Source organism: Cuculus canorus, chromosome 11, assembly GCF_017976375.1.
Source record: "Cuculus canorus isolate bCucCan1 chromosome 11, bCucCan1.pri, whole genome shotgun sequence".
Classification (NCBI taxonomy): domain Eukaryota; kingdom Metazoa; phylum Chordata; class Aves; order Cuculiformes; family Cuculidae; genus Cuculus; species Cuculus canorus.
In genome coordinates, this window is record NC_071411.1 from 10,094,092 (window position 1) to 10,380,982 (window position 286,891).

At 44.2% G+C, this 286,891-nt stretch overlaps 6 protein-coding genes across 24 annotated transcripts in view; 4 read left to right on the forward strand and 2 right to left on the reverse strand.

Moving 5' to 3' along the window:
* The window catches only part of SRGAP3 (SLIT-ROBO Rho GTPase activating protein 3), a 123,756-nt gene extending 123,411 nt beyond the window's left edge, over nt 1–345 (forward strand). For both annotated transcript variants that reach the window (XM_054076561.1, XM_054076562.1), the window contains exon 22: nt 1–345. This exon is cut by the window's left edge and continues 3,998 nt beyond it. The gene's annotated coding sequence lies outside the window, so the exon portion shown is untranslated.
* A 36,327-nt stretch (nt 346–36,672) lies between these two features.
* On the forward strand, nt 36,673–89,892 carry RAD18 (RAD18 E3 ubiquitin protein ligase). 11 transcript variants are annotated; one of them, XM_054076767.1, is made up of 16 exons: nt 36,673–36,828; nt 37,083–37,164; nt 38,872–38,933; nt 40,242–40,312; nt 48,662–49,017; nt 49,382–49,477; nt 51,901–52,000; nt 54,368–54,552; nt 58,319–58,395; nt 59,103–59,163; nt 65,266–65,400; nt 68,627–68,756; nt 81,567–81,629; nt 84,899–84,999; nt 85,660–85,739; nt 87,547–89,892. In XM_054076767.1, the coding sequence occupies exons 1-16, from the start codon at nt 36,769–36,771 to the stop codon at nt 87,571–87,573; spliced, it is 1,686 nt and encodes a 561-aa protein (XP_053932742.1). In that variant the 5' UTR covers nt 36,673–36,768; the 3' UTR covers nt 87,574–89,892. The 11 variants fall into 11 exon arrangements, 9 of the variants coding, with proteins under 9 accessions (XP_053932742.1, XP_053932743.1, XP_053932744.1 ...); XM_054076768.1 differs by having other exon boundaries at nt 87,550–89,892; XM_054076769.1 differs by having other exon boundaries at nt 49,385–49,477.
* A 26,963-nt stretch (nt 89,893–116,855) lies between these two features.
* Nucleotides 116,856–126,370, forward strand: OXTR (oxytocin receptor). 3 transcript variants are annotated; one of them, XM_054076743.1, is made up of 3 exons: nt 116,856–117,369; nt 118,107–119,061; nt 124,033–126,370. In XM_054076743.1, exons 2-3 carry the CDS (start codon nt 118,131–118,133, stop codon nt 124,278–124,280), a joined length of 1,179 nt encoding a protein of 392 aa, XP_053932718.1. In that variant the 5' UTR covers nt 116,856–117,369; nt 118,107–118,130; the 3' UTR covers nt 124,281–126,370. The 3 variants fall into 3 exon arrangements, with proteins under 3 accessions (XP_053932718.1, XP_053932719.1, XP_009564159.1); XM_054076744.1 differs by lacking the exon at nt 116,856–117,369 and adding an exon at nt 122,902–123,076 and having other exon boundaries at nt 117,429–119,061; nt 124,033–124,166; XM_009565864.2 differs by lacking the exon at nt 116,856–117,369 and having other exon boundaries at nt 117,439–119,061; nt 124,033–126,369.
* A 137-nt stretch (nt 126,371–126,507) lies between these two features.
* CAV3 (caveolin 3) lies at nt 126,508–131,671 on the reverse strand. Its single transcript, XM_009565816.2, has 2 exons — nt 131,466–131,671; nt 126,508–128,557 (listed from the first exon to the last, which is right to left on the reverse strand). Exons 1-2 carry the CDS (start codon nt 131,577–131,579, stop codon nt 128,216–128,218), a joined length of 456 nt encoding a protein of 151 aa, XP_009564111.2. The 5' UTR covers nt 131,580–131,671; the 3' UTR covers nt 126,508–128,215.
* SSUH2 (ssu-2 homolog) lies at nt 130,199–190,232 on the forward strand. Of its 5 annotated transcripts, none has more exons than XM_054076748.1 (14): nt 130,199–130,266; nt 152,796–152,877; nt 153,981–157,414; nt 160,537–160,632; nt 161,230–161,311; nt 163,552–163,681; nt 164,537–164,597; nt 165,280–165,404; nt 166,028–166,090; nt 166,991–167,076; nt 168,557–168,649; nt 169,754–169,859; nt 170,485–170,592; nt 189,157–190,232. In XM_054076748.1, exons 3-14 carry the CDS (start codon nt 157,390–157,392, stop codon nt 189,190–189,192), a joined length of 1,011 nt encoding a protein of 336 aa, XP_053932723.1. In that variant the 5' UTR covers nt 130,199–130,266; nt 152,796–152,877; nt 153,981–157,389; the 3' UTR covers nt 189,193–190,232. The 5 variants fall into 5 exon arrangements, with proteins under 5 accessions (XP_053932723.1, XP_053932722.1, XP_053932720.1 ...); XM_054076747.1 differs by lacking the exon at nt 189,157–190,232 and adding an exon at nt 172,662–173,875 and having other exon boundaries at nt 130,209–130,266; nt 160,292–160,632; XM_054076745.1 differs by lacking the exon at nt 189,157–190,232 and adding an exon at nt 172,662–173,875 and having other exon boundaries at nt 130,209–130,266.
* Nucleotides 190,233–198,160: 7,928 nt separating this feature from the next.
* Nucleotides 198,161–228,588, reverse strand: LMCD1 (LIM and cysteine rich domains 1). 2 transcript variants are annotated; one of them, XM_054076850.1, is made up of 6 exons: nt 228,519–228,588; nt 211,474–211,559; nt 209,261–209,516; nt 203,520–203,858; nt 199,319–199,534; nt 198,161–198,812 (listed from the first exon to the last, which is right to left on the reverse strand). In XM_054076850.1, the coding sequence occupies exons 1-6, from the start codon at nt 228,543–228,545 to the stop codon at nt 198,654–198,656; spliced, it is 1,083 nt and encodes a 360-aa protein (XP_053932825.1). In that variant the 5' UTR covers nt 228,546–228,588; the 3' UTR covers nt 198,161–198,653. The 2 variants fall into 2 exon arrangements, with proteins under 2 accessions (XP_053932825.1, XP_053932826.1); XM_054076851.1 differs by lacking the exon at nt 228,519–228,588 and adding an exon at nt 221,259–221,281.
* Between the last annotated feature and the right edge of the window lie 58,303 nt (nt 228,589–286,891).

The following is a 286,891-nucleotide window of genomic DNA, read 5'->3' on the forward strand; positions in this document are numbered from 1 at the left end:
CATTTTTGTAACCCCTGGACTATGTTATTTAACTAGCAGTGTTGTGGTTTTCACAGTGCGGCAGTAGGTGTCCCAAGTCTGATCTGCTTCCGAGTGGCTGGACTGCGTAGTCTGGTGGAGATGGGTTTGGTTACGCCGGGAAGCCATAGGAAACCACTGGCTGGCTGCCCTTTGTAATGGTTGTTCTCCTCCTCTGGTGTTGTCTCTGTAACGTATGGTGAGATGCCGTTCAGCTCGAGTGTCTGAGTGGGTCTTCTGTCATGTATGCTGATGATGCCATGTAGGTGAAGCCACTGGTTGGGTGTGGACTCATCCTGTTGAATAAAACTGCTTAACTTTTCTCAAAAATGCCAGCTGTGGTTTCAGAATATTTGGTGCCTCAGGAGCTGTGTGGGCTGGCAGTCCTGCCTGTGCCTGCACCCCCAGGCAGTGGGCAGGCTGCTTCTCCACTGTCCCCGTGCCGGTGGGCACTGGTGGTGCCGTTGGCTGCGTCTCCTGGCTGCTGCTCCCCTGTCACCGCAAGGCAGGCCCGCAGTCGCTCACCGTGGCTGACTTCATGTGTTCTGCTGTGTTTGTTTAGATGAACCACTGAGAGCACAGGTGGGCTTTTTCCTGTCAGCCCTGGGCATATGGTGAAAATACGCAGGGAGAAGAGATGTAGCCCAATTAAAAAAATAAACCAAAGCACCGCCTCCAAGGGGATGTAAATGTGCCCATTTCCTTTGGTGTGCTCATCTACATAAGCTGAGGTGTACCCCAGGTTTCAGAGGTGGTGTTTCTTCCTCTAAAATTTATTTAATATGCATTTAGGTAAAACCAACAGGGACAGTCTTCCATTTTATTTGAAGAAATATTTGCATTGACGCTCACTGCACTGAAACCACAGTAATTAAAGGCTGAGGAAGGGGCTGTGTGGATGTTTTAAGCTCCACCTGGGGTGAAGGCTCGTGGGAAAGGGCAGTTCTGTGCTCCCCCAGCCCCTGCTGCAGGAACCACTTCCAGCCCCGAGTACTGGCTTCAGGCAAATAAATCCCTTTGCAAACCTCCTGCCAAGCAAGAGTGCCTTTGGGTGCTTTATCACTTGCCCGCAGGGGAAGGCTGCCTTGGATGGGGAATCGGAGTAGGTGAGGGTGGCAGCCAAGGACCTGCGCTTCTTTGTCTGCTCTGGAGAAACCTTGCCTTCACCTCTGTCTGCATAAGCTCCCTGGACATCAGTGTGTCTGTGCCTTAGAGGAGCAACATCTGATCATTAAGGCCAGGGTGACGCTGAATGGAGACAGCAGGACTGCACCACTGTGGGGGCACACGCACGCTCCCACCCCATAAGCAGCCTTTGTACAGTGGGTAGGGCTGAATGCCCAAGAGGAGCTGGGCTGAGTGTCCCTGCTGCCTGTCCCTGCTTGATCTTCTATCACTGCTGCCACATTTTTCCCCAACCCTTCGTGCCATGGGCCCCTCTCAGCCGTTCAGCACATCAGTGCTCTCCTGAGCATGACTGTTGGGTTAGTATTGCTCTCGAATGTGGAGGGCAACTATGGCAGTGAAGCGTTGAAAGATGAGATTTGCTTTTCTTTTTGATAGCTGATTACACAGATGTTATCACTGGAGGGGTGGAAAGGAGGACCACAACATACTGCTGTTGCATCCCGCTAGCAGGATACATACAGCAGCGCCAGCCTGTTCATGCCTGTAGGCTCTCCAGGGACAGAGATCTGCAACAGCTCCCTTATGTCAAAGGGTGTTTTTCTTCAGGGATTGTTTCTCCCCTCCATCACCCGTCCCCACAGGCAGCTCTGCACTGGAGTTCTACCTGCCCCCTCCATCCCCATCCTTGCTGTCAATGTGGTGATGTGACTCGCTGGCGCATCCCCACCAGGATGAGGGGTCCCGTGCCTCCATCCTCTGCCCGCTGCTGTTACTGACAGCTGCCCCCTCCCTGCAAATACTCTCTCTCAGCTGCCAAGCAGCCGGAGCTGCTTCATGGGGTCCATGACAGGCCTACTGGAAAACTGAATCCAAGTGTCCCCTATTGCCAGCCCCTAGTCCTGCCATGGAGGACACATCGTATTTGGCTCCAGGAAGGGAATGCGTGCCTGCAATGCACAAGCAATGTCAGAGAAAAGCAGATGTCAAAATAAACATAAAACAAAGATGGTTTCGTGCTCGCTCTGTGGCAAACAGGACAACAGCAATGATCTCCTTCCAAAGGTAAGGAGTGAGGGGGCTTAGGAGGCCATGCAGTCCAAGGAGAAGAGCACAGGTCCTTCCCGCAGTGGTGGCAGATCCCTACCAGGCACCGTGACCTTCGGGACTGGCCTGGCATTTTTTTTCAAATAATTAGCTTGAGCCAAGTAAGTGGATATGAAAAACAAAGTGAGTCCAGAGCATCGTCCATCACAGCCCCTGCTGTGCTTGTCTCGGCCCTGTGCTGCTGTGGTGTAGCTGGCATCCTGCTGTGGAGATGCCCAAACTGCACAGCCCTGCCAGCTCCCAGCATCGGTCACCGCCTCACCAGTGCCCCAATTCTGGCTAAATTTTGAATAGGAAAGGGTATAGATGTGAGGGTGGGAGTGAGAGCCAACACCCCACACTGGCAGCAGCAGGACATCACCTTTCCCGCTTGGGAGAGGTTGCACATCTCACTTTAGTTATCTCTTTGGAAACATAAAGGAGCCAGACTAAATACCTGGAAGAAGGTGACTTTGCAGAGAGCATCTGCTTAACAGTAGAAGTGGCAAGAACACACAAAAGGAAAGAAACCCCACAAGCCGGCAGCTCCAGAGCCTTCTTGTTTGCAATGCTGATGGGGCCAGAGGGGAGGCTGGGTCACACTGTGGCTATGCAGGGTGAGCTGGTAGCTTTGTGAGCTTGTCCCTAGGGAGGGGAGGAGAGAAGGAGACACCCTGTTCTCCCTAGTATCAGGAAATCACATCCTTAAAGCATTGGACATGATGCTTTGAAAGAGGGAAGTGAGGCACTTTCTGAGAAATGTAGGTTATCTCAGAACTGAGGCACTGCCTCGTTGTCGTGTCAGGATGCTCCCCCTGCCACTGCCGTGCACAGTGAACCTGCAACACCTGCCTCTTTGGAGCTATTCCAAATTCTTGCTCATTCACTCCCATTTACCTTGCCTGATGTTTAGTTTGCTCCAGGTTTAAGGTTGGACTTCAGTTCCTGGGCTGAGGATATAGGCAGCTTTATAAACTTACTTCCTTGTAATGCTGGTTTTGAGCCCCACCTGCTGCTGTGGTGGGACTCACCACAGGCTGATCTACCTGCAGCTGCTGGTGCAGTGCTGACAGCTGGGGTTTACTCCCGGGGGCTGTTCTTTTTGTTCTTTCATGGCTGGGTCCAGCTGCAGGTACGGGTCTCCAGCTGCAGCCACTGGTCCTTCAGCCCGGTGCTGTTGCGAGGAGCACCTCGCTGTGATGGCATTACACCATGATCCGGAGAGCTGCGAGTCATTTATTTAGCCAGTGGATTGCCTTGCACGTGTGCCTTGCATGGCCTCACTCAAGCACGCTGCCAAGGAGAGATGAGCTTGAGTGATGAGTGCCTATTAATATTTAATTTCATCCCATCCGTGTACATTCTTAATTCAGTCCTTGTTATAATTCTTCCTGATTGATTACTGCTTTGCTGACCTATGGGCGGCATGGTGCTGTAGTCATTAAGCTACAGCCTTCATTGGCGATCTCTGTGAGGCAGAGAGCACCCCTGCCGCCCAGCCTGGGGAGCAGCAAGGTGGGGAACAGTCACCCCAACGCAGGTGGTGCTGCAGCCTAGGGAGATGGGGGACCCTTGGCCCCTGACTGGTCTCTGCTCTTCTCCACAGCCACGCCTGGGCTCCTGGCACAGACCGTGGAGGCACAAAGTGCTCCTGCACCACCGGAACACCCTTCCCAGCCCTGTGCAACCACAGACATCATCTCCTGCCCCAGAGAAACACTCTGGTAGCGTTTCTAGCTGCTGAGTGGATAAAAAAGCTCCATATCTAAATAAACAGTAAAGTCAGCGGTGACCAGAGGCTGTGGCTGCAAGTTTATTCAGAGGCCGTGTAATATTCCTTTCCATTATTTTTCCTGCTGCTGGTTCATGACTTCACTCTCCTCACAGTCCTGACAGTGCAGAGGAGCAGAGACCTTCCTCATTTCCTCAGTCCACCCCTGACACGTAGCAGCTGCAGCAGCAGAGCAGCAATGGTTCAGCAGTGGTTTGTGAGGGACCTTCCTGGAGGAGAGGGTTGGCTCACACACAGGTGAGACTCAACCTGCATCTCCAGAGGGTACCCACCCACCCGCCCTTCTCTTAGAGTTCATTAGCACGGCTCTGGGCGCAGCCCCACGGCCCAGAGGCCAAGCTTGGCTCCAGGCTACCCGCGTTGCTCGGGTTTGTAGCTGCTCCTCACGCACCAGAGCGCACCCGGATCCAGCGCTGGGGCAGGTGGACTCTCGCCCTCAGCAAAGAGCACTGTGTGCCGAAAAAGAAGCCCCTGGGGTTTTGGTGGAGCCCTGAGCAGTGTGCAGGGGCCTTGTCTGTGGCCGAGCTCTCGGGCAGGGGGTGAGTGTGCAAAGGAGAAAGGTGGGGAAGGAGGGAAAGGGAGGGGAAGGCGGGAGGGGTGTGGGAGAGCCGGGGCTGCTTCCGAGGGCACACACGAGGCACACAGCCCCCGCCGCTGCTCCGCAGCTGCTCTCGGTGAGTGTCTCCCCGCGGCCGCGAGGGAGCATCCCCGTATGCCGGCCTGTCGTCCGCCAGCAGGTGGCAACAGACCCCGCGCATCGGCCGGGTCCCGCCCGGCGGCACGGGAGGGTTCAGGGGGATCGAGGAGCACCCGCGGGGTAACCCAGGCGGTGCTGTAAGAGTCGGGCATCCCGCAGCTCTGCTCTCCCCTCCGCTGGTGCTCCCTGTTTTCCTTCCACTCCGCTTTATGTGCTCGGGACCGGTTGCTTCGGAGGGAGGCGCTGTAAGAGGCGCCCATAGTTACAACAGAATCACAGAATCACTAGGTTGGAAAAGACCTTTGAGATCATCAAGTCCGACTGTCCCTGTCCACTATTAAATCACATCTCTAAGCGCTTCATCTACCTATCTTTTAAATACCCCCAGGGACGGGGACTCAATCCCCTCCCTGGGCAGCTCTTCCAGTGCCCAAGAACCCTTTCGGTGAAGAATATATTCCTAATGTCCGATCTGAACCTCCCCTGGTGCAACTTGAGGCCATCCCCTCTCATCCTAACGCCTGTCACCTGGGAGAAGCTGACAGCTCCAGAGCAGTCTGCTTTCGGGATAAGTCCATAACTCTCTAAATATCTGCATAATTGGTAACTGGATGATGCTCCTGAGTGTGAAGGTTTATGTTCTTTTTTGTGTAATGCATTTGTGGTCATTCTCTTTAATAATACATACTTGATGCTAAGTGCTTCTTAGGTAACATACTGTTCAACTTGACTAATAGACTCATTTCTGGCTGGATAACGAGTGCAGATACCTTGTTTGTAGCTGTGACGTGGGGCTGCAGTTGCTTGTAACCACATAAGGAGTGAGCGGTTTGCAGAAAGAGGGCTGATGCTGAGGCTGTTGGAGGAGACCTGAATGTTCCGCGCCCACAGCTAATCTGTGCTGGCATGGCTGGTGCAGATGTGCTAATGGGGTGCTCGCTTAAGTTAACTGGCTTAAGTGGTAATAATCGCTAACTTTAATATAAACAGTAATTTGAGTTCATTTTGTAATTTCTATGGCCCAAATGCAGCGTTTGCATTTAAACTAACTTTTCACACTACTGCACAGTAACCTATATGTTGATTTCCCTCTGAAGTTAAAAACACACACAAACATGTAGAACTACTTCCCAGTCTGTCCAATATTAGAATGATTATTGGACAGAGCTGCTACACCCTTCACACCGCAGAGGCGTGACGGGTCTGGGGTGGTGAAGCCCTCCAGAACAAGGTGGGGTTTGAGACAAGGAGGAACTTCTGGCTTGAAGGTACCTGTGGTGCTCTGGAAGCAGATTTGAGTTGCTTTGTTCCATTTTGGTGCTTCTCTGCACAATGTGATGTGAAAGGCACTACAGGGAGCCTGGCCACCTCCTCCTGAGCTGGGAAACTTGCATCTCAGAAATTATGGTGGTATCTGAGGCTGCATGGTGGGTCTTGCTAATGCCCCATCCTGGAGGATGTCACGGGGCTTTTGGAGACAAGACACATGATAAAAAAAAATAGAGGTGGAGGTAAAATCAGGTATCTATGCCTTCCTTTCTTGGCATTCAGGTAAAAAAAAGAGGTTTCTGTCAAAGTTGTGCTGTGCTTGGTTTTCTGTGTCATAACTGCCTCTTTGAACACTTCCCTCCTTCTCTCCAGGAGCGTAAACTATAGAGAATCTTGCTGCTTGTCCTCAGTTTGCTCCTTGATGCCTTCTGTGGCTTCCCTCAAGCTGGAGGTGTGGCTGGACTCGCAGGCTTTTGAGGGAGCACAAGAAATTAAAAAATGCACTTTTTCTTCTGGTGTGGAGCAGATCCTGGCCCAGCTGAAAACCTAAGCAGTCTGATGGCAGCAGTCAGGCTTGCGGCTGCTTGCCCTGTCATGTCCTCTCCCCATCATGGGCTGCTCTGGGTACAGGGGAAGCTCAGAAAAGATGTTCGTTTGTGCGTGTGCACAAATAGTCACAAGGCGATGCTTCCTGCCATGAGAGGGGATGGCAGAAAGCCACCTTCGGAGGCTTGGGATGTAGTGATGGCAGACTCTGGCTAGTGGGCTTCCCTGTGCCTGTCCCTGGCAGAGCGCTGAGCCTCCAGAGCAGTTTTGCTGGCTCGGTCGCTGTGACCCGGTGAATGGGCTGTACATCCTCAGCGGTGCCAGAGGTGGGGCCGCAGTGGGAATGGGTGTGCCTGGGCTGCTCCATCCTGGGTATGTGAAAGGAAATCTCCCTGCACACCCCAGAGTTCTAGCTGAAGATTAAATTAGCCCCAGTAAAGATTTATTAAAGCTCAGTGAGTGAGGTCGGAGAAGGGATGTGGATGTGGCTGGTGGCGCGACTCTGTCTCCGTGGGATTTGTGCCTTCCATGAGAGAAGAGCTGAGAGGCATGGCTATGTTGGTAGGCACGCAGCTGCTGCTGTGCCTTCACCTGTGCTGATTTGTGTTGTAGTGTGCGTTTTCCCTGGCACCAACAGGAGCAGCTTTCTGCAGTGCTATAGCATCAAATCTGCCCATGCCAATGTTAGCGTAGCTTATTGCTCCCAGCGGAAATTGGCCCTTAGCAGAGCCATGTCCTCTTGCAGAACTCGCTGCTGCTTTGGTCTTCTGAAACCAATGAAAGCATTTAAGCCTACTTAGGCAGAGACTCATTCCTGTCCCTGATGGGAAAGAAACATAGATTTGAGCTGTTCTGGGCTAAGATCTTTAGGGGAGAGATGGGGGAAAGTGGAAAGGAAGAAGCAAGGTTACTGTGTTAATAACTTAATCTTGTGTAGATGCACGTGAAGCACACTGTCCAGTCTCTATGAGGGGGAGATGAAGCCAGAATAGGGAAGATGAAATAGAACAAAGGACAACCCTACACAGCACCTGGACTGGTGGAAATGTATATGGGTAGCAGGGCACAAATCTAAACCAAAGACCACCTGAAGTGTTTAATCCCTGTCTCCCACTATGTGGCTGAACCTCACCACCTGCTGCCCTGGAGTGATGGTGGCTTCTGCCCTACCTTCCTGAGCAAATGCAGACATGGACATGAGGGAAAACATGATAAAACCATTGTGTGCCCTGACCTCCCTGGACAGAGGGGCTAAGTGCCCTGTGCTGGAGCCATGTGGGCAGCTGGGGAGAAGGGCTGTGCTGTGCTTGGACGTGATGGTGCATGGGGTGTCCCTGCCTCCAGCCCTGGAGTGGTGCTGTCCCATCGGGCTGTGGCACGAGGGCTGCATCATGACCATGACCCGACCTCATCCTGCTCACTTCTGCGGGCTGGACTGATGGTTTGCAATGGATCTGCAAATTTGCTCCTGTTCATAAGCTGTTCCTGTTCTCTTTTTCTTTTTGTCCCCCAACGCTTTCACAAAACAGAAGGGCTCTCTGGCCCCCATGAAGGGCATTTGTACACATGAACGTTTATCTTTTGGAAGCCACTGTGTTATTTTCAGACAGTATTTCCAAAATTGAAGTTGGTTGAATTATCAGGGATCATGAAGGAAGGATTCACTGTGTTTCTGGGAACACATCCTTCAATCTTTCTCTTGACTGAAGCTGGTGATACTTTCATCTGAGAGTGGCAAGGCTTTATTTAGGTAGAGGTTTCAAAGTGCTTTAAAAATGAGCCATAGTAAGGTTTTGCAGACAAAAAGGTCCATATGTCACTATATTGTAGAACCATTCACAGATTCCTAATACTGAAATCTGTACAAAAGTACTATAAGAGTTTTCTCCACCAAGGTATCTGCCAGAATAAGAAAGAGGGAGGGAAACAGGAGGCAAAGTCACCATTTGAGTGTTAAATACCACTAAACTCTTGGTATATAGAGTCCCATTGTGCCTTTAACTTGGTTTGCTACCTCACTAGTTACTGAAAAAGAATGTTAATACATGTATTTATGGCCGATGCATTGCACTGAAATTATCTGCCAGGTCTACTTGAGCACTGACTGCCTTGTGAATCTAACAGCATAATCTAACAGCAATGAATCTAACAGCACAATGTGAACCTAACAGCACAAGTGCAAATCAAAGGAGAGGTGATTTGCATACTGATTTGCATGCAAATTTACACAGTTTGGTTCCTGAATGCAAATTGCTTGACGCAAAGATGAATGAGCTCCATGTAGCCCGAATGGTGCCCTGGCTGCCAGGGGGTAAAGGGCAGACGTGGCTGTTTGCTGTGCAGCCCTGGAGCCCCATGGGCTGGGGCAGAGGTGGAGGCGTCTCAGCTGTGGGGCACACAGGGATGAGTTTCTCCTCAGAGACCACTGTGCATCTCCAGTGCTCGCAGTGTCATGAGCAGCCAGCCACCTTCTGGTCCTGGGTCTGCCTGGGTCAGGGATATGTGCAGGTGCCGTGCTGGGGGCATCCTGTCACCATCACCCCAGAGCAATGCCTTATTGCTGCACTTTCCAGAGGTTTTGCATATGAAATAACCTTGTTTTCAAAAAAATACCTAGTTTGGCCATTGCTGGGTATTTTGCAGTCGGTGTGTTCTCATCTTGATGTCAGGGGCACTCATTGCATTGTACAAGGACTAAACTATCTCCAGAACTTTTTTGTTTTTTAAGGTTTCTCAATACTGAGATTTGGGTATTTTATTAGAACGGAAGATCAGCAAAGAAGATACAAAGAGCATGATAGTGAACAAATGATTTCTAAATTATTTTTTCTCAAGCTTGACTCTAAATCTTATCCAAGACAGTTATTACAGATGAAACTTGCTGTCCCTGTCCCCAAGATTGGAAATTTGATGCATTTTCAGTGGAACTAACTCAAATGATGGCAATGGAGGAACGAAGCAGATCTGTAATCTATGGGGGGAACTTAATATATTTTTTCTTTTTTAAATAGCTTGCTCTAACTGGAGCAGCCTGTCTTTTGTGAAATATGTGCATCATAGCATATCATCTCTGCTGTGATATTTTTTTCATAGAATACTTGATGACAACATTACTCTTCAGCGATAACGTGAGGAGGGGGCAGGGGTTCTTGCTTGGCTGGGCAGGAACAAATGCAGTGTTTCATGGAGCATGTGTGTCAGTGCCTTTGATTTGCAGCAGAACCCATTTGTTTTTTAGACAACTATTGACTAGGAAAGCAGCTCCCATTGATTCCTCCTGGGGGGCTCTTTTGTTTTCTTCTTTTCAATAAATGGTGTTTCCTTGTAAAGCACTGACTTTTCCAGAACTAAAATAGACCTGCCTGAGATAGCAAATGGCAGGATGAATTAAAGTGTTTCTATCTGCAGCTAATGAAGTGGCACACAGATGTAGTGCCTGGTCTGCAGGGGCCAGCAGGTGGTCTGGCGTTGCCACTCCATGTGCTGCCCTTTAGCTACTGGGCGCTGCAGAGCCCCCTGGGCTGTCTTGGGTGCTCTGTACCCTCCCCTAATCCCCCTTTCCCAGAGAACAGCAGCATTTCCTCTTATCATGAGGCATCTTGAGATTGAGAGGTACAAGGTGTTAAAGGTACTGATGACAACATGGCACATCTTTTACCTTTGCAAAGCCAGTGCTGCAGAGCAGCTGCCTGACTGGGGAGATTGGGACAGGGAGTGTCTTCAGACGGAAGCATGCCCGAGGGTGTAGGGAAGCATGGCACATGCCTTCTGTGAGACCAACCCACATACAAACAGCTGTCAGATGTGTGATTAGATGAAGAGCTGATTGAGGACACCAAGAAATTAATTCACTGCTTGGTGGCTGCACTAATCTTAAAGCATCCTGATGCAGGAGGATGGGCGACCCTGAGCCTCCAGAGCCTTTGACCAGTGGGGGCTCCAGCAAAGCACCCAGTGCCTAGCTGGGAGCAGAGCCATGCAAAGCTTTCATGGGAACAAGCATGCACTACATTCACTTTCAGCGTGAGTATCAAGAAATAAGGTCTTATTTACATTTAAATATGATGAATGCATGTGCATCACTACTGGCTTTAAGATGCTGTGTTCTTGCAGGAACACTGGGAAGAACAGGATGGCTCCAAACCCTGCCAAGCAGGGGACAGGCAGAGCAGCTGGGCTATCTTTTGTTCTGCTTTGCTTTTCTGCTATTTTACTTTCTTCTATGTGTGCCCCATTGCTATGTGCTTACCTTTTATGATAGGATAATTTATAGTAAACAAGAAAGTTGTTTATAAGTATGATGAAAGAAGCAGGAGATTTCAATTACACAGTAGAATAAATGCAAGTTTATGCTGTGAATTCGCAGCACCCATACAGTAATAGAGGGAGAGTAATTTGTGAGGGAATGTGGATAATGTCTTGCCTATGAAGCGGTCAGGTCTAGAGCAAGGTGGGGGCTTGCAGCATCCACAGTTCCCTTCTGTGCCCCTCAAATGCTAAAACTCGGATCCTTGTTGCCGTTCTTGCTAAATCTTTGTCTGGAGCGGGCTGAGTGATTTCCCTCTGCCCACTGGGTCTGTGGTAACCCCCTTGAGCAGCTTTTGGCCATTATTTCTGAGCTGATATATACTTCGCGAAAACCAAGATAAAAATTCTCTCTTTCATCTTCTGGAACTGCTCTGGGCTTGAGCCGTTGGTAAGTGTCCAAACCTGCTTCCCATTCCTTCCTGTCCCTGTGCCCCGTCAGCATCTCTTTGTCTTTTCTTGTGCTGGTTCTGGTGTTGTTCTGAACCATCGTGGTCCAGCACTCCTGCCAGCATCCTGGTATAATATACAGTGTTTTGCAGCCAAGCAGGGAGTTGCATCAGCTTAGCAGAGGTGTTGGAGGGCACCTAGGCAAGGCTGGGTGGTGGGGAGAACAGATGCTGGGCTGCTTGGTGTGGTCCAGGGCATGTGTTCCTCATTGGTGGAGAGGAATAGAAACAGGACTTATTTTTAACTTTGCAAGTGCTTCTGGAAAGATTGTGCTGGTGCTGAGCATGTGGCAGTGCCCCATCTTTGCCTCTCAGCCTCACCAAGGACCTGACAGTTCAACATGAAACTGCTCAGAAGTGCTAAATTGAAACCTTGGCCTCCTGCAATCGTCTTTTGGGTGATTAATTGCCAAGAAATGCACAGAGGGTAATTTGCCTTTTATTTAGGTCTATGCAATAATTCAATACTTAGGTGGATCCAACAACCATTTATTGTATGTGCTTTAAAGAGGTACCTAAGGGCAGTCTGTCACTTGTCATGCCCACAACTAATGAATGAAAAAATGACATAGAAATGAAATGTAAAGGAAATGGTGGCAGAATTTAGTGATTAATGCTTTGAACTTGGACTTGAAGTGCAGCAAGTGCTTTCAGTACTGCTGACTGAATTAAATAATCCAAATTAGTAATACATTTTAATTCTTTTCTTTTTTCCTGTGTAAAGACATTAAGGTGCTTTTAGCAAATGAGGTAAAGATTTTCCATCCATGTTTGAAATAAAACTGGAGCACTGTGCTACGGCATGCCTACAGCCTGCAGCCACAGAGGGGCATGGAGGGGCTGTGTGGGGCTGTGTGTGCCATCCCCCCATCCCTCTAGCTTCTCCTGTAGTGCCTGTGAGTCTGACTGCCCTCATCGTGGCTCTGTCGGGGCTGCTGGTGACAGTGATGACCTACATGCAGCCACCGAGTGGTTGTCCATCCCTTGAAGGGGGAAAAAGCACCTTCCAGTGAGAGCCAGGGCCCACTGGAATGACCTAGGGACATCCAGGGTGTGAGGAAGGTGGCTCACCCCAGGCAAATTTGGAGGGATTTTGCAGGCCCTGCTGCTGCCTTTTAGCTCTGGGACATGGCTGCAGGTTCATTTGGGCTCTGACTGGTCTGGCACTGCTTTGCCTCCCTATCAGTTGACAGTTGCTCTATTGCATTGGCTTTGTTGATAAGGGTATGCGTTACTTGCTAAGGGTGTACATTAAATCCACCCTTATCACTTGTGGCTGGACCACATCCACCTTGAGCCATTAAGTGTATTTTTTCTTCCCCAAGGCTCTCTATCCCTGGCACGCTCTGTGTCCAAGGCTGCCCAACAGCGATGGCCTCTGTGGGGCACAGCCCAAGTCACGCAGTGGCAATTTTCCTGAGTGGATGTGCATGTGTTTTAGAGCTATTCCCCGTGAGTATACATTTAATTTCCTGTGGAGAGAGGAAAGGATTTGCCAGATGAGATTGACTCTTGAAAGTGACAAAGCACTTTTTACAAAGTAAATCCTCCTGGCTCTGCTTGGTGATGGCTTGTCAGTGTGAGGGAAACTGGCACCAGTTAGCACCGCTGCGGTACGTGCTGGGTTTCAGTGCATTCTGGTTTGAATTTTAGTATTTTTCTTTGAATGCCTTCTTTCCTGCTCCAGCAGGAAATTATACCCCATCTCCCTGGAGCTACAACCCTTCTCTTGGCTCTTCAACGCTGATGTGTGGTGGCTGCATCTTGGTGGGCACACTGTGGAACAACCAGCTGGGTTCCAGCAGCAATGCAGGGCCAGCTCTGTGGTGCCTCCTTTGGTGAGTTATTTGTCCCTCCTCCTGTCTGGTGGCCGGGAAATTCTCCTCCATAGAGATGCCTGCAATGCAGGAGGGTGTTTTTTTGCAGAGCCAGCTCCCAGCGCAGTGTCCACGTGCCCAAGACGCCTACAGGACAGGTTTCAATGCTGGAGTGCATCTGCTGAACCTCTTGCAGCCAGGTCTGTGCTTGCCTGTTCCAGCAGGGAGGTTGTATTTTGTGATGTGCCTAAGCCGGCCGCTGTGAGCCGGCCGCTGTGACAGAGGGAAAATCTAGAGTATTTTCCCAACTTTCATTTAAAAAAAATACACCTACAAACTCACTCTCTACAAAAACATTGAAACCAGATTTTAGCAGGCCTTAGGGACTGCAGCGTTATCCCTCTTCTCTAAACAGTGCAGAGCTGGGTAGAGTTGGAAACAGTTTTATGATTGCAGCTCAGTTGAAAAACAGCGCTGCATTCCTGGTGAGCTTCAGGATCACTTCACTTGTCAGCTGGGTGGAAGGGAACAGCTGTTGAAGCATTTTGGTTTAAGTGTTTCATGAAAGCAAAGTGCAGGAAATGGAATTTAATTAGTTGTAAATACATCTCACGCATCGACATCAGAGTAAGCGTTGCAAGTAAACCAGTGTTGCTCCGTACCTTAGAGATGCTTACTCTCATCCTAGAAATCTTTCAGAGGATTACACTTAGAGTGCTTCATGCTACAAAATCAGTGGAGGTTGGTGCCTTGGAAATGAAGCTCCAGCACTGGAGCAAGACATATCCCAGCCCTTTAAATCCTGTAATGCCTGTTGTCAGCATCCAGAGGCCAGACACCATCCTTACAGCTCCTAATTCCACCCCAAGTGGCCATCAGTATGGGTAAGAGAGGTCTCTGTGGACATGCAAATGTGTTCAGTTCTATTTAACAAAGATAAATATCTTAATTAAGATAGCCAGCCGCCTAGGGGATTTTGAAAATTAGATGAGCGTGAGCTCCACAGTGAGAGCTTGGCGAGGATGCTTGGCTTCTTTTCCAGAGAACTCATGCAGTGTCTGATGACCGTGACGGGATGTGGCTCTGCAGCTTTTGCAAGGGCTCTGTGCTACCTGAGAGGCTCCCTGTGGTGAAGGGGTGCTGCTGATGCTGGCCATCAGCCCAAGCCTTCGTGCACTGGCTCAAAGCAAATGTGCTCTTTTCCCACCCTGAGCTGTCTCAGCCAGCGAGCAATAAATGTTCTTGACAGAGCAGCTTTAGTCATCCCCTTATGTGCTACCGTTCAAAGCTGACAAAACTCTTGATGAAGTTCTGTCTTCAAACTGTTGTCACGTCTATTTTTTTACCCCTGCATAAAAGCCTTTTTTAAAAAAATTGTATTTTTAATAAGGCGTAGGCAAGTGCTAAAGCCCACTGGAGCCCTGGCATGGAGCTGGGGAAGTGCCAGGCTCACAAGGGGCTGTGGCAACAGCATTGCTGCTGCTGAGTGGCTCAAGTGCATGGACCAAACATGGGAGACCAAGAGCACCTCTGGGCAGGGCCGGTGGCTGAGTTTGCACAAAGCCTGACCCAGGCGAGTGGCACTACTGCAGGGTGGGAGGACACAGTGATGAAACTATACAGCTGCAGAGCCAGTGCTGACAGGATTGTCATATTTTGGGTTATTACTTGGCTTTCAGGCTTGCAAAGAAGAGTGCATTGGGCTCTTGGGACGGCAGCAGCCTGTCCCAGCACAAGACTTCGTATCTTGGTGGTTCTCTGAAATGTTTTTGCACAGGAGATGTGAGCTGGCTCTAGGGTATGAGCTAAGGAGCTGTGCTCAGTGGCAGCACCCAAGCTGCCTACAGGAGCTGCAAGCAAAGCCCTTCAGCCTGTGCTCGTGGGGAGGCGGCAGTGGGTGATGGACATAGGTTTTCTGGATGTTCACTGGCAGTGGTGGAGCTGAAGGAAGGAGAAGGAAAGGGAGTGTGAGCTGTTGGTCAGTGAGTGTTTCCATCCATGCTGCACTGGCACCAAGGAATGTTGGACAGGGTTGGGGTGTATTATTAAAGGCAGGAGACTGCGCTGCAAAAAGGGAAATAGTGATAGTGACATGGAGGCAGCAATGACTGCTTCATACGGGAGCGATAGAATGGAAAAGCATGAGAAGACATGTTCATAGCTTCTTCCAGGCCATGTGGTCCAGGCTGGTCCGATTGAAGAGATGGGTGAGAGAGAGTGATAGTGCAAGAGCAGAGTCCTGACTTAGGAGATCTCGGGTTTGTAGAGAATGCCGCTAACTGCCCCATCACTGAAATGGTGGAGCATGAGGGGGCTCTCAAGCAGCCTCTGGGGTGAGATGCAGCCCTTTTTCAAAAAAAGAAAGAAAGAAAAATCTCTTACGCAAGTCAAAACATTTGCTAGTTCATGAGTAATGCCTTCCCTTCTTCCGTCCCTGGCATGGCAACAGAAGCTCACAAGAATTACACAAATTATTATTTCCTATAAAAAAGTTATACGTTGTTCATAGATCTTTCAGGGACAAACCTCCTGTTCAGCAGTCCATTACCTTGTAGTGTTTACTAATAGCTTTGGATCCAGCTGACAAACACTTTGCTGCCCCACTGCTTTTCTGAAATGAGCCAATAACAACAAAGTCCAAACTTATTGTTCCTGGCCTCGCTGGGCACCACTTTACGATGCTGAGAGAGTGGCTTTATTCCTGCCAAAGCTGACTTAACTGGGACAATTACGTATGTTTTAAAGCAGAAGTTATTGATGTATAGTGTTGATAGCTGAATTAGCTGCCAGTGAGTCGCAGCGCTGGGGTGTGTGCGGTGCAGCACCCATCATCGTGCCTGCTGCTGCAGCCCGGGAGCTCTGCAGAGCGGCAGCCTCGGCCCACGCTGGCTGTGCCCTCCCACACCACATTGCCTGATGGTGGAGGGATCCATGCCTTGCCCAGGGAAATGCTGACTGGCAGTAAATGTGATGACAGAACCAAGGAGTTGCATCTTTTTTGATAAAGGCTGTGTATTGACAAGCCTCTGGGAAATGGTGTTATGGTTGGTCTGTCTTGTGAAAATTGCATGCTTCAAAGAGCTGACTGCTAAACCGGCCTCGAGACATTATTTCATTCAAGCTGTAGTTTCCTATTCTGGCACTGTTTCTTTCTGCAATATCTTTCAATCTTCTCTACTCACTCATTTGCCTCTTGCTGGTTTAAACCTTTGATGGGTCCTGCTGGCCACTGTGGGAGAGCAGAAGCCAGGAGTGTATGAGGAGCTCCCTACCCATGTTTTGGTGCAAGAAGCAGCCCCTACACCTGGCTCTGCAGTGGGAAACGAGCAAAGTGCCATGCGGGCAGGTGCCCTCTGCCCAGCCGTAGGCTGCCAACCTCCCCCTGCCCTACATGGCCCAACAGAAGCATTGCTGCAGCTGCTGTCTGCTCAGTACCACCCAGCAGGGAACTGTGCTCAATCACTTCTGTGCTGAATTTTTCATATGTCTTGCTGGAGTTTTGTTCTTGTTTTCCTGCATGGATCTCTCAGTTCTGGACATTTTGGGTCTGTGTCTCTGTTTAGACTAGTGTGAGTTCATGCGTCTGTGGCGGAACGGCTCCGTGTGCCAGCAGGGATTCCTCAGTCTGAGGTTTTAGGTTCTTTTCTGAGAACAAACTTCTTGGCACAAAAAGCTGAGGGAATAGGACTGTGTACATACTGAGCCCTGAACTTCTTTCAGAAACAGTGACTCCGCAAATCTGTGTTCAGCTGAGTGAGGGATCTCATAGCACCTTCAGGTCAGACCTTTCTCTCAGGCCCCAGCACCAGGCGCACAACACTGCTGCTCCCCATGCTGTTGGCCATGGTGCCACCCAGCAGGAGCAATGCAGAGGTGAATGCTCCTGCAGAAGGAGCTGCTGCCTGAGTACCTGGGGCTCCCCCTGTCTTTGGGGGGCTGGAGAGGAGACCCAACTGTAGCTGGGAGCAGGCAGGGCTCGGCAAACAGGGTTGGTTGGATTCTTGCGGCTAATGCCTTTCCCCTGAGCGCTTGTCTTTCCTTGGCTGTGGCTGAAGCAGCTGAAGCGTCTCTGGTTTCCAAATACTGCATCACCATAGAAAGTGCTCCTGTTTCTGTTTTTCTGTGGTCTGGGAGGTAAGCTTCTGCTAGCGTTACTAATGGACTTCTACTTTTAGCTGAGTGCTGCAGGCTTCTGTACCAAAGCAGAAATCATTAAGTCAATTAAGTAATTACCTGATGTTTCAGTTGTCAACATACAATGCTTTTCATTTTTTCAAGCCAGTATCAAACCCTATATGCATCTTATCCCAGACTCATCAGTGATTATTTGTCCAAACTGTTCTGCCCTGTGGGTTCAGGGTGGATGGGGAAGGTGATGTGAGGGAGCTGGGGCACCCTTCTGCCCTTTGGAGCTTGCCCTCCCCCTGCAGCCGGGCTTGAGAGGTGGCACAGGGCACTGCGCTGGTCATCACTGGGTGACGGCACCCAGCTGGCCCCTGTCCTGGTGCTTTCTGACCAGTGCCTAGTAAGAGCGGCACAGCCAAGGTTGTGCTCGCTGCTAGTGCAGAGTGACAGCAGAGCTGTGTGGTTGTGCTGGCTGGTAGAACTTAATATTTCAGTCAACTTCTGGACTTTTGAGAAGAATGGGCTTTAAATCACAAGTGTGTCATTGCCATAACAGACTGCAGACCACCACGATGTAGCTCTGGTGGAGTTATCCAGCACTGCTCATGCAAACTCAAGGTGTGAGCCTTGAGGCTGCTGATACTTTGGCACATTCTCAACAGGACAAATACATCACTGCGGAGCTGTGCTGTGAGCATCTTCATGTTGAGTTTGTCAGCAGGAGGGAGAAAAACAGAAGATGTCACGGTGGATCCTGGCTGTCCGTTGCTGGGTTTGCTGTCTCTGCCACTCAGAGTAGCACAGGCAGATTCACAGGGCCCCGGCAGTGCTGCATGCGCTGAGCACAACCAGCCCCTGGGAAAGGCAATGCAAGGCACTGCCTGCACAGGGCAGGCATTTGTCAGAAGGCTTCAGAAATCCAGGTGATAGATTGTACTTTGGAAGCATTAATCGCATTTTCTAACAAGCTATAAAATAGTTTGTACTTCTGGCTGAAAGCCCTGCGGTGTTTCACCTTGTGCCTCTGCCACTGGAACATCCACATCCCTGCTGGCGTCACAGAGTCCTAAGCACAAACCCTGCAGGGATCCAGCTCACTCTGCTGCAGCTTTTACTTTCAAAACGCTGTGATGTGTTTAAGGTTCTCCAAAGGGAAACGTTTCCCTGCTATAGGAATAAAAGCGGTTTAATGATTTCGTTTTTAAACCAAATAAAGTAGTCAATCTCCCTAGTCTCCCCAGTGTTGGGAGAAGCTGTCTTCTTGATATCAAGCCAATGTGCTGGCTTGTCTCCGCAATTCCAGCTGAGGATCTGACCTGGTCCTGGGGAGGAGGCTCTGTCCGCCAGCATGCAAGGACCCCCTCACTTTTTCATGTCATGTTTTCTTAGAGCTTTGTATGAATTCCCCTGGTTTCAACCAGGGTTTTTTATTGAAAACTTGTCACACTGGGTTTTTTTTTCTGAGGAATGACACCTGCCTTTTTAATTTTTTGACACTTCCCTCCAAATTTTATTTTCTGTCGTCTGTCTCCAGCTGTCTGATTCGTGTCCTTGAATCTTATTGTTCATTAGCTCATGGCAGTTTTCCTGTGGTTTAATGTAAAACTTTCCTTTTGCAAAGCAGCTTCACAGGAAAAAGTTAGGATTAAAAGTTAGGCCGGAGAACTAATATTACTCTGTTAAATTAAACAGAGAGGACTGATTATAATTTACCTTTGCAGCATCCCTGAGCTGCAATCAAGTGTTGTCATTCTCCTTACAGAGACTTGTGTCACAGCGAGATGACATCCTTCAAAGAGAGTTATAGAAGATCTGGCAGAGCTAGGGACAGAAATTATTATATTGTGAATCCCAGGTGAGTGCCCTAGAAAGCCTTTCTCACTTGGAAGTAGACCCTTAAAACTTACATCCATCCATCAGTTTCTCTTTGTAGTTTATTTCTACTCTACATATTTCTGAAAATATGAGGGGTTTTTTTTTTTTATGTCTCTTTTATATTCTGGGGTTATTTCCAAGTTGCAATCTAATCAGATATTTTAATTGTTTTTATTATATTAGCTGACAAATATAGATAAACTAAAAGGTTTGAGGGTTTTTTGAGTTTTAATTTTTATAATTGTTTAGTGAAAGCTGATCTCCGAATTGTCTGGAGACTGAAGTCAATGTAATTTTATGGGAATAACATTTTAAAAGGGATTAGAAGAGTGAAAATAATAAAGAAAACGTTTTCAAATTACAATCTACAGTCTCTGCACAAAGCACTGTCAAATTCAGAGTTTGGTTCATAAAGCTTTGATTACCTTCAGTAGTGTTTTTCTTCTGAAAAAAGAAAGTGAAGCCTTTGCAGGGGTTGTCAGTAAGTGGTGGCCAGTGGCGGGTGGGGATGGCAGTGGCTGATGGCAGAGGCAGCAGCGCTCAATCCCAGAGCAGCAAGTTCCCATTTGCTGCTGGTGCCTGGTCTCAGACTGGGTGCTTGGACTGGGGGAAACTGGTGACAGCTGCTGAATGTCTCCAGTGAGAATCAGTGCCTGTAGCTTTGCTGGTGCCCACGATGGGGAATCGAAAGTTATTTCAGGGAGGAGAATGGCTTTTATGCTGTGGCTATGGGAAAATCATGCTGTGATTGGTTTGTGAGGGCTGCGAGATGGGACCTTGGAGAAATAATTCCCTTCTGCTTAGTAAGATGTATTGTAAAGGGATAAATGTCATACTGTCCTGTTCCCATTTTCTCTGTTTATCAGAATGGGCTCTTTAGATGCCTAGCCAGCTCATGCTGGATCTTACTGAAATATCTCCTTCTGACCTGCATGTCTATGAAAACTAGAAGACAATTATGTGGTGTGCAGACAGCAGAGCAGAAATGATCCGTCTATGCGCAGGCAATGTAATTCTCAGAGGCTTCCCATGTCAGAAAAGGGGCCATGGGATGTATCCTGCCGTCCAGCAGCATAAAACTGTCTGCATGGAAGGGGGTCTTCCCAAGGTGAACTTCACCCCACCTCCCCAAGGTTAACTTCAGCGAGTCTCTTTCCATTTTCCTTCAGCAGCTGCTGCCTGCCAAGCCTCTGCCTTTGTCCCATCAGACATTTGCCAGAGAGCCACAATTTACTCCAAATTAGATTTTAGTAGTAAGAATAGAGTCACTATAATTATTTCTTTCCTTTGAAAGTGGGACAGTGAGAGCAATATTGTTTCCCAGGCTTCAGTTAATTTGGCTGTCTATTCTGTAGTTATTCACCTGTTTTTCTTGATTAAGTTGTTCAGTGTAGGTATGAACAGTGGAAGAAATCACAAATCTTGTATACCATTGAGCTGAGGAAAACCATGTGAATTGGCAGAATTGGCTGGGACAGTCTGAAGTGTTCCCTGATTTGACATAATCTCCCACACACTGGGTCCCTCACAGCTTTGCTTCTGCAGCCTCTCGGCACATGCTGGTCTTTGCATGACAGCTATTGCTGAGCCAAGTGGCTTAAATCACAGTAGTGAAGTGTGGGCTGAAACCCCTGATATTGGGAGTGGGGATGGGGAAGAGGCTTTCAGCTTTTCCTGGAACAGCTTAAAGAAACGAGTTTTCTACAAAATCAGTCAAATGTGCCATTTCTTCCTTGAAGTTTTATGGAAAAGAAAACATCAGTAAGCATTGCTAAGGAGAAGGAACCTGCATTCACATTTTTTTTGTCTTAGTAGTTCACTTCTCCAGAAAAGCTTTCAGTGCAATCCTACAGAAGAGAAGATTTTCTGATTGCTACCCCTGAGCTGATGTATGAAAAAAGAAACACCAGTAGTGAGGCTGATTAGCTACAATAAATTATGCAATCTAGAGAACATGTCAGCCACTGAGTGTGCAGGATGTCTGATGGGTGGAAAATCTCATTACTGAGACGGGGAGAGTGGCCAGGCACTGTTTTATTCAAAATACAAATCTGCAAATTAGCCACAATGAAAGGCCAAGCTGTCGGAAACGTGAGACGTTTACATCTTGTTGCAAATGTGAAAGTAGAGCCCATTTCATTATAAAAGATGTTGTATGCCAGAGAATTGTACTGGAAGATGGTCTTGCTTTCCCAAAGGGAAATTCAGGCTTGTGTCTGTGACATCTGAGAGTGTGGGGCTTGGATCTGAACCACTCCGAGCGCAGCCAGTCCCCTGCAGAGCTGGGCTGAGTGAAGCCACAGGGGCCAAAGCAACACAATCAGTTTTGCTGCGAAAGATGATGCAGAAATTTTCCATACTGTGATAGTAATTCCTGTCCTCCAAAGCTGGGGCTAATAGACTGATGGAACCCACCTGTTTTGTCCTCATTTCTGTGGACTTTGGCATCTGCAGTGACCCTGGTATATTTAGAACCAGAATTTCAAGAACTTACTGAATCAATGTTAGAAAATAACACACGTGGGTTTTCTGGGCTTGGGTCTTTTTAGCAAATAAGAAGTTCACTCAGAAACAGTTTTTATCAGCCTCAAATTAGTTGTGAATTCATTTCAAATGATCCAGATGGCACTGATGGAAAAAAAGCTTGTGAAATAGTCTGTGGGGGTGATCTCCACTGTTGCAGTGTTTGAGAGGATTCACACAGGTTGCTGGACACCATGCTTGTCTCTCTGCTCTGCTTGGGGGCTACTGGGTCCTCCTGGACCTCCTCTTGCTCCCTGTGCCAGGGGGCACCTGCTGCTCTGCCCATGTCTGTAGGGCCAAGGTGCTCCTTGAGTAGCAGAGCCTTCACCCACCCAGCAGGTGCCCACTTGGTTTCTTCTCTGTGCACAAACATCCATTCCCAAACCTTTTCCTGCTCCTGGTTCAAGACAGCTTTGTGTCTCTTGCTCCTTTTTGGGTGTGGTTGGTTGGCAGTTGACCAGAGAATAATTTAATGAATCCCATTTGTTGCCAATCTTCCCCTTCATGCCAAGCTATTAAATACTCATACACCATTTTTTAAGCATTTACCCCATTTCTCTCTAGAGGCAGCTGAATTTCAGAGTGGGGAGAAGGATGACTCCTAAATAAAGTTCTCATATTCAGTTAAATTCAGCAAGAAAGCGTCTATATAAACGTAAATGATACCCAGCAGTAATGCAGGCATTATGTGCTGTCAGATCTGCTCTACAGGAAGGAATGGAATGGTTTCTTGGAGGCTGGTGCAGTTTTCTGTTGTGGAGCAACCGCAGGAATAGCTTTTCCTTTTAGTGAGAAGCTCTGAGCAATACGGAGAAAACTGATTTAAGTAAAGAACACCAGTTTTCTTATCCTGTATTCATGCAGAGAAGGAAACACAGTTTAGCAGTTACAAATTTATGGTGAAACTATTTAATGAACAAGAAATCTTGGGCATGACCTTTGTGACCATGTGTCAGACTGAACTTCCACTTATTTATGTTTCCAATAGATTTTTAATTAATACCATTATTTTCTTTTTTCTTCAGTCCTTCCAAGCAGAGCATCAGCTGGCAGTGAGTCTCGCAGAGTGCCACGACTGCAGGAGGAGCCACAGTCCAGCAAGTACAGCTCTGGGATGAGGAACAAAAATGCAGTTCAGGGTTTACAGGTGAGAAAGGTAGTAAAAAGTAGTAAAGTTATAATGAGAAAGAAATAATACAAGAGCTAGCTGTGTTTAATGGCTGGCGGCAATGATTATAAGTTCTTTTTGCCTGTTAAATGATTCCTGGGAGTCCCAGACAATAGAAGACCAGAGGAGAAAATAGATGATTCTGGGACTGTATCAGTATTTGTACTGGGAGACTTCATTTAAAAGGATGTGGCTTGACAGGAAAAGTGGTGACAAAGGCTCTCTCTCATCCAGTTGCCCAGAAGATGTACAGCTAACCAGGGAAAGAGGGCCTGGTTATGGTGTCATTAAAAAGTTTGCAATCTCTTTGCCAAAGCCTCTGAAGGGCCATGAAATGTTCTTCACTTGTGCCTCTGACAGAAATGGTGTCAGGCAGAGAAGCTGGGATGGGAATCTGGTCGCGAGAAGTAGCTTTCAAGGAAAAGGAAATTTTGAGCACAGCCGTGTGCAAGCCGGACTCCCGTGGTGAGCTGCACTGGACGGCGCCTGCAGGGAGCACCATGGCTGTCCCTGTCCAAATGGTGTCCCATTTCACCTGTCTTTTTATGTACCAGGAAAGGGCACCAAGGGCCTCGTGTTGGGAATGTGCAGCTGGGGGGTCAGTAGGGGGGAGCTCACAGCTCCTCTGCTCATCCGCACAACAGGATCACGCTTCCTAAATTCCTGCTGTAGCTGCAAATACAGCAGCTGCTTTAAAGACTACTTAAAAATTATTTTTGTTTCTTTCATCTCCTTTTATAACACTTTCCAAGGCTCGGAAATACAAACTTCCAACAATTTCTCTGTTCCTTTTTTTTACACTCCTCTTTCTCCCAGGAAGGCCAGTGGGATCTGGAGATCCCAGCTTGAGGGGTTCCCTGTCAAATGGCTGGCTTGGCATGGGTGCCCTTGCATGAGCATGACAGAAATACTGGGGCCATCCACCACTCATGGTTAATAAGTGTAACAATGTATGGAAGACAATTTTTTTACAATTAGACAGCAGCACATAAAACCCAAGGGACAGCAATGCACTTAACAATTAGGTCATATGTTAGTGTATGAATATATTTCCTGCTTGTTAATTCATAGATAATTAATTAGCAAAATCCTGATTTTTTTAGATAAAGCTTAATGGAAATTTTGGTGGGGAAGCAATTAATAGAGTGTCACTCTAATTGGACACGGAATCAGAAAAAAATTATTTTGAATTTATCAAAATGAAATGTCCTCACTTTTTGTTGGAAGAATCATTACTTGGAAAACTGAATTATAGAAATGGAAAGAGGCAATCCAGAAGCATCAGCAGTAGAAGTGCTTTAAATTGTTCTGGCAATGTCTGGTTACTCTGAAACAACCCTTTTTAAAAATTGTAAATTCCCTGCGCCCCTGCCCCTTCCCGCCCCCACAAGCTGTACATTTCAATCCCATTGAGTTTGGGTCTGGAAACAGTTTTGGAATCTCAGCTTTGACCCTGGGCAGGAAAAGAATTTTCTTTGCAAGCTGTTATTGATACCTATTTCTCATCATCCAGAATGCAGGCTTGCTTCTGCACTGCAAGTACCACAAAGTGACTGGTGCTGGTTTTGCTGCAGGTGCTCTGGCTATAAATTGCTCTTCTTTTCCTGTTTAGTTCCACTGCTAATAAATAAATCCAGGCATAAAGAGGCTAAGTTGACTGGGAGCCAAAATTGCCTGTTCATAGTTCTCTTGTTCTAGCTATTTTACAACCCGTTTATTTGATGAGCAGCAGTTAACCCAGTAAAATGAAGAGACAAATGCACTGTAGATGACGTATACAGCAGTACGAGGAACAGTGAGAGTCTTTGCTGAGGCACAGTGAGTGAAGCCGTGATTCATGGAAATATATCTTCAGTGGCTGCTGGAGACTCATCAGCATCTTGGCGAGACGATGCTGAAAGCGCTGGGGACCCATGGTGTTTGCTAAGAAGAAGACTTGCTGGGACAAACTGCTCCTGGTGGCAGCATAGGTGGGCGGGGCAGGATGGATTCATGACCTCAGGGAGCCCCAGGCAGAAAGTCCATAGTCAGCTGTAGGGCTTGATGGCCAAAATTGTATTCCTAATTAAATCAAAGTTGGAAAGTGCTTGGCAGGAGGGGAGAGAGCAGAAATCAGTGAAAAGATATTCATCCCCTCTTGCACTTCTGAGTAATTTATGGTGGGAAAATAAGCAAATGTGCTATAAAGCAGTGGCACATTTGGGGAACAATGTCTTCTTCAAAGTGCCTTTGCTGTTGGCTCCCTCCTGCCAGAGGTGGTAGGAAAGCAGGGAAGGGCAAAGACGTTTATTAAGAGTCCTGGGTGTGTTTCTGTGCATGGCTGGTGCTGCTTTATTGCTCTTTTAAACTTCACAGTGGTTTTGACTGAATTTCATAAGTCCTGCTACTTCTGTTTCCAGGTGTATGAATCAAATGGAGAAAGTCCTTTGGTACACAGAATCACTACTCAGACACCATTGTTATCCAGTTGCAAAATCCAGGTACAGTTTTGAAGCGTCCAAGAAGTGGGAGATTTCTTTTGTGTGTGAAACAGGCTTAGTTCTGGAAAACCTGCTATTGCACGGCTTCTTCATCCACCAGACTTTGTTCTTGGGACTGCCTTCGGGAAAAGGGAAATGTATTCCAAAGAGCTGGAGTAGCTTGTAAAGGTTTTATGCAGAATAATTTGCAGATCTGGGAGGATCTCCTGGCTTTCAGTCTCTGGTTGTAGTGTCAGGTATGCGGCTTCCATTATTTCATCCATTTGGAGGTTTTTCACCACTCTGATATGTTCACCCTGTACAGTATTTTAGACATTGTCTTATCTTTCTCCAGAGCATCTTCTTTTGGCTACCACAAGACTGAGCCACGTGAAATGCTGGTTTGCTCTGATACAATACGTGCCGTGTTTTTGAAGCAGAAGGGATGTTCTTGTGGTTGCTGTAAGTATTTTAAATGTAGCTGTGTGGTAGAGATTGATTCCCATGAATCTTACTTTAGAGATTTACAGGCTCTTCAGTGAATCTGACTCCCGGACACACTTCTCCCCTCCCAGTCACAGCACAATGCAGCTCTGCATTTGTTGTGAGCCCATGCCCAGTGCTTGTCCTGACATCAGCGGATGGACAGTAGGTCTAGAACAACTCTACATGGGGAAAACTCTAAACCTAACTCTGACAGTAAGCCTACACCCATTTCTAAGCCTAACCGTAACTGTAACGGTTCCCCACAGAGAATTGTCCCCATGGAGAGTTGTCCTTACCCAGGGCCACTTGCCCTTGTCTGGGGAGTGGCTCTCCCAGGCACCGCAGATGGAGCAGTGGGAGCTGTGCCATCCCAGCACTGCAAAGGCTGAGAACTGCTTAATATCTGGAACAGGGGAAGGCATCAATGAAATTATAAATACAGCAGCAGAATAAATGAAACATAATATTTAGCGAAAGGAAAAAAGTCCCATTTGGTGGCAAATCTGCAGACATGTAGCACAAGAGGTTAGGAACAAATTGTATGCAAACCCTGCTCCTGAGTTCTTCAGCTGAAAAAGGCTAAATCTGTGCAGAAGAGTTGAAATGTCAACTGAGAAGCACTTCGATTAATGTATTGACATTTTTACCTTTGTATTTCACCTATTTAAATGTTTTTTTCCTCTTCATGGAAATGCAAAATGTTGTTTCCTATTTGATAGCCCCTGTCTGTAGCCTTAATTGCAGCCTTCGCTGAGGGTGAATACAGAGCTCTCAATGTTGTCCACACCCAGACACGGAATAACTGCATAGAAAACCACAAAAAGAAATTTAGCACTGGAAAATAAAGTAATCTCAAGCTGAGAAACAGAAGGTCTTAGAGCTGCCTTTCCTGGTGCATGGATGTTAATTATGGGCTCTTTTTGTGGCTACTGTTTCTCAAAAGCATGCAGCATTCTTGCTTTTTCTGTAAGTGGCTGAGTTAATCTTCTTCAGCTTTTTATCGGGGGGAAAAAAGGAATTATGCTCAGGCTGAGAACTAAGCAGCAAAACAGAGACTCTAAACTAAAAAACTGGCAAAAGAATAAGCTGTTGGAGATGATCATATAGAATGGAAAATATTACAGACCTACCAATGTGTCTAACTGTGCACAGCTTATCAGTTTGATAGTTTTTATATTGGAATAACACAGAGCTAGTGAGATTGCTCATGATTTTCATAACATTTATTGGATCAGCATCAGTGTCCAAACGGGAGAGGTATCTGCATATGCTAGAACGATGACTCTCTAGTGTCAACAAGCATCTGCTGTGGCAGAAGACCAAAATAAGCAAAGGCTAATTCATCGATGGCTTATTATTTGAATTTGTGTCCCTGTCGTGAGTCAGGGCTGTGACGGGTTCATCTGCTGCCTCCTCTCCCCGAGCTGCCTGTCAAGCAGTCACTGGCATTTCATGCTGCCCTTAGGTCAGGTCCAACTCGATCAGCATCGGTTTATTATGAAATGCCTAGAGTGATTTTACTCATTGTGTCTGTCTCAAAACAGTTCAAGAGAAAGTCTAAACATTATTTTTGGCTCCTTCAGTGGCTAACATTAACAGCTTTTTCATGGAAGTTTCCATACTGTTCTGTAAAACTAAGATTTTTTGCCACTCATTTACATTGGCCTAAAAACATTGAAGTAGAAAAAAAAAAGAAAGAATTTTGTTTGTGCTTTCAAGGCATTTCTGTATGAAACAATGAAATACTTACGGACCTGTGGCACAGATAAATAGCAGCAGCAGGGAACTGACTGTAGTTAGGTGCAGTGCTACCTGCCAGAATAACCTCCACCAGGGTTGATAAATACATTTCAGCACACGGCCTGTGAACATTTTGACTAATAAAAGGTTATTAGCATTTCCTTGTTCACTTTTGTGCCTGCAAGGCAGCAACTGAAGCTCTTGGTATATTACTGGCTGCACTGCTGTGCATGAGGCTGCTGCACTTTGCTGGCCAAGAAAACTGTAGTGGGGTGGTGGGATCATCATTAAACTGGAGGCTTTTAGCCAACAACAAATGACATGAATGAACAAACAGCTCCTCTGTATCAGTCTCTGCTGTCTGTTGTCTTTGAATCTTGCAGTGGTTTACACATGTTCAAAAAGTAATAGACGCTGCAGGGCTGACCCAGTGCTCCTTTAGAGATGCTCTGATACTCCACCCCTGCAAGATCCTCGTCTGGCTGCTTTGATCCTGTATCTGATTTCTCTCTGGCAGAGGAGTGTCAAGAGCAGTCATGAAGAGAGCTCAGGCCTTCAGCTTGTTCACCCTTGCTGCCTCTGCCCAGGGGCATTATTTGCACCCAAGGGGGCTGCTGCAGAGCCTGCAGAGCCTCGCCATCCTCCAGAGCAAGGTGCTGCTCCCGTGTCCTCCACACCCCCTGCTGCTGAGCATCTTCCCTCATGGCACAATTAGTCTAACTGCAGAGATTGATTAAGACATAAAAGACATTGCCCAGCCTTGGAGTGGAAGGTACTCCTTTTGTCTCCTGAAAGCTTATATCATGGCTGCTGAGGTGTCTCTCTGTAATGGCTCTTCAAAGTTCCCGATTTTCCTGTTTCATCAAAGCACAGGTGAGAGTATGCTGCAAACACCAGTGCCTAATTACCAGTGCATTTAAATCCCATTTGGGAATGGGTGCTTGGCTGGATGAAGTTTGGAGGGGTTTGATGCTGTGCTGAGGTGAGTAGGATGTGCTTGCCTAGTTCTAGGAGGAGGACAGTGACCAAGCCCAAGGAAGGGTCCTTGTTCGTGTAGTGGCAGTGTAGGGGGGAGGGATCAAGGACCTGCTGAGATAGAAGAGAAGCGGAAGGAGAGCCAGTGGGACAGCTGAACAGGCAGAGAGGGAAGGCTTGAGGTGGAAACGTGGACTATCAGCAGGCACAGGTGCTGTCAGCTGTGTTGACAGCCATGGCAGAAGGGCTGCGGTGCCTCAGCTGCACCTGCCAGCTTTGCTAAGGGCAGACTGGGGTGGGCAGAGGTGATGGCAGCCCAGGGCGAAGCAACGCCAAGAGAGGCTGATGTCCCCTGGCTGCAGCTTCAGCAAGCTTAGACTGTCAACCACATGGCTTTCATGCCTTCATCGTGCTGCCTCAAATACATCTAAACCACTGCATGCACTTCTCCCATGTATGAAGGATGGTCTCATGAACACGTTTACTCAAGGAAGGATTCTGTTGGTATTTACAGCAGCTGAGCAACCTGCCTGAGTTCTGCTGTGGGCAGATCTATTCCCTACAGCAGCTAAAGGAAAACCTGCTGTGGAAGGAGAAGGGACCCTGGTGAGGCACGTGGATTGCTGTGGCTGCTGACCTTTTCAAAGCCCTGTTGCAGATGGCTGCTCCCCTCCTTGATCTCTCAAGCTAACAGTGTGAGGTCAGTTTGAACACGCTGCCAGGTCCTGCTCAGTGTGGGCTGCAAAAGAGAGAATTTATTATTGTGTTATTATTTAATTTGTTTGTTTGTCCCTCAAAGAAAATGTGAGGTATAATCAAAAAGAACTTTCCTAGGTTTTGGGCCTTTGTGTTCTATGCAGAGAAGGGATTTGGTGTGTGTGGAACATGATATGAGTCGTAATCCAAATATATAACTTGCTCCTTACCTTGACGATCATATTTTTGACCTCTCAAAGAGAGGTTACAGCAGCACAAATTTTATACCTTTTAGAATTGAAAAATATGCATCAGGAGAACTTTTCAGAGAAGGGCAATGTATGAAATGTTGTATAATGCAATGATTTTCTTCTGGTTATATGTTCAGGCATAGCAAAAATACCAATATGCATTGTAAGCACAAAAGCGGACATTCACAGCTGCAGATGTTAAAATCTTTACAGCAGTCATGTGAACCCCTGAGCAGCCTAACAGATAAGGAAAGCAAGGTGCAGATGTGGCCCTTGCCTAAAGTAGAATGAGTGGGTTTTAGAGCTGGGAATAAACCCAAACTCTTCAGAGAGCCAATGCTGAACAGAGCCAGTGCTATTATCTGCCAAGGAACAAGGAGCTGAGGAACAAACAGCAGCAGTGATGCTTCAGTGGCAGCTGATAGGGTTTGTGCTTCTAGTTGGGGGCATTGAAATATCACGGGGAAACAAAAGGTCCTGGTGTTGGCAGACAGAGCTGGGACAGTGTGTGGGCAGGACACCCCGTGCTGCCAGCCGCAGGGGAGAGCCAGGAGATGCTAACGCACAAACAGCAGAGGAGGGTCATTGCTGCCAAGGGCAGTATAGAAAGCTGAGGAAGGGAAAGAGGCTGCGAAGTGTACAAGTGTCCTATAGGGCCCCAGTGTCAGCTGGAAATGCCAATCATTGATTTGTAAACTGCCACTAAAGATGAATTGCAGTTTAAATTGGATTTTATAAAAGCAGCCATAAAACATCTTGCCACACAATGCCATCTCCTTTATAAAGTGCTTTATTGTGCAAAATGCCTCCGCTGCTGTATGCTTCAGACAAAGAGGTATGGCTCGTTGCTATCTGGTGATTCTGTTTGCTTACGCTGCTCTTGTCCAGTTCACAGCTCTCCAAGGAAATTATCGGAACCAGAATAAAATGCCTTTGTGTCAGAAGTGCCCAGCTCCACCTGTGCAGTTCTCTGAGGGTGAAGCACAGAGAACACAGTAGTTTTTTATCAGGTTAGTATACAGAACAAAAGAGCATCAAAAGAAGTAGGACAGAAGTATTTCCTGACAGCCACTGCAAGGAAACAAATATCTAGCATTCACAAAGTTTAACTTTCCATTCTGCCTGTTACTTCAAAGCTTAATTACACCATTTAGAGGATATCAGATCAATAGTAGGAACAGACAGCAGCATTAGCTTACCAAGAAGGACAGCCTCTTCTCTGTCTCTGCCACCCTAAATAGCCTGTTTGGTCAATATTCCCTTTGCCAAGTGGGTGCTATAGGAAGAACTAAACTTTTTAATCATCAGTTAGAGGCTGCAAACATTCAGTGAATAGGCTTGTGATTTTTGGTCTGATATATTACCTTATTACAAGTCTTCTATTACTTTCTGAAAGCATTTCATGCTTATTTAAAAAACATTAGGTCTACATTTGGGAGATGCCTGCAGAGCTGGAGGCCTTTCTGTGTTTTGTGTGTTTCTTTCTCTCACCCTTTGCTGTGCTGCCATAATGGAAAATGTTCCTAGTCCTCTCCTCTTCAGCTCAACTAACTCCTCTGAGATGGACTTCCACCACCACAGGTGTAACTCCTCCATGCTGCTCTATCAGACCTGGATTAGGCTTCTTGTGCCACTGTTGTGCTATAAATTGCCGTTCTTTCCCCAGGGAAAAGCACCACATGAGCTCATTTTCTCTTTGCTAAGGACAAAGCACCTCAAATTCACAGTAATGTACATTGATCTCCAGTTTTGCTACTTATGGGGGTTTTTACTTTTTTTTTTTTTGTTTGCCTTGACTTTCTTTAAAGTAAAAAGATTGAGCAGTGCCATTTATACCAATGTAGACACATTATATTCCATGCTGTTCTTCACTATACATGCTCTTCTCAGCTAAAATACTCAACAATTAAATGACAAATACCAGCCAGTGAGTCCTTTTCTTATGGTGCTGGTGACCCAAGCTCTGCTGTAATGCCCACAGGCCCAGCCTGACCCACTGTAGGAGTTTTATTCATTGATCCTATTTGCTGCTAACGGCCAAGCAGCTTTAGCATCACTGGTTGACTGACAGTGTTTGTTCAAAGTACTAAAGCTGCATCATATCACTGCCATGAAAAATCCTTGAAGCAGAAATGTTTAGTTTCTTCAGTACCTCCTGTCTCTGAAAAGAATATAAGAGAAAACAATTCTGCATAATCTTGTTAGACTAATGCTATTATTTTTAACGAACCATTTCAGATTGTGCCTTGAAGTAAAAAGGGGAAAAAGGATAAAATTTCCTGCTTCTGATAGCTCTTTCTGTCTCAGAAAAGAGAACTCTGGCACAAGCATTAGACATTTGCTAGGAATTAGGTGGTGACAGTGAGCATAGGAATGTCCTAGCTTTCCTGCCTGTGAAAACAGAAAATGCTGTCTCTGTTGCAGGAAGATTCTGAGGATAAATACATTGATAATAGTGCAGTACTTCAAATTTTCATGTCCTGGTCTTGCAAGGTGTTAACATGCTGTGGTCTGTACCACACCTGGGGCAGTAACAGAAAAGTGTTTGCACCCTGTGGGGACACGCAAAGGAAGAACCAAGCATCACCATGCTTCTGGGAGTTTGGTTCTTACCCCATCCCAGGCCAGTCCTAATGCTGAGTACCCTACAGTGGTATGCGAAAGAAGAGAGATTTAGCTTTGCCAAGTAATACCACACTTCCAGAGTGAACTTTTCAGTTAAGTAATTTATATGTCTCCTTTTAACTCTTCTCTTTAGCTTCACGCCAGAGAAGTCTGCCTGCACTTTTTTCCTAACAGTCAAAAGGAATTCTTAAATTACAGTGTAAGTAATAGTGACTATTGTTAGAAGATTAAGGCAGCCAAATTGAGTGCACTCTAGAGAGGCTTTTGATCCCAGCTTTATACACCTCTTTCCATAGAAAACTCTTAACAGCAGAGCTTTTAAGTATCGCTGGTAGTGTACTTTGAAATGGGGTACTGAAATACCACTGCAGCTCTCAGCTATAGTTAGTTATCTCTGCTAACTCCCGATTCTGATGCTGCATCATTCAATATAATCAAAAATTAGAAGATGAGCAGCAGCTCTCTCCTGTGCTTGTTTCACCCTGAGCTTGCTCCTGGGAGCTTTCCTGTGGCTCCTCAGCCTAGCCCTGGTCCAGAGGGAGGAACCCGCCTTCCCACCTGAATCCGGTCTGGACACGCTCTCTTGTCTTCCTGCTTAAAAAGGCTACAAAGCACATTTGATGGGAGGGGGCAAAATAATGTGATTTCTTTTTCTTCTGTTGTCCTGATTTAGAGAGAAACAGACTGCAAGCAGATTGCTGAATTTAAAAAAAGTGTTTAGTTCTACCAGTTACTGACACAATAAATGTCACGGCTAGGTTACATTTTACTTGAAGCATAAAACTAGGGCAGAAATGTTCATTGAAAACACACCCCTCTACCTCCAGCAATTACTATCTAAACCCCCTGTGCCTGAGCCTTCGTGACTTACTAAATGACAAAGGTAGTATGTATGGATTTAAATATATATGCAAATGTTTGCAGCTCGTAATCTTGACTGCATACAAAACTTTGATAGTGGAAACAAGACAAAACATAAATTACTGGTATTTTCAGGAAGTATTGGTTTTTGGCTAAAGCTATTTATTACAAAAAGATGATGACAGTTGATGTGCCAGTTATCACATAAGAAACCTTTGACACTAAATATTAAGCTCAGGGTGCAGTGCTAAGCCTTCTTGCACACCCATGACTTACCCAAAGCTGTCACATGCTATGTTTTTACTGTGTTGCTGCAGGCTTTTGATTGATGATGTGCATCCGGTTCAGTCCAGGAAAAAATGAGTAAAGCTCTTTGGATGAGTGCTGGGTCTTAGCTATATTTCTGGGCCAAATTTTGTCTTGGTTAACTTGCGCTGGTCTGATGGACCGTTCAGGCTATCTGCACTGGCAGATGTTAGGTCTGAGATATTGTTATTTTGGTTGGCATGGTGAATATTTAATTCTGATTGCTAATGAAGGAATTGCTTTGACAGGAACCTTGTATAGTCCCATCTTAAGGGTTAGCACTTCATGATGGGATTTTTTTGTTCTAAAATTCTCATCGTCAGACTAAATTTAGTCATGTAGAAATCAATAAATTGCTGCCAACCTTAACATAAGGGCAGAGTTAGGTCAATGTTAAATGTTTTTAACAATCTTACTCACGGTATTCAGACTCTTCTCCTCTATAGTTGGGAATGAAATGATGAGAAATTTTCCACTGCTTTAAATATTAAGGAGTCTCTGAAAATACTTAGAAGCAATGAATACAAAACATTCTATGGTTTGGATTTTGAATTTTTTTTTTGCTGTAGTACAGTATGTTCTTCTGCAGATTTTCATCCCGTGTACATGCTTGTGTCCCAGAGGCTTGTTTCCATGGTGCATTTGTATTTCTATCATAAAGTATGTCCAGTGACACATACATGTAAGAGGCAGATCTTGGTGGAATATTAGGTTTTAAGAACCTTTTACTAAGGGCAGCTGAAGGTGAGCTGTTTGTCAGAGCATGGAGAAAAACAACAGTTCTGTAAGCAGCTGAAGCTGAAGGCCCATTTGGGAGCAAGCACTATTTACATCACTAAGTTATCTGCAAGCAGCTGGGAGCTACGTGGAACTCCACTTAAATATTTCCTTTGTCTCAACAATACATATGAAAAGAAGCAGCTTTTGGACATTTGCTTCATGTCATGCTATTCTACCTCCTACTAAGCTTGTCCATACATTTCTCTTGGCTAACAAAACAGGGCAATAAGCTTACGGAAATGCAGGTAGGTACCTACTGGTGTTTGAATTTAAATGAGTATTTCAGGAGTAGGGAAGAGGGTATGTGTTCTCTGTTTTAGTGTTCAGTGTATAATAACAAGTTGTAACTTGGTAGTTTGGCAAAGTAAACCAGGTGCAACACCGAAGTTCAATGTGCAAATAAACCAGCAGGAAGCATTCCTATCGTGAAGGATAACTGCCCTCACTCTTCAGGAGTCCCTGGGTTTAAATCTGCTCCCCACGACGTGTCAGCCTCAAGCAGGCTCCAGGCAAGCAGGCAGGAACATTTTACCTGCTTCTAAACAACAACTATCTCTCTGTGTGTTGAGACCCCTGGGTGGGATGGTCCCCAGCTCCATCCTTGCCCACCTGCTCCTGTCTCTCCATTTCCCCTGGTACAGAGCCACTGCAAAAAAGAGGCACTGCAGGACAGCTCTGCATGAGACAGATCGACCCACAGCCCTGAGCTCACCCACTCACTGCAGGCTAAGGCCATTCTGCCTAAGAAGGTATGACTTTAGAGTCATATAAGAGTCAGGTGAACCCACGTATTTTCCAGTTGTTTTGATACAGTGAGTGCATTTACCACAGAAATACTTTAGGTTGCTTTTTATTCAGTAGCAGCATGTGTGGATGGTGCTCATTGCCCTTCACTATTCATCAGTCTACTGAAGTACAGAATAATCACGTTTCTGTAGGAATGAAACAGTTGTGTCTGTTCCTGGGAAGGATGAGTTAATTGTCAACCAAAAAGCTCATATCAGAAAGTGTGTGAACCTGGAATGAGATCTGCAGAGTGCATGGGGGAAGAGAAAAAACAGAAAATTGCAAAAGAACTGTAAGACATTAGTACATCAGTTTTTCACAGCTTGCAGAGAAAGCAGAAGAAACAGATTTCTTAAGGCAAAAAGAACGGGCACTTAAATGACAATGAAATTATTTTGTAAATTCTAGCACTTTTGGCAAGTGTCAGACAGTAGTAGGATCCATTCAAATACATAAATCCAAAGATTCATAATGCCTAAGGCCAGCAGAAACCATTATGATAGTTTCTTCTAACCTTCCCCATCATATGGATCATGCAATACCTTATATACACACACACATATATATATATATGTATATTAGAATTACTGAGTGCCACTTCATGGAGCTTGACTTCAATGTATCTGATTAAAAAATCAGCCTAGCTCAAATCAGGAATAAGACTGTGGAAATTACAGTGCTACAAAACCTTATCCAACAGGAAAAACAGGCATGCGTGTGCATGGTTTTCAGGTAACAGCATATTTCAGTCACCAGTGGCTACAAAAGTGAAGTGTTTAAAATAAACCTGTGAAATAAAGGAAGCAAAGCGAGGCATTATTGTTAAGTAGGCTAATATGTAAAATACTTAAATATGTGTTGTGTGTGTAAAAACCTCTGCTACAAGAAGTTTAAACTGCAGAAAAATTTGTAATGCTGCAGCGCGGGGTGTATTGTACCAGAGTACGGCAGGGAGTATCTGTAAGGGGATGGATGTTGTTCCCTTTCAGTGAGATCAGCAGTGGCACAGCCTTGGTGCAGGCTTGGCAAACAGCTGGCTTCTGAAATTTGAATTGCATCAAGACAGCGCAATTTGTTTTTGCAATTTTATCTTACATGACTTTGGCAGTGTGCTAAGTTCCCCCAAACTCCCAGGCAATCATTAAACCTGAAACCACACCAGCAGTACTCAGCCATGATCACCGCTCCCTGCCATTTTTTTTGTATTTCATCCGTCAGGCCATGTAATTTTTAGCCTGAGTCTTGTAATGTGCCTTCTGTGGAATTCGAAGAGCCAGGTTTGTCCGTGCCCGGGACAGCGGTGATGGAGATGATGCCCATTTCCATGGCAACCCAGCACAGCCCTGTGCACGTCTGTGTACGCAGTTGTTCCCACAGCAAAGGGCTGGCCAACACCTGTCGGGAGGAACACAGACAGAAAAGAGGACTGACTATGGAGTAGGTTAACAGCAGAAGTTTAGTTGGGGACCGTTATTCCAAATCTCATTGACACAGTGTCTTGGGAGATGATGCATTTTGTGTTGAAAAAGTACTTCGGTTAATATTTGTTGAGGGTTTTTTAAAATTTCCCAGGTAGGTAATGTTTAATTAAACATTAGAACATGGGAATGGAATCCTTTCCAGCTGAAATTTGTGGAGTTCCTGGGGCTACGGGCCCGCACGCCTGCCCTGCGGCACTTCCCGAAGGGCTTTCCCGTGGTGAGCGAGGAGGGCGGGCCCGCGGCACCTTTGGCCTCGGAGCCTTCCTTCTCCTTCTTCTTCGAAGGCGAGAAGCCTGGGCCGCCGCCCGAACTACAATTCCTGGCATGCACCGCGCGGCGCAACAGGAAGTACGTCACGTATAGCGCAGCGGGGGAAGAGTTGAGCTCGCTGCCTGCCGAGCCGGGACGGGCTACCCGCACTACAACTCCCAGCATGCATCGCGCCGCGCGGTCGGAAGTGGGCTCCTGTGGCGGCGCACAGGGCGCTGCGCGGGGAATTTGGAGTCGCCGGGACGGGCCTTGGCGCCATGGCTCTGGCGCTACCGGTGCCCGAGCCGCCGTGGCCAGCGAGCCTGTCCCCGCTGAAGGTGTCTGAGACGGGGCCCGGCGGGAGGGAGGGCGGGAGCGGGGAGAGGCGGGAGAGATGGCGGCCGAGGTGTCAGCCGGGGAGCGTCCCGTGGGGTCCCGGCCCTAACGCTGAATCCATCCTCGCCTATTGCGGGCGCTTGGCCTCAGTCTGCACCGCGCGAGAGCGGCTGCGGGGCTGGGAGGGCACACTGGGCAACGCGCCGTTCATGTGCTGCCCCACCAGCTCGTCAGTGACCTGAACTTTCCCTTGTAGGCAGTGGATGACTTGTTGCGGTGTGGGATATGCTTTGATTACTTCAGCATCGCCATGATCATTCCACAGTGCTCGCATAATTGTAAGTATGGCACAAGGAATGTGATTACTTATCGCACTGAAATTGCTGTGGGTAAATTTCTTGCTCTCGCAGGGCTCATCCCATTCTACTGTCCCTTGTACCAACTTTGTACTAAAGTCATAGACGTCAACACAAAACTGTTTCTTCCTTTTCGTTGCGTATGTGTGCTTCCTGTCCTGTGTATTTTATGGAGGGTCAGTTAATACATCACAATTAGCTTGGTGGTTGCAGTTTAAATTTACGTAAGTTTTAATAAAATTCACACAGAAACAGCAGGTTAAATTAAAATTGCTCAAGTAGGAGCCAAGATAAATGGGCCTTTTGTGGCAAGCCAACAAAGGAGTGGTGAGGTTGTTCTTCCCCCTCTCTTGTGACTTTTTGAAATTTGGGATTAACATATTTCATGTGAATGCACCTTGTTGTACATTCCAGGCAGTACAGGGGTGGCTCCAGTGAGAATGTATTTTGGCCCTGTGACTTCATTTAATTGTAATTATTACAATGACTTGTAATTTAGTTGACAGATTTAGGCAGACAGGTAGGGTTGAAGAAGGGGTACTCCAAGAAATTTTAAGCGAATGGTTTGGTCTTCATACATTTTTCCTAGAAAACAAACAAACAAAAAATACTACTGGGAACAGCCTCTGGCCTTAGTGAATCAGCAGTGTGCTGAAGTCAGAGCCTTTATCCCAAGCAGAGCTCAGTGACATTACTAGTGCCAGGCTGGTTTTATTCCTCTTTCTTCTCACAGCCTTGCTACTTCCAGTTTAAACTCAACAGAGATTATTTGCTGGCAGTATACTTTCACTCCATCATTGTATTAAGCATCCAGTGATGTTTGTCAGATCTTATCATGTCTCACTATATAATGTATTTTGTGAGTATTTAGATGCATTTGCAGTTTAAGTGTTGAATTAGTGCATTAATGTTCCTGCTGCTTTTCAGTCTCCTTCACAGAAAGTCTTTGAAATATATCTGCTTAGGTGGCTGTTGCTAAATGGATTAAGTGCTGAGACTAACCAATAATGATCTAGTAAGTGAATGCCTGTTTGCAGCAGTATGATAAAACTTTTTATATATTGAAGTGTTTTTGAAAGCTTATATATAAGTAGAGAGTAGAATAATTTCGTGAATTTACTGCTACAAAATGAAGCTTATGGCATATTTTGCTAGAGTCTATTGAAGCATCCTGTGAGGATGATATGACTCGCTATTCCTGGGAAACGTTTAACCTATCTCTCAGTTAGCATTCCAGTGCTTTTCCCCATCTTTTTTAGCCTTTTCCCTCAACAACAGGGCATGGAGAGTGTCTGGGGCTATGCGGGAAGGTGAACGTGATCCAACATTGTGGTCATGTCAAAAAAAAAAAAAGGGGGGGGTAGGGGGTAGGGTAGTGAGTGGTGAAAAACCACTGCTTTTAACAGTAGTGGCAGGCTGAGATTTTCGTGTCTTTTGTTAAACAAAGGTATACGTCTGCTTTTGACAGAGGGTCTGGGATTAAATGTTGAAAGATCTTTGTGTAAAATGCATTTTTTTTTCCCCCCCTGCAGTGGTAATCTTAATTCTGTGGAAAAATGGTGGATTTCCAATATTGGTGTATTGTAGAATAGTTTGCATATATTGTAGCAGAAGAAAATATACTAGTAAGGCTGTTGAACTGCATGTGGAAGAATGCCTGTTTAAAAATTACACATTTCCTTTTTCCAGATTGTTCACTTTGTATACGCAAGTTTTTGTCCTACAAAACTCAATGTCCAACATGCTGTGTGGTAAGCGTTTTTCTTTTCCTCAGCTCGTTGTTTACTTTTTGGTGAATCTCAGGAGCTTTTCCCTTTAGACTATGTTAAATAATTCTGGTCATTTATTACCAGCTTCTCTTTTGATGGGTCACTCTTTGGGGAAAATGTGGTTCTCTTGCAACTGGAATTGTCCTATTTCAAAGCTACTCTTCTGTCAGCATGGGTTTTGTCTCAGAGCTGTGTATACAAACCATCGCAAAGCATTTAATGTTATTCCCTAATTTGTTAAAATACACTGTCGTTCAAAATGTGACTCCTGAAATTTAGACACCCAATTTTTCTGTGATTGAGTGAGTCTTCAGAAGTGTCCACAAACCACCTAGTCCTAAACCTCACTGATGCTATTGAGTAGCCTTTTTGAGGATGAGAAGACTGTGTTATGCACTAAGGAGAGGAGGTGTTTGCCGTGAGAATTAGGTTAAATGTGAAAAGCAGTAGAGGCAGGTTCAGCCTGCTCTGCAGGGAGGTGATTATTATGATCTGACTTGAAGCCTTTCTTGCCTTCGTAAAGGCAGCGAGTGGCGCTTCAGGAATATTGGCAAAATAGAAGTAATTTTCTTCTGTGTTTCTAAAGCATGAACCAGACTAGACTTTAAGACTGGAAAACAGATCCAGTTGTAGTTTTGCCAGTTTTTACTCATTCAAACAAGTGCAGACTATTTGGTGTATGCTTTTGGAGAGTACACTTTATTACTGCTTTCTTAATCACAGGTATTGATATGAGCAAGATTAATAAAAGCTTTGTTAAAAAAGAACAGAGAAAAAAGAAGGGGCAACTAGAGAGATAAAAATCAGGGATTGTCTAAAAAGAATGAATGGAATACACAAAGTCATCTCATAATTCATATTTTCATTCCATGATCACTCAAAACATTTCCCTTCATCAGTTTTCATGCTTTGTTGCTTAAGGTTCTTATCACATTCATGGGATCCTTGGTTTGTTTATCAAAAATAATTAGAACTGGGCTAGATATAATAGAGCATTGTTGGAGACTGGGTACACTGGATTTTGTTGCTTTAGCTTTATGCTTCGCTTGTGTCTATTACCTATCATTCTCCAGACATTCAGTTCTCAGGCAGTTATTATAGTTTGAGATATTTTTCAGGAAATAAGTGTTTACTCTTCGTGCATCTTCATTCACAGAGCAGTTTAGTGAGGGGTAGTTGAGGCACTAGTCCAGGAAAAAAAATATTGATCACTTGAATGTTTTCTTGGTGCTTGTTTTCTCTGCATTTGATTTTTTTTTTTTTTCCTTTTCTGTCTTTCTTTTTTAATAGGCAGTCTCGGAGTCTGACCTGAAAAACAACCGGACATTAGATGAACTAGTAAAGAGCTTTAATTCTGCAAGGTATACTGTAATTTTATTAATGCAATCTCTGTTTTGGCAGCTGGAAAAACAGATGTGATTCACTTTGCATGAGCAGGCCAGCAGTCTTTGTAGAGGAGCAGAGCGAAGAACAGTGTGAGGACTGAGCAAAAAAATTGCAGTGTCACAGAAATATTGTCAGAGATGAAAGTTTACACTTTTGGAAAAATCGTACAGTTTTCTGGCTGAAGGTTGCTGTCCACTTGGGTGGTGTGTTGGGATTGTGTAAGGTTACTTTAGTTTTGCTTCTGGTTAGGTGCCGTGTAAGTTACAGTCTCTCCAACATGTAGGAAGTTGAGCACTTGTGTCAAGGTTCTAAAGGGAAAATTATGGTAGAAAAGATTTTCTTCTGAGATCCTTCCTATGTGTGCAGGGGAAATTCTGAACAGAAGGATTTTGTCCAGTGGTAATAGTCAATTTGCCAGATAATTCTTTGAGTGAAGTCATTGGGTGGGAAAAATGTAGTATTGAGGGACCACAAATATGAGTCTTTGTGGGCAAGAGAAGTAATGGAGCATTGTGCTTTCACCTGGATTTCTTATCTACTTTTCTGCTAATTTTTTATTTCATTTTTTATGTTTTCCCTTCGAAAGACATGAACAACAGGATAAGCATGACTTGGTAAATGCCTACTACAGTAGGTATTTAAGATTTCTTGTATTATCTCTGTTTTCTTTTGATTAGAAGGAGCTCAGTGATTTGCTAGGTATTTTGTAGGTATTGCTATGTTTATGGGAGACAAATATACCATCATCTTTTTCTCTGAAATGAACTTGGAGTGTGAAGTCAATGATGTTCTTGGCTTCAGGAGTGGTAGGAGTCACAGTTTATGGCTTTGTTTCTTGAGAGAGTTTCTCTGTGATGAAGACCTAATCTTCTATATGACCGTTATTAGATTGAATTGATTTTATTTGAAGAATTGACATTCTGATAGTTCCATTATTTTAGCTTGAACTCTGTCTTTGGTGTTTCCTAGTGATAAATGGATTACTATTAATATTTCTTTTGGTAATGTCTACTTTTGTAGGGAACAAGTAGTGCTGACTTGGATCCATTATGGTATTGAATCTTAAATGTTAATCTTTTGACTGCTTTAATGGATCAGTACAAATCATAGCAATCAGGGTAGTTTAATAATCTTTCCTTTTGTGACTTGGAGTTTAATCAATTTCTCAACATAAAGTTAGATAGATAAGATAAAACCTGTATTGCCCTGTTCTGCACTGGGTGAGGTGGGAGGGAGACAGTGCAGGGTTCTTTCTCTTAAGGCCCACCAACAGAAGGTTTACTAAGATAACTGCTTGAATAAGACAGAGTAATAAGAGGAATATAGACAACGAGTAAATCTTGCATGACTTCAGGTGCTGGGTACCCCATGTTCCTGCCTCCTCAGCCTGGGATTGTGTTGTTTGCTCTGCAGGTCCTGAATTTGAGCACAACACTACTTGCCTGGACAGTCTTATGTGATAAAAGTATCAGTAACTCATAAGAACGTTGTTGGTTTCTGTGCTGGTGATGTTGGTACAGGACAAATCTTCTGTCTCCTCCCATCCTTCCCCAGGTTTCCTTTTGGCCCTCCCCACAACAAATCCAGAAGCCAGGGGTTGGATTTGAAATGTGCTAAGCTCTTCAGGTCCATCTTGCTTTTGACTTTGTGTCTCAGATAGCTTAGTGTTTATGCAAATTAGGCCTTAAATCTTTTCATTAGTTCAAAAAATGAAAATGCATTTCTTAAGTAGGGGTGTAGGGGAAGAAAATGTTAATGTTGGTAGTACTTAGCAAAGTAAAAGCTGTGTTTCAAGGTCAATGTGTGCCTGAAGTGGAAATCATTTTAAATAGACCCAAGTGCTAATTCCATTTAGCCCAACACTTAGTTCATGTGCAAGTGGTGTGCAGAACTGAAGCCTTCATGATTGTTTGTGCTCAGTGAGTGTTGTCTTAGGAGTCCTGTGTCCTTGCAGTAGAAGTGGTGGACTCTGTTTTCCAGTGAAAGCGAAGTTGTGTCATTCATTATGGCCCATTAACTTTGTATTCTCTTTGAGAGAGTAGAGGAGCAGTTCTGAATAATCTTTAATAGGGCTGAATCACATTGCCCTGCCCTGTGTTCAGGTACACACAAATATCCTGAGTAGTGAAGATCAGAGAGTACATTGATCTGATCAGTTATGCCCATTGGCACCTGTCAGGGTGAGAACAACCTTTACTCAGCTTTCTCTGTGCTGCTTGCATTGTGCTTTGAAGGCAGAATTTATTGCTCTGACCAGGTCAGGAGAACAAGAAGTGGAGTGCTGTTTGTGCAATTTGTCTTTTATGAACAACATTTTTATCAGTTGCAGTGAGGCCAATGTCTTCAAAAATAAGAAGGGTAAAGTTTTGGGCTTGTTTTTAAATTAATTTTGTTATTCTCTAATAAAGAGATTATTTTGATGACAGTTGTCAGTTTTTGCATCATCTAGTTAGAAAATTTAGCAATAGAAATTAGAAATATACTTGCATAAGTACAAAACTAGTCCTTGCTGAAAGTGGTCTGTGCTTTTTTTCTTCATGCATAGGGAAGAAAAATATGTTTTTACTTTCAAGTTTATATCTTAGTTTCCTAATCAGGGTTACTTGGCAGCTAGCGAGTCAGGGGAATAAACACATCCACTCCGAGTGCCTGAGAGAGCAGGAACTGTCATTTCTAATGCACCGATTAAACTTCCAGGAGGACTGCAGAAGGAATTTCAAGGAGAGAAATTGTCATTTAGTACAGTTAGGACTGTCCTGCGTGAGCTGTTCCTAGGAAGATTCACAACCCCATGTCAGAATTTATGTGGAGGCACTAAATTCCCACCTACTTCCTCTACTTCATAGCTACTTTGGCAAGGGAGAATAAACAAACCATTAAATGGGAACTAGGATCTCAATGAAGGAGGACACTGAAATCTTTTTTGTGCGTCTTGGAGATATGAAGAAAGCAAGTTGTGCAAGATGTTTTTACTGTTTTTAAAGCATGCCTGGCATGCAGTGTATTGAGGTGACTGTCCATTTATAGTTAAAGAAGCATAACTCCTGTCCTAACCCAAGCCAGTAATTTAACAGGATGTCTTAGAGGAGGACTTGGGTAGTGGTTAGAACAGTGCATGTTGGGACTCGGTATCATCTTGTTGATTCATCTTTCAGCCTTTACAGGGTGCTTGTGTTCTTAAACTGAGGTTTGTAAGCTTTGATGCATTTATTACTTTTGTGCCAGGAAGATGAAATTCTATCAGCTTTCAGAAGTGGTAGTAGTCTGTCTTAAGTTCTTAAGAGCATATAATAGATAATGTTGAAACCGCATGCAAAAAAAACGCAGAGCATTTTGAAAGTTGTGCTGTCCTGAGGTTTACCAGTGCAATCAGTTTCTATGTGAGTTGAACAGTCTGGTCAGGAGGTGAATGTCTGGCTCTGAATGAGGGATGAATCTTCCACTCCAGTCAGGCTTATCTGAATCACTCCAATAACAGCTGTGAATAATGAGAAATTTGAGTAATTCACTCTGGTGCCGAGGAAGGGGAGTGGCAGTTGATAAAGGTACTGTCAGGTAGCCTGGGGCTGTGCAAGGAGTGTCCTTGGTGCTCTTCCATCCCTGAGGTGCTGGGATTTGGGGTGCTGGGTGGTGGGGTGCGGGTCCAGCAGAGCCGCTAGATGTCATCATGCAGCCAGTGAAGCCACTCAGTGGTCCAAAAATCTGTGTTCTGTGGAAAGCCAGTCTGGGACTTTTCTCTCCTTTTGAATTAATACTAGTGCTTTCTGTATTTTTCCCACCTAAAAAAAAAAAGGCATACAGAGATTTCATGTGTGTTTTGGCAAACAAGTTTTCATATTTACGTCCTAGTGTTCTTTCCATTGGTTCTGTGCCAAAATCAAATCCCTTTACAAAGTCTGTTTGTAAGTCTTTATTCTTCAATACAAGGAAAAACCACATAGGATTATTTGTAGACAAATGGTGTAAATAAAACAACCTTTATTATCAACTTACTGTTAGGGTAGGGATTTTTATTGTTTTTTCCAGTTTCTCTCTGTCTTTATTTTATACCAGGCCATATTTTATTAGAGGCAGTTGTTTATTACAGAATCTGAAATTTCACTTCAGAAGATTTCTCCATTCTGGCTGTCTTTTTGCAAATATTATCAAGCAGTATTTGAAGTGAGATCCTCTTTTATTTGGGTAATCTGTCTTGTCAGCTCGGGAGCAACTCTCACGAGTGCAGAAGTCTATTGTTTTGTACAGAACTCCCTACAAAAATGCCAAGCTTTGCACTTTGAGCCTTTTGCTGTGTATCTGCTACCTGCTTCTGCTGGCCTGGGAGCTGCCAGCCTCCCTCCAGCTCTACCTTCAGCCTTTATCAGAGTTGTTCAGCTGCCCCTTGCTTGGGTTTGCGGTCTGCCCAGGCCCACCTTCAAAGATGTGTTTTGGCTTGGTAGCCATCCTGAGGGACAAACTGAGCTACTGACATTTCTGCCTCGGAGAACTTGAGGTGCTATAAGCTCTCCTATTGTGATACTTCCTGAGAAAGAAATGTTGAGAAAATGATACATGGATCAGTCTTAAGTCTAGTGAAAAGTTAAACTGATGTAAAATTTGACTTTTAGGAGTGTTGTCACCTTGTAGGGAAATACATTTTAGCTAGTGAACACCCTTGTGGGAAAAGAAACTGACACAATTGATGGTTACAAATAGTAGAAGGTGTTACTGTACAAGATGAGGAACTCTCAAAAGTTATAGAATATACACTGAAAAGATGAGGGGGACCAGTTGTATTCTTTAGATGAAGACAATGAATATAGGCAACTGGCTAATTGTTCACACAGTTTTGCCTTTTGGGGCTGCATCATTCTTAATTTTATGGGAAAACTAAACTGATAAGATGCATTTAAGGATCTGTTTTATGTTACCTGAGCCACACAGAATTTAGCTTGTGGTAGCATAGGATGCTGGGCTTTTGTGTAAAAATAGTTGCTTACCAGCCAAAAGAATATGATCAAACTGTGTTAACTTTGATTAGCTATTGTACTCTTAATGGTAGGCTGCCTGTATAACAGCCGGGGGAGTCTGAAGAAATAGATGGGTTTTTATACAACCTTGTTCAAAATGGGGAAAAATGTAAAAGAGTAGTACATCTTTGGTACAACACCCAGCTGCTTCCTTTTGAGGATTAAACTTTGTCTAAGTGTATTAGGAGTACAAAGGCAACTAATTTGTTTGCTTTTGAAACTGGTTGTAACCATCTGTGATGTGACAAGTCTTCCGAGGCTATAGTTTGTTACCTTTAAGTTGAAGAATAGATGTATTTTTCTGCAGTAAAATGAGGTATTTTGTGTACCAATTATTGCTGCTAATGGGCATGTTGAGCAGTGATACGCTGTCACAGCTTTCTGCTACTTCTCTGTGAAACGTATGCCTTGTAAATAAATGTGGAGCAGGAGTGGGACTGGGCTGTGTGAAGGCACTCTATTTATGTTCCCATTAATGAACTCCTGAGTTTGCTGTGGAACTGATCCTGTGCCAACAGTAGCTAGACCACTCTGTGTCTGTGTCAGCTGGAGAATTAACCTCCTTAAAAACTTCCAGACCATATCTAGGCATGAGCAGACAGAAAAACATAGTTTTGCTGCCACACTTAATTGCACTTGTTTGCATTGCTGAAAGTCAGAGAGTTTTGGGGCAGAAGTGAATTCCCACTGACAGATGTGGTCATTACATCTAGTAATCCAGGAAACTTAAACTCCAAATGGGGCTTCCGAATCTGGCTTGAATGTAACTACTGCAGGGTGTTCACACTGCTGTGCTCGCTGTTGTAGTTGTTCTCCAGGAATTAGTGTGATTGTGGGGGTTACCTGGTGACTTATGTGAACTTGTTCTTAAAAGATACATGTACAGACAGTTCCTAATTAGTTAAACATAAAAAAATCTTTTTCTTAGAAGACTGAAAAGTTTTCTATGTAGTTACCCAATACTGAAGTATTCAACGGTAAAATCTGAGAGCATTGCTGCATTGCAGACTTTTTATGGGCCTTGAGACTTCATGAAAGTGCTATAAGAAATAATTTTATGGCAGTGCACATTCTGTATGTGTATCACCCACAGTCTCTTTCTTTATATTTTTCTTCCAGAGAAGGAATAGTAATCCAAATTATTTTAACTGTTATTTTTTCTTTCGGAGTTAAAAACTTTGCAAGCTGAGGACCCACAGCTGTTCTGCTTTCACAGGCTTTATCACCTCAGGTAAAGTGAATTGTGTCGCAGTCAATGCCATGGCTTTACAGCTTTTAAATAGCATGCACTTGCAGAGCAGTAAAAGCCCTAGTGCTTGAAAAAGTTAATGTGTTACAGATGGGAAGGAGGAGGACTCTTTGGTGTTACAGACTTGTTTGTGGTCTTTTGAGGGCATATGTTCATGTCTGAAGGATACAAAGCATCTTGTGCAGTTGTAAGCCGTAGTGCACGGGGCTTGGAAGAGGTTAAAGTCATCCTTATGGCCCTGTGCCCTGAATGCAAAGCTCTGGGCCTGCAGCTCCGTGGCTGCCAGAGCAACAGAGAATAGTGATGTGGATCAGACAGATGGAGGTACAGCATGCCTTTCATGTAGGAGGTCTTAGACTCCTCAACATCTTCAAAAGCTATCTCTATTCCTCCTTTTTGTGTTATCCTGCTACAAAGAGAAGTGAAGGTCCTCCCTACCCCACTTAGGAAGTGGCGACAGAGTATGTCTTAGAGGTGATCCCATCTCCTCCATTTGTTGTTAGAAAGATGCTTTTAGAGTTTCCATTTTTTGTAAGCTGTCCCAATGTGTCAGAGCTTGTAGATGGTAGATTGGTAGATTTTTTTTTTTTGCAATTGCTTTTTTTTAATTTTTTTTTTTGTGTAGGACTTCTGACGATGCAGCAGGCTGGCCTGGGCGGGCGGTGGTTATAAGAATGGCATCAAGCTGGGGGGAAGGCTAACAAGCATCTGGGCAGTGGTACAGACTTTGCACTCTGTGTGTTGTGCAGGTTGCCAAGGGATGATGGAGCAGTGAATTGCAGTTGAACAGATTAATGACTGCATGTGTACTTCTGCTGGCTGTTTTTGGCTAGATGATATGAACTTCATTGTGACCCTCCGGATGTGGAGGTCTCAAGTCAGAGGGGTAGTAGTAGTGTGTAAGAGTGGCACATGCAGTTTGTCCGTTGTTGATGTTAGTTGGGAAAGCCTTCCCTCTACCTGTAATGATACAAGAATGAAACTGAACCACGAGGTACACAGGCAAGCTAGACAGCTGTGTTGCTATGCTGTTTCCCTGCCAAGGATGCAGTCTCTGACTTAATTTATATCACATTATGCTGTATAAAGTACATGGTAAAATAAACAGGATTCTGCAAAAAACTCTGGGGCAGGGGTAGGAATAAAACATGTCTTAAAGATCTTGTGCAATTGCCTGAGAAGGAGAACTGTAATTCTTCATATTACCTCAAAGCTAAAAGTCCTAATGAGACAGACAGGAGGATGAGCCTTTTGGTGCTACCATATTTCTACTGATAGAATACAAATTTATTTCTTTGAAAGGAGATTTCTGTTTAACTTGTGTCTTGATGTTTGCTCTCCCTGAGGAGGGCAGGGAGTAGAAGTTGGGGATAAACCATGGGTGGTAAGCATTCTGGTGGAGACTGAGGTGGGCTGTTCTAGAGGATGGTTGTGTTTTCCCCTAATTTTATATGAGAAAAGATTGGAGGGTTTGTGCTTTTTGGTTGGTCATCGATGAAACGTGGCTGAAATACTTCAGGTTATCTGATGCTAAATCTCAAGACCTGACGAACCTGCAGGTATCTTCTGGTGAGGTTCTGCCCAGCTGGATTGTCAGTGAACAGTTGTGCTAAGAAGACCTGAGGTGAGGAGGGGCAGAAGAAATAGTGCATTCTACTAAGCTCTTTGGTTTCAGAAGTCTCTGTTATGGCTATGTGTCACAGTGTTTGGAATACTCTGACGGGAAAAGGGTCACCTACAATCTTCAAATAAGGGGAGAACTATTTGTTCTTTACTGTGTTCCATGTGATGTTTTGAGAGGCATTTTGTTATATTTGCAGAATTAAATTTATTTTGTTTAAAAATCTGGAAGGTAATTCTTATACTCTGTAGAGTGTGGTGAGGCTCAGCTGGCATGCTACTGCCCTGGCTTGTGTGGGCTAGCCAATAGCTGCGTGTGTGCAGGGAGGAGAGGGAGGAAGGAATGGAAGAAAAGCTCCAGCTGTTTTCTTTTTGGTTTCTTCTCAAATAAAAAGCAAATGCTGTCCAGTGTAGCTAACTGCATGTTATTTTCTGGCTATTCCTAGAGAACAACTATTCCAGCTGGTTTTGGATACTCCACTGACTGCGTCTCCGTTGGTCTGTGGTAGGCGTTCAGCTGGCAAAAGCCATGTTAGGAGTCCTGTTTCTCAGCCAGTCTTAAAAGAAGGGGTGCCATTGATTGACAGCTTCTTGAGAAAGGAAAAAGTCTGCATCTCAACAAAAGCAGATGACCTGGCAGGAACAGATCAGAAGATTTTCAAAACTGAGGAAGACCATAACCCTTACAGCAGTTCTGCAGAGGCTGACGGTAAAGACAATGAAGTGGAATCACAAGAGAGTCCTGAGTGCACCAAAATTCATGAAAAGCCTTCTACATCTATGGTGAAAGTAGTCAAGAAAGGTGAGAAGCTAATTTTTGGGTTTTGTCCTGTTCTCTCCCCAAAGTCTGTGGTTGACTATGTGTTAGAGTACCCTCAGTATGTGGCATTCATCTCATTTCTCTGCATTGTTCTGATCTGCATTGGCATGTTCAGATGCTTCCTGTTCAGCTGGACTGTGCTTCATTCAGATTATGGCTTATGTGGGACAGCTTTGCTACAAGCATATTCTTGATGAGGAAGGTTGGGCTGATGCCAAGTAATTAGATGGAGTTCAGCGCTTACAGATTCCTTTGCTTTGAGTAACAACTCTAAAAAACAATAGTTGCACAACAGACAGTAAAAAATGAAGTAATTTTATCTTCTTCCTTCTTTTCCTCCTGGGAGGAGTTGCTGATACACCAGAAGGCTGTGCTGCCATTCAGCAAGACCTGGACAGGCCAGAGAGTTGGGTGGAGAGGAACCTAATGAAGTTCAACAAAGGCAAGTGCAGAGTCCTGCACCTAGGGAGGAATAACCCCTATACCAATACAGGGTAGGGGCTTACCAGCTGGAAAGTAGCTCTGGGGAGAAAGACCTGTGAGCCCCTCTGCTCCATCCTAGTGAGGCCTCATCTGGAGCCAAGTTCATGGCTCTCCAGCTCAAGAAAGACAAGGAATTACTGGAGAGAGTCCAGCAGAGGCCACAAAGATGATCAGGGGACTGGAGCATCTCCTGTGTGAGGAGAGGCTGAGAGACCTGGGTGTTTTTAACCTGGAGAAGAGAAATCTGAGAGGGGATCTCGTCAGTGCTTATAAATATCTAAAGGATGGGTGTCAAGAGGATCGGGCCAGACTCTTTTTAATGGTCCCTAGTGACAAGACAAGGAGGAATGGGCACAAAATGGGGCACAGAAAGTTCCACGAGAACATGAGGAAAAAAGCCTTCTTTACTATGAGGGTGACAAAGCACTGGAACAGGCTATCCAGGGGTTGTCGAGTCTCCTTCTCTGGAGATATTCATTACCAGCCGGCATGTGTTCCTGTGCAACATGTTGTAGGTGACTTTGCATTAGCAGGGTGTTTGGACTGGATGATCTTGTGGTCCCTTCTAACCCTGACTGTTCTCTGATTCTGTGATTCCCCTTGATGAGTAGACAGGCAACATCAATGTTCATTCTTCTCTCACATCCTGAAGTAACCAGAAGCAACGTATTTTAGAATGGGTTTGTTATTGAAGGGTGTACCTATAACCAAAATGATTGTGTCTGCAGTTTTGTTAATATTCCTATTTATACACTCTCCAGAAGAAAGTAATCTGCTTTATTCTTCTCTAATTTTACAGCGTTAAGGTTAATTTATTTTGAAGCATGAAAATGCCCATTAGTCAACTGCAATAAAAGGACAGAATCGTCTTAGTTTTGACATGATGGCAACCATCCTATTGACCCAATTAAAAGCTTAAGTTAAAATAATAGACCATGTTGGAAGACAACACTGATTCTATTTAGCTTACATTTATCTATTATTTTCTTTAACAATTTATTCAGCTGGAACTCTGAAGTTCATATTTATTCATTAGCTGGGTAAATACTGCCTAAAGATGTAATACAGCCAGAAAAGTAGCCGTATGAAAATGGCATCAATTTAGCCGGAAGTTATGTTTTCTAGTTTTATGCATCAGACTTGCTTGCATTAGTAATTTAAAACTCATGAGATTTTACCGCTCACTTATTCCTGAGTAGTTGAAATTTTTACTTGCTTTACCATTTTATGACCATATTAAATCCTTGAGCATACATTACATTGAAATTATTGCCACAAATGCAAAGTACTTGGTCAAACAATACAAAAGAAAGACGTGAAATGAGACAATACTGAAGTGGCTTTAGTAAGTATTATTTGTTCCTGTGTTAAGAAATGAAATGCTAACTTTGAATACAATAACAGACTGTTCAGAAGTATTGTGTTATGTTACTGACCCAACTGTTGGTTTTTTTTTAACCTTTGACTAGAATATGATGTCATGGGAGTCAGGAATTGCAAAGCAGTGTTACCAGAGAACTCTCAATTCCCACAGCGTTTCACAGCATTTTTCATAGGTTGTTTTTTGTTCTGTCCTTTAAATCAAACCCAACTTCCTTCGTAAGAATACAGAGGATGTCAGTTTAAGAATCCCTTTTTCATACTGCTCATCTAAATTTAGCTTTTTTTTTTTTTTTTAAATAATGTGATTTCTAAAGACAAATATTTTAAGTATGTTTTTTGTTTGTCTTTACTGGTAATGTTCATAGGTGCTTATTGAAAATATGATACAAGAAAAATTCTGAGTTGGGGGGAATCATGCTTTGAGGCATTTGTGAATCTCTGAGCCCAAGTCACAAAATCTATTAGTTGTCTCTACTAAGAAATGAGTATGAGGCATGGTTGGTTGATAGGACTCCTGTGAGACCAAGTTAACTCATGTATTGACAGATCTGTTGAGGGCCATAGACTGGAAACGTATGCTAATATGAATAAAGCTCGTGGTATACTGTTTTATCAAAATGAAGCAACTTCCTTTATTTAGGAGTGAAATACTGCAGAAGTGAAAGGCAGTAGCATGGAAATACGCTTATGCTGATATCGGCCCCTAGGTTTCCATGTAGTGTATATGTCATTCTAGATTTTTATTACAGATCATTCCGTCTGAGTGCGAGGAAGATGAGAGCCATTCTGCTTTTACAGTGAGAGGGAAATAAGTGTTCTGGAATGAAAATAAGAGTAAAAAAATAAGATTCTGGATAGCCATGCCAGATCTTTTTTTAAAAAAAAAATCTAGAATTCTGGGTTTTCATTTTCTTCAGTCAACTATTATTTTTTCGGATGAAAACATTTGCTCTTTGTGGTAATACACACACTAGTAAATTCCTTCTCCCTTGCTTTCAGTGGATTGTCCTGTTTGTGAGGTTGCTATTCCAGAGCAATATATAAACAAACATCTGGATAGCTGCCTGACAAGAGACGAGAAGAAAGAAAGCCTCAGAAGGTAAGAAAGGACTTTCAAAACTTTTTATATGAATATAGTCAAAATAAGAAATATTAGTTAATAGGTTATAATACAGTGGATTGTGTTTGGTTCTTTATCTGCTGTATAGATCACTCTAAAAATCACTGTATAAATATAGTGGTGGTGATTTTCCTCTCTCAGGAAAGTATGTGAATAGCAAGCAGAATTTCTTTTTGGCTTTTGACGACAAAACACTGGACAGAGTTTTCAAGAATTCAACACGGAGTAAAACTTAGTCTGTACATTATTCTCATCACGTTTCTGCTCATTGGCATTCAAATTCTATTCAGGTAACACTTATTCCCATTCTTCACTTGGTGAATGAGTTGCTTCCCCTGATCCAGATGGGCCAAAAGACAATTGCTTCCCTAGCTGTCAAGTTAAAAATTACTTTACTCTGATCACCGTGGTTCTTTTTGAATTACCCCAGTCAAGGTTGTTTCTTTAAGATCTCGTTTCCATAAGATTAATGCATGCCTTTGACGTTATGACTCTGCTCTAGGATTTGTCATGGTCCCCACATTCACAAGTGTAGATTTCGGTTTGTTTTACTTACTAGCATAAATTTAGGCCATTATTATTTCTAACTGATCCGGCTTAAGATCTGCAAGGCACTTCTACTGCATGTGGGTTTAGTGTGTGCTTGATTTCAAATTCCCCTGAACCTTGAATTAGAAAATAATTTTATGTTAAAGCTCTTATTTTGCTCAGTCATGCTTAGAATGCAATCTGTAAGCTAAAGGACTCTGAAGATGAATAAATAGTAAATTAATATTGAAACCTGAGGTTACATTTTAATTTTCATCTGGGATGTTTTCAGTGTTTTCTCTGTTCTTACTGAATGAAAATAAAAGCCCATGTCCCTAACAGAATTTATAACTTTGCTTATTTTATGTAGGCTTCTTAGATCTTAAGAAAGTTTCATGCAAGATACTTCTCCTCAGGGACTGGCTATTGCGTGTTAAAATGCTGGCTTTTTGGCAATGTATTTGTTTTCTGGCAGTGTTGTTTGGGTTTCAGCCATGGCGCATCTCTAGTTTTTCTCTGAGAAATTTTAGCTTTCTTTATCCTCAAATTAGGAGCACATGCCATGCTATGTTAACAGTTGAGCAGTATTTGAGTGGAACTGGTAATTTAGTGCCCCAAACCTGCACATGAGTAATTGTAGCAGGTAAGTCCATGTTCACGAAGAATACTCTTTCTCAAGGATGGGGGGGGGGAAAAACCAAAGATTCAAACTGTTGTGAGCTGTTTTCATGTAGCTGTCTGCTCACAAAGCTGTTATCACTTCCAGGTCCTGCTGCTGGTGAATTACAATACATACCAAGCTTTTTCAGGACTTTCAAAAGATTTAATTATTCAGTGAAGTTTTTATATTTCCCCAAAGAGTCTGCAAAATGTGTAAAAGAGATGAGTGAGGCAGTGGATGGATTTCAGTACCTTTGGCTAGTTTCAGCGTATTTCTTTCTAGTTTGGGTGTGTTTCATCAGGAGATGTAGGAAAGGCTGACCTAATTTGTAAGAACTGTTCTGCTAATTTTACATTACACAAGTTGTGGTAGGCTTGAATTTTCTATAGCGTTTTCCTGTAATTAAGATGTTTTCCCTTGCTGTGCCAGGAATGTTGAGTTTTTCTGCCATAAGGCAGTGTGAAGGAGTAAATTTGCGGTTTAGATGTTATTATTCTGAAAGCACTATTCTTTTTAACATCACTTTCTGTATTACCAAGCTACCCTGCTGCTAGAAGGGAACTACAGATTGGCTTTCAGGTACATGACTATCTTTCTCAAAATCTTTTTCCCAGAAGGCTGAAAAATCTCCTAATTCAAGTTTTGGCCTGCAGTTTTAGTGCTTTTAAAACTTCACCAACTGATTCAGTTAAGATATAGCCAGTACTTGGTTGGAAAACCTGTGTTTCAGCAATCTGAATTCAGTACAGTTCCTGTTGGAGTGGATGTAAGGCTTGATCCTAATGAAGATGAGCAACGCTGTGTTTGCTCGTGTGATTCTGAATCCTTTGCTGTAGATATTAAAAACTGAGCTGCGGTACTTGTTACATGAGTAATGTTTGCATCATTTCCTAAAGCAAATCAGACTAGACCTATTGCTTTCTGCATCTTTGAAATTTTCTTTGTGGTACATGGAAAAAGCGATCTGGCTTCCTAGAGCTGTTTCTGTTGCATCTGTAATATACCGTGTAATTGATTGTGTGTATGTCATGGCTGAAATGATTCTTGCAGCTATTTCTTACCCAGAGTGGATGAAATACCCTGTTAAAATGGAAATAAGTATTTTGATTTTCATGGGAGTATTAATTTAAAAAAGTTTGTTTCCTTTTTCTTTGCAGCTCTGCTCACAAAAGGAAGCCTATGTCTAAAGTGGTTTACAACTTGCTGTCTGATCGTGATTTGAAAAAGAAACTAAAGGAACATGGTCTGTCTACCCATGGAACCCGTCATCAGCTCATTAGAAGACACCAAGAATTTGTGCATATGTACAATGCTCAGTGTGATTCTCTAAATCCCAAATCAGGTAAGTTAGAAATTCTAAGAAAGTTGTTACCATCGCAGACTTCTTGTATGCATTTCTCCTTCTCTTAGTTATCGTGGTAGGAATTAAGTTGGTTTGCATATTTGGGAATATTGAAGCTGGAGAGTTTATCTTGTATATATCATGATTAATGCAAAAAAAAAAGTATCCAGCAAGGATGTAAATTTCTGCTGGCATTGCTTGTTTACTAACCCTCTTCTGAAAAATGTTCTGTGTTTTTACTGACTTGGCATTTTAGTGAGAGCCTCCAAATTAGACTCTGAGGCTTTTTGTAACAAGACTTGAAATACCTGAGGTTCTTAGTAAGTAAATGGATTATGAATTTGTCATATGTTTTTAAATTTGTTCTGTTCCTCCTATTCACAGACTTGTATATTTTTATTGGATTTCATTTTAAAAGTAGATTTCTTTTTGGAGATTGTGAGCAAAGGTAGAATGAATTAATAAGAAAATGTTAATGTTTTGCTGGAGTTTATAGCAAATGAGGTGTTTGACAGCAATTTTTTACAATTAGATTATAGCAGTAAACAGCTATATGGGATAAGGAGAATGTGATGTTGTTCCTAATGCAAATGCAATGTAAACTTACTTTAAAGAGCAGTCAGGCTCTGGCTTGGAAAATGCCAGGGCTGGAACAGGGAGAATGAGGTCTGAGTAGGGTATTTTTGCTGCCTGTTTTGTACACGGCATAACCATTTTTAAATTTCTAATAGCATGTATGAGCTGGACAGATAATTGTCCGAGTTCATCTTGTTTATATTCTATTTTACTATATGAAAACATCCATCTTCTTAAAAATGTGTGTCATTTGTCTTCTCAGTTCAGTTCTGCAAATGATACAAGTAACAGCGCAAATATACTGGTGTGGGTGGGTGAGACATAGACATCATATTTACTGTTATATTATTTTCTATTTGATTAGAAAGTTATGGCAAACAGTCCTTTTAAAGGAATTTCTAGCAGGATCGTATTCTGATATTACTCTCTTGGGAGCTGCATAGCCGTTAGTGTCCTGTTCTCATACAGCTGGTATTTCTTGTTCTGTACTGTTTTCAGCTTGCAGTCTGCCAGGTCTGTGGTGCAGATCCTGCTTCTGACAGGAGCTGGTCTCAGGTGTTTCAAAGGTAGAGAGATGAGAAATATTGTTCCGTACCGCCAGGTTGATCTCTTTAGTTTTCACATTTACAGAGAGGCTCAAGTCCTGAAGCACAAGTTCACTATTTCTTCCAGAAGTTGTAAACAATTCTGAATTTTTTTTGTGTGAATTGAAGGGCTCAGAAACTATTTTGACCACATGAATTTTTGCCAGTAAGGCAGTGGAACTGCCGGGAACCGAATGAGCGAACAGGGCAGCGCAGGGCAGTGAGCTGGGAGCTGAGGAGCTGCTCATGCACAGCTGGGTTCAGCATCTCCATGTGTCAGAAAGCATCCCACTGCAAGTGCCCAGCTAAACTTTAGATTTGCTGTTTGTCACTTATCTATACCAGGAATAATTCAGGGTCGGGGATGAGAAATATTCTTTGAGAAGGCTGCCAAATTTAAGCACAGTAAAAAGCATTTAATTTGTCAGTTATTGTTTAACAAATTTGACAGTATAGGGGAGTATTTATTTCAAGTGAATATTAAAAGCTCATATGTTAACTCCATGCATGTGTGGTTTTGTATATGATCAGGTGATTTGAGATGCTGAATATCCACAAATTCCACTGTGGCATTTCAAAAATAAAGTTCTTGGTGTTCAACTCCTTTATTAAACAGGCAGAATCACCAGATATAGTGCTTTTTGAAAAATAAAATCAATCACTGAGGACTATAAATATGAATTTAGTAGCTAAACTTTAGACTTCTTCTTTTTGAAATATTATTTTCTATTGCTAGCTCTTGGCTTGGATTGTGGCAGGAAGTGTATTGGAAAAGTGAGTTTGTAACCAACAGTAATTCATTTTTCATTTTGCTCCTCTGACCGTTTTAAGAACTTGACAAAGAAGGTTAAGTGCCTCAGTGATTTAAGTGCCAAATGTCACTGCTCAGCTTGTGCCTAAGCGCTTCTGAAAATAAACATAAATGCTTTCAAAAATTTTCCAGGACTTCAAAAACTCTCTGGGGTGAGAACCAGCACACAGAGCTAAGGTTGTGTTTGACTTCAGCAATGATAGAAGTTTAGGAATCGGTGCTTATATCAGAATTTCAATCACGTTATGGTTTATGTTAATCTTAGAAATGTAATTAAACACTCTCAAACCCTTCTCTGTGTTCACCCAGCAGCAGAAGTAGACTTAAAACTGCTGCAGGCTGTGGAGGTATGCAGTTGTCTGGCTAAATGGGAGCTTAGCAGTTTTGAAGTGAAGAGAGGTTGTGGCCTCGTCTAGAGTTGTGTTCTCCTATTAAGGAGAAAGGATTGGTTGGGTTGCACTGCTGCTGTTGTGTGGCATGGCAGCAATGTTAGTGTAAGAGGTGGATACTGGTTTGAGTGGAACCTCGCGTCTTCCTAAGCTGTGCTAGAGCTGATGCTCTGCAGAGCAAGCTGTTCTATTAGTCCTTTAATGTGCTGGGAGGCACCTGGCTCTTCGAGCAATTCCCTTGATGTTGGTGTTGAGGTGGCACCGAGTCTGTTTGCGTCGTTCATCCAAGCTAGTTAGCTGAAGATTTTTGCAGTGTGTTAAAGTGTGCTTTAGCTAGTCTGCCCTGAATAATGCAGAACTCTTACTGAGTTCTGGCTCAATACCTGTTTATAAAGAGTGACTTATTAAACTCAGGCTTAAGATGCAGCTATGCATTTTCAGTGGTAGCAGTGAATCCAAGGTCACTATGTACTATGAAAGCTGTGCTTCTGAGGAAGCATAGGTGCCAAATTCCTGGATTTTGCATAAACCAGTTTTGAACAGGTTTTATTCCTTCACAGTTAATAAACGTTTTTTTTCTGGCTACTTTACTGTCTAGTGAAAGCATTTGTTTCAATAAATACCCATAGCTACCTGGCAGCTCTGTGAAAATGAATAAGTGTAGAAACAGATTTGTAAAAGTAAATGTCAAAATAAACCCTGCGGGGTCTTGCAGAGCTATAGTTTTAGTTAAAATGTTACAAACACTTATGTTTCTTTATGTGTTTTTGAGGACTCCAACTTAATCGTTAGAGTAGGTTGCAATTCATTTTTGGACATAAGCCTGCAGCCAGTTTGTGTTGCCTTGGAAGGTAGTCCTTGGAGGTAAGAGTAAGGTAAACGTGCATGTGGTTACTTTATCTTCCACTGAAAGATACATTGTAAAATGGAAATTCTTTTCATTAAAGACATGCCTATGTGTGACAGAAACAGTGTAGTATGCTAGAGAAAGATTCAAATCTGGTTTAAAAGACTACATTTTCCCAGGAATTTAATACAAAGGAAATGAGAGCAAGAACCCGGGAGGTGGCTGAGACCCAGATGCCAACAAGCACTGTGGGCTTGCTGCAAGGTGCCTTGGCCAAAGCCCATGACTCCCAATCCTGCCTTTTGTTCCTGAGTCTCAGGTACGGCCTCTGCTGCAGATGGGAGCAGTTCCTTTGCATGAACAAAGTCCCAGTGAGTGCTGATGTAAAACCATGCCATTCAGATTTGCCTGTGATTTGAGTCTGAGTTTTCCCTGTTGGAGTACTAATGCTGGTTTGTCTCTTTAGGATTTAAATTCATTGTAGTTTCATTCACTGCTGTTAGATCTTTTTGTTTAACAGCTCCTGTTTTAGTGATCCCTTTCTTGTATTTTCAAACAGTTGCAGAAGTTGTTAAAGAGCTGGAAACAAATGAGAAGATTCGAGTTCAGCTTGAATCTAATAAAACTGGTGAAACCGTAAGCTAATTATCTTTGTTCTTAAGAAGGGGGATGACTAGAAGAAATTGCAGAGTGGGCACTGAGCATATCACTTTATTCTGGGAATTCCCAGATTCCCAAGTTGCATGTTGTAATTCACATATGCCATCTTATAACCAACATGATTTTCTCATGGCACTCGTTTGTCATGGGCAGTTCTTCGTGTACTGTTAATCTTTCTATGCCCAAATCATTTATGTAGGAGAACTTTTTTTTGATTGTAATAAAATCTCCCAAGAGAGATTCCCCTTGGTCATACTGGAGGATTTTGACCCTCCATGGCAGTGTGGGGAATATTTTGCTTCCTAGAATTCTCTAGGATTTAGCTAGCAAATTCCTTGCTTCCGTATCAGCAATAGTGTCTGTTCTTTTCCCATGACATATGATACTTCTGTGACTTTTGGAGCACGTTTGTTGCATGGTATTAAGAAATATTTTATGGTCCACACTTGCTGGGTGTTTTTTGGGGTGGCTTGGCTTAGTCCTGTTGTCCTTGTGAAAGCAAGGCAAGACAGCATGTATATATATAATTTATATATAAATGTTACTGTCTAAGGATGAGATAAGAGTTGGTGAGGGAAGAAACGGAAAACTGATCATTTTTCCAGAGCTAAGTCTTTATTTTGAACTATGCAGCTTTAGCATCTTTTTGTTTCGGTAAATAAACATACCTGTGATTTCTTTAGAGCTTGACCTTCACAAAAGACCAGACAGAGGAGGAAATAGATGAGATCCACACTGATTATCGTAAGTAATATGCAACTTTCACTGCATTTTGCTTTTAAATTTACTTTCTTTTCCTTTGTACTAGAACATACAGACAAAAGTGATGCTTTTCATGTATGTCTGTGCCTCTCCTGGCCCCTATTTATTAAATCAAAACTGGAAGTTCTTTGTTTGGGCTGAAACTTCCTTTTGAAACTAAGTCTCTGTTAAGTACTGATGTTTGACAAAACTCACTGCCAGAGCTGGATAAGATTGGAAGACAATTGCCTTCTTAGCACATCTCCATTTGTGCACTTTCTGCTTACCTTCTTAATGGAACTCCTTTGTTTGTTGGACAGCGATGTGTAGTTGTATGGTTTCACTGGGAACCCTCAGGCAGAAATAAGGAGCAGAACTTATATGAAAGAACTTCCTGAGACCCCAGGAGTGCTGGGTGTGCATTCCAGCTGTATCCCGTCAAGCTGCCCAGGCTGCTGGCTGTCATGTGGAAAGGGAGCTCTGTTTCAGTGTCCTGCTCTGTGTAAGACCCTTTGTGCAATTCATATGATACTGGTTTTAAATCCTCTAGAAACAACACTCTGCTCATTTGGTTGAACCTCTTCCTTCCGTTCTGTGCAGGCAGCTGGGATTCAGTGCAAACTGGGTGATTTTTGTTGTTGTTGTTTTTGTCATTGTTTCATTTTCTACACTGAGTCCACTCCTCGTGCAAAAGACCCAGTGCCTGTGTTATTAAATGTGCTTCTATCCTGACTGAATGACAGCATTTGTTTTGGGAAGTGTTAACTGGAATAAATATTTAAGGGAAGGAAGAGAAGAGACCAAAAATAAAAAATATCATAAGGAGAGCTGTAGTTTGATGCAATTTTGTCTGGGGTTTTGTAGGTGTTTTTTTGTTTGATTCTTTTTTTTTTTTTTTTTTTTTTTTTTTTTAAATGGAGAACTGATTCCTGCTTAATTTGACCCTGGAAAAATATGGTATTTCAAGCTGTCTTTCACCTCTGTGCTTAAACCCCAACTATGTTTTCTCTCTCTGTGGAACCATCTAACCATCTTTACGGTTAGCTTAGAAGAAGACATTCTTGTGAGAGATGAAGATTGCAGGATTTGCATCCTACTGTAGTACAGAAATGGCTAATGCAAACTGATTTTTACAGATAATTTCCTGACCTTTCTTTGTGTGTTTGTACACCAAGTTTTAAATAGCATTATTTTGTACTTTGCTCCCTCATGGTGTTTTATTGTTCACAAGCTCTTTCCTGTTGTTTCGCGCTCCTTTCTCTTCACCTACGCTCTGCTTGCACACTAAAACACGGTAGTTAGCCATGTAAAGCTGAAACAATATTCAATGAACATAAAACTTCTCTGCGTTCAGGCACAGAGGAGCACAGCAACGAAGGCACAACTTGCTCTGATTATGCTTAAGGGTGTATTTAAATCTGCAATATGGTCATATTTCCTGTGTTTCATTGCTCTGCTTCAAGCATATAAATTATTCCATAGTGCAGCTAGATTTAGCCTTGTTGATTTTAGTTGGGTTTCTGTGAAGGCTAAATAAGGGCCTAAATCTTTAGCAAATTTTTCCCTTGCTTTTTGTTGCTGTTCCTGAGAATATATATATATATTTTTTTTTAAGTGTGCATGCACTGTTTGTGGTTTTAAGTCTTAGGCATTCTTCTCTAATTCCAAGTAAATGGGTAATTATTACTCTCTTGCCATGCAGAAATCTCTAGCAATACAATGCAGGGAAAACAAAAAGTAAAATAATTTAAAAAGTCTTATTCCAAAAAGGGCACTTTTCCCTACAAGGCTTTAGTACCTCTGTAGAGAACAAATTGAAAGTTTGGTGATTGAAGAAGGGATGGAGCACGTTCCTTGTAACTTGCCTTTAGTGCTTTGCTCGTTAGCATTCTGCTTAACTGTGTTGGTGAGCGTGAGCAAAAGCTGTCTGAGGAAGCTACCCCGATTCACAGTCACCTGTGAGTGTGTTCACCCCGATAGTTCTCCCCACAGACAGGGAACACTTAAGGGTGACAGGACTGATGTAGAGTAACCCAGGAGCCAGCGAGCTGCCGAGGGGATGTGCTGTTCTGGTCCAGTGCCTGCACAGCTCTTTGTAGGTTAATGTTGTCACCAGAGGAATGATCATGAGCAAGAAACCCGCTTAACTCACTTTTTAAAAAATTCTGGATGTGCACAAATTCCTTGTAAAGCTTGATTCCGTGTTAAGTTTGTGTTGCAAACAGTTGTATTGCTTTGGGGTGGAGTGTGGAAACAGAAGCCCGTCAACCAGTTTGGCACCAGGATGCTGTGTGCAGTGGCCACAGGACACTGGTGTGGCTGACCCTTTTTTTATTTTCTTCATCTGTTATACACATTTTAGAACAAGAAGATATCAAATACTTTCTTAGTTTTTCAAAAGCAGGTATTTTATTGAGTTTATGTTGTTAAAAGGATATGATTTCAAAATTATTAAGACCACTAAGTGAAAAAATTAGCTTCAGACAGCTTAATTGAACATATGAAAATCTAAAAAAGAGAGAGAAGGTAAAAAGAGAGATGATAGAAAAATATTTTAACGGGAACATATGGTTTTAAAATGAATAAAAAGTAATGACCATAAAAGGTAAATGTTCACTTATAAAAGCAATAGGGCAGATATCATAAACATGAAAAAAGAATTGCACATTAAAATTATAAGAAAATTAGAGTTGAAAAGAAGTTTTATCAAATGCCTTTTTTCACTGTAGCATAGATGGACTTCAAAAAACTTGCAGCCTAGGTCTCTAATTCACAGCTGAAGTAATGTATGAATTAACTCTAGTGTAAGTTCTGAATAAGAAGACCCAACCACATACTTTTTGTTCTGTATTTCTACATGAAACATGCAGCATAGTGGAGCTATGCAACAGCATTGTTGAAAAGCAAGATAAAAAATCTGTGATAAAACCCTTATAAAACCCTTTATATTTTAATTTCTTGTTATCTTCTTTACTATTTCCCAGGCTCTTGGCAAATGGCTACTTACACTGTTGGTTTGGGGTTTTTTTGTGTGTGAAGTGTTTTTGAAATACTGTAATAGTAATAAATATTTTGGCTCAATGAACCTGAGGATGGTTTGTACGCTAAGCCGGAAGCTTTACTTGAGCAGCCACCAGAGTCTGTGCCTGGAAGGTACAATTGGAGATACTGTCACCTGCAGTAGCTTCCGTCTGCTGCTTGGGAACTCAGTAACACCCTTAAGCTGGTGTCAGCCTTATTCTGCTTTTTTCATGGTCGGGCTTCTATTTAAGGAGTTAAAAAATCTACAGGAAAACAAATTTGTTAAAAAAATGTGTTCTGTTGATTTTCTGCTTATAAATCTTAATTTGCAATGTGATCCAGAGGTTTGCTGGTTTGTTTTGTGTTCTAAATATTTGTAATTTATATCTGCGGTTGTTTTATTCTTGAAATGCCTATAGTTTTACGAAATGCGCGTGGTATGTCGTTTCAGCGCAGTGGTGATTTACAGCGTATCTGAATAGTGCCTGGCTTTGACAGGACGTTTCTTTTTTACTTGTAAAGTTTTTAGTTACACCATAAAACAAAACCCCAAAAAATAGTAATACTGGAAAAACTGAACCACCAAAGGAATTATGTAATGAATGTGCAGTGGCTCAAGCACAAGCATCTGGGACAAGAACTTTCTTTTTATTAAAGGAGTTATTGACCATGTGTGGTGTTTTCTGCTACACAGGGAAAAGGAGTCAAATTTAAATCTGTTTCTTTCTGTGGGGAAGAGCTCTGGTTTTATTTTGGGTTTCCCCCCCCCATGTCACTGCAGCAGGACATAGATCTGGGTTAGATGCAACAATTATTGATATGTGTCTTATCCAGAACAGCACTCCAAGATAAATCTGCTCCTTGAGGTGTTGCTCTGCCCTGTCTCCGCTGCTGCACATGTCCTGGCAGTGCTGGGCGGAATGCTGAGAAGCAGTGCTGTCACAGGACCTGTTGTGGTAGAGGAGGAGGAGGTCAGGGCTGTTTGCAAGGGAAGCCAGGCCCCGTGGCCAGATCAGGGTGAGGAGGAATAGGGGAGTGTGGTGAGCAGGAAGGGAAGGAGATGGAAAACTACTGGTGCACACAGAAGAGTGTGGGGTGAAGATGAGTTGCAGTTTGGAACCTCAGGGAGTGCCCGTGCTGAAGCTTTGGTGAAGGTTGTTCCTGCCTCTCCCTAGGGTAAAGAAGAAAGCAATTCAGAGTCTGATTTTAAAAAAACCCAAAGAAAAGAACAACGAAAAAAGAAAACAGTAAAGTTATGAGTTCTTTGTTTCAGCTGGGGTTGATGTGCCCTGATTCACCAGCATGTTTGCTTTGCTGTCCTCAGTCAGATGCTGCTCTCAGCACTTGTGGGGTGGGTGTGAAGCTTGTGTGTGCACCTGCCATGCAGAGGAGTGGTGGGGTGAGCTGACTGTGTGTGATGGGACAGGCGCAGGGACTCGGTACCAGTGGGCTGGGCAGCAGGTGACCTGGCTTGCCCATTGCTAGCACTTAGCTCTCATTTGTCTTGAGGATTCCTTCACTTTTCTGCCCATTCTTTCTGCTGGAGTTTATCTTGGTCTTTCATGCAAGTGTAACTCAGGCAGTGTGTGTGTGTGCCTTTTACTGAGCAAAGGCTTTAAACAAAGTTCAGTTCTGCATGTGCAAAGAACAAAAAAAAGACTGCATGCAGTGATGTGTTTAAGACAAGGTGTACTCTTCTCAGGACCTGCTTTATTTAGTCCGTGGCTGTGTTGTAGTTGCTGGGAAACTTTCCTTGCAGATGGTGTGCATGTGCTGCCAGACTTCTGCTATCAGCGGAGGAGGGAGTGTGGTGGTCCCCTGCCACTTGCAGAGCTTGCACTCCCTGTGAGAATGGATCAGAAAATACTCCAGCTGGGAGCTAGGATTTTATAGTGTTTAGGACCTCTGAAGTCTCTGTGGGCTCTTTGTCCGAACATGGTTGAGAGAGGCAGTGCAGAGCCCAGAAAGGTTGTGTGCTTCAGGTCATGCTGTTACAGTTACTTTGGTCCAATGACATTTCGGATGTACATCAGACATTTCTCCCTCTTACATGGAAAACAGTTTGAATGCTTTTTCTGTAGGCTAAAAGTTAGGCTGAAGGTTTTAGCTGAAGTACTTTATTTTTCTCGAAAGGACAGTTCTGTTTCTCAAAATGACTTTTTGCTGAAAGTCCTTCCAAATAAAGGAAATTCGTGTTTGCTGCCTTCACTGTAATGTATTGCTGTAAAGCCATGCATATGGACTGAGTCTCTTATGCAGTACTAGCTGTGGGGAGCTACTCTCAAACATGCTGTTTCAGTAGAGGCTGGTGTATTCTGCAGGGAAAACAATGTGTTCCCTTCATGGCCAGCAAGAGTTAGGTAATCCACATTGTCTGTCTGAGGAGACTGGTATTTTTCCAGCCTCTGAGTAAAGAATTTGAGGTATCTAGATTAAAAAACAACATTGCTTTGACTGAATACCAGAGGATTGCTTAAAACATACTAAGTGATTGAAAGCCAAAGAGTACCTCAAGGAGCAATTAACTGTCATCAGAAGATCTGAATCACAATGTAATAAGCGTAACACAAAGGCTTTTGACATTGCTTTACTGCAGAAACAGGGGACAACTAAAAGCTGCGCAGAATAGTCATGAGATTTTACGCTTTCTCTCCAGCAGAGCACTCTTTGCAGGACTGTCTGGAACTAAACCATATGACTAAGCATTGTCCAGATGCTCCTTGAGCTCTGACAGGCCTGGTGCTGTGACCACAATATTAAATGTTATCACAATGATAATTGCAGTACTTAGTAAGTTTAGGGGGGGAAAAAGATAGTAAAAAGAGGAAAGAGGCACAGTTCGTCTGTGTGAAAATTAAGTTTTCATCTGTGCAAGTGTTCTTGACTACTGGGTAACTGTAAAACCATAGTCACAGATTTGGATCATTACTAGAATATAGAACATATTGCAGTGATGTGTTGGTTTTGATTTGCTCTAACAAAACCATTTGAAATTCAGGATATTTCTGTTCACGTCCTGTTCACTTTTATGATGTACCTTTAGAGTCCTGTGGCAGTGATCAGTGATGCACTGTTGTGTTTCAGGAAACAAACACAAAAGTGAATTTCAGTTTTTGATGGATCAAGTAAATAATCGGTGGAAGAAAAGTGGTAAGAGGAAAACTGAAAGTGCTCAAAACAAAGAAGTTGTTGCTGTCCAAGAATTGTCAGTGACCACAGGTTAGTAATGTTTAATTTCATCCCTCTCTTTGATCCACATTAATTAGTGAGGGGTTTCCCAAAGAAATATTCTTTCCTCCCATTGTTCTTCACCCACAGCCCTTAAGGATGGGGAGGTGGGGGGTGGGAGTGAACATAAAAATCAAATGGACCCTAAAAAGATTGACTGCCATTGATTTTTTTTTTTTTTTTTTTAATGTGATACGTAAGCATAACCCGTCATAAATACGTGATTTGTTTGATTTTAATGGAATTGTATATAGAAGTGCTTTATCTAGGTGCATGTTTTCATTAGCTGATTGAAAAAGAATCTTAAGTTCCCATCTGAATCTACTGAAATTGCTGAGACTGGGCCGGTGACAATCTGCATCTTTGAGACTAAGGTGATCATGAGTACAGTTTTTCTGTATCATTACCACCATAGGGAGTTGTTGATTAGGAACTGCAAAGATATATGTATGCATTTAACAGGCATTTATTTGTCCTGAGGTTGAAGCAATAAAATATTTTGGCTTCGTTTAGGCTGTTTATACCACATGTTGCTCTCTTTTTTTTTTTTTTAACTCTTTTCTGTTTACATACTTCAACACAGTGAGAAGCCGGAATGCACAACTGCATTATTCAGTTCTTTATGAGTTTGGATTAGCCTCTAGCATATGTTTGCTATCCACACTACTCACAGCATCAAAGAAATACCCATGTGTGCTTTTGGCTTGTTCAGTCTCATCTGTAATGTGTTAATGGTTGCTGTAGTTGTGTATGTGTATTTTTGAATGTGTGATTTAGAAGAGTATTCCTCAACCTAATGTAACTTGTGGAGTTGCAGTTTATTCAGGATACTGAATTTTGGAGAGAATTCCGTTGACCAGAATTGGATGTGCTGTTGTCTGTATCCTTGAGAAAATATGACAGTTTAGTTTGCATCAGCTCTCACAAATCCCTGTTCTCTTGAGTTGAGCTGCACTAATCTTTGGCTGTCCTGCGTGGTTTCCTCTAGCAGAGCACTCAAGAATAAAAATATATGAAAGTACCAGTATAGCAGTATGAATTTTATCCTTATCATTTCATGCAGACCTTGATGCGATGCATAATCCTTTCCATGTGAAGGGGAAGAATTAAGGAATCTCAAGGATATAGTTTGTCTTGTTTGACATAATTTACAGTGATGTTCCTCTTCTATGGCAGAGACAGAAGCAATGTGTTATTAGATAATGGCATCATGGACTTTGAAATATTAATGTCTAGCTCAGCTCAGTGGAGAGATCAACTACTGTGTATTACCCGGTTTCTGTCTTCTGTGTAAACTTTTTCTTTGTGCACAGAACCAGAGACTTTGAGAAGCTGAAGTGGAGCCATATAATTTTTCCAAAAGAGTGCTTAGGTGGAAAATAACTTGTCAGGTGTATCAACCAGTGTCGTGTTGACTTAAGTGCATGATACCACCTTGTTTTGTTTTCGCAAACCTGCAAAATATTCTTTATGGTTTTTGTGCACTGAGCTTTCAGTAATCTTTGAAATTTCAGTTTCTAGTTTTATGCCAAACATCTGCACTTGGTTCACTGTTTGTAAACCATTTAAAGAAACAAACCAAAAAGAAGATCTATGGCTGAAGGAACAAATGCCTAAAGCCTGTTTCCTCAGTGTTCCTTACTAATAGCAGTTACCTTTTTATTGAACTGGAAATTTATAATATGTGAAAGGAAGAAAACCAGCAGTACCTGTCTTGCGTTTGAAAGGATGGCTGCTGGGAAGAACAAAGGCTTTGTATGCAATCTTTACCCACTTTATTTGGATTCTCATGGAAGCAGTGGAATTGTGCAGAATTAAAACATACTTTTTTATTTTAAAAAGTAACCCTTCATATTTCCCATTGCCTTCTACTGTAGTACTGGTTGATGTACTTTAAATCTCTTTAAAAATCTCGCTTTGGTTTTGGTGATGTTTTAATCATCTGTTCCTGATTTACATGATCTTCTTTTGCATCTTTAAACTTAAAATGTTTGATTTTCAGTCTTAATATTTTATAACTTTTGAACACAGAGTTTTGTTTTCCCTAAGGGGAAACACTGTAAGAGTTTGATAAATATTTGTGATGCACCTCTTCTAGGTTGCATTATTGCACAGGACGTTTGCTATTTTTAACCTGTTAATGTCAAAATTATGCTTCATTAGTTGGACAAATGACTCACTACAGTCTTACGGTTGTTTTTAACAGGCAAAAGTTTGCTCCTGGTATTTAATTACATGTTTTTGTGGAAGGGAAAGGGCAAACTGTAGCCAAATTCAAAGATTGTAAAGCTCTTCCACATTCTAATTACAGTTTTGTTTGTCCGTTTCTGTCAAAATCATTTCTGGAGGGGTAGAAAAGTCAAAGAGGTTTGAGCAGAAATATTTGGTTCATGAGGGTGGACAGAATGCTTCTGTGAATGTCCATGGTAAGGATTATTAATGAGATGAGTCTCAGTATGGTTTTAATGTCCTGTGCAGCTTTCTAGTTAAATAATTAATTTGAAAATATTTGTGGGTATGGCATAAGAGTAGTTTATCTTTACAAACCATATTTTCTAATCTATATTTGTTTTCTCTTTGAAGAGGTAGAAGGCATCTTTTCAGAGAACTGTTCATCTCTTAATCGATATAAACACTTGACGTAAAAATAATGGGGTAGTTTTACAATTTTTATCTGATATGTGTTGTCTAGCAATTATTTTTCCAATTAAAAATGTAAATGTCAATTATCTAGATTGACATTGTTTTAGATGCATAAGGAAGTAAATCGTAATGCCTCTCTTACTGAAAACAAGCCTATTAACTTGATCTGTAAAACTCTAAATATATTAAGCTGTCTCATGCCATAGGTGAAGCTAATTGGCAGCAAAAAGCAGAGAAGAGCACCGTTGCATTGAATGTTTGCTAATTTCTGAAATAAAATTTCATCTTATAAAATGCGACAAATATCCTTACCCTTTATTGCTCCCCTTGTTTGCGTTTGCTACTCATACCAATAAAATGTTTCTGTTTCAGTTTCCGGTTCTTAGAGGGGGGCTGTTTTTTACATTGCAGGGAAATAAATTAAACCTTTAAAACTGTGAGAGTTTCTGGGAGCAAGTAAGTGAGAATGAGGTGTTAGTATTTAAATATTTACTATTTAAATGCTTATTATTTTTTCATTAAAATCTATCTCCAGGCTGCAAAAATTTAAACGGTAGTATTTTGCTTCACACAGCAATCATACCTGGAAAAGCCCAGATAATCAAAAAAGAAATTCCTGATGGTGAAAGTGAATCTTCATCCTTAGAGGAAGACCAGAGATCAGGATCTCCTGAATTTTCACTGTCATCTGAATCAACCAGCAGGTCAGTGAAGAAGAGTCTTTGCTCCCTGGTTTGTACTGGATTAGACTAAACATGGAAAAAGTTTGCCAGTAACCTCAAGCAACGTATGTATCCTACTTCATAGGAGGGATTCCAAAACTGTGCTTGCTGATTAATGTTTTCTTCATGTTTTTGACTATTCATCCCTCAGTTGCTTGAGGGATGGAGGTGAAATACATTCTAGATAGGGGAATGATAGTGTAAATATTCCCTTTGTTACAGAAGTAGCAAGTGAAATGTGTGTGGAACCAGGAGAGTGACCGAGGTTTCTCTTCCACTGCATCATGTTCTCTCCTGTTTGAGCTTTTATTTGTAGAAGTCCAAAAACTGATACAGCCCAAGTCTTTTAATAGTTCTTTAAGCTGAGTATGCTGTAAGAGTTTAAGTGAGCCATTATTTCCAGTCAGTTGTAGAATGTCACTGAACCTTGAACTCCGGACAGCTGTTCACTTTTCTCTCTTCAAGCATTTCATTTTGCTTCCTGAATTTGTGTTATTTGGTTTCAGAGAATGAAGGATCAAGGAAGACTTTACAAATAGAGTGAATTTTTCTGCTTTTGATACTTCAGTGATAATTTCATTGGAGACTCAGCTGTTATGGCTGATAAGATCTATCTAGTTTCTGAAGGTAGTGTTGTAGTGTCGTACTTCTACAGTACAGTACTGTTTGATGTGGCCCCGGTTTGTGGAGGAAAGGGGATAAAGTCATTGAAAACAGATACCCAATACCTGTTTTTTTGATGTGTCTGAAAATCAGAAAGCTAATCTTGATAACAATTTTGCTATCTTGTTGATAACAGAAATGAGAGGAGAAGGCACCATTTGCAGGTCTGCGTTACTAGGAAGAAAAAGGTTTCTTATGCTTAGAAGTGGGAGATAATCAGAGGAAGTAGCAGAAGGTCAACAGCTGAGCTAGCAGTAATGTTTCTTTATTTTCCACCCATTACACCCATAATATGTGCCTCTTCTTCCTTGTTCTGCAGCTATTAAAAATAATATAGAACTTCACTTTGTCACTTGTTGAAAAAACAATTTGGCTCTTGAAAAGTTTAACAAAAACAAAGGTTTATAAATTTGTTTTGATTCACAGAGATTTTAAAAGTGTGCAAGAGGATTAAAGTTGTTGCGTTCCACAGAGGTAAACATTAAACAGTGAGTGAAAGTCTAGGAAGACATAAGAAAGAGGAGATCAGCTTAGGGGATTAGAAAGCACCATATGTTAAATGTCTTTGTTCTTTGTGGTTAGGTTTTGCTGCCTGTTTCCATTTACTTGAATTAAATGGGACAATATAGTAAATATTTGTCTGTAAACAGCAATGTGCTGGCTGTGCAGATCAGTTATATGGAGACAGAAAGGGGTTTTGTTGCTGTTTCAAAATGTCATTACGTTTTTCTTTGGCTTCAGAGTTGCGTTATATACCAATAAAGACGTTCCCCTCCCAGCAGCCTCTCCCCTCTTTAGTGTATGTGTGGTTTTGCCTCTATTGTTACTGTAAAATTGATAAGCATAGCATATCATTGTATTTACTGTTCACTTTGTAACGAACCTATTAAGAGTACTGATGTAGTAGCTTTATCTGAGTTTCTCAGGATGTCATGTGAATGATGATAGTTTTTTCTTCCCTGTGATGCAGGTAACTTATCTTGGTAATTTCTTCACGTTTAAAATAGGGTCCAGTGCCCTGGTCTCGTGAAGAGACTTGCACATTGTAATACCCAGTATTTGAGTATTTTATTTTCTGGTCTGTGGTCTTCAGAGCAGAATCCACAAGATCTCAGAGCAGGACACACTGAATCACAGAGGCTGGGCGACCGTCTGGAGTCTAATCTGACCCATTGTGAAGCAGGGTCAGCTGCTTGGGACCTTGTCCAGTTGGGTTTTAGTGTCTCCAGAGATGGAGGCTCCATACGCTCTCTGGGAAGCCTGCTGCAGTGTTTGACCATGCCCACAGTACAAAGACTTTTTCTTATGTTTTGAGGGAATTTCCTGTCTTTGTCTGTTCTGTCACTGGATACCACTGAGAGTAGACTGTCATTTTTGCTCCCTCTTATCAGGTGTTGCTACACTGATAAGATTCCCTTGAGACTTCTCTTATAGAGGCCAAACAGTCCCAGCTATCTCACCCTCTCCTCTTAATTCTTAGAATGAAGAGTTAAGAAGAATTAAAGGCTTCAGAACTATCTTTGTGTGAAGCAGGATGCTGAGCAGTGAGCTATAAGGAGTTACCAGTGGACACCACAGCTCAGAGCGTCTTTTGCAGCGTGCAGGAGCCTGGCCTAGCAGTGTTCACAGCCAGAGCCCTCCTGATGTTAAGCACTGCAGCCCTTCTAGAAATGGACTGAGAACTGAGCCCTAAATGGGAAGGGGAGATGCATCTCCTAAAAGACTCTTACAGGCTTGCACTGTTCTGGGTTGTGAACTGTTTCTTCGTCAAGTTGCTCTGCTCAGAATCTGTACTGAAAGGTGAAATGGGCCAATGAAAATGACTCTTTGGTGTTCACTTAGAAGGAAAGAAACTGGCTTTTTGGCTTTTTTCCAGAGACTGGTTTTATGTGCCTAAAGCCTCAGCTTTTTCCACTTTGCAGCCTGGGCCATGGCTGCTCTACTGCCAACAGGCAGTTCTGGGGAAGCATGTGGCAGCAGAAACTCAGGCAGAAGCTCTTCCCCAGGGCTAATGCAAGGCCAACTCCTGCAGGTTTGTACACGATGTCACGTTTGACAGGTGCACAGATGATAGATGGAACTACTTTGTCTCCACTGTGCCTGCTGTGGCAGTTGCCCTTAGGCTCTGACTGTTATTTTAGTTCCACAAAATAAATGCCTTCAGCTTGGCTCTTAATCCAGAATTTAAACAAGATGTTCCTCTTCTTCCCTATTTTACTTAATTTATTTTTTAAATTGCAAATTAACCTTTTGGCATTAAGGACCTTGGAAAATCTGGAATTTTAATCTTGCAGAGTGAGTTCTTGGGAGGTAAAAAGGGCTTGTGTTAGCTCATTCAAGGTATCATTAAATCTCTGTTTCACTGCCAATTTGGTGTGTGAATGACATTATGAATGATCCTTCCCATGGCCTTTGATATTAAAGTTAAACTTTTATTCTTTACCTTTTTCTGTCTACAGGCTTATGTATATCAACTCTGTCTGGATGAAAGTGTGTCTGAGACTGTAAGGAAGTTGGTTAAAGGGTATTAGCTTGTGGCAGTTATTAATGGTCTGAATGTGCTTTCACGAACCAAGTTGGCAGATTTTGTTGGAAAGTGTGCATTTGTTTGTGTTATGTCTGGCTCGAGGCAGATTTGTTTATTCCTTCTTTTTATGCATTCACTTTCTCCAAATGAAATGTTTCCATAACTTGAATCAAACACAGAATCTCTCAGTTGCACAGACCAGTGGGTATGCATCACAGGTATTTGGACCTTCTTTTAAAAGAATAAATACTTAATAGCTCCCTGTAGTTTACTTTTAAATACAGCTTCTGTGGAACAGGAACAATTTCTGGAGTCTACACAGTTGTTTTTTTTCAGAATCTTTCTGGAATTTTCTGTTCATGTTCCTGCTTTGTGCATGTCCCTCGGTTTGTATATGCAGTGCTTTTAATTTATTTTTCTTTAAATATAGGGCAGTTTGCTTTACTTTAAAAGCTAGCTCCTGCACTGGTCAAGAAGTTCACCCATGTAGTGAATTTTTTTTGTTTGGTTCCATCCCATCTCTACCCTGTTATGTTGTGTATTAAACTCAGCTGACTGACATTTAGGCTCTGAAGTGTGCTGTAGGGTATCACACACTGTGGATTCTCATCCTTTGCATCCAAAGCTCTGTGTTTATATTCTTCTGAAAAAGAGGTGAAGACAGCAATAATACAGTTGGAGCTTAGCCAAAGTGCGACGCACGGAGGGCTCTTCTGATTTGACCACCATGTGTTCCTCATGCCACGCTGCCCTTTTCTGAAGAACAGTGGTGCGTTTTCCTGTCTTTGCTGGGAAACAAAGGTTACAGGGATCACTGCTTTCCAAATGTTGTTGTGAGGGGAATGCTTAATGAAAACTTATTAAGAGTGCTTTTTGTCTTTATTTTTTCTGGTTTTGATAGCTACTTTGAAAACACACCAGGGCTGTTGTACCAGTGCAATACACAGATCTTTGGCTGTTTGTTGAGCACTACCTCGTTTACAGATTGGCTTTGGACTGCAGAGTTCTGTGTTCTAAACTGTGGCTCAACCTCTGAGCACCCTTCTTACACATTTCTGGTATAATAAGAATGGATGTGAATTGTGGCAAAATTTTCAGAGATTGTAAGAATTAGATGTAGTCGTAAAAGCTGCATAGAAGAAAGATATTTTTGTCATTCTGGTTACTGTGGGGTTAATGTTTTGTTAAGTGTAGTGAAATAAACACCACAAATCAAAAAAGAACAATTTAGATTTTGAGCATTTAAGTAGCATTGTGCTATTGTACCAAGTCACAATTTTGAGGCATGCATTTTATTTCTCATAATAAGAGGATATCCTTTGACAAGGGTAAATGTTTTTCACATTGAAATGTCAAAACTTAAAATATATTTGGAAGTCTACAACTGCATGCTGTATTTTTATGAAAAGAGCATTTCTAAATCGAGGGCTGATGTAATGATGGATTAAAAGAAAATTAGGATTTTGAACAGCGTACAGAACATAAGACAATCTTGAAGTGGGAGAGTTGAAATGTTTCCCCTGTGGAAAAGATGCTGCTAGTAAATTAAGGATTCTTATTTTTTCTCCTTCAGAAGACTTTCTGCCTTTTGTCAGTCTTGTATGAATATTTGCTAAAGAGCAGTTAGTCGATATTAGAAATTCATTCATGTACACTGTACAATATTCACTGATATTATTCAAAAGTTGTTACTTTAATTGAGAAAATGAAAATTTTGCGACTACTGGAAAAAGGATCCAGGCCATGCACAGAGGTTATAGCAGTGACCCAAGCGTGTTTGGGCTTTTCATAAATTGATGATCCCACCAATAGAGCAAAATGTGCATAATGGATAAAACCCCAAATAAAGCCATGACTTTTAGAGGGTAATTTTTCAAAGCTATTAAGTGGTACATAAAGCTTTCATAGAACTTCAGTGCTCCATATAAACAGTCCTATTGCGTTCTTTTGCTTTCTGGGACTGAAGCCAAGTTTTATGCAACTACTTAAACAATGGAAAAATTAGAAAAGAAACCAGGTGGAACAATGATAAGCCAGTTAATGAACTATGTAGAGGAAATATTCTTTTAAAAGTATTTTATATAATGTGGTAATACTCAGTTTTTTAAATAAATTATTTCTCTGTAAAAATTAGTGTTAGAAGAAACTATCAGTTCTTGATGACTAGAGTGAAAGATTTGCCATGGTAGACAATATATATTGTTCGTCTCACGTGAGATACTAGGTGTACACTGAAACACAGTGACTTAATTTTGTAATTCTCGTGCAAAACTGCTATATCCAGAGTTTGTGTAAATCTCTCTGCCAGTGGAATATATGGAGCAACTGCAGCATCTGCCAGGTGAAAATCATTCCCAAGCAAGGGCTTAATTTGCAGTAAGTGGGACTTTTTGGAATTATATTTAAGAGTTTTCGATGAGGATCTAAGATCTGGATTTAGCTGGTCACTTATTCTTGGATTTATGTACTTTGCAGAATTTGGGCTTCAGTTTGTCAGTTGAAGAAGAGGTAGTAAATAGGTGCTGTGCTTCAGTTAGCCTGGAGTTCGCTGCACGGCAGTAATCCTCTGAAAGCCTCTCACTAGACATCAGTTTGTCAGAGAGACCGTTGACAGGATGGAACGGCTGAAAAAGCTATGTAAGCTCTTCCCTGGCAGTTGCTTCGATCTGAGGTTAAAGAAAGCGATGTCCTCATCACTAGGCTGGCCATCACTGTCACATGAGGGAAGTATATGAAAATGTGTTGATTGGGGGAATAACTGCCGTTTTCAGTTCTTTCGTACATTTTTGACTTAATAAATTTTGAACTACTTTGGCTTGAGATGATGTATGTTACAATAGATAGATGCATATTTATCTTTGATTTTTGGCCTCAAATATGGATTCGTTGTGGAAGGATGATGATACTTTTCTGCTATGTTGTTGATTCATAGCTTTCTTCCAATAACTGTGAGCTGTAACAAATGGCCAAGAACTGGGAGGCGTGGGGGACTGAGTCCCGGAGAAGTAATTTCAAACAGTAACAGCTGATAACCTTAGATATGTATGGGGAAAAGCTATTATGTATGGCACGTATCCAGAAGGACATCGGTCCCTAGTCTGCAGCTGTGGGGTCTGGACATCTTTGAGCCCTGAAAACAGAAGTGATAGTGCACCAGTGCCGTCTAGTGCTTTAGCCTGCATGATGTCCCATCTGTTGCTAGACTCCCAAGGAAAGTAGTTAAGATAGATAAAGCAGATCTTTTCCTTTTCTGAAGACTGAACCTCAAACCCATGCTCTTGAGCTGCAGAGGAGGCTATTGAAAGCCAAGAAAGCAAACTGTGAAACAGTCGAACGTATGGAAGGTTTAGTACAGACAAGAGCCTTCCATGGACACTCCTGGGGAAGGTCCAAGGTGGACAAAAAGACAGGAAGAGGAAGATGAAGCTGTGCTCAGTGCTGCCAGGGATGCGTGGTTTGAAAAGAGGGTACTGTGGAGCCAGGGAAGACTTTGTGATAAACAGGACTTGAGGTTTCTCCAGCAGCAAGCTCATAACGTTTGTCACAAGCAGGTCAAAGTAGAAGCAGGATTGCTTGAAAAAACATTTTCCCTTACTCCTTATGACTCGGCACTCACCTTCAAGTGACATTGGTAAAATGAGACAGGCTGTAGCTCATTTCTCATGCCAGCATTGAGGAAAAAAATGCATAGTGCACGTGCCAGAACTAAGAACATAATGCGTAACACAATGGACTGATTAAAGGACACTGTAGACCGTGAAGCCAAGAAGGAACTTCATCTGCCTTAAAATATAGAAATTCAAAGAGACACTTGCTCTTTTAGATTTTAGAACAAGACATGTTATTCACACTTACGTCACCTTTTTTTTCTTGCTATTTTAAGGTGCTCTGTTTACCTAAGGGAAAAAATGGAGTGAGGTAGGGAGCCAAGGCAGAGGGAGCCAAATCCAAATGATAGTCAAGAAAGGAATAGTTTACTCCTGCTTGATTATCTATAAGTGCCCAGAAGAAACTAATCTGGCAGAAAAGTGAGGCAGTCAGGGAATTGCCTGAATCTCTGGAGCTGCACTTTTCTCAACCTGGAGGCCTGAATAAGTCCAGAAAATTAAACCTATCCACACCTTGTCACCCTCTCTGTCGGCCTGTTGCATCTTAATGCACTAAGTTTCAGAACTTTAATAGTTCTGCTCTAAAAGTTTACTCATCTAGATATGTAAAATCTAACGATAATGATCTTTATGAAAGAAAAGGACGGAAAACCTCTTGTGGGAAACTGTCTTGGATTTGGAGTGTGATTAAAGTGTGAAGGTGTGTTTTGCTTGGTCTGGCCCTGGTATAGGTAGCTATCTATGGAGTATGGAAAAGGCAGAAAATACTGTAGAGATGAACAAAACAGTGTTCTAAATTCTGTGATCTGTTTAGGCCCCTAGGCTAAAGTTTACAAATGCAACATGCGTAGTGATGTAGCCATTCCTTTTTTGTTTCATTCATTTCCTTCAGTTTAAGGGCCAATCATTCACTGAGAAGATCTTAAGAATTTCCTCAAAAAAGGAGGAGAAAAAGTTATTTAGAATAAATAAATTTATTTTGCTTAGTTGAAAATATTTTTTTGATAATTGTTTTTCAACTGTATGACATATTTAAGGAGTTTTTAATTTGCAAATATTTTTTCCCCTGCACATGGAGAAAAGGGATATAGTTCCAAGTTCCAACTTGGAATCCAGCAATTGCTTACTCTTTGTAGAAGAAATTGATGTTTTAAAGAGATTACACACAGACCTTATTTCGTTGAGTAACTGGCTTGGAACAATGGATTGGCAGATGAAATTCTGAAAGAAAAGGCTTTTTAGCTACAGCTAGAAAGTTCATAAGATTGGCTTTGTACAGTTACCTACATAAATCCGTGTTCTCTCAGTGCCATTACAGCATAAGAGTTTGTTTGATTCGTTGGGGTGTCTCATCACTCTTCAGTTGATAGCCTATTCACATCTACATGTACAGGCTAAGGTGGTAACTCACTCTGGTACGTTTTCTGCTCTGTTTCAAAATAATTTGGTAGGCACAGACTGTGAATTACACATGCAAATTATGAACTTGCGTTATTGTTCTGAGTGTTAGCCAAATTTTTTCACTTTTGTTGTTTTGCTTGTGACGAACAGTGATAAATGATAGTAACGATACGTTTTTCAGGGCAAGGAAGTACATCATGTTCAGGCATCAAATCTGTTCTTTTTCTATTTTAGGGGACTAAAAGCACACAAATAGCCCCTTGTGCTCTGTCTCCCCCTCCTTTTCTTTAATGTGACTGGAACATCAGGGTGGGATTTAGACCTATGACAATAGCTCATTCCTTGGACGTGCAGTTTGTGTACCAAAAGGAGTTTTTGACGGACTTATAATTATGAGAGTAAAAAAAAACGCTGGACTTCAAAACTTTCCCCATCCACCATTGTTTTTGTGGTGTATTTTACCGTGTCTTTCATTTGAACATTTCATATGAGATTTGATGCCGAAACAAATGTAAACACTTGCCTGAGCCCAGGCTATAGGAAGAGGCAAGCTCAGTAACACAGGAGTTCAATTAATTGTAACGGATCTAGCAGACAATTATATTACACAAGACTTTATCCCTGTTTAGCTCATGCATTAAGGAGCAGCTTGGAAGCTGTAGTGATACTCTTCCTTCCGTTGACTGTGTCCCTTGCCTCCACCCAAACACTCATGCGTGGGGCTGGGGTTTGGGCTGTGCCTGTTCCTCTTCCAGTTATTGTAAGGAGCGGTATTGGTATTTGGTGCAAGGATAAAACATTTTTCCCTGTAAATGTAAGCACAACTTTTAATTTCAGGTGACTTTGTTTCCATATTAAAACTACTCCATATGGTAATGCTTGTAATTCAAAAGATGTACTCAGCAGTTCATGGAAGTTCCTGGGGAACCATTGAATAGTTCCTAAAATTGCATACAAAACTTCTGAAGCCATTTTATTTCAAAATAATTTTCTCCATATGGTACCAATGCTTTCTGTATATTTTTTGTATCTTTTTCCTTTTTACCTTTATGACTAAATATGCATGTGTTTCTCTAATCCAATCTGGTGGTGTTTTTCTCCCTTAAAATCCCGTTGATGGTTCTAAAGTTATCGCCACAGTAATAGCTGATGAATCTTACTTCAGAGAGGAGAACGGGCAACAGGGAGAGACAAAATGGTAATGGATTCAAAAGATCCTTCCACCTTATAAAAGCTTTATGCCATTTATTAATCTATTTAAGAAAAGCTTTAAAAAAATATATATATTTGTAGGTGATTTCCAGTCTTCCAATGTGTCCTAGGAGCAGGTGTTTGCTAACGCATTACACTGAAGGTGTGGAGAGATCAAAGGCTGAATCCTAGCTCTGTTTAGGGCGTGTTCAGGTGGTAGAGGTGATGCTTTGTCTTCCTGCTGTGAGGATGTGCTGGCTTGTGTCTCTGGGAGAGATTTGGGCTGGTGAGAGACTCTGGGGTTAAGCCAGAGACATGGAAAGCCTGCAGTGTGGACTGTGCTGGTGCAGAGGACAGGGGCACCGGGAGCCACCGATAGTGTGTGTGCAGTCAGGAGAGCCCAGAGCGAGAGTAACAAACCGTGTGGCTGGGCAGGAGCAGCCCAGCAGTGCACTCTTCTGCTGACTGCCTGAATAGATGTTGTACCGAGAGGGCACTCTGTGAGTGATCGGGGTGTGCCCAAATCATTCTTAATGTACTCTGAGCCTTGTCAGTCGCCCAATTTATTCGGATAAATTACTTCTTGTGTTTGAATTATTGTCTTCTCGCTAATGATGCACTGTATTATGAATACTAATTATTTTGGTGAACTTCTGACTCCTGTTCTTAAAAATCTGTACCGAGGTAATGAGCTAAGATGTTAGACTTCTGCCCTGCACCTGGGGTATGGAAGTTGTGTACAAAATGGTTCTTGCTTTTTGTTTGTAACTCTGTAACAGAGAAAGTGCAAGGACAGTCATCTGTACTCCTTGGTAAGGAGTGCTGCTTACTGTATATTTGCACAAAGTGGTCTTCATCCATCTAAAAATGGTACTGAAATTGATAAAATGGGCAGCAGATTGTGGTAGCTGCACTGAGCTGTGCTGGAGCATCCTGGGGCTGAAATGAGTAGGGAACAGCTTTTACCTCCCTTCATCCCAGGGACTGCAAATGTGGCTCAACATTTGAAAAGCGTCCAGTAAAATGACTACACGATCTTTTGTACAAAGACAATCTCTCTGGTATGAGACATGTTTGTTAAAACTGGGTTTTTTTGGCAGAAATACAATTGGTAAACTTCAGTAATTGTCTGTATTATCAGGACTTTGCCATGCTGGAATCTGTCCTGTGAGAATGAGTATTTTTTGACTCTCTTCCTTAATATGTGTTTTAACAAACATATACACAGATATCGGTTATAAAGTTATGACTTTGGGGATGTATCGTCACAGATTGTCTGCTGTATCCTAACAAATGGGATTAATTTTCTTGTAAAACCTTTATAGTAGATCCAAGAGAACTGGTATCCAACTGCTCTCCCATGGTTTACACTAAAATCTCCCAACTGTTTGTGTAGCATTGTTGATTATATACTTTCTGCAGTAACTTAGACTGTTTGAGCTGTCAGGCATCTTTTTTGAGAGACAGTCTCCATAAAACAATTTTTTCCAACATGTTAATTGATTCCTGCAACCCTACAATTTGGCATGTACTTGAGAACTTTGCAATAGTTTATATCATGGAGCCTGAACATGCAATAAAAGTTATTTATCAATAACTGACCAGAGTATTGTGTTCACTTAATTCAGATTTTATTGAAATTTGACAACATCTTCAGTTTATTTAAAATACAGCCTGAAAACATCTGTGTAGTTTTTTTAACTTTGAGCATATGAAGAGATCTGACTAATGTCACTAAGCTCTTACTTGTAGTTAATTAAATACATGCGTGTGTGTACAATTGTGTGCAAGTCTACGCACGCATGGATTCTTCTCATGTTGATGCAATAGTGATAGTTGAATTTAATAGTGCCCTGATTTAAGTAGCCTCTATGACTACAGTAAAATACACAGAAATCTAGCAAGTAAATTTCAGCTCTGTTGAGGGCATGGCTGGTAAGCAGTTGTCATGTCAGAACCTAACGATCTCCTCAAGGCTCCTTTAGGATCAATGTGAGCCTCTAATATGTGCAAGGGGAGCAGGAAGAAGGACGGCTGTTCTTCAGCTTTGCAGATGGGTCCTTAGACGCTACTCCAGTGAGCATCATATAACTCCTTATGACTAGAAAAGCTTTAAAAATACATTTAAGTTTTATATAGGCCTAAGTATTTACAAGAAACAAATTAACCATAAAGACTGTGAATTTATGAGCTTGCTCTTACAAAAGCAGTTTGGGATGACATTTTGGGTTCTCATTATTGTGACAGGCTTGCTGAGCGTTGACAAGAAGCACTTGACGTGCTTGTTAGCCAGGTTTGTTGAGTTAAACTTATTGCTGTAAAACTGATGATATAGGAATCCTCTTATTCATTTATTTTGAGTTACCATCTTATGTCATTTACATTGAAGCTTCTTACCTGTCCAGCACTAGTACTGAGTTTGACCTGATGTGTTCTGTATTTTAAGTATATCAATATTGACTTAGAAAAAAGTTTACATTCTAACAGGACAAGGAAAACAAAATTATTTATGGAGATGAAAAACTAAATAATCTTTTCACGCAAAAAGGAAAAATTTGTGATGTGTCTAGCTTGATTCAGCCTTCATTCACTTCAACTGCAGTATTCAAAGCACTTTGCTTAAGGAAAGCATCCATTGAGGTTTAAAACTAATTATTTTAATTAGGAAATAAGTAGCTTTATGAAATGCACCTTTCAATGGTGAGTTCTATTCTTTTCACAGTATATGATCAAAACACAGATTAAAAACATTTTGCTTGAAGAGCAGATTGCAGCTGGGGTTTGTTATGAACCTGTGTAGCATATGCTTTTATCTCTACTCTATATTGTGCCTTTTCCTTGAAAGGTGAATTTGACAAGGAGAACTTGCTTCATGCAGCTCAAAATGAGCCACCTCTGTTTGTGTGATGAGTTACTGTGATGGCTGGCAAAACAGGTTTCACTTGGCATTTATCTGCATGTGCCGGCAACCTTGACAGTTTGGATTTTTGTCACTAAGAAGCTTAAACCCAAGCCTTGAGTTTTGAGGTTGAAAGCACCTTTATGCTTCGAACTGTTGTACTTTACCCACCAAAGTATCTTGCAAATCCTTTCTAGAGAAATTGTCTGGTGTCTGTGTATGTAAAGGTATTGTAGTTGCCAAAAAGTGGACATGAACAGAGTATTGTCTTGTATGTTAAATAATGAAAATGAGACCCTGTAATAACTCTGAAAATTCTGTGATGCAGAGCCACAACTTTCTGGACATTGCTGTTGGCTGAAAGTGTTTCTTGTTGGTTGAAATTACTTCTTGTTGCCACTGGTGCATGGAGGTCTCTGTCTCATCTACGAATTCTACTGTTTTTGCTAAGTAGAGTCCTACTTTGCTAAAATCATGTACATCTTGTTTATTTTTGCCTTCAGCTCTAGTTCAGACATTTTGAGAGATGTGCAAGGACCTGGGACACGTTCACCATCCTCTGACAAGTAAGTGGAATATGTGGGTGGAAAAGTCCTTGCAACTGATTTGAGTCAGCAGCTTCCAGTTTGTGGAATTCTATGTGTTTTCTTCAAGAGAGGTAAATGTCAGGTTCTTGGTGAATCTCCACAGTTGTGGGAAATACAATTGAGTCAGTGGTTTTAGATCCTTTGATTCACGGAGGACTAGTTGAAAATCATTGTTCAAAGGTATATTTGAGTATGAATATATGTACTGGAGAGGGGCAGATTTAGACTAGACATAAGGAAGAATTTTCTCACTGTGAGAGTGGTGAGACACTGGAACAGGCGTGATGGAATGGTCTCAAATGAAATATGTAGTATTGATTCAGAATGAAGCTTTCTCATCTGTTCAGGTGTTAAGCTGAAGTTGATCTGACCGTAACAGCTTCTCTAGCTGCAGTTATGTCTTAGCAGATGGTGAGAGATGAACAGATGAAGTCCTGAACTGGGATATTGTGCCTTTTTCAGTAGGGACAAAGGTGATGTGTTGAGCATTTTAATGTACATGACAGACCTAATAAAGAAGGAATAAACATTCATATTCTGCATTTACAATTAGTTGTCTATCTTTTGAAGCTTTTAATGAAAATGGAGACATTGCATAAGTTCCCTAGAGTCTTCTTTCATTTCTACTAATTGCCTTGTTTTGCTACAAAGAGATTAGAAGTTAGTGCTCAAAAATAAACCCAAGCATTTGCATGTGACATCCTTGCTATTTATTTGTAAAAGTGCACTGCTGGAGCAGCGTAGGGATATGTTCCCTTTTGCCCATGGAAGCTGTGGATGCCCCCTCCTTGGGAGTGTTCAAGGACAGGTTGGATGGGGCCTTGAGCAACCTGAGCCAGTGGCACATATCCCTGCCCATGGCAGCGGTGTTGGAACTATATAATCTTTGAGTTCCCTTCCAACCCAAACCATTCTATGATTTTGTTAGAGGCAGTCTGGAGTGTATTTTTAGCAAGCCTTCATTCCTTTCCTGAAAGTTACTTAAGCACAATTTCAGTGTTCTTTGAGCTTTCAAAAGGAATATATTTCTTGCTTGTCTCATCCTCTGTTAAGCAACAAATCCACTTGCTGTGGATTAATGTTATTGGGATGACATAAGTTCATATTACTCTGTATTTGATGAAATTGAAGCAGCATTTCAGGCTCTTAGTAACCTCTTTGTGAGCACTTGTTGAAAGTCTCATGGTTCTCTGATGCAGGTGTCATAGGTCGTTGATGATGCCAACGTAACTGCAGGTTTGGGTTAGTTCCTTGGCCAGTATCAGATCTGAATGCCTAAAAATTAATGTGGGGTTTGAAAGGCTTTTATAGTGACTTTACCATTTAGTCATAGCTCAGTTATAATACATAGCTCAGTCCTAAATACAGTTGCAACTTTTCTGTAGTGCTTTTAATGAAATTCCAAAAATGATGCCTGGTGGCTATAGTATGTCCTATATGACTTTGTTGTGTGGAGAAAATGATGATAGGAAAAAAGACAAAAAGGACTATTAGTTATTAATTGTGCACTGCTGCAAATCAAGATCCCTGCCTACCTCAAAGTTTACATCGGTGTTGTGAGAAACAAGTTCATTTCATCCCTAACGTCAGCTAGCGTGCTAGAAATGTCATTACAACATGTTTGTATAATACCTGACTTGACCTGGGTGGGGATAAATGACTGTAGTATGTAGTCAGGATGTTCTTGACCCTGGACAAGCAAACCTCATGATTACAAAATGCACCATAAGGTATGTGGAGGAATCAGACTGTTAGTACTTACTAAAATACTAACATTTGCACATCTCTGTGGAAGGTCAAGTGCACTTACTTTGCATTTTTAATATTGGTGGCACTATGCCATGCGACCAGCAGATCATAGTCTAGGAGTTCAAAAATGTTCTTAACCTAATTAAAATGAACATAAACCAAAGTTGAATCTGTTCTAAAACTCCTGAATTAATCACTTATGTCCTTACTGCACAAGGAAGGGCGCTTTGCAGTGTGGCTTTCCAGCTGGTGACTTCCTCTGACACTGGGGTTGGAACTAGATCATCTGGAGTTGGAACCAGATCATCTTTAAGGTCCCTTCCAACCCAAACTAATCTATGATTCTGTGACACAGGAACAGATTTGGGCACCCATTGTGTGGTACCAGACTCTCTGCTGGAGGTGCTGGTTACTACTGAGTAACTTTCTCTGCTTGTAGATGCTCAGGCCTTCTGAAATGCATAACAGTGCCTTACAGAATTTGGAAGACTTCTGAATACTGCCTTGATTCGTAACAAGAAAACTCTTAGATATGAGAGTGTGTCAAAGATCAGAACATATTCATTTTTGTCATAATTCAGTGTGTCTTCAGTTATGCAATGGAGAGACTTCTTCCTATGTGCTTGTAAAATATTCCACTGTTAAGACAGTTTGGAGTTAAGTGCTCCTTTGCTCTTCTTTAGTTAGTTGGTAAATTAGTTGACTTCCTTTTTCTTTGGGTGAAGAACATGCCTAACTCAATCAAAATCACCTTTAACTCTTAATTTTCTGGAGACTATTTAAGCGGCAGCCCCACATTAGCAAGATAATATGTATTAATCAGGTTTGTTTTAGAAAGACACTTGATCTATGGCTGACAGTCGACTCTGCTTTCAGAATAACGCATTTACTTGAGCCCTGCCTGGCTCCACAAACCAAGTCCTTTAGCCATTTCAAGCAAGTCTTTTTTCCTTGTGGAAATGACTTTAAATTTAAGTTCAGAAACAGAGTAAGGTTTTAATCCTTCAGATGTAAATTCAGGGCCTGATTCTGAGCAAGCATCTTTGTGCATCTTTGTGTTAATAAGTTAGGCATAAAAGTTTGAAGCACATGTGACCTGCTTCTGGAAACAGTTATATGTCCAAACAGTTCTGTTGGCTTCAGTCTGTTGCTGGCATATAGGATTATACAAATACCTACAACTTTACACATTCATGCCTTGGTGAGCGTTTAATATTACACTGATACAGATGCTGCCGTTGGAAATTGCCTTATTAAACAAAACCTCCAGGCAGCAATTGCTTGTTAAAGCCATTTCTGTGTCTGCAGATGACAGTATCAGTCTGCTTAGTCATGTTTTGGGGAGAAATGCAAATCTCCATATCGTAGTTTTGAAATCAAGAGATATTTTAGTGAATTTGATTTTTATTTTTCTTGTATGTTTTACGCTTCAGGAGAGTGAGTCAAGTCACAAGGTTGAAAAAATTGCTGGTCCCTAAAAAGGGCCTTCTGCTTCACAGGGAGCAGTGGAGGAGACTGCCTGCCAAAGGGAGCTGTGACAACGAGATGAATATGTGTCTGCAATGTGCAACCATCCTTCTCCACTTCTGGAATGGAGAATGTATAGAGAAAACTAGCTGGAGATTGATTTCAGAAGACAAAAAATTAATTTTCTATGTCATTTGGGGCCTATACTATGTTTTCTAGGGTAGCTGGCATTGGCCATACTACTTGTTTTTTTTTTCCACACTTTCAGAGTATGTGTGTTCTTGTTTGAAGGTGTGGGATGACATCTGGCACGCTTAAGTTCAGGTCAAGAAAAACCCACAGAGGTGTCAGATGAATAAGAAAATATTTTTCCCTTTAAAGTTTTGCAGGTGCAGTCATTTGTATTCCTTGGAACTATAGTAAAAATGATAAGAGGCAGAGCTTGGGAACTCAAATGGCCTGTGCTGATTTACAAGGCTTGCTATCATTTGTCTGGTATCTTCACAAATCTTGTAGACGTGATGGTGGGAAAAGAACTCCAGGATCTTTAATGGATGATGATTGCAGAGTCTCCCGGTGTTAATTTGCTTAACTATTGCCATCATTAAAAATGTGGTTATTTCTTTTCTGAAAAGTGAGTGATACGTACAAGCTTGGTAAGGTGAGAAGTGGAATTTTTATACTTTGGAAGACTTATCATTTCTCCTTGGTCTTCTGTTTTCATGAGGAAACAAACAGAGTTTCTGTAGTGTTCCCTATGCCTCTAATCCCTCTAATTGTTTTTCTTTTCTAGCCTCCTTTGGAGGACAAGAGAATGATCCAACTCAGGATCCTTCATCTGTTAATGGCCAAAGCCATGTGCACTGCAGAAGGGTTAGTGTATCACTTCCATGTCTTATCATGTGCCTAAAGAGCGTGCTTCTCCAGTGTCGTTCACCAGAGGCACATAAGAACCTCACCACCGAGGTTAATTATCCTTTTGCTCTGTCATACAACTGCAGAGTTAGATGCAGACAGGCAAATTCTCCTTGGCCTAGAATGGAAGATAAAGCCCAAGTACAAGAGTTGAGTATGATGAATACAAAGAACAACAACTCCCTTGGTTTGATTGAAGATAGCTACTTTAGGGCTTAATTTAAAGGGAAAAAAAAAGAAGTGCATCATAGCACTCTTCAAACATCTGTGTATCCATTTATGAATACTTTTATTAAATCCTGTGTGTTTTAGGTCAGCATGGGACTGCCTGTGGCAATGCATTACTGTACTGAGAAATTTCATAAAACTCAGCCTTAGCATTTGCGTTGAGGTTAAATAATGCAAAATGATGCAAAATTGTTTTTAAATAATGCAAAATGCAGAGAAAAAGGTGGCATAAGGTCCTGTATAAAGAGGTTTTTTTAGTATCTAATTGTACTAACTTTTAAAATTGTAGCTGCTTCTAGGTTAAAATGAGTGATCCTCTCCACTGAGTGAATGCAAGGGATTGGAGTCAGGGGATGGAGGTTAGAGGGTAGAGCTGGAGTGGAAAGGCCTTTGCCTTTGGTCTTCATGTGTTATAGAAATCATACTTGTAAGATTTGTAGCATTGAGGATTGGGTAAGGATTGGGTAGGGTTATGCATATGCATTATCTTTTCCATCCGTGCTCTGCAAGTATGTGCAGTTAATCATACTGCTGTCTCCAGAGGCAGAGACCGAATCACATTGTGTTGGGATTTGTGCTGACCTTCCTGGACGTGGTTAATGGTCTCATAGATGCAGGAGTTTGGTTTGCGTAGTGGTGCTGCACTGAGCCCTGAAATATGAGTTGTTCTGTTAATCTCTTTTAGTATGTCTTGTGGCAGTCAACAGAGACACAGACTTTAGCATTTGAGAATTTTCTGCTGTTACTTTCAATTGTCAGTTCCCAGTTTAAGCTAAATGAATAGTCCCTGCAGGATGGACTCATCCTAGCAATTAGTGGGAAAAAAAAAGGGCATCTATAAGGAATGTTTAATTAGTAAAAAGCTATTGGTGGATGAGTGATATCTTTCATGTCAACACTACGTGGAATGTTAAGCTCCAAGGACGAATGATAGAAATGAGCTGCTTAATTTAAATGTGGCTAGTTTAACATTTTTTTCCCCCTTAAAATTAACTCTATGACTAAAAAGAAAACACTTCTTTGAGTTTCCAATGGAAAATTCTTTGTCCATAAATGAAGAGAGCCTCTGGCAAAGAGATGTTGTTTAAAGATGGGAGTTCCACATGCTTTCCTTCTTGGGTAACTGTGACCAAAACCACTCGTCCTTTTCCTTGGTGGCCATGCTGCTGAGGAGGACTCTGTTTCAAGTTGACCTTTTCTGATATAATGTAGTCATGACTATGGCAGCACAAGGGGCTCTCCTTATTTATGGACAAGGAATTTGCAAGGTTGCTGCTGCTCCTTCGGGTTCTAAACTGACCCCTGGTGATGGGAGGAGAGGCACTGCGAGTGCCCTGTCTCTGCATGCTCAGGGTGAACGGCGTGGTTCATGGATGCTGTCATCTTCTTCAAACAAGAAGACAAAGCAATATTTCTCCTCACCATCACCACATATGTGTGCCCATATACCTCTTCCAGCACTTTAAAACAACCTCAGTGTTTGCAATGTTTAGAGGACCTTTGAAAACACATTTTACTTTTTCTTTTTTTTTTTCAGCAGGAGTTTTCTGGGTTCAAGAGTTAAGAAAAGAAAGTCACATCGACCCCAAATGCCAGAAAATGATCAACAGCTTCCCATGAGTAAGCGAAAGAAGAGCTAGTGCAGCAGCGACATGAAGCTTTAAAACCATGCAGAAGGCTTAATGCTGAGAAATACTTCTAGTTTGTCTCCAGTTTTCAGTGTAACTGGGCACTTAATAAAATGCTGGACATTTGCTTAACTGTCATTCGAACTGCCTTAAAATAACCAGCTTGGCGTGCTGAGATTTTTTTTTCACAGCACTGTAGGCCATCTTACTCTAAGGTGGGGTATAAACTGCTGGAGAACTGCTAGAGGCTCGAGCTGGCTTTCCTGCCGTGCAGCGCTGTCACTGCTGAAGGACTGTGCATTGCTGCTGTTCCTGCTCGCATCCTGCCGAAGCTTGTTCTGCCCTCTTGGTAGCAATTATGGGACAGTATTTTGATTGGGGTTGAGCAGATGCTGATGCTGCAATTACGTGGCTTAGCTGGTGGGGAGGCATGGTGGGAGCTGAGGGACAGGGTGGACTCTCTACTACAGAAATGCTTTTCTTTTGGAATATGTCTATGTAAACTTACTCATGACTATGTATCATTATTTCAAAGTAATTAAGTTTGGAAGAAATTGTGAGGTTGCTGGACATTACGTATCCAAGCTTTAAAATAAGTATTAGCATTAAAAGGTCTTATCTTCCTAAAAAGATGATAGAGTTCTGTAATGAAATAAAGCAATGCAAGAAAATTAAAGCAAACCTGAGCAACAAGGTAGGATTTTAAAAATATGACTTGTGAGTGAAACGTATACTGTGTGTAATATTCAAATATGTTCTTACTGAGCCCTGAAGCTTTGGTCATAGCCTTTCATTGGGGACTTTGCAAAGAAAGCACAGAATCTGTTGGAGATTGAGGCTTGTGTGTCTTTTGACTTCAGGCTATAGCTGTAAATGGGACAGGACATCTTGCTTTCAAAAATATTCCTCCTCAAACCATGGTAGCAGGCAGTATTTTTGTTTAGAACAGGCCAAATCTGTGCTGACTATAAACTGTAATAACTATTGACGTAAACAAGTGCAGAGAAAAACAGGAAGCTGATTTCGTTTGTTTCTTTTTACTAAAAGCAAACCTTTTGAAAGGTATTAATTGTTGACCTCTGCTTTTAGGTCTGCATTTTAATCATAGCAATTATTACAAGACATTTAATTTTTGTACAGATAGAGAAGAACAAAAATGTTTGTGTGCATAACGATCCATGTGTTTCACATTCATGGCTTTTAGGTTGGTTTACATCAGATGTAGTATATCCTTTAGAGGTTTTGGATGTTACTTTTTAATGACATTTGAGTTAGCAACACTTCAGTTTCCATAATAAGTTGATGATGTCCACTGTCATACGCCAAAAACTCTGTCAATACTACTGGAACATAAAACATGAGGAGGAATTGGACTACACCTCTAATAAATCTTGAGGTAGTGCCCTTTCTGTTTTGCTCAGTTTATTCCAGCTGTGATGCTGTGACTCTGAGCAGGGTTGATGCTCTGGGGCTGGGCTGAGTCACAAAACCTCCTTCTCTGGGCAGCTGTTGGCAGTAACAGGGGGCTGAAATTACAGAATTGCTGTCTCTGGTGTAAAATGTGATTACACATTTAAGCAGAGCACTGTAAGACTGGGAGCTCTTGACATGCTGATTCATTGTGCGATGGCCAGCTCGCTAAAGGTCAGCCTGGAAATTGCAGTCCAGGTGCCGTGTACCATTAGATTCTTAAGTCTGTGGTATTGCAGGGAAAATTAGGATCCTACAATATTTAACTATCTGGGAACTTTCCTTTTTAATAAAGTCAACGGGCTACGAATGTGTTGTATCAATAGCAGATACTTCTTGTGTAGCTTAGGAATTTGGTGCCACTTGCAAAGTTAAATTTGTAGTTAATGACAATAACTAGTGATGTGAGATGAAAATGGATTTCAATACCCAATAAGAAGAAATAGTGTAATTTATATAGTAAGTATGGGCTATAAAGTACTTAGAAAAAATCAATATAGAAGGTGAATAAAAATATGAAATATGAAGTACACGCTCTGTCTGCATTGGCACTGAAAAGGCTGGTGCAAGCCCTTGTGAACATTATTGTTGGTGGCCGGAGACTGGTGAGAGATTTTGTAACTGTCCAGAGCAGAGGAGGGTGAGAAACTGCTGCTGGAGCTGTGGAGGTCCTGGACAGCAGTGCTACTGTCCTTGTTTTTATCAGACTTCAGAATATGTCCCCTGACATTTGAAGAGCACAAGAAGTGTTGCCCTTGAAGCTGCGCTCTCTAAGGTATAAATAAAGTAATAAGCTTTGGAAACGACCGTTTTCCTTCTGTTCATTCAATCAAATTGTTTTTCTCCAAGCAGAAGCCAAAGCTTGATCCGTTTTTGGTGTGGGTTTCGAAGGATTCCCTTCCTCTCAGCCTGGGCAGATGGGAGGAGGCGTCAACCTTCCTAAGAATGTTTTGATATTTTGCAAATGTTTAGAATATAAGCCCTTTTGTTGTCATTTGCAGTGAACCACAGTGTGACCTGCTGTCTTGGACTGTGATGGGCTTTCCCCAAAGAGCTTTTTAAAGTTAAAATGAAAACCAAAAATGTTTATTTCTTCTGCATATCTACTTTGCTGTTTGCAAATGCAGGCCTTGGCTGTTTATTTTTTTAATCCTGATTTAGGCATTTCAGGTGCCCTTGCATTGCCAGCGTGGCCGTGCAGCTGGTGCCTGTGCGGTGCTGTGCGATGCTGGATGCCAGATAGGAAAATCGCCTCTACGGCTGCATACCACGCGCTTGCCCAGCGTGGGGAAACCTGCCCTGATGTCAGTGGATTCTCTGAAACCAGCTGTGAGTACCATTTATCATTTCCAGCCTCTGGCACGGCAGTGATGACACTGAGGTATGTCTCAGCTACACACAGAGATGCTGAATAAGTCTCTTGTTTGGAATGTATTTGATATTCTGTACCTAAAAAATACACAGATATGCTCTGATGGTTTTGGTACATGAGCAATTTCTTAGTGAGCCTGAGAGGGCAAGTGCTGCCTAAATACGATGTTGTGCCACAATTAGCTGCGTCAGCATCAGGTTTTCTACCAACCTTGTATGAGCAATTTCTCGAAGGAAAGTTTGGATTTACGCAGGCATGGGATAGATGAGCTGAAAACTGCCACCTTTTTAGGAAGAAGATTGAAGTGTGAAAGTTGCAATTAATTCATCACAAAAGGAATGTATTTATTTTCCTGTGTTATTTGTTTTCTCTGTTCCTCTACGTATGCATATCTGGGTTAGGATTACCGGTGTTAGCACTGGAAACGGAGCTGCCACTGCTGAAGTGATCCAACTTCTGGGCACTCAGTGAAATCCATTAAATCATTGCAATGATACGTGTAGGTGAATATTTAGATACACTCTTATCTCTGCTGTCAACAGGTTTGAAATATTTTGCTGTTTGTTTCCCTTTATCCCCCTATCAAACTGGCTTCATGTAAAGCACAGTTTTGCCCAATGACGTTGTTTCCATAGCTCAGCCCAATTTTGCGTAGAGCAAAATGCTTTGCTAATGAGCACATCATGTTCTGAATAGGAGCTCCTGGGAACTTCCTACACTGTTGATGGCAAAGGCCTCTGACTCGGAGCGTGTGAGGTCGCCATGCACTGTTCCTTGTTTTCAACATGGGTGTATCTTGTTTACAACTTGTCTGGCCTATTCAGACAGAAAATTTCATCTTTGCAAAGAATAGTGTGCCAGTGGCAATGCTGCTAACAAGAAAAATTCTTTGTGCAATGTTGTACGAAGGCAGATACACTACAAACAAAAGAAAACATCAGGAAGGTTTTAAGTAAAATTAACTATTTGGACTGTAGGAAGAGAGTGAGGGTCAAGATTAGCACTGGGTAATGGCAAAGGTCTCCAGCTACAGCACACTCTGCTTGCTTTACTATAAAAATAAAGAAATAAAGCTGCCATTTCTGTGAGTAATCCTATTTATAGGCAGATATGAGCATGCACACCCAGAAAGGCCCTAAGGAATCTTCTCTATCAAGCTGGAGTGTGAGATTAAATGAGCTTCTAATTGACAATTGCTTTCTTAATTTTACCTTATGATTTCTTCTTGCTGCCAACTGTGTTTGCACGTGCGCTGGCTTCAGATGAACAGCTGTGTAATGCTCTCATTTCCCCCTTAATAATAAGTCACTTGTATGGTTCCGCATTAAGCCAGAGGCAGAATTTCAAGGTTCAGCCCAAGTTATAGGATTGAACCCAAGTTTTGTATTCACACACGTGGAAGAAGGTTGTGGCATGTGGAGCTCAGGATGGGATCTGCTTCCTCAATTCCTGCCAAGCGCAGTTGTAGCTATTGCTTCCTATGGATGAGTGTTAGCATATCCTTCAACGGGCTGCTGAAGGAAAGCCTCTGTCAGTAAATGAGCCATTGGTAAATGTGTTTTAAATCATTATTTTTATGTTCTGTGGAGCCTGTTGGATGTCACTGGTAAGATGCAAATAAACAGGCTGTGCATCTAAAAACAACCCCTTGCATTTTCACCGAGCCTTCCAGGCTTCTCCCCTCCACCTTCCACTCCACCTCGTCATTTGTTTAAAGAGTGGAGTTCAATAGTTGTCTGGAGATGGGTAAGTGCAAGTCAAATTTATTTGATATAAAAGTGCATTTATGTCACTATTCCTTGCAGCTGGAGTGCACCAGAAGCAGGGCATCGCAAAGCCTTTGGGAGTTCTCCTCCCTGGGTAATCTCATGTACGTTTGCAAGGACAGACAGATACCTGGGGCCGTTAACTTGCATGGAATTGCATTGTTGGCAGGGTTTCTAACAGCCTGCTGCTTGGCACTGCTCAGGAGGTATGGAAGCAAGTAATCCTGGGATGGTTCGGCAGGTTGCAGCCCCAGGGGTGTGGGTGCCAGCATCTCCTCCCACCTTGGCTGCAGGGGGTGGCTGTGGGTGGTGGCACCGGCCGTGGCAGTTTGGTCCTTTGCAAATGGCCCCAGGACTACCCAGTTGCCACGCACGAGGGTGAGCGGAGCATCCCCTCTGCTGTCACCCAGCAAAGTAGTCTGCAGCATCTCCACCGTAGTCATAGGTGTTTGGGAAGTTGTTTCAGAGCCTGGGCACTTTAGAGATGAAGGAAAATATTTCACTTTCCTAGGGAGTTTGATTGCTGGCATGGGCTGCGTGGGAAGCTCTTCTTTGTACAGTAATGGAGAGCACTGCAGTCATAAAATAACTTTGTTAAAAATATTATTTGCCCCAAACAGTACAGAACGGCTTGGCCATCCTTCTCCTTGAAGGCTGAAATCACCGATTACGCAGTAAATCTTTACAAAAGCCTTTTAAAATCTGTTTCAAATAATTGCATTACTAAATAGTTAATGCACTTCCTGATTACAGCTGAGCAAATAATTCACCAAGAGTATTTAGAGAGGATCTTTTAAGAGTTTTAACCGTGTTTTTCTCACAGAACTTCTATGTCTACTCCATATGTAATGAAGAGTTATTTATTGTTCATGTTGGTCACTGGGTTAAGTGTTGTATTGGCTTTTGCTGTGGTGATCAGTCCTTCGATAGGTCAATACCAGTTCACTCTGGTGTCGAAATCTGAGCTCTGCTGTAGCGCTTAGAGCGGCAGTTTGCCTGCAAGCACTCTCAACAATTTACAATTTATCTGCCAGATATATTTGACTGTTCTCCATGAATTATGTCTGCTGTTCTCCCTCTTTTGCTCTCCTGAAATAAGAGTGAAAGATTGCAGCTAAAGGGATTTCAGTGAAGCCTGAAATGTGGCAAGGGATACTGAAGGATATTCTGCAGGTTTTCCCTTCTGCTGTGGATAAGCATCCCTGACGAAGCAGCAGGTTCAGTCAGTGGGGCTTCCCTTGTGCAACAGCTTCTGCAGGGAGAAAACTCAGGAGAAAATGTATCCCAGCACTTCTAAGGATCCGCATTTGAGAGGGCCGGCAGGGCTCCTTTGATGAGTGGTGCTTTTACAAGTCAGACACCCTCACAGGCACTGGAACCTCTGCATTGTGTTTTCGCTGTCGCAGGCAATGCAATTTGTAATACGAATTACTGAAAATTACACTAAAAAGGCCAATTTACAGTAGCCAGGCATGGATCAGAGTTGAAACTGCAGGAGGTTGTTTTTATCACAGATAATGTAAACCCTTCAAAGCTGTCAGGGCCTTGGGTGTCGTTCCTATGGGCGCTGCAGTCGGGGCACGTGGGTGTTGCAAAGGGAGACTGTGCAGGAGTGGCTGGTTCCAGCCTCCCTCTTTCTGCATTGTCATAGCAGGAATTTGGAGTGCATTGATCCAGGAATGCCTTCTGCTAGAAGAGATTGTTGTCCACTTCCCTGGGGTCGCACACACACCACTGGGTCCTGCCAAAATCTGATGCTTTGGTACCTGTGAGAAAGCAGGAGGGACGCGGTGGTGCCATGGCAGTAGTGGGCAGTGCTAAGCTGGGGCAAAATGTTCAATTAATTTTTGGGTTTATCGTGTGAATTGCTTCCCTGGCCAATAAAGATGGGATGGAAACTGTGATCTGAAGGGTAACTATGCCTTTGCTTCTGCAGTCAGTGTCATGAATGCATACAGGTTTATTTCCTCATCAATATGGCAAACATCAGTGCTGTGAAGTTGCATAGATTCAATTTACAGCTGTGTGTGATCTGTTTTGCATAGCACAGTCTGGTCCCTGCAAGCGAGTGAATGCACCTAGAAATTCCATCTGGTGTATAATGAAAAATAGCTCTCAGGAGAGGGGCAGGAGCTGCTGGGGGTTTGTGCCCTGAGCTGTGCTGGCCCGGATGTGACTGGGAAAGCTCGCCCAGCTCTGGCAGCCAGCTGGACCCACGCAGGGCACGAAGAGAGGGTTCATAACCACCTTCTTTTGGAAAGCTCCTTTGAACTGTCTGGAAGTTGGTCCAAGAAGTCTGTTTTCTCTTGGACTATGTTAAGCAAATTTTCTAGCAAATCCCCTTTTCACCAGCCTTACCAGAGATAACCCATCCATGCTGAGGAGTCCAGCATGCTGCTGAGAAGGTGACTTTGAAAAATCCCTCCTCTGCTTCCCTCCTCTGTCTCCTCCTCTCCTTTACTATGCTTGTCCTCTCCAGCAAATGTGTGATATATGTTGTCACCTACACAGTCCGCTGTGGTTTGTCTTCTCCTGGCTGCCTTCCATTAAGTGAGAACAGAATAGCTATTCAAAATATAAGCAGGACAGTCAGCACTATGGTGAACCTGAGAATACTACCTTCAGGGTGTGGCTCAAAGTAACGAGGTTGGCTCTCTGTTTTTCCCTGGGTGAAGTGAACTTCCATAGAGGAGCAGGGACCCACTCGTCTCTAATTTTGAGAGCGTAGCTGGGACAATAGGTAAACTCTTCTTGAGCACCTCTGAGGGGAGATCTTTCTCTGTTTCCACAAGGAAAGCAGGAACTTGAGCGAGGAGAGGGACAGGCAGCAGGGGGGCCAGAGCAGAAACCAAACATGAAACCAAGCCACACCCCATAGACACCCCAGGCCACAATGAAGGGATTAAATAAAAACAGCAAGATGCCAAACCCAAGTATGCAAAGTGTTTCCAAGGTGGTGTGCTGCTGAACTGCCAGGCTGATCGCGGAGAGCTGGGTTTCCTATACCTGCTGCTTACAAAAGGCTGTTGTTATCACCAGTATTTCAGCAACTGCATCGCTGTATCCAGCAAGAATTTGGAGGGTTATTTTTTGTTGACTTTTGATTTCTTTAATGCTGCTGGAAAAAATGCTTGACTGCTTTATTTGGTGCCATTTGTAACAGCAGCAGAATGAAGGGTATTTATTTCGGTGAAGCTCTTAATGACTGGAAAGGAAATGACTGGCAAGTAATTATGAATAGCTGTAAAGTAAAAAGCATTGTATAGATTAATTCACTGCTGAAATGTAAGAGTTTTTCTCAGGAAAATGGCATCTTGTTCTTCAGAAATATTCCTTATGTAGCTCCTCGGTCAGAAGACCTGTGGAGTGCTGAAGTACCACCTCAGCTCTCCTTGTGATGGACCCTGGTGAGGCACACGGCGTTAAAGAGGTTTAACGGAATCTGAGGGCTTCACCGCTGCTCTGTGCTCATGGCAGTTCGCTGCCGCCTTGGTCCTGTTTGGACTTTGGTGGGAGCCCAAAGCTAAGCTGTTGCTGGCAGGAGAAGAAACTGGCTTCTGAGTGTCTGTGGAGAATGGCTACCACAGAGGAAATAATTTATTAGTAAATGTGCTCGTAAAGAAACCACATTGACAAACCAGACAAGTCTTATTTTCAGTTGAGGAGCAGCCACATGGCAGTGACTCACTAGTGTTTGGTGGTAGATATGAGCCACCAAGAGCTCATAAAATCATCACTGAGTGCTTTAACAGCATCTAAGTGCTGCCTGCTGCATCTCCACCTCCCACAGCTGCTATCAAGACCATGGCCACGCTGTAGCCGCCTGGAGCTGTCAGCAGAGCCAGGGTGCAGGCCACAGCCTCTCCTGCTCCTCAGGGCCAAGTCCTACACACCAGGGAGGCACTCCTGAAACAATGAGTCTTTTTGCCCCCCCTTCTTGCAGTGCTCACAGTTGTTTTCTGTAGGAAACTGGAGCTTTCGAGGCATAAATCCAGCTTTTCAGATTTGACTGAAATTAAGAGGTCTTTGTTTTGTTTCCTTCACTGTGTTTCCAACAGAGACCTTCAGCAACTGGGTGCCGATGCGGCCAAGGCTCTGCTGGGCCGGGCCCACCCTCACTGCTTTGGTGCTGATGGGTGATAACACCGCGCCAGCACCGCGCTCCAGCCCATCCCGCCCAAGCGACTGTGCCAGCATTGCTGTTCCCGGGGTGAGGGGAGAACAGGAAGCTTGTTTCGGAGTCAAAGTCAAGTAGAGCAACAAGGACTTTATATCCTTTCTCAGAAGTGGTGGTTCCTCTACCAAATCACAGCTCTCAGTGAGTATGACTTGTGTTTTCAAAATAAAAAGTGAAGATGTATTTTTAGGCATTTTACAATGAGCTGAGGGCCGCTGAGTTGAGGTCCTTCTTAGGTGACTTCAGCCCCTTCACATGTTTCTGGAGTTGCAGTGCTTGTCTCTCTGAGGAGCAGGGTGGGCTGAGCCTCTCCAGTTATAATCAAAATCAATTTGATTACCACCTTCTGTTCTCTGGGAAATCTTTCTTTTTAAATCCCTTGCTGGACTAGCCCTGCAGACAACAATTTGTTTGTAATTCATGTTGGGTCTTAGTTCACAAACGTGGATGATTTAGCTAAAGCACGGCATCTGGATGACGCTAGCCTCAATAAACTCAGAAGCCTCACCGCAATGTGTTTGTTCTGAGCACACAACTACAGAAAGTAAACCTGTCTGCATTCTAGAAAAGTCCCCAGAAAAGCAAATAATTTCTCTGTAGTGTAGGTAGGCTGTGTAGATAACTCATAGATATTGAGCCCTATTTTAAACAAAAGTTTGGGTTTCCATCCCAACTTAATAAATTCTGCAGTCTCCAGTCTGGAAGCTGCTGCATCAAAGTACCTGTGTGTGACTATCGCAATGTTTCCACCACCAGGGCGAGTTTTGCAGACTAGGGCAGGAGTAATTTCAAATCTTTCTGTGCAGGTGCAGTGGCTTCTCTGCAGGATTTGCTCTGTACTCTCCAGGTTCCAGGCCAGGCTGAGGTGCCCCTGCAGCACGTGTGTACCGACCCGACCCCTGTGCTTGTGTGGGGGATCGCTGGAGGCTGGGGCTAGCGTGGCTGCAGGGCTGGGCTCCCTCGTTCCAGCTCATGTTGCTTCACCACGTGTTGCTGTTGGGGAAGGTGTGGTGGGTGTTCCAGGAGAAGGTGTGCTGAGTTTCATATGCCATAGCCTGGCTCCTCATCAGTGGCTGCTCCTGGGGTGGTGGGTGGCAGCCTGGGGAGGTGGGAAGCCCCAGTCCTGCCTGCCCCATCTCCGGTGCCGGCCAGCCCTGCAGGGCCTTCCAAAAGGCTGATTCCTTGCCTCTTCTCTTTTTCCCTTAGGTGAGGCATATAGCATGGCAGTTCATTCCTTCTGCAAGCGGAAGGTGTGGTGAGATGTTTGTAGTGGATAGAGCTGTCTTTGATGCACCCAAACTGCTGTCCAAGCAGGATGCATGCAGCGCATCCCATGACCGGAGGATTCAAAAGGTGAGATGGATTCTGTACAAGTGATTAGCTGCTTGCAGCCTCCATTCCCACTCCCTGCAAACACGGGTAGAAAGCTCGGCAGGCCAGATCTGGCCCCTCCAGCCCCTGGAGATGTGTGCCTTGTGCAGGGACTGAGGCAGAGACTGGCGTGGGTCCTCCCATCACCACCTCCCTCTCCCTGGTGCAGCTCCTGCGGGCAGGACTCAGCCTTGATAAGGTTTTGGAGACGCAGGAAGGCACGAAAGAAAGGAATGTTTTGTTGTTGTTGGAAAATGACCATTCCCTCCATGCCACTAAAGCCTATGCACATGTTAGAACTACAGTAATCATCAAAATGTTAAATTGTCCATAAAATGTTGCGTGGCATGTTTAAGAGGCTGTAGAGAGCCCCCTGAAAGCCTGTTTGGTTCTGAAGTCTCAGGTCCCCAGAAGTATCTTGCCCAAGTTTAATTCAAGTTTTCCATACAACTTGGGAATGGATTTTACGAAGGGTGAATTTCAGTTTTCCTGCTGCAAGTCAGAGTCAGGAGCTCAGACCCCATGAGTCAGATTTCCTCTTGAATATCTGCTTTGCTAGAGAGCCCAGTGACGAATGATACCACACGCTGTGGAAACAGCAGCTTTTATGGGCCCATGAGCTATTCAGCAAGAGAAACGATCTCCCTTGCTGTCTCAAAATGTGTTGCTGTTGGTTTATAGCCTTCCCGTAGCAGAGAGTTTAGGCTGGGGCTCCCATTTCCAAATGTCCATTTTGATTTTATATTAGGGTCATCCCAGGTTCGGCCACTGAGCAGAACATATATTTTTAAAGAATTTTTAAGGGGTTTGTAAACTGGTGGCTGGTGAGCAGTTTCCTTGCTTCCTGTAGGTGTTAATGGGGTTTTGTGCCATTTTTCCTCCCATGTCTGGTTCTCCTCTTGCCCAGCTGCCAGGACCAGTGCCGAGCAATGCTCATTGGGAAGAGAGCAGATGGACTGACAGGACTTCCATTGTCAGCGAAGCAGAGAAGTAGGGGACATGCAGTGCACGGAGCTCCAGCACTGGAGGGCTATCGGGGAGGGAGGTGCACCCCTCACCACCCCTGGGCTGCCCAGTGTGGCGTTTGGACACCTCAATGGAAGTCACTCCCCGCTGCTAGCAGTACTGTGTTAAAGGTGAGCGCAAGTGAAACCAGCTCTGTCCGAAGAGTTCACCTGTTCTCTTTTGGAAAACTCTAGCACCCCTTGGACTGGAGATGGGCCCATTCCAGCCAAGCGGTACTCTCACTGCTAGAGTGGGAAATCATTCTTGATCAATCTGATAACCCCCTATGATGGCATAACTCACTGGGGGAGAGCAGTGGATGTTGTCTGCTTCAACTTCAGCAAGGCTTTTGACACTGTCTCCTGTAACATCTTCATAGGTAAGTGAAGTGTGGGTTAGATGAGTGAACAGTGAGACGGATTGAGAACTGGCCAGATGGCACAACTCAGAGGGTTGTGATTGGTGATGTAGAGTCTAGTTGGAAGCCTATAGCTCGCAGTGTTCCCTAGGGGCCAATATTGGGCCCTGTCTTGTTCAACATAGTCATCAACAACCTGGATGAGTGGATAGAGAGTACCCTCAGCAAGTTCGCTGATGACATAAAACTGGGAGGAGTGGCTGATACGCTAGAAAACTGCGCTACCATTCAGGCAGACCCGGACAGAGGAGACCTGGACTGGAGAGAGGCAGTGGAGGCCACAAAGATGATCATGGGACTGGAGCATCTCTTGTGTGAGGAAAGGCTGAGGGACCGGGATCTGTTCAGCCTGGAGATGAGGAGACTGAGAGGGTGTCTTATCAATGCTTATCAATATCTAAAAGGTGGGTGTCAGGATGGGGCCAAACTCTTTCCAATGGTGCCCAGCATCAGGAAAAGGGGTAATGAGCCCAGGAAGTTCCACTTGGACATGAGGAAAAACTTCTTTACGTGACAGTGACAGAGCACTGGAACAGGCTGCCAAGGATGGTTGTGGAATCTCCCTTTCTGGAGATATTCAAAACCAGCCTGCTTGCGGTCCTGTGCAACCTGCTCTAGGTGACCCTGCTTTAGCTCCAGAGGAACCTTCCCACCCTGACCATTCACTGATTCTATAATTCTGTTAGGGCTGCAGTACTTGCAGAAAGTACAAACAGAAGACAAAGAGCAGAGCAATAGCTGAAAGTCTGGAAAGATTTGCAGCACACAGGGATTTAATTGGTATTCTCAGGGTCAAATGTACACATAGCAACATGCCATAAAATCTTGTACTTGCCCTAATTAGTTTCCATCTAAAAAGACTGGCTCTCATAATTTTCCTGATGACAGTGGACACAGCTGGCTACTGCTCCTCTACCTGGACTCACCATGCCCAAGCAACTGCCCTGCCCCTGCGGAGCCCCCTCTGCTTTGGTTGACCGCAGCTCTCAGAGGATGGGGCATCGTGCAGAACCAGCAGAACCACAGCGAGTTGTGAGGGGAGAAGGAGTAAGGAAAAAGAGCATGATTTCAAATAAATGCAGGTAACGCTTTTTCTAGATATGGAAAAAGACAGCAAGGGAAGAGTGAAAGCAGTGAAGGACAGCTGAAGGGAACTCAGAAAATGAGAAATCATTTTTAATTCTTCAAAACCTTCAAATGCTTCTTTACAATGCAAGAGCAAAACACTGTGCTAGCACAGGGCTGCCCAGGGCACAGCCCCTGGTGTGCCCATCAGCTCTGCAGGCCAAGGTGAATCCAGGGTGGGAAAAGGTATACAAATCGTCAAAAAGGGTACAGGTGAGCACACAGAAGCATTGGAGAGCAGGCGGTGATGTATAAAAATGTATATGAAAATATGACTAAAGCATTTTCAAGTTTGGGTGTTTTGTTTTGTTTTTTTTTCAAGTGGAACAAACTCAAATTAATCCCATTAAGGGTGAACTGAGTTACTCTGGCTTTTACCAACCAGGGGTCTGGCTTATTGTGTTCAGTGGTGAAATGAGGGAAACAAAACTAATCTGACCATTAGGAGTAATTACTCAAAAAGAAAAATGAATTGAGTGATAATTGCTGCAAAACAGATGGAGTTTGTGCACATACATCCTGTACCTGCTGAGCTTCCAAGGCACTGTGCTCCTGACCCAGCGATACTGGAGAGTATTTTGAGATGCTAGAATAACATTCAGCCCCTTTTCCCCCCCTTTCTCTTTCAAAAGATCGATGATGTTGGTGAAACAACACAGCACCCTGTGTGCCTGACAAGCAGCAACCCAGAGCGGATGGCAGCTCTGCTCTGCTCCAGGGGAGTTGTGCCTCCCAGCAACCCTCCCCATGCTTGCTCTGTGCAGCCCTCCGATGCCAGCACAGCCAGTGGCTCCGAAACAGGGCTCTGCATAGTTCCATCTGTCCCGTAGCAGCTGCAAATCCTGATAATTATTATTGCCCTATTATGTTAGGCAGCTGTTATACCTAAGTTTAAACTTGCCCTGTTACAATAGAGAGTCTCTGATGTTTAATTTTTATGCCAACGTCCACAACCGTCACTAGTGAGTAATTTGCGCAGAGAAGCCGGTCAACTGGCTTTCTGAGATTTCAGCTCTGACATCCAGGTGATTGAGTACTGTGGGGTTGAGATGCGAGTTAGAAATCAGCCCTAAGATACGCTGTCGTTCTCACATTGCAGCCAACCAACCCGGAACTCATTTGGACTTCAACATAATTCTGTTGAGATTAACATAAATCTTTGTGGTTCTTGATGTAGTCCTGACTCAAAACAGAGAGCTCGGTGAACATGAGTACATCTCATGTGCCTCATTCAATGCTAGCATCAGAGAATTAAGCAAGCCTGCAAACAAAGATGCTAATTGGGTGCATTAGTGAGGCCATGGGCCTTGGTAGTTATCACAGCTCGTTTGAAGTTTGATAGTGTGTTGGTGAGCTTCAGCATTAAGATGACACCGTGCTGGCTGGGACACCCCTGGGACAGACACTCACCCACTGCCAACCACCACTGCTGCTGCCTAATGGTTCACAGCACGCAGAGCTCCGAGCAAGCCTCATGGGGAGCAAACATCTCTGCTTTGCTCTGCCAGTAACTGCTGTCCTGAAAAGACAAGTTTCCTTCCTGGGGAGTTTTTCCACGCTGCAGGACCATCTAGCAAAACCTAGACCTGCAGGTTTCAGTGCTGGCATGATATCGGTGATCATTTCATGCAAATTCAGCTGTTACTCACTCCTTGCCGTCTGTCATTCGGTACAGTGTTAAACCTTTGTGTTAGATGAGCAATGGTGTCGCAAAGAGCTTTCTCCAAGCAATGGCAAACAAACCAGGTTGCTGCTGGGTGGAAACTTGGAAAGATACTTGTATGCAGGGATGAAGCAGGTCATCATTCTGCAACGTCTTTGATCAGTGAATAGGTGTGGCTGAAGATAATTGTGTTTCCGTTGAAAATAAGCTAAAGATCCCTGCTACTAAAATAATCAGAGCATTGAGATAATGAAGCAGTTACTTGGTGTAATAGAAGAGAGACAGGACAGTTATGACAAGTTAAATACAAACATAAATCAAACTGCTTTGCTGACGACCTGTTGAGAGTCATGTTTTATATCACTTCTTGTTGAAGTTGCCATTTAAAGTCTATCATGGTTATCTTTGTATTTGCTTAATGTATCTGTTGTAAGCATCTTCACTGATGTGCTTATCTCTGAGTTTAAGAAACTGCTTTGGGATCTTTCACAGGCAATGGGTGCATCACAGCTGTGTCACCTCCTCCTGTGGCTTTGAAGGGGGTGAGAAGCTTTGTGAGCCCCTGAGGGTCTGGTCTACCCAGAGACGTGGGGCATGTGGGGCAGAGTCAGCCACGATGATACAAAGAGCCGTGATCCCATGTTCCTATGTGACAATGAGCATGACTAGCAGAGATAAGTGGAACATCAGCACAGGGTCTCAAACGGGATGTTTTCTCTCTTGTAACAAGCTGTGAGTCTGCTCTGAAGGTGGGCAGTTTTGTTTGTGCGTATGACAAACCTGAGTGGGGTGTTTGGATATATGGAGTGACTGTGGAGGTGCAGGTGGAGGCTGCAAGGAGCAGAGATCCCTGACTATGGGGAGGCTTAGAAAAAACCTGTTGATTTGGTGGCCTGGTTCCTCTCATTCCTGTCCCAACAGAGCAGGGAGTCCAGACAGGACCCGTGGCCCCTGGCAGGTGCTGCGGCAGCCCTGTCTGCACGCTGCCGGACAAAACACCGGGGCCGGCTCCAGCTACGGATGAGCGCTGCTCCTCTGGGGCTGTTTGCTGCACATCTCTCACCAGCTCTAAATTCACATAAATTGGATAACGTAAGGGAAAAAACAACAATGCCGAAGGAAACACAGCGTCCTTACCACACTGTCCTCACCACGCTGTCCTGTCCCCTCGCTCCCTTGGGCGGCTCCGCTCCTCCGTCACCAAGTCAAGGGGCAACTGGGGAGCAGTTAGGGACTTGTGAACAACTGGGCTGAGGACAAAAGTCATAGCAAAGAGGAGCAAAGGCAGATCTTAAAAGTGGTGATGCTCAGCGAGATGTTGTTATGTTTCCTCCTGCCTGAGTGGCAATTGATTCGCCTTTGCTTCAGCAAAGCTGAGCTTTGCCTCAGCTCCCAGACCAAACAAGGGTCTTAAAGGCAGAAAACCCCACAATTATGTTTTTGAAGTGAAAAAGTGGGTTGCTTCATTCTCTTCTCACGTTTTCACTGGGTTGATTTTTAACAGTATTAATCAACAAATGCCTTGTGCTGGGCTTGTTAGCACCGGGGGCTGCGGGGTCCTGGGAACCCTCCACTCCCTGCCCTGCACCGCTGCAGATCCAGACTTTCTTTAGGCATCCCTGGGCCAGCGGACCCTGCTGCAGCTCGCCGGGGTGATGGGGCAACGAAGCAGGGCAGAAAATCCCAGGGAGCCTGTATTGCTGCTGGCAACTTTAGTCGGGGGCGATGCTGGGCTGTGTGTTGGGCGTCAGGACCAGAAAGCTTTGGGAATGGCTGCTTTAGGCAGAAGATCCATTCAGGAGGAAATTAATTTAGTCACGGAGCGGTCTGTCAGGCCAGGGCAGGAGGGCAAACCTTGAAACAAAATAATCGCAGACACAGTAAAAATCTACCCCTCCCTCCGAACCATCACTGTGAGCCATGTGAAAAGACAGTGACTCCTGGGAATGGTAAAGCAGCAGTAACGGAGGGTCGATGCTGACAGGGCATGGGCTCCCCGCTTGCTCCCACCGCGTGTCCCTCTCCGACATGCAATAACAGTGGGCTTAAACAGCGTTTTGGAGGGTGGAAGTTATCTGGTTTTTCTTTACAGATTACAGGGAGTTTCTATCAAATTGTTTTTCTCAAACAGGAATGTCTTTGAAAACAAAAGGAATTGCCACAGACTATGACATCCCCAGCTGTTATCTAAAGCCGTTTCCATGCCCCTGTGAGCAGCTGGTGGAAAACCAGGGCTGGGGCATGCCAGGAAAGTGGGTTGAACTGCTCCAGCGCAGGCTGGAGGATTCTGAGAAGGGTGATGGGGTTATTCTAATATTGCTCTTGGCCCCCAGGAACATTAGTGTTTTGGAGGAAATAATAAGGAATTCACTTCTGTTTCACCGCAGCTTGTTCTCTTCCAGAGTGGACCATGTGTCTGCAGTTAGGTGGATGGGCTGCAGTTACAATTGTTTTCCTGAAAGGTCTGGCTTTGAAAGAGAACTACACTGATGGTCTAATTGTTCCTTTCTTTGCTTTTTTTGTTCTGTATAAGAAATAATAGAATAGCAGCTGTATTTTGTAGACACTTTCAAGTGTGAACAAGATAAAAATTGGTTTAATTTCTGAAAACTGGTATAGAATCAAGTGATTGGAAGATTTTCAATCCTAACTTTTATCACAGGGGAAAATTCATTTTCCCAGTTAATGAAAGCTTTTAAGAAGTATTTGCTTTCTTTAACTAATGCTGACTCCTATTTTCATTGGCTTTCCAGCTCTAATGTCTTGTTGAATTTTTTATGTTTTGGTCATTCACATTTTTTAAGACAAAAAGGCAATATTTTCTATGGCAAAAGCATATTTACCAGTATCGTAGTGGGACTTTCAGCAAAGGTCTGAAATGCTTTGGTCAAGTATTAAAGCAGTGTATATTTCTCCTGTTTCTTGTGATGGGCTCATGGCAACAGCTCGAGTTAAATGCAGGTTCTTCTTCAACTGAATCATCAGACAGAGGGCTAAAAATGCAAAACATTTGTTTTCTGGGGAAAATCAAACACAGTGCAAATGAAGCAGAAACAGTTTATGTCCAGGGAAGGGGTTCAGGCAGCAGTTATGAAAGAGAAGAAGAACTGCAAAGAGGCAAATGTGTGTTGTTGTGGCTCCTCTCTCCCTTCTCACTCAGCTGCAATAGCTGAAAGCAATAGGCTTATATTAAAATGCTAATGAAGAAATCAGTTGGATAAATTATAACATTAAATACAATGGAGCTTGAGTTAAATCAAAATTCAACAAAAAAAACCAACTCATGAAAAAATACTTTGAATCAATACATGACATTCTGCATTGATGGAAACTGCAGCACAGCTGGTGTGGGAGCAGTGGGAACACGGGGGATGACACAAAGCAAAGGCAGAAAAGAAATCCCCGGTATAATTCCCAAAGCAGCAAGCGTGGAGTATGGGCCCCAGTAATACTGCTTAGGGGGAAGGTGAGGGGACAAAGATGCAATGGGGAAAGCACCAGTTTGGGTGGGGAGGCCAGATGTGGCTGCACGGCTCAGTTGCGTGGCTCTGTTCATTTGCCAGACAGGCAGCACATCAGTCCCGTAGCAGAGGCTTTATGCTTAGAGCAATATTTTGTGCAGGAAGCAGATTAAGCCAATAAGAAAGTTTTTGATTCTGAATACTGGCAGCAGGCAAGGACATTCCTGCAGAGCACTTGGCAATTCAGCATGTTTCTGACAGGCAAAGCTCATCACCACCTTCTCACAGCAGGGCAAAGCTGCCCGCAGCCCGTCCTCCTCCCTCCTGGCGGAGCAGGGCTGACACAGAGCCACCCCGGCACCGCACTTGAGGTCATTTCATGTCTGAGATGTAACATTAATTCTAATTATGTACTCTGCCCTGAAATTCAAAAGGTTTCTAATCACGTTTGGTTTAACCTTTTAAAACTGGTACCTGATTTTTCACTTTGCCTTCACTTGCTTTGGAATATTTAATTCACAGTTAGAAGATGAAGCATAGCAACGGGTGGAGCTGTACACATGAGAGGACTTTTTGACCAACCTATTGTTCCCCCAGCCCTGTAACTAGGGAAAAAGGCAGCAGCAGGGCAGTGTTGAGGATTTGTACTTGAGATTAATCACATGTGGTCTTTTTGTTCCTGGTTCATCTCGTTATTCTGGGTGGCTTCTCTTTGCTTGTATGTGTCAGACTTCTTTGCATATGAAGTGGTGTAATGAAATTTCAGTGAAGCATCTTTCTTAGTTTTAATGTTTCATTAAAATGGTGACAACAAAAGTCTTATTCGCCTCTTCATCAGCTGTGGAACAGGTGGGTTATAGGTAATCTCTCTTGGACAGTGGATGAAGAGGTGTTTCAAGGCAATCGGTGGCAATCGGTACTCTGGACCCAGCACCCCCGAACCTGATTGTGGCCCTAATCAATCCACCCAGACACGGGCAGACATGGGCACACCAGGATCTCCAGGTGCACAGAACCGTGCTGGGTTTTGGCTGCTTATGAGCCAAGGATCTGTTGTCCAGTGGGTCAGGCTCACACGCCAGTCCCCTCTTGTCGCTGGGGAATCTGGAAATACTCTGGCAATGCTATGAGTTCAGTGAATGAGTTGTATCTGACTGTGGTTAGAAAGAACCTTTTTTTTTTTTTTTTTTTTTTTTAGGTTAACATCTGGAATCATGTCCCTTTTTATAGCTAGATGGTTTCATTGCTGTGATTGCAGCTCCCAGCCCAAGCCCAGCGCCTGCTTGGGTTAACGATCATCGTCACGCAGGGCACAGGAGAACATATTTTGCTATTTTCCCAGAAAAGCGAGCCTCTCTCTGGGGATACTGTCTGTGCACTGGCGCTGCTCTCCCAACATGATCCGGTGAGCAGCCCTTGCTGCTGGCTGGACACGGGCTCCTGCTCGCAGGGCTGCACCAGCCAGGGTGGTGGCTCTGCCCAGCACCATGCTGCGCCTGCACCGGGGCTGTAGCTTCACTTGCTGCTGCCCAAGACAAAGCAGCAAGGATGATGTATTGCTCAGTTGCATCTCCTAGGAGGCTACCTCCCCACCAGTTTCAACAGCTTTTGAAGTCCAGGAGAATCAGACTGGGATGGTGATTGGGGCTTGAAGGCCTGCAGCCCCCGTGAGGGAGGGTTTCTGTGGCTCGGGTCTGCATGTGGAATCCACGTGTGCCTCTCCGCAGGGTCTGTTGCTGCCGGTCAACTCCCAGTTTCTGTGTTTCATGGCAGATTGGCCATTCCTTATCCCCCTGTGCTCAGGCAAGCCTTTGGCAGGGGGTGCAACATGCTGGGATTCTGTTTGCATTTAGTGATAATTAATTAATGAGCCGGTGATTTCCCTTTAGCTTGATAATGGATGAGAATCACAGCTTGGGTTTCTGATTTGCTCATTAATTCCTATGTTTGTTCATTTAATTTTCATTCATGTCTATTAAGACATCTTTGGCCACAAGCTTATTTTCCAGTGATGGGCTGGATTCACCTCAGGACAGTGCTGTCACTGACCCTGATGAAAAGGACCTGTCTTAAAAGCCAGCTGAATGTGTCTAGATACATAATGAATAATCCATATAAAAAAAGTTACTTCATTTAGACTTAGTTTGCATAAGTCAAAATTACAGTGTATATAACATTAGGGCTTTTTAGAAAAATTGCTGCTATCTTGTACTTCATTGCACTGACTTTTTAAGCAATGGTCATATCTGAGAGAATTTAATTTGAGATTTTACAAAAACACCCAGCCACATAAAACAGAGGGAGAAAATGATGATTACATAGCTTGATCTGTTGGAAGGACCATCATAACTGGTTCCTTTTATTTGGACAAGCTCTTGTGGCTCCGTGGAAATCCGTATAAGGAGAGTCATGCTTTCCATAGATTTGGGGCACCCTGGTCCAGTGCAAAACTCTTTCTTGGTGTGAACATATGTTTTAAATGGTATTTAAAAGTATTAATTTTTGTATTAGGAATTCTTCCAGTCAATACCTTTCTTCCTAAGGCACCAATTTAACTTCTGATGTTAAAAAAATGTCTGGGTGAAAGTAGTCCGTGATGACAGGCATTTCAGTGTGATCTTTTGATTTTGCAATGCAATTGAACGCAAAGTGCACGCAGGTACTGATATTTTCATAGGAATAATACTGTCCACACAGCCTCACAAAGCAGGGATCAATCCTGACAATGAGGGCAGAGGCTGAGAACTAGCAAGGTAAATGATGTGTGAGATGAGAAAATAGAGTGTAAAACTACATGGACACATGGAGCATGAGGCATGCAATAACCGTGGGGAGAAAATGCACGTCTTTTTGAAAATTTAAAGCGATAGTCCTGAAAAAATGCCTTTAATTTGTCTATTCAGCACATGCTGTGTTTTGGGTGTTTTTTTAGTGGTTTGGCATAAATGGTTCACACATTTATTCATGCAAAGCAGCTGTGAAAAATTTCATAATGAATTATTCTGTCCTCATTACTTTAGACGTAGCAGAAGTCTTGAATGGTACCTGCGTAGACTGAGTAAACTTAGCCCACAATTCTGTGATTATTCCCGACCGGGTGGGGAGTGTTGAGCTGTATCTGTTCAAGTCTTGCAGGCACTGCCGCTGCCTTTGGAGGCTTCCCTGGAGCTGCCAGCTCTGTCCGACAGAGCCAGCACTGGGTGCAGGCATCTGACGCAGCTGCAGAGCTGCTCTCACCAGCCGCCCAAAAAGCATCCTTCATTCAGCATCTGGCATCCTACATCCTGCGGGACCTGGAGCACCTGCCCTGAGCATGACCATGCAGGTGTGCGTTCACGCTTGGGGTTGTGCGTGTGTGCAATGTTGGCACTTAAGTGGTAGCCTTCCATCTCTGCCTGGGCGGTGGTGGCCAGCAGCACACACAACCACTGTGTGTTTTTCTTCGTGGTGGTTTCATAATAGACTGTTGTAAAAAGGAAAGCCAAGAACAAGCAGTCAGGGAGCTTTTCCATCTATATGAAACAGACATTAAGTTATTCCTTAAAAGCTGATAACGGAGTGTACCTGAGCCTTTATGGGACGCTGAATTTTGCATTGACAAGTAGGGCAGTCCGGGATGGATGCAGGCTGTGTTTCAGCCAGGTTCTGCTCTGAATTTGAGACGTCTCTGTTGCAGTCAGGACTGGGCAACCGGAGCCAAGGGTGCGGCTGGTGGGCTGTGTGTCCCTGTCATGGAGCTGCAGAGGCTGGAGGTGGAGGGGGGACAGGCAGCATCCTGGCCTTGAGACTACTTCTCCAAGGTGGCATGTTTGCTGGCAGGGTAATTAATAAATGATACTTCGGTTTAAAGAGAGTTTGTTTTGATAGAAGAACAGGTATTCTGGAAATTGAATGCCTTACCTAGATGCAGGAATTTAAGCTAAGTCATCCCTGTTGCCCGTTGGGCAAGCATAATGCCAGTCATTTTCTGTTTAGAAGAAAGTAAATAATCATGGGTTTTTTTCCCACCCTGATGGTGGAGAAGTCACAGTGAACACACTGAAGGAGAGGAGCTGAATTCAAAATGATTCTACCAAATTGGTGAGTTGGCTCAAAATCAACCGCCTAAAATGAAATAAAGAGAAGGGAAAATTACTAACTTCAGGAAGGAGAAGGTAAACACATTACTGCAAACAAGAAATAATTAGCAAGGCAGAAAAGTTTATATAAATGTAGCTGGGCTTCATTTCTGCTGTGAAAGCTGGCTGACCTGGTTAATTATTTGGCCCCACAGATGCGCTCCTGGAGCGTGGGCTGGGGATTGCGTGGTGGGTATTTGGTGTGAGAGAAGTGGTGCACGAGTCATGGCAGGGGTGTGCATATACACACACACACACACACACACACTTCCCCTTACACATCTATATGGACATTTCTACACATATGCCTGCTGACACATTCATACACATACGTATGTACTTAATTATCTTGAGAAGGACTGCAGTCCTTTTTGTATCACCCAGCATAGATTTTATTGAAGTACTCATAAGCAGCCAAGCTGATTAATTTTCTTATATATATATATTAAAAATGTATAATCTGCACATGAATATGTATTAAAATAAGCAGACATATATATTTGATTTTCATTCTGGTTCTTTTGTCTTTACTGTAGCAAGGTAAGATGATGTGCTGAAATAGAAATGCACCTCATTTTAATGGACAAAACCATTCTTCTGTAGCCCTTTTTGTGCATGAACTGAAGCCTGCAGTACAGGAACCCTGTTTGCCCATCAAGTGCTTGACGTTAAATGGATGATTCATACCTATGTGTATGGAAATATTTAGTTAATATCTTAGGTGCTGGGAGGTGATGCTCAATAACGTATCACTTTGGTATGCTGATTTTGCAGGTGCCATAAAACGTGTTATTGCCGTACATGCATTTTTCTGATCGCTGTTCATCAGCGCCTTGGCTGGGTCAGAAAATGCATTTGCCCACCCCACATAGCAGTGGGCAGCAGCCCTGTTCCCACCGGTATGGCCATGCCCTCCTGAACTGGAGTGGCCTCAGGGGGATGGAGGCAGGATACCAAATCTCACTGTGTTTGTTTTGCTTTTTATTTAACAAGTGAGCTTTCAGGGCAACCGAAATAAATAGCATTAAGTTAGACAGAAATACAGTAAAAACAAATAGAAAAAGTAGTAAAATTATTGCATAATCTCTCAAAAGCTTGAAACTGAAGTCTCTTTGTTAAAAAAATCATACATATATATATTTCCACCATCCTGTATTAGGCCAGCTTGTTATTCTCAGGGTCTGTGCAGGCTTCATTGATTTTTATGGGCTTTGAGGCCATAATGAGATGAAGCAAGAAGCATTTTAGCATGACCAATGTTGTCATGGAGCTATGCGCAAAAGCCTTAGTCAGGCAGGTTCAGATCCGGCAAGGAGGTGTGTGGAGAGTGTTTATTACCCTTTGCAGAGGTTATATATGTTGGGCATAACATGTAACTCCCGCTCCCCTTCCTCTCTCCCAGGTGGACTGCCTTGTGATCCCACTGGCCAGTTTTGACTGGACTCTGATATACAGCAATGTGCATCCTCGAGGCTCTGGAGCACAAGAGTGCCTGAACAACTCAGTGCAGCCGTTGCTTCTTGGTCTCTCTTGGTTGCTTCTTGTCTCTCCCAGCCTGCGACAGGTACCCCTGAGTCTGCATGCGATGGGAAGAAGATTGGAGCATATGGGTTTCCTTACAGAAATCATGGACTTCTTGAAGGTCTGCCACAGCCTAAAAAGGACTTTTCTAGATTATAGGATCAGCCTGGATTACAGGATCAGCTCGATCTATAGCCTGCTATAGTTTAAATAAGCTTAAGCTCACTGATTTAAATGGAACATTGATGCTGTATCCCCGGGGAGAATGTGGCCCCAGAGCAGGAGATGGCATTCTGCTGCATTTGTTGGCACCAAGCAAAAAACGAGTGCATCATTAGAGGTTCTGATGGGAGTTTATACTTGCAGTGCTGCAGTATTAATGTTAAAGATTATGAAAATGGGTGCTGGTTTAATGCCAACAAATTCAAGCTCTTTTTCAAGTCTTTATGTACAAAAGTTGAATGACCATGACTTGGGCTTCTGCACAGCCAGAAGCAGGAGGCCGTGGGTGCAGAGGCCAACAGTTTTCAATAAGTAGAGGATTTCTTTGAAGGAAATGGTTTGAATCCCATGAACCTTACAGCGACATGATGTAAAAGGATCTTAACACTGAGTTCTTTGAGTAAGCTTTGTGTTCCTAGATAAACAAAAAGAAGGGAAAAGACGAAACAGTCTTGATACATGGCATGAACTCATGCAATGTTTTTCTACTGCAAATGTTTTCTAAAGCTTAATACTGCAGCATCCAAGTTGTTCCTACCTTCTTCGTCTGTGTGCAACACAGATTTTCTGGCTCCTTTTTCCCCTCCAAGTAGTATTTTGATGATACAGTTTCCAAAACAAAACAACATCTATCAGAGCAGCTCTGTACAGAGCCCCAACAAGGCAGTTTGTGCACTAGCAGAGCAGGAATGCTTGAAGTGACAATGGGCTTCAGCTGTATTTTTCCATGAGTTTATTTACTACAATCAATCTGAGGTCTAGTTTGGTTGTTCTTCTTTTTCTTTTCACTAATGAAAATACCTTGGCTGAGAGCATGGTTAAAGCAATCAGATGATGTAACTGGTGTTATGATATTACCTAAGAGCATAACAGTATTTTACTTGCATCTTAAAAATGATGTGAGTCCCTGTAGTATGTTACTACCAACCAGTGCCCTCGTTAACACCATGAATTTTGAATCAATGTTCAGGACCAAACAATTTTGTGGATAGCTTTTATTACTACGTTTTGTCTCAAAGACTTGTCGACTAAAGTATGGTACATTTTACGATATTTACCCTCAGTATGTACTTCTCTAAATATCAGTACACCAAATGGATAGCTATAATATGCGGGAATATTATATGATACTTGGGGATTTATTCATTTGCGTATTTAAGAAACACTCAACATTGTCTCCACCCTTAGTATATTCCCAAGCCTTATCTAAAGCCCACGACATTCAGCAGCTTTTTGTTGAAGCACTAATATGACTTTTCCAGGGAGGTTTGTGCACGGGACTGCACATTTTTAGTGAATTTACCAAAGTTGCAGACTGAATGCAGGGGGTGAGGACAAGCAAAAAATTCTAGGATAAAGAGAATTTCCCATGCAAAAGCAGCCAGATAAAATATCCTGGCTTTCAGGCTTGCAATGCCTGCTATGGGCCACATCCATACACGAGAGTTCATGAGCGGCCGCAACTCCATCTGTAAAACGGTGGCCTGGACTTGAAGTTTTGCCAGACTCCTTGTATCATGGGGACTGTAAAGTTGGGATTCAAGATAGCTATTGGAAAAATAGCTATTTCAGATGCAGCAGTAAACTGAAATGCAATTAAATTTAGCTTTATGTAGCATTTCTGGTTTTGATTATTCAAAAGAATGTATTTTTAAAGTAAAAATGTTTCCAACTCTATGGCATCACTGAATTTTTAAAGCTGGAAGGAGCTGGGGGTGACTCAGAAAACCCTTTCATTCTCACACGATCCTTCACTTTAAAATCACGTGTGTTCGTTTTTTAGTTGTGGGGCAGCTGCAGCTTTGCCTGAATAAGGACTGAGGGGCTGTGAGCGTCTCCCACCGCTATGGGGCCAGTGCAGGGAACAGCACCAGGAGCTGGATGTTGGCCCAAGCCCCCAGTGTCCCATTTGGCGTAGGTGGTATGTTTTGCTATAGCAGTTCCCTTTGCTTTCTTCCCACTACAGACAAAATGTGTGGCAATTAAAACCTTATGGCTGGATCCTCCAATGTGATGATGACTAGACCTTGCCCACGGCCATTCAAAACCCACGGAGAAGGTCCATGGGGCTCAGCTCCAGGCGTGGAGCTGCTTCCTTATTATCACTCTGCCCAAGGGGGTGCCAGTGCAGTAAGGACCTTGTTTTCAGCAAGTTTCTCTGTAGTGAACCCCTCGTGGGACTTTATACATGGTAATTTGTGTGAGAAAACTGAGGTATGGATAGGATGATGAAATCCTGTATTTGATTCTCACATACAGCTTCCAGTTGCAAAATCAAAACTGTTGCTCCACTGCACAGGCACACAGCAGGCAACCCCCCCCCCGCAATTAGCAATAAAGCATTTTAATTTAACTCAGTGACAGTGTTATTGTCCTCATAGGTCAGGAAGCAGAACTTGCTAGCCAGCTCCTGGAGCTGCAGCCAGCCCAGTGGGCTGGATCCTGGCATCATCCAGTGCAAGGGGACACAGTCATCACTATCCTTGTGGGCCACATCTGCAGGTACGGACTGTGCAGTGCAGATTCACTGTTCGATGCTGTTGTTATTTGCTCAGATTAACTTTTATAGGTGCAATGTCTTATGGCAGCTTGCAGTCACAGAGTGAGTTTATTTTGACTGGACTTAGTGGTTTTGAGAATTGATTGGTAATGTTCCTTTAATAGAAAATGAGAAAAAGAAAATAAGCAAAAGGAAGGTTGAAAAGAAATCCCCCTCTGCATTTTCTGCTTATTGCATCTTTTCATCTCTATGCCTCGAGCACAACTTGAAGATCACCTTCAACAACTGTGCTCACACAGGGCTGGGGCTGCATGGGACCAGCAGCTTTGGGGAGAGCCAGGAAGACCAGGAAGGGGGAGGGTTTCCTTGGCAGGAACAAGGACAAGACCCCATCTATGCAGGCTTGGTCTCATAGGGAGAGCTTAAAGTGTGGAAGTGTGGTAGCCTTGGGGAGGTTGGCTGTGGGTTGGAGCACTGCCTGTGGGCATCAATGGCTCTGGAAGCTTGAACCTGTGTTCCTGGGGCTGCTGAAAAACTAGTTCGATGATTTAGAGAGGCAGTAATTTCCTCTAAAAGAGCCTCGTGTTCACCCTGGCACTCGTCAGCACTAGGATGCTGTCAAAGGCTGATGGCCAAAACCAGAGCCGTGCAGGGGTGAATGTGATGACGCCTGCCTGGGCAGCCAGCAGCGGGCAAGTGTTAGTGCTGTGCCAGCTGCAATGTCTCCTGCAAGCCCAGGTGACAAGAATGGTTCAAGCCACTTAGCAGTTTTGGAGTCTGGGATGAAATAAGCTGGGCAGACATGCTGGAAGCTGGGCTAGGAATGCCATGGGAGGGGGATTTCAGGGAGCACTTGGTCCTTGCAGCCTGCACTGTGCTGTATTGTGAAGAAGCACAGCCCTGCACCTGGTGTGGACCTGATCAAAGCTGGTGGGGACCAGGGTCAATTTCATCCCCTCAGAGTTCCTGTGCAATTTCCCTGCAGCGGCTTTGCTGCCGCCCGGGCAATGTGTCAGGAGCAGCCTGGTGGCACTCAGCAATGAAGCAGCCCAGGGCTGACAGCCTGTGGCAGGGCAGGAGCCTGCTTTATGGTTACTGAATTTCTTTTCAACCAGAGAGGTTTATTTTTATTTCTCCCCTTTGGTGAATCTTTTGGGCTTACCAAAATAAACAAGTTAGCTGCCAAACCATGACAGCCAAAAGCCAGGATCATAGACGAGAAAATACATGGAAGAGTTGGATGTTGCATAACTGCTGAGGTTGATGCCAAACTCCAGTGAATGATTTTTGTCTTCAAGCAGCCTAGGAGAGCAGAAAAGCTTTGTGTGGATGAGAATGATGTCTGGACATGTCTTCACAGATGGGCAGCAGGAGCACTTTGGCTGTCTTGGCAAGTGCCAAACCAGTTGAAACTCCAGACAAAACTCTGGCTGAAGTTTGTCCAGCCACAAATCTGAGGGTAATGGCTGCTGAGGAGGTTTCAGGCGGGGTAGGAGACAGGAGAGGAAAGTGATGGTCATGGGAAGTTGCCCGTACACCAAGACAAGTGTGGGGTCAGGGGCTGCACCGTCACTACTGATGGGTGCACATGCACCTGAGGCACATTGTAGCATCTGCAACTCTTTCAGTGTTCAGTGCTCTCTGTGATGAGTAGGGGTAACACTGCATACCCCTTTAATAAGAAAGCAGAGACTCTCCCTTGTGCCGCTGTCAATATGGGGCTTGGCTGTGTCTCTTGTAACCAGCCCCTGGCTCCTCACTGCAGCTGCAGTGCTCCTGTCCAGGCTCTGGGGCAGCAAGACGGGGGAGGACTCTGCCTCTGCAAATGGAGTGTGAGCAAAGAGCCTAGACTGTAGCCAAAACTCTTAAAGTAAAACTAATGAAAACCTTCCATGACTTAGCCTTTTAAATCCAAAGTTCAGTCCTCAAGTGTATGATCCTTCACCTCAACAGTGAGTGGCTCACTAAGTCCCTGCACTTTTGAGTCACAGCAGACAGAGCATTAGAAAACGCAGCCCTGGGAACAGTTTGGCATTAGCAAGGGGACAAACAAAACAAATCCTAGGAGAGCTCTTTCGCAGCTTAGCATTTATGATTCACTGTTGAAATAAAATGTATTCGGATATTACACTTCACTCTTTGAGGCGTTCAGCTGCAGAATGTCTAAGCAACACGATTGGTGTAAGGCTCTTTTCTGCATTAGAAGTGGTTCAGTTCCAGTCTGTGAAGAAATCACTTTCTGTGCAGTTACGAACAATGCCTCATCTGAGGGCAAAGAGGAACAGTGACTACTCTGTCTTACCTGCATCTCACCAGTGCTGCAGTCTCAGCTGGGTCTCAAGTTTACCATCTCTTGGTGCCCTACAAGGAGCCATGCAGAAGCCAAGGGTAAACCTTTCTTTGACTCCACTGGAGCCAGAGTTTCACCCCTGGTCTCCTTCTGCTACAGAACTCTCATGAAAAAGGCAGAACAATGAAAAAAAAAGCATTGCATATGGTGAGTTGTTATCCTCAGCGATTCCCACAGCCGTTTTATTGCCTGAAGGAGGAAGAACGTGAACCCTGGAGGGAAGAACTTGCCAAAGTATTTAACATTTCTACATCTTGCATGGAGCTAAAGGTTCCCAAAAATCTTTAAAAATAACCGCGGAGATGTTTATCCAAGGCCTAAGGCTAGGCTAAGTAGGGTTTGAGATGTGGCTTTCAGGGCACAACAGCACAGGGGAATGAGCACCAGCCTGCTGGCTTGTGTTTGGGGTGAAGGGGCTGCAGCGGCCACGCCAAGCGGGCTCCTACTGAAGCTATGTTTTCAGTTAGAAGGCCTGGGAATGACTCCGTGGCTGCTGCCTCTGAGCTTGGGAAGGGGGAGCTGAGGTAGTTAGATGCTCTTCTCACTGCTTCGCTCGTAGGAGCTCTGCGTCTGGGGGAAACCAGTGAGATGTGCTGCTGAGCAAGTGGCACTGATGGCAAATGATGACAAACTTAGCCAGCTTTTTTTGTTTGTTTTGTTTTATAGAAGTGGTTTAATGATACTCTGAAATAAACCTCCTGAAAGAAAAAAAAAAAGTTCTGATGGTTGTTTTAACTGCCAAGTAACCAAAGTGCGACCCTCCCACAAATCAGGCTGTGCTGGCAGAGTGGGAGATGTGCTGAGAGCACCGGTGACCAGCAGCTGAAATCCAGCTTCTCCGAGGCACTCAACCCCCCCAGGATGGGGTGGGCATCTCCCCCTCTGTGAGTAGAGCCTTGAACTCCGAAGGAGAACGGCGTTTCTCGTTGTTGTGTGCTATTCTCTTCCAGCACCTGTCAGACAGAAGCTCGTAGCCTGCGCTGCGGGCGGCCGGAGCTGCTTCCCAGGGTCTCGCTGTCGTACCTTACTGGTACGCCAGGAAAATCCCATCAGGTCTCACCACGCCGCACCTGCCCGAGTGTCTTCTGCTCCTCCCGGCCTTCCGAGGCCCTGCCCGGGTGTTTTGTGCTCTTCGCAGCCTTTCGACGCCCGGCAGCTCCAGACAGCGAAGGCTCAGCAGGGCTCGAGGACAGGTGAGCGGCTGCTCTCGGCCCCCGCCCTGTTTCCCACGCAACGGACGAGCGAGGGGCTTTGGGCTCCCGGGAACGCTGTTCGCCACCGGGGTTTTGCAGCCCCCGCCCATCCCCGTGCGACCCGCCGGCAGCCGCCGCTCTGCCGCTCCCTCTCGCGGCGGCCGCTCCGAGCGCACCCAGCCCGCAGGATCCGTCCCGGGGTCCCCTCTCCCCTCCCGGGGGGCAGGATCCGTCCCGGGGTCCCCTCTCCCCTCCCGCGGGGCAGGATCCGTCCCCGGGGCTGCTGCGGGGTGCGGGAGAGCGGGGGCTGCCCCGGGAGAGGCAGAGGGAGGAGCGGGGCGGCGGGGATGCTCCAGCCCGGGGAGGTGAGCCGGTGTCTCTCCCGAGGTGAGAAGGGCACGGCGAGAAGATGCTGAAGAGTGGTTTGGGGGCAGAGCAGCTCGGCGAGGGCTGGGCTGGGGACACCGCATCTCTCTGCCGGCTCTTTCCCCCCAACCCTCCTCCTGCGGCTCGGTTTTGTCGGGGGGCAGGAGCTGCGGAAGCGTCGGGTGTCCTGGGAGGGGACAGGGTGGAGCCGCCAGAGGACTCCGCAGCCCCGGGGAGGGCCGGGCCGCTCCTCAGAGAAGGGCAGAGACGGAGCGGCACAGCCCGGGGGGTGAGCGCCGGCGGGGGAGAGCCCTAGCGGGGACACGGCTGCCGCTCGCAGGGGATCTGCCACCCACCCTCTGTGCCACCAGGCTCTATGTGGGACGGACCCGGCCATGGAGAAGTTGTACTTCGCAGGGAGCAGTGTATGGACGATCAACAGCTCTCTGGGGAACGGGACCCTCCGCCTGGAGAACCAGACGTCTGGGAGGAACAGCACCGCAGACCCGCTGAAGAGGAATGAGGACGTGGCCAAGGTGGAGGTGACCATCCTCTGCCTCATCCTGTTCCTCGCCCTGACTGGCAACCTGTGTGTGCTGCTGGCCATCCACACCACTCGGCAGAAGCACTCTCGCATGTACTTCTTCATGAAGCACTTGAGCATTGCTGACTTGGTCGTTGCCATCTTCCAGGTGCTGCCCCAGCTCATCTGGGACATCACCTTCAGGTTTTATGGGCCAGATTTCCTTTGCCGGTTGATCAAGTACTTGCAGGTAGTGGGGATGTTTGCTTCCACCTACATGCTCTTACTGATGTCCCTGGACCGGTGCTTGGCCATCTGTCAGCCGCTGAGGTCTCTGCATAGGAGAGCCGACCGAGCCTCTGTCCTCATCACCTGGCTGCTGTGCCTGCTGGTCAGCATCCCTCAGATCCACATATTTTCTCTGAGGGATGTGGGGAATGGGGTTTATGACTGTTGGGCAGATTTCATCCAGCCCTGGGGACCTAAAGCCTATGTCACTTGGATAACCCTCATGGTCTACATCATCCCTGTATTGATGCTGAGCATCTGCTATGGCTTAATCAGCTTCAAAATTTGGCAGAACGTGAAGCTTAAGACGGCTCACGGGCTCACTATGGGTCTGAGCTCCAGCTCCTGCAGCGGCATGGCGTTTGCCAGGGTCAGCAACACCAAGCTCATCTCCAAAGCCAAGATCCGGACAGTCAAAATGACCTTCATCATAGTGTTAGCTTTCATAGTGTGCTGGACTCCCTTTTTCTTTGTGCAGATGTGGTCTGTGTGGGACATGAATGCTCCGCGGGAAGGTACGTCCTCTCCCCTCCCTTAGCTGTAGGTTTGCATGGACCACAGGGACCCTGACAGCAGACTTGGGCGCTGCAAGTGACAGCCAGAAACTGTTCCGAGCTGAGCTTCAGGGGGCTGGTAGTGAGACAGGAAAAAGTCCTGAACACGGAAAAACCACCCACCACACAGCAGTGGCTGTGCCGAAGCTTCCCTGGTGATAGCTAGCTTAGGGTGTGTGAGCTCAGCTCTCCTGAGGTTGCTCAGAGATCCCCGGTGGTTTGATTGCCTGCGCACCCCGGGTGCTGGGGTGTGCTGAGGGCTGTGCTCCCACACAGCCCCCACAACACCCAGGGCTGGGGTGATCACAGGAGAAAACTGCACAGTGTTAGTGCCCAACTTCTTTTCTTTTGTTGTTTCATTTGTTCTCACTGACTTCTTTGCTTTCTACTCTCTCACCCTCTTTTTTCTCTTCTCTTCTCTTCTCTTCTCTTCTCTTCTCTTCTCTTCTCTTCTCTTCTCTTCTCTTCTCTTCTCTTCTCTTCTCTTCTCTTCTCTTCTCTTCTCTTCTCTTCTCTTCTCTTCTCTTCTCCCATTTCCATCCACCTCGGGTCTCTGCTGCTGTTATTTTATCTCTGACTGGAGCACAGTTCCTGCAGAAAGCCACTGATTTATGAGCAAAGGCTTTTCCTAAAGGACGTGGTGTCACTGTTTTGCCATTTTTTATACTTGGTGCTGGCTGTCTTGTCATCACTAAGGTTGCAGACAGAGTAAAATATATTACCCTCCTTGGTCTTGCATGCTTGTAGCTGTACAAGTCTGTGCTGTCCCCAGGTGGAGGTGGCTGATGATTCCTTTGCACTTGCGGGGAAAACTGGCTGGAAAAGCTTAAAAGAAAAACTCCACTCACGTTTGTGAGGTGGGAGAAAGGGCAAAAAAGTGCAACCAGAGACAACTCCTCTTTGGACAGACTGACCCAACCCAATAGAAATGCTGAGTCTGGGGATTCTAAAGACTGATGAGGAGCTGTGACCCCCTCTCAGCTCTCCTGGCAGCCCTGCCACAGCAGGGGCTTAGCAGAGGAGGGTATGACTCACATTGTGCACTCTTTTCCCTTCTTTAGTCTCATTTGAGTTATATATTACTCTATGGAACATGCGATGTCTCCTGCAGTTCATGAACATCTGTTCTCCCATAAACTGAAGCTAGTACCCTGCCTGGCTCCAACTTTCCTTACTTGGCATTTTTTGCTTCTCTCAGCTCCTTTTATTTCAGGTGGAGAAGTGAAGCACAGCTTTTTAAACTTCCTTAGGTACTCCAGGCATCTGTCCCTTGTTTTTCTACCTCATTCGGGCTGATTGAAACTTGTAGCTTTTAGATATACCCTGGGATGAAGCCGCATCTCTCCCTTTTGCCGTATTTCAAACCTGCAATCTCAAGGGCTTTCACCTGACTCATCAGCAACCAAACCTCTGCTGCTCTGCTGATTCCTGCGGCAAGGAGCAGGGGGATGGCCAGGGTGTTCACACATCACACCCTGCCTGCCACCTTGGGAAACTTTCCCTTACCCACCCTGTGCAACTGCCCCTGGGATGCCTTTTCTTTCTGATTTGCTTTTTTGTAGTGAGGGAAACTTCAGCCATGCTAAGCTGTGACAAACTCCCCTTTCTTTCATGTTTTTGTTACTTGGGAGCCCATGTCTGCACTAAAGAGTAAGAGTTTTGCTGGAAGATTTGCTGGAGGCATGGGGCTGAAAAGCCTTGGGTAGGTAATTGCTGGGAGACCCCAGACCTTCCTCCCAGGCCCAACCTCCTCCTCACTGGCTGCTCAGAGGCACGAGAGAGGTGACAGGGTCTGACCGCTCTGCAGAAGAAATGGACTTTGCCTGCTGCATTCTTGAGTGTTGCCCCATATCCCGGATCTCTTTTCCTTTGCAGCAAGGCTTGAGCTGTCTTGGCTGCACAGCGTCGCGGGGCACTGGCAGAGGTGTGCCCTACAGCAGAAAGGGAATTTGGCTGTTTCTCATCATGCAGGCTTTGCAGTCTGCATGGGTTTAATGTCAGAGAAGGGAGGGAAGCAGGCAGGCAGGGTGCCCGCTGTGCAGCCCGGCAGCGGCGGGGCTCCGTCATGACTGCAGCACTAACCGGTTGCACCCTGGGAGTTGACAAACAATTCCCAAAGACTGTGAGATAAAGGGTCAATTACTTAAGAAAATATCTAGTTTTCTCTGTGTAGGATGTCTTAGTTTTCCTGGCAGTGGAAAGTCTATTTGTAGCTACCTGAATCCTAATAAATCCTGAGGAGGTGCCCTGCAGTTTTCTGCCCATGTGTTGCATCAAGGAGCATGGTGAGACGCCAGTCTCGGATGTGAGGAGAGGGATGCACAGTGTTTGGTCTGCCGTGGGTAAACCTCCCGTACTGCTCCTACCCGGCACCTGGCCCGGAGTGCCACAGGTCATGCTTTCAGCTGCACAGGGGGCAAAGCCTGCTGTGTGTTGGCGTGTGTCAGGGCTAAGAGATAAAACTGTAAAGGAAGCAAACCGAAGAAGCCCTCCTTTTCTAATTAGTAAAGTGATAATCAGAGTAACAGCCTGCTGTTACTGATCGACTTCAGTAGCTTTCTACATGGGTTTTCCTCACTTCATAAACAACTTAAATAAAATAAGGCAGGTGGGGTGCAGAAGCTCTACCCCACCCTCAGCAGTGCCAGGTGGAATGGCAGGATGGGGCTGAGGTCCCACTGTACTACCAGCCCTCACAACTCGCATTACCCATCTCCCCAGGCTATGCTATTGCCTGTCGTGCACCTCGGCTCTTTGGAACTTCAAGGGCTGGCATCCCTTCCCTGGGGCTGCTGTGGGGCAGATGACAGTGCCTGGCTGGGTGTGCCTGACACTTCGGAGCGCTGCTGCGGGCCCTGCCAGGCTCTTCAGTCTGCTACGTGCCTGCAAAGGGGCTGAAGGTATCAGTGTGAAATCAGTTGCCCCTGTCAATGGTGCCTCCTTGGGCCAGGCAGTGGTGATCCCCATGTTTGCGGACCATGCAAACCTACGGTGTAAGACACTCTTGTAAGTGCAGGTTGAAGCTACAGGTTATGGTGCAGGTGACAGTGTCAGCACTGGGGATCCTTCGCAGAACATTAGTTTAAATGCTCCACACACCTTACAGATAATTTGTGTTATATGTGTCATTTTGAGCTTTGAGTCAATGCTGGGTTAAAGCATTTGTGAATATAACAGTGAGGCTGTGATGCAGTTTAACTCTGTTCTATTTGTCCCTTAATCGCGGGAGGTGATGCCCCGAAACGTGGGCTGTGAGTGATAGCATCTGTCTATGTGTGGGAATTAAGGGTCAGTCTGTATTTTGTTTCATTTCTGTAGCAGCTTTTGCAGCAGAGGTCCTGCAGGCTTTCCGCGGGCACAGCGTCCTGCCTCTGCTGATCCCTCCTGACAGCGTAGCATCCCCGGCGCAGGGTGATGTTCAGAGCCTGGGGAGAGGGAATATCTCTGAGGGCCAGGGCTTGTTTTTTTGCAGCTCCTCTTAGGGATCTCAGCAGTCCTGCTGAGAAGGGGAGAGATCCTTACTTAAGACATGCCCTGCACTAAGCTCTGTGAAATTCAATTTATCTCCTTCAGAGAGAAGAGCTGAGTCAGCCATGGCTGCATTTTTCTAAGTGGATAGAAATACTATGATGTATTTCAGGTCTTGCACCTAAGATTTGTAAGCCATTCCCCATGGATTCCTTTTAACATATGCTTGAAATTAAAAGTGGTTGGACCAGACATCACTAGAGCAGAAATTATGCACGAGTTGGTTAAAGGTGAATTGGAAACTAGTATTCATTATTCACACTTCTTTTCTAGTTTCAAAACTGCCAGTGGATTCTTGCAGAGGAAAAATAGGACCAGAAAGAGCCAAACCCGAGCATGCATCCTTACTGCTGGCATGTCCTCTGAGAGCACAGGGAGACAAGAAGATGGGCTGGAACACCGGTAGCAGAATGAAGGCTTGGTCCCCACCCACAGCTGCTTCATAGAGGTGCTGCCTGGTGGAGACCAGGGCTGCCTCTCCTTGTCCTGGCTGTCGTGGAGAATGCGAGTCACACTGTCTCCTTTCTCACCAGAAAGTTGGGTACTTGGTTCTCTGGGAATGGAGAACAGCAGCTGGAGACTTGTCATCCTGGCACCCCGCTGCCATTGTCACCTTCCATCCCCAGCACCACGCTAAGAGCCAGGAGCCATTGCCAGGCTCCCAGGCTTCATTACTAAGATGGGAATAGCCATCGTTTCCCCGGGCAGAGCGTCGTACATGAAAATTAATCCAGAGGGAGAAAAATGCCACCATTCCCTTTAGCTGGGAAAATATGGGATAAAGAGGCATGGATGGGGCCAGGATGGCAGATACTGTCCCGTCAGCTGTGTGTTGATGTCAGGCTGGGACTGGGTGGAGTATGGCTTCCCCACAGCCTGAGTGGGTGAAAGCTGCTAATCTGCCCCAAACTGGCTGCTGGTGGGGAAAAACAACCACCCAACTCTTTTTTATTCCGAGTCCTGCTCTTTGCCATAGCAACTTGGGAAGGCCATGCTCTCTCCTCCTTGCTTTGGGCAAGATAAAGGCAAATTGTGCAAATGATGCTGGGGGCAGCTCTGCCTCTTCCCAAGGCATTGGGAAGCATAATGCCAAGCAAGCCGCAGTGCAGGAGCTGAACAGGGAAAACACAAATCTTCCAGGGGAAAAAAACAACTGAAAACAAGTTGCTTAAACTCAGTCTCATTTACCTCCTTTTTATTTACCACCTCCTCTTTACTGTTGTACTGACCATGGCATTCCTGCAGGCAGGGGCAGCTCATCCCTGGCACTAGAGAAGGCATCTCGGTGCTTACAGAGCTCGTGTCTCTTGGCAGAGCCCACTGTGGCATCTGCCTGCCTCCCCAGGGAAGCAGTTCTTGCTGCCTGCACTGTGCCCTGACACTGCCATGCTTTCTGCCTTGCAGCCTCCCCCTTCATCATTGCCATGCTCCTGGCCAGCCTCAACAGCTGCTGCAACCCCTGGATCTACATGCTGTACACAGGGCACCTCTTCCATGACCTGATGCGGCGCTTCCTCTGCTGCTCCACACGGTACCTGAAGTCACAGCCAGCATGCGAACTGAGCGTCGGCAAGAAGAGCAACTCCTCCTCCTTCATCCTCAGCTGCAAGAGCACGAGCCAGAGGAGCTTCATGCATCCATCGATGATGTGACGGCATCACTAGCCAGGACCTCATGCTGCCACCGTACTGCCTCCAGCGCTTCCCTGTGAAAAGCTGAGATTCGGACAAGCAAGGGAGTTTCTGTATAAATAAGTGTATATATGTCTGTGCGTGTGTAAGCATGTACAGTTGTCATTATTTAACCGAGGTGGGGGTAGGGGAGGACTTCTGTGGTCTGGTCCAAGTTTCAGTGCTGTCTGGGACTGAATGCCAGGAACCTGCTTCTGAGCCCTCAACCCACTGACGTTGGGGACTTCAAGATACCACTGGCAGGGGTAGGTTTTGCCCAGAATGACCCTGCGCTGCTGGGACAGGTGCACAGGTGTCCCTGTTGGATGCACGGGGTGATCGGTGCCACCCTGGGCACGCAGGTGTCAGGCACTGGCCCCACCTCGTGCTGCAGCAGGAATCGCTCAGTGCCCAGATGGAGCAGGGCCATGGGCACTGCGCTTCCAACATGGGCACGCTCGCTTTGCTTGAAGAGGCAGCCCGATCCCTGCATCCCTGCTTGGTGCCATCACTGTTTCCCTGAGTCCGTGGTGGTGGCACTATAGGACAGAGCAGGGCAGTCCCGGGAGCGGGGCAGTCAGGATAGGATTGGGGACAAGCTTTGTGGGCAACAACATGAACTCCAGGGTGTCCTTACTCCTCCCCAGCTCTGCTCTTTGTGCTGTGTGGGGCTGCACACATGGGTCAGCAGGAGGCAGGGGAATCGGCATGACTGCAGGGTCAGGGGATCTGTGCAATAACACGTTTGCTGAGTGTGCTCAAAAGCTTCTCCAAAGGCAGGCGTGTAGGATTATAGCTGGACTCCGTGGGGTTTAATGGAAAAACTCCTGCTGAGTTCTCCCAAGGCTAAGCTTTTGCTTTGGGTTTACTGCAGATAGCGTTTAGTCTTTTACACCAATGCAATTTTCTTGCTCTGTAATGCACAAGGTCATGCTTATGGCATGGATTTTTTTTATTGTTAAGAAATACCTGTAAATAAAGTTTTCTGACTGTGTCTTGATGGAAAGCGGGAAGGGAAGTGTAGAAGGAGCACTAGATTTAAAAAAACCACAAAGGAAACTGATGGGAAACAACGCTTAAACATAAGACCCAAGTATACTCAGTGTAATGATGCTTTTGTTTATAAAGTACCACACCAAGCACTTAAGATCTGTACACCACTGTGTTCCATAGTATGAAGCCAGCTGTGACACAGCCACACACAGCTGGAGTGAAGTGCAGCTCTGGCTGAAGGTGATGGAAGATTTCCCGTGAATTTGGTGGCAGTGGGATCCAGCGACTGCAGACGGATGCTCCTGCCTTTGCTCATGCAGCCTCCCAGATCTGTGGCAAGCAAGGCATGCATGGAGCCGAAGGGTAAGGTCTTGGGAATGAATATGAAAAATGCATTTAAATGTGTACTTAATTTTTTCACTGTCATCAACAGGTACATTTTCACATTTCATGTCCTGGCATTCCTTTGATTTTTTCCTAGCGGCTTCAAGTGAGCTCTTAGCACATTTGTTGAATACAATCCAGCAGACTCTCACTCTCAGCGTATTTTACCAGACTGGATTAAATCCTTAGGATAGGATAGGATATAGGATTTTCATTCTATGTTCACCTTCTTTCTCCTTGAGAGCAATTAGCTCCTTCACAAAATATGGAGAGTGTGTGGGTCTGTGCGTGTGTGTGTGTCCCATTTTACCATGAGCCTTGAGGTCTGGTACATCCTCTGTCTGCCAGGAAGGAAACACAATGTAGTGATAGATTTTACCAGGACTAATGGACAGAGTAAGGAGGCAGCTTTGGGAGAGGCAGGACATTGCCTTGCAAACCCTGGTTGCAATTCCTAGCTGTGGTTATGGGTGAGAGAGGCAGGGCCGTGCCCCTATGCATGGGGACACTGCAGCCAAGTGATGCTGTAGCCCAAGACCAAGTTCCTGCGCTGTCCCCAGGCTGTGGCAAAACAGGGATGGGGAGAGGAGCTCCAGGTTTGTTGCAGTGGAAGGGTATTGAATACACTGCCGAAGGCTCAAAAGCAAAATAGAGGTGGTGATACTGAGCAGGGTGTTCCAGGTGCAGGGAATCCGAAGACCACTGCTTGGGGAGATCAGAATTCTGGAGGTTTTATGGGTTCAGGTCATGAGCTACTAGAACAAAAAGGCATTAAAAAGAATATAATCCTAGTACAGTTTTCAATTATTTTTATTTCCACAAAAAGCTTTATAAAATGCTTACGATAATAATTTTTGGAAACTTTCCCCCCCTACAAATATCTATCTATATATATGTATTTATATATTTTTGGTATAACTCCATCCATCTTGAGGCCTGGTGTTGCTAGAGCATGGGTGATACATTACTATGGAATAATGAAAGTCCACAATCTCAAGCCGCTGGAGGAGCACCAATAGAAAATCTGGCTCGCTCTTGTCCTTGGCATGGCACTAGAAGAGACTTTGGCTCCAAGTCTTTGTTGGAAGCCAGGGGAAAAAAAAGCACATGAATACGATTGAGAATACCCTCTGAACAACGAGACCTCCTGGGCCCTGTTTCAGCCAAGCACTTATGGCCAGAGCCAAAAAAGCATTTAAGTGCCTCAAAGTTGAAGTGTGGCTTCATGGAAGATGGACTAAACAAATTAACTGAAAATACAGGGGAGGAAATAGCTCTGAATTGGACGTTTTTTCCCTTATCCCTGTGTTTTTACTGGAGTGGCTGGGGGTGGGCAGTGTCCTGGAGGAGGTTCTTTCCTTCGCTCCCCTGGCACACCTGGGCAAGCCCTGTGGGATGCTACGGGAGGGCGACTGGCTGGAGGGAAGGGTCCAATGCAGCGGATGTGGGTGTCCTCCCTCGGGGCAGAGCCTGAGGGGTTGTTGTGGTCCTGGACCCCAGCGTGAGGATGGCAGATGAAGCAGGGCAGGGCACAGAGCAGAGGGACGGTCCTCACTATGTCAGATACATGCATTGCTGTAGGCTAGAGCTTGCCTTCCATCAAACAAGCAAGGATGTAGTAAATATTATCCCTGAGAAAAAAAAGCCAAAGCTTTACTTAAAGCCAAGCTTCTAATTTCTCAAGTAAAGTTATCAAAAGCCGTTTGTTTTCATTGTTCCCCATGGTCCTGCCTGGCTGCCCCTCTGCAGCCCCATGTGCTCACGGGCAATATGCAGGATGGCTGCCCACCTGTGCTGTACTGCCTGTTGAATCCTGAACACAAAGCATAACGATGACTCGTAATTAAGTAGTGAGTGTCAAACTGCCACAGATGGTTTTGCAATTGCTCATGGCTCAAGCTCAGCACATACTCCCAGAAGACAGAGACAACATTTCATTTAGTAATTGATCTGGATTTCAAAGCTTTGCTGAAATGCAAATACACTGAAAGAAAAGTTTGTTTCCACTATTCTATCCATAAAACTTTTGTGCAGCGTGATTTAATGCAGAAGCCTCCATAATGACAATTATTTGCAGCAAATAATAATAATAATAATAATTCATATACAAGTATTTCTCTTAGTGTCATGATAGACAAAAGGGCTAGAGAAGCACACAGGGTTTGGTCTGTTTGCCAGCAGCATCTCTGCATCCTCGCTTCTTGCTCTGCAGCTGTAGGTTGCAGCCCAGGGCTGTGGTCCAGGAGATGCTGCGGTCCCTTCTACAGGAGCAGAGTGCAGTGTGGGGGTCCTGGAGGGTAGAGGGTTCTCCTTGGGCTGCTCACCGAGCCTTATTTGGCTTCTCTTGTCCTAAAGCTGCTGGCTTTGGGGTGGAGTAAGGGGCAGCCCGGTGTGCCTCCATCTGCAGGGAGCATCCTCGACAGCCATCTCTGCGGCGGCGCCCCCCGACTGCACAGGTACCTGCGCGTGGGGGCCCAAGGGCAGGGTATGCTGCGCAAAGGGGTGGCCGTGCGAGGGCTGGTTGGGGCAGCTGTAGAGACTTAGATCTCCTTCCGGAAAGCAACTCTGATGTTGCTGCAGATCTTGGAGAGTGCCTCGAAGAGTGGATCGCAGAATGTGTGGATGCAGAGGGAGTAGATTCGGCTGACGCACTGGATCTCTATCAGGTAGCTCTTGATGCAGGGCACCACTGCCCAGATGTGGCAGAAGGAGATGAGGGCAAAGAGGAAGCCCCAGATGACTGCCAGAGGGATGCCCAGGATGGCAGAGAGCAGCCGGTAACACCAGTACTTGCTGACAGTGAAGGTGGTGTAGCTGGCTTTCCAGACGCCGTCAAAGCTGTATGTTCCCACAGGCTCAGCTATCACATCTTCAAAATCCACCTGGGAGGAGAGAAAACAGGGTAAGGAGAGTTAGCAAGGGCTTCAATGTAAGGCCAAGGATTTGGTGCAATGTGAGAAGAGAGCCTGAATGGAGTGGGCTGGGGAGAGCAAAGACCGTGCTTGGGGGGACAGACCCCCTGCAGCACCCCAAGCAAGGACAAGCCCCGGTGCACCAGGAGAGCCCCTGCCCTTGCACAAGCCCAAGTGGCCTCGGCAGAGGGCTCCTGGCACTGCCTGGCCTCAGCCTATGGGCAGCGCAGTGTGCAGGCTTAGCCCGTGGCACAAATCCCCACTCTGGGACACATTCCCTGGTCCCGCACCCTGAGCTGCGTATGAGGCTTCCAGGTGCAAGGGACAGGCATGATCCCTCGGAACAGGAGCTGTGCGTGGGAGTGTTTATCCTGGAGGAGGCCAGAGCCCATTCCTACCCTTTTTTAGCATTCAGGGACATGGGCTGCCTGCTTGGCAAGAAGGTGGTTTGTGCTAATAAAAATCCAACAGCCTTCTTGATTTATGATTTATTTATTTATACAGGTGGAGGCGAGATGCTCAATTCTGTCTGTCTGCATTCTATCTAGAGAGGGAGAGAGATCGGCTTGGCCATGCCCTTACAGGGGTAGTGCTGTTACGTGAAGGCATTGGGAGTGTCTCTGAATGACAAATAATCTTAAAAGCTCCTGAACTATGCATAAAGATCTCATTGTGGTGTAACTAATTTCTAGAGAATACGTGAGCCAAATCTTGAAAAATAGCATGGCCTTTCCTTGGGAAGGTAATGTGTCTGTTTATATATTTATGTGAAATTGCAATATTCATGCCGGTTTTAGAAGCACTTTGATCATAAAATCATTCTGTATCATCTTTAATTTCCTGGACTGGACAGGAGGTACTGGGAGAAACATTGACACGGATTAGAAATCAGCAGCCAGGTGAGAAAGCTCTACTGCCTAGGTGGGCTGGGAGCAGAGCAGCAGATCACTGCACAGCTGCCTGACGAGTTAATTAGGGGATCAATTAATGAAGGGAGCTGCAGGCTATAAGAGAAGAGTCTGTAGCTTGCTGCTTCTGTTTTAACAATGGATTGGAAGTGGGTCTGGAGGGGTAATAGAGGCAGAGAGTCTGAATCCTGAGCTGAGCCTCAGCATGGCCCCAAAGCCTTCAGGAACCAGCAAATTCAAGTACCGCTCTGTTGCTTTCCCTGGGAAGAGGCTTTTAAAGCTCTGCAAAGCCCATATGGCTGGTGCCGCTGCTGTAATTGTAGCATGGTCTCAAGTTCTGGCTGTTGCACCGCAGTGCTTAGGATGGATTTATCTATGGCTACATGAGCTACAAGCTACTCTGCTTCCCTTCTTCCCTCTGCTGGATGCCTTTCTACTTGCTGTGCTTTAGGAGCATTGCATGCTTTAATGCCCAGGGTCTTTTTAAATGTACTGCTGCCCACCGGAGGGTGGGGTGGTTTTTGCTTTCCCTTTGGGGTACTGGCGCAGGAACATGGCAAGCAGCAGTGGGGCGCGTTATGCTTCCTGCCCCAGGGCTGGCTCTGCCCTCCCTGTCCAGCCTTATCGGCTATGCTATTTTTAAGGCAGGAGCAATGCTAGGTAGCTTGAGCAAACACTCTTCCAAAGCTGATGAAGCAGCAGTGTGGCCATGTGAGTGGGTGAGCTCGAGAAGCCTCTTGCAGGTTTCTGGATATCTTCAACTGGGAAAAGGTAGGTATGGGGGAATGGAGGGGAGGCGTGTCAGGAGGGGTTAGGGATGGCCTGGAGGGCTCTGGTGTTGCTCTTCGGTGGTAGCTGGCAACATCCCCAAGCTGGGGAGCAGGTTGTTGTGCCCCAGAGTGCTGCCTGGCTCTTGGTGTGAGCCAGGCTGAAGGCTGTCCTGGTCCTCACCACGCTGACGCTTCCAAGCCCTGGGCGAAGGCTATTCAGGCGTGCTGGCATGGTGTGGCACAGATGTGGGACGTGCTGCTGGGAATGCACTCGAGATACTGAGGTGCGTGGCAGCTGTCGCAAGTATGTCTTGCTGTGCTGGAAGGGTGCCCATCTATGGCTGTCACTGTCACAGCTCATTTTGCAGGGCTTTTTTTCCGACCGTAACCATGATTTTAGCTGTAGTAATGTTTCAATGCACAAATGCAAGCTTGCATTTCACCAGTGTTATCAAGATCACAGCCCACTCCAAAGCCTTTGTGAGCAGGCTTTGTCTCTTCTGGCATGTCCTCTTCAGTATCTCAATACGGTTTTAACAAAACCCTTCCATTTCCTCCTGTTCTCTTTTGGGCCATAATTATTTTTGGCATAATGTTAACAAGCTTAGAATAACCAATCTCCAGTGGTCAGCATTTAGGAAAAAGCTCCCCTTTTCAGCTAGACTGAACTCTTTTTGATCAAAAATAGAAAGAAGAGGCTCGCTGCACCCTCCTGCTGCCATGTGGGAGAAACAATCTTCCAAACAGGACAGCGGGTATCTAAACGCTCTGGTGCTTATATTGTCAGGTTTTAAAAGTTATCAGTCTTCTCCGATGATTCCCTTTAGATCAGTGATATTGACTGACCCCGTTTTATTTTTGGTTCCCCACTTACTGGTACAAAAGAGAGCCCCTCCGTAAATTTTCATGCTATAGCCTGTGAAGTTGGAGAATGCATTCAAGGAATGGGAAATGTTGCATTAAGAGCCGTGCCCAGCACACGGCCACCCATCCGGCATCTGGATGTCCCTGGCAGCAGGGCTGGGGCTTGCAACAGGCCACCACCCTGCAGCCCAAAGTAAAACCACCTCTTGAGGCACATATATCAGGGCCTTGCAGCCTTAGCTGAGGTCAAGCCATAAACAGAATGACGATATCAATGTACTGATTGCATTAAGGAGGCAGTGATGCTTCTAAAACACAGTGCTGAGAAAATCCTACCTTTACAACGTCCTCGTTTATATGCTTTGGGTCTCTGTTCACCAGGTCAATCTCCTTGATGTGCTGGTCCTTGACGATGATCCTCTCCTCCAGCTCTGTCCGCTCCTCTGCCATGGCAGCTCTGCCACCGGCTTGGCTCCAGACAGTCACAGAGCAGGGAAATGGGGCTCTGCTGGAGGAGGACCTGGGGGAGGGCAGGGTGTGGAGGCGCTGGCCCCCCCGCTGCCCGCAGCAGCTGCCCTGCGCCCCTGGCACTGCTCCAGGCTAAAATTAATGTTGGGCCTCCTGCCGTCGCCCTGAAGTGTCCCTTAAAGGGGCTTTGCTGGGAACAGCCCCTGCCATGTCACCTTCGGCGAGGGCGTGTGTGACTGGCTGGTGGCCTTTGAGCTGGGGCAAGGGGGGGTGGATACGCAGCCCCCCAGCTCTCCCAGTGTAGCTACACGGGTGGGATTTTCCCCTCACATTGAGTTGCAGCGTGGGAGAAATGGTGCCCAGATTGGGCAAAATCCTCAAAGGCGTGAGGGAAATGCTTGTTTACAAATCTGCAATCAAAGTGGCTCAAGCGAGACAGGAATTTTATCTATAAATCTTGCCCAGAGAAACCATATTGTCCTGGGATGGCCAGTGAGCCTTGATGTCCCTCTAGCACCCCAGGAAAAGGCTCATGGTATCAGTATGGATTTTTTAATCCTAGCTTTTTCATACAAAGAAACTCAAGGAAATCCAACAGACGAACTCACAGATCTATAACGGCTGGGATATGTCTTCCACGGAGGCGTTAGGCACAATGACATTTAGCATATTAATGCAGATCTATTTAACTTGTGCTGTACTTTGATAATCCTCACCAATCTCTTCAGCGCTCTCTCCGTTTTTGTGAAATGAAGATTTGTTTAAAACTAATGTTTTTGTGGGAAAAAAATAACCCGAACAATCAAACAAACCAACCACCCATGCAAAGTTTCTGTCAATTCAGTTGTTTATAGACACTTTCATTTGAAGTAGTTTTGGGATAATTAACCTCTGTTCTCCCACTGCGTCCCCCTTTGGCTAAGGCTGCCTCCCGGCTGCTCTAAGGTCTCCCCATGCAGAGCTGGGGATGCACTTGGTGAGAACTAGCTGCACCCTGAGGGTGACAGAGCGGGTGATTGTGACTTACACCCAGTGAGCCCTGTGTCTGCACTGCACACTGCAGAGTTTGGAGGCAAAAGCTCTCGAGGGGGCAACTGCATGTTAACCCCCATTGATGTTCATGAGGTGTTGTTGAGCCCTGTTTCTCTACCCGCTGCACCACATGTGAAATGGCAAGGACATACGGTACCTCTAGCCGAGAAGTGCGTTGTGTTTTGTTGCTGAGATGAAACATTGCCTCTAGCAAAGGCTGGCAGTGACAGCTGTGTCACTTGGCAGGAGAGGAACAAGTGGGGATGCCCCCCTCTGTTGGGAAAGAAGCAGGTTAGAGCACCTGAATGAGCCTTGCTGATGGCCCATGGGCAGCACTCAAGAATGGTCCTGCTGTGAACGCGTGCTTTTCCATTCCTTCGAGCGAGCAACACACCTGCACATCTTTTGTGTTGACACAAGGCAGCAAAACTGAGAAGGGGTTACAGGCTGCCCAGGGAGGTGGTCGAGTCACCTTCCCTGGAGGCGTTTAAGGAACGGGTGGATGAAGTGCTTAGGGACATGGTTTAGGGAGTGTTGGGAATGGTTCGACTCGATGATCCAATGGGTCCTTTCCAACCTTGTGATTCTGTGATTCTGTGATTCTGTGGAGGGAAGGATGCGTGGCTCCTTAAGGAGGAGGGATCAGTACTTCAGAGGTGTGCACAGAACTGGCGAGCATGGAAACTGCGGCTTCAGAGCTGATGTGCTCAACTGGCGTGGAGGGGGAGTTTTTTTAACTGCAAAAGGCTGCTGCCTTCCAAACCTATCTATGACTGCAGTGTTGTCTTTATCAAATCCACGTGGCTTGGTGCCTGGAGCTTTCAGGGCTGCGATGGTTTTGTTCCAGTCCTTTGAGCTGATATAATATACTGTAAAAATGGCTTTGTGTTCTTTCATTTGGCTGAGACATAGAATGTCTCTCAGGAATATTCATTGTTCCCAAGAATTTGTAATAGCAAGGGCCTGGCTGAGCAGGTTGAAGGCTGCCAGACTCTTCTAACTCCTGCTGCTTCTTGTGATGTTTCGTAGTACATTTTCCTGTAGTCTGTGTAGTATCTCAGTCTAGAAACTGTTTTTCTTGGGATTTCTTTTCTAGTGAAAGCAGAGGTGGTGATGCCCTGGGGCGTGACATATCTATGGTTAAAACTGTGATGACTATAGTTTGTCAGAGTTCCCCGATTCCTTCTGTAGGGAAAGAAAGGGCAGAACTGGGAGTGGAAAGTAACCATGCAAACCCATGGGGTATTGCAATAGTAAAGGAGGCACCTCTGGAGAAGGGACAAATTCTGCGAAGGTTTGAGCGTGGAGTTCTGGATTTAAATCTTGTCAGGTTTCTTCTGGGGAGGAGTGTCTGTCAGTGACTCCATCCTGGCTGTATTCCTCTGGGTGAAAGGATACTGGAAAACCCTTCAGCAGCACCAGTTCTAGATTGCTGGATCTCTTGCCAACAGGGTGCCTTTGTCTGGCCCTGTTCGTTTGCCTTCCTGCACTGTTAGTGAAGCCATGCAGCAGCAGCTGCAGCTGCAATGCTGAAGGGAGGAAGCAAGATGCTGTCTGTGGTAAAATATACCTGGAGCTGGCTGGGTATGGGAATATGGAAGAGCCTAGGCCCAGCACGGGCTGGCATTGCAGGTAAAAAGTCTTCCATGCTCCAGAGCTTTGGGCACTGGCTGCAAGGCCAGACCTACTCTGCCATGGCTGAATTCCTCTCTGACAATGCTTCATAGCATCGCTGCTGCAATGACTGAGCTTTCACTAAAGCTACCCACTCTTGAAATTAGTTTATGAAGTGCGTTTTTGCAAAATAAGCTGTTTTCTCTTTAGCCTGAGCTGAAAGAACACATCGCTGGCATGAGCAGGGCTGTGAGCGGAGGCGATGTGCGTGTGTAACCACTGTCTCATGGAAGAGCAGTGTTTGCTTGGCCAGGAATCAGGGCCGAATTTAGGAGGCACAGCTGCTCCCGACAGTGCTGTCCCCTGACAGACAGAGGAGTGCAACACAAGGTATTTGCTCTAGTGCCTTTTCCTGGACGCATCCTGTGTGGGAGGCTTTACTTGGAGAAAAGGGGGTTTGGTGACCTGCCCCTCCTGCAGTCAGAGGGGCACTGGCTGGCTGCCCCCCACCCCAGAGCTGTGCGGGGCGATGGCAGCGCGGCCGTGGGGCGCAGCACACGCATGGCCCTGCCCCACCTCTCGTACGGGATTTCTGACAGTGTGAATCACTTGCTCTCTTTAGGCTTGGGCTGGGCTGGTCCTTGTTGTCTGCACCCGGGCATGTGGCTTTGGTGTCCAAGGCGTGGGAGTAGGAAAATGTGAACCCGCATAGCGGTTAACGTGCAGTTAGTGTCTCAAGTAGCAACAAGAGAGAGGAGGCATATTCCGTTGCACTGTGGATGCTATAAATAAAACTATTTCTGCATACTTTAAGGCTGTGAATGGGACACGATGTAAAAGCTTCTGGTGAGCAGAGGCTACAGTGGGTGAACAGCAGTAGTGATTTGTTAGTAACTAATGACAACTAGAAGTTTGCTTGCTAAGTATAATTGACAAAACAATAGCAGTTATGGCAAATATCGATGTTACCCTGAGGGTGGATATAGATGAAATGTGTTGAAGGAATTTGCTGGATATATCTTGTCTTGTGGAGATTCTCTCCCAACCTGACTGTACAAAAGACTCAGCCTTTAATTTCTTGGCAGTGCCCTTCACTAGTACCAACACACACTTCAGCTTCACAGCAATAAAGCCTAGCTTTCATGTAGGAAATGCACTCCTCAGGAGCTCCTTTATGTGGAGGTTTTCTTGCACCAGCCTTGTCAGGCAAGTTCTAAGCTTCAGCTGATCCTGTGTCCCCCAAATGCAGCCACCTTCAGCCAGACCTTGCCTGGACATCTGTCCAGCTCTGAGCATGGAGGCATGGAACTGAGGATCATGCAAAAGGCTGGGCACATTGAGTGTTCCTGCATGTATGGAGCACATTTGTGTGTTTTAAAACTCAGTTCTTCACCCAGGTGCAGCAATCTGGGTTGTGCCCATTACTAGATGGTGGCTCCTACCCTGTAAATATGATATTGCTGGTGGCCACTGCACTGAGAAGCTGCTTTTGTTCCGCTCTATCCTGCGGTCATGCTTTCCCGGTCTGTGAGCAGCACCTCTTGAAGATTTGTGCTGCAACACTGACAAAGGAGGAGGTGCAATTCAGCTGCTGCTGAGGTCCAGATTTTTGTCTGGAGATTACCAGAGAAGCACGTCTTGGACAGGCAGCTTGGTGGTCCTCATGGAATCATAGAATCACTAGGTTGGAAGGGATCCACTGGGTCATCGAGTCCAACCATTCCTAACACTCCCTAAACCATGCCCCTCAGCACCTCATCCACCCGTCCCTTAAACACCTCCAGGGAAGGCGACTCCACCCCCTCCCTGGGCAGCCTCTGCCAGTGCCCAATGACCCTTTCCATGAAAAATTTTTTCCTGATGTCCAGCCTGAACCTCCCTTGGTCGAGCTTGAGGCCATTCATTCCCGCTGTGTGGGAGAGGGGAGTCAGGTACGCTGCGATGCTGGTAAATTAAGTCTTAGGTTAAAACAGAAGGAACGACTCTACTCATAAGTCATAAGCTTCTAATCCTTCAGCTCAAGTTTAGTGTGCATAACAAGGAAAGCAAACGAATGAGTGTTTTAAAGCAAGGGGAAGGCACTGCCAGATGGGAGTGAGGACAAGGGATCAGATCTGCCTTTAGTGCTCGGAGCAGAGCTGTCCTTTCATCTCTCTCTTTTATGTTTCCTTCCCATGAGCATCTTTTAGCTCTTTGGACTATCTGTTGCGGGTTAAAGCTCAGCTTTACCGATCCATTCCCTGGTGTTACTGCTCCCTGGAAATGGGAACCTGCAACTGGTATTGGCGTGTGATCCTGTCTTTGGTTTCTTTTGTATATCACCACTGTGATCTTGCAAGCCAGAAGCCAGTGGCTAAATCTCCTCTGCGGGCAGAACACGTGTGTAGGCTTGATAGTTCTAGTGATAGTGATAGTTCTCTTGTTTTGAGAGCAAATCTGCAAACCTGGTCAATGGATCTGCAAACACCCGATCTTCTCCTTGTCATCTGTTTCTGGCTTGAAAGAGCACCAGGATGAACTGCAGGCAATGACTTTGTGCCATGTGAGGTTTGCACTGTACGGTACCTTGAGTGTCATGTACAGAAGTCATTTCTCATTAAACAAGTTGGATCAAAGTACACAGAAGGAGCAATAGCCCCAGGTAAGAAAACTGTTTAATCCATACTTTTGTTGACTAGCTTGAGAACACTAGAGGGAATTGCGTGCTTCCAAGCGACTGTACAGGTCTCCATCTGCCTCAAATTCCCTCTCTGTTCCTGACCTCTTCTCTCTTTCATGGGGACTGCAACCCAGAACACAAATGGCACCTCGCCCTTTTTCTGCCTGCACCGCCTCTCTGCTCGTATGGACAAGGAATCCAGTCTTGCTGGGGTTATTTGTGTGAGAGTCCTTGGATGAAAAGCCTGATTCCCTTAGGACTGGTCTGGAAGCCAATGCCCAGCTTCCCTGCAAGTGGCACAGGGTCTCTTGCGTTTAGGCTAGTCCTCGCTCGTCAGTCCTTGAGTGCTAACAAGTATAGAAAATACAGAGGGTAGGAATTTAATGGCATTACAATTTCAGAGGCAGCTGAAATAGATGGTTGGCAAATAAAAGTTTGAGTAGAAGCTCTGTCATGTTTAATATCAATTAAAATTAAATTTCACCAAGGAAGTACAGAAAAATGCTCATTTATCATTCAAGTCATCGTCTTAGTTTGTTTCAATTCAGTGTTTTTGCCCTTTAAAAGAGAAAGTCTATGAATATCAAATTCATGCTCCTGTGGATACACAACTGCCTAATCTTTTTGCATTCTTGTATCCACAGAAAATGCTGGAATAGAAGCTAGAGACCTTCTTCCCAGTAGGATACAGCGGGCTGTGCATGCTCTGCTGGGCTGGACAGTGAGTGCTTTTAGGGCAGGTGCTGCCACATCTCCAGACGTGAGCAGGGTGGCGCAAGTTTAGGGTTGCACAGAGGACAAACTGGAAAGCAGAAATCCTTTTTTTGTTTGTAGTGGAGCCCCTCAAGGTAGGATAAGGAGAGAGCTCAGCTGTGACACAAAACATGTAAAGCCGCATTTCATCCTGTGGTCTACCATCAACAATTCGTCCTTTTATAACTGAGTTGTTATCAGCTTCTTTTTGCTGTGGGCATATTTGTCCTGGATCTGCAGGATTCCCAGATGCTGAGGGTGCACCAGCTGCCGTCAGAGCCGTTGGATCTGGGCTGTTGCTGGCGTGATGCATCAGTGGCTGAGGGACAGGGGATTGCCCTCCAGCAGGGAGGGACATAGCAGGTTGGTGGGGGACCTGAGGAGTGGTATCACACTAAGATGCTCTGGGTACTGAAGAGTTTCTGCTTTTAATGCTGTTTAATGCTACCAGTGCAATAGGTATCATATGAAACATCTACAACTGCGCTTCCTGTTATGCAGCTCGTCAGGCACTAATTGAGCCTGTAAGTAACTGCTAGCTGTTGCCTAGTTTCCTCTTAATCACGTTCTTATGGCTGTGGACCAAACTATGTTTAAGATGCTGAACAAATGACTGTGTCCTGTATCAGATTAGAGGGGAAAATATGTTGGGTGCTGGAGTAGCTGTGCTGTGTCAGCAGAGCAGTTGCACTTCTGCTATGACTTTGCACACTGTTGTGGGCTGCCTGCAGCACCCATCCACACTGCTGTGGGGAATGCTTGAAGCCCGAGTGCTGCCCAGCTTTGCCCTGCCTTTCTCCGGGACACTGTGTCCCAGCGTGGCACTGCGAGCCCTGGCTGATAAACCAGCAGTGTCACGGAGGCTGAGCTGGGCTCTGGGGGGAGTTTCCCACCAAAGGGTCCCACCAGCCCTTGCAGAGCCAGGCTCTTTGCAGCACTGCTGCTGGATGGTGCCAGGCCTGCTCCAAGAAAAAACAGCTTCGAGGAACTCATGGGATGTTGTTGTTCCTCCTCTGAAGGCATGGGATGACAGCTGCGGAGTGGCTCCCTTTCAACTTGTGTTTACATCTCCTCTTAATCTCAGCTCTTGTCTCTCACACCAGCACTTTAAATTCCTTTGGATTTTCATTTTAAAATAGCCTTGTTTGGCTTTTTCTTATCAAGTGAGAGACTTTTCTTGATTTATCGCTTGTGACATAACCAATTGGGTAGTCTGATAATCAGATTTATCTAGTTGGTGTGCTGATGGTTAGAACTAGAGTCCAAACTTGCCCTTGGCTATTATTTGTCCTAGTATTATTAGTTTTTCCTTTAATCAAAAACCATGTAGCAGTAATGTTTTCCCTTTCAACAAAGCAAAACATTACTCTGAGCTGCAAGATCAGAAGCCAGGTAACAGGGAAGTCACTGCTAGTGTAGAGAAGGTTGTAGCCATGGCTCAGAGAAGTGTTTTGCATCAAGCTACAGTGAATGCAGTGGGAAACCAGACAGTTAAAACTGTCTTGCTGGCCAGAAAATTACTCCAAACAGGAGTTTTGCAACACAAATTTAAAGTAAGAATACAATGAATATTACGTGTATATGCCCCAAGAGGTGGGGAGGAGTGCCTGCGTAGAGGGCAGACCCCCAAGTACTGCTCTTCTGTCCCTCAAGCCCCAACTCACATTGAGCTGCTTTAATAATGTTGTGGCCGTGTCCCACGGTGTCTGGTCTTTGTCCTGGACTCTGGACAGGCCCCCTTGGTGAACACATTATGAGTGGGGCTAGCTGCTATCCTAGCCTGGGCTTATTGCTCAGATGAATTCAACCTGAGTTCCAAAGCCCTCTTCTTGGAACAAACATCCTTGTGGCAATGCTAAGCAGAGGGATTGCAGTTGGCAAATCTGCTGGGAGATGGGTGGGTTGGGAGCCAGCCGGGCAAGCAGGGCATGGCCCTTGCACAGGAGCCACTCTACTTGGGCAGAGCGGGAGCACACTGAGCCCTGGGAGCTGCAGGGATGGCAGGGTGGGTTTGGGTAAAGCAACTTATTTTGTTCTGCTCTCCTGTCCTCAGCCTGTCCTGGGGGAGGCAGGGGCCAGCATTGTTCTCCATTGGCAACTGTTTATTGCCCAACAATCCCACAGGCATCTAGGTTGGTGCATCTACTGCCGCTCCCAGCTGGTTGCGGCAACAGAAGCAAATCTGAGAGCAGATGACACTTTATGATACCCTACTACTTTATTGCTGTACTTTTAGGAATGGATAATTTTGCTGTCTGGATTCTCTGTATTGTTTAGCTTTGCTGCTCAGCACCTATTGTTAAAATTATGCAGACCTCAACCAGAGCTGCAGTTGTAAAAATAAACAAATCCTTCCATGACAGCCCCGGGGCAGGTGTTTTGGCAGGAGCTGGCTGACTGTTGCTGTGAAGCAGCACTTGGCGATGGCGAGGCCGAATCAAATTCAGGTTTCCAGCTCTACCCATTGCAGTGGGAAGAGTGTTCAAACTGCTGTGTACATAGAGTTGGATCGATGCTGCTTGGTTTGTCAACCTGGGTGTGACAGTGGAGGCTGGCTGAGGTGGCTGGCTCTTGTCCCGGGTGGTCTCAGGGTCCTTTCTCATTCTGCAGCCCTGAGCTGCTGCGGTGTAGAGGAGCCCTTGTTGTGCTGTAAGAACAGACTGTAAATACACTTTTGGCTTTGCTCTTTCATGCGCGCATGCCGTGCTGCAGCACAAGGACCACGTTGACTAGCCTGGCCTTGATGGAAGAGGCTAAGAGGAGAGAACTGGATCATGTCTCCTCATAGCCTGCCCCTGGGTGCAGAAAACATTTTGCTGTTAAAAGGCATGTCTTATTGATGGTCTGGACTCCTCCAGACTGGCATCTTTTGATAACAGAACACTTTTGAGAGGAAGGAGAGCAAATGTTTTACCCTCTTGGAGGTCCAAGGGAGATTGGTGTTCTCTCATTGTCTACTCCAGTGCAGCAGAGAGGTGATGTGATGTAAAGACTGGGGCTCAGAAGCCCAGTCCTTCTTTAAAAGGAACTAGCATAAGTTAGGCTTTTTCTGGATAAAACACATGAAGTGTTTGTGCGAGGCAGCCAAAGCCTGTGTGGAAAGCAATGCCTGTTACCGCTCATAAATAAGAAAAGATGCTGCTCTTTAGATGATGTCATGGCAAAGATGTGCAGAGGGATTTTTGCAGTGTTGATTGATATTGCTCGGCTGTGGCACATCCAGGAGGCTCCTAATGCCTGCAAATAAAATCCTTTCAAGCCCTGGAAGGGGAATTAGTCTCTTGATAAGCCAATGCAGAATATAGATGCCTATTTCTAGCACTGGGAGCTTTGCACGTGAAAGACTTCAGCTGCCCTTCCCTGTTCTGTTCTGACCTATTGTGGTACTCTTCTGCCTGGCAGTGGCTGTCTAAAAGCTAAATACTGAGGCAGGCTCAGGCTCCAATGTAACTGCTGACAATTTCTCCTCCAAAATAGCAACTGTAAAACTACGGTCAATGGCCAAACAGTGTTCCTATAACACTGGTAGGCTGGATGTCAGGACTCTGGGGGTCCCTGCAGTTAGGGTAAGCACTAAAGTGGATGTGATTTTACTTTAAGCCAGAAGAAAAGATGACAAGCTTAGGAACACCTCATATCCCAGCTCAGTATGCTGACAGCTGCTAAAAAACGGTGCTAAAGAAACTGGCAAGCGAATATAGTAACATGAAAAGAGTTTCCCATCTCCTCCTCTTCTGGGTGAATGTTTCATCTATAGCATTGCATGTGGCAACAGGCAACTGGAAAAATACTATCTGCTCAGATAAATATAGATATATGTACATATATCTATATTTATGTTTGTAGATATAAATATATATACATATATCTAAAAAATTGCCCAGTTTTGTAAAACCAGAGTGATCTCTCAGCCCTTAACCTGTGCGGCCAGAGATGGGTTCACAGAGCTTGGAAAATGGGTCTTGGGCTCCAGAATGTGTCCCTGCAGGTAATTCCCAGGTCTGCTGCTGAAGTGTGGTCACTGGTTCCAGCTGATACGAGTCTTGGAGGTCTGAGCACAGGGTGCTGGGAGCTGCCTGTTCTGAGGCTTTGGCTTTAATTTTGCAGCATCACCTGGAGAGCAGCACTGAGCCCAGATCTGCTGAGCAGCAGATGGAGCCTTAGAGGGCCAAACTGGATGCTGCCCCAGGGAAGCTACAGGTGCCTTCCTCCATCAATACAAAATCTCTTTCCACTAAGAGATACCAAATTACACCAAGAGGAAGTTTTGCCTCCATTTTTTTTTTTTTCCTGCTAGACCTTCATTATTGAAAGCAAAATAAACCATGTGTCTTGGACAAATATTATGACATTTCATTATTCACACTGTGTGATAAGTGAGCTGTTTTGGGGACCATGGTACACGATTTATTTAACTTGGATGTAGATATAAATCTAATCTTTGGAGGAAGCATTATAACTCTGTAGAAACACTGATGCTCTCACGTCTGCTGGAGCATAGCCAGTACCTAGTACCTAATTTGTGGTGTTTTAGTGGAAGCAGGGCACCAGAGACTGATTGTAACATGTTACAGGAATGAGGCAATTTCACCAGTGTCTAAGAGCTGAAAAACGAAGGGTGCATATCGGATTTTAAATGAAAAAGGAAAATTCCTTTTATGATAAACATTTCTTAAGTGCGTAGTTATTGACTACTACACTCAGGATAAAAGGGAGAAATAGAAGAAATACTCTATTTTGTTCCATTGCCTAACAAACAGCATTTTTTGGCATTTCAGCTTGGACTGTCCACATCCCTAGTGCAAAACTTGTAGAGCTGTGTAGCTCTGAGTCACCTCCAGGCGGTTTGGAGAGGAGGCTGCAGCTGGAGCCTTGAGCTTTCTGGTATGTTGACAGTTCAGAGCAGGGCATTTTCCCCTTGTCCCATTAGTTTTACTCAAGATGCTTGGCTGAGTGTGGCTCTCTGGGGACACCCTCCTACACAGCCTCACGCCTTGGTGGAGATGGGGAGGGGCAGTGCCTTTGGTGTATTCAAGCCTGATACAGGAATCCTTGTAATCTAAACTGTGGGTGCTGACCATGGTTAGGTATCTGATGGGTTTGTAGCTACTAGAGCTTCTATGAATTATTTTCCTGTCTCTAAGCTTTAATTTTGCTTCAGAGCCTGGGGTGGTTTCTTAGGTCTCTGAGATGGATAACTGCTTGATACAGCAAGCTGTGCTCTATTAAAAAACCCCACATTTTTGCTGCAAGACGAGATGGTTGAAGGCTGGAAAAACTATTATTTTTTTCTTTGCCTTTAAGTATGAAAGGGCCAAATCCTGAGAGGTGCTGGTATATCTGCCGTGGTCAAAGGCCGCTTGCACTCAGTAAACCCAGCTGAGGTTTGGCCCATACTGGTGATATGTGATCCTGTTCCAGTTTTATGCTGGAGTTTTCCAAGAGTTAACACAGAGCTGTTTGTACTTTTGTGGGTGTTGGCTGACTGGTTCTGCTGTCATAATAGCCCTAAATGAATTAACATCCATAGACTTCCCTGACTATACAACATAAATCGTGAATGGTCGTCACGGTGTGCCCTTGTTCAAACCACAGCGTGGCAGTTGCTTAGGTGCAGCCAAACAGTCTGTGCACCAATTCAATCTTTCTTGGAAGAGCTCTGCCCTTCTGGAATAAATAGGAGCTTTTGCACTGCTGAAGGCAATAGCAAAGCAAGTCTGTGGCCGCAGAGTGATGCAGTCCATGGTGCACACCTTAGAATGAAGTGTCAGCTTAACCAGCTTGAGGCAGCTGGGCTATAGGCATTTACCGGCAGGAAAGAGGCTTCTGGACTATCAGATCCAGACCTGGACCTGAACAGCTTTCCAGGCATCACAAAATGGCTTTGTACATTGATTTCAAATATGAAGGACATTATGGAAAACTGCAACAAACAAACATATTAGAAAACAACTGTATGCTGGCACTGCAGTCAGCCCACCATGAGGATACAGCCCTACTATCCACAACGGGGCAGGTGGAAATTGCCACCAAGATCCTACCTGAGCTATGACAGGACTGGCTGTCTTTGAGGTGGCAAAGGGCTCAGTGAGAAGGCTGGTAGCAGTGAAAGCAGAGGATGGTATAACTGCCTTTACTGTAGTGCTTGGGGCAGGCATGAGCAGGACAGGAGTTTACATTTGGCAGCCCCAAGCCCAAAATGGAAGAGCCGTTGCTTTGTGGACATGTCCAAGAGGAGCGGCGACACCTGGATATGTCCAAGGGGAAGGGATGTGGAAATGTGTCCACCTTCTTCTGAGGCTGAAGATCCAGGATGAAGGAAGTGCCTTGACAGCCCTGTCTGCACCGGGTGAGGGAGGAGTGGCTGGGAGTGCTTGTGGAGGCAGAAGGAGAAACTGTGATTGAGTCACGCTGAAACTGAGGCAAAAGACTGGCAAAAATAAAGTACAAGGAGATGAATTGACAATGATGTAGATGGAAGACAAAGTAAAAGATGGTCTAACAAGATCCCAGCTATGTATGAGTCAAAAGGGATATTTGAGTGTGAGTATGTCCCTCACTGGAACTGGTATCCATATGTGGAAGAAAGCGATACTGCTTTTCTCCTTCCCCACACTATTTCTGGTGCTCTCAAGTCATGCCCAAGACTTGCTGGTATTTCATGAAGAAAATGCTGTCTTTTGGGAAAGCAGTGCCAGAGTCCAGAAAAATAGATACTTTAATAGCCGTGTGATTGAATAAATATTATTCTTTCCCTTGTTTTTAAAATAAGAGAAAGAACTTTGTGATAAAGCTTTATTACTTTAAAGACTGATATCTTCCATCATTTGAGCTGTACTACTTAGATATGGAGAGGGCAAAGGGAAAAGTTGCACATCCCTGAATAAAGGAAAGCATTCTGGAGGCTCTGAAGTCCTGTGATGCAGCTGGTGCAGAGCTGCAAAGGCAGTCTGAACCTCTGAGCTGAGACTCCTTTGCCTTGGCTTGCTTGTGCTGCGTGGAGATGATGCTAGGACTCCTTGTGGAGAGGAGGGGCAAGTGGGTTTCTCTTCAAATGAAGGTCAACTCGGTGAGCTGGAATTCAGCTGCTGGATCCTTGGCAGTGGAGGTGCAGAGCTCAGAAGTCTGGGAGCGTGCACAGTTACATCCAGGACTGACCTGCCCTTCTTGAATTGTCCGCAGGACTAAATGGCAAGATCAACCAACTCTGTTCCTTCGTGATAAGAAGCAGCCTGAAGCCCTGCTGTTATTGTTGATTTGGAGCCCTTTCTTGGAAAAAGCTGAAATTATCTGTCCTCAGGACACAGTGGTTACAAGCAGAAGGGCAACATTTTCCATCAGTTTTTTTTCTGAGATAAATATGTGAATATTTTGGGTGCTTATGTCTGTTGTGCCATGTTCTTGGTTACAAATGCCCTTCCCCCACCTAAGCAGAACAATCAAAAAATCCCATTTTGACTTTCAGCTCAATTTTTTTCCAGTGATACCGTGCAAATGCTTTGACAACTGATGCATGGGAAAAGGGATCACTTTGTCTGTTTGCTTGCCTGTTATAAGCAGGGCAGAACAAAATGGGCTTAAATGTACCAGGGAAGCGCTGGGTCTTAGGACGAATGTGTCCAGTGGTGAGGATGGAGGGTGATGACAATCCTTCCTGTCACGAGTTGAGCTTGTGTGGCTGAATGGTGATGGAGGTGTATGGCGCACTTGTAAAGCTGATTCAGAGCCTTCTCGCTATGATAAGTGAGGGGAAATGCAGTTACGCAACATAAATGTGAAATTGTGCCTCTGAGGCTTTCTCACTGTACACTGAAGTTATTTTTCTTTGACAACAGATGCAGCTCCTGTTGTGAACAAGGGAGAAACGTCTGCTGCACCTGTGAAGGATGAGGGTGGCTGCTGAGCTGAATCAACATGCAAATAGAAAGGCAAGGCTAACAACAAATGTTAAATCTCAGGATGGTCTTCTATGGGCAGAAAGTCCTTCCTTTTTGTGGTAAATACACTTGCAAGCAGAGGAGGAACAGGAGATGTTGGTATCCCTTAAGGGACTGGGTGAGGTTTTTTAAAGTGCAATCTTAGCAGACCTGGACTGCTCAGACGTGCCTTAGAGGGAGTTCACATTTCCAAGGTTTGCTGTAGCTTGAGGAGAGCTCTGTGCCAGGACAAGGCTGAGGGTGATTCTCCATCGCTCCCCGAGTTTTCACTTCATGTTCTTCCAACCCACCCTCTCAGTTCTTTTATTATAACAAGGGTATTTGTTACTCCTCCTGCAATTAGAGGTGGTCTAAAACAGCTCCCACAGCTCTGAGCAGTTTCAGGTTTCTAGTTTGAGAATCCACATTACAGATTTTGCAGTTTGGCTCTGATCTCTAATTCATAAAGTAACTGGAGCCAAGACAAAGCTGCCAGATTGCCCTGCGCTGCTTTAGATTAAACTCTCAGCCATCATTCTTTTACTGTTATTGCTTTCGAGGCAGTAATTTTTTTATTGTTTGGTAGTCTTCGTAAAATGAAAATAACTAACCCCTCGAGGCTTTGAGCCTAACACCTGCTGGATGCAGAGCTGGAATCCGCTGCAGTAGGTCCTGGATTGCTTTCCTGCACTGCCTGCCTCCAGGCTGTCATTAGGAAGCAGAAACTTATGACTGCAAAGTGTCTGCCCTAGGAAATCTGGGAGAGTGGGAGGAGAAAGATGCTAACCTGGGCCATTGGGTTTGGTGATATGATCACAATGAAGGAAATCCTCAGTCGAACCCTGCTGAATTTCCTTTCCAAACCTAAGTGGCCACAAGTAAGGCTTTGTTCCTCTAGGAAAAACTATATTTTTGAATATGCTGAAGACCAATGAGCTGGATTTACTGACAAGCTATTCAAGGCGGTTGTTGGATGGAGATGCTCTGAGATGAGCAGTGCCTGGCAGTGAGACTGTGCTTGTTAGCGCTTAAAATACTATAGTTACAGGTCTGGACACAGAACAACTTGTGTAGCCTGAGGTGAAGTTTAAAAGGAATTTGAACTGTCAAAAAGCAGAAAAGGGCATTTGAAAGCATATAGCACTCTGTTTTCCCAGTTACTTGTGTAACTAGATCAGCTAACCCATGTGTCATCTACAGTCCAATTCTCCTTTTATAGTAAAAACAAATATTGGAGGGACTCGGGGCCAAATGCTGCTTGTTTTTATCAATCTACATTGTTGGCACAGTTTCCAGAGCTGCTGAGCTACCAGATCTTGACCAGAGGCATTAGAGGTGACAATAGTTTGCACCTTTCAGAGCTGGATGTATCGCTGCCACCTTCCAGGGAAGACCTTGAGTATCCTCAGCGCCATCAATCCCCAGTGTCTGGAGCATATTTCACCCTCCTTGTGACTGTTGTGTGGACATGGCTACAGCTCTTCTTTCTTTAAAATGTTATTAATGAACTATGATATCTTACAAATGAACTGATGCCAACCACAGTGTTATATCCCTTCTAAAACTATTGATTGGGCATTTTCTACTTGGTGCAGAAAAGAGAGAGGAAGGGGAAAAATGGATCTAAGAATGTCTGACTTTATTTTGGAAGGTTTAATTGCAATGGTGCAGGAGCTCTAGAAAATATCTTTGTGTGTGTGCAGAGTAAGGACTGGGAGTTTAAATTTTCTGCTATGTAGAACTCTCATGAAACAATCTTTATATTTAAAAGGGTTTGGTATAGATTCTTTAAAGCAGGTGAAAGGAATATTTCATAAAGGTGACTGAAGAATTTATGTGCCTCTAAGAGCTTTGACCAAAAAATAGATATTGCTAGTAGATATGCAGCCTTTAAATATTTTATCAAACTGGAATTATTTAACTGGAATTTTATTTTGGATCAATATAGTACTGGAGACCATCAGAGCTGGACGTGGGGAATTTGGATGCAGTCAAAATACTTCAAACTTCATTTTGGAAATGATTTTCCACTACAAAGTACAGTATTTTGTACTTTGCATAATAAATAACACAAAGTGAATAGCCTAAATATTTCATATTTTATTTCTGGAATGTAGAGGGCTTGTTTCCGTTCAGAAGGAAGCCAGGCTTTCAAATCTTCCATATTTTTCAGAATAGATGTGAGGACCTAAGGTCCTGACTGATTCCAGAGGTCAGGAGGGCTTTGCATCCTCTGTTTGTCCCTTGCTGCCACCGCGTCCCTGAGCTCCGAGCCTTCCCCGACCCTCTGCAGAGGGCGACCACTGCAAGACTTTAAAACAAAGAGCGGTTCAACATCGTTCTTGGAGAGGTGGCGCAGATCGATGCTCTTACTTACTTTTTCCATAATAATTTCACGGCATCGTGATTGCGCTGTAGGGAAAACAAATCGTTCCGGAGAAAGGGAAAAAAGTTTATCTGGTTTATCATTACAAACACGTCGGCGGAGGAAAGAGAGGGATTCCGTCTTCCATGGAGTGCGAGTCGTTCCCGAACGGACAGCACCATCTAGTGAGGCGCTGCCCGAGAGCATCCTCCTCTGCCCCGGCCCTGCTGTCCGGTTTTCCTTGGGAAAAGCTGGATCTGGTGGATTTGCCCCCTAAAGAAAAACTTTGCTGGGGCTTCCTGGCATGGACGGGCTTTCCTATCCCGGCTTCTACCTGCTTGGGCAGCGAGAAACAGCTGAGCAGAGGTGTGAGCCTCACTGGAAGAGAACGGGGAGAGCAGAAGAGGCTGACTGCTCGCACCGGGGGAACGTGCTGTGTGTGCCTTTGTCCCTTAAACAAGGCGGGATGTGTAGGTATGCAGGCAGTAAAAGGGAAGCAAGTGATTCTCTAAACTGCAATAGTTTCAGTCTTTAGGTTATGCCTTCTGCGGGTGTGTTTAAATGTTGGCACAGCGGACTTGAGCTCTGGAATTTGAGCTGCTCTGTTGAAGCAGAGTTTACATTTGACTTTAGTGAGGATGGTCCTTTTACAAGCCCTGTAGATGCTCTGATTGCAAACGTGCCTTTTTGTTCTGTCATCCTTCACAAGTGGGGTGTTCAGTAAGAGTTTTATGGACCTGAAACCACAGCAGTGCAGCAGAGACGAGCGAGGCTCCTTCATTTTCCCCTCTGTGACTGAACAGATAACTTTCTCCTTAGTTCCTTTGCCAACATTCATTATCCCTTTGCTGCTGCTGCTGCTATTCTGAAGGAGACAACAAACTGATCTAAAGCTTCCCTGCCCAGCCTGTCTGCATCCAGAATGGATTTGATTTGTGATGGCTTATGTGTACATTTTTTCTGAGCAAGCATGAGTATCCAGAGAGCAGTGGAAGCCCAGAGTCCCCTGCTCCTCCTCCTCCCTGCAACAAGCCAGGTATGGGCAGCTCTGGCAGCTCTCCAGGAGACGGAACTAATGCCAAAGCCCTGCTTTCCCGAGCAGCCACCCAGTTCACCCTTGTTGTGCCTGTTGTCAGCTCAGGCTCTGGATGGGCTACAGTGTGCCAGTTGGCCGGTAAGGGCTATAGGTACTGATTTGCCGGTGCTGCTGCGTGCTGCGATGTGCTGGAATGTGACATTGTGAAATTCTGGTTTTGAACAGGAGCAAATGCCAGAGCATCCTCCCTTCTGTGGTCAGGTTGCCTAGGGCTTGGGTGTTGGAGCTTCCCAGGAAGAGGGGACCATGTGCAGTTGACCCAGTGGGTCCTTTCCAACCTGGTGATTCTGTGATTCTGTGATCCTCCTCAGCAGCTGTAACCTGGCATGGGACTGGCGGTGCTGCTGGTGCTGCCTGGTCTGAGCTGCAGTGGCTTGACACGGACTAGTGTCCAGCCAGGAGGGGACAGGGGGTGCAACACTAGTAACTGGGAAAAAGTCTGATGTGATCCACAGTAGAGTGAAACACCACGAGTTTTCTGTGTGGGTGCTGCAAAGAGAGTGTAAATTAAATGTTTCTTTCTAAATGCAAGAGGTTTTATAGCTGATGTCTCCTGCTAGTGCAGGGATGTGCAGTTGGCACTGGGCTTTGCCCCATCACACTGGAGCACAAGGTTCTGCAGCATGGAATGAACTGGGTGGCAAAGCAGGACACAAGATATAGCAGTGACTTTATTCCAGATGAAGGAGAGAACTGATTGACATCAGTCTGTTTTCTGAGTGAGTTTGAAATCAGCGAGGAGATTGCTCACCACCAAAATAACTTAGCTTGGCAACTGATTTTGATAAAAGAGCACTGAGCTGGAAAAATATGCCTGAACAAATTCCCCTGGAAGATCATTTTCAGATCCATTTTTTTCTCATGTATACAATATTTCAAAGTAGTGGATGATGAGAAGAAAAAGTAGAGAAGGCAGGCAGCCTGGGACTTGCCTTTGTTCTCTGCTGTGGCTTTGTGCTGCTTTCTAGCTGTCTATCTTCTCCTTTGTTTGATGTGGGTCGCCAGCCTGAAATGCTGCAGCCCCTCTGTGGTCCTTGCTGCCAGGCAGCTGTGCAGACTGAGGCTGCTGCCAGTATCAGACTGGCAGGAGATGGTCTGATTAACATTCAGTGGCCCAGAAGGAAAGGCTTACTGTGGGTGTTTTTGCTGTATCACTGAGGTTTTTTTAAGCCAAAGGTCCCAGATTTTGGCACAGCAGCTTCCCCAGCTCTGCGTTGCCCCATGATGATCACTGTTCCATCTCTGTTCTTTCTCCATTCTCATGCTTCCAAATTTCAGTGCCACAGAGGTCTGATAAAAACAGAGCTTGATTCTGAATTAATGTAGTTGTGGACTAAGATATTCAGGCAAATGTGTGGTTCCCAAGCCTGCACACCCCAAGGTGTTAGGCTGAGCCAATTTGTGAGCGCAGGTTACCCCTGGGCAGCATGGGGTGGCTCAGGTGGTGTGTTTTGCCCTGTAGGATCAGCACAGAGTGTCCTTTTGGGTGACGCATCTCCTAGGATGGGCTCCCTCACCTCTGCAGAAGCACTGGAAAAGATTTCATTATCTGAAGCGTTACGTGCTGTGTCAGATACCACACATGATACTTGCAGAGTTCCTGGGGACTCATCTTCCTTGCAAATCAGTGTCAATTTGTACTTGTGCTTTGGGAGTGTCTCTGGATGTCACCCTTGTTGAACCCCTCCTTCACACAGGGTTTGCTGTGAGTTGTCCTGGTGTGGAGCCCTCCACAGCCCTCCTGGAGCTGTTGGACCCAGGGCCTGACACGGATGGCAGTGGTGCAAGTACCTGCTGCAGGTACAGCACTGTACAGGAATGACACAGCTGTGAGGGCCAAGGACAGTAGGGAGCAAGAGTAAAGGCCAGAGGAAGGCAAGGTGAGAGTAAAGGAACAAATCACCTCCTCTAGAAGACTGAAGGTGGCTCATTGCTGTGACATTAAACAATAGTGTTGCAAGTCAACAGCAATCTTGCCTTCATGTTTCCTTCCATCATGTGAATGCTTTCCCACTCTGTCCCCTCCAAAATCTATGGTGTTTCAATCAGAAGAGAGGTAAATTATCTTTTCTATCTGTTGTTGAAACGTTCAAAAATATGACAAGGCATTTTCTGCTTCCTATGGAAAGTGAAACAATGGTCACCGAACCATGGTGGTCCTGACACCGACACCGGGCACCGCAGCAGAGCCCCTGCGTGGGAGGAGTTGAGTGACTTACTCTGAAGTTGCCTACTTTCTTGTTAAAACCAGATGCTGAGATTAGTCCCGTTTATGCAAAGGGCTGTAATGGGTGATGACAAGCAAATGCATGCTCAAGTGCATTGAATTTTGGTTGCTTAGTGACAGACCTTTAAACAAGCTTTTGCTGAGATTGGGGGCTCTGCGGTTAGAGAAAATCACAATGATTTAGCCTGTAAACCAAATCTCCATGTGGACAATCTTAAATGAAGCATGAAAATTGCTAATGAATCTTGACTGATCTTTTAATATTTTTTCCCTTGAGGTTAAAAAACTTACAAGAGATCACATCAACTATGTGTCTTCAAACTACATTCTTCTTTTTTTTCTTTTACCTGCAGCATCTTATATTTTCTGAGGACGAAGACAAAGATGCCTTTGTACTGTTTACAGCTAGCAAAAGCTGCTATAAGACTGCCAAGGCAAAATAAGTTTTGGTCCAGATCTTGGCTATGCTGAACACGTATCAAATAAGGAAGTGATGTTAGTACACACAACTGTGGAATAGATTTATACCTCAGATAACTGCACTAAAGAAAATACTTCAGTTATGTTTCTGAGGTGCGTAGTATAAAATGAAAAATCCTTGAACTTTCAACTTATGTTTCCAATGTGAAAATAACAACTTACTGCACATCACTTTCCTCAAAGTTTGAGGACTCTCTGCAGAGGTCAGCACCCGAGCGCAGGCTGTGGTTTGCGGTAGTGGATGCTGGTGCTCATCACAGGACTGAACACACATCCCAGGAGCCCGTGGACACAGGACACTCACTGCCACTCCTTTGTGGGATGGAGATGGCCACGCACCAGCCTGCACAGAGGCAGCCATTCAGCAAAGCATGAGCCAGATTTGATTTTTGTTCTTTCTCAGCTGCTGCTCTTGCAGTGGGAGGTTGGTGGTTGTAACACAGGAACATGGTCCCAGTCCTTTGTAGCTTGGTGTAGGCTAATATCAGCGGGGAGTGGGGCTCAGTCTATGGCTTTGTCCGCTCCCAACAGGCTCTATGTCATCATTATTTATCACTTGCTTTTTCCAATACAAGCTGCAAAAATTCACTGAAAGCAGGAGCACTCTTCCAGGCAGTGGATCAGCATTCTTGGGCAGCACACAGTTGACTTTCCTAGGGCCGTGCAGGACAGGGCAAAGCTCCTCCTCTCCTCCCGCTTTGGGCTACTAAGTAAGGCTTTCTCCAATGAAAAAGTCAAAACTGTTGTGTAGCTGTCCCTGCACCTGGGCTGCCAGAGGTGATGGATGCTTCTTCCTGTTGGGTCTGATGAATTTGCAAGTGTCTGCTCTCTGCAGCTGGTGGTACCTGGGAGACCAGGCTTAGCTTCTTAGGAAATAGCTACAGCCAAAATATCAGTGAGAGGAGCCCTGGGTGGCTGTCACTGTTTGGGCTTTCCTTTTGTGGGTGACGGCAGTGGCTGTCCCCATTGCCAACAGAGGCCATCCTGGGTACTGGGGGGCATCTGGGCAGGTTCCCACTCTCTACCAATCTGTCTCTTCTTGCCTTGTTCCCTCAGCCCAGGTGGGTCTGTGGACCCCCCTCCTCTGTTTGCTGACTGCAAGATGCATCTGCCAGTGCCTCACAGCTCCAGGATCCAGGTGAGCTCCCCGTGGCTGCTATTCTGCAGCATCCATCACTGCACAGGGTGCTCTGCAGGATTGTGGTGGGTGATGATACCATTATGGCATCCCTGATCTGCAGGGAAAACTATGCTGTGAGGCGCTGCATGCCCTGCGAGGGGCTGTCCCTGGGGTTTGGGTTCTGCTCCATTCAGCAGTGAGGAGCTCAAAGCTTTCATGGCTTGACCCTGCACTGGCTGCAGCCCACAGCCCTGCTGACCCACCCTGTGGGACCAGAGTCCAGCAGCATCCTGGTATTCCAGCTGGAAATGCCAGAGCACACATTCATTTTAAACGCACTAGACTATCACATTCAGTTCTATATTTTTGGATAAGTATCTGCTACATGTACCTATTTTGACAGAGTTATTTTTACTCATTAGAACAACCACTTTTTGACATACTGTTATATTTATTGCTTCTTCTCTTCATGACTTAATGATAAGAAAAGATAACTTTCGTTCTGGCAGGAAGCATTGTTTTTCTGCTTGAACTAATCATAGTATTTTAATAGCTTTATATAAAGGATTAGCGTTTGGTTTTGGCAAAGAACTGCTTTTACTGTTTGAAATAATCCGGACTGTGCATTTTCAATGGGCAAGTTGCCATTAAAAATTATTTGTACCCACCCAAAAGAACAAAGCCCAACTATTTTTACTCCTGGGATAAATCAAACAAAATCAGACAGAAAAGCCTGTCCTAAATGGTGCTTGGGTAAATGCAGACCGTCTGGAGAGGATGTCTGCCCAGGTCCTCCCGTTCTCATTCAGTGCTAGTTTACCATGGACCAGAGCATCCTTAGGCAAGTTTTTCAGCAGGCACTGTCCTGCTCCTTTGAGTGCCTGTGCCAGATCTGAGCATGAGGCATGAGGGTTACGTGGCAGCCTTTAGCCCTCTCTACTGGCTTTGGATCTCCTGCTCTTCTTGATCCAAGAAGGTTTGCAGGACGAGGTTACAATGAGACAGGTCTAAAGGTGGTTGCCAATGACTAATGGCAAAGGGCATCCTGTGCCTCTCCTGATGAGCACACGATGCTCTGAGTCTGGCAAGTGACTGCCCTGCTCTGTCTGCTTGGCTTCCAGGGCTGTCCCACCTGCTTTGGAGCTGATTGCGCCCCGCGCAGCAGATACAGAGGACCTGGCACAGTATACTAGCCTGGGATGCCTGTAGGATTGCTCTGGATATCACCTTTGCTGTGACAGGGACCAAAACGTATATTTAAAAAATTCTTTCAAAAGTACGCGATGCCAGCTAACCCCCCCTGGTCATCCTCTTTCTTTTTTTGAACCGTGACATCAACAAATAACTTTGTTGTGTGAAGACAACACGGCAGGGTCTCTTTGACATTGCTTTTGCAACCATTCTCCAAGGTGGAGGGGACACACAAAACTGGGAGTTTAATATGGGATGATGAAACAAGTTTCTTCTGCTTTCTGAGAAAAGAAAGCTATTGTACATCTCCAACACGTTTCTCAGAACAAAGAGGAAACTGTGCGGGAAGAGACATAAATCATTGTACAGCAATTTAAGTACTGAAAATTATGGGGGTGATTCAAAACCTATAAATCTCTAGAAATTTTTTCAGATGGGGATAAATCAAGCCTCAATTTCTTTGAGAAAACAAGAGCCAATTTATACCGATTTGAGTCAAAACTATTAATGCAGACCTAGCTGTGTAGTAGAACCATTGTACACAGCTACTCAAGGAAACAAAAAGCATTAGGAAACAACAAATAAACCACCTCAATAAAGTTAGAAATGAAGTCAGGCTTTCCTGGGGGTTTTGGACGGAGGTCAATTGCTGTGCCTGTGTCCCTTAGTATGGCTTTCACTGAGGTGGAAAGATAAAGCAACAATGTCAATAGTGAGGTTTTAGTGCTGATGGCTGGGGTAGAAAGTGTCAGAACGTGCCTGAAAGTCTGTCATATCAGTCTGATGCTGAGGTGTTGATAAGGATTAATATGAAACAGTTTCTCACTAAAAGCGTCTGTCATATCTGTAAATATTATTTTAGTTAACTGTCCATCTGTACTCAGGTCAGGTTTTACTTTTTTAGCATAGATAAGCATCTGTAAAGGTAACCTCAGGCTTTTTTTTTAGTGCTGGGTTTAGATGAGAGGCAGTTTTTCTTCTGTTTGGAGGGGGAGGTGACACCTGGTGGTAAGGGAAGGCTTGTCTCTGGGGCAAATGGGCCAGGAAGATGGTCACAGCACCTTTCTTGTCCCAGCTTGGGGCATGGTTTAATTAAATTGAAAGGAAGTACTTTCCAAAAATGTGCTCCCAGCAAAGCACAAATGCCAGCAGTAAGCACCTAGTACATGCTTAAATAATGCTTTATAGCTACACATTCAGTACAGCCATTATCCAGATCCTTGTCAGGGTAGGAACCATACCACATGTGTGCATAGTTGTGAGGTAGACAATGTGCAGTGGTATGTGCTGTGTGGATGAGGCTATGTATTTTTAAGTCGATGCAGGGGTGTTGAGCGCTCGGAAAGAAGCAGAGTTCAGTGATGCTGGTCACAGAAGATGAGAGCAATCTCTGTACCACAGTTAATGCTGCATGCTTCCTCGCTAGCAGGAGTTTTTCTTACTCTTCTTGTTTTTGTCTTCTACCCCCCACACAAGCTGTGCCAAGGAGGTCTGCTATGGGCAGATGGGACAGGTACTGGCCTGGGGCATACGAATATCCATGTCTTTACTCAACCACCCAGAGCCCTGTTAAGCTGAATGATAAATTTCCATTCTCTGGTGTGATTCACACTGCTAAATGTAACTGTGTTGGAGGTTATACTTGTATAGACTGTCTGAACATAATTAAAACCAGCTTGCGTTTTGCGCTGTTGATAGTCTTAGCAATATTAATTATATCCCCAAATGAAGTTGCTAGTTTCCTCTGTCCAATTTAGCATCATGCTACAGCAACTGAAAAAAACAAATCTTGCTTGTCTGTCATTACAAAAGACTTAAGTATTCAGGGCATGAGATTCATGTCACAGCCCAGTTGCCCTTTGGAGGACTGAGGTGGTTAACTAACTCTCCTGGTTAACTCCTGTGGAAGCCCTGATGCCGTAGAGGAGGAGAGTTTGTGTGGGTTTCCTGAGCTATGCTGGAGGTCAGCTCTTCCTTGCTTGCCTCTATCATTATTCTTCCCATTTTTAAGAAACTATCCTGCCTGCCAGCCCCTGGCTCTGGCACTGGGCTACAGCAGCACCCTGCTAACACGATTAACATTGTCTGCGATACCACACAGACACTGCAGCAAAGAGCAGAGCCCCTCCAGACACACTCAGCTAATGGGCTTTATTAACTTGAGATCCAATTAGGCACTTAATGAGACACATTAGGACTTGGATTGGGAAAGGGTAATCTGGTGTTAATGACTGTGGCCAGGTCCTGCCCATTCTGCTGCCCCTGCCAGTGCAGGGGTTGGTAGGGTTGGGGGAGCCACGGTGAGTGGGCACGCTGCAAAACATCACTTCTGGACTCTGCTGGCTCCCCTGGCGGGCTCTGAAGCCCTGGCGGTTGCAATGAGGCTCTACCCTTGCAAGTAGCTGGGTGTAGTTGGAGCCTTCAATCTGTTTAGCTGGTTTCTGGGGCAATAGTCACTGCTTTATAAGCTTAATAGCATCACGCTGCTCCCTCTGTGTGCTCGTGGGTTGACGATGGGCTTGGGGAGAGCAAATGGAGAAAGCAACAATGTGAGACACCCAAGTGTAGGGTAGGAAAATCGAGGATAACTTGTCTGCCATGCAGTCACTAGCTCATTGCACAGCTATTGTGTTCCCTGGGGACTTGGCTTTGTTGAGGTACAGGGCTTGCACAGAGTCTGGCAAAAGAAAAGCACTGAATAAAGCGTTGCTAATGCCCTCTCTAGCATCTGTACTTAAGTTAGCAGCTGTTAATAATTATACTCGATACTGGGAAAGAAGCTAACACCAAAAACTTTGAATACGGGGAATACTCTTGCGATGCTCCAGAGGAACCTGACTCTGCGCAGGTGTGTAGGCACCTTGCTCTCTCCAGAGTGAACAGTGCCTTGAGCCCCAGCTCGACAGCTGAGGCCATGGTGAGTACATCTTGTGTCTCACACTGCTGGATTTCAACCATATTCTAATGGGGTCTGAAGTATCTTATGGTCCCTTTACACCCCTCTAGCTACTACTTTGGTACCAGTAAAATTTTGGAAATCAGTTTCTACGATTTCTATGATTTTTCAGTGATTTCTATGATTTCTTCCTCTCCAGTGAAGCTCCGTTTTGAGAAGCTAGCATGGTGTGCATGGGCTGCCTGGCAGTCTACTTCCTGGCAAGCTGCTGCTTCATCCAGCTTTGACATTAATTCATTAATTCCCAACATCTACATTGTTTGGCAGAGGGGAGTGGCTCACGGGGGCTGGGTTTCGTTACTATGAGCACAGAATTTGCAGAAAACAATGTATTCCAGAGGAGACTGCTGGGACAAGATCATCTCTGCTCCTAGCTTTTGAAAATGGAACAAGAAATGAAAGCAGACAGTAAGTAAAACTAAAAGAAATACATTGCGTGCCATGCTGACAAGTTTCTCTACTATTTTTATGCAGTTGTATTTCTTGATTAAGATATAAATAAACTGTGTTTTCAAGTAATATGTTAAAAATAACTGTTTCCAGAAGTGAACCTCTCTTCCACTAAATGTCAGTGTATACATCCACCTAGTTGGTGTTCTTGGAAGGTATGAAAAGTGTCAGCACATCGGTTGTGCCATGTTTATGACCTAAAGATGCTGCTATACCTTTAGGCACAATGCAAAGTCCACGGATTTCAGTGGAACAGAGATTTAATCCTTAATAGTGTGAACTTGGTCCATAAGTCTCTGCTCCTGGGATGCTTCCCACTTTTGCCTTTAAGGTGAGATTCTTGGAGTCCACTATAAGCTGCCTGACGTGTTAGAGATTAAACTTGAGTTTGTTATCTTTTAACAAAATGCTGCTTAACCAAAATATCTGTCATGATGGAACTTTGATCTTATGCCCTTGATTATATCTTTTTCATTAGGTGTTAATATGGTGCCTGAAGAAACTCTAATTATATGGAGCCCCAGTGAAATATTGCTGTCACTGTTGGTACTGAAAAATAATTGAGTTCTGAGGTTCCTTAATTTGTGAATGAGAAAAGCTCTGATTAGCTTACGAAGAAATAATGATGCTACAAGAAATTTCTGTTTAATCAAATGGAAAAAATTAAAAACTTTGTGGTCCTGGAGTGCCGTGTGGAATATTGACATCCAGTGCAACCAGCCAGATAGGGTCCAGATCTTCCAGTTGAGAAATAGAGTCGGAGTGCCTATGACTGTCACATCTGACTGTTTGAAGCACATGCATAAAAGCCTAATTTTAGACACCCAATGAACATAGATTGTAAGTGCAGAATTGTCATGTGGATCTTGGGCACCTCACGAAAGCGAACAGAGTTTTCCACCTATGTAGGTCTCGGCCTGGGGCTCCACACCCATGTTGCAGCTGATCAGACGCAGAGGCAACAGCAGCCCAGCTCTCCTGCCTTGCAAAGCAGGAGAGGTGGCAGTGTCCTGGAGGGCTTTAGAGTCCTTCTGAGGAAGGTGCTCATAGCTGTTGGTTTCTCCATGCAGGAAGGATAGGAACACAGCAGGGCACAAATGGCTTGGTCATATTTTAACAACCATCCAGCATTGCCCTATTTGCTTACAAAAAGAACAAATGATTTATAACCTGATTTTGTAACTGGATTATCAACCAAAGGTGAAATCGCATTTTGATGCCAGTGTGAATGAGCCCAGTGAGAAGCTGGCTGTGCTGCAGGACTCCTAGAGGAAGTGTGTTCCATGCCCAGGGCCTTGTAGCATGCCAGGTTTTATGGGATGCTGTGATATGGGTTGTGCACAGATCTGGCAAACAGAGCTTTGAGTCTGAGGCTGGAGCTTGCTTTTCTGCTGCTCCATGGTGTGTGAGTTTTGCCAGCTATTTTGGTGTGTCTAGAGCTGAATCCTGATGATACAGAACAGAACCTGAAATATCGGATGAGTAACAACCTAGGGTCTGAATTTCCTGGCTTTGGTCAAAGCCCATTTCAGACTTATTGTTGTTTTAAAATAGAGCTATGTGTTCATGTTTATAGGCTATTGTGATTCCCAACAACATCACCGTAGCAACAACTGTGCATTTGATTTATTTACTCTAAATCTGGGATATTTTTAACCTGGTCATTTAAATCATTTCCATTGGATTGGAATTTGGTACTTACACTCTTATCTCCATCTTTTGTTGTAAACAGGACTTTGTTGAAAATTTGCACAGTAAAAATAGGCATTGAAATTCTCTTGGTAATGTGTACAGAAATCCATTATATTTTGGAATGAAAATAAAGGATTTGTTGTGATATAATGGTTAAAACAAGAACCTGGGAGTTCATGCTTCTGGAATATTTCTCTGTATCATACTAAGGGAAGGCGCTCATATTCCCTCTGCCTTTCTCCTCCCATACTTAACTGCTTGAGAAAGATTTTTCTGTTTGAACTAAGTGTGAGTGAAATAATCCCACTGAAGGCAGTTTACTGATGTTTTTTTCACAAGCAGGTTCTCTGTAGTGCTTATTCCTCACCATTACTTGGAAATCTGTGCTCTTTCAGCTCAAGGACAGCCTTGTATTCTCCTGCGTGAGAGACGTGACATTTCAAATGAAGCATGTAGTTTCTTATTTTCATAGGAAGAAATAACGGAGAGATTAATTTAGCTTCCTAGAAGAAAGGAACATGCTTTCAGAAGGAAAGTCTAGTAAATCAAGCTGATGGATGACCACCCTCAGCTTCTCTCTGTGCCAGTCAGACTGCACATTATTGCCAGGCTGGCATTTCCTGGCTCCTTTGTATGCTCTTTTCTTACACAGACTGAAATTTTGCAATCAGCTGCTGTGATATGAAAGGTCGGTGGATAAAAGGTATAATAAAAAGAATTGTTTCTGTGTAGGCATCAAGAGGACCAGTTGCTACCAGTGGTTATTTTTAGAGTGGTATGTAAGGAAACAAACAACCAACGTCTCACAGATAGAATTAAAATAAGTTGAAAACTTTTAGAAAAGGCAGTTTCTTAAAGAGCAGAGTCATTGCTGGTCGAGCTAAGGATTAACATTTCTAAGGCAGCTAAGAGATGCTGACCTTCACCTCTGTGTGTGCCCGGTAAAACTGGGCTCTTCAGCTGCAACTTCTGCTTATCAGCAGGATATTTGGAAAGTTAACTTCTGCCTGCCTGTACCTAACCCAGCCTGGTCTGGGTATCTGTCTCAGACACCAGCAATATTCTCCTGTGCTCCCAGCCTCAGGGTGCGGATGGCACAGGCTGCAGAGCCAGTTTCTCCAGCAGGGCTTCTGACCTCCACAGCTTGTAAGGCCCAGTCCTGGGCTCTCCCGGGCCAAGGAGAGAGCTGAGGACCTGCAAGGCTTTGTCAGCTACACAGGGTGTCAGTGTTGTTCCACTTCAGCAAAGGGACTGATCTAGAAAACAAGACACTGGAAAAGCACAGCAGCTCCTCTGACTGTATATTGGCCTGTGGCACAGGTTTGGTCCCTACACGCACTTTTCAGCCTCGAGGCTTCCTCACTCACTGATGTTCTCTTGGACTAAAGGTGACCTGGACCTGGACCCAGAGCCAAGACATCCGTTGATGTCTTCTGCCCCTCCAGGCCAGCTGGATGACGGTGCGTGGGTCGTCCAGGGCAGAGGTATGTGCGTGACGCTAACTTCTTGTCTTTCTAACAGTTTGCGCTTCTGTAAGTTTACTCTTCTGATAGTAAGGAAGTAAAAGCAACTGTTTAACCCAAGGAAGTGCCAGGTAAGGTGGACAGTCCTGTCAAATCCTCCCTCTTGTATGCTACAGGTACTGCGATGGGCATGTTCCTGTCCAGCTTGCAGACGCCTTTTGCGTTCTGGGCTGCTGTTTTGCCTGCTTCCCTTGCAGGCAGATATGTTTCAGAAAACAATTGGCTTTGACATCTAGCTGTGCTTCTCTCTACTTGGAAAGTCATCAAGACCTCTGCTGAATTGAGTGCTGGGACTGCTGTACTGCTTTGAGCAGAGCAGTGGTATTACTGCTGCAGCACAGGCATGGGAGGCTCACCTGGGAGCCGTCTCAGTACTTTGCTGAAACGCCACTGGGATGAGCCGGACCCCTAGCTGGGATGTGGGGAGTGTTTAATGTGAAGAAAACTGTTGACCTGGGTGTGGCTTTAGCTGCTACAGCTGAATCTTCCCGCAGTTGTGAACAAAATCTGCCTTGGGTTTAAATTGGGCTAAAATTCCTTAGCTGCCCTTTTCCATAGGAGTAAAGCCCCTGCCATCACCTTTGGACTCACCAGGCAAGCCTGAGGAGCAAAGGAGCAGATCCTCTTTCATGCAGCCCAGGTAAGCAGCTTTGGGGACGGTGTGTTTCGTGCAGCTCTCTTGAAAGCAGCTCAAGGCAGCCCCAGAGCTGGAGGTGAGCCCTTGCACCGCTGCCCTGCGATGCTGGTCGGGGTCCCAGGGCCCCAGAGGTGACAGAAAGGCTGCCCCACTGCAGGCATCGGCAGACAGCAGCATGCCTGGGGCTGGTCCTGGGAAAGACACAGACTGCCAAGTCACCAACATCACTGACATCATCCTTGTGCCACCTCCTGCTTCCATTCTCTGTATCAGGCATCCTGCAGTCCTGTCCCTCTGCGCTGGGCAGTGAAAGTAGGGAAAAGTGGGTGGGTGTTTTACAGATCCAGCAATGTGGAGAAGCACCAGTGCTGATTTGTGTACAGGAGAGACTCAGGGCATGGATGAAATATGAATTTACAGGTGTGGGACTGCCTTCCCTAGAGCTCAGTGTCCCCAGCAGCAAGCCTGTTAAAATATCCTCTGTCCAGGAGAGACCAGAACAACTCCTCAGTGGTAGGGCCCAAACTTTTCAGGTTTTCTTTGGAATGTAACTTTGGAATAAAAGTATCACATGGGCTTTATATTAGTTCTTCTCTCAGAGATTGGGTTATCCTGACTTTTGTGTATTTTTTATTGTCTGGTTTTGTCTCCTGATTTTCATCTTGAATTTAGAAAGAAAACTCCAAACCAAACCTTTGGAGAAAAAGAAAAAAGGAGCACAGCTTGAAAAGCGCCATTTGATCCAAAATAGTGTAGAATGGTAGGAGTCTCATCCTGCTCATTTTCTTCATCTCCATGAAGGTTCAGGTTCAATATCTGGTAGCATTACATTTCTCAGCCTTAATGAGAGGGGAAAAGATGACTGCAGAACAGTGATTTGCCTGAATGTCTAATAAACACAGTCCTGAAAGGACAGGGAAGTGAATAAATAAACACAGGAGCTTTGAATTTCATCAGTGTCTAGTGAGCACTCAAAGAAACAAACATCTGCTGAAAAAAAAAAAGACAAAGAAAAAGAGAGCTTTCAGGGATACTTGTTAAAAGCAAATGTGTATTAAATTTCCTTTGGATAAGGCATGAGTCCTCAGGTGGCAGTGGTGGCCTTGGGGAGGCTGCAGGCAGTGCCTGCTGCATGATGGAGTAGAGGGAGCGCTGGCTGCTGCCCAGTCACCCTGCTGCCCTTTCCCTGCGCTGCTGTCCCTGCTAAACTGAAGTAGCTGTAGGAGCTGTGAGATCAGCTCTTGCTCTTTATTGAAGAGGGTTTTCTTAATCTTAGCTGTCACCCTATTGACAGGGAGGGTTTTTAATGAATATTGTCTGGGGTTACAATGAAATGCTTGCCGGCACGCTTGGCCACCGAGGCTGTTATAGGCTCTGAGGAAAGGACTAGTTGCTGAATATTCCCACAGAGTAAATGCTGACATTATCTCCTGTTACTATTTACTTAATAGTATTTTAATGTGTCTTCCAAAGGTGTTTTAAAGCAGAGAGATGAAAAAATACCTATGTTACAGTGAAAACAGATGGACCCATCTTAGGCTTAGGCAGTCACCGTAGGTTTTTTTCTCTTATTTACAAAGATGATTGATTAGGATTTTTAAGGAACCGCCACTGAGAACCAGCTTTTGTGCTTATTTTTTCCTATTCTCATAATTTTTATCTAGACTCATTGGCAGGGGAGGTAGGATTGCCTGCCATGGGCACTGCCCGTGTCACCTCCAAACCGCACTTGGGCAGAGCTGCTGCACGGTGCCAAGTGAGGCAGGGGATGTGCTTCTTGCACAGGTCAGCCTTTCTGCTGTTGTTTCTGTTAACTGAAAATAGAAATCAGCTCAGAGTAATAAGGATCCTAGATCTGGAAAAATAAAGAGTGCAATTTCTAATACCATGAGCCGACAGGGAAGCTGTCGGTTTGCAGGTTGAAAAGACAATGATGTTTAAAACTGGCTCTCCTTTATCCAGCTTGCTGAAGGCAAGGCATCACACACACACACACATATGTTTCAAATTGCTCTTTAATATTGACGTTATGGATATTACATGAAGATATTTTCTAGAATGCAACACTTTCTTTCTTCTCTAATAAGAAAGCTGCCAGCTGTGATTGTGTAAAAGAAGTGGGTGTTCCCAAATAGGCTCTACTTTACTTTTTCACAGCAAGTTAAACACATTGAATGTTTCCACCCAATTTTCAGGAGAAGTTAAGAGTATAAGAGTATATAAAGTATTTTGTTTGCTTCCAGCGTGCCCCTGATGACTGAGGCGGTAGCCAGGCAAGCCCTTCTGCACTTTGTGGCCTCCCAGTGCTGCTACGGGAGCAGAGCCGCAGGAGAGCTGGCCATCCGGCAGCTGTGGCAGCTGGGGACGTACCGAGTGAGTGCCTCCAGAAATGGCATCTTGGACACCTCTTCTGGGCAGCTGAGATAATTCTACAATTCTATGAAAATCTACCTAAGACCTGACTACAGGCTTTTGTAGCTGAAAGGTCCATCCTCCTCTACAACAAAACACCACTTTGGAAAGCCCCTGGAAACCTTCTCTGATAGCCTAGCTTTGGCAAAAGAGCCTTTTCCTTACCTAAGCTGCAGGAATCTGCCATGCAGCTTAGTATTTTCGGCTTAGGCAAGCACAGAGTGACCTGTAATGTCATGCATCCCCCAAGCTGTGAATCTACTCTAATAATGTTTAATTTCAAAGAACACATGTGGGCTTTGATTCCCTACTATCATTCCTCTCGCTGAAAATAATTACTGCAGATTTGGTGCTTGCTGCAGTTAGTAGCTGGCTTCTGAGTCCGTCCTGGTTTGGGGAATACTGCCCATGGGGGAGTATACAACAGATTGAAATGGTGGGTTCCGCACCAGGCAGCCGTCCAGGCGACTGCTGCTGTGCCCAACTCTGTTCCCTTTTCTGGGGTTTCTTGGAGGGGATAACACAACAACCTTGAGGAGGAAGGTGCTGGGAGTGCCCTTTGGTAGGGACTCCGGGGCACGTGTTCCTTTATGCTAATGTTCCTCTTCTAAGAGTATTCAGGTTACTCATAAACATTATCTGGACCTTCCCTAAAAAACAAGCCATGGGGTTTTCCAAATAATATCAAAATGCACTCAGAGACAGAAGAGTCTGGAAATGCTCCTGAGATCTGTTCTTAGCAAGTCAAAGTTCAAATTTAAGCACTTTCTTTCTGCAAGCTGTCTTTGTGGCGAGCATGTGATTTTTCTTTTCTAGTATCGACTGGAGACGTTCAGTGAGTCGAGGTTAAGTGAGTGGGCGTTTGAGCCATTTACCAGTAAGTGACTGCCTGTATCCCACTGGGATGGCTCTCGTGGGATGCGCCCCACAAGTCAGAGCTGGGGGTTGTGGCAGCGCTCGCCATCCGGGGGCCCAACAGCTCATGGAGATGGCTTGTGCTCGGTGTAAAATGTATTAGGTTTATGTGATTCCTTGTGGCTGTTTGCACTCTGCTGGGCCCATGAAGCTGGGAGAGAATACTTTCCTCCGTGGGCTTAGTTTGCTGTCCTTGTACTGGGGGATGTTTTGCTACATGCCCTGGGAACAGAGGCCATTATTTTCCTGCCTCCGCAGTAGTAATTTACTGCCAAGTGCCATATATGCTCAGAGCTTTATTTGGAATGGATACCTGCACACAGTGGACCTCTTTACCAGCCTGTTGAGGGGTGCAGGGATCCCCCAACCCTGGTTTTTGACTGTCAATTGGTTTCAAGTGCCCACACAGGTTCAGGGGGTCTGATGGGAGGGCTGAGAGCAGATGAAGATCGTGCTGTGGTGGCAGGAGGATGCTCAACATCCATGAGAGTGCCCATGGCATGGACCACATAGGGTCAGTTCCTGATGCGACACCCACATGGGGATGGGGGGCAATGTTGGCCAGTCCCCAGCAGCACCAGGAGCTGGCCAGAATCCAAGTACAACCTCCAGTGAGGTGGGTAAGATGCTGTTCCTTCCTGCAGAGCCCAGAGCAGCCAACCCTGCTGGAGACAGCCCCCTGGACCCCTGGCGTGTGGAGGTCAGGGCCCCTCCGCTCTTCCAGGGCCAGACGCGACGCTGCCGGGTGCCCCATTCGACGCTGGTCAGGGTGAGTAGTTGCTCACTGTTTACTGCTTACTGGGGCTCCTTCCCAAGTTGATGGGCTCCAAGAGCAGCCCCTACCTAGAGCAGTGTTCCTTATCCAGGACCCTTAGCAGTGTGGGAAGGTGATGAGCACCTCACTATGGTTCTTCTTGCCTTGTTTTTTTTCCCCTATTAAACATCAGGGAAAACAGAGTTCCTGTCCTCGTGGTGTTTTGTTCCTCTGGAAGTTTGAGGACAAATTTTGGTGCAACCTTTTCAAGAAACAGGACTGGATAATCTTTCCTTTTTTGTTAATTATTTTTTTCAACATTAGCAGAACATTTGTTTACATGACAGCTTTAGACAAGCTCTGTACCTGGTCGATTTATTTTACTTTTTAAGTGATAGGATGAATACAGAAAAAAATACCCTCTTCTGCTGGGACTACATAGGTATTTGCCTTTGTTAAATAATTATTATTTATGACTCCTCTCATGGTTGTAGAGTACAATTTTATGATGTTGGACACTGTCCCATTAGGACCAGAATTTTATCACTGAATTTTGTTGCAGGAAGAGTGCATGTGCATAATACAAGATATCTGAAATCTCTGGGCAGCTCTGTGCATGAATAACCTTCTGATTTCAGGACTGTCACAGATGCCATGGTCACGGCCGGTCCAAGTGCGGAGAGTGTCATGGCGCAGGTCGGGTAAGGATCTGGGAAACCTTCCACCAGGCAGCATGCATTTCCTCTTCCTAAGTTTGGTCTTCATTTGTGAAATTACATCACGTGCTTATTACTGTATTGATTATAAGGGCTAGAATTCAGAGGACAAGTTCTGTTTTATTGCCGTTTTGAAATCCTGTATCCCAAACCTACTCATGTTTGGTCCAGTTTCCAGTTTACGTTCTATGTTTTCTGCTGAATGGGGCTTTCAAAATCTTGCCCAGGTAGGAAAGGTGTCTTGCCCAGTCCTCAGTTAAGAGCTTATGTCTTATAGTGGTGAGACAGAAAAGAGAATTTGCTTCTGCACTGTTGAAATGAAGTCAGATCTTAGGCATGAAATACAGCAGTTTGCAGTCTTTCAGATGGGATCAGTTCTGTATTTGGGGTTTCTGAAGGGAAGAGGAGGCTTAACCCAGGGGTGTGAGTACAACTAAAAATCTGGCCTCCTATATTTATTTGTTCTTCTGCAAAAATATTACCAAAGACAGCTAAAAGAAGTATTGTTGTTGTGCTAAAATTACCACTTAATTGAAGTTAATCTGAGTAAATACAAATACTTAAATAAGGTCTACTACTAGCTACGTTAATAAATAACAGTGGAAAAACACATGTATAAGAAAAGGTACATTTCAACCTAGATCTTGTGTCTAATATGCATCATTGATGAGTTTGACTGGAACACCTAATTAATCCAGAGTCACAATTTGTCAGCTGTGTTGTACATTCTTTTTATTTGCCATGTATGTACTTGGCATATGCCTTTCTCTGCAAGCCTGGGTAAGCAATTATTCGCTAACATACATAAAATTTATTTGATTTATAAACCTAACATGTTTTTATTCTATCTGTCACCCCCATCTTAATTCTTTGGTGTGTTTGTAGACAAGGTGTGTCACGTGCAAGGGATCCCGATGGAGGCTAAAGCAGCAAAAGAGGTGTCAGCTTTGTTCGGGTACAGGTCACAACAGGTACGATGGACTCCTCAGCACTTCAGTTTGTGGCTCTGCTCTGACCATGTTGCTTCTCTTAGTTCATATTTGCTTGTGGTTTGGTTAGTGGGAACCAGTCATCCGAGTCCCACTGGCCGGGTGAAGGTTATCAGCTGAGAATCTGCTGATAGGAGGAAAATACTGGAAAGATGTTAGTAGAAAAAAAGCCCTTAATCCAATATGTTTGAACCAAAAAGGCTCTACTTGCCTGCTGCTGGCACAGGTTACAGTGGAGAGCGAGGGCATGCTTTACATCCCTGTGTGATTTTTTTTTCATTTTCTACGATGAAGATCACCTAACAGATAAAGCAGTACAGCAGTACCTTTATTCTCCAGAAAAAATGGTTAGAAATAGTTTTTTCCACCTCTGAGTTTGAAATGAGCTTTCATCTTAACATCTATGATTCACTCTGTGTGGGCCACTAAACATTCAGAAACCACACTGGTATCCAAAACTCATGAGATAAGCTCTTAAGCATTTGGAAAGTAGTAATTTCTTGGATTTCCCTTCTTCCATTTCTTTTCACCTTTCTGTAACAAGACTGTTGCATTTCCCAGCATTTCTGGGAAACTTGAGAATGCTTTGGGTTTTACAATGAAAGCAGACTTTCTTCAAGAGCTGAGGCAGAAGAGAGGCTTCAAGTCTCTCCAAGTCCACGCTCTACCTCCCGTCTGCAGTCTCAGTGGGCTCAGCTCAGACCATGGGAAGCGAGTGGTGGGACAGAGCTGGAAGGAGCCAAGTACAGGATAGCAGCAGCAAACTTCAGAGCTGCTCTTACGTCTGGTTCCCACAGCTGAGGTTTGGCAGGTTTCAAGGCCATTGCAGCCTGGAGAATTATTACCATCCTCTGGTTTTTCCAAACATGAAACTTAACAGGCTTAAAAATGATCTTTAAGTGGCAAAAAAAGGAAGGCATTGTTATAAAACTGTTTTGTTTATGTGGCTCCATTAAGTTTAAAATAACAGAGATGGTATCATGCATAATCATGGCAGTCATTTTAAAGTATGAATCCACTGGGGCTAATGATGGCTTGAAGAGCCTTAATGAATCAGTTGTTAACTGCTGCTAATCTGTGTTGCAGCGATGCAATCAAAATGCTCCATGCATAAGCATATGCCTCCTGCATCTGTTAGAAGCACAGGCAGCAGCGCCTTCAAAGTGACACTCGCCTTCCTCCCGTTGTGTGGGGAAATTGTGATTATCCTTAATTAGATGTACAAATACATTCTTTGACTAATTCCACATTTACAAAGATTTGAAGCTGACTATAGTCATTGGTTTTTCCCTGCAAATATGCTGTATCCCTCTAGTCACATCCCTCTAGTCACAGATCACTGACTCTTGCACTGCTGATCTAGCTGAGCTACATGGATAGTCTGAAATAAATCACCTTCAGGTCTGCAGGACTCTGAAAGCATTTAAAATCCTGTTTAAAATCCTTTTTCTTGCATTCAAAGGTGCAATACCTGTTCTGGCCGGGGCAGCAAGACCTGTGCAACCTGTCAGGGAGAGAAAAAACTCCAACATTTCAAACAGGTGGTGGTAACCTGGTAAGGATCGTGGGTAGAAGTTCAGAGCTGTTACTTTTGTTCCTTATTTTACTGCAAGGCTTGGCAGCTCAGCTAGGCTTCCTAAGGGAAGCTGAGAGTATTTATTGCCTTTGGTCAAGCCAGAAACAGGGATGTAGAGGGGCAAATTAATTCCTTAGTGTTCCATGGGATGTGATGGGAGCTGAAGTTCACAGAGGTAGAGGACAGTCCGAGGTCACTCAAAGAGTCAACAGTGGAAACGGTGCAGCTGCGCCTTTGCCTGACATGAGCTTGTGCAGCCCAGACCCAGAGCCTCCAGCAGCCAGGGGTGACGTGGGGCAGTGGCTGAGCTCCTTTTTCTGGGGCTCTAGTGATGGCCCAAGGCTACTGGCTGTGATATTGCTCTGGCGTTTCCCATTTGGGACCTCTAGTGCCAGAGATAATAGATGGGGATGAGAAAGACCTTAGCTTTTGAGGTTTAGCTAAAAGCCATCACCTGCTCTGCCGGGTGCCTCCTAAGCACTTTCTCATTTTTGTACAAAATGCCCTCAATTACCCTGTGTGAAGACCTTCATTTTTCAAAACACTGTCTCTGTCTGTCCTGAGAAAGTGGAAATTGCCCCAGCTGTGCCCGTCACACTGGTGGGACTTGTGGGGAGTGCAGTGGCCCCAGGGCTGCACTACCCCAGACAAGCAGTGTGCTGCCAGATGAGACCTTCATCTCCTTTGGAGGCCATCATCAGCCTCTAACCGTGCCCATGTCCTACAGGTAATAGAGCAAAATGGATCACTATAATAAGAGATGTGGCTTTGGAAAGGGAATATACGACCTCTCCTGCAGTAAAGGAGGAGTAGTTTTAGGAGTCTCGGAAAGCCATGAGGCAAGGTGATCACCAAGAAGACCTGATTTCAAGATTACTTATACAAGACTCACCCATAGTTGTCGTATGTACAAGGTTATTAAAAAACTAACGTGGGAGTGCACAAAGGTTAGGCAGGCATGATTACTGTCCTCAGAAATCAGGGAGCATTCAAGTATTACTCAGGCATTTAGAAAGAGCCTGGAGATAGCAAAGTGCCCTACAGACACTCAGATTTTTTAGTTGTCTTCTCTCTCTCTTGCAGGAAGAACAATGTCTTTGAATTTATTTCTGATCATCAACTGAACTTCCCAGGAGAGCTGCTTAGCAAAGTCAGTGGAGGAAATATATTTAAAGATGAAAATGTGGTGGTGAGTGTGACTCTCGGAGCTGAAGGGGATCCCTCCCTGAGCGGCTGTGAATGAAGGCTGGGTGAAGTGGCTTTAGGCTGCCCATCTCTGCTGTGGTGGCCAGCAGCTGCTCTGAATACAGTGATAATCAGTGCCCTCTCCTGCAGTGAGGCTGCCGAGTCTCTCTTTGGGGGACACAGCTTTTCCTATTTCTACAGTCAGGAGAAACTTAGCAAGTAATGGGATTATGAAATCCAGCAAAAGTGTGTCTTCTTCCATCAGCAGCCACTGGGGATCCCAACTTTACTCCTCCCTGAGGGAGCACTGTGACCAGGAAGCTTTCAGGCTGGAATAGAAATGCTCTGGTAGGAGCAGAAGTACCTGCAGGCGACCTGTGCGGTCTGAGGGTGCAGGACCAGAGGCAAAGCAGTGAGATGGCTTCCGGTCTTATTTTGGACACTTCTACATTTTGCTGGGGCAGGATGGATGTGCCTTTGGGTCTCTGAGCATAGTATTCATTCTATAGTTTGCCATTTATATGACCAGGTCCTTCCTTGCACAGGCCAGTAACGGGTGAAATACGTATGTTAGTGCCAGAAAAATTTGATCTCTTTTTTATTTTCATGCTTGGGTTTATTTCTTGCAGGTATACCCCATTATTGACTTTCCTGATCCCGAGATCTCCCTGGCCTCGCAGCGAGCCATTGCAGAACACAGGACAGCATTTGCCACATCCTCCCGCATCCTCCGGCAGGTAAGCTGGGAGCCAGGAGCAGAGACATCCGCATGCCCCCCCATGCCTGCTGCATACCCATGTGCCCAGGAAGATCAGCTAATGATGGGTGATTAGTGATCTTGGTTAGACACAGTAAGGTATTGAGAATGATAACTGATTTCGGTTTTTATTTAGAGGTAATCTTTAACAAAAAAGAAATTCTGATCATCACAGAAATCTTAATTATCAAGTGGAATAACAGGGAAATATTTTTTCAGAATTTATTGAGAGATTAAGGCAACTGTGATTATTGTTGTTCCTTTTAACTTTTTCAAAGTCCTGGCAAGCATTATTTATTACCACTATTTTTATCTTAGAAGCCAATTTTGAATAAACATTAGGATTCCACTCCATCTGATTCTTGCTAGAGTGTTGTAATCTCTGTGTCTGCAGTTATAAATGTGACTGCAAATGCAGAACTTTAGCTAGAACATACTGTCTTTTCACCCACAGGAAAGAGAAGATTTCACATTAAAAATGCAAGTAAACTGAAAGACCAAAATAAACTTAAAGAAACATAGTTTGATTTTTCCATGTGGCCTGTCAAAACCAGCTTTTTGGCAAATTTCCGCCTTCCAACTTAATTCCAGCCTATATTTTCCATTTCTCAGCATCAAAGGCAGTTTATTCACTAGATTGCTGCATACCAGCCAAAGCATCCTCTTGCTGTATGGGAAAGCAGGTGCTGAAAGCCTCCTGCCCTGCCAAATCCGTGACACCATGTGATATTTATGCTGATTTGGGCTGCCTTCTGCCGGTGCTTTCCCTGTCATTGAATTTTTCATCACCTCCACTTGTTGTTGACTGAAGCTCTTCTGCTTAATAATCAGCAACTTTTGGAAAAAACTGGGTGGGAGGAATCTCTTCGGTGCTGGGCTGACACTATTCTAGTTTCCTAGGATATTTGCTGTGTGTTGGAGGTCAATACCAGGGCCACAGATACCCTCTGGAGTTAGAGGGGCTCAGACAGGCAGACTTTGCTGGGCTCAGTGGTCATTATTTTAAACGGGGATTTTGTGCATAGATGCCAGAGGAGGCGAAAGGTGTGCCTGCCCCTTGGTGCAGCGCAGGGGTTTTGCTGCTTAGTTAATGCAGGTTGCCCTGTTTAGGAGACCTGAGTGGCCGCAGAGCACTTCTCAGCTCCTTTCCCTCTCCCATCCTACCGAGCAGCCCTAAGGGACTGGTGTATGTCGCTGCGCTCGAGCTGGCAGCAGTCCTGGCTGATCACAGATGAAGAATTCACAAAAACTTGGGTTTAGGTGGTGTTAGGGAAAGGCAGGGATTGCTAAGCTTGTTCTGCAAAGGAAAGGAAACAACAAAGCAGAGCCCTCCATAAGGAGATAAGGTGCTACCACAGCACAGACACCAGCCTATCTATTTCCTTTAATTCAGCCAAGAATAATAATAATGAGATAAGTGATGAAATAACCACATAAGAAATGAAAGCAGCTTCCTTCACCCTCAGTCAGGGAAGGGAGTAGAGCAACAGGAGTTAAATTGGCAGCAATTTCTCCTGCAGTTACACAGCACAGTGTGGCCCAATGCCAATGTTTCTTCCTGCTTCTAAGGGGCAGAGGTGACTTGTGTCCACAAAGATGGTGATCCATCACAAACACCAGTGTTGCAGGTGTTCATCCAGACTCCAGGGTCTTCCCCGTGTTTCCAGGGCAAGGATAGGTAACTGCATTCACACATGGACCTCAACCACACATGAGACGGGGCACATGCTAACTCACCGAGGACTGAAACAATGGCTTAAAGGTTATAATGAATTATCTTAAATTAGTTATAAAAGAAGTAAAAAAGGTTTAGTATGCAAAGGCCAAAACATGCTAGGTGCAGCCAGGGGAGCTTTTGATGGCTGTAGTGGTGGACTGGTTGATCTGCAACAGATTTCTTTTCCCCTTCACAAAGCAGCAGCTGCCTCCAACCTGCAAGGTTTGGGGCTAGAAGCTTGGGGCTCTTTTGCTCTCTACAAATGTGGGTCTGAAGTGAGATAGAGCATCTGCTCCAAACTGCTTATTTAATTTGAGCTTTTTCTTTCCCAGCGTCAAACAATTGAAGTAATCCCTATCACAGAAGTTCACTACCAGTATTCGGGGAAGCCTTACATCTACTACATCTATGGGCTTGAAAACAAGGTCTATGCACTGGACTACCCCGAGAGGTGCTGCTGTGGCTGCACCATCATCTAAAACTCGTTGCTAGGAGAAAAGCACAATTACAGCAACAATCGCCCACCAGAACCCCTGTGCCTGTGGGGACTTGGGGATGCTCCAGGGTTGCCATTACCCAGTAGGACACGGACCTTTCCTGCAGCACGGGGTGTGCTTGCATCTACAACAGAGGACTACAAATCAAATTAAGAGGAAGAAAGCCGTTATGCCCCTTCTGCCAAACCACTTGTGTCTCAGACCTGGGGTCAGCTCCAAGGGTCTCACTGGGCGCAGGATCAGGCCTTTGCATAAAGATTTCCCCCTGTGGATGTTTTCCTCTCCAGTTGCAATGCTGTATCATTAGTAAAGCATATTAACAGGGATATTTTCAGTCCAGCTATGCAGTTTATGACTGGTGCCTTTCTTTCCCTTTTTAATTTGTAATTTTTCCTGAGTTGCTACATAATCTATAATGATGTATTTCAAAATCTATGCAATTATCAAATCTAACTTTAGAGGATTTCATTTTAAAATACCTGGTAACACCATCTGAGGGGTCATTGTACCAATACAAAAATTATTGTTTGAGAGTAAAAGGCTTTTGCAGTAGCTGTTGTGTGCAATATCCTCAGTAGCTGCAGGGATGGGGAGAGCAGGGGGCTGGGGGAGTGGACATAGGGTCACCCCTATGCCTCTGGGCTGGAGGGGGTGAGCTCTGCTCCTCGGGACATCACCCACTCCTGGTCCTCATCCAGACAAGAAGCATTGGCTGAAGTGCTAGTTGGCTCACCGAGGCAGTTCTGCCACGTCCGCCTCTTTTTCTATTTTATCACCAATCTTGCAGTATTTATCTCAGAAAAGCTTGCAGGAGAATCTGGGCTTGCTTTGGGTTTAAAGCTAATTTAGTTTAAGTGCAAACACTTGTGTTTGCTTGCACGTTTCTAAACTTTTTAGGGTCTGTTTTCTTCTTCAACTCTTCGAGTTCTACACCGCAAACAGAAAGACAACCACAACTCATATTTAAAACCAAACCAAACAACCTCCTCTCCTCCTCTGTGTTTTTTTTTTATGTAGTTCTTTTGCTGTCTGGGGCCTAGCGGAGGGTTTTTCTGTGGATCTTATTGGCAGCCCCCAACAGACTGCTGCATCCTATGGAAATGTGCTCACCTGCACTTCGGTGCTCTTTCCTGTCGTTGAAATGCCAGCTGAGTTAGTAGGTTATCACAACAAAATCCACATGAGAGAAACACAGGTTGAGAGGCTGGGAAATTTTTACAAGATAGACCCATACATCAGCCTGAACAGGGATTGTGGGGGTGAGAGTAAGGGAAAAAACAACTCGGGAATGACAAAAGACATTTAGCAGCCGACAAATTTTAAACAAGTGAGTTGAAAATTACCTTGTAAAGGAAATGTTTTCTAATGCTATTTCTAAAACGAAAAAAAAAATACCCAAACCATGCAGTTTCTGCTAATGAAAAGAGGATGAGGAGGATGAGAAGGAGTGATAGAGAGAGAGGAACTTGCCTGATTTTGCTGTTGGGGAGAGACATAGGCGGCAGCTGCCATCCTGGCATAGGGTGATGCTCCCCTGCATTGGCCCCAGCAGCGAGGCTGCTCCCAGGGCTGCTTCAGGCTCCCAGGCTGGGTGTGTTGGGGGTGTTAGATCAGAGCTGGATTCAGCCTATCATTGGTTTTACTGGAGGATTTTGCAAGCAGGAGCACCGTGCAGGTGTGCTCCAAGGCCTCCGTGTGGGCAGAATGCTGAAAGCCACAGACAAATGGGCCTTTGTGCTCACAGGAAAGAAGCCACAGGGAAGTGAGCAGATGCAGCACCTCTGAAATCTGTTCTCTGTCAGGCTGGCATGGCTCTGAGAAACCTTTGCTGCTGCTGCTGAGTGCTCTGCAGCAAAAGGGAACACAGGCACTAAAAGCCTTCTTACTAAAACACATATTTTAAAGTTTTTATTTTTTTGATGGCTAATTCTGGACTGGTTCTTTACCCTATGCATTCCCATACAAGTGTGTCCTAGAACAAAATCCAAAGTGTTCCTAACAAAAGTTTGTTCAATCTACAAGGACGTAATTTCTATTTTTTTCTCAAGCTCCTCACTTCAGAGCTTCGGGACTCCAGAGCAAAAGGGAGGTAAGAGCAGATTTCCCTAGACAGCACTTCAGGCTGCACATGCAGAATTGTTCCTTCCCATATAGGCACGCACAAATACATATTCATATATGCGTAAGTGTGTGCATGTGTGTCCTTACAGATAGATATCTATGGATTTTCTATAGCCAGGTGCAGAGGAGCAGGCCAGTGGAGCACATAAATCAAGCAGGCTGCCTGCCTGGCAGTGACAAATTGTTTTTGTCAGATGCATCTAATGCAGTTTTAGTCTGGCCTAACTCGGGTTAAACAAGTCCCTGACCTGTGTAAGGCTGAAAAAAAGACCTGAGAAGCTGGTTCTGCAGCTCATGTTACTGGGTGGCCTGTGCAGCGCAGTGCTGGTGCCCAGAGAGTAGAAGGCAGTCAGCTAGAAGTACTGCGGTCTTCTGGAGAGAGCTGCAGGACTCGAGGAACCATCAGCCGTGGCCATGAAGAGCCCATGCCATTCGCATACAGGAACCTCATTGCAGCCTCTGCAGACAGAGCCAGGGCTTTGTTTTATCTTGTTTGAAAGGTTAGAAGTGGACGAGAGTTGAGCTGTGGCCCCCTCCTCCCATCACTGCTCCTGCACCCCCAAAGATGTATCAACTTGCAGATGGGCAACAAAACCTGTGGGAGATCTAAACTGCTGCACATCAGTACAGAAATGGGTATGTCTGGGTGTATAGATAGAAGGTAAATAGTTGAGCAGAGCAACAACAGAAGAGAGCACGTAAAGAGCAAGAAATGGTTTCCATATGTCAGGCAGTTAGAGCAGGCAGGGAAGAAAGGAGATAAGGGAGATGCAGAGTTGTTAAGCCCCTGGGATGCTGTGGGGCATAGGAACTGGGAGAGTGGGCAGCAGCTGGGCTGAGTGCCCAAGGGCTGCCTCGCTAACGTGGTTGGGCTAGCAGCAAGACACAGCCAGAAGCCGTCCTGCAGACGGGCTGCTGTCCTCTGTCGAGGGCTAGGCCTGAGCCTGTTGGAAGGTACCTTGCCATTTGAGAAGACCACACAACATCATCTGGGCAAAGAGAAAAGGAGGGAGGGTGTTTTTCTTCTGAGCCACCAACAGAGAGGGAGCAGACAGTTTGGATAAGCTTTAGAAGCAATCCAAATAGCCTAAATAATCATCAGGCCAGATTCCTTTTGGATCGAGCAGTTGCTAATGGTTGTTCAGAAACAAATACAAACCGCACTTTGCACTCATAGAGTCATTCTAGAAGCACGAGATAAAACCCATCCTCTCTGCTGATGTTGACAGAGTGGAAAGGGCCAAACAGTGGTCTCTTAAAGAACAGTACCCTGATTGTGCCCTGGTAGCCGACGGGCAGCGGGACACCCTCCATCTATAGTATTCCTGTTCCCAACCTGCCCTGCACTGTACCAGTCCCACCACGGCCAGGAGTGAAGGCCACTCACTGCAAGAGGAATCTCAGGGCCTTTAGCATGCTGTTTCCCACTAAATGTTCAAACCTATCTGTGCTTCCGTGCTCAGAGAAATGCTGCAGCCACCATTGTCTTACCTAAGCACAGGATGGGGGGCAATGGGAAGTGCCAGAGGCAATGGGGCCATCAGCCCTTCCTACACCCATGTTCCAGGTTTCTGTCCCCGTGCTAAACCCTTACCCAGACAAGGTGGGACAAGCATCCCTGGATGCAGGCACATGTGGGAATGGGGGACCAACATCCAAAGCTCCCCTTTGATGGCCTTGGAGAGGGAGTCCTGCCATTTCTGATGTTTTTTTAATGATCTTCAACTATATTTAGATCAAAAATAAATACATTCTTGGCTTGAGCACACTTTTCAATGCTTGATGAATGAGTAGGAGCTCTTTCACAGGAAACTATAAAATTCCTAGGGTGATGGCTTGCCTCTGCTGAGGCAAAGGGAAGAAGAGCTCTGCACTGCCACTCCACCTGCCAGCCTGTGCTAAGCGTCTTCACTAGCAGAGAGACCTGGTCATTACTGTATTCAAGCAGTGACAGAGGCTGCCCAGGGAGGTGGTAGAGTCACCATCCCTGGAGGTGTTTAAAAGGTGGGTAAATTAGTTTCTTGGGGACATGAAGTAGTAGTAGACAGGACAGTTGGAGTTGATGATCTCTAAGGTCTTTTCCAACCTAATATGATTATATGGTTGTAATAACTGCACTACTGTTTTTGTTATTAATGCTGCATGGGAACAAGGAAAGAAACTTGATGGAGAAATCATTATCGTGTGTTTTAAAGAAAGTGAGGCTTTGTGAGGTCCTGCTGGGTGAGAGCAGAGGTGCCCTGGCCTGGCTTGAGTGTCAGAGATGCTGTTTGGGGACAGTAGCTAAGTGTGGCTGTTTTCTGCCTTCTCTTTCCTTCATGTTCCCTAGCATCATAACTAGGGATGTTCAAGGGCCTTGGCTAGTCCCTTAATATCTCTTAATGGACTTGTTGCCCAGCCTGTTCCTGAGCACACCCACCCTGTGTGCCTGTGCAGCTGTGTGCTCCCCTTCCCACCTTCTTCAACCCAGTTTAACTTCATGTGTTTTTTTTCTTCTAGCACCTGTAAAATAATATTTCTTCCGTTGACTAGAGGAGGTTCATTGCTTTACCTTGAAAAGTCAAAAGCATACTGAAGAAACGTCTCAAAAAACAATATCTTTCCAGGAAAAAAAAATTCTCACTGCATTGATCTGTCTGTCTATCTTAGCACCAAAATTCTTCACATACTGACCTCCTGACACAGCCTGCTCTTGTGGAGAAAACTGCTCTGAATTAGGCTGCTTTTCCTCTCATCTTTCTGGGTCCTAGAAGGCTTTTTCCAGCATCAGAGACTGTGCGGGGCTCTTGAGCTCTCAACATGGTAATATCATATCTGTGTTTTGTGCTTGCTAATCATCAGTTAAACTCCCATTTTAGGACATACTTTTACTAAAATACTGCCTTATTTGGCCTTTTCCTCTGTGATTCCGGTGACATCACCCACCAAGCAGTCGATTCAAAGAGCCATTGCCCTGGTGAGTCCCTGTGCAGCAGAACAAGGCTGCTGTGCCGAGGGGGAGGCGGGGGGCAGGGGACCAGGGTCCTCTCCAGGCAGGGACCTGGGGACAGTGGGGCCATAAGCCCGAAATGCAGCCTGAGCAGTTATGGGCTCTGTGTTTAAAGGGAACTTTAAATTCGTAGCACAAAAACTGGGATGTGCTGGGGCTCTGCTACTGGTGTGTGGCGAGGGTGCCAAATCCCATCCGGGCATCTTTAAAGGAAAATCTGCCCCCAAGCCACCTGCTAAGGCCTCTCACACATATCACCATCAGACACGGAGTGTCACAGAGCACGCATGGAAGCAAGGGTACTGCATAAGTGCTGCTTCTCATAGCAGAGCTGGCAGCTCTGCTGGCCCACAGCAGCACCCGGCGAGGAGGGTTTCCTCCAGCTCTGCAAGCTGCAGTGAGTGAGTAGTTCCCTTCTCCCTGTCCACTCTGCAGCTCTGGCCAAACTGGCAGTAATATTTGCTGTTGATGAGACCAAGTAAATTGGTGGCAGCTCTGCAGTAATTTAGAGGTGCTATTCCTCCCATATGAGGCAGAATTCTTCTTCCCTCTGAATAGCAATAAAACAGTTCCACAGGTTCCATGAAGGTTTCTGTTCTAAAACCTGCTCCCTGCAGCCTCTGCTATTTATTGAATAATCCGTGTGTACAACATCAGACCATTTCCAGCCTCATCAGAAGATCATCCACTGGGTTTTTTTTTACTGTCCCGCTCATGGAGCATCGTAGCCAGTGGCTGCTCAATAGCTGATGGTTCTTGCCTGGCAGCTTTTGTTGGGAGGGAAACACCAGTCCTGACAAATGTGTGATAGTGAGATCAGCATCTTAATTGTCAATTATTAACGACAGGAAATTAGGTGTTGTCCCACTGGAACAGGCTAAGAAACTGCTACCACAGTCCTGCTGCTGCATGTTTGGAGGCAGTGGGGCTGTTCTCTGTGTCAGTGCTCCCAGCTCTACTGCCTGGCAGATCAGACCCAGCTCTGGAGCTGCTGCCTGTCCAGCACCAGGCACAGCATGGCTGGTGTGGCTTGGGACAACTGCCTTTATTTCCCTGGAGTGCCTTGGGACAACCAGCTTTATTTCTCTACTTTGGAATTTTCTTCTTCCCATGTCGGAAATTCACAGCCCAACTCTATAAATTACCTTTTGGCTGAAAGCACACTATAAAAAAAATTTTGTGCCAAGAGCTAATTAGAAATAAAATGAAGATTAATTTTGAAAAATCAGATGAAGGGGGATATTTCTGGGTTAGGGACATTTCCTGATTGCATAAACCCAAACAAAACAAAACTTGCATATTAATGACTCCTAGGAGATAAACCAATTTATTTTGCTACTTTTAAGAATTAATATGAGTGATTTTATTACAAGCAGTGGTTTTGCCAGCTCGTGCTGTTGATATTTCTGGCAATAAAATGGCTGAGGACTGTTTAGTTTGGGATGTCCATTGCTATTGGCTGGGAACAGGCAGCTGGGGCTATAGTTGCACAGTGCCCATCCCTCACAGATGCTCCTTCACTCTTATCTCAGGAAACCCTATTTTTCAGTGTCGTGTACCTTGTAGGTGATGAAATTACCTGGGGAGGTGTCCTGGGCAGAAAGGGAGCAAGGCAGACTTGGGGCCAGCTTTCAGGAGGTGATGCAGGTACTGGTGGGGAGGTGCTCCCCTGAGTGCCCCTTGAGTCCCTGCCACCAGAGTGTGAACAGGACCCCACCAGGGAGAACAATAAAGTTAAACCACATTTTCCAGTGTAAGTTGCTTTGACTATTTTATAATGAGAACCTAGAGAGTAGAAAAACATCAACAAAACCCATATTTGAGGCGATATTAATGAAGAAGCAGCAAGAATCACAGTAATACCTTTGGTAACCCCATGGGTGTTGGAGTCCCCTTGACTACTTGCATCTATTTTTGACATGGAATGGCTCAGATGGTGAAGACATCAGCTAGCCCTGCTTTATGAAAAGCAAGGAAATACCTCTGTCACGCAGGAATGGAAGTGAATGCAATGGTCAGCACAGGAAACCCTGCTGCCATCTCCCTCCCAGGAGGTACCTCTATGTGCAAACCTGGGCTGGAGCTGGTGGAGTTGTTTCTCAAAGTAAAGCAAAGCACCCAGCAGTGCACTCGTCGAGGCAGTTCCTTAGAAAGTGAGAATAAGAATCAGAATAAGATGAGCTCCATGGCAGCTCACCTGGGCTGTTCTGTTTCTAAGCAGATAATAAAGACACTCGGTGCGAGGTTGGGTAAGCGGGTACACGCTGGGGAGATCTGCACCAGAGGTTTATCTGCTCATGTAATGGTTTCCCTGCCAGGCATTAGAGCAAGTGCTGAGCACAGGTCTGTGTTTAGGAAACAAACATACAGTTTAGTTCAAGATCTTGTAGCAAGATATCAGTTTGTAGGCTTGTAGTTCCTGGGGATCAGTGGTGATCTGAGGCCTCCCATTTGGCTGGGAGGGCCGAGGCCTCCTCTGCAGAGCCACCAAGAACATAAAGCTTTCTCCACCATGTCTGCTAAATCAAAGGAAAGCAACTGAAAGAACAAATCATTAATATTGTGCAAGGAAAACACTAATTAGACACATTCTGTAGCCAACTGAAAAGCAGAGTTATCAGGCCTTTCGATATTCCTTTTTTTCTTTTATTCCTGGCCATGTAACTCCTTTTCCCCAGACAGATGACATGTTTATTTGCCTGAGCTGTAGCTGGGAGCTTGTGCAGTCTTATCATTGTCAAAGCACAGCCCAGCAGAGAAGTGATTTTATCCTTTGCTCTCTGCTATTTTTGCTCCTTCAGGGCTGCCCTTGCAATAGAAGAGTAATTAGTAATTGGGCAACAGCTCAAAAGAGGTTGTGTGATTGTCTGTGGAGCTGCTTGCTTTCCCAGACAAGCAAACGTTTCTAAGCCTTTATTTTGTGTAGTTCTTGGGTTCAAATTACTATGAATTAGTTACAGGGCTTGCTATCATAAAGGAGTCTGTTTTTAAGGATGCAAAACTACATTAATTGGTTTAGGCACAAAAAACATATGAAATAAATTGAATTTCATTCTGGGATTAAGGAGGAAAATCTAGGGAGGCTCCGAGACAAATTTGAGAAAATATGATATCTGCAGTTAATTGAAGTGTTTCAACTGCATTTTTTTCTGAACCGTTTGAAATTTTTTTCCTCAGAATTGGGATCTCTCACCGAGGGCTATGATTTGGCCTCACATGCATCACTTTATATTTGATCCTCCAAAACTAACGGCAATTTTGCACTCACCTGCAGTTAAGTGCATGGCCAGGATAGCTAGATTACTGTCAGCATTTTATTTTTATAGGGGTTTTCTGCTTGTTCTCTGCTTTTCCAGTTCCCCGCTGGCTTTTTTCCCAGGTGAACAACCTGGATGCAGACCCCTCTTCAGTGACCAACGGTGGCTCCCAGGCAGGGTGATGCTGCAGGGGCTGGGAAGGGGCTGGGAGCACCCGGGGCACATCAGGCACCCAGGACGCTGCTTCTGCCTGACCTGGGGTGGCTCCGGGGGCAACGCACCAGCGTTTGAGCTGCATGGACCACCGCGCCTTTGATCCAGCTACCACAGCTCCACTTTCTTTGCTCCCATTTGTTTTGAATTTATGGGAAAATAATAGCTCCTAGATATCCTCAGTGGGGCCAGTAACATTCTGCAAACTGTCGGACATGTGTCGTGGTGGTGGCAGTGCTGCAGTAGGCTGTTGTGTTGTTCCTCTGCTCCCACCTCAGCTCCTACCAGAGAGGGATATAATTTCTGTGATGTTTCACCACTGCTTTCAGATGTGGCGTCTGCACTTGCTGACATTACCAGGCAAAGATTTATGAGCTGTTTGAAATAATAATAAAAATTTCTATTTTCTTCTAAGCCACTTGAAGGAAAAGAACAACTTTCTGCATTAAAACAAACAGAACAAATGAGATAACTGGAATTGTATTCATCCTCAGAGGCACATGATGTAACAGCACTCCTATAAAGTTAGTGCAAAGTGAGGATCCTGCCTCTGGAGCAGGACTTACCAGGTTGCAAATTCTGTTGCATGCAGTAAATCATAAAAAAAAAAGAAAAAAACCCTTTTCGTCACTATTACTGACATTTGCTCAGCAGACATTAAAAATTGCAGTTAATAATGAGACACTTGAAACCCAGCTGGAGCCTTGGAACTGCTGTTAATGGCTGTGCGGTTGCAGAGTTTTTTCTTATGAAGAGTGTAAGAGCAGCAACTGCACCTTGTCATGCTTGGCCCAGACTTGGAGGATAAGTTGCATGAAATAATAGCATGTGCTGAAGCATGGTGCAGGCTGGGCCCTGTCAATGGTGCCCATAAACTCAGCAGCAATCTTCAGCGCTGTGCAACGTGGCTGGGTTTGGTTCCGTTACCTGCATAAAGTTTGTACCATATCTACCCCTGAAAGGCTGTTAAAGGAGCGCACAGGCAGAGCGAGTATGCGGATACTGCAGAAGAGCCCTGCAAGCCATGTTCAGACCTGGGCTCCAAAAGCTCTGCTGTAGCCAAACACAGGCTCACAGCTCAGGACGGATGTACTGGAACCTGCCATGCTTTCCCTTTCCACTTCTCTCCCTGACATTCTTTCTGGGCTTTTCATAGCAACAATACACACCACTTCTCCTCTTCTTTCTTTTCATGTAGATACTGGTCACCTTTCATCCATTCAGGTGTTGGTTGGCATGCGTACTCAGAATTATCTTTGTCTAAAATCATTAACAGGCAGATAATCTAGGAGGAAAGACTTGGAGTAATCAGTGGAGTTGTGTGAAGGAAAGTAGAGGCATTGCCAAGTTGTCTTATGGGGAAAAGGCATTACAGTGCAAACGCTGAGCACAACGGGCGGGAGGAGGTGAGAGGATACTGGTGAGATCCTCCAGCATCACCTGTGTAACACGGAGATCAATGTGAAAGGTATACCAGTCCCTGGTGGCTTCCCACATGACCTGTGGGTCCACCATTGTTAGAAAGCCCACCAGTGGGGCAGCTGGGGACATTGAAGGAACTGGCAGAGCTGAAGGTTTCTGGGATTCAGATAGAAGCCACAGGAAAAGCAGTTTGTAGCTGTCTTGTGTGGATTTTTGCTAAAAGCAGCCAAAACAACAAGAAGACTAAAAGTCTCGTACTTTGAGTGAGGGGCTGATGTTCCTGTGCAGATGTTGTGCTTTCTGCTTTCTGCTGGCCAGGAGTGGGCTGCATGAGCAAGCTGGGGCTCTCTGTAGGGTCTGTGACTAGCATTTAATACTGAAAGGCTTGTTACCTGAGGCCACAGTCAGCCCTTTGAAAATATATTTTGTCAGAGGCCCAAAGCGATGCAATGGCTTCCTGTTACAACCAACTGCATCTGGTTTGGGTTTTCAGATTTATCCCCAGCCATAAGGGGCTGGTGCTTTGCCAACCCATTGTTTCTCACTTGGAGACAGATGGTATGGGCTAAAATTTTGATTGCAGTCAAACCCAAGCCAAAGTACTTAATGTCAACCTGCTAGCTGAATGTATTTCTAGAGATCCACCCCTCTGCCACCTGAGAACCCTGTCCCCTGGGTGGTGGACACACCGAGGAGCTGGGGACAAGGTGCATGACAGATAGGCACAGGCTCCTGCCAACAGGACCCAACCCCATCCCTGCTCTGACCTCACGTTCCCAGGGCAAACAGACCCCATGACTGAAACTCATAAACCCATCCATTTTCAGGCTAGAAATGTTTAATTTTTCAGACATGGATTTACCTCTGCCTGGAGTTATTTTCTCAAAATATTTGAAATCAAGAACCGAAAGTGATCTGAGAACTTAATTCTCATGGCACCCGACTCCTTCTTGGAAGGAAATAAATAGATTGATGCTTATTTTCAGGGTAGTCTTTCTAAATCATATTTTTGGTGATGAAGAAACTGTAAAGAACAACTGCTTCAGGGAAGACACACTTATCTTGATAAAACATTTTCATCAAAACTGGTTGAAAATTAGCTTTAGAATTTTGCAGGACCTACTGATATTTCAAAATATCTCCTGATTAAAAAGAAAGGATTACTATTTTTTTCCCAGCATTTTCAAGAAAACCTTTGAATGGTCCTGGCTTTCTTTTAGTGAAAGATCCTGGGGCATATTTTCTGGTGCTGTAAATGGATATCCTTCCCTGAATCCTTTGTTCTTTGCCATGAAGAGCGTTTACTACAGTGTCCATCTCTTCAGGACTTGGGCTTGCAACAGCCCTGACTCTTTCTCCAGGCTGTTATTCAGCCTCTAAAACCTGATGCCAAAATTCTTCACTCCAGGCACAGTGGGCCAGTTTTTCTCTGCCGCTACTCAGCTGGCTGCAGCAAGTTTCCACAGGGGAATGTGACCCAATTTGTTTAATCAAAGGCTACTTTCATGCTTGTTCAAAGCATGGACCTAAGTCACAAGAGGGACTGTTGACTGGGATATGACAATGAGAAATCTGATGCAAAATCTAAATGTCATGCCTTGCTGAAGAGTTTAAAGGCAGAGCAAGAAAGAAAAAGTTAATAGAAATGGAAAGAAAGGTTTGCTCTTGAAGATTTAAGGGTAGGCTGTAGCCTCAGATAGATCAGTAACATTCAAAATGCCCATAGAGTATGAAAGATAAAAGAACGGGATTTCTGGAAAAAGTTAAAATAAAACAAAACAAAATTGGGTCACTGAGGCAGTCAACTGCACCCTACTCCTTCTTATGGGAAAAGGCATTGCCTGTGACACTGCTTGATTTCCATAGGTCCGAAAGAGCTTCTTCTTTAAGAGAAGCTTTACTTCCTACTTTGAACAAATATATGTGTCACAATATTATGGGCTAGGCATTTCAAACACCTGCCAGTGGGAAAGGGCAGTGTCAGTACTGGTAGGCTGCAGGCAAATGAGTATTAATTGCATTCCAGCCAAACCCAGCACGCCAGAGAACAGGACAAAGATGGTGAGAGTCAGGGAAGTTTGCATGTCACGTGCAGGTGCGTGTGGCACTTCCTGTGGCTAGTGGAAAGCACGCACCATTTGTTGAAATGCTTTTATGGTTTAAATATGGTGCCCGACAGTCAAGTAAATTCTAGAATATTCTAAATGGAGAGGAAGATGCAGTTTCCTTGCTGGTTTCTTTCAACTGTAAACACTAGCATTTGATTTGTCTAAATTTTTGGCCTTTTTGGGAAAAAAAAAAAATCTTAAAGCATAAGATATTTGTTAACTTTCTCAGCTTGCATCCCTGACACGCTGGGGGGGCAAACATGGGTATTGGGCAAAGTGGTCACCCAGGCTGGAGTTAGGGCAGCTTCCAAAATCACCAGGCACTTCTTGGGATATGATTCCTTGGGGGCTGAATTATTCCCTCTTTATTCATACTTAGTGGAGCTCTGGTGGTTTGCTGAGTTGCTGATGTAACTAGGTTTTATCAAGCCTGTAGGCATATCTTTGGGCAGCCCTTCACTGTGCTGAAGCTGCAAGATATCAAAGACCAAGTGACAGGGAGAGGTCTTGTTGTCCTTTTGCTTTAAACTGACACGATGTATTGAAACAAAGTCCCACTCCAGTGCAGTACACATGGCGGTAACCCAAGGGGCTGCTCCCAGGATCTGACCCTGGAGAAGCTAGCTATGATGCTACGCTTACTAGTGCCAGGGCAGTTCAGCTGCCTACTGACAAGTGAGAAGCAAGCATGCTCCCTAGCTGAGCAAAAGCAGGTCTGGGGGTAAAGGAATTTCTGGATGGGGCCACAGCCACGTGGCTGGAAGAAGCCCCTGCTTGTGTGCTTTTAGAAGGTAACAGATGACCTGTGTGGCTTGGGAGGGCTCAGGAGCAGCAGTGGCTGGAAACTTGGTGGGGCAGCAGGTGGGGGATGGCACTACTTCCAAAAAATCAAATCCAGTCTTAGGATTTTCCCTTTCAGCTTTTCTCACAGCTGTAGTTAATAATGCAGGCATGTGTCAGGAGCCAGTGAGCCCAACTGTCTGCAAGTGGTTCAGCTTTGTGGTTAATGCCTGGCACAGAGGCAGCGTCTGGCAACGAGGGCTTTAACCTCCAGGCTGCCTCCTGCAGCCCCTGTGGTGAGTGAGGCAGATGGGTATGGAGCGTGGCTGGGGTGGAGGGGCTGCAAATAAGCCCACCGAGCCAGTTAGAGCTGAGGGTTGAGCAGCTGAGCACACAGTGGAGCTCAGTCAGCAGCCTCAGCCGCAGGCTTGGTTCCTGCTCCTCAGATGGCACCAGGCTCCCCAGCAGCCAGGCGTTGGCAGAACAATAAGCCCTGCTCAAGTATTTGATCTGCCTTGAAAAGTCCCTGGAAAGCAGGTAAAAAGTGTCACAAAGTCATGTTTTTACCCCTGCAAACAATAAGGCTCTCTGTTACAAAAAATGCTAGCATCATCTAGAACAAACCAGGAATAACTGGAAATATTTTTAGGATGGCACCAAAGAATTATTGTGGGAGGCTGATACAAGGACAGATCCCGAGTGCTGTGGGTAGGTGCAGCTCTGCTGCAGCCCTGGGGACAAGCTCATGTTCTCCTAGAGCTGGAGGATGCCGATGCAGCAGTGATTTTAGAGAAGTCACAAGTCTCAGGTAGAGATACGGTCTTGTAATGGTATCCACGTCACAAAGACTTTTCTTCCTCCTTGCTCAGTCTTTTCTTTTGGATAGTTTATGGCCAAGTCCTGTATTTAAAAAGGTGTCTTGGAAAGCTAACATCTGGCCACCGAAAAGGGCATTCTTGATGTTGATATATCAAGGTAACACCTCCACATCCTTTGGGCAGTGTTAATATTTGGACAGCGTTAAACTATAACAAGCATTTCTTAGTTTAGATTAATGCTCTGGCTGCGTCCCAGTCCTTGCCAACCTGTGAGACACTGCCTGGATTTCTTCCCACTCCTTAAGCAGCACAGGGCTTAGGGCTTGACATTGGCACTTGGTATTTAAACAAAATACACATTAATAACTGCAGTAGTAATGCCTGAGTAATAACTGCAGGAACAGACACGATTAAGGGCTGTGAAGAAAAACAATTAAGCTGATCAGCCAAAACATTAGGAAAGCAACTCTGCAAATACCATTTTTTTCTCTCTCAAAAATAATGAAGGAGCCTGAGGTTGCTTGGAGCTGTGCTCTGAATATTCATGGTGTATTACTGGTCCTCAGGCAGTGCTCATTTGAGCTGAGGATAAGGAAGGCCACCAACTGTTAACCTTTGCAATTTAGTCTTTCATTTCCTGCATTAGTACACTATGGCAAACACTGAAAGTGGCGGTCATGGTGTATTAGCCCTGATAATGGCTGTGTGAAATCAGGCTGAACTCCCTTGTTTGCCCCAAAAGAGGAATCTTGGGCCTGAGTCTGCAGGGATTTTCTGATAGCCGGAGAGCATCGGCAGCCCCACTGGGGCAAAGGGAAGAACAGACATGGGCCCGGGGACTGTCAGACATGGGCATACAGACAGTGTTCCCATGGGATGAATGCTGTGGTCTTTCCTCTCGAGAGATGGAAGTGAATGTGACGGATCCACTTGGTGACCAGCACTGAGGACATCACGTTCTGCTTGTGTCGTGTTTATTTTAACTCCATCATCTAGTAAAGATTAAATTCAACTATCTAAAAATGAGACGCAAAGACCTGCTGACTGACCCTGCAGGAACTCAGCAGGTTGTGCACACTTTTGCCACGTTATGTCACAGGCAGATAAATGAACTTTCGTACTAAACTTGAAGCCATTTAGTGAATCAGGCAGACTATTCAGGAAGAGTTATTTTTTTTACAAGGCTCTTGCTTACCAAGGCTCTCCTGCCTGCCTTTCCCCCCCTTTACTAGGCAGTTGTCCCTTTCTCCATCATTTGTAGGGTCTTCTTTGGATCCAGTGAGCAGTGTGGGTTACTACTTGATGGATGTCAGCACTGTATAGGATGGTGCTGCAAAGCTCCTGCTGCTGAAAGCAAGCTATTCCTCCCTAGAGGAAAACATCAAACGGATCTGGTTGTTCCTTCAAAGATGGAAAACTGACTCACCAAACAATGTAGGTTTTCTGGACTTACCCATGCTGCACAAAGTGGGAATCTGGTAAGGTATTCAGAAAACACGCGTCTTCTGGGGAATCTGCCCACCCTCACTGGTATGCGCGGTCTCCCTGGTAGGTGCTGCTGGAAGCCAGGATGGAGTCAGGTGTGCCCATAACGCCCGATGCCCCTGCCAGATCCCATCAGGTTCACCCCTCCGTGGTACAGAGCAGGTTTGCTGGTGAGGCAGGAATGCACGAGCTGCAAGGCCGCAGCAGGGCATGGGGCGTGCTGCCCTCTCATTTCAGATCCTATCCCCGACCCTGTCCCTGGGCTCTGCTGGTGCTCGCTGTCAGCTCTTGCCCAGGAGGTGTGGTCTGGCACCATGCATGTGGAAACACCCATGGAAAAAGCAACCCGAGAACAGCACGGCTCTGTCTCTCCTGTGGCCCAACTTGTACAACAGCCATCTCTTGGCTGGCTTCTGCCTTTGGAGGAAGTGCTATTGAATTAAAGGGTGAGGAACAAAACATTTAATTTTGGTTTGTGGCATGTGTGTGCACGCAAGGGCAGCAGGAAGCACGAGGAGGGCTTGGGTTGGTTTTCCCTCCCCAAATAAAGGAAGATGTAACTCCAGTGTTGTGCCCATGTAAGGCCATGTAGACACCTTACACGATGTACAAGACAAACTGACTCTTGAGAAGTTCCTGACCACAGTCCACATCCACAAGACAAACACAACCCAAAAATGCAGTCCCTGTGCTACCAACTGCTGGGATGTTGTCCGCTGCTGGACTGGGAGAGATGAGGAGGAAGAGCCTCCCTGCACAGCCAGGGGGTCACACAGCTGGGGTGAGGGGCTGTGCACAGCCCTTCTTATGTGCTAATATAGTGGAGACCAGCCTGGAACCAACAGTTGGGTGTCCATTTTGGGAAACCACCTCATCTCCTTGCACTAGGGGAGCGAAGGCTCTGTGCCCATAGGATGTGGGACCGACAATGTCCCCTGGGATGAGAAGGAGGAGTGGGGCACCTGCCCTGCCTGCACCACGCACAACTGAACAAACCTGTTTGTCATAGCCAGGTTTGCAAGGCTGCTTGATAGGAGTGCAACATTAATTGCAGCAAGTGTGATTTTTCCATCCTTACCTGTCACTCCTTGTCTTTGTTGAGTTTCTCATCTTGTGGTTTAAAATATCTTCTGTTAGCACAGGAACTGTGGCGTTGTATCTGGAGAGGGATGAGCACAACAGACTCGGCAGTTCTGTAATGCAGCAGCTGGTGAGTAATTATACATTAGTCATGGAGAAGCTCAGGAACATGAGAGGACTTTATTAAAACACAGCTCTAGTACAGACTCAAGGAAACCACTGTACTTATGCTGTATACAAACTGGCTGATGGTGTTTGCAGAGGAATCCCCTTGAATTACCCCTTCTTTTCATTGATTGTTCTCCCACATCCTGGGTGAGACAGCATCCCTCCTCTCCTCTGGCACAGTGGCACTACCAGAGCTGCTTGTCACAACTCTCCTCCCTTCCAGACACAGGAAGGTCCATCCTAAATCCCACGGAATCTACTAAATCCCCTCAACATTAGGCACAATCAGTTTATCAAAGGTGACTTGTTGTAAACTTCGAGATTTCCAGATTCTGCGATTGTTCAGTCCCTGTGACAGTACCAGAGAAGAAAAATTGCTGCAACAAGTTTTCCTTGGATTTGAAAAATGACCTTTCTTTTCTGACTGAATTCAGAGCTGCAAAACCAGAAGGCTGGTGCCTTCCAGTTGAACAGCTTTTGAGTCCCATTCCACTAAAAGGGTTGCCTTTCAAACCTCGTCAATCTAAGGAAATTTATTTAGGCAGTCTCAAGGGAAGGTCTTGGCAAAGTATTAATAGGTTTCTTTTATAAAAAGAGACCTTTATTCACTGGTCTTTAAGTTGGCCTGTGTCTCATTTGGCTTTTTGAGTTAATGTGCAGAGAAGACGTCTGTCTTTGACAGTCTCCATGCTTCAGCGCCGTTGTGGGGCTCTGGAGGAATTTGCTAAGCCCATAATGAAACATCTGGCTCAACAATAACACAGCTGCGAGCAGCACCTCCTCACTCCAGACAGAGAGGTGCTGCAGCCCCTGGCGTCGTGGGCATCTCGACTAATGGTGCAGCTCAGCGCAGCCTGCTGCAGGGGGTATGCTGGAAGCAGGCAGAGTGGGCACTGCAGGCAGCGTGCTGGGAGATGCGCTGTTGTGAAGGCAGATGAGTCACACAGGAAAAAACATAACCTACTCTATTGTGTGTGCCGCCTTACCCTAGATGCGTTGCAGCTTGCCTGGTAAAGCTGCACTAGGACAGAAACTGCTTCAAGGAAAAGGCCTCTTCCCACTCTGGATCATGGATGGAGGTGAAACGTGAGCAGTTTGAAGTCCATAGGACCAAGCATGGACCTGCAGACCTGGACTCCCATTAAGGAGGTTTTGTCCCATTTCACCACACTATTACCTTCTCCCAGCACTTACTGACACGGGCTGCAGGGTTTGAGCCCAGCTGCAGGGCATGGGGTATCCAGGCCGTTCAGTGGGACAAGCTTCCAGCAGAGCCTGTAGAAAAGCAATGGGAGCATTATCCCTGCCAATGGAGTAGAGCAGCGAAACATGTCAGCACTTTGCACGATTTAAAAAAAAAGCTTGATTCAAAACCAGCATATTCAGGCACTGCAACACTGGTCCCGCAGCCAGCCCCGTGCTGAGGCACAGCCACGGCTCACCTTCACATCAGTAAAACTAGGACTCTGTGTGCCTTTCTTGGTGGGGTTCCCTGTCTGCAAGATGGTTTAAAGCTGACACCCAGAAACTGCTTGAAGTAGAAGCACTTATTTGAACACGAACCACCACAATTTGTTCAGAAGGTTCTTTGTTTTCCAGGCAGACAAAATCTGCTTCCTTTTAGTTTTATTAGCAGTACACTACAGTGCATGGATATGGGAAGTCATAAAGCAGGTATTCCTGCAGATGTGAAAGGCAGGACAGAAGAAGCACCATGGGATGAGCACAGTGCCATGGCGCTGCTGGAGATGCTTGCATACATTATCACCTCTTGAAACAAAGCAACAGTGCATAAAAACCCTCATTGTAGAGAGATTTACTTTTTTGGTGAATTGGCTGAAGAATTTGAGCTAAAAAGTAAATAAAAGCTCAAATTAGATTTATATATGGATAATTAACCTCACTTTTAATAGAATAACACATAGCCATATGAACTTTATTTAGCTCAGCCTAAAGCAGCAGTTGTTGCAGGTCTCTGGAAGAGTGTTTCCACTGAAACACAGCAGCACTTCATGAATACTTGGTTTTGCACCTCTAAATTTCTCTCCCTTGGGCTTTTAAGCAAGTTTTATTGTAGTGTTTATATAGCCACCTCTGTGTGTGCCTTTGGTTTATGTTTTTCTCACCTGAAGCCACTGAATTTTGAGTTTTATTAGTTATAGGTATCTGAAATCACATTCTTTTAAGAATTGACTGCACTAATAAAACCCCTTAGAAGTTTCTGTTTAAGGCAATTGTTTTCTGCCCAGGTATCAGATTCTTATTGAGTTATACTCTAAGATCAACAACTTTTTTATGCCTGTTTGTAACCACCAAGGTAAATAACAAGAACTGAGTCAATTCATTGGAGAAGTATCCAAGCAAACAGCTTCTTTCTTGAAATACATTGTAGAGAAAAATGCTGCTTTCTTGCTTTGAATGATGTGAAACACAGCTCAGCTGCCATTGATCCAAATCTCTACCTCTTGGGCCAAAGCAGAACAGCCTTTTCCAGTCTGGAAGGAAGAATCCTGCAGAGCTGCAGAGAACTGCTCTCTCTCCCAAAAGCTGTGCACTCCAGAAAAAGGCCAGGAAAGCTTATTTCTTCCCTCCCATGAAGGATTTCCTTACCTTTTCTGTGCAGTCACAGAAGTGCAGGGGCTGCAGAGTCGGCCTTCAGCCCACACATCATCTATGCCCTACAGCAACCAGCTCTCACCCTGTCACTGCTCATTTACTCCTGATGATAGGAGTCCTTCTTCATGGGATTAGGGCTCATAAATAAATCACAGTGCCCAGGTGTTTTCCATAGACCTCTGAGGGAAACCTGTTAAGCATCTCGCAATCTGCCTTCCTTCTGGCTTTGCCTAGAGAAACCTGTGAAAAGCAGCGGTGGGAGCAAGCCTTGCCGCAAGAATCCAACCAGCTTCCTAGTCCCCCCCTCAGCACTGATGTGTTGGTTGAGGTGTAGCCCATTAACAGTAAGATACTGTCCTCCCGTCACAGGGATACCTGTTTTTCTCCTACCCATCCAAACCGAGGTATTGTATTTCAAGTTCTATCATTTGCCGTAGAATAGATACTTAAAATACATACACAGAATTAGCACTCACTTGAGCAAACAGCTCCCTCCAAGCCTACCTCCCTTACTGAGGTATATAAAAGCATCAGTCCAGGCACTGCTCATTTCATAATTGGTTTTCTCCCCATCTTAGCAGTGGAAGCTCCTCATGCTCATGCGCAGTGCAGCACATGGGAACCCACCACAGCTGCAGTCAGTTCCTCCTCTGGCCTCAGGGGATGCATGGCCATGCGGTGGGGACAACCCTGACAGTGAGGGAGGATGTCATAGGACACCTGGGAGGAGGAAGGTGAACCAAAAGGAGTCTCTGTCCTTAAACAACCTCTGCCTTTCAACTGGCAAAATCCTTCCAAATCACAAACAGACGGTCCCTTTTTCTCCCTCAAATATTTCTTTAAAAAAATAAAAAAGGGACCACAAATAAGACAGCACTGCAAATATTTGTAGATTCAGATTAGTTAAGCTTTGAAAAACTTCAGCTTGCGAAATTTCAGCTGAAATGTGGTTTCTCCCCAGTCAGCGGTTATTTTTCTCTCTGCCGATGGGCTCCCACTCACACTTTGCTCCCAGCTGGGTCTGCAGTTGAGGGGAGCTGGTGAAGGACCACCCTGCGTTCAGCGCTGCCCCTCACTCCCCAGTGGCTGGCACGTGCCAGACTCTGGGCTCCATCTGAGGGCCAGGACTCAAATACGGCCATCCTTCCCTCCCAGAGCTGCCCAACTCTAATATTCTTAATTTCTCCTCCACTAAAGGGTTTATTTTCAAAGTACTTCCTCTCTTACATTATCTTGAGGAAATACTGGGAGTAATTGCACTCACTAAACCTGTTAAATAATTAACCTCAAATAAGTAACGGCACTGGGCAACCAGTTAGTTTTATCCCAAGAGAAATATTTAAGCATCCGTAGATTTTGCAGTCAATCCTGAAAGCTTCCCCAGAAACCCTGCTGTCACCTGCAGCCAACTCCTCGCTGTTAAATACACACCTGTGCAGAAACAGCTGCGGCACTGCACACCTCTGAAGTCTTAACCTCTGTGCAGCATCATGAGCATGGAGAGAGACCTGTCTCAATGTCCTTACCGCCCTGGCTGTCTGACCAGAGCCAGGTGAGAGGCTTTACCTCCAAGTTGCTCATGCAAACATGATCTGCTCGCTCAGGGCTGTGTACAAACACAGCTCTTCCTCCAGCTGCCCATTAGGAGCATGGTAGGCAGTGGCGAGCCCCGGGAGATGCCCACTCCTCACTGACAGGGTGTGAGTATCCCATCGCACCCCAGCCCCCCTTCTGCTGCTTACTTCGTTAGTTTTTATTTCATCTTCAAAGTATCAGGGTAATGTGATAAGACAATCTCATCATCTCACAACAGCAGTGTTACAGGTGTGTTACAGCAGTGCTGTTGAGGTGCAGCAACATTAAAGACAACAGCATGAGGCGTGTGAACTGAATCAGTAAGGGGGATTGCTGACACATCCTTCAGAAGAGACCTTTGTTGTGGGCAGGGAAGGAAATCATGTTAACTGGGGCCTTAAGTACGGCACTGTGCACTGACCCACTCACTCGGGGTCCCAAAGCAGGCTGTACGAGCTAAAGGTCATGCGTACAGCCAGACAGCATAGAATGGTCTTTGTACAGCAGCTTTTATTTGAAATGATGGACCGGACACAGCTGTGGTACAAGATGCTTTTCAAATAGTTACCAGCACTATCTTTGCCCTTTGTCTATTCCTGTCCTATAGACTAACCCTGTGGAACACCTCTGTTTTTATTAATCTTCTGGACAGAACCTCTGTATATTCCTTGCTTGACAGGCCAGTGTACCCCTGTAAATCTAACTTGCTTGAAAACCAGAGGTGATGACCTGCAGAAGGCAGCTGCAGCAGGCTTCATTGTTCTAGATGATAAACCATAGCAAAACACAGAGTAACGTCTTCACTTGGGGTGAATATCTCCTCCTGCTTACACTGAATTTAAATTTTAATATCAAAACTAAAGACTCACATATGTTTTGAGCTGCTAGATGCATTAATTTCACGCTTTTGCTCCTGACACTTAAGAGGCACAGGATTTTGTTAAGCTGTTTAATTGCAGTAATTTTTTTTCAGCAGATAGTATTTTACAAGCTGCAGAAATACCCAGAAAGGCTTGAGCGGATGCCAGCAGTCCAAAAAACCTGAAGCAAGCATGTATATGCTGAAACAGGGACTTCAGGGGAAGAATTACAATTCATAGATAGCCAAATGAAACCCAAACCAGAACATGCTACAGGGATAACTTTTCCCCAAGTAGCCAGCTAAAGGCACTAGTGATGGAGGATGGTGTTACTGGAGATAGACTGTGTAAACAGTTGAAGCTACTACACGTGGACTGCAGTCACAGCCCAGTAAGACAAACCCAATAATGGTAAAATCCTTGAGGACAATCTTTGTATGTGAAAGGGACTCAACCTCTCACTCAAAGACTATCCCATCACTTGGAGAGTGGTGAGGATGACACAACCCTGCCCTCAGAGCCTCTGGGAACAACAGCTCCAGATAAGGGGAGGACCACCCAACATTGTAGTGGACAGCAATGCACTGCTGGATGTGGAAGCCCACACCACTCTCTGCGTTACATCCTCCTCCACACTGCCCTGTTGGGGTGCTAGTGCTCCCCCAGAAACTGCATCCTCTCCCGGTGCCTCTGGCCTGACATTTATCCAAGCTCCCACCACGCACATTCTTCTGCAGCAGAGAAAACAAGAACCACCTCTTCTCCACCGCCTCCCTTTGAGGTTCTACTGTATTTTCACCCTAGCGGTGGTGAAATGGGGATACCCTTTATGCACACACCTCCCTAGGCAGGGAAGAAGGGAGGGGACAGCACGAGAAGTGGTGTCCATTGGAAATCCCACCTCTAAAGGGCTTACGTGTACGTGCTGCCCCACAGACACAGAAAGCACACCAGCCACAGGGATCAGGAGCGACCTTACCGGTCACTGCACAGAAGCATAGGACAATGGCTCCCATCCATGCAGGTTTAATAACAGATGTATGAGGTCCAGATGAGCATCCCTCACTCTGGGGATGCATCCGAACCACCTACCGGTCTCCTCTGCAGCTGACGCACATCATGCACCTCCTAAGCTAGCTTACTTAAGAGTCAAATACTCAAAAAAAAAAAAAGGAAAAACTATCACCACGCACTTCGTGAGGGTCCCCCCAAGTCCCCCACCCTGCAAGCCGGGGAGCAGGACCATGCTTTCCAGCACAATCCCCCCCAGCCCCCATTTTCATGTTCAGCTGAGGAGGGTGGGGGGCTGCAGTGGGAAGCAGCTCTGGAACAGCGACCCCCAGCAACCCCATTAAGATACTGACAATTAAGGAACACCCCACTGTGGACAGGGGTCTGGGTCACCCCTCCCCTGCACTCAGTTTTATCACAAACCCTGCAAGGACTATGCAGCCAGCCAAGGCAAAACAAACCAAAAACACCCAGAGAGAAGACTGCAGCATGCGGTTGAGTTTTTTTGTGAAGACAGCAGTTTAGTTAATCTTTCACTTTTAAAAACTTGATTTTTTTTTTTTGAGTTAATTTTCTCCCAGACAGCTGTGTAATGGCTGTGCACCACCTCATAGGCAGATCACTCTGAGGTAACCTGGTGTGTGTATATACCTCACAGAATGCTGTGTGGATGTTAATGTCTCTGCTGAAATAGCATTTCACAGGTGATTCACACAATTCCTTTCACTGCTTACACTGAGCATACAAGGTCTGACACAAACCAAATGAGACTAACCCTGTAGCTCAGGAGCCAAGAGTGGGAAGGGAGAGACAAAGAGATGGTTATAGGTGTTCTAACCGTCAGAGTGAGACAAGGCTCAAATATGGACATTTTCTTAGCCTTGTTCAGAAAATGTCAGTGTAGAAGACTGAATAGAGAGGTAATATTAAGTTTTACAATAAACTGAAGAAATCTGTGATAGAAACTTTACAATTATTGACTAAGGCTTACAGTCAAGAGAGATCCCAAAGACCAAATCAGTGCTCAAAAGTACCCATTTTTTGTCGGTAAATGATATGAAAGCAAAAACTACTAAGATCCTGAACGGCCTTTCAGAAAATGACCTGCAGAATTGCTTTGAACATTGGCAGCACTGCATGCAGCTGTGTGTCAGATCAGAAGGGAATGATTTTGAAGGCGATTGTAATTGATTTTCTTAATTTTTTTCAATAAAGACACTTACAGGCCCAATCTCTTTTTTTTTTTTTTTTGTGTCAAACCTCATATGTGCTTTTTGGCTGCCTTAACATCGCAGGGTTTAGAATAACAATGTGTCTTTGAAAAAGAATTTACAAAGACATGAAGACATTTCCCTTGTAACAAAAAGAAGAGGCAATAAAACTAAGCACTGGTCTTTATTTTTCATTCCCACTTTACTTATAACCAAAGTGCCTGTACCCAAGGCTGATCCAAGGGAGCTTTATTATTTCTAGCACAACTTCAGGTCTATGCATCCTCTCAACTCGATGGAGTTTACAGAACTGACGCGACCAGGCGCTCAACACATCCATTGACTACCTTGAGATGGACAAAGGACCCCAGGAGCACACGTATGGTGACATATTGCAAGACACATCCATCATCCCCACAGCTACCGCTGCCACCTCAGGATTCTCCTGCTCTGCTCCAGTTCTGGAACAAGCATTTCATTTACTTTTTAAATACCACAGCATTTCCAGGAATATCAACCATGCAACAGCACAGGGCTGGACAAAGCGTTAGAGGTGCTCACCCCCTACACATACAGGTATGTCTTTACACCGCATCAGTCTCAGCTGCTTGAAGATGGTGATGGACTTGGCCTGCTCCTCCCCAGCAGCCCAGCACTCCTGCAGCAGAGGGGCAGAGGTTGGTCTGGACTCGCACGCCCTAACCCCACAGCAGGCACAGTTTCCCCCAACTCTCCTTTGCAAGTTATTTTATTATAAGCAAGCAAACATCCACAGCACAGAGAATGCTTTAAAGAGAAACTTCTGTAGCAGGAAGAAAAACCTAGAAATTGTGAGCTCATTGCACACTCACCTCTGCAAAAAATATTCCAGTTCTCTGGCAAATAACATAGACGTTTAATATAAGAAAAAAGACTGGGCACACAGACATCTGCCAGCCTGGACTATCTCGTATTTTCAGTGACTACCAGAAGCATTGCACAACCAAGGGAACAAATACCGTTCACAGAGACTCAGTGCCAGATCGTGGGATGGTGTCACCCCTATCAGATCCAAGAGGTGATGGGGACCTCCCCTCGGCACAGGGTTGCTGCAGGGTGAGGAGCAGGGCAGAGCCCAGGGTGAGGGTGCTGCCAGCTCCAATGTGAACATACTGTTTTCCTCATTCTTGGAGAAGGTCACTGATGTATTACAGGATAAAAGCAGCATTGCAGCATTTCAGGCACAAAACCCCCAGACAATTTAGGCTGGAAAGCTGTTTCCCATAAAATCCCTGGTCAAACCCAGCTGAAATAAAAGCCCATACTTTAAATGCTTAACGACCTCCAGCATTGCAGTGGGAACACAATGCCTCTCTGTGGAAACACACTTGCCTGGAGTAACAGGCAGTTGGAGGCAGCGGAGAAGCTGGGGAGCCTGGTTGGGTGGGACCTGCCAGGAATGCTTTTGCATTCCAGTTTCAGGGCTAAAGCTCACATGGGTTGAGCCAGTCAGCTGCCCTGGGGCAGAGCTCTGCCCTTCCCTCCTAGCCAGAGTTAAACCAACCACCCTGTGTGCCAACTCATTATTTTTACATTATTGTACACTTACAAGGAGAAAGCTACAGCTAAACGTTGCTGAAATTTTCTAGAATTTGCTTTCAGAAAGTAATCACCTCGGTTATTCAAATTCTTCAAACCTACTGCTTTAGTACAGTTATCAGCAGTCTGTTAGTGTAAACTTCCAGTATGGACTTCAGAAAAAACCAGCCTTTGTTTCTGACCATGACCATAGATTTAGTATGCCAAAACCTACTTTTGAGATGTGTTCTTTCCAAAGACTATTGCAAGATCTTAGTCAGAAGAAGCTTGGAGAGACTTTATGAAAAACACCACAAAACAGAACCTCTTTTTCAGGTCCTCCTAGTCAGATATGCTGTATATCTCCCACCCCCAGGCATAAGAATTTCCTTTGCTCTCTCTCCAAGGAAATATTCTTCTGCACTTAGTTGCTTGCAAGTGAATAGCCAGGCTCTATTTTTTTTTTTCTAACCTTCCCCTTCTTGTGTACTTGTCAAATGACCCTAGTCCTGGTAGGACCTTGGGAAGCCCGCCTTGCCCCCTAGCTGCTCCCTGCTCAGAGGCGTTTGCTGTTGCTGCAGGTTGTGCAGAGGAGGCTGGCATTGTCCAGAATAAAGGGTTTGCCAGTCAGCAGTGTCTCACACTCCAGGCAGGCAAAGTGCTTCTTGTGCCAGGCCTTCCCTTCTGCCTGCTGGTAGTCCTCCGAGAAGATGATCTATGGGACAGACAGACAGACAGTTCCTTATTTCCACCATCTCACCAAGCTAGAACACACAGAAGCAGGGATAACCAGCCCCGTACCTCCCACAAAGCCCGTTAGCTCCGAAGGCCAAGCTTTGGGAATGGGTAAATAAAATGCACAGGACTGCTCCTGAGCAATTAAGCCAAAGTCATTGTCTGCAATTAAGCACTATAGAAATGTCAGGTTTTAAATGCAATTAGAAGTGAACTGATGCTCCAAGAGAAATATGGCATAGCTAGCTGGGACTGTCATTAACATCACGCTTCTTCACCCCATTTTCTTTAGGCATCACCAGCTACCCAGAGCAGGTGCAGCCCTGGTGCCCCACACCAGAAGGATGCCTCTCCCAGGGGGCATCCTGGAAAGTGTGGGTAGGTGAGCAAGTTAAGATGTGTGCCTGAGAAGCCTTGAATGATGCCATGCCAGTCCCCCCGAGCAGGCAGGGAGCATTGGGCAGAGGGAAGCTGGCTGGTCCTCACCTCATCGCAGCCAGCGCAGCGTGGCCGGAGGCTCTCGCAGTAGTGGCGCCCACACCAGGCAGCCCCACTCTTCCAGAAGTAGATGAGGTCAACGAGGGGCTCAGAGCACTGGCAGCACACGAAGCACGCTGGGTGCCACTGCCGGGAGTAACCCGCCCTGTCGGCGTACACCACCGGGCAGTCCCCGGGCACCGTCTGCTTGCAAGTCTCGCAGCGCTGCAACAGAGATGTGATGGAGTGAGCGCAGAGCTGGGCAGGAATCAGGCAGCAACAAAGTAATGTTCAGTGTACAGGCCAGATATTTGCTCCTCAGACATACTGATTCACAGTGTCTTTTCAATGCATCATTCTTAACTGCATAGCTGGTAAGAAGCACAGTCAGCAAAACAGAACAACACACAATCTCCGAGCATATCCTTAATGCTTCCCACTTCTAAATAGCCTGAAGGACCTATTGTGTTCCTGCTCAACCCAGAGCACCAAGGAGGGCAGTGGAAATAAAACATTTAATAGCAGGACTGCTAAGCTGTATGGCTTGACTTGTTTTTTTTTGAGCTCTTGTTCTGAGAAGAGAAACTTGAGAACACCAAAGCCAGATTTTAAAGCTGTATGAGCTTGGAAGGGACAGCAAACACAGAAGTCTGAAGCGAGGGTATAGAATCAGAGCAGTGAAGGTGGGAAAGCAAGAAAAACTAAACTGAAGAGAAAGCAACAGTTGCAGCTCAAGAGTACTGGGAAAAATATCTCAATTGTGCACTAGGATTCAGGCAACTCGGAGAGCATCACAGGGCAGTTATGAACAGAGCTACATCTCCAAGTCTGTCATTCCAAATCCTGTGCAAACATTGCCACCAGTGCTACAGATGGACAGTGTCAAGTCATAATATAATCAAAAGTCAGCATAAATATATATTTAACAGCCCTCATCTGGAACAGTGTCTATTTTCTCCCAGTCAGATCCTCAGACAGGTAAGAATGGCACTACCCACCATCAGCTAAGTGTCTGGCCTTTGGGATGCCCCCAAGCTAAACCCGACCTTCAGTAAAATCAAATAGCACTCCAAGAAAGAGCCAAGACATCCTATTGTGCAGAAGTGCAGCACACCAAAGATGTTATTTTGCACAGATTAGGAACTTGCCAAGGTAATTGCTGCTAAGTCTGTGCTTTGTCACTACCCAAAATAAATGCTCTTAAGTAGCAGCTAGAATCTCTTCCAGCAGAGCCCTTGGCTGCAAGGCCAGACTTCTAACTATCCCTGCAGCAGGCAGGCTAGGGCTTTTACAAAACCAAGACACAGTGTGAACCAGCTTCTGTGCTGCATGCATTGCAGTTTAAGCTGCTGTGCCCAACCAGAGCATTTGCACAGTGCTCCAAGCTCCAGCACGCTCCCAGAGGCACAGGGTTGGGGGAGTCAGGAATTTCCCACCTGGCACTCAGTGAAGCTGCTGTAGTTGGTGAAGGCACACAGGCATCAATGAATTCTGCATTGACTACAGGGGACTGAGGCTGCTTTTCCTCCCCTATGACCCTGATACCTCCCCCAAGGCACCAGATTTGGGTGACTCAGGGCTCAACACTGCAGCTGCCTCCATACTTCCACCCCTGGAGAAACTGCCAGACCCATCCATCCCAGCCCTGCTTATCTTGCAAGATCTAACAGCAAGAACAAACAGGAGCAGCTTTCCAACTCTAAGCTTAAATTTCTTGCCAATAAGAACTGTTAAAAAAATCCCAACTTATTTTGCTGTTTCTTTCTATGGCAATTATACACAGGGCTTTTCCCAAGTATCATGTAACTTCCATCCCCTCACCATTTACTCACTAAATAAAAAGCAGCTCTTCAAATTTAAGACGGGATTATAGCTTCTTACTCATTTTACGTCTCCATCGTGTAGGGAGAGAGTAAAGACTTTATTAGCAGAGTTACCAGAGGTGCTGGCCAAGAAAGCATCCCTGTCTCCAAAGCTTTTTCATACTTGCACTCTCCCCTGGCTGCTATTTTGCAATAACGGCTTGCACAGAAGGAGCTCCCCAGTCACCACGAGTCTTACCCTGAGCACTCACTAAATCGCTGGCCTCGAGCTTTTTAGGACAATGGCTGATTTTGATCAATTGCTTCATGACTTGATTTGATGCCAACAGTGGCTTATAACACCAGGCGGCTTTTCAGTTCTGGGAGGGTTAAAGATGATCTTATGCTCAGTGGGGAACATTCAGCTCCTAGGACAGACATATTACAGTGATGGGGCCCCTCTCTGCAGTAGAGATGAGTTCAAAAAGCTGTTTGAGCTCAGATGCTTCTCTTACAGTGATTTACATTGGCCCTGTATGTTTTCCTTCACACACCAGTTTCAACACAGCTGGCCCAAGTGTGCAATAAGAAGTTTAACCACCTTAGCAAGGGAAATAATTTCAACTTGTTTCTTGGTGCAGTTTTGGTGCTTTCTGGTGCTTTTCTAGAGCAAGGGTATCAGTTTTTTTGCTAGTTCCCCCCTCCCAATGCATACAACCTCCATAAATCTATAGTGACATTGGCTTCATGCTCTTCATTTCTCAGTCCCTTTACATCCATTCTCAGTCTTCATATACCTCATTTTGCTTAGATCTACTTTCACCCTCCCACATTGCAAAGTAAAGTACTATATCTCATTTTTCTATAGAAGTTTTCTTCCAGTGCAGGTTTATGAAAGCCTTTAGATCTTATGGGAGTTCAGGAAGTTTAGCACATTTCAGATCTTGGGATATAATTCATTCCTATCAGGTCAGCTGCATTAATTCCCACACAGGAGACAAACTAAAATTGGTGGTGCTTTGTTAGAGGGGGAAACAGTAGGTCTGTCTTTAGTATGGCAAGAAACCACAGTGCTTCACAGCCTGCTGTGAGCTGAGCTGCAGTGTGCTGGTCAAACTGGATCTCCTGCAACTGCTTTAGAAGTGGTTCTATTTTCCAGCTAGTGCCGCTAGAAAAATGATGCATTAAGCTACACAGAATAACAACATCACAGTTATGTATCTACTTGGAAGGACAATCTTGCAGTCTAAATAAACTCTCAGTGCTATGATGACTTTTATTAATGAGTTTAATGGAAAACTTCCTTTTCTGGCTATTTTTTTAGATTAAAATTCTTTGTACAATTCAGTATTTTGTTGCAATAGTGAAAAACTTTTACCACGTCACTGGACTCTCAAAGTCAGATGCACGTTAATAGAAAAGACCATAATAGAGGGGAGGCTTTACCCAATATGGAATGAAAAAGAACACTGCTATTAAGACATTACAATCTCAGAGCAGTAATGACTAAAAAAATCTTGCTTTAAAAACACTCAAACAGTTTTTTCCCAGCTTTATATCCTCTGCTGCAAGTCACCCTCACAAGGGTCAGTACAGAGTATTTTAACTCACCTTATTTTACAATAAGCATTTGTTCAGCAACCACACAGCCACTCCAGATAGCATTGGGAGAATATAAATCTAAAAGGGTGCTAGGGAATCTCAATCATTTCCCTGTGGAAATGTATTTTTATGCCCAGAGACTTGCACAGTCTGTTCAATGTCCCCCAGAGTGATTACTGCCCTGGGAGCACTATCTCCATGTTCATAGCTTTGCATTAATTAGACTGAACCACCACCTCCTGTCACTTGTCTTCCTACTTGCACTGGTCTGGAAGCTTAGGTAAAAATGCTCACTAGCTTGCATTAATGAAGCTTCTGATCTTGAGTACCTGACTGATGCACAATCGTCCACGGACATGCCATGCCCAAACTTTTACAGCTCCCAAGAATCCAGTAAAAATCACTGGCTCCTACAGCTAATAGAAACTTTACTTACCTTGGTAGTTCAGCATAGGTTGTGCTAAGGAAGAAGGGCAGTGGTAAAGAAGAGACAACCCACCCCTCCTTACTGCCGCTAGATGAATACCTGTACTCAGAAGGCTGGTAGCAGCACCCAAGGGGTCCAACCAGGGTCTGTTACAGTGCTGTACACAGTGACATCTGAGCATCAGAGTGCTGCTCCAGTATTTTGAAAAAGTACTGCAGCAGACTGGGAGAAGCCCACCGGAGCAGCATCGTGAAAAATGAACAGATAACCATGGCTGGTGCGATCTTTTGCCCCCCTCTAGTTGAGACTGAATCTGTTCCGTGTAAGCTCTCCAAACTCGGAGCAGAGCCACCTTGCTGCCACACAGCACAACACTTACGTAGTGCCCTCCTGCAGGCGTGTGCTCCAGGGCTCCATTGGTGGACTCAGGTGGTTTGCTGGCAGCAATGCTCTTGTCCTGAGGCTTCCCCTCCTCCTTCCCACCGCCACCACCCTGGCCTGGCAGTGCCACCTCCCCAACACCCAGGGCATCAGCTTTGTACTTCTTCACAAAGTCTTCCATGAGTTTCAGCTCGCCTTCCGTGAGGCTGCAGCACTGGGACGGGTCCTGGTCATACAATGGGAGTTGTCTCATCAGCTGCCGCCGGCGATAGTATGCCCCTTCCGTCCCTGCCACTGGCTGCATTTCCTTTGGGATCAGCTCCATGTACTGCATGGCCTGGGATGGAGAAAATGTTGACAGTTATTCTGAGCTACCTTCAGTAAGGAAGCATAAGCTTTCTTTGCACTTCTGCAAATAGATGCTCTGCTTGCATTATGGAGCAGTGGCAGAAAAATATGCCCCTTCTCCTCTTTTCTCCCTTTCTTATTCAACATACATTTCAGAAACAAAAGGCTGAACTTACTCAGATGCAAGCAGGAGCCAGGCTATGGTTAATCATTTCATCCTTAGAAAATTGGTTGAGTGGTGGCTGTTTTTCTTTTTTTCTTAAAAAAAAAAAAAAGAACAAAAACCAAACAAACCCCCAAAACCCTGAACAGATTCCCCAGGAAAGCAAAGCAGCACAGACCTGCTTTACTAGTTTGTGCCCAGATCCCAACACAATCTCACTTGCTGGCACTAGCACACCACTGTTCCAAGTAATTTGATGAAGCTGCTGAAAAGACCAGAAACCAATAAATATAAAAACCTGAGACCAGCCACCTTCTCACTGCCTCATGCCAGGACAGGCAGAGCACCAGAGAGCAAGAAGGTGGCTGTGCCGAGACCACTCCATAGACCTCACAGGCTGCATGCAGCATAATTTTCAGTAAAATAATCTTCTATCAATTAAATAAAAATCTTAATACAAGAAAAGCTAGTAAGATAGCAGTTGAGTCTGTACACAACACTGACAACCACCAACTCTAAGCAACAGTTGATTTTGCATTGAAGGGAAGGTTTTCGGCCACTGATGCCCTACAACATGAGAAGTAAATGCCAAGAAACTACTCAAATTTAAGCCTCCTACCCAACCGGCCATTTGCCGTTATCTTAAAAGCAGAGTAAACTGATCTTGCAAGACATCCACCCCACACCGAATTAGTGTTTGCAGGACGGTGGGACCTGTACAGTTAACTTCTGGCCGGCTGCTAAGCGGAAGGGAGTTTCCCACTCAAGGCATTTTTCCTATTGTGGTGTGAAGAGCTAAGGGGCAGCCAGTTGGCTCTCTGCCATTCCATTTTAAAGACCAGCATCCAGCTGCATTAGATTTGTTTCTTACTTGGTCAGCATTTGAAAACTGAATTTTAAAAACATAGAGGAGCAATTAACTGTTTACTGTACATAGTCTGGTTCAGCATGGCCTTTGAAACACAGAAACATTTGTGCAACACTGAACAACTCATCAGGTCTGTAAAAACTTCAAAGTTAGCTTCTGCCTCACCTACTTTCAGCCAGACAGCAGCATTGCAGGGCAAGATTCCCGTCTGAAAATTCACAACAGCAATAGATAAATGATTTAAGGGAGGCAGAGTTTCTTCCCAGTTTCTCGACGTGCACATTAACATTACTGCACGTTATATTAGACATTAACACTCAGTATAATGTGCCGCTGTGCAAAGGCAGGATTGATATCCAGAAGTTTAATGGGGGAGGGCTGTGGCCCCATGGGAGAAGGTGCTGCTTGGGAATTGCTGGTTACAGAGCTATTACAGGATGCTGCAGAAGTGATCTGGTGCACAGATGGCTTTCACAAAAGTGAGAAATCCTAATAGGAATTACAGAAGCAAGACAGGAATTCCCTGACAGCTCCTCCCAGGCCTTGTGCAAGCACTGCCCCACAACATAAGGATACCGCCGATGGTATCTGACAACTGGGAAAAAAAAGCAACTAAAGCCTTGATGCTGTACAACCATGAACATTAGGCCAACACGTGCTACGAAGTTTGTGCTGGTTTGGTTCAGCAGCAGCAAGAGCACCAGCAGAGCAGTATTATAACATGGTAGGATCTTAATGGAAGAAATTCTTAATCCACTACAAACATGCCAAGACTAATGAACACTTATACCAGAGCTACGAGAACAGCGCTGCGCCAGCACACGCATCTGAAGCACTCTAGCGCCAGACTTTCCATTGCCAATACAAAATGTCTGTGCTGAAAGTGAGAGAGAAAAGCACAGTCTTGAGCCTTTCTTAAAAGTACAGTTGGACTGCTCAGTGGCAGTTCTCAATATCTGCACAGACACATGGTAGATTTCACTCCCTCATCAAGGGAACGTTTCAAGTGATAATTGTATATGTCAAAATGTGCCTAGAGAATAGATCAGGGAAAAAAATTCAACCCCACACCAAAAACTGAAATGAGGATAGAAAGTTGTTTCTTCTGCTGCTACCATGCGCTATTACAGTCAAATGTTTTACTATGTTGCCCTAGCACAGATAATTTTGAGGAAGAGCATTTTAGGCTTCCATGGTGAAGTCCTGGATTATGGAAATACTTTATTATCTGCCCTTTTCCTCAAGAACCCTGAATATCTACTTCATAACTTCTCCAGGCACAGCTTAATGAAAACACTCCCTGAACTTCCTCCTATTATTGGACCATCCACTTCAGGACAGTATTAAAAACAATCCAGTTTCCAGCCTGCCTTCAGACGGAAATCACTGGAGTCAGTTACGCAGTAACAGCTTTTTGGCACAAATCTCTTTTGAACTGTCCGGAGAATGGCTGACATCCAGGGTTTCTCCTAAAAGTTTGTCAAGTTGATCTTCAAGCAAACATTTAGCAAGGTTGTCTTCAAAGCTCCTATACATTGTCCACTTGAACCAAGATACCTTCCAGCCTGCTCAGGCACTGTGAAGAGTTCCAAAGCTTTCATGGAGAGCACATCTGCTGAGCTCCCCCCTCACCAGCACGGCAGGGACAGTTTCCTGCAGTGGGTGATGGAGCTGCTGGACTCCCCAGTGGCCCCACTGCACAAGGCTGTGTTCAGGATCACCCCAAACACAATAGCAAGGCGGTAGAGTTGGGGGTTCAGGCAGATAGAAGAAGAAAGCAGCCCGGGAGCTGCAGAATTTGGGCATCCTTCGCAGCGAGGAGCCAACCACGCCCCAAGGTACCAGCAGTGCTGTGCTGCAGCCAGCTAAGGGAGCAGTGAAACCCACATTTCTGATAAATCCCAGGCTAGGCAGTGCGCTTAATGAATCAGTCTGGGTGGGAAGAGTGCCATCATTGTTCTCCCCATCCCTCACAAGCTCCTCGATTACCCCTGGGACCTGTGGAAGGCAAACAGTGGTTAAACAAATATTCCTGCTGGGTCAGCTTCTACCAAAGAAAAGGAAGAGGAGGCTGCAAGAAGCAGCACTAGGATTAAACAGCTGGGCAGTCAGATGCATGGGCACCTCAGTGCCTCATTAAAGCACAATGGTCTGCTCCAGTTGGCATCATAGGCTCCAACTGCATTCCCAGTATGCAATGCATGCCACCCTAGGTCAATCTTTCCAAGAGGGTGATGGCAGTTGAGCTTTCAGAAGAAATAATCAGCCAGCCTCTTGGGCCCAGAGCTGCAATTTCACATTTGTTTCCCCAATTCTGCTTTAAAAAAAAAAAATCTGGTTGCAATTTTCAGCAGCTTTAAACTATTTGTCTAATTTTGAAGAGCAAAGCTGTCCACTAATGACAGTGTAATATGTAATGTTTTTAGTACCACAACACAGTTAAAAGCCAGATAAATGCTTTCCCTCAAGAAATACTTTGCTGGCTAACACTTCCACGTGCCAAAAAACACTTCCATTCCTTCCCACATGGCAATATTGCTTGCCCAGATGGAAACCAGGCACAGGAGGGAAGAAGGGGCCGGGCCTTTTTTGTTTTTTTTTCAATCCAGACCTCAGCATGGGATGATGCTCCCCATCCTCCTTTTTACCCTGAGTTCTCTTAACAAAACCTAAACTCTTTTTTTTTTTTCCCTCAAATTTGAACTAAACTATGTTTAGCTGTAAGGAAGAAAGAATCCCAGCTCCAGTGCTGAGTCTGGGAAAGGCTCCTCAGGCAGCAGCGATGGGCAGAGTTCATGCCCACACAGGCAGGAGCTGCAGGGAGGATACTCTCGGCCACAGAGCTCAGCTTAGCTTTTCTCCAGGCCAGCACACCTTGGCATGAGGAGCTTCCCTACTTTTGTTCCCTGGGGAAACAAGCTCCACAAATCTGCTGGGGACAGGGACACACTGCTGCTGTGCTCTGGAAGAGGTGGTTGGAGAGCCCCTGGGTGCAGGGGCTCTGAGCAGAAGACCACTTGGTTGACCTGGGTCATCCTGGTAAGGATGTTATGATGTTTTCCAGCAGGTGATGGAGAGAACCACCGGCCAACTGCCCACCACAAATAGAATTTAAACCTCATTTCCTCCTCCTCTGCTTTTCCAGCAAATCTGAGCCAAAATTAAAGAAAATAGTATTACAAAAACGTAAGCTTTAAAGTAAGTACTGTCAGCATGCCGTTTTGGCTCTTTCAGTATACATACCGACACTAGTCTGGTGCTGAGGTGATGCAGCATTTTAGAAGAAACAAGATAGAGGTTTAGGGCCATTCTGTGATTTTTCAGAGGCACAAGCGAGCACTACTTGCACCCCTGGTTAATAAGCTTGAGATGCCAGACCTATTTTAAGTGCAAAATTTTAGTGACTACCTCAGCAAGCATGGAAAATAATTACTCTATTAAAGACAGCAGTTATTTTGCTGTTACCCTTAAAGACCATTTCCATAACAGAATGATTGAAAAACAGCACTAGACTTAGATGCAGCATTACTATTTTCTACATTGACTTAAATTTCTCTGCTTTTGAGACAGGCTGAAGTAGAATTAGCTGAAGTGTTTTCTGAAAAAAAACCTCTGGACTACTGGAAGTGTCCCAGCCAGCTCTGTCCACCTGCATGAGGTGGTTTTGGAACGGGCTCACATCCACATTTGGAAGAGATCAGATTCAACAAGCAAGGCAGGACCCCTCTCTCCAACAGGGATGTCAAAGCCCTGGGCAACAAATAGCATGTCTCCACTGCTTCTCCCACAAACCTGCTCCAGACTCTCGTCGCTTTAAAAAGCACAGAGATGGGTCACTGGAGTTGAGCTGTTGTCCTTACCAGTGTCCCATGGCTTGCACAGACTGCTCCCTCCTTAGTGTTCCCCTGGCGGTGTTTAGGGAGAGGATCAAATCCCACCTCAGGGAAGGGCTAGAGGAATCACTTCTAGCCTGGGGTTTTGAAGCATGCAAATGCCTGCGTGGGCTGCACAGCTGACATACAACTGGTAGGACAGTGGAGATGGGATCTCTTCTCCAGCAATGTTTTTACTGGACCTCAACTTTACCAAAGCAGCAAGCTTTCGAGTTGTAAAACCCATTAAGACTTCTCCTAGAAATGTAAGCAAACCTATAAAAACCCAATGGCAATCCATTCCCCTCTCCTACCTACTCTGTTTATTCATGCAGTTTTCCAAAATACCAAGTGTTATGTTTTTGCTCTGTATTTTTGGTGAGGCAAACCATACATTTTACTACTTTTCCCTGATAACTTCATTTGAACTGAGTTATGTTCTCCAGCAAGTGAGAACTACCAGCCAAACACACTGTGGATTGTCTTACCAGCTTCTGGGTGAGCCCCGGTGGAGCCCACTCATATGTAATGGTGTCAAAGGTGGGATCTTTCCGAGAGACAATGGGGTTGGTGATGATCATGCGGTTCCTTTTGTAAATGCGAACACCATCACCTCCTTTCACTCGGGCAGTCAGTGTAGCATATTTGGAGTCTGACAGCAAGCGCCCAATTTTCCGATCATCTTCCACATCCGAGCTCAGGTTATGATCCTCCTGGCTGCATTTACACGACCTGCAGATTTTCCTGTGGGTGACAAGCGAGATCATCCTTTCAATGAGAGCTGTGCCATTGGAGGCACATGATCATATGATGGCTGAAGCCACTGAACATCAGCCTCTTTCAAAGGTTAAATCCAGACAGGGTCACAGCATAAGGCTCCTGTGGCCTTAGTTACATGTGAGAATTCAGCAGAATTCAGCATAGATGGAGCAGCATAGATGGACCCCCAAGTCCTGTCCCCGAGCAAAAGCAGCAGCAGGCTGCTGCCTCCCACCCACTACAGGGAGCTGCTTCAAAATCCTTTCAAGCATCACTAAATCTCCCACCAAGTGCTAGCCTCGCCTTTCACAAAGCTTTACATGCCATTAAAAAAGTGACTACTAAAAGAGGAATAATACTTAAGTATCCATAATTTTAATTAATAGTTGTGAGTCAGGAAGATAAGTCTGTAAGGCCACTCTCTGCTGGACAGCTTATCCATCAAATGCTAGTAGCAGAGGAATAAACTAACTCTGATGCAACCCCAAGTATTTCAGCAGGATCCTGGAAGAAGTCTGATTCAAACAAGCCTCTGAGACATTTTTAAAAGAAAGAAAAATAGTGATTCAACCAAATGAGTGCTTTAAAATTTGGACTTCTAGGCAGCTGAAGTATTGAAATTGGGAACTGAAGGCTGCAAGACACACTCGCACGCCACCACTGTGAAACCTAATGAAGCACTTCAGCAGCACAGACAGCACACCTGCAGACCGCAAGCTCTGCACCGCTGCGACAGGACCCTGCTGCACAGCCCACAGGTCTCCAGGCTCACAGAAAGGACTCTAGTGTTTTGCAAGAGGGCATTAATTCTTTTTCAATTAATGACATCTGGGTAGCTCCCTTTCATTACAAAGTCCCCTTTGTTTCCCCCATTTTAGTTTGCAAGCAGATAGAGCAGTGCAGCAGCTCCCAGCCTCTGCCCTGAGCCAAACAGTTCTGGTCTGCTCCCACCAGTTACTGATATTAGTGGCTGTTTACCTAAATTAGCGTTTAAGAGGAAAAGCTGAAAATAAAGTATCAAACACCAAGATGTTTCTGGAAGCAAGAATAGTATTTTCAGGCATCTGGCAGCTCAGGACAGCCAGAAGGAACAGCCACTGCGATACTGAGTCCCACTGAGTGGGACACAACACCAAGCCCTCACCAACAGGGCTTCCTTTCACCCTGCCAGCTCTGCATTCATGCTTGCTCTCAAGGATGAGGGTGACGGCCAGGCACTCAGCACAGCTCCTACCAGTGCTAGATTATCCTTGCAGTCAGCTTTTTTCTGCCTCCAAAGCAAGCATGGACAAGTTTGTTTTCACCAAGTAATTTCTAAACAATCTGATGGGCTGAGATGCCAGCATGCAGTATGCAGAGAGGATCCGCACAGGCAAAGGATCTGTGCTTCAGCACACATGCTGTGCAGGGCATTGCGTGGCTCATGCTGAGCATGGCGTGCAGCAGCTTTGGTACTGTGCCCCCATTCCCCCAACAGACTACCAAACAGCACCAGCTACACAGGGGATGGTGCTGTGGCAGGTGAGACCCTTCCACAGGCTTGGCCATCTCTCATACCAGCTTGCTCCTCTTTCCACGTCACACCTTGCTGCTAAGACCTGCACCCAAACTAGCAGAGATAGTCTCAATTCCCAGGGAGCGGTCAATGTTAGTAAAAGCAGAAAGAAAACACTGCATGAGAGCCTCAGCTTGGTTTAAGCACTTGTGAATGAAATTTTAACACAGAACATAAAGAGCAGGACCCATGAAGAAAAGGAGCTGGAGAGCTGGTGAGCATCTTCAGCTCAGCAGTTGTCCTAGCCAGATGGCGTATCCTCTCTACACGTCCTGACACCACTCAAGCGCTCTGCACTCCTTCTTTGCACTCAGTCACTGGAGTCTGAATATCAGCAATACCAAAGGAACAGTGTTGGGGCAGGGCCCATCAAGGCCAAGACGTTACCTCCAAGAATGTGGCTCAAAGCCCGTGCATTTCCCTCTGCAGCATAAACAAGGCACACCTCTTCCTGACTGCTGGCTCACCGACATCTGGAAAAAGAACAGGACATTGGAGTTGGAAAGGCTTTATCCTCAAACGTTATCTGCGACCAGTGTACTAATATTGCATTTTGTCCTTCAGACGTTGATTCCTGCAGCCATGCCTTACATCCTATGAAGCCTCAAACCTCCCAAATGCCATTTGACTCCACTGTTCATGCAGAACCTGCTACAGGTCTACTTAGGGATGCTTGAGACGAAGGTTTTCACCTTACAATGAAGTAAGATGGCACATCCAGAATACCCTGGCAGGGTGGCACATCAAACAGTGAACATGCCCGCACACTGGGCAGTGACCTTAATCATATTCACAGAGGCCTTGGGTCTCATTAAAAGGTTATTTTGATTCAGCTTACATATTGCATATGAATCTGTGCAAGTCAGAAGTTTCATGCAGCGAGATATGGAGGTGCATTGACAGGATCTGATGCTAAACTTGCTTTACAGCAGCTTGGACCTCTTTGGTCTTTCTACAGAGGCTCAAGTGTATTTTGGGAATGCGGCCTGTTTCCACACCTCCGGTGCTGGGCTTTAGGGGCAGTTTCCATGGTCAATCGACACATGGTGGTGAAAGCTCCAGGGAGGGGAAAGGGCTGTGGTTGTGCGGTGTTTTCTGCTGCTTACTGGAAACAGAAGAAAGTAATTTATATCCATGGGCGCTCAACATTGAACACACTGTCCTAATAACCTCCCAACAGGAGGTCAACAAGTGCAAAAAAAACCACAACAGGAGCCAATAACATTGAAAACAGACCTATTTTGGTGTGCACGCCGTGGATTTATCAAAGTTGGTGTTTTGAATGTGAAGAATAAAGGGAGGTATGACGGGAAACAAAACTGAAGCACTGCAGGAAGCACTAGGGAGAAGTGACACCAGGGGATGCTGAATTTATCTCAGCCTCGTTGTTTTACAGAAACTCTAACTCCTGTATGAAAGAAATTTGTTCCCTGGAAAAATTGACTTAAGGAAAACAAAGACAGTCCCATCCCCAGGACATGCACAATCAGCAGAAGCAATGACAGCACCACAGGAGCTTCACCTGATCTCAGCAGATCTGACCCTGTGCAGGCAGAGATTAAACTACAGGGTGGTCATCCACCTCCACAAAAACCTAATACTTTCACTCCTCAAGAATCATTATAAAATGTCAAGCCACTTGCAATTTTCTGACCGCTTCAGACCTTGCAGTCCGCATTTCCATTAAGGCTTAACACTTACCATGCCCTTTTTTGTGCTTGCACCCATTCATCAAATTTTCGTAGATCTTCAATCCCTCTCAATACAAATGTGTTCTAGACATTGACTACTCATCTGTGCATACACATTTAGAACCCATCAGAACAACACTTATGGCTGCAAAGATTTCTGTTGCTCAAGAAGGATGTTGCCTGCCCATGCAATCTTAACCTAGTCCATGTGTTTCTGTTATGACAGTCTTTCACTACAAGATCATACACTATTTAAATCAATATTGCTAAACTTCCTCCTGTCCCAGTTCCTTGTCTTTCTCACCCATGGGGACCTCCTCTTGCACTGAGCAGCCCGCTGCTCTCGTCCTCTACATGCTGCTCGCTCTGCCAGCCCCCTCCTGCTGCCCTCCCAGCCATGTAGCAAGGGCATATCCTTCCTCAGCTTAAGACACGGATGGGTAGAGGCCATCCCTGCTAAAACCTATTTTTAAAATGGAGGGATCATTACCAGTAAAAGGACAGAAATTAAAGTGTCTTTAAAGTATGGGTTTGGGGAAACATGTTCAGCCTTTTTTGCCCTGCAGTGCTGTGAGTGGTTAAATTAGAATCTTCCCTTTGAGGATGCTCTCCAGGAGCCCTAAAGGGGTGCCTGGACACTTCGGGTAGCAGGATAACAAGTGACCAGCTCTAAGCTCTGCCCAGCAGTGCTGAGCTCCACAAAGCTCCTGCACAGACCTGGGCACCCCAAGGTTTCTTCCAATGTTCAAATCCATTCTGCAGCTTTCGGGTGGAAAGGTTATTTGATGGCTCTCAGTTAGGAAAGAAACTTAAATGTACTTGGAAAACCTAGTGCTGCTAATAAGGACAGAAGCTTTTATGACCAGATGGTTCTAGAAACAGCAGGATCCACATTTGCCATTTTTAAGATAGACTACAAGCCTTTGCACACTTTTTGTGCGGAACCATTAAGTCCCCATATGGAGCTGCTCAGCCTTGAGAAACACAGCCCAAAGGGTAGGAAATGACCCATTTCAGCTCACTTTGCCCAAAGGACTGCCATTTCATTTGTGCCTCAGCTTTCACGGTAGTTTTCACCTCATTTTTCACTAGCAGTCTTTCCAGATATTTTGAAGTCAGTGAAAAAACCTCTCACCATGGGAACTCATAAAAATACATCTTAAAAATTGTCTTAACATGCACACACACACTTGCCCTTGCATCTAATGTCTGGAAAAATGGGACAGTTGATTCTTCAGCTATGTGCCAGCTCTCCAGAACAGATAAAGACATTTAAGAACTAGCATAGACCATTTACAGTCTTGCCAGTTCTGGTACTGTGTGTTGGATATTTACTAACTGATGTGGGTTTTTTTACTAACTGATCTTACCGAGTCAGACAGAAGCTGAGTACAGGCAAGGGACTATGAATGGTTGTTTATTTAAAATACAAACATCTGGATTAAATAAACTCATTGGGAGAAGTTTCATTATATTATGAGGGAGAAAGCAAAGGGAAAAGTACCATCAGCAGCAAGAACCAGCACATGAACTCCCCAATAAGACAACTTGTTGTTTCCAGGAGTCTAAGTGTCAGTAAAGGAACTCAGTCATTTGGGGGTGGGCACCAGCCTGTGACCCCCACAATGATACATATACCCAGCATTTCACTTTATTAGTTCAGTGTTAACAGGGCTTTCCTTGGAAACTTATTCAACCTGGTAATTTGTTCTACTTGTCCAAATATGACTTCTGCTTCATGTCCCAGGTCCAAGTTTAATTAACTGCTCTTTACTCATTCTGTACCCCAAGGAAGTTATCTACTGAATCAGTACTTTCCAGAATGCCTTCATACCAGCTCCACAGAGCAGGCTAGCACTACCCATCACCCGAGTTGAGTGGAGGATCTGTGTCCAGGCTGCTGGATCTGTTTTAGACACCCACCTGACTCCAAGTACTGCCACACAATGGCTTGGGCATGACTGCCTATTGCAAAGGGCAGGGCAAGCATCCTGAAGCCTTATAGCTAGCAGAGTTGGGATGAAACAGGCGGTGCCTCACACCACCAAGGACTGAACTGTTAGCTCACAGTTGGGTGGCAAAGCCCAACAAGTGCTTCTGATCCAAGGGGCACTGCAGCACTGGCCATCCCTGTAAGACTTAACAGACCAGCCAAAGTGAGGCAGGCTGCACCTTTCCACCTGCTGATCCAGCACAGCACCCCATGAGGTCTCAGGACATCCCTGTGGCACAGGCAGATCTTGCCAGGGCCACAGGAGCAGCCTGGGCAAATGGACCTGAGCCCCATCCACACAGGGATGGGACAATTATCCACCAACTGCTGCATCGCCTTTCCCTGCAAGCTCAGTGCACTCCAGGCAGCATCCTCTCATGGCAACTCAAAGAGCAGCCGTGCCTTTTTGGAGGACAGCATTAGCCCTTGCTCCCCTAGATGTGGAGGGAGGTTTGAGCCACCCGTTTCCATCGCTGTGCAGGGGCCAAACATAACAGGCACCACGGCCTGTTTTTCGGGCTGCCCGGTCAGCAGGACTTCCTGCCCAGATATGGAGCTTCTCCTCACAGCTCCACTCTGTCTCCTCAAATATGCATAAAAGGAGATTTCTTTAAAGAGACACGAGACACTGAAAAAAACCCAAATCCAGTTAGATAATGTGAAACAAATGCTTACCAACTATCTTAAGACTCCACTTGTACCCAAGCCCGTTTGGTAACACTGTTAAACAAGGAGATACTAAAGGTTGAGATAAAGAGTTTGGAAGCATTTGTAGTGCCTTTAAGAAGGCCTGTGTCAACAAACGTCTTGGAGGAAAAGCAAATTCTGCTCACCGTAACTAGATATACAATGCATTTCAAGATTTCAGCTTTGGCTTTTTGTGCCTTATAGCATTCTTGCTATAAAAGGAGAGCGCAGAGGAAATTCTTAGGTAGTGAAATGAGAGGAAATTGAGGCCATTCTACCCACAAAAACATCTCTGAACAATCTCAGGAATATGCCAGTAATACCATGGTTCACTAATACTGGCCAAAGGCAGGGCTATCCGAGACACTGGTAAGTTTGCTCAGTCGCTGGAAAATAGGAGAGCCTGTAATGACAAGTGACAAGAAAAAAAAACCCCACAAACCCAAACAAGGCTCCATCTTGTCTTAGAGTTTAAGGACTCCTTAAGAAAGGAACACCTTCAAAGGAGTATTGAAACTTCCAAGGCAGGTCTGGCAAGATAGAGACTTCCAGTTAGAAGTTATGAGCAGGTCTGGGTCCAGCTTTACCAGTCTGCTCCACTCACAGCTCAGCTGAGACTCCAGAAGGTTTCTCTGGTCTATCATCACCCTCTAACCAGTCTAGTGCACCCTGGCCGATGACCCTTTCCCAAACCATCCACTGAAGCTAATTTGATAACTGAGTTTGTTGCGAGAGGACTGTCCTCGATGGCACATGGAGAAAATGCTGTTTCCACATCCACATGACTTGAAAATCCTTCCAAGAAGTAGAAGCTTCTTTCCACTCTCCTCACAACCAGTTCAGTGCCAGAGATTTAGGACACCCACAACAAGCATATTCAGACTAAACTTAGGTAAGTGTTTCCCCACAGAGGCTCCTCTAGAAACAACCATGCTAATGCTACAGGCAACAAGCCAAACTTCTAGACAAATGGGCTGATCTCAATCCTGTCAGTGCTCAAACACACCAGCTATCATAAGGACAGGCTCTCAGAAATGTCTACTCCCTTCTAGAGTTGCAGCTACATAAGTACTTTCCCCTTATATACAATTGGACATATATGGACACAGAGCTCCATTAGCTGTCACTGTTTTGTGGTCCTCACGTACTCAGTCTAAAGCTGTAGCGATAAACGGCTCACTGCCAAAAGGCTCAGTAGCAGGATGGCTGCTGGGATCCTCCTGCAGACAGTGATGAGCAGGCTGATGTACTGTACAGCAAGAAAAAAGTGCCCAGGGATGTATTTGACATATCTGCTTTGTACAGCCACAGAAATACTGGGTGGCTCCAGCACCCTGCTCCTGGGGCACGACCTCCATGAGAGATCCCTTTGTTTTTATGTATTCGAAGAAATTTAATGCTAATATAAAAATCAGATCTTACAACGTCACTAGTTACGGAAAACCAACTTCCTAACAACCTCTGCTAACAGCTGCTATTGCAGAGATGCTGGTTTATCTTGGGTTCTTCAGAGTCGGGAAGTCTCACTGAACATCTGTAACACAGATCAACCCAATGAGTGCCAAAAGTACCCACAACAATAGTCTGCTTTCCTTTAAGAATGTTACCGAGTTCGATATATGAAGGGAACTGAACAGTAACAGCAGACTGATATCTAATGCAGCCAAGCATGTGTCTGAGAGGCTGTTTCACTGCCCGCAGCCTCATCCTCTGCCCACCCACCTTCCCCTGCAAGAGGCACCCAACTTTACTGAAGAACTTGCTGACGCTGCATCAGGGAAATGCAGTCTGTCACTTGTTTTTTTGGTGATATTTACTTTTCTTCCGTTCCCTTTGCTACTAGAACGCTCCCTATGCCTTCTCTCTCCAGCTGTGCACAAGACACAGGGTCAAGATAGACTTGATAAATTGTTTTTGACCTCCAGCAGAAGCACACTACAGGTCATGAGACCACAACATGGGTTTAGTTAAGTGACAAGCAAGGTGGAAATAGTAAAGTGGAGGCAGCTCCAGCTGCTAAATCAGTCACTGTGAAAAAAGGATAACTGAAAGAGATCCTTATCTGATCAGCAATGCTTAGACCATACTCCTTGGAAGACCTTTAGTTTGTTGTTTCCTACATCTCCACAGGGACCTTCATCCAATCACAAAAAGAGTTTATAATAGTCCTGCAGAAGGGAAATAAATACCCTGAAAGGCCAAGGTATCTCCTAGCAGGACTGTTTCACCATTAGCAGCACACACATGGAAATACAGGGCAGCTTCAGCCAGAAGAGGACATCCTTTGGTCAGCTGCAGCACTGGCCACCACACCACTGCTGGCAGGGTAGACCTGTATGGTCACAAGCCCAGTTGGCAGATTAATTTAGAGTTGCATCCTTAGAGGAACTCAGGCCTGAAACAGGGTTCAGGGGTTTGTCAGACTTGGTGAAGATGGTTATTAATCAAAGACTGCTGAAGATCCATAATGCTTCCAAGAACATATTCCCTTCTGGAGAATTAGTTTTATGCACAGCAACTCAGCTTGCTCCAACTTGCTGTGCTTGATGCCACCAGAAAACATAAGTACCATCACAGCAGGTTCACAAGAGGCTGAGGGGTAACACTGTGAGAGCATTATTGCTCTCCATTACTGCTGCATGAGACACCCACTGCCCTCCAGCCTCTGAGAGGGCATTTGTGTCAAGCTGCTACAGCCACAGCTCCAGAAGCGACTGGTGAAGCAGGCTCTCCTGCTTCTGCAGAGGTTTCTGGATCCTGAAAGCACTTATTGCACAACACCCTATTTGGAGACTAAAAGCGGCGATGGAGACACGTAATTACCTCAAGTATGTTTTCTCCTCCTTTTTAGGAAGGAAAGGGGAAAAGCTGGTTTCCAAAAACTTACTACAAGTTCACAACAGCACTTAGAGCCAAGGTCCTCGTTTCACCTCTCCTCATGGGCAGACTGCTCCTCCAGCACCCACAGCAACTTCGATACAAACTCTTCTGTGCAGCCTCTGGAAGACCCTCACGCAGTCTCAGCATTTGATATCCTACCCCGATAAATCATAGCCAGGGCAGAAGAAAGCTTAAGTGAAGCTGAGGGACCACGTGAACACTTTGGGTGGGGTTTCTCCAGCTGCAACAAATTTTGGAGATTAACAACTCTGAGAAAGTCCCTTGAACAAAGGAAAAGGGAAAAGTCATATGATATTCAATGGGTGGGACCAGTTTGCTCAGTGCAATTGTTGAGGAGTTTAGGGATATGGATGGATAGCAATTAAATTTGTCATTATTTGACTATCATAGAGCTGAGTGTGCATAATAATAGGGAGCTAACTCAAACTTCTTTAAGGTTTTTCAATAACTTGAGCGTGTAAGTGTTTACATCTAACAGGAGAGGTATCTGTATCACAGCAAGCTCTGGAAAAGTACACCACCATCAGTTAAAACTCAGCAGTATTTACACGGGCTCTGGGAGAAAAATCAGCCAAGCCCAACAGCAAAATATTAACACATTCAAGGGGCTGTTTTAGTTAAAAGTGGGAATAAAGCCAGACTCTGTACACATAAAAAGACTCTTTGGTTGCATTTTCCTTCCTATTGTGAGTCCAGCAGGGTAAATTTGTTATATTTGTCTTACTCTACACAACCATGCGTCGCATCGAACTGTTCTTTCTCGGCATACACACAGTTGCTTCTCCTCTAGGAGGGGTGGGATACCCAGCAGCGTGTTCCACCAAAGCCAGGGACTTCTGAACCCTCCCACGGAGGCACTGGGCTGAACGTGGTACTGCTCTGGCTGCATCCAAAGCTTCTCTCAGAGCTCTTGGGTCAGTGACCTCGGCAAATCCATAGGGTACCAGCAGTAAAGCCATCATGGAGACCCAGCCCTAAACTTAAGGCAAGGCAGGACACTGCTGTGCTAGCCATGCATCCTCTGCTTCCCCCTATCCAAATCTTCTAGTAACTAGAACAACCCCATTTTTGAGCCCATAGTGTTCTCTACCCTATCAGGAGTCTTAAATAAGGCATCAATGTTTCAAATAATTATATATAGTAAAGGCAACGCATAGGTAACATTCACTCTGGACTAGCAAGAGACCCATGTCAAATAGTTTCAATTCTACTTTAATTTCCTAATTCAAGCTGAAAATTTCTTCTAGATGCACTAGAATAAATAAGATTCCAGTTATCTGGTCAAAATACCAAGACTTTTTTTCCTTTCAGTGGTTTCTATGCTAGCAAAAGGCTCACATCAGTCTAACAAATTTCATCTCACAGGTGACTGCTTGAATGAGGACCTTTGATTTTAGTAATTTTACTATTTTTTGTATATATTTAAGTGCAAAGGCAGTTATTGCTAACAGTCCAAGGGCGAGCAAGCTAACACATACCTGCATTTCAGCACTGCTAAAGCTCCACATTCATAAGGTGCAATTGAAGTACATGTCAAAAAATCAAATATAATTTTTGATTTAACCTAAATGATGGTTCAGAATTTCAGGTAAGCATTAAAGATACCAAAAACTTGGCCTCAAATGGCTGTATGTCTGGAAAAAAAACTTTGTTTGGACCTTTAAAGAAGTAACTACTTTGAATCCTAAAATACTGAGTTAAGGTTCTTTTACCATGCAGAAGAGCCCAAATCAACTGCTCCCGGGTAGAAGAAACTCCTTTTAGAGAGCTTGGCCTCAAGCACCTTAATTCATAGTTTGGACGGGCAATCTGTCTCACTCAGCATTTTCCTAGATAGTTTTCCCATCTTGGAAAATCAAGTTTTTTTGAGGAAGGGGATCACCTGCTTCTCATTAAACCTGCCTCTCAAACTTCTGAGGAAAAATTACCCCCAAAAAGACATCACTGGAGAGTTGAAAAGTTCCAAAAAGCTCTTTCAGGGAGTTGTTCCGTAGGATCTAGTGCTGACCATGGCCTGGGGTGAGTGTTGCTCCAGCACAAGAGAAGCAGACGCTCATCTGACATGATATGCTGGCAGGGACTGGAGAAGCAGAGGACTTGACCTCCACTTGCTGCAGGTATCAATGTCAGAGCCAATGCTACCCCAGACTTCTGCTTGGGGGGCGCACAGTGATGCTACCCCACTTAATGTGTATTTAAGATGAGTCAAGACAAAAACTAAGTGAGACTCTGAAGGAGCCCAACAAACAAGCCCTGCATGATATGAAATACTCATGTCCCAGCTAGAGGACAGGGTGTCCCAGCTCAGTCTCCTCAGGTCTGTTTTGGTTCATCCTCTCATCTGGGACAGGTATTCCACTAGACTCCTATGCAAGAGCCCTGTCCAGTTCCACCACTCTGCCATTCATTAGGGAAGGTTTGCTGCTTTTGCTTGCCAAGCTATGACATCGGTCTAACACACCAGATCTGCTCGCAGCCCGTGGTAGTATCACTCACTCCAGACACACATGACCTTAGAGTCTGCACGCAACAACGAGGGGAGAGTCAAAGCTAAAGCATTTCGTACAACTAAAGCAGAAGACCCCAACTCTGATAGATGTAGAGGTGCTTCTGGGATATGGATTTTTCTTTCCACTTTGCCAGTGTTTCCTCTAATGACACTGATAGACCAGAGCAGAAGAGCCACAGCAGCAGAACTGCCACTCCTGAAACACACTGACCTCATCCAACAGATTCACACATTAGGTATAATACTATTTTTCTCTCTGCTGGTGATGACTGTATCTGATGTGTGGTGAGGTCCTGTTTCAGGTGTGCTCAGGAGTCAACTCCCAGTACTGGCACAGAAGAACACTGTCCAAAAGAGCTGGACCAGCTCATGGCCAGGCAAAAGGGCTTACCTTGAGTGGGAAAATCAGGGCTGTGCTGGACAAACTTCTGTCCTTTAGAAGGGGCTCCTTGACAGTATCTGCAAGTGGAATAAATTTGTGCACGGACAAACAGCTAATTTTAGAGGTTCTTTAATTAATGTACACACTTGCTACTATAATTTTGACTGAGAACAGCAAAGGATTGTTTTGATTTGTTCTTAATTTTCAAAGACAGAAGTCATCTATTGTAATCATGACCCAAAAGCAATTTGTTTCCCTGCCAGATTCTAAGCACAGTTATCCAAATTACCACACAGGAAAAAAAAGTCATAAAAGACTGTCTTTCATCTCAAATTCTCTCTATAGGATTTAAGTCATCAGCAAATAAGTTGGTATCATTTGGAATACTGGAAGCACTTATTGATATTAAGCTCTGCAGAGCAAGAAGTTTGCTGCCTTCTATTTTAGCAACATAAAGACCAGGGAAAGGCACAGATATGCGAGAAAACTATTTCAATGGAGCTGCCAGATCCCAGCCTACAGGATGACAGAGATACAACAGAACCAGAGCGTCTGCAAATATCTCATTGTTCCAAGAGCACATAGTTGGCAGCATTCCTTTCTCCACTAACAATGTGTGAATTAATGATAAGAGAAGGGCAAACTTCAAAAGATGAACAGATTTTTCCACAAGCGATATGCTTGGTCTTAATTATAAAACCAAACCAAGCTGTGAGTAGGTGTACAGAATGGGAAGAACCCACCTGAATTTAATTAAACAGCAGCTGTGCTGAGTTCCAGAGTGCTCAGGTAAGTGCCTCATTCTAATCATCAATTACTTTCAGAGTCCATCCCACCTCAAGCACAAAGAGAAGGTGCTGAACTGTCACCAGGAATGGGGGGTCCTGCAATGCACTGACATGATGCACTTCAGGAGCTGCGTCCATCAAGTTTCCATACAAACCCACTGATTTGGTACTCTTAAATATCTCCTGAGCTCTAGTATTCGCATTTTACCTTAGCTGCAGCTTCACTGTACCAGTTCCAAGTTTTCCATAGGATCTGGCAACTATCACAAAACTCTCAAAGGGCCTACCCAGCTGTGCAAGAATGTAAAAAAAGAAATGGCTTAGGCATGAAATGTTTAAGATGAGAAGTGTAGTAATTTAGCAGCCCTCTCACTGCTACTGAGAAGTTGTCACATCAGTCTCTGGGACTATAGGTCTGTGTTCCTCTCTTAAATGTCCAGATTTGGAACAGGTACTTTACACTTGGAGAAATAGTGCTCAGTTACTATATCCTGATGCTCTGGATTAAGACAGATGGCTGACAGGAGCCAGCTGGCTGTCCTCCTGCAGTCTGTTGTAGCTGGCACTTGTGGATGCTCTTTGGTAGTCCAAGCAGACTTGGCAGCACGTGTGATAGGAACACACGGGACTTTTTCCATTGGAACTTCATAATCATGACACAAGTTACCCTCTTATACAGAGGGAAAATAAGGTGAGGTGCATTAGAGTGACATTTCCAAGTCTTCAGAAACAGCAAGTTAATAAGTCCCAAGTTCATCATTTTGTAGCTGGTGATGCCCTAAACCCCAACACAGAAGCTGAAGAGCTGTAGGGCATGAACAACCAGACAATGCTTTTGGGTAAATGTGTTTTCCTACGTTGCTTTGACAGGAAGAATAATCTGTCATGTTATGACAGGTTAATTCCCAATGAAATACTATCTGGAATAATTTGCCAAAGACTACATAAAAGGCAATCCTGACAGAATTTAGCTTTGTCTGGGTAGGTGAGGCAGTAAAGCACCTGCATTTAAAACTTCCAACAGACACATACAACTGTGATAGATATTAATAATGAAATTTGACCAGCAGTTTGCATATAACAGCCACTTGGCCGCTTCAGTGGTTCTCTTAACCAAGGCTTTAACACCACAGGCACAAGCAAAAGTTATTTTCCTAGAAACATTTGTGCATGTCTGAAAGATAGTTAACAGCATCCACAATTAAGGACTAGCAGACAAAAAAAAAAAATGTTTATCTCCCTTCTTTCCTACTACTCCACCATCCTCCTCCATTTCCGCAGTTTTATTTGCGGTGTTTGACTTTCAAGGAAGCCATTCAACTTGTTCACTGGTGCCCATTTAATTCACTGGGATCACTCACCTCCTCATGTCAAGGAAGAACAGGCTTTCCTTCTCACTTGCCTGTGATCAATTCAGAAGAGCCATTCCTGAACAGGTTTGAGACATTGCATCTAGTGAGCAAACATTAGCAGTTTATGATACCTTATCTGTCAGCAACTAAGTCAAAGCCACTATTCATTTTAGTTGTATCAACTGCTTTTAATACACCTTATTTGACTCATGAAAGCACAGACACCAACCTGCAGGAGAGTGCAAAACCAGTATGCCCAGCAAGAGGAAAGAGGTCCCCATTGCAGAGGGCAATAACTGCTCTGGAGCAGTTTGGGAGCTTTCCATGTGATGAAGTGAAAGGGTTCAAAGTAGGCAAGTTAGTAAAAGTATGAGGAATCAGACTAGTAACTAGCATTAGGAAATTCTTGCTCTTCCAAAAATTGCAAATATTTGCCCTAAAATATTTCCCTTTCTCTGAGCCCCATCTTTAAATGGAGCAATAGCTTCAAGCTAGGACATCTGAACACCTCCTTTCCTGAATGGCTGAAACACAATATTTCCTTTTTTGAAAAAAAGGAAAAACTCAGCCTAAACAAATACTCCAGACACTGCCTCCCTGCAGGACGAGAGGGATTTTGTAACTTGTAAATTTTATTTTATGGGACTCAATTTAGCTCTGAGTCCAAGTCCCAAAATAAGCTCTTTAACCCATGTACTGCATTATGATTTCATATCTATAAATACTTCTTGGAAGCCAAGCAGGTTTCAGGTTAAGATCAACATCTGTTTCCCCATGACAGCTGCAGCAATGCTTCCTCCCTTGGGCTCCAACACCGTGACCCAATTATTGGAGCAGGGGTTTCAGTCCCACAAGTACAAACCAGCTTTCAAAGAGGTGCACATGGGGTGATACAGCCATCTCCCAGGCCACTGACCACATATAACTCCTGTCACCGACACAGGGACCAAACCTCTTGTCCATAAGAGGAGGTTTTACAGAGAAAGTACCAACTTCTAACAAAACTCTGAGCTTCTGCTAGTGGAGACTATGGCAAGAAATAGTGAAGGTGAAAGAACTCTGCAACGGATAAATAACACTCAGTGGCCTAATTGTTAAAAAATTGAGGTCCACAGTAGAGATTAAATTGCTTGTACAGTTATTGACCACCTTTACGCAAACAGGCATTTGTACTTTTAAATGACTAACGCTTTGCAGGCACACTCACTGCAGTTACAGCGCTTGCCATCTTTATTACTGGGTGCCCAGACTGCTTAAAATTGGTTTTGGACAAAACAGATTTTGCAGATGTAATCTGCAGAAGACTGCTTATGGGTATAACCCTCATTTTTTGGGAGCAGAGTGTCTCTGCCCACAAAGCCAGCCGTCTGCCTGCGCACCGTGGAGGATCGCCTAGCGCTCTGTGCTGAGGGCAAAACATAGCTACGGCTTCAGCCCAAAGATCCTGCATGCCTATATAAAGGGATGCAGCTTAAGAAAAAAATGAATGAAAAAGCTGAGTCTCCAAGGTATTCCTCCATTTTTTTATAAAAAAGTCTAAATTTTTGGACTTTACAAAGTTCCCAATCCTTAGCAGTGTTCACATCCACATCTGCAGAGGAGTCTTCAAGTATCCAGATACTTTGCTGATGGAGAAGGGAGGCTTCTACCTCTCTTCAAGCCCTCAAGTCACCCAGACCCCTGCATACACTGGTCTGACATCATAGCAGCTGCAATGCTTTTTTCCTACAGTCTGCTTCAGATGTTTGCAAGCACTCATGATAAAGAACTAAAGAAAGAAAAAGTTAAAGAACAAAATTTGTATTAACTGAGTAAACTTTACCTTGGCTTTGAACAGTGCTCTTAGCTTAGTGGGTTATTTTCTTCTGACAAAAATGGACTGAAATTAGGGAGAACGGGACACAAATCCTGCTGCCTGCATGGTCCAGCTGAACCAGCTCCAATAATGCACAAAATGCCAGCCATCACGCTTTATCTTTGTTGCGAGTTTTAACTCTCCATTTAGAATTCAATCTAAACAACCCATTTGCCAAACAGAATGCCATCCCACTCATGCTGTTTTAATTTCCTCAGAAAGAATCCCATAATACGCTAGGCAAGACATCAACAATAATTAAACCCAACAGTGATTGAAAATCAAATTTTCAGGGCCTTGCAACAAGCCCTAATGAGTTCCAGACTTGCCTTCCCCGACTTGCTCAAACTGGTTGTGCGACACTGCCAAGCTAAATTAAAATTTGACAGTATTCCACCCCATGCCCAGAAAAAGTGCCCTTCTCGCGATTCAGGAAATTAAACAGCAGTCTACTGCGAAGACGCCCATTTGTCTTTGGACATATATTATTCAGACAGCAAGCCAAAGTCTGCACTTTTTTTTTTTTTTCTTGTTTTTATTGTCATTTCATATCCCTTCTGAAGTGCAAACTAGCTGAGACTTTTCCTTTTTTATACTACCAAGCCCAGTTCCAGTTCAGGTGACGGGCAGCTCCTTAGAACAATTGTGCAGACACAGGACATCACCATGCAGCAGGTGTTAATGCTCAGCACTGTCTGCCCACAATCAGCCATGAGAAGACCTCACACAGCAGACATACGCCTTTCCACAGCGGAGAGTTTGTGCTATTCTCTTCACAGATTTAAGAGAAATTAAAGAGGACACCTTGTCCTTCACCCTTCCTCCAAGAGGAGCTAAGTAGCCAGCCACACATTTTGGAAAGGCTCTGACAGTTCCTGCAATCGAGTCTCCCAGGGTGCATTGTAAGCCCTCTGACATACAGCTGTGCACAGCCTCAGTGCTCCATCCCTTGTGGATGATGCTCAAGAAGCTCCTGGGAGATGAACCTAGTGCAGAGATGGCTTTACCAGGGTGCATTTCTGCTGCTCAGCACAGACTTGCTCAGCCCTCCTTGCTGTCCCTGTTTTGCCCTGCTTCTTTGCTCCCTCCCACGTGGGATCCCCAGCCTGGGGCTGCCAGCAGGGGCTTTACCCCACTCAGGCTCTCCCACACCCTGTGAGCAGCACTCTGGGCAAGGGAGGAATTGAGCTGTTGTCAGACAAAAATGGACTGACCACAGCCCAGCAAACACCACAAAACCTGTAACTGCAGTTGCCCGTGAAAAAGGGTCAGCTTTTACTCTCATGGGATCAGTCTCCACTTAGTGCCTGGCATGAGCTTCCTGAGTGCCTCCAGTTGGCATCCAAAGGTGCCCTCATTACTGAGCTCATGGCACCCAGGATCCTACAGACATGCCCAAGGGCTACCAGCAACAGCGACCTGCTGACAGAAGACACCTTGCTCTGAGTCTCTGGGGATGACACATCAGAGAAGACCTACCCAGAAGACCTACCCAGCAGGTCCTTGCTGAGCCCTGGCCACCTTCCATGCACCTGCAGGGAGAGGGTCACCCCATGGAGCGGCATTAGGGAAGCCTGCCCTCCCTAGCAAGCACCAAAACCATCCCTTTGGTGGGCAGCCAACAGGTTCAGCAGGAACAGGGAAGGTGGACAGAGCTAGAAGGATGAGGGGAGGGAGGGAAGGAGGTACTTCTCACTCCTACCCAAAAAATCAGGTATTTCAGGCAAGACGTGGAGAGTGGGAGCACTGCACTGCAGAGGGGAGTGCAATGCGGGGACTGCAGGGCACAGCCTTGGCCATCCAAACTGCAACATACGCAGCAAGCCCCACTGCCAAACACCAACATTTGCCCAGGGCAACCTGCAAGGGACATCCAGTCTTCCAAAAAATAGCACAAATAGTTTTCCTTGGGACCAGCAGTGGCACAGTTCAAACTCAGCAGGAGAGAGAGTGCTACACCTCAGTGATGGACAGGGTGAGCTTCCCATCCTGGCAGTCAGGGAAGGATCTCCTAGGGCAGCAGCGGCAACAAATTTCTTATAGAAGTTTGGGTGCCAACCATCCCCAGAATATCCAGAGGTGCCCTTGTGCCCTGCTAGACCCACGGAGGCCAGACACAGGGCACAGCACTCCCTGGCTGGGGCCATCTGGCATTAAGAGATGGGATTACAACAATGTGGAAACAGAGATGTGCTGACATTAGGTGTTTAACTCATCTCCTAATTATGCGGTGACAAAGGTACAGCAAGTAAGGTCATAAGAGCAGCTGCTCCCTGACAACTCATTCCATATGTTTTTTATTTAGCAATTAAAATCCCTTTCATTTAGCTTAATGCCATGCCAAGCGGGCATTTCGGTTATTCTGGTTCTTGTGCTCATCAAAAGATACCGTGGCAGAGAACTGGAATTTCCTGGGGAATGCAAGCCTTTAACAGCCTGAGCACCAGGAGCGCACACTTTCCAGGTGGTCTAAAAGGAGACAAGCAACTCCCTCCAAGGACACAAGCTCAGGGCAGCAGCAGTCAGAGCCTTATGCAAGTTAATTCTGACAACAAGCAATTGCTTCTCCAGCAAAAGCTTTGTTAAAGTATATTTTTTTTTTTGTGGAGAAACAAACCCAAACCCAGATGCGTTGTTGGACACTGTGGTTGGGCAGACCCAGTGTGTGTCTGCATGGCCACAAAGCACCGCTAGATTTGCCCCATTGAGATATGAGAAAAATTTAAGTACTGATTCAGAGACTACTTCACCCCGAGCATTTAATAACTCACAAAATACTCATACTTTGTGACACTCCTTCCTTTCCACCCGCCGTTTCAGCTCCTTACTCAAAACCAGTATAACGACAGCAGCTGGAGGACTCGAAGGACTCCAGTGAGTTTTGAATAGGGCCGCATAAACAGAAAAGAAAAATTAAATGGGAGCAAGATGCTACCGTAGCACTCGGTGTCAGCTGAACGTTTACAATCCAGACCCAAGGGGGGTCAGCACCTCCCCGATTTAGGGGGACACTAGAGCAAGCACAGCTGCCGGCGGAGCGCAGGCTGCCGCGGGGCAGCAGACGGGAGGGGAGAAGATATCGGGGGGAAAAGGAAAAACAGTTAACATTCACAGCCCTGCCGGTGGCCTCGGCTCCCCGGTGCGCGCCCGTCCCTCCTCGGCGTTCGCCCAAAGCCCCGAGCCCTGCCCGGGCAAAGGGCAGCCCGACAGGACGGAAGGGGAAGAAAAAGCATCCCAGGGGGTCCGTTTCGCCCTCCCCGCGGCGCGCACCCACCTTCTGCACGCCGAGACTCAGCTCCATCCCGCACCGCGCCCGCCGCTCGCCCGGGGCGCGCTGCCCGAGCGGCGCCTTTCATTGGCGAGCGCGGCTGCCCCGGGCCGCCCCCGGCCAATCCGCTGCCGGCCGGAGGCTCTGCCGGCCAATGGCGTGCGGCGGGGCGGGGCGCGAAGGGCACCGCGGGCACGGGCAGCGCTCGGCGCTGGGCACCGCGCAGGGGGCATGGGGGAGCGCAGGGCAGGGCAGGGCAGCACGGGACAGCATGGGACCGGGTGAGACAGGGAAAGGCGGGACGGGATGGGACAGGACAGAGAAGAGAAAGACAGGACAGGGAAGTGAAGGACAGGGCAGGGAAGTGTAGGACAGGACAGGGAAGTGTAGGACAGGACAGGGAAGAGAGAAGAGAAGAGAAGAGAAGAGAAGAGAAGAGAAGAGAAGAGAAGAGAAGAGAAGAGAAGAGAAGAGAAGAGAAGAGAAGAGAAGAGAAGAGAAGAGAAGGACGGGATGGAACAGGGCAGGGAAAGACAGGACAGGACAGCCCAGTGCAGCGTAGTCCCCACCACAGTGCCTGGGGCTTAAAAAATAAAAGAGAAAAAAAGAGAGAAAAAAAAAAAGGCAAAGAAAAATAAAAGCCCGGGTGTTTTTAGGCACTCGCTCCCCAAAGGAGTGTGAGTTCCACCTTACGTGGCTGAGCTGGAGGCTGTGCCATCCCTCTGCGCCCCTGTCTTTCTGCCCCGTCCCGCTCTCGGGCTGTCCCAGGCTCTGGCACCAAGCGCAGGGAAACTGATTTCCTGAATCAGACAGGAATGTGCTTGGACAGTTTATCACAGGAGACAGCTTGGAATCTTTTTAACGGAAGAAACTGCTCAAAACCATGTTTCTTTTGCTATTTCAGTGTATGTTAAGTGTTGAATGATCACCTCTTGCCTTTTGGGGTTTGTTTTTACATGAAGCAGTGAGGGCTTCTTTTCAGATTTCCTTAAGCATTCCTGCCTTGGCCGTGAGCTCCGGCACAAAGCCCCTTTGTGCAGGCCCACGAGCTCCTGTTCCCAGCTCTCTCCCCTAGTTCCCCACTTTCTGCTGTCCCTGCTATTCTCTCCTCCTCCTCCTGCCTGAATTCAGGAAAAAATAGTGCTGAAATCACGGAAACCAGGATCCAGCTGCCTCCTTACGGCCTGCAATCAAAGCAGAGCTACCAGGAGCAAGGAACACAACTGCAGGTCAGGATTGAACCGGCTCTTTACAACTGTAATTTGGAGAAAAAAAAAATCCTAAACTCTTGTATTGATTTAATATCTCCCATGTTGGTACATTTTTTTCCTGAGATTTCTTGCACACATTCCCACAGAGGAGGGAAACAGATACCCCGGGCTCATTTTGACCTGTATTTGATTTCTGAGAGTGCTACATGATTAATTATGTCCCTTTTGCTCATCTACTTCCACATGTGACCCTGACAGGGTTTATTTGAGCTCACATTGCTTTTTGTCCCCAGCACGTGGATACGCTTTTCTGAAATGAAGGAATGCAATTTACAGCGGCCGTATGGAAAGGAAAACAAATGAACGGTAGCGAAGACTGGTACCTCAGTGGGAGCAGACTGGGAACACAATGCATGTGCCTTTATTTCCCATCTCATGCTCCAGCCATGCTCTGCTTTGTTTTCTACATGTTCCTCAGTCTGCAGAAGATGATAAGGATTTTCTGCTTCTTCCAGCTATGGGATGTATTAGCTCAATCCATGCAAAGAGGGGTAAATCTGTACGGTGTATAAGTGGAAACTAGGTGTCTGAATTCTCCAATTGTGCCCCAAAAATCACCCAGAGGCAGTGATGGTGTCATTCTACAGCTGATGAGTGCTGGGCTTTCCTCTGCACCCCTGTGCAGTGCTGGGTGCTCTCTTTCCACTGCAGGACTGAGCAGTCAACGCCTCCCGGGATCCAGCCCAGGAAAACTGGCTTATTCTGTTCAAGGAAAATAATCAGGATGGAGCTCTGTAGGTAATATTTGCCTGATACGGTAAATAGGCCAAAGGCATCAAGGGCTGGTGACCCCCCTGGAGATTGGGAATGTGTCCTGGCATGCAGAGGAAATGTCTGCATTTTTCTTAGAAGAGATATTTAAACATCCTCAAAAAAAATCTGGGTTAAAAAGCAAAGGCAGAAGAGAAATTCTGGAGGCATGAAGTCCCTCTGGGGAGGGCATTTGAACATGATCTTCCAGAGGCATTTTGGGAGCAAGCAGAGGGGACAACACAGGGCTATTGCTTTTCAAACCCATGCTGTGAAGGAGGGCTTGGCAGCCCCAGGAAACATTTGGAATGGCAATGAGGTGACATTATCTCACTTTCCCAATGTACACACGCACATGGCAACCTGGAAAATAGGAAAGAACTTACAAAGGGATTTGTGGGAGCCATGAGGCTTGACGTGACGGGCCAGCAGTCAGCAGGGAGCACTGACACTGCCCTGCTTCTGCCTGGCCCCAGCAGGGGTGGCGTTGGCTCCCACACTCACCTGGAGCCGAGAGAATCGCTTTGGAGAAGCATGGAGAGAAAGCAACCTGTTTGTGCATGGCAAATCTGTGTTGCAGGGGGATGTTACATGTAAATGTGCTGGGTTTGGTTTTTTTTGTTTGTTTGTTTCTTGGTTTTAGTTTTAAAAAGCAGTTGTAAAACTGTGCACCAGCAGGCTCCGAGTGCCAGGGAAATGGTCAGGCTCTCCCCATATAGTGAGAGCTAACCAAGATTAGAATAAGATTTAAAAACATCCTAGGTGCCTATATTTACAATAAAATACATCTGGAACTGTTATAATTAATGATAACAGAAATTAATCATGACAAGCGATAGAAGCCATGTCAAGGGTGTATTATTTCTAATGTTCAGAAACCCCTTGAGAAGCACCTGACAGTGGCTGCTCTCAGAGACGGGAAACTCAGCCAAGCTGGATGGTGAGTGGTTTAGTTTCTAGGTTTCTGAACAATTCAGCCTGTCATCAGGAATAAACAACCATAAATGTTGTCTTTGAGGATGAGCTCTGCTCTCGCAGCACGGCAGGTTGCACAGCAGAATGAAATGCAGTCAAGGCAAGACAAAGGCAAGTTAAAGTCGGCTCCAAGGAGGACCTGGCCACTCAAACTACGCCTCGGGAAGGATGCCAAGGCCAGTTATCACTGACGGCCTCTGAATAATGAGTCTGCTCTATACTTAGCTCTTTGCTAGGAAGAGACAAAATCATCCTATGACTAAACACAGCTAAATCTCTGCAGTAGTCATTCCCTGTAAATTGTCGACAAATGGGCAAAGGGGAAAGATGCTCAATTATGAGAAACAGAGATTTCAGCTTCCTGTTGATTCACCACCAGTGTTTATCAGGACAGAACTATCCCCACAGAGATGTCACCAGACTATTGCTTGCTGAAGTGTACTCGACAGTCAGCTGAGCTCTGAAGGCAGAATCCTGTACTGTGGACAAAAAAATAGTTGTTAGCTGCTATAATAGCAGTAAAAGGTTGGTGTTAGTAATTGTTTCTGAACCAAGCAGAGCTCCTTCCTCCTTCTGACAAGATGCTGAAGGTGAAGCCAGACTTCTTGTCTCCTTTGAATTTGTCTTTGTTGGTTTGCAAGGTCAGAGGTTTATTGGAGTCACTGAGGACAGGGGAGGGAAAGACGGATTAGGTCATCTGTGGAGGACTGTCTCCCCTAGTGCATCATTCTCTGTGATTTAAAGCATCTTAAGCAATACCCATTTCTCAGGTCAGAATCTGTTCTTTCTGAGATGGATTTTGCAAAGTCTAACTCAGTTGAGTTTGCAGATTTATTCCTCATTTATATCCCTGCTGCTTGTATTGTTTCAGGCATGGCTTTGAGGAATGGAGCAAGCTGCTTCCCAACCTTTCTGACTTTTGAATCTGGATAATGAAAGCCACTTCCTCTCTGCCCCTTGCACGCTCTCACTAGACACTCCACTCACACAGAGGGAGCAGAGCCCAGCTCTGTAGTCTGTGCATCATGGCTGCACCTGGAGCTGGCTTCATCCTCCTGCAGCAGAGACCCATCACAAGGTGGGAAGAAGACGATGAAAAAGGAGAGGAGCCCATCAGGTGCTGAGATGCAGACAGGCGCTGTCTGAATTCAGACAAACTCCCAGAGTTGTTGCTGCTGGCAGATGGTCTACGAGATCTGGCTCACTGGGCTGGAGATTCTCTGTCCCATCTTTCACCACCACTCATGTGCTATCCCTTGACATCAGGTGGGTTGCAACGTGCTCAGTGCAGTCCTTCCCACCAAACTGCAGGTCTGGATTGCCGTCACAGCAGGCACAAACCCATGTGCTTGCGCCTGTGCATCTGCTGAAGTCGTCGAGCCATAACTTCATCTTCACTGCCTTCACTTGTGCGCAGGGATGAGTGCTAGTGTCCTGCCCTGACCCCAGCCCTTTTCCCTGCTCAGGTTTCTCAAGAGAAGGGGATAAGTCCCAAGGGACGCGGAGAGGTGACGTAGAGCAAGGTTGGCTTGAAGCTGCCTGGTTGGGGAGTCGGGGTCAGGCTGTGGAGTGAAGGCTGAAGAGATCAGATGTGTACGAAGCAGATTATCAAGTCTGAAGCCCTGCTGCCAGAGAGAGGCAGTGCTGGGGCAGCAGAAAGATTTCTTCAGAATTTCTTTACTTCTTCAGGAATTCTATATGGAGGAAATGGCCAAGTTTTTCCTGGAATTAATTCTGACCTGCTTTGTTGCGAAGAAATAAAAGGCATTGCTGCAGAAAGAGGAATGAAACTTGGAGCTGAAAATTAATTTTCCTATTAATCAGAAGACTGATGTTGTTAGGCTGACAGGGCTAACCTGAGCCTCACAAAGCAGTTGATGCTGCTCTGTCCCCCAGGGTAGGTCTGCGCTCATACTGTTAATTTAAAAGAGCTGCTTGACTTGCTCATTGACTGATGCAAGTGAAAATTTGGCCCAGAGACAACAGAAATGGCCAACAAGTGTAAATATTTACAGTGCCATGAACTAGTCGAAGTCAGAGAGAGCACACCCCAACGTGCTGGTGTGGACCACCACAGCCTCAGCAATCAGGGGTCTGCATGAGCTGGTGAAGTCTTTTGCAACGTTGAAAGCAGAGTTTGTGTGCTGTAGATCAAGAGGCTAATGCTATGGTTAAAGGGATTACTGCGAACTATGCTGTGTTTTCTAGTGAGAAAATTTGTGGTATTACATTCTTGGCTAATTTTCAATTTTTCTCTTTTGTGCAAACATAAAGGGATAAATGAAGTAGAAAATAGTGCTCCACAGCTGCTTTTGGTTAAGTTTTTGCCTCTCTTCCATGAACGTAGTAGTAAAACTACAGATCTGGTTGAAATATTTTTGAGGAAATTTTCATCTCAATCGGAGCAACAAAATCAAAGAAAAAAGACAGAATAATAAATGGAAGTAACTAATCGAAAAGGCATATAAGTGACAATTAAATCCAGGCAGCTCCTTTTCTATTGATTATTGAATAAAACAAGCCAAATTCCTGTATGTGCTGATCTTACCCATGTTTTTTTTGTAAAGAGATATATGATTGCAGTGGAAAGAAAAAATATACTGCGTCAATTCGAAGAAATATTTTGTGGCAACATTCTATGTTTTTTTCACCGGTTGTGATCAAATGAGTCATCTAGTTTGTAGTCAAAAATAGATCCAGTAATGTCGATTACAAAATAAAACAGCAATACATGTGGTTATGAACACAGCTGTTACGATATGGGTTTCCTAATTTGGCCATATTCATGCAAGATCTTTCTTCCAAAGCTTTATGCAGTTAGCTTCATCATGAAAAGGTTATTTGTAGTGAGTAAAGCTCTCAAAATCATGTATCAGTCTAATTCTCTGAATTCTGTAAGCCTGTCTACAAAGTAAGAAATGACATATAGCATTTATGAAGAAAATGAATCATCGTTTTTCCCTTTTATTTTGAATCAAGGATTTTATTTTTTTTTTTTTACTTTTGCCTTGGCTATGCTGTTCAGAGGAAGTTTTTCCATTGCAGATGGACCTGTTGGGAAGTGGCCGTCTGGCACAACCAGCTTCTGTGCGAAGCCAAAGCGACTGCCAGGAATGCACCGTGCAGGTGCGTTTGGATCTGTCTGGAAGTGAATGGGCAAAGCTCTTTGGTTGGCATTAGCTTTGCCCAGTGCTGAGAGTGGAGGCTGTTATGGGGCTGCCGCATCGTGTCTCTGTCACATGGGTTAGCATCTTTTGCCCAGCTAGCCATGATGCTCAGGAAGGAGAGGCTTTGTCCCACTTGGTAGGAAGGCAAATCTGGAAAAGGAGGAAATCGAATCTGGATGTGGCAAAACCTCTTGAGAAAGCTGTGGGCATATGCAAAGAAAATAAGAAATGTCCCAGAAAGGATATTTCAGGGTGAAGGGCTGTGCTTAGCTGACATATGTGGCTGTAAAATGTCAGTAGAAGGATCTGGAGGACACTGGCCAGTATCATGGTTGGAAAGGCTGTGGAGAGGATGAGGGTGGTAGGGCAGACGAAGACCAGCCGTTAGAGATCATGTCCATGTGAGTTAGTTGTAGTGCTTAAACCACAGCGAAGCCATCCGGGAGCAGGAGTGGTTTGGTTCAGGGCTGTAAACGTTTTAGCCTACAAATGGCAGAGACCTGCAGCTCCAGCAATCCTGGTTCCTCATTGTGCATCGTTAAGTACCCGTAAATAAAGTAGTGACCATCTGTTTCGGTCCTGCGTCAAGCATCTGTGTCACCCTCTCTGTATGTGCCTGTATCAAGCTGTTTCAATTGTCGTTATTTGAGGACCTCTACTACCAGATTAAAAAATCTTAGAAGTGCAAGACTATGAAAGTAACTAAAGTAATTTTGCAGATCAATGTAGTTAAAAATAGAACCATTAACAAAATAGAACTAACCTTATCTAATGCTACTGTTTAGAATCTGGTGTGTAGTTTTTCATTTTGACACAGAGTCCTCTTTTAACTTTCCGAAAGGCACACCTGAAAACAACTCGTGAATCTCAAAAAGTAAAAAAACTTGAAAACAAAGATTTTTTTCCTCTGCAAAATATCTTCTTAATTGAAAAACAGCCCCCAAAATCTGCCTCCCAGCTCCAACTTCAAACCCTGTTTGGAAGAATTTCACAGTACCCTTTAACAACATGTGCAGTAATGCCCACCAACCCTGCCCACAGCATCGCTGCGCTGCTGGGATGGACAAAGGATGAAGGACTTCTTTCAGTATTCTTTATGAGGAGTATACTAAGTTTCATGTTCAAGTTTTGATTGTTTTCCTGCTTGCTTATTTTTTTTGTTGCCACCTGCAGTGGTGCATATCCTGAGGTGCATCACTTATTGATTGCCTATGTAATCGTATGTACAGGTTGGAATGATCTGCTGCTAATGTGTTGCCATTTAAATTGGTATTGCAGTGCTTCAGTAATTCCTTTTAAAAGGTTGCCATATCACAACCATTATTCATTGTAGAAGGACCCATTATAGTTTGATGGTAGGTGTCCTGTTTTCTTAAATTAATGATTTACTGCAGAACTGCTAGTATATGTTTAAGTTGCCATTTACTATAGTAATAAATATTAATCAGCCTCTAAAAGAAGAAATGTGCCATTGTTGGAAGGAAGTAAAAGAAAATGTTATGTTACCCTGGGCTGTCTTGTTTCTGCAGGGACACAAGAAAAATGGTGTTTATCATTTGGTATTTCAACAGAAAAACACTGTAGGTTCTTTCTAAATCCATCTAGCTTAACTGGTTGCTCACAAATTCAAAAAACAACCATGGATTTAAAAGCAAGTATTTATTTCCCTATAGTTTAGCTACAGTTTATCAAATGTTCTTGCAAGTTGAAACCACACAGCACTTAAAAATGAAAGGCATCTCTGTAACATACGGGCTGTTTCTGAGCAGTGGCAGACAAAATCACAAATGTAATAGTTTCCATTATTTGCTCAAATGGCTGTAAGGACACCAAACAACACCAAAGGATCTCAATCCAAGTATGAACTTACATGCCTAAAACGTGAACCCTGCTCCAAATGACAAACTCTGCCTTGCAATGAGGCTTTTGCAAGTCCATTTAGTAGGATGGCTCCTGCGTAATCAGTTTTGCATCCATCGCTGCTCTCACTTTGCTAATTACTGCCTTTGTGCTGTTTGCATGAGCTCTAGGAGCTCCACAGGTCTCAGGAAGAGCTCAGAACTTTGCACCACAGCCTCTTCTCCATTTCACAGTCCTTTGAGCCCTTACTATTGTTTCCTCTTTTATTGTTCTCCAGGTGTGGATGCTAATAAAAGCGTACTTGACAAGGGCTGGCCTGCAACCATGTGTTTGCACAGTCACACTGAACAGTGTCAGGAGAGAAGGCAAATAATCCTCTTGTTTCACTTTGGTGATCTGAGGACAGAAGACAGGAAGGTTTGGAGGCAGAAGGTAAACCTTTCCAGATTCACTGGTACAACTGGAACCTATGGAGTAGATAGAACTGGGATCTGATGAAGTCTGTCAGTTCAAAAGTTTGGCTTGTTTTTCCAAGTGTATCAGGTCAAATGAGAACAGATACTATCCCTTACCTTACCCAGGTTTTGTCCAAATGACTTTGAAGGAACTTCACAAGACCTGCTTACAATAACAGGGAAATTCTGCATCGCAGCTGCAAAGCTCTGATCTTGTGTTGTAGCCACAAAATATTTTTTTCCTTTGGAGAGGTTTTTATTCTTCTGTTAATAATAAGTCTAGGTATTAATCAATAAGCTCCTTTGTTTAATTAATGTTTAACCCAAAATGACTAAGATTTCAGACTGTACCTGGAGATCTGACACACTGAAAACTCTTCATAAACCCATGATGCAGATTTTGGGTTGGTGTAGGCTCTCTCAGCTTTTGAAAGGGATTTTCACCTTTTTGACTTTTTACGTAATTCAGAATCAACTTGACAGTATAAATTTCCTCTATTATTCAAAACAACATCCACAGGAGCCATTTTTGTGGCACCCTGAGTATACGGACTTCTTCAGGGGCCATCTTTCCGAAGTGAGGGGATGGAATGCTACATGCATGCCCATCTGCATCATCAGGCAGCTGAAGAGCCTTTCCAAACCTGGCTCGAATAAAAATCAGCAGCTTAGGTTAACAGCTCTTTTTATCATGAGCAGTGAATTCCCTTTCTTTTTCCCATTCATTTCAGAGCAGATCACGTTCTGTTAACACAGTGTAAGATTTATATCTGTGATTTAGTAGGTATGAGTTACCTACTCTTGTCTCAAACACATTGCCAGAAGTCTGGCATGCAACCTCCTCTGACATTACATGGACATTCCCTGTATTTATCTCCATTCCTCCATTAGTTTTGTGTTAATCTTGTTTATTACCTCGTTGTTACTCTTTAAAAACTGCCAGCTCATTCATCTCGCAGAGGCTCCCACTCAGATGCTGTCTACTAATTTGATTTAAGGGGCTGTAACTCTTTCGACCTGTCATTGGGAAATATGCCCTCCTCTGGCTCAGGGCTGCTTTAAGGAGCTCACAGTCTAAATCAGCATCAAGATGGAAGGGTTGTTAAAGCACATCTCTGTCCAAAGAGCCAGGGCGGGAGAGAAGCACATCTGAAAATGACACTTCGCAACAAGAGCCCTCATGCTCTGAGTCAAGTTTGGTCAACTGCTGTAGGGACATACAAACACGAGGGTCAGACGCTCCTTCCCTGCTCTCATAGCAGGGTCACAGAAACTTAGAAGGCTGCAGGAGGAGGAAAGTAGGCCTGAGATTTTCCAGTCCCCAGCTGAGGTGTGGGAACCCTGTGAAAGCATTACTTCTCATCAACACGCTCATTTCCCTCCATCTAGAGTGTCTCAGATTCTTGGGTGATTATCTTTCTGTGGCCAGAGCGTACAGACACACTAGAATGCTGCTGGAAGCTAGTGAATGCTGCTTGCTGAGACAGCACAAGACTTTCACGTATTCTGGGAGATGTAAACCACTTTTTGAGATCCCTATTGCTCATCTTTGCGTGTCTTGTAGCAGACTTTGTCCTAAAAAACCCTCTTAAAAAAGCCTGCACTCTAACACCCAAATACACTTCCTTCTTTATCCCAAGAGTGCTGGGAAAGTGATGGACAAACAGCACAGAAATGCAGAAAGGTGGGAGTACTGAGCTGGGAAAACTACAAATGCAGCCAAGAGATACGGCCAGAGGCGCTGAACAGAGGACACAGGGCGACTGTCATGTACTGAGCACATTGTCAGGGATTTCTGAGGGATGTGGCACTGAAACCTGTAATTGGGAATAAAGGAGAAGATGTTTCATGATTTTAAAAGACATAATTATTTCTATTCTCTAATTGGGATTGTCAAACACCTCTCTCCTGGGAAATTCATATGAATGGAGACATACTCAAGTCACCATCTAAATAACAGCAAAAGATTAATACTATGATTCTGTAATGTGGGCTCAGTAAAATAAACAATGCCAAAATGTAGAACTCGGTGATGTGCAAAATAGGAAGTCTCTTCTCATTTGCTTGAAGCAGAAACTATCATGTTTCATTTAAAATAGATAGCTTACTCTTAGAATGATGCTGCGGAACATTTTTCCTGTGTATGCATCATGAATGGCGCTGAAAGACTCTTGAATAATAGCAGTTGATCATAACATAATAAGAAAAGCGAGTGAATGATGTTACAGCTTGCAGCATATCTGGATTCTATGCAAACAGACTTAATCTGCTCTGCAGGCGAGGACTCTCTGACCATTGATATAAAGTCTGTATCCTTTCATAGGACCCAACATATAGATATGATGTACAGCGCAGATGAACACCCGGTTAAACTCCTGATATTCTAGCCAGATGCTAAGTTGATGATACTGGTACTGATGTTGACTCATACTTTTCTACTGGATGTGAGATAACAAACAACATCTGATCTGTTATAAAGCTGGTGTAGCACGGACATGATACACAATCTGCAAGCATAAAGTAAGGGGTGACGGCCTTCATGACAATTGAATCTGCTGAATGCATTTGTAATTGATGGATGTATCATGTGTCCATGGTGTTAATATTAGGGACTAGGAACTCTGAAGCATTTTTTATGGGAGCATCACGTGGTGGTCTGAGTTATAATCTAGAGAAGATGCCATTGGCTATTAAACTTACATAGCACTGTGAAAATCTGGGAAAGAAAGAAATTGAATTGCCGATAGTGGTTGATTGTGACCATTGTGTGTGTGTATCCATCCATCATAACCTGACACACACACACATTCCCAGCGTGATTTTGGAATGTGGCTGCTGCCCTCAGATGAAGCCAGATTTATGGCTCCTGTTTGCATACCAGCATGTGGAAGTAAATCTGGACAAAGAAATTTCCTTTTGTCTGTTATTATGAAGATTTTATACAGCACAGTTCCAGCAGAATTATTTCTCTGTATAACCACATCAACAACAGAGGAAACAGTGTGCTACATAAGCATTATGAAGAGAGGTGGTTTTGCATCTGATATTCATTTGACTAAGAATATGATAATACAGTTCCAAATCCATGTAACTGGACATTGGCATAAAAGAGACAAAGACAGATTCAATTACTGTAGTCTCCAACAAGGGACAAAAACTGATTAGCTCGGTAGATACATGCCGGTAGGAAGGCAATAGTGGAAGCCTGAAGGAAGGATGTTGAGCAGACCAATACACAAGTAAAAGGAGTTTGCAGTTTCTAGCTGCACAAATTTATTTTTTATATGTGATAAAGTAATGAAATAAAGAACTTTGTTAACTTTATTGTTACAGATTCATCTAGTGTCTAATCCTTATTACAATGCTTTTAGAGAACATATCTTCTGCCTTTTAGTGAATGCTGGTCTTTTGGGTTAAATTAGGTAACCAGTAAATGGTGATTAAATTGGAGATACTATTACGTTACTAAATAAATTTAAATGGGACTAGGGAACACATTAATGCAGCACGTACATGCTCTGTAATTAATATCCTTATCTGCAAGGAAAGTGGCCATATAATTCTGCACATAAATATCAGGGAAGCAAGGTTAGGAATGACCCAGCTGTAGAGAAAGCTTGAACTGGAGTTCATGGCTTAGTGCACGGAAAAGCAAGAGAGTCTACATTCCCAATGCCTTAAATGATACGTACTCTGGCTCTGTTCTCATGGTCAGAGTCATATTCAAACTGGCGATCTTCTCTGAGCTCCATCCCGCTGTCCACCTCCCAGCAATTCGGTGTTGAGGAGACCTCAGTTTTGCTGAAACTGGCAAATAGGTTAAAAAATTACTGCTGGGAGAAGGGAGAAGGAACTGACAAACTGAGATGGTATGGTCTCATACACACATAGAGACGGGTTTGGTGTTCCTGTTGGACCAAATCCTAAGATGTTTGAAGGGAATGGTGGCTGCCTCTTACAGGGGGCTGTTGAAGGCTGAGCAGAAAGCCTAGGGACATCAGGTCTGGGGGCTTCAGGGGCCTTTCCAGCCTGTGAGAGGGCAAAGCTTTACTCAAGCATTTGAGGGGTGCTGTAAGGGGTCATTGACTTCTGCTGTATTTGTAATTGTTGTTTTATGAAGATTAGAAAACTGTGCAGTCTAAGTAAAAAAACCCAGAAAGGCAAGCAAGCAAGCTTGAATGTAAGTTAGAGCTATGCTGGGATTTCTCTAATTCATTTTCTGGCCTCAGCCATGGTTTTATGTGTCTCTTTCCTTTAAGCAGTCAATAAAAACAGTCCTTGCTATGGCAACTACCTCCTTCATAATTTAGACAGACATAACGCACCATTCGAAAGATACTCATGCCAATTAACACAGAAAACTTCTACAGAGAAGTATTTTAAGGGAGCTACTCAGTTACATTAGCATTTTCCATTAACACATTTATTTTTAATCATTCCAAATATGTATTAGTGGTCTGATTCCAGTTCTCTGTGGATAATGAACAGTGGAAGCTTTGCAGGGGTGGTACTTCCTTGAGAGATACACAGTGGGAGGGAGCGTCGTGGCCTTTGATGCATACACAGAGCACGTCTGTAAGTGCTTGCATCCGGAAGTCCCAGCAGAGCACAATCCTGAATCAAGAGACAAAATTGCTTTTTTTAACTTTCAGCTGCAGCGTGGTACATACCATATTTGCAAAATAGAGCTTGGCGCGTCTGCATAACTCATTGCTGTGGAAAGAGTCATCAGGATGATGTATTGAAACACAGCCATCTCCATTATGGTATGCCATGTATGTTTTTAAAAGCTATTTTTAAAATTAATAGTACTCTGTAATGCTGATAAAGTAGAAAGCATTTATAATTTGTTGCACTCCCAACCTCTTTCTAAATCCACATTAGTCTGCTTTCCACTTAACTGAAGTACATTTTTTTAAAGCTCTGATGGTTTGAAATTTATTAATAGTGTATTAAGGGAACAAAACCTTTATTATATAATGGGTACATAACTTAAAGTGTTATATGAAGGCTGTTGTGCTTACTTTCCGCCACTAATTTCCATCTCAATATTTTGTGTTAATGCTTCTAGTGTTCACCGCCACGTGAACACTCATCTCACAGGCTTCTTGCTTTTGATCAAGGGGTTGAATAACGTACGGCTACACTGTAGAAGGGGACATCTTTAAAAGTGAGAGCTGGTCATGTACCAGTAAGAGTCTACAGACATTAGTGTGAATTTCAAGATGAGGTATTTAATTCCACTGTGAAGGCTCTAGGAAAGAGCATATCGCAGTACATCGACTTTTAAGCATATACCTTTGCTTTTTTTAACTACCAGGTTGAAAGACCTGGATTTCAAAGCAGCAAGGGATTCAAATATTATGAATTATTCTTTAGCTTTCTCTTTCAAATAGGCATCTCTCCAAGCCTGCGACTAACATAAAGAATGGGACCTTCTCGTGATTTACCTCTTTTCTAGCATATGAAGTCAGGACCTGCAGGAACTGATCTGACCTCAGCAAAGCTGCTTGCTTCATGTCCCTCTGTGTTCTTCGTGTTTTTGCCACACACTTCACAGCTCACGCCACTCTGTTCTCTTATCTCCATCCCTGAAGGCTTTGCAACTGTTGAGCACTGAGAATTAGCACTTATTTTTCTACCGGGTCCTAAAACCAGTCCGGAACATGTGGAATTGTTTCGGCTGAGGAAACCCCTTGATGTGAGAGTATGGCTTCCAGGAGGGAGCTGCAGTTCATAGGTTTCAGAGCATTGTCCGGATCTGTCACTGCCCTGGGGGTGGTTGCCCCAGAAACCCTGCGCTACCCCATGGGGTGGGTGCACCACAGAGCAGGTGCTGCTGGCAGCTTAGCTCCTGACTAATAGGGGGCAAAGCTCATCCCCGAGGATGCAGCACCTGAAACTGACTGCCACTAGGACGTGGTTAAACTCTGATTGATTTCATTCGCTGCCAGAATTACGCTATGTAGGATACTTGATGCAGTGATGCAGTTGGACAAAGACTAGGGCATAAATATGCCCAAAAGAATCTGTCAAAATTATTAATGGTGTTTTTCTAACCTTTTTAATGAGGAGATACTCACTTCCAACAGCACTGCCAGTGTTGGCATCCTTGATTTTTTCTTTTCCGAAGAGGTTTAATTGAGCTAGGTATAAATAGCATATTAGTAAACAAGACCTTTTGGCTCTGTGAATCATGTCTAAAATATTTGCAAGCCCTCCACAGCCTCTCTGATGTTGAAGAATGTACTCATTAGGCTGGTCCAGATGCATTCTGAAATCCAGCGAGAACTTCACTCCTCCAGTAGATAAATCACTGCAATATTAATGTACTTGTTTGCAGACAATAAACAGTACAAGGCTAAAGCAGCTGTTCAAAGGACCTTGGCGCTTGTGTCTGTTAGGACATCCCAGATTCACAGGGTTCCACTCAAAAAAGGTTTTGACAGAAGAAGCACAGGAACCCATGTTTATTTCATTCCATTTAATTCACCTTCTGCCTTTTAATATTCCAGAATGAGTCTAAAAAATCCCATAAACAAAACTGTACTGAAAGCAAAATGGACACTGGAAAACCCAGCAATTTTCACTCTGAGTTTACTTACTTTGGAATTTCTCAGCTGACCGCTTGTATGACAAACATCTCTATTTCGGCTTGCTTTGGTAATGTAAGTGAATGGTCTCCATCAACTTCAGGAAAGCATTTTGTTTCCCTCAGTATTTTCCATGTCATTAACTATGTATATTTAAGTATATGTGAAAGTGTTTGCAGCATTGGAAACTCTTTATTTCTAGAGTCAAACTAGACATAAAAAATGTATATATGCAGATATATACCTAAACACTACCTAACTAATTACCTAAACTATAAAACAGACTTGTAAAGCTGGGGTCAAGAAATAGAGACAAAATACCTTATAGGTGAAGGGTACGTAGAGTGTTGGCCTGGATAATAAAAGTGAAACGACTACATCTAAAAATACACTAGAATATATGTAGTCCCCAGAATCTTCAGATTTCCTTAAAATGCAAATATGAGGACTGGAAGTTTTCTTATTTCACCTAACTTTTCTTGGAAATTTAATTTGTTGCATTTATAGCTTACCTTTTATCAGAAGATTTCAATTAAACCTTTATTAAACCCATTGTCTGTAGGGTTAATTATGGTTTAAAAGTCTTGATCAAGGTAAGGAAAACAAATTGGTTAAAAAAAAAGAAAAAGAAAGAAACACATCAGGCTTCTAGCACACAGGAGCATGTAGTCCAAGTCACCTGCCCAGACGACTCGCTGCTAACTCCTTGTATATTGACAGTGTCCTTGATGTCCAGCTCCACTTTGAACAGAACACTGGACTATAAACAGACAAAACCAAGTGCTATGCTAGTTGTGACCTTTAATGATAATCCGCTAGCTGACAGGTATTTTTCTGGCTGCTACTTTTAAGTCCCCTGTCCCCTGGGAATAACACATGCAATAACAGAAGTAAATATATTTTATAAAGCTTCCCAGCTCTGTTTCACAGCAACTGCATTAATACTTTTGGTACGTCTTCACTTCTGGTGGGGATTTAACAGGTTAAAACTTAAATCTTGCATGGCATGAAGGATGGCCCAGATGTCTTTCAGGGATAGGTATTTGGAAGGTGATTTTGTTGCCGGCATTTCCTTTCCTGTGCATCTCCCTATCATGTGGAGCACGGAGATTGCAGTGCTGTCTCACAGCATGCAGAGGCATTTTGCTCTCTATGGAAATACACACTCACTGATCATGGATGTTAGTGAAAGTCTTCAGCCACACTGAAGAACCTTTGCATAGCTCTGTGGAAAGGGGCTCTTGGGTCATGAATGTCTCCCATTACTTCTAAGCTCTCACCTACCTATTTTATTCCAAAATCTGAAAGGGAACAGTGCTTGCTGTATTTGGGGAATGTACCTGTGAGTTCTCACTGCTGTAAAATGTACTGAGCTACTGGCATACTTGCAGATCCCACTGATTGAAGTAATCTCCCATTCCTTTTGTCAGCTCTTGGATTAGGAACTAATAAAAATCTTAAGCATAATGGATGATTGTATTTTGGTAGTCTTACTCCTAAGTAAACTCAGAGATAAGAAATACGAAGACAGTCCATAATCTTAAACTCATATTAAAAGATAATTTCCAACCATTTTCTAGACCAAGGAGAACAGCAGGCACTCTCAAATGACCCCTGGAGCCAAAAGCACTATATAGTCAGGAAAGTCTGAAATGATCCCACAGGAACTAAGATTTGTTTGAGATTTTCTTATTCATAAATCTTGGTTTATATTTGCAAAGTCAGAAAATCACAGGTTGAGTTTTCTTTGGAGGGGAAAGAGGAAAGGTTTAAAACAGATGTTTCGGTAACTATGTCCTCTGCTTGTTCATGTGCCCTCTCAGCCTTACAGCCTGCAAGCTTGGAGGGGCTGGGGCGCACACCCCAGGCAGAGGATGTCAGGGGTGACCTCCCTCCATCTCACCCCAATTAGAGGCCAGACGTTCAATCAGTGCATGTTTGGGCAGACCTGCCAGGCACTTGTGTCACGGGAAGACCTGGTCCCAGTGGTTGAGCTGCAAGGCTTGTTCTGATCCCAAAACTGTTTACAGGGGGTGATTTCAGATTTCAAGCCAAGCCCTGCAGGAAGGCTGGCTGCCCTTGATTAAGGTGTGGAGAGGCAAATTGTTATATGTAATCAATTACAAGCCCAATATACTATGAAAATTCAGAGGGCACGGAACAAGTTAGGTGTTAGTTTGTTAAGGTTGTGATCTCTGAGTGTGTTTAATGAGCTGGTCTCAAATGCACGTTATCTTGTACCACTTTAAAAAAAAAAAAAAATTGTTCTAATGCCCATTTCCAGGCACTGCACATTCATATTCTGGAAACACTCATGTATTCCAATGAATCACACACTTTTTCTTGTATATACACCAGATCCCTTAACTGGCACGGTAGTTACAGTGCACTTAAGCTATTTGTAATCACATGACAGGCTCCTCACTGTCTGTAAATCAGCATCTCTCTGCTGACTCTACTGAAGCTACACTGATTTACTCCAGATCTGAACCTACTATATTCAGTTTTTTAACTGAAGCTTATTCTTTGTTGATGTGACATCTACAAAACTCATAGATATGTTTGTGTGATACCTTATGAAAGGAGACAGTACAAGGAGATATTCTTCAGTAAAGAGCCCCAGGCTGTTGATTCCTGCTGATTGAGAAGAAGTCCCAGTACTGCTACACGTGTCTCTGTACCCCTCCATCACTTGGAGGCATTGACTGCAAATCTATGAGTTCAGCCATGGATATACAGTTCATTCTTTGAATAATTCTGCTGAGATTGTAGAAAAAGTGGGCTTTTAGTACAAACTCTGGTAATGCCTTCTGTGATTTGGAGCTGTTTTTCTATAAATTTTGTGGAAACAGAAACTGGACTAATGTTCTGAAAATCCACAGAAGTACTTGTAGACTGGAGAACTCTGAGAAAAGCAGCGTTACCTTTGACTAGATCTATTATTCACTGTTTTCCGTATTGAACAAGAGCTTCTTTTCTGTATAATTAAAAGGACAACATCTCATTACTTATTCATAGTGTGAAGAATTCCCCAAATACAGAAGAGTAAACTTGTCAGGGATGTGAAATACTCCTATGGTCAGGAACTCTTTCAGTGGCTGAAGATGAACACACGGTCTCACCCAGGCTCAGCAGTGTCCCAGAAAGTTCATGGACTCGGACACTGTCCATGGACCTGGCTGTGCTGTCTGTACTCTGGCTTGGGAAGCACTTCTTCCCTCAAGGAGTCTTGTCAAAGGGAGAAGAAATATTGGATGGTAATGTACTCCTCTTTGTGGATTACATGACAGAATCTAGCCCTATGCCCGTATTCAACCAAGTGTGTATTAGAATCAAAAAGCACACCCCGAATATTAAAGAATATTGATTCATGACTCCATTAAGTAAGGCAACATCCGCCACCTAGGGAGTAATGCAAGAAATGCAGGGAAACGCTTAAGTGATTATAATTGTAAATAAAATATTCCTCTTGATTGTAGACAGTTCATATTCATTTGCCATGAGGCAATTGATCTCTGTGCTGAAGTCCCATCACCGAGGAAGGGATTCTACCCTTCTTCCCACAGAAAACTCACCAAAATGGATCAGCAGAGTGGGGTCATGAGCAAATATTGTTTTAACATTAAAAGAGAATAAAAGTGCACCAATGAGTACTGCTGAACAGGATGTGTTTCCATCTTGATGGAGATGTCTATGCAGCTGTACAACTTACATGGAGAGCAGTAGATCACAAGCCACCAGAGATCAGTGCTGTGGTACTGGCTCCAATGAAGCAATGCACACGTGTTGTTTTAGTTTGTAATTGTTTCAATGAAAAAAATCCTCACCTAGTCATATAGCGAAGTAATGAAGAAGTAGACTCTCTATCATGTGAAGCCTCTGAATGAGGAATGGGTATCAGCCCAAAGCCATGGGCACTGCATGGGTTGGAGCAGCCAGGAGAACTGCAGAGCTGATAGGGCAGGGACTGCCCCACTGCACCTGGGCAAGGTACTCCTCTGAGGTTATAAAAATGCACTGCTGGATCTTATTTTTTGGTTAATAATCTTAACTTTTGCTAGCTGTTTCTAACCTGATGTTGCTTTCCCCCCCCCGCCCCTGTCTATATCTGTCCATTTCTCACCATCTTGAAAAACAAATCAATCACCACTGAAAATGCCAGGTGAAGAAGTGAAAACAAAGGGTTTATTCTTACAGTAAGAGAACAAGTCCTAATGGTAGACTCAGCTCAACAATCCCTCAACCACCACTACAGCAAAAGCACAAGTAATTTATTCAATAATTTTTGCCTCATTTTCTTGTAACAGATTGCCAGTATTCACTATTCAGTCCATCACAAAGTAATTTCTGCAGACAGTTCTTGATCTGAGGTTCATTTGTAGTTCATCTTCAGAATTAATTTCTTTTTGTTGGACACATTAATGGCATATTATTTGTAATTCTTCTAATGAGGCTTCCAGCACGAACACTTGCATTCGCAAGTTCAAAATAGGTTTTATGAAAATATTCCCTACTTGGTTAAAATTGATTTATAAAAATGTCCAAGTAAATTGCTAAGTATTCATGAGACGTGGATGTATAATAAATCTGAGGATATATAAAATCAGGTAGCCAAACAGTCTGGGGAGACATTTCTGTCTGAGAGAAAAGGGAAGGTGGTGGGATTTTAGAACCCCCTGTTAGTTATCCTGTCTCGGGTGACCCCGTGGTGGTGGATGGGCATTGTGTCAGCATCACAGATAATTCCAAGCTGGTTACTGTCGGTTTTTATGTCTTTCCTCAATTGTTGTTATAATTCCTGCATCCATATAGCAACACAGTTGCAGTTCACTGGATTAAACATGTAAGAGCTCGAGACTGCAGCACTGGTTTACTGCTTGTAGTCTTGCTCTATTATTGGTTTAAGTTCACTGGTGCAACAGGGAGAAAGCAGGCTGCCTAGATAGAAACCATTTGAATGAAGGGGAGGAGAAATTCTTCTGTTCTCTGAATAAAAGGGGTGTGTATAGGCTATGGGAGATGCCATATGGGGCTGGGCCTTTCTTCTCACTGCCCCAAGAATGGGAGTTTGGAGGCTGGAGGCATAGCTGGTGGCTGAGAGGTCTCTGGGCATCTGCAGTGGTTGCTCACTGGTTCTGCTGTTTGTGGGTTCCCCTGTCACCAGCTTTCCATGGAATAATTACAGGGCTTTGCATAAACGTAAGATTTTGTGGTTTCTGGAATATTGTTTCTATTTATAGGTTTCCTTTTCTACCTCTGTTACCCATGTCATGCCGTCACTGTGTTCAGCTCCAGGTATCTGCTCTTGTCTGCAGAAACTGAAGCTCTGGCGATTGGCATGTCCTGATGAGCTTGCAGAGTTCCTATCTGACAAACCAATTTCTTTAATGCATCTGGTAAGCACTCTTCCCTGCTTCTGCATTCCCAATAACATCCCAGGTTACATGTTGTCTCTTAGCAGACTCGTTTTTAAATGCTTTTAATCTTTAGCTACAATTTCTTGCAAAAATCTTCCTACATTGACTTTTTAAGCCATTCTGTCAGAGATGTTGACTTCTCTGTGTTAAATGAATAGTGAGTTAATGAGTGGTTCTACTTCTGTATTGAATCTTCTTGACTTTTTTCAGTTCAAAATCAGAATCAATAAACCCTTGATCAAGAACACGGAGATATTAGATGTTAATATTTTTCATGGTTCTATTGAGAGCAAATGTGTTGGATGCTTCTGTAGGGATGCCAGAAACAAAAGCCGGGTTATTTCTGTGGGAGCCTTTGTCCCCTGAAGACAAAGACAGAGCTCTCATTAAGATCTGAGTCAATATAATGACTCTGGGCAATGCGAGGTTACTGATTGCATCTGCACCTCTTTGAAAGTGACTCAGAAACTGGCCTTGAGGTCGAAATACCAGTGCTCTTTTCTCTGCTATAGTAGGAATGCCTCTGAGGTGACTTTAGCATCTGACATCCCCTCTTGTAAAAGCTGGTGGGACTTGCACCAGGAGCTCAGCTCATGTGGTGAGCAGATCTGGATAATCCTCCTGGGGCTGCAAGAAGAAAAACCCAGTGAAACCACCCAGGTGAGCAGAGCTGTGCGGTTGGGGCAGTACCGGTACCTGCACTGCCGTTTCCAGAATTTCTCTTCTCAGCACTGACACACAGCTCTAATCCTTAACCAGCAGCAGAGCCAGTGCAGCCAGGAATAAATACCATCTGGCTCATTAGGATTTTGTGCTGCAATATCATAGATTTGTCCCTGTGGAAGACTGTATATGTAAATGGGATGTGTGTTTCCCTGGCTGCCGGCAGCCAGTGGGGAACTTTGCTCCAGTGAAAAAAAAAATCAGCTGAGCAAGTCTCTCCCTAATCCTCTTTTATTTTTGAAACAGCCAGCGATCAAAGGGATTTGCAGCATGTTTCTGAGGATAAAATACTAGTGATTAACATTCATGTCAGGGCTGCTCCTTGTACATCTTCAATTTGGTTACACAAAACAGCGGCCAGATTAAGGGGAAGTGCCGGGAACATACATGAGCAGGTAACACACCTGGAGAACCTGGGTCCTACAGCCTGGAAATACAAGCCCTACTTGTGGCAGAACAGTTTACAGGAGATCTGTTAGTATTTGGGGTATAGATATTAAAATAAACTGCATAAAAACTGTCATAGGCTGAAGAAGAGAGCAGACATATCTTTGGTAAGGTTAAGGTGTTACACTGCCCTTCATGCCATAAGCGTCAAAACAAACTGCATTTGCTGGAGGAGAACTTGTGTGAGCTTGTTGTGTTGGAATTCAAGGAGGTGGTGACGTTACTGGAAGACAGTGAATGCCGTCCTGATGTGCGAAGCATCTGCACTGTTGCATCCCATGCGGGAATAGGTAGCCCATCTGCCTGAGGCTGGGGAGCCTTAAATCTCCTCTTCACCCTTGGTTAAGCACTCTGGGGAAGGACATGTTTGACAAATTGGTTGCCCTAGAGAAATGCTACATTCATCACGCGATCACACCTGTGATACTCGGAAAGCAGATTTACCAAGCAGCAAGAACACTTGTTCAGTAAAACCTGAGCAGCAGTATTTCACATATTAACTCATGCTATGAAGAGATTTTATTCATATTTCAACCTTGACCTTAATCCTGTTGTATCTATTTAGTTAAAATGAGGAATGTCAGATCAATAGGAATGTTGATTGAGAAAGTACTGAAAGGTTTGGCTCCAAAGATGGAAAATCTGACTATCTAACAACATAATACAGAGACCTTTCCTTAGATAGTAATGAAAAAATATCTTGTAATGGAGCCTGAGTGATTCTTTACATATTTCTTGTTCACTCCTTAGAGAACCATCTCTGTCCCTTAAAAACAGAAGACATGAGAGAAATGTTCTCAGTGCAGAGATCCAGCTGGAAGGAGACTTCAACCCCTTCCTGACCTATGCCTTGCACAGCAGGACTGAGACTGGTTTCAGTGCAATTGCTTCAATTTTATACCAGTTTGTGACATTCCTGACATGCAGGAATTATCATGTATTCCAGAACTGGGTTTTCACTTCATCTGGTGAAGGCTGCAGTAATTCTTCTATTGATTTCAGTGGGTGAAATGTCCACTATCTTCAGCAGAAATAATCTGAAGTTTTAAGTTGGCAATGTCAAAACTTGAACACATATATTATTCGTTTTAGTGATTTATATGATTATTTTTTGCATTTTCTAGCATCAGACTTTGCTATAATTAGGTATAAAGAGCGTTTGCCTTTAAGGAAGCAACACAATGAATCAAGTGTCTTGATAAAAGTCGGCAGCTCATGCTTATCCATGATTAATCACATTACTTTAAGTAAAAATCCCCAAACCAAACCAAAACTAAAAGCTGTTTGTGTTATGGAGAACAGGAACATAACTATTTATTATTAACAGAGTATATATTTTTAATATTGATTCAGAGAATTTTCTATATATTTTAAAAAAGACTCATATCTGGAATTAAATGAAATTTTGGGGTTTTTTTTAAAGTGAAAAATAAATTGCTAGGAAAGGAAAATTATAACCATACAAGGGACTTCTCTCTCCTGATATAAAATTGTTGCCTATACAGTTTCTCTAATAATACTAATAATGTTTTTAATGTCTATGTTGTCCCCCATCATTTTGGCGTTCCCACTGAGTAGTGCTCATATATGCGCATATACTTTCCACCACAAATGCCCACTGGCATCAACAGTTTAGAAACTGGGAAAAATGGACCAAAACACATATGGCTCCAGATCATGGGCATCTGTGGCTACTTCAGAAACTTCACTGCACATACACTGTATTATCGATTCTTTCCCTCCAGGAGTGATGACATTGTTACCTCCTGTAGTTATGGCAGTCCCTGGAAGTTGGAGCTCTTTGACCTGGGGCATCTTCTAGTTACCACTAGTTACTGCTCAGGGAGGACCCTTTAGCAAAGACCCTCATGGCATTTGGGGCTGAGGGCATGGGGACTGACATACAAAGGACTGATTAGGCACAGAGCTGCCTGGTGAAATAAGTACAGCAGAAATGTTTTGTTCTCTCCTTCTCTGAGAAACCGGTCCAGGGCTCTGTCAGGGTGGCTCGTGCACACTGCAAGCTCAGCTTAGCAGTGACGCAGTGTCCATGTCTTGCTGTGAAGACATGAGAGAGCAATATGAATAATGTACTGTGACTTTGTGACCTGACAGAGCAACTGTAAAAATTGAGGTAGTGTCAGCCATAGGAACAAAACCCCACCAGCAAACTATGGGTATTGTGCTGCAGAAACAAACAGGAGTTTTTCAGTTCAGATATTGCTGAGGTAAAGGGTTAAAGGGTTAAATGTTTATCCACAATGCTACAAAATTCTCGTGAGTTCACATCAGGGATTTTTACTTATTACCCACCTCCTGTATGTGCTAGATGTCAGACAGTTCTTTACACAAATAGCAACAATCAACATTAAACACAATTAATTATAAAACTGACATTCATTTTTCAGGCATTATACTGCCCACAGTCATTGTGAATGGCTATTCCCAGCTGCTGCTGCTGCACTATTCCTTTGGGATCAAACCTCATCCTTATTTCTGTTCAGCAAGTCCTCTGATATTATCACCTAAAAATATCTTTTGATCCAAAAAGTCAATATCTAAATCCAAAGCACCACGGGTGAGAAGCTTGCTGCCAGATGAGAAGTGACAGTGGGACCACAGGCAGCTGGAAGGACAAGGATGGGCTTAAGGGCTGCAAAGCCAAAGGCATAGCAAATATTCTCCTGCTACAACACATTTTAGATAGGAGCCAAGTCTTTCTGAAGAGACTAGTAAGGAAATAAAGCGTATGGGCTTGAATATGATTGGGGCTTTATTGATGTAAGATAGTCCTGAAGAAGTTTGTGCAATGTATCTGGAGACTGCTTTGGTGAAGGCTGTGACCTAGAGCTGAAGAATTCTGAGTGAAAATTCCTACTTCTGCCACAGGTGGTAGCAGGCAAGTTATTGATTTCTAGCACCCCAGCTCTGCAGTGTCCATTGCAGCACTGCTTCGTGTATATTTGCATCTCTCTGGGCAGGAGGTTCTAGGCAAATGTGCAACTCTGACCAGACTGTCAAATGTGGGGACAAATTCATTTTCCTTCCATCAGCAGATGTTAGACTGTGAGTAGGAGCTCAGCAGGAGCCAAGAGGCACGACTGCTTGTCAAAGCATGATGCTGTTGTTAGCATCCTCTGAGCAAGGAAGTGGTTCTTGGCTGTCCTTGAGGTCAGTGGCTGGCAGAGCTGTGACCCTCATACAGATGCTGGGGCTCCCAGCTTGGACTGGTATCAGCATTGCCATGTACCACATGACACGTACCACATGCCACTTACTTTTCTTCGGTGCCTTCCGGCATCCCTGCATGAGCTGTGTTAGGTGGCTAATAGCAGGAGGCACTTGCCTGAGCAGGACCTGTGACCACTCCTGCAATAATGGTGAAAAGGGGGAAAGCGTAGAGGATTAGGATGTAATTCCTGGATGTAAGTGCCGTGCCAGTCCTTTTTCTCAGCACAAGGGTCCATCCAAAGTACGTATGAAAACTTATCTGTTCATCATGAGAGAAACCTTCTGCTCATCAGTTTAGTCTGATGTGATTGGAAAAGCTGACCAAGAGAAGATACAGGAGCTTCACAAATGATTCATCTTTATTTCAGCTTCCCAGAGTGATGTAACTTGCTGTGACAGGCTCAGGGAAATATGAAGCATGAGGCATCCTCTGGGAAATGTAAAAGGAAGTTGCTTTTCCTGCCACTAAACATCTGTAAATATTAAATGGGCTCTACAAGTATTTTCCTACTTGCTGAACAAATTTAGAGCTTGAAACATTTAAAGAAAGGAAGGAAGGAAGGAAGAGGAGAATGGAGGATGATACTGACGCTAGATTTTTTTTTCTGTATTTCTTTGAAAAGCAAACATATCTACTTGACTTTTTATATGCCACCTGCAAAAGGAAAGTGACATCAGCCAGTCTAGAGTTTGTGGCTTACTAGGCTTTTTACTGCAAATTAATTATATGGCTGTTAACATCTTCGTGTCACTTTATTTTTATTAGTAGTATTAGTTTATGTATTCTCGACATGTGCTGCTGCAGTGGCCAATAATACTCTCAGTAAACAAAATGAGCTTCCCTGTACAGCAACGGAGAAGCCAACATCAACATCCAATGGGTGGATGAAGTGCTTAGGGATATGGTTTAAGGGAGTGTTAGGAATGGTTGGACTCGATGATCCAGTGGATCACCTTTCCAACCTGGTGATTCTATGATTCTATGATCACTCTCCATCACAAAGTTACTACAGAAAAAAAAGGGCGAAAAACAGTGACTATAAAATCTTTCTGATCTGTTTATAGTATTTTGCTTTGACTGTACTGATGTGTTTGTGGAAACTTGTTACTAGGTAAAAACAATGCTTAAAGGATTCAAACTGAAAGCTGTCTGTAATCAAATGCCGATAAACTGGACCAAGGTCTAGCTCTTAATGAAATAATTTTTCCCTCTGTTTACACCCACACAGCTAGACAGTGGGCTCTTTAGGATGGGAATGCCTTTTTGACATCTTTGGCATGTCCCATGCCACGGCCTGTGATAAAAAAGACTCTTGGCTCATGCTGGCTACAGTCCCTGGATCTCCCTGCTTCCCTTCACAGGGGATCTGATGTTACTACACCAAATCAGTGGTGGAAATTTTCCTGGTGTAAATCCCTTTCCTTACAATCCACCCTGACGCTGCAACTTGTAATGTCCTTGTTCCTCAGAGAAATGTTCAAGTGTAAAAGCAGGCATATAGCAAAGCATTAGTGAGCCCAAAGCTGTGACTTTCTGAAAAATTTAATGTCTAGATAACATGAGGAAGAATGCAGGAGCAAAGATACAATGGATTATTCATATATATATAGAAATAGGCATGAAAAAGATGCTTAAGGAATCAGACAGATTAATACAGAGATGATATCTCTGTTTGGAATACCTAAACTGAGTTAATCTTATCTCTTATTAAAACTCTCTATTGAATTTATCTATTAATAATTAACTCTTGACAAGAGACATCTTTCTTCATGAATAGGTACTGACTAATGTGAGGCACATTGAGGAGGTGAATAAGAAGATCAGAGCCCATTTCTGCAGCAAGTGGTGACTGCTCAGTGCTCAGGTCCTCTGTCTGTCCTTACTCACCATAGCCAGGGCTAATTTGGGGAATTAATTGTTAACAGTGGAAGTATGTCTATACTGATGTTCTGCTGCATGCTCGAAGATACGGCAAATCTATGAACTGAAGTCCTAGGACATCTAAACAAGAATTTCAGCTTTTTATCCCTTACCCCGTTATAAATAAAGATTGGCAAAGGGCTTTCCCATTTGGGCAGCATGGGCCAGCTGAGAGGCTAACGTGTACCAAGAGAGGCAGACGAGTTTTTTTCTGGTGGCGTTAAAAGCTTGTTGCCATGCGGTAAGAACTTGGGATAAAGGCTTGAGTAGCAAGAGTGACTGGGAGGGGGTCACACACCTCTATTAACAGGTTTTGTGGAAATGCTACATTAATCCTTTACCAAGCCAAGAGTCAAACACTGCATATTCCAAAAGGAGACTGCAAATGCCCAGGATGAGCATTCAGGCCCATCTCCTGGTTGCTGCTCAGTCTTGTCGTATCTACAGGGCACTACTAAATTAAGGTTTTATTTTCAGGGCATCTCTGAGATGAGCTTCTACTTTAGTGAGTTCCCACATTTTATCCTCTACCTCTGTTCCGTTTTTACATTAGTCACAATTTTAAAAGGAGACAAATTCCTGCAGCATTTTGTAGGGCAGACTTGCATCCACTCCAGGGGAGGAACTGCATGCACTTCTGTTTCTGTTTCCGTGGTTGGTAGGCAGGCAATGAGCTGTCATCTCTGAGATTCCAACTTGAACCTGTCGTACAGCTTTTATTCATTGCTGCTCTCTTAATTAGACAATAGCCCCTTGCAGGCAGGATTTATTGGTAATGTCGTATTTTGTATTTATTTATTCTAACTATATGTTAAATGATAATAACAGGTAGCTTAAGGACAGACTCCGTTGGTTGCTATTCCTTGCTCCCACTTCAATGCCTTCTTTTAGGCATTATCTAAATTAATTCTTTATTCTTTACCCAGAAATGATCAAACACAGATGTTTCAAAGAGGAAACCCTGGAGCAGGCAGCTAGAGCTTGACCTTAGTCCTTTTTAAATCAATAGGAATACTCCCAGAGCACTGAGCGTAAAGTAATCTCTAAGTAAACTCTCTCCTTAGTCTTCAACAATTAGAGGTTGATTTAGAGCTCAAAGGCTGCGATGTTTCACCTATTGTAGAGGCTACTTAGAATACCTGCTTTCTCCTTAGACAGGAGTGCCCAACAGAGATACAAAATATGATTTAAAAAAAAATAATCAGTGATTGTATGGTTAAATACTTTTCTTTCTTACTTCTCACTTAGCTCCTCTTATAGTTCACAAATACTTTTAACACACAGCTACTCAGATTTTTTAACTAAATTGCACAAGTGCAAATATTTTTATTACTCCACTGGAACATGTAGATTTACTCCAGTAAAATTCAATTTAATGTGCCTTTAATGACCTTTATGAGACAGCTTAGCCATATTCAGATAAGTAATCAACAGTAGGATCTTTCTTAGGTTGCATCAATTTAAGTCCAGAATGACTTTGCTGTCTAGATCACAAATAACAACATTGCCACTGGAAAGAGGGTGCATGATCCCAATTTCTCTGCTCATGACAGTAAGCAGCAGTACTGAAAAATGAGCTGCTGGGTGTGTTCAAAGAGAGTGGTTCCCACAGTATTCAGATTGCCCACAGACCCTGCAGCGCCGATGCACAATTATGTAGGCAGCTGCTAGGGAGGATGTTTGAGAATTCAGCTGGGTCTCTGAGTTTACATTTGAGATGAGAATTTCCCTTTGATTTTGTATGATAGAGGAAATTAAGGAAATCAATCCACAATATACTAATCCACAAAATCAAGAAGGTGCTCCAGCTGAATGAAAGAATTCAGATTTTTTCCTTTTATCAGAAAGGTGTTTGGAAGGACTGAAGTGATCTCCCAAGTGAGGTACAGACGTACTTTCAGCACCTCAGGCGTGAAGACATTTATTCTGGTGAGGTATGGAAGTCACATTTCTACTCTACACACAGTGATTTCAGGCAGACACTGATGTATATAGACACCATTACACAAGACATCTGTGGCAGCATTGTAAAGCAAAACACTGTCCTCAATATTAGACTGTTTTCATTCATAGGTAATCCTTCTCAGTATGATTTCTACAGAAAGGATTAACAGTAAATGGGAGAGAACCTTCCACCAACTGACTTTTTGTTGTTGTGTGACTAAGTATTGCACAAAAAATACTTTAATATATCTGTTTGATGGATGATTTTTCATAAGAGGAACAATAATGTTGTGTGAGGTGGGGCAGACATACAGAGATTCCATTATTGAATACGTGACAAAAATAATTCTTTCTTTCCTTAAAAGTGTAGTTGAGAAAGTGTAGGCAGTGCGCACTGGCATGTTGGAAATGCAGGTGTAATGAACCAACTGTCTTTTGTGATTTACAAGAACAAGAGATGATATTTGCTTACATTGACACAATACTGGAGTTTGGAAATACAGAAAAGAAGCATTGCTATATAGATTATTTCTACATTGTGAAGTAATGCAACGGCCAAACTGTAGGTTCAAATGGTGTTGAGGATGAAATATACATATTACATGGGGTTTTTTTTTTCAGAGTCCATGTGGTTTTTTTACAGACTCCATCTGGTAACGGCTCTATGGACTAATACTTTGGCTGCTGAAGGGATGCTGCTGGAATGCATGTTCTGGTGTACTTTTATTGGAAAGTAATCAGTATTTCCTTTCAGAAACCACTGTGTGATGCAAATCAAAAGTGATTAAGTGAGAATGACTGGGAGACTGTTGAGAGGTATGCTTTGAATGAAAGAAAATACAAACATGGGTGCACTTATTAAGAAGTCAGAAAGAAGAAGGGCTTAAAACTGAAATCAACACCTCTACAGTCTTGGTATCCATACCTCAAGATTAATCAAGTGAGAATTTAGTCACAAGTTACTATTCATATTTCATTTGAGCTTTTGTGTTCCAGCTCTGAACCAGAAATAATCCAGGCTATTCCACAGGCAGTTTGCAGTTCCATGGGTACTGTATCTACGGGCAACTTCCTCACACCAAAACCTGAGAGTGAGTACAGAGATTCATGAGTTTAAATTATAAATTGCATGCATGCTTGACTTGTATGTCTGTTAGGACACTGTAGATGTTATGTCACAAGTACATGTTAATTGAATAGAGATAACATTTTAAGCTGTAATGCTTGCAAATGTTTGTATATTCTTTATCTTTTCTTTCCCTTCACTTCCCTGTGGTTATTGTACAGTATTTTTCCCATATTCCCTATACTACCATTGTATCAATTTCTTTGCAATAATGTGTTTACTTTTCCACATTGTAAGCTAAGATTGTAGACAGCATTGAAGAACCAAAATCTCTTCAGTTTCTCTATTTTGCCCTTGCCTGGAAGGTAGGGCTTTTATTCCTGTTTTCCCCAAAATGCCTGTTAATGCCCAGCCACTCGCCAGCGGAGGAACTGTAATTTCTGGGTACCCACCAGGTGGCACTGTGGTAAAGCACTTAATTTAAGCAAAGCTGCTGAAACACGGACCAAGCGGCCGCCTAAGCATGAATGTCAAATTTTAAGGGATCATTAGAGTTAGGAAAATAGGTTGGATTTATGGGAAGACTATTGATCTCTAATGGAACCAAGTCTGCTGTAAATGATATTTTAGAGGATTTACCTGTTAATACAACTGTGAAAAGTGCATTTAGTGATAACTGACATATATTTTTAAACTATTTGAAGCTTTAGAGTTAATAAAGAAAACCCAAGGTAACCGCAGTATTTATGAATAAAAACCTCATTGCATGATGAAAAAGCTTGGGACATCACTTTATTTAGAAATTTACAGCATTGCAAGCAATTATCTATAGGCAGAGTTATGTAAACCTTTCATGCTCACAGACACAAGGGAGGGGATGAATATGTGAGGATTAATTCAAAGATTACCCCAAGCTGCCCTGCTTCCCTGAACTGACACTTTGCTAAGTCCCCATTTTAGTTGAATTATTGTTCTGTATGTCCAAGGACTGAAAGCAAACCCACTTGTTTTTGAATGTAAATCATATCTTAAAACCTCTACTGTTAACATGAGACATCTGAAATCTTAGAACATTGATATACATTCACAATAGCAGGATAATTAATACCAGTGTTTATATAGTACCTCTCACTGCACAAGATCCCAAAAGGACTTTTCAGATAATTTCCTGCAGAAGCTATTGTAGCCATAACACAAAAAATCTGGTCCATGTCAGTTAAAAAAAATTCCATTTTAATTCTAGCTCTGCTTCCTCCTAAATTCAATGTACTGTTTCACCTTCCAGAGTTGAATTAAGCCCTTTGTATTCTTTTGGTTCTTGAAACCAAAAGGGAAACGAATTATAATAGTTTTGTTCAGCACCTCTTGTAGAGACCAAGTTTTAATTGCATATGCCCTGACGGGGACATGCAGCAAATGTAGCTGGGGTTTCCAGAAACATCCAACCTGATTAGAAATACTGTTCCAGGGTATCGTGGGACCTCTGGAAATTTCAGATAAATGTTACATGGCTTCACAGCCGTAACAAAGGCCAGAGCATCTGAGTAAACCTGAATGAATTTGCTAACCTTATGAGTAGTTGTAGAAAACAACCTACAAAACTGTTCGCTTTATGATCACAAAAACGTGCAAATCCCCCTGAGAGCTTTGGGTGAATGAAATAAAAAAGGGGAATTCTTCATTACTGCCTCTTGACCACAAAGTACAACACGTGCTGGAAACAAACTAGGTGTGCACAGAAGGAACATGATTTCTAGGGCTACTTTTAGCCTATAGAGGTTGTACTTTGAACGCTGGACCTTGTGCATTTCTAACTTGTGTTCCGTGTTGCTTCGAGTGGGAGCTGGAGCCTGATCAGAGCCAGTATGATCACTCTGGGCTGGGAGCATGGAGGGGTTCTGGGACCTGCCTGCTCGAGTTCCCAGAGCTCTTCAGCAGCGCTCCTGTGCTGCTGGTTTCGGCCGCAGCAGCAGGGCTGGATAACCATCTGAGCATGGCTGAGCAAAGGTCGGCAGAGTGTTTCCTGTTTCCAACACTTTTCATTCTGTTAGAGAAGACTTCCAGAACACCCTGGTTCCAACTTGCAGCTTGCGCAGGCTGGGCTGGGCAGGTGGGATTACATCAAGATAAAACAATGCACACAAGGGAGTGTGAAAAATTGAAATAGAAAGGTTACTCTGGCAGCTTCAGTGCAGTTGTTCAAAACTAGAAATGCCAGCTGGCTGGAGACCTGCTGATAAAGGTTTTCTTTCTTATGTTGTCTGTGCCTTCCCCCTCAGATATCCAGCAAGGAACATTTTTCAGCAGGAAGATGAGTGGATAGATACTTACACTATTCCTGTCTTTGTCTTTCTGCTCGATGTAGTGGAGTAAATTCAGTCAACGGGAGCTCCGTTTTCAGGCTGCCTATTCCCTGAAACGCACAGTGTGGAACTGCAACCCTTGGTAGTCACCTGGGAAGCAGAAATAGGAATGTTGATATATATTGTTTTCTCCCCATCACTACAAGGTGCTCAAAGCTCAGGCACTTTATTTGACAACACTTAGGCACTTTCTTGTAAGGTGCAAAGCAAGTCTTCCTACTTCTACTGTCAGAGGATGAAAACAGCTTTCTCTGGGTAATACAAAGGCAGAAGACAACAAGATTGAATCAGAGGCGTAAAGATCTCTGAAGTCTTTGAGGAAAACTTCCCTATTATTCTGTGCTATAAGTCACTATCTTTATGAAAGAAGATGGAGGATAAGGGGGAGAGAGTTGTCTAGGAAGTTTGATTGTGAAGAGCAAGATAGAATATGAATAATGTAAGTAGAACTAGTAGAAAATGAAAATAATGAACAAAAGAATAAGGTGGTAAACTTTGTTAGAGCTGCAAAGCATTTCTGTTTAAATCTACTTCTATTTCTGGTGATTCACAGAAGTGAAAGTTAAAATGAACACTAAAAAGAGAATCAGTCCCGCAAAAAGAGCGTGACTTCCAAAGGCATATTCAGTAACGTCAATGGATGGGACAGCTAGCTGGGGCAGACAGTGTATGGCTTTCAATGATACCTTTTCTATCATCCTCTAGATGAGGAAAATCTCCATTAGTACCTCAATGATGCTATATCCCCACAGACAGTGACCCAAATGAATTTTTCTTTCCCAGGCATTTTCCTGCACTGTCTTGTTTTTCAAATGCTAGAGGCCATTTACAGAATTTGCTGAGGGCAAGTGCTGCTTCAACTGCGTTGCCTTTGCTACCAAGGATTTTAAGGCAATATAAAAGTCATCTTCCTTGTGTCCTTTAACATCTTGTAGATTGTGAATCTCCACAGCACTGATTTGGAGAGCAGCATATTCTTTACCTTTGTGTTGTCAATGATGAGATGCCTCATTCTGCCTGAGGGGGTTTTGCTAGGTGACTCTCAGGGGAGGTATTTCCACTCTTGTTCCTGCAAACCACTCCAGCAACAGCCTAAGAACATAAGTCTTAGAGGGAGGATCACTGCAGTAGCAAAATATTAACTTACCCATACTCCTAGTGGTATCATGTAAAGGATCAAACTTCCCTTAACTCAGCTAAAACCTTAGTGGTTACTAAATGACTCCCATGAAATTATCCTTAAAATTACATCTGATTTTACATAAAGCATACAACTCTTTTCTTGGTAGAGCCATCCAAACCATGGTGCATATCAGAGGCTGAATTTAAATCCTTGTGAATTTCTGTGGTATTAATGAAAGCGAGAAAATCTCAGCACAATTAAGGCATTACAAGAGCTGGCTGCTATTGTCAGGCTGCTTTCAATGATCTTTACAAAGTCAGGGAGATGGGAGGATGTCACAGAAGACTGGAAGAAGACTAGTATCACTCCCATCTACAAGAAGGGCTTAAAGGAGGATCTTACTTCAGTCGCTGAGAAAGTTATAGAAAAAAATCTTCTCGGGTGCTATCAGAAGTCAAATGAAGCGCGTGACTGCGAAAAGCCAGCGTGGATTCACTATGGGCAAATCGTGCTTGACAAACCTGGTTGACTTCTATGACAAAGTAACCTGCTTGGTTGATGTGGGGCAAGTGGTGGAAATTGTCTACAAGGTTTTCTCCAAGGCTCTAATAAGGCTTCCCAGGGCCTCCTGCTAGAGAAAAGGCTGTGCTCTGGTCTAGGCGAGTGGTTTGTGTGCTGGGTGGGGAACTGGCTGACAGGCTGCCCCCAGAGCGTGGTGGGAAACAGCTCCTTTTCAAAATGGCAACCAGTCACAAGCAGAGTCTCCCAGGGAATTCTGTTGGGCCTGAGGTTATTTATTATCTTCATAAGTCATCTGGATGATGGCATCAGGTTTACCCTGATGAAATTTGCTGATGATATTAAGCTGAGTGGAAAAGTGGACATTTCAGAAGGAAAGACGTTAAACCTGGATAGGCTGAAAGAGTGGGCTAACAAGAATTTTATGACTTTCAATATGGGCAACTGTAAAGTCTTGCACCTGGGAAAACAGACTCCAAGAGTACAGCACAGACTGAGGTCTACTCGGCTGAGTAGCAGCTCTGTGAAAAGGGACCTGGGAGTCCTGGCGGATAACAAGGTCAATATGAGTGAACAGTGTGCTGCTGCAGCAAAGAAAGCCAATGGGATGCTAGATTGCATCAACAAGGGCATCACCAGCAGAGATAAAGAAGTCATTATCCTACTCTGCTCAGCACTTGTCAGGCCACATCTGGAACACTGTGTTCAGTTTTGGTCCCCGCTGTGCAAAAAAGATGTAGACAGGCTGGAGAGAGTCCAGGAAACGTTTAAAGAAAATGCCAACGTGATAACATTGTACTGCTTCTAATTAAAACAATTCCGTAGTTGGGTACTTCAGTTGTGTTCTGAAATCTTCTGCCACCAGACCTGTGCCTACTGAACAGAGCGGAATGGAACCGATTTACAGATACTTAAGCAAGTTACTTGTATCTGAGCACGGCAGAGATACTTTGGGGGCTATAGTTAGACCACGGCTTTGGGGGGTGTAGTTATTCGTAAGGCTTCCAAAGGAGTCTAAAGGCTACGGTCACATAAATTCTGTTGAAATTCAGTAGCTGTTGGGTTTTCCTGTGTTTCAGTTCAAATGCAGCTTGAATTTGCCTTTACGTTTTATCTCCTTTTCTATTTGAAAGGTACCTGCTACAGTTGACCTTGTCTATCATAAACTGTCTTGGACCGACGTGAATTTGTGGCACATCCATTACTGCCCTCTGAATTTGGTCTTGTTTGCTGGACTTTAGTAAGTTTGTATCCAGGAATACTGTAATCTCTTCCTCAAGAGCAACTTTTTCATACCCCAGGGGCACTTCTTATTTGGGGCTTTTATGTTATCTGGACTACGTGATCCTGCTAGGAGATGTGGATTGTCAGCACATTGTGAATTTTCTCATGAACATGCCACTGATACATAGCTATACTTCGCTTTAAAACCTTCTGTCCCGGAGGTGCTGCCTGACTGCCTGTCAGATATTTGCAGCTGGATGAGCAGCAATTTTCTGTAGCTGAGTACGGCAAAGACATGGGAATTTTCTTTAGCTCCACTGAAGCAATTAGCTGCCACAGCTCTCAGTGCTGGGGGAGGAATTTAGCAGCTTGACCCTTTGATGTTTGGACCCAGAAATTATTCAGGTTTATTCTGTCATCCAGATGAAATTTAACTTATCCAGTGCTTTCATCCAGAAGTAGCTGTTGCTGCGGAGGAGGGACAGAAGTCACAATGATCCTGCACCCTTATAATTCACTACTGGATGAATGTCCTGACTGACATAATGAGGAACTGGCTGCTGTGGAAAACAACTCAATCCAGATAGACACAGGGCTCAGCAAGCCACCTCCTGCTTGCTTACAAGAGACAGAAAACTTAGTTTCTGCATCAAAAGCAGGATCAAAAATACCCTTTTAATTTTCACTCCATTGAAGAGCAGAGCTTCATTCTGGAATACAGCAACTCAGCACAAATGCAATAACAAGTCAGCTTTAATAGTAATATGTCACAGAATCATATATATAAGTACTTTAAGTTCTTGGTATATCACTGCCAAAATAAAGTGGCTGCATTCATGAGCACAGGGCCTAGCCCAGAACCTTTCAGTATCAATAAGATCTCCATTTATTTCCTTCAGCTTTGGAAAAGGCACCTTTGGAAAAGGCATCTACAGAAACAAGCCAGAAATTAAAGTGAATGAAATTTGATTTATACCTGAATGCTTAATATCTACAATGGAGAAATTCAATGAAACACCAACAGTCCATAAAAGCATATGATATCTTTTTAAAGCTGTGCAGGCATACACAGGAGGGGACAACTGAGGCTGCATGGAGTACACTGAAAGTTTAGGTCCTTTCCTGCCTACATCTGATAAAAAGAAATTTGCACAGCTGTAGTGTTCACCCCAAATAGGCAAAGTGTGAGGGTAATACCCCAAAATAACGGACAGGAATAACAGGTTGCAGTAATGAATTCTCAGGACAAAATATTAAAAAAATGATTTTTTCACAACTAGGTCTTTCCCTCTTACCAATTCAGAAGGTGAGCACTCACACAGGTTTTCTCAACTGTTTACTTTTGAGATAAAATTAATTCTCAGAGAGATGTCGACAAGGCAGTGTGACCTGAGAAGCACCGGAACATTGCCTTAAGTAGGAGTGAAAGTGGCAGGAAACTGTGACAGGTAATTGAGAAGCAGTTAGAGAAGATCTCAGATTTTGCAGGCTTCTCCCCCAACTCCAGCAGTGAAAATGCTCAGAACTTCTGTTGGGTGGCTGGTGCTCTTTTCACAGTGCTGCTTCGGCAAAGGTGCCTGTTGGCTGGCTTCAATGGCTCTACTGTGAGGTTCAGCAACAGGATGAAAAGGAAAGTACTGTAGTAAAAAAATTAAGGTAAGCGAACTGAAAAGGAGCATTTAACCTTATTATAAATGGTTATTAAATAATTTACTTAGCCCCTTCGAGAAAGCACTTTACTTCTGGGGATCTAAGCTTAAATGTTGTCCATTACAAATTACCTTGAAAAAAAAAATATGATTAGCTTCATTTCTGTAGTGCTGCTTGGTAATAGTAGCCAATTTGTGAGTTTGTTTTCTGTAAGACTCAGTTTCCACAGTTAATAAGTGGTTCACTGTTCTTGTGGCACAACTTTATGGAAGCATTAACGTGTTCTCCAGGATGGAGAATAGGTGTATAGAGACATGGTCTGTGACTGCTTTTTTCAAGCTGTTTGTTTCGTCTTTTTTTTTGCAGCCAACAAAAATATCAGAAGCCTAAGCAAAATATTCAGTTACCTAGTTGAATTACATATTGAAAAAGTACTTCTACTTCATGGGGAAGTATAAATCAATATATTAAAGTAGGGTGCAGGAAATTTTAATAATATTGCGAGACTACTGTTTCTTCACTCATGAAGAAATTATCTCCTCCTTTATCAGAGGGGATTAAAAAAAGAAAAAAGTGCATACTAGTTGTTTTAGAGAACAACAGCTGCATACCATTGGGGGAGTAAGTCTTTCAAACCACTGGTTTGGAAAAATAATTTTGTATTTGTCTATATTGGGTTATTTTGCTTCCCTTTAAAATACTATTCCTAGGGGGAAAGAGTCTGCCTCCACTATATTCTGTTCAGTCATTCTATCTGTGCTCAAGGTATAAGATTTCAAACATAGACTTTGGGATGTGAGGATTCATTCATCATGTTTTTTCTAAACTTTAACAGTTGTTCTGTGAAGATAAGGACTAGTTACCAACTGTAGACTTTCAGTAATGTTCAGAGTTAAGATACAGCTCCAAATGTTTTCCCTGAGATTAATAGTGCTGGGCTTACAAATTCTGTTTCATTAAGACATCTGTACATTAAGGTTTAGACAGTACAGGTCTACTGTGTGTGAGTCATTAAAAGCTGCACATCACTGCAGATGGGCTGGATTATTAAAATATGTTTGGTATTCAATAATACCTTAGGGCCTTTTGAAATTGCAATGTACAGGTGTCTGCATTTTGAGCAATGTATCAGGAGAGCCTCCATTATTCCCATCTGTTGACAACTATGTCTTGCGCCACATCATTGATGGGAAAAGTTAAGAGATACTAAATAATTTAGGCTCTTTGCTTTGATTGCCTCTCTTTACCTTTCATAGCACAGAAGTTGTGATTTGGAGTTACTATAACAAACATCATTGTAAAGGAGAAGTGAATATCAGAGCAGTCTACATCAAATCTACTCCAGAATTCACTTCCGAAAGTGGCCTAATAAAGTTCAGATCTAATCACCTGCAAGTCATGCTGCAAGATGCAGCTCTCCTCTAAGTCATCTTCTGCAGCAGTGAGACCACAGCTAGAGAGGAGATGTAAGATAAGGAGTCTGATTATTTGGGGATTTTTTGACATTGATGAAGTGCATTTTGTATATGTTCCTGTAAGTCTGCATAGATACTTTTTACATAAAAATTGATTAACATAAGTAATTCTTTATCTGCATACACCACATTAGATGCTATTTGACTCCTAACACCTCTCTCCTTGAAAATGCTATTACAGCAGGTACATCGAAAGTGGGTAAAAACACAAACTTCCATCCTGTCTCCATAACCTATTTCCAAACATTATTGTTCTTCTGCCTTCTTTGAGCATACTGGTTCTCCTTTACTTATTACAAGTTTAATTAAAGATTAGGATCACAAAGATATCTCAAAAGCAAATAGATCTAACTGTGATTCACACAACTGTCAGGATTCCCAGATATGAATGTGTTTCCTTTACCATTACATTACCTTTGTAACCTTTCTGCTAAAACTGTCAGTAAATGAGATAATTGGTAAGGGATATATCAAGCTCCATGTGAATCTGACTACCAGCAGTTTAATTCAAAGACACATACAGTAAATACAGAAACTCTTACTGATCACGATGAGATTTGGACAAAGTATTTATTTCCAAAGATCCATTGAATAATCCTGAGATAAAAAAAACCTTTAGCTATTTCTGACTTGACCCACATTTCAACCAGAAATGCAAAGAGGGGAGAAGTTCTAAATTCCACCCTGTCCCCTGAGCCATGCTTTTCTTCCCAAGTGTATAGTTTCAGATCTTGTTTGGTGCAGTATGATTATTGGCGTTTCAGCTCAGTTTAATTATAGATATTCAGTTATATAACTCCCCTCTCTTGAAGGACTCACTTTTTTACTGTTAAGGACTTTATAAGTAGTGGCTTTGACCCTGATGGTTAGAAAGTACTCATATGTCCAGGGGAAAAATGTCTGAAATCTTGTTCTGGAGAAATGAGTCTCCAAGAGACTTGAGTAGATTAATGGCCTTTATGCATCATGCATGCAGACATTACACACAGAAGCGTGAAGCCACTATTCCTTTCCCATAAGATTTCCTGTTTGCTTCAACTATAGCATTGAATAGTAAATTTAATTTAAAAAATGTAAAGTTATTTTACCTTGGTATTAAAAATCAAAACAAAAATACCCCCACTCCATTGCAATTACAGAAATGATACTGTATGTGATCCTGCTAGAAAAAGAAAATGTACCTAACTGAAAGTCAGGAATCTTGTTTTTGCTAATGATGCAGCAAATCTGGTGATTTCATTAAGGAAATTTCTTTTTCTCTTCTGAAAAGTGAAGAACATAACCGGTTCCTTTATCTAATAGATGTTTCCCTGCCTCCAGAAAATAAAAATCTCACAGTTTTTACTCTTTTTAACTGTGAAAAGGCATAACTATTTGATAAAAGATGCATTCATAACTAGAGGGGGGAACTTTGCACAGGGTAGTCTTCATTATTCTGTTATCCCGTTTGCGCTACGGCAGTGCTGGGTTAATCTAACCAACAGCAGGACACTGCTCTGGCAGCACTGCGCTCTGCTCTCCCGCGTCCGAGTGGTGTGACAGCACCTGAAAAATTACGCAACACCCCTCCACCCTGTTGCCACTATCTGCAGTCGCGGAGCCTGCATGTCCTAATTCTCAGTCCAATGAATCGTCAGACAATGCTGTCTCTGCTGCTTGTGTCATTTTCTGTTTTATTAATGGCCAATGCCTGTCACAGATCTATTCCACACATAAATAACCAGATTGCAAGAACCAAACCAACATAAGATGTCACAATTTGTTATGCACCAAGTGGATTTCTAGCTTATCTGAAACCAACGGAAAAGCTCCCTTCTTGTTGAAGGCAGCTGATCTGGAATTTTTTCCAAAAGATAATACAACCCAGAACATTTTCTGCAGTACTGACCACTATATCCTGTCAAACACTGAGGGCTATTACGCATTCCATAGCAGCAAGACAAAATAAATCTGGACAGAACAGCGCCAGTTCTCTCTCCATCCCTGCACAAGAATTCTCTCCTGATAAAACCACCAAATAGTTCTGGTTTCTAGGTCTGAAAAATGCCTTCTGTTACCCCATATGGCTGCACACTCTTAGCAGTATGAATTTCTCTAATAACAGACAGGTTTTAAAAAGGTATATATGAGAAAAGGCATCCTACCTTTTTCAATGTTTTGAATTACAGAAAACTGAAAAAAAAATAGGAAGTCCTAGAACACAAATCCTCATCTACCTACCACAGAAGAAAATGCAGTACATCTGAGTTTAGGAAGTACTCCTAGAAATTCTAAACAAATCACCTATTTTTAATACCGTAGCACTTTACATCATCACCTATTAGCAACAGTGTACTGTCATATCCAAATTCTCTTGTCATTTGTATTATTCAGCATCATTCATGTCTGTCTGTGGAATGCCTGAATGGTCTATACCTCTCTCAAGTAACAATGGCTTATTCGTTTCATTCTTGTGTGGCAAAACCTCAAATAAGTAAATCTCATACTTCATCACAACCACCCAGAAAACACTTCTAAGGGGATTTTAATTCTCGTGATCAGCTGGTTGTGTGTTTAGAAAACAACAGGAATGTTCTCTTAATGGTGCAGACGGTATGTCTTTCTTACGAGGTCTGAGTGTGAAAGAATAATAAATTTTAATTATTAAATTAATTTTAAATTTAATTATCTCAATAAATTATCAGTTATTTCATTCACAATTTCTGCTCTTTTTAATTCAGATCCAGATGGGAAACAACCAGTTTATGTTCAATTTAATGCTTATTGCAGCTGGTGGCAGATCCTTTGCAAGAGTAGAATCAGTTTTTGATCAAAATAGGCTTTTTGCATGCAGATCTGTTACTTCTGCAACACTCTGGAGTCTAGTAATTGGGCAGGTCGTCAGCACAAACAGAGCATATTGGCAGTGCATTAGGTTGTAAAATATGACAAAATTACTCTATTTGCTGCATACAGCTTTGGATTAACAAAAGTTTTTGATTGTTTGTTTGTTTGTTTATGGGTTTGTAACTGTACTGCTTGTGCTAATCACCCATTCTTTTCCAAAGGAAGGTATTAAAGAAAACATTGGAACCAATAACAATAATATCTTTTTTTCCAGAACATACTCCTCGAGTCAATAGGTAATGACACAGGTAACACTTCACCTGCAGGTCACTGTTTTCAATCTCAGCTATGAGATTATATATAATATAATGACCAATATATAGTATAATGACCAAGTGTTATCATCCATCTTCTTCTCAGCAGCCTATGCAAAATAATGATCATTCTATAATATACAATATGTAAGATCTGCATTTACCTGAAGCTTAATGAGCTGCCTTGAGTTCACAATGACAAATCAGCCCATGCAGAAAGTCATGTGGTAGAAACTTCCCATCCTCATAGGGAGGTGTTGGCAGTAGAACTTTGGAGATTTCTGGTCTAACTCCCCAGATTAGCACAGCATTCCTTTATTACCTCTTGCTTGTCTTTGATATCTCACTTATGATGCTAACATCTGATGTATAGGCATTCTGCTTGAAACAGCCACCCAGGAAAAACTGATGATCTAAAACCCAGAGATGTCAGTTGTCTGGTGTGGTAATAAATTACTATGCCTCACATCATAAAAGAAATTCTTCATGCTATGGCTACTATCATAGATTTAAAACAAATAATTTATTTTTTATTGCATTCATAGAAGGATAGAACTATTTAAGTTGGTGAAGACCCTTAAGATCATTGAGTCTAACTGTATTCCTGGACAATCTAGCTTCAAACTGTTCTATGTGCAGCGGGAGCAAAGGAATTAATTTTTATCTATTAGCACATAAGATTCCCTGCAGCATTTTTTTTCCAAATGTTCAGTATTTGCAACAAGGACAGTTTATTTAATTATTTTTTTTTTTAACCAGTGGCTCACAGCACTGCCTTCAGTGAAGTCATGAAACCGTTTCACCTGCCTGCTCTCCAAACACTTCTTGGGTAGAAGGCGCAGGGCAGGTCGATGCATGCTTTTTCTCCACACAGCACGAGGTCTTCAAGTGTGATCAGGCAGTGATTTTACAGAATCTACCCTGTAAAAAAAAAAAAATTAAAAGATTTTTACTCTTGTCTGCCAATACCTTGTGTTTCTAAAGAATCAAACACTTTTTTTGAAGTATGTGAAGGTAAAAATGAGATTGTGTAAGAGTATAAAGTCCTGCATTCAAGAAAGAGAACAGCTGGATGTGTCTCAGAAAAATAGCTTAAACGTGAGCTATCCTACCACATAGCAAAATGTTCCTGTTGTGGGATGGGTCACTTTGGTGAAAATATGAAATACACATCTGAGCTTTGCCAGGGCCTCCTGCACCTGTCCAAACGGCTTGTTTTAATCCCTGGTGCTGTGCTGAGATTGGGGGTTACATCGGTATCTTGAGTGATGCAGTTTCAGGTGACATCTCCTACCCTGACAGAGCAGCCAGTCTGGGCAAGACCTCAGTCTGCAAAATAAACTAATGTTGTACCATGTGGTCGCCCTCTGCGCCCCCTCCCAGGGCAGACACCCACCCACCTGCCCGCCTCTCCATGTAGCACTGCCTTCCATGCCAGGGGCAAGGCTGCCGCACAGGTGTGTTGGTAACAGCACCGTGGGATTGTTTTCAGCTGTGCTGAGCAGATTGAGGCGGGGTGGAGGTTTCTTGGGCTCGGATCCTGTTGCTGCCTGTCTGAGGGAGCTGCTGGGCAGTGGCTGTCTTGGGCAGAATGCTCCTGCCACTGTCCACCATGCTCTCTCTGAAGGGAGCAGAGCAGAGCAGTGCAGCGGCATCACCGCTTCACCCTCTGCATAGCCTGAGGTGGACACCCTGCTGCCCGTGCCTGAGCAGGGACCAGCAAAGCAGAGCAGCTGGACAGCTGGTATGTCTTCTTGTGGTCTCTGGACACATGTCTCATGGCTGGTGGTGGTGCTATTCTGGCTTCATGGCTATTTCTCAGCTGGGAACGTCCTCCATCCTGAAGGACTGCAGAGGGGCTTGTTTATTAAGTCATCGGGGCTGGCAGCAGCTTTTGAGCAAAAGCACTGAAAAGCTAGTCTTCCTGTTGAGATTTCTGTGTTACAGACTAAGTAGTTTATGGTGGCAGTGCAGGTAAGTTTACCTTTTTCTGTGGTGGCACAGCCCCTCTTATGGCACACTGGTGTAGAGGGTGAAAACCAAGTGTGTGGTGGAGCAGCTGCTGTGCCGTGAAAGGGCCAGGAGGGGCCTTATCCCCTGACAGGGTGATGGGAAGAACATTCCCTCATTCATATCATGTCCATTTCCCCACCTATTGAACTGCAGATTATTATTTTATGCTAATAGGAGAACAAAGTAAATACAAGTAATATTTTTATTTCTGAAGCTTCATATGCAAATCCCTCAAATTGTTTATCCGCTATAAACATATGAAGAGGCTTTGCCTGGGAAGAGTAAATGGTGAAAGTCTCATCTGCGTGACCTTGTGAGAGTTTTTCAGTGAGTGGAAAAGCCAAACCGTCCCCTCAGCAGTGCCGGCAGCGGCGCAGCCCTGCAGCCGCTGTGGCCACACACCGCCAGCGTGGCCCCAGCCTGTGGTGTCCTTGCTCCAGGACTCTGCTGGTGACTGACTGGTTCAGAAAACTCCTGCGCTTCCTCCAGCAAAAGTCTCAACAAACTCTCTTCTCTCCCACTGGTTCCTGACATCCTTCCATAAGAGCTTGGTGGCAGTGGCAAAATCCTATCTGGGGTTGTTGGTGTTTTTCTTCCTTCTTTCTTCTAGTGGTGGAAATCTCCTATCAGAGTTTTAAAAGGCAGAAGCTATTTCAGGGCAGTCACTTTTGTTGTCAGATCTACATGACTGACTTATACCTTTATGGGGCAAAACTGATCTCAAAAAAAACCCTGTTAAACAGATACAGTTCATAGGAAAAATGTGTTTCAAGGAAGTTGGTGACTGCTACTTAACTTCCATGGAATTTCTGCTCTCTCCTGGCCTTCAGGTATTTTCTCAAGTATTTCTAGCATAATCTTTGAAATATTATTCCTTTTTTTTTTCTCACTAGGAAAGTAGCAAAGTGATAAGAGAGTAGTGCATGCACCAGAGATTGATAGCTTTGGGTCACTGCGGTTTTCTAGCATTCAAAAGATATTCTTTGTGTAGAAGGCCTAAATTTGAACCAAAATGTAGATTTCCAGGGCTGATGGTTAAGCAAGTGGTTGCAAAGTCTGGTTCATCTCTCAGTAGCGTATTTGGTCCTGTACATCCTGACAAGCTTCATTCAGTCAGTATTTATTACCTAAGATACGGTGAAATGAGAGCCTGAGAGGTCTAAGGGATATGAATTTCACCATAGTCTTTTTTGCATCTCTCGGTAACTGCTATTGCTTTTCACAGCAATACCCAGTAGAATTCCATAGGAAGTGTTTCAATTTTCTTGTCAGCTCCAGAGGTTTTGGAATCGTCTTGACTGAGTTAATTTCAGTGATAGTTTCTGTCTTGCTAATGCAGTTGACAGGGCTAGGTGCGCAACTCTGCAAGTGTGTGATGTGATAGGAAAAGTCATGGTATCATTTGTCACTCCTTTTTTCAGATTTGTGGGTGACACTTTGAAGCCACAACAGATTCTGACTTTTTGTAGCGGTAGTATGTGCATTTCCTTTTTTTTTTTTTTTTCCCAACCAAACTCAAGGTCATAAGTTTAAATTTGCTATGAGTCTTTGTTATCCAATAAGGAAAGAAATAGAGTCAAAATCTGCTTATGCTCATCTGGTGAATTTGGCCTGAGAAATGTGCATTCAATGAAGGTTGCATCTATGGTTTGTAGGTGGTACCTGACAAATGCTTTGCCAACCATCACTGCAAAATTCCTGTCGTTGCCATACTTTGGCACTGGCAGACACTGAAGAGAATTTTTCATAGGCATGAATTTCATCCTAGATGCACACCTTTTCCAAACCACTACCCCATGCAGAGTAATGAACTCGTATCAGCAAAAGCAAGAGCCAAAACAATCAAAGTGAACTGTATTTTTTGATCCGACTTAGGCTGTATGCTTTCCTTTTCCTGCAGCGCTTAACTGTAGCGCTTCCCTTGAAGTTTGTTTGGGATGCAGTTGAAACCAGGGGCAACTTGGGATTTCTTGTAATGCACGTTTCAGAGGAAGAGGGAAGGTGAATTTCCCAACACTTTGTATTCTGTGTGAGAGAATCAATGACTTGGAAATATAATCTGTGCTTCTACTTAGAAAGTTGCAGGACAAAGGCAAGCTACTGTCTGATTTGAATGAGGAACTTGGCAAGCAGCAAAATTTTTCCTACCAAGAGATGAGCCAGAAAAAAAGAGAAGTGGGAAAAAGTCATAGATATTAGAGTTATCACTCCCAGTGCTTTAAAAGCCCCAGGCAGAAGTAATTGGAAAATACTTAAGATCTTATTGTTATAGGATAGCCACATTTCCTTTAAAATTATAGTGCAATAATCTTCTTTACTGATGTGAAGAAGTCTGGTGAATTTAAAAAATGCTAATAAAGAGTAGTTAGGAATGGTTCTATTTTCAATGGAAATCCTCACGTTACTCCTACTTTGAATGTAGAATCTAATATTACAGTGTATTGCTGCAGTATTCTTGCCTCTTGGAAAAACAGTGTGGAACAATCTCCTTTAAGAGCTTGGAGCTTCTGTGTTAATGGTTGAGGTGCTGTTATCAGTGGTGAGTCTGAAGGAATTGTTAGAAATCCTAGATATTCACTGCAGGGAAAAAGGATGTGTAACAGTGTGGATGGCGTGGGGGAAGGGGACCACAGTACTGCGTTGAGTGGATGTGAACAATTTGAGACTCTATAAGGTTGAATTTACTTGTAGAAAATAGGCACTATTCTAATTTATGCCAGGACTGAAGAGCAATGGTACATTAGAGGTGGTAAATGGTATTTCACTTGCCTCTCTCCTTTCATATTGGGGCCTTCTAAATTGGTCCCCAGGAGAAGTTACTTTCAGTGTAGTACTCTGAACCGACTGGCGGTTCCCAGCGGCGTTATTACAGAGGGGAGAAGCACGTGGTTTGATGTGCTCCGGTGGGGCTCTCCGGCCTTGTCTGTAATGGTTTCAGTAGTGAGGTGCTTTTCTAATAGTGCCTGGAATGGGCTTCTTGTGCCCGCAGAGCCCTTGGCACCTGTCATAGTCAAACCTCCAGCTGCAGGGGGATGCTGCACCACTGTGTCCAGCAGGGCTGAGCTGAAATTCCCTTTGGTGTTTTGGGGATCATCTAGAGCAGCGTTGTCCATGTAATCTCCTGAGGTCCTTTTCAGCTTTGCCTTTCCCTTATTCCACAATGCCACTTGCATATTTTACCATGTTTCCCTACAAGGGTCTTAAATAATTCCTTACACTTACTTTTCTATGGCAGTTTTGCTGAAAAGACGGGAATTATTCTCTTCTCATGTGTCATGATCTGTTGGTGTCAGGAGATTTTTCATGGAATGAGACAGAGGAAAAATTTCATATAGTTTTCTGTATGTTATTTGATCTCAGACTTTCAAGAGGAAGGAAGGGAGCTAATTACATACCAGGAGTACATAAGCTGAGAGGACGGAACCTTTGTGATTTGCATGCTGTTTCACGTGAAGGGGGGGGCAAAATCTGCATCTTCCTGCATCAGAGACAGTGATCTAACTGTAAAACATCATAGACTTTGTGGTGTTTCTTAGATATCTTGTGTACTGATACTTGCAGCAAATTAGCATCATCTAATGGGATAAATGATGAGAATGTTTACACTTGTTTTGTTAAACACCTGTATGATATGGCTTGGTAAATAATATACAATTCTGAATATTTCCACGAGTGGCATGTTAATGTCAAGGTATATATTACTTCATTTTCAAAGGTTCTGTGCTTAATCTGTTCGTTGCATTTCATTACCACCTCTAGGTCATTAGAGAAGCGACACCCAAGGGGAAAAAGGGAAATCAAATGACAATGTAGGTGATGTCTGACATTAGCCAAATGTCAGGCTTTCTGATGGAAGCATCAAAATTAATCTGAAAATGTTATACCAGTTCTAGTCATTTTCCTAAGAGATTGAAAATACAAGAGGCAGGCTGATGACATTTTGATTATAGTCTCAAATTGCAAAGACCTTACAGAACATACCTTCTCCTCTCACATAATTAAAACCTGCTGTCACTGTGATCTGTATTATATTTTTCCATGTTCTGGCAGGTCTCTCGAGTTTTGCACGCTATTGATCCTTGTTGTTTGAATAAATTTGACATGTCAATATTGCTCAGATGAGCAAATGGCCCTTTCATTTCGTATGTAAGATAAAGATAGGGGATAAATGCGCAGTCAAAGCAGCACTGTAAGATTATCAAGTAACTGGTAAGCAAATAACAGCAAGAAAGTGAATTTGAGTCAGGACTCATCAAAATGTTTAAGCACATGCCTAGCTTTAAGCCTTCAGGTTAATCCCACTAATTATGATTACTGAAGGGATCCCTGACCCTGTCCTAAGGACCAGATATGCTGTTTATAAAGACAGAAACCTACAGATACAGCTGACCCAGGTCACCTCCTTGTATGTGGCAAGCTCTGCAGGGCCAGGCATGGCTCAGCTGCTCGCTGCGTCAACAGGCGGCAGGTCCAAGAGTCTTCCTCTGACTCTCTGAGACACAGCTGGATTTGGAATCAAGTCAGGATCACAGATGCTTTCAAATCCACTCTCTGAGCGTTACGGATATAGCCAGGGCTACTGTGACTGCTCAAGGGTGTCTAGACTGCTGAATCCAGACCCAAGTACCCACATGAGCTTGAGAAGTTATTCTTTTTCTTCATACTTGAAATGAGAAATAAACTTAACTACCCTATGTAGTTACTATTTAAGCTAGAGTAAATGCATACTCGGCATCTAAAGAAGTCAGTCTCTCAAATATATAATCCTACTGATCTCAGAAGTAAAAAAAGTAAAATTAGTCCTTGCCAGAGCGATCCTCACATGCTGCTGCCTCGTCCAGCTTATGGCTTATTAGACAGGGAGGCCAGAAGCAAAGCTGGCAGGTGCAGGCTGTGAGGCACCGTTGCAGCAACTGGTTGCTTGAGCCCTGCTTTGGAAACACTGGTCCTTGCACTGCACAACTCCCTGTTTGGGTGTTTTAGCTGCAGCGCTGTTAGGTCTGCTGTCTCGTGAGGACAGTGGTGTTGAGCAATGGCAGCACATTCAGTTCTGTGAACTGATGTTCATCACTTCAAGAAAAGCTTACCTTTCAACAGATGCCTCGTTTTTGAGCTGCTGCTACTGCTTTATCTGCACACTAACACTAGAAATGAATTGTTTGATGGACAGAGAGGAAAATTTTTCCCAATTCAAGCCATTTTAAAGCTTATTTAGTTCTGCCATCTGTCATAAACAGTAAAATATCCTGCCTGAGTGTATTATAAAGTGGTGTTTTTATGGTGACAGAGAGTATAATAGGCTCTAACGTTGTTGAAGGGTACTGTATACAGCTCTAGTGGTACAATAGCAAAATTCTAAATGCGATGCAGCAAAAAGGCTCAGAACCCCCAGGTTAGGCAGCTGAGCAGGGGAGATGCTTTGCAGAAGAACTGTGCGCAGATCTGTAAGGGAAGAGTTCAAAACATAATTTCAGAAAGAGACTTTCCGACCTTTAAGTCATGTTTGCTGATCCTTCGGCTCTAGCGAGGTCAGAGGTCACTTTAGTGGTCCTAAAAATGGGCAGCTGTGGAGGGTAGGAGTTCCTTCTGAATAAATATTGCTGAAGCCTGGCAGGGTTCAATCCTGCCACTGCATTGCATTTGTGAAATCTGCAATCACTGACTCCGCAAGGGATGTTCCTGAAAAAGAAATGTTTTATTAACTGGATCCTCAGCTGAAATCCCAACTGGTTCTTCCTGTGCAGAGAGCTGAAGTAATACAGAACACTGTGAGCCTGTGGATGAAAGCTTATATAGTATTATTGTGAAATTTTTGGCTTTAGTTTAAAATCAACAGTGAATATTTCCCCCCCTTTCTTCCCCTCCTTTGTAACTACAGTGAAGTTAGTGAAAACAGCTTCCTTCGCAGGCAATAGTGATCCCATTTCCTGCCATTTTCTCTACAGTCGCATAGATGAAGTGTTTTACCATCAGGACCTTCTGAAAGAAAAGATGCCTCTTCCCCTCCCACCTTATCAAAACTGCTGTGTTTGGGTGCTCTGTAGCTCTTCCCGTGTTCCTGGAAGGCACAGGATGTATTAGGAGTGCCCAGATCCACTGCACTGTCTTACACATGGGTACTTTGATATGAAGAGGAGATAGATTCAATGTTATTTGTAGCCACAGCATTCTGGGTTCAGAGCACTTGGTCCCGTCAGTGGGGAACAGAAGTGAATCCTGTCTTGTAAGGATCAGTCCTTCCCAGTACCAAAGTGACCACTTGGAGTTACAGATGAGTTGGATGTCTCTGCTTCAGGACCAGTGGACCTTCTCTGTTCCCAGGAGACCTGTCAAATTTCTACAAAGTCATCAGGATTCCCACACACAAAGGTGTATAATATAAGATTATTGTAAAAATAATAGCTTGTTTGACCATTGACTGCAAGTATGATTTTTGATAGTAAATTCTGCTGCAAAGGAAAACAAGGGAGACTGTCCCAAAAATGTTTTTCTGGACTATCTTTTTCTGAAGATTTCCACAGGGTTTCCTGTCAATAGCTTTTATTTGCTGCTGTTTCCTCTGACAAATGCCTTTTGGAAAATAAGTGATCTTTAATTCATCTGTGCTCAGATTTGCATTCCCTTAATGCAACACAGATGTACCGATAGCACCAGTGACAATGAGTTAAGTTCATTTCAGAGTTTTCTCAAGGATATTAAAATGTTATGGAAGACAAATGCCAAGACAGAAAAAATCCCACAACAGTCCTAAAGCAATCATGAAAAAAAATGATGCAGATATTTGGAGTATACATTTTAATGAGACTCTTCGGAAACCTTAAATCCATTTGATTTTCCTCTTCTAGGCTTACAGAAGGGAGAAGACAATGACTGTAAAGAGAAAATTTGGCATTAATGTTGGTGAAGAAAAGTGTTATGTTAAGTATTAAATTCCTTTGCAGATACCCTCTGCATATAGTGAATAAGTAGAAATAGGTTTAAGGAACACTGTAAAATTAAACTTTATAAGATTACTTTTTTATAGAATATGCAGTAGCTGCCACATAGAATAAATGTATGTTTTTCATTATATTTTTATTATGCATTTAAAGCACATTAAGGAGCAAACAACCATCAAAGAAAAAGAAACTTATTAGATTTAGCAAGTAATCATATCAGTTTTATGTATGGTTATATTTCTTGAAAACAGAGGAAGATGCATGTCAGATGTCCTTTTAGGCTATTTAGTAAGCCATTTTTCTTTGGGAGAACAATATTAATGGCTGTTTGCAATATTCATGCTGTACTGCATAAGCATTTTGTCTTTTTTATTATGGTTTCTTATAAGTGTGCTATTACAACTTGAGCAATCCAGTAGAACATCTGGGAAAATATATTGCTTTGATTTTTGTCTCTAAATGGACATTAGTTTGTGTGTGAGCTTCTCGAGTATTTAAACATTTAAGCAAACATTGGAGGGTTTGTGGATGGTGTTGAAGAGTCGTTTCACATTGTCCTCCAGAAATCAAATCTGTGAAGTTATGTGAGGAATTCAGTGATTGTTTAATGTTGTTTTGGAAGATTTAGTGATCTAAGATTGTTTTTGTCTTTCAATTTCTCTTTTTTTGACTTCTTTCCTCAGTCTGTGTTTGTCTCCCTCCCAAGATCAGTCAGCTCCTTAGCTTCAGGATGTCAGCTTGCCTTGGCTGGAGCTGCTAGTGCCTTGCATGTGGAACTTGTCCAGGCTATGCGAATTATACTGTTGGAGGACTGGTCCTTGGCTATCACTTCTAAATTATTTTAACCCTTGAAATTAGCAGCGTTGTATTTCTGTTCAGGAGATCTGAGGGCCATCTGTGCTGTGTGCTGTGTGTTCAGAAGTCCAGCACATCAGGCTGTCGCAGCTTCAGGAGATGTATTGGCAAGGAATAGTTTATTAGTGCTTGTACTCAAATTGCCCTTCAGTGATATTGATCCCAATCTTGCAGCTCTCAAGTAGGACTGGCAGATGCATAGGTTTTCCTGTAGAATTTGTGGTCTCCCACCTTCCCAGACTCCTAGTTTGGACTTCCTGACCAGATGAGCAGAGGTGACTTTGGTCATTGTGTGGATGGATATTGGCCTGCCAAGAAACATGCCTGAGTCTGGGCTTACGTATTTACCACTTCTCTGAGCCTGAATGCACTGGTTACAAGATAGGTACTATATTTTCATAACTTTTTATCCATGCTAGAAGGAATTTAGCGTTGTCTACTGAATTGGATAAAATACTCCTTTGTTGGCCTAGGTAATACCACCGTCATAAAGTTAATGTGGGTCTTGAATGGGCACTTTAATGGAAGATGCTGAAGTGCTGGAAGCCAAAAGGGCAATACTTGTTTTCATGCTGAATCACTACAGTAAATTTAGCAATAAGACTTGACATTCTTTGCCTAATAAGAGCAATTCTTCCGCTCCAATTGTGACTCTTGTTATGTAAAGGAAAAATAATGTTAAGCAGTGGCATATAGCTTTAGCATCTTCACAGTTTCTACAAATGTCAAGGTACTTGTTCATTTAGTTGACAAATGTCACTTCAGAGGCAAATTATTTTTCTTAGTGGTAACCTGATTTGTATTTGTGAAATGCAATCCATTTTTTGAAAAAGTGGATTTCTTTCAAAAAATTGTCATCCAAAATTTATTTTACTGAGTATTTGGGGAGTCCATATTTTAATTACACCTGCTATTAGAACATCATCATTGAATTTATTCTTCATGGAAGTGCCTTAACAACTTTCCTAGCATGATTTAAACATTATATGATTATTAATTCTTACATTATTACAGGAAAATTAATTAAGGGTATTCTGCAGTAGTGATCTGGGAAGTCCTGGACAAGATGGAGCTCTGTTGCTCTAGACAACGAGCACAGCTGAAAAGAAGCTGCAGAAATTGCACTTTAAACTGTAACGAGGAGTTTCAGCATTATGCAAAATGTGAAGGACAAGGTACAATAATTCACTGGTGTTAGTTTTACTTAGAGCTCTGTCAGCTCCATGACAGGCAAATCAAGTTTTTATTAGATTCATGCAAAAGCCCTGTGCATCTATCAAATGATCTCAGAGCTAAACTACATAGTTGAACAACTCTTTATGACCCACTGAATGCATTGTGTAGCATTCAATGGGGTATGAGCTAAAATTCATCAATGTCTAAGCATCTTCAGCACTTAAAAAGTTTGCGAACATTTTCAATGTGTGAGGATTCACCAAAAGGTGTAAGAAAAGCAGTAACAATTTTATAATGAATAAATCTCTTTGTCTTAGAGCACCATTAAGGTTTCTTGGTTTTAGTATTTGCTGGTATTTTGGGCACTGTGCTGCTAGGAAAGCATTGGTCCTCTCTTGCTCCTTCCTTCCTTCCACACGACCTTTGAAGTTCTTTTTTGAAACAGTTAACCAAAATCTGTGTCTGGTTTCATTAAGCTGTTTCTAAAAGTGTGCAGAAAAATGATTAGTGATTTTGCAGTAGGACATCATTTACTGGGCTCAGTCAGCTGTGGGACTGCACTGCTTGAGTGTTTACACAGATAAAGATATCACATTTCCTCTGATCTTCAAGAACATGCACTGCAAGAGCAAGAAACACCAGAGAAGGATTTAGGAAAATTGTGGAAACAGACATACTGTTGTTTGTAACGCTGAATTCTTAACTTGTTATGCAGTTACATTGTTCTGACCCTTAAAGGGAATCCCTGTTTATTGGAATGAAATGACCAAGAAAGAACAGTAATCACAGAGGAGGAAATTAATTTGCAAATTTAGAGATAAAAGTCTGCTTTGCTTGAGTGATAGCAAACACCATAGCGAACGCAGTAAGGTACAGCTGGCTTGTAAAAACAATCATCCAAATGCTGCTTCTCCAACAGAGTAAGTAATGTTCATTTGCCACAGCCACAACCGCTTTCAGAATAAGTTATGTATTTTGCTTCACATTCAGCTGAATTCTTGTCTGAGACAGGTCAGCATTGTTTGAGGCAGTGTTATTTAATAGAATTTTGGATTGACAAACGATTGGAAAAGTGTTTCTCTTGATTCTCTTAGTGGCTCATTTAAAAGAGCAAAGGCTAGAGTTCTATTTCCTAATCAATATGATCCTTAGATAAATGCTGTTCATTTGAGCATAATTTGATTTTAAACAGTAACCACTCCTTGGGAGGTCTTGACCATCAAATAAAGGGAGAAAATATGATCAGTATATAAATAATAGTTGGTGTTTATTTTCTGTCTGAGAAGGATGAGAAAATATAGGCATGTGCCTTTACAGAAATGATAAAATGGTTTCTTGAATAATGGCTTTCAAATTTAATCTGTGCAGTCCGTTTAATGAAAAAAATTCCACACACTTTTGAAATGGATTCTGATTGCTTGCTGCTGCCCTGGGATGATCTTTTGCTCTTTATTCAGTGGGGCTAAAAGTGAAGATAGGCGACAGAATTCTTCCTGCTCACATCTGCACCATGCATTGAGTAGCTGACTGTTTACACCCGTTCTTCCAAAACTGACTGAAGTTGTTGTCAGTAAGCTTGTTTCTATTATGGTTTTTTTTGGGGGATCTCTATCATTATTTTCCCATAGTAAGCATCTGTATTTTTATATATAAATTTCTTGAACAATTTAAATTAATTTTTAAACAATTGTCATGCTTTTCATATAGTTATGGTATGTGTGTCATTAGGACAATTAATTACACTGTTTAATGGTGTTAAATCAATTTCTTTATTAAGCATAATGAATAACTTGTGACACACACGCACAGGCAATTTTGAGGGACCCATTTCTCAGCTTACACAACATCAAGACAAATGACAGAAATATATCCGAATTGTATCGCAAGGTACTTCCAAACTGGCTTTGATTGAAAATGTAAACTGGTTTCTGAAAGAGAATAGTTAAAGTCTTCAATTTCAAAATTTTGCATTTTGCCATCTATTTGAAATGTTTAACCCAAAGAGAAGACTGAATAGATTAATTACATAATAGATTAATTACATAATTGAGGTGAATACAATTCTGGCAGTGAAGATCCTTCTACCATTCTCAGTTCCTGTTCCTCATCCCTGGTTGTGCTGTTGCCAGGTAGTGCTATTGCAGAGGGTAATAAGCCTTTTGGGTTAGCGACCCAGGATAATGATAACTTTCACAACACAGAATGCCCCTCCTGAACTGGAGGAGCGTGAGATTCAGTTGATTGAACGCTCTGGCAGCCACATCTTCAAAGTTCAACCTAGTGTTTGGTCTTGATTTTGCTGATGTTGGTGTGTGCTGCTGCCTGGAACTGTGGCAAAACATAAGGCTGGCTTCGGATGAGTGAATAATAGGTCTTTTTCCTAAGCTAATAGCTGAGCATGTTTAGGGAGTTTAAAGAACCCCAGCAAGTGCAGACATGGAGAAAGAACACTGGAGTCATGACTGAAAGGAATTGTGAGCTAGGACACCTTCCAGAGGCCAAGGGAAGATGAGAGATTGGTGAGGGGAGAGTGACCTGTAGGGTGTAAATCAACAGAAATGTGAGAAACTCAAAGAAAAATAATATTTCCTTGTTATTCCCTTAAGTTTATTAGTTGTAACATTTTCCAAAGGCTATATTTAATCCATAGGAACAAAACTAAGGGTGGTTGTGGTATGCTTGAAAAGTAAACTACCGAAATGAAGAATTCAAGTACCATTTTTCTTGGTTTGGTGTTTTTATACGGATGATTCATCGTGTAACACTTACTAATGCTAAAATACTTTATAATTCTGTCATACTTGGTGAGAAAATGTCTTTTTTTGGAGGGATGCTAACATTTCATTGTTTTCCAAAATTGTCCCCAGAATGAATTTGTGTTGAATTATAGCAGTTTACGGATGCACATAAAGTAGCCCAGTATGATACCGGCTTGGGAGCTGACGGGGCCGCATCAATCACAGCAAAGAAAGTGCCTCTGAGCAATGCAAGCCACAGAAGTTTCTATTGCCTGTGGTTTGTTTTGTTTCTGATCCTTGTAATCCAGTTTGCTCTTTCTTCAGCGTTCATGCTAATCAAAGTAAGGTAGGCTGTTTGGGGAACCCTCAGCCTCATTCCCTTTGGGTAGTAATTCCTTCCCCTCCACATGTGTAGGGGATGCTTGCACCTCATTTCAAGAGGGTGACGTTGTGCTCCGCCTCTACAGTGTCCTCATCCAGCTCTGCGGGGTCTAGTGGATAAAGCTATGAGCCTGGCTTGGCCCTCCTCAGGCTGTGATGGGGAAATAAGCCCTTGGACTCCTTGGATCTGGGAAGTGGCTGTTGGCTCTCACTTCTTGAGTAATGGTTCCCAGTTAGAAGAGTATAGTCTTTCTCTGCTGTTGAATCCAGTGGGATGAAATTCAGCGAAACACCTTCCTGAAGGAATTAACATGGACAGTGTTCCATGCCGGTGTTCCAGCAAAATTCAAGGAAGGGATTTTGTGTTGAGCTTGTTGGGGTGTGGACTGCTTTTTCTAAGCAATTGAGAACAGCTTTGCCTTATTTGGGATGAAAAATTTTGCTCGAACTCATTCTCATTTAAATGTTGTTTTTTAACTCGGTTTTCTAAAGCTCTGTCAAAGGTTTCTTTTTCATTTATTCCTTTTGTCATGTAAAATTGGTATTGTTATTTAGTGCCTAGTGGCCTCTAATAATGGAGCCTTGGTGTGCCTGGCTGCATGCAGACAGAGTAGGAGTTGTCCTTTGCTCCAGAGCAAGCCTACAGTTTAATGGCAGAGATAGATGTGGGGCAGTGGGAGGAATATAGCACGTAAGCAGGATGAATAATGTGGACTAAAAATTATCTCACTGTCTTTAAGCACTTAAAGAGTAACAGAATTAAGCTTATATGCTTAAAAGCTACATGTGTGGGTAAGTGCTATTCTGAACTGTGCTAAATAATGCACCTACCTACTTCCTTGGATTGACACCTCCAGGCATGGACTCACTGGGATATACTTTGAGGTTTCTTATTTTTTTGACAGTATGTATTTGAGAAAGTTAACGTTGTGTACAAGTTGGGCGGGCATGTGTGCTTCTCCTTCTCACCTATGCCTTTATATGCAACATGACCACTTATGACCAATTGTATGTTTTCCATACAAGAATCATTTTTTGAAACCATTTTTACATTATTTTTTATTTCTTGTCTAAATGAAGCTTTTTTTAGAGTTTTGGTATCAATTGGGCCAGAAGGCATCTCTGGAGGCTGTCTGGATCCATCCCTCCTCTCCGAAGTTGTACTAAGCTGCTTGGGGTCTCATCCAGTTGAGCTTTGAGGTTCTTCAGTGCTGGAGATGGAACAGTTTGGGACAACCTGTTGTGAAAGCAGCATTTCTCATTGGAAGTGTTGGAGAATGGAAGAAACCCCTAAGACAGGCTAGGAATACATTGCAGTCTCATGTATTATTTTAAGTTTAGATAGCATTCTAGTCACTATTTTTGCTGAGCCTAAAAACTGTGAATGGTTTTGAATAACCTGTTTCAGAGAACAGTTTGTACTTGGAGAGGTCTTTGACTTCTCTGTAATCACCGTTATTCCAGAGCAGCACACAACATTCAAATAATACTTTAGTTGCATTAATGTGGTAAATTCATTTGATGACATTAACTTTAATTCTTGGTTCAAAGAAAAAGCACCCCAAACAACCTTTATCACTCTTCCCATATCACTTTTTGAAGCCTGCATTAGTTTTTAAAATATGACTTTTTGTTATGCCATATTTCCCACTCATTATCAGCCTTTATGGGAAGGGTACCAGGGCAGAATGTGTTTGTTACTGCTCAAGAGCAATCTGTTTTGTTACACTTCAATGATATTTCAACAACTCTCAGTATGCTTGTCAAAACAGTGTAGTGATTCTTAGGTACTCAGGAACATCCAAGTCCTTTAAACGCAGAAGTGCTTTTCTCCTGTAGAGAAGATGGATAGCAAAGATCTTTTCTTTCACCACCTCATGGTCTTGAATAGAGAATGAAGCCTTTCTTAAAGCTGCACTTCAGAAAAGGGAAGTAGTGTCTGCGTACCATTATATGCAGAGTTTTGTGTACTTTAATGCAGTCATATGGTGGTAACCTGAATGATGCTTTCTCATACACATACTCCTCAGCTTTGCTTGCAGTCAGCTCTTCCACAGACAGTCTTCCGAAGATGTAGCCAGCTTTCTTCCCTGTTTTGTTAGGATGAGTGTGCAACTCCTGTCTGTGATAAATGTTTTCTGATGTCTCTGAATATTCAAGCTGTTGCACCTGCAGAGTGGAAGCTGACTTCAAAAGAAAGATTTCATCTTTTGTTTTACTTCCCTCTTAAATGCAGGGGTTGGCTGATGACTCATCAGTAAGGTCTTTCTGGTGTTTGTTTTTTTTTGTTGATTAGTTGGTTTGGTCATTTGTTTTTTCTTTACCCTTATTACTTTCTTCTCTTGTGAAAAAGTATTGTAACGCTAAATGTTACATACTGGCAGCTTGATGATCCTCATTGTGCTAATTACATTTCCTTGGCTGGAACATCTTTCTCTACCTTCCACAAGCCATATGTGTTTAGTAACTAAACTAGACAAACTAGTTTGAGTGAAGGAATGGAATATTCTGCAGCATGGAATTCTGACAGTGATCATCTTGGGTATTACTGTGATGATAATTATAGCCCGTTAAGTGCCTTCTAGAAACAATTGAAAACAAATTGTTCATGAAGATTCTTGCAGTCTAAATTAAGCCGATGTTTAGAGGGAGGTCCCATTCTATATGATATCACTGCAAAGGTGATGGCTATATTATACTAATATCTGTATTTTTCTGTAATTCACTTTAAGGCAATCTGCAGAACTACGGAAGTAAGCGAGTTTAAATGAGACAAAGGCTGTGGTTTGACAGACCAGCATGGGGAATACATTACACACATTAATCCCCAGGGTTCCTATTGACTTGAAAGATTCAAGTAGTTTATATGGCAAGTAAACATTGCACAGCCTGGTCCTTTATAGTTTACAACGTATATTAAATATTGCACATGCAGAATTTTAATCAGCTGTTCACTGTTTCTCA

Bases quoted from the DNA above. Each gene is read 5' to 3' on its own strand.
- RAD18 (XM_054076767.1), top strand. From the start codon at position 36,769: ATGGCTCTGGCGCTACCGGTGCCCGAGCCGCCGTGGCCAGCGAGCCTG. The intron at 85,000-85,659 runs GTATAGAGAAAA...TTTCTTTTCTAG, and splicing joins CCACTTCTGGAATGGAGAAT to CCTCCTTTGGAGGACAAGAG. The intron at 85,740-87,546 runs GTTAGTGTATCA...TTTTTTTTTCAG, and splicing joins GCCATGTGCACTGCAGAAGG to CAGGAGTTTTCTGGGTTCAA.
- OXTR (XM_054076743.1), top strand. From the start codon at position 118,131: ATGGAGAAGTTGTACTTCGCAGGGAGCAGTGTATGGACGATCAACAGC. The intron at 119,062-124,032 runs GTACGTCCTCTC...TCTGCCTTGCAG, and splicing joins CATGAATGCTCCGCGGGAAG to CCTCCCCCTTCATCATTGCC.
- CAV3 (XM_009565816.2), bottom strand. From the start codon at position 131,579: ATGGCAGAGGAGCGGACAGAGCTGGAGGAGAGGATCATCGTCAAGGAC. The intron at 128,558-131,465 runs GTAGGATTTTCT...CTCTCCTCCCAG, and splicing joins TAAACGAGGACGTTGTAAAG to GTGGATTTTGAAGATGTGAT.
- SSUH2 (XM_054076745.1), top strand. From the start codon at position 157,390: ATGGAACAAGAAATGAAAGCAGACA. The intron at 164,598-165,279 runs GTAAGTGACTGC...TCCTTCCTGCAG, and splicing joins GGCGTTTGAGCCATTTACCA to AGCCCAGAGCAGCCAACCCT. The intron at 169,860-170,484 runs GTGAGTGTGACT...TATTTCTTGCAG, and splicing joins TTAAAGATGAAAATGTGGTG to GTATACCCCATTATTGACTT.
- LMCD1 (XM_054076850.1), bottom strand. From the start codon at position 228,545: ATGGAGCTGAGTCTCGGCGTGCAGAAG. The intron at 211,560-228,518 runs GTGGGTGCGCGC...TTCTTTTTCCAG, and splicing joins TGAGTCTCGGCGTGCAGAAG to ATGTCGGTGAGCCAGCAGTC. The intron at 203,859-209,260 runs GTAAGACAATCC...TCTCCATCCCAG, and splicing joins CGGGGCTCACCCAGAAGCTG to GCCATGCAGTACATGGAGCT.